The following is a 288,358-nucleotide window of genomic DNA, read 5'->3' on the forward strand; positions in this document are numbered from 1 at the left end:
GCAAGGCATAATCTGACATGTGGGCCAATGTTCCCGGTGTCAATGATGCACTGCGAGTGCTGGTTGGAGGAGCACTTTCTGGCAAATCCACATCCCTCCAGTCACGCACGAAACCCTGTACCAGACCTTGCCACGCCAACATTTTCACTTGCCCCACGAGATGCATCCTCCTCCCCTAAGTAATCATCCCCATCATCATCCTCCTCCTCTTCTTCCTCCACCTCGTCCAGGAGAGGTCCCTGAGCAGACAATGGCTGAATGTCATCAAGGAATCCCTCCTCCTCATCAACATTGGCTGCAGAAGCCTGCTCCTTAAGGTGCGTCAAAGTTTGCATGAGCAGACGCATAAGTTGGATGCTCATGCTTAGGATGGCGTCGTCTGCGCTTACCAGCCGTGTGCATTCCTCAAAACACTGAAGGACTTTACAGAGGTCTTTCAGCTTCGACCACTGCACACCTGTCAACTCCATGTCTGCTCTCAAAGTGCCTGGCCGTGTATCCTCCCACAAATGCATTATGGCCTGCCTCTGCTCGCACAGCCGCTCCACCATGTGCAGGGTGGAGTTCCACCTTGTTGCAATGTCGATAATGAGGCGGTGGATGGGAAGGTGGAGCAATCGCTGCAGCTTCTGCATACGAACGGAGTGTACAGGCGACCGGCGGATGTGCGCGCACAGTCTTCGCACCTTCTGGAGCAGGGCTGTTAACTCCGGATGATTTTTGAGGAAGCACTGCACCACCAGGTTCAAGGTGTGAGCCAAGCAAGTTATGTGGCTGAGTTTTGAAAGGGCTATGGATGTCACAAAATTACGGCCGTTATCACTAACTACCTTGCCTGCCTCAAGATGTACACTGCCCAGCCATGACTCAGTTTGTCGCTGAAAGTACTCGGCCAGCACCTCGGCGGTATGTCTGTCGCCCAAACACATCATCTGCAACACAGCCTGCTGACGCTTTCCACTAGCTGCTCGATAGGGGGACACATCGTGTGCAACAGTGGCAGCTGCAGATGGAGTGCTCGTACGACTGCGCTCTGTGGACGAGCTTTCGCTTCTGGAGGAGGAGGAGGGTGGAACGCCTACAGCCAACTGTTTCCTATACTGTGGGCTAGGCAGCACTGTCCCACCACCGCTGTCCCCTGTGGACCCTGCATCCACCACATTAACCCAGTGCGCAGTGATGGACACGTAACGGCCCTGGCCATGCCGACTGGACCATGCATCAGTTGTGAGATGCACCTTTCCGCTCACTGACTGCTTGAGTGCATGGACAATGCGGTCTTTCACATGATGGTGGAGGGCTGGGATGGCTTTGCGAGAGAAGAAGTGGCGACTGGGTAGGTCATAGTGTGGTACTGCATAGGCCATGAGTTCGCGGAAAGCTGTGCTTTCCACCAACCGAAAGGGCATCATCTCAAACGAGATTAGTTTGGCAATGTGGGCGTTCAAACCCAGTGTACGCGGATGAGAGACTTGAGTACTTTCTTGACCTACTCATAGTGTCTGGGAGGGTGAGCTGGACTTGAGAGCTGCATATGGTGGAAGTAGCGGTGGACAGGGCGGACTGAGAGAGGGTTGATGATGGTGATGGAGTTGGTGTTCTTTCTGATGGCCTAGAATCAGTCTTTCGTTGATATAACAGTGGGATTCCCTGACTGCTGTGGCCTTGCAACGACACCTCAACATTTGCTGCTGTGCTAACCGGTGGGCTTACAGTGGGGGAAACAATGTAGCGTTGCTGACTACCTTCGTTGTGATCAGTTGCACATGTGGCACTTGAGGTTTGGTGTTGTGTCCACGCTTGCAAGTGCATGCTGGTTAAATGTCTAAGCATGCAACTGGTATTCAAATTTTTCAGATTTTTCCCTCGGCTAAAGGTCTTTGCGCACTTCTTACAGATAACCTTGGCCTGATCATGAGGATTTTGTTCAAAAAAGTGCCACACTGCACTCTTCCTACTTTGGCAGACATTTTGCGGCCTAGCACGCTGTGATCTTTTGACCCTCTGGACAAGCTGTCCAGCAACTCTTTTGATGTTTGGAACCTGTCTTTGGAGTGCTACGGGCCTGCCAGATAACAGCTGTTGCGATGTCGATGTCTGCTGTGGATGCTCCTCATCTGAGCTATTGGAAGCAGCACCCTCTTCCCCCAATGGATGCCAATCTGGGTCAACAACTGGGTCATCCATCACCTCCTCTTCTATGTCATGTGCACCTTCCTCTGTGTCACCGTGTATGGTGGTATAGTGTGCGGGAAGGGGCACCTGAGTCTCATCAGGGTCAGAATCTGGCTCTGTACACTGCGAGGACAATGTAGTGCTCTGAGTGAATGTACCAGCAGAATCATCCATCAGCGGCTGTGCATCAGTGCACTCCATGTCAGATTCATCTTGGCCTGGGTAATTCACCATTTCACTTGATAATCCAGGCATGGTATGTGAAAACAGCTCCATGGATTAATCAGTAGTATGGCCTGCGTCATCCTTCAATCTTGGTTGGGGTGAAGGACACAAGGAAAGGTGTGGTTCATGAACATGAGCCTCCAATGACGACTCAGTGCTTTTACTTTTTACAACTGAAGAAGAGGAGGCGATAGAGCTGGAGGCTGAGTCAGCAATGTAAGACAAAACTTTTTCCTGATGCTCTGGCTTTAAAAGCGGTTTGCCAACTCCTAGAAAACTAAGCGTTCGAGGCCTTATGTAGCCAGACGATGACGCAGGCTCAACACCTCCTGCATTCGGTCCTATTTTGCTCTTGCCACTACCATCAGATCCACCACCAACACCATCATTACCAGCTGCCAACCCCCGCCCAATTCCACGGCCTCTTCCACCAGCCTTCCTCATTTTTGGTAGAAATGTAGACAAAATCCAACAAACTATATAGTATGTAAAACAAGGTACAAGGTGTCTATAGGACAGGGGAGATTTTGAATTTCTGCACACACTTTTGGACACTGGACACTTTTGGATTGTGTGAGGCCCACTGATATCTGAGCGCTATGTGACAGGCTCGATGGCACAGCTGTGACCTAAGTGACTAGAGGATAAGGGAGATTTCGAATCTCTGCACACACTTTTGGACATTGGACACTTTTGGATTGTGTGAGGCCCAATGAATATCTGAGTGCTATGTGACAGGCTCGATGGCACAGCTGTGACAAAAGTGACTAGAGGATAAGGGAGATTTTGAATCTCTGCACACACTTTTGGACACTGGACACTTTTGGATTGTGTGAGGCCCAATGAATATCTGAGCGCTATGTGACAGGCTCGATGGCACAGCTGTGACAAAAGTGACTAGAGGATAAGGGAGATTTTGAATCTCTGCACACACTTTTGGACACTGGACACTTTTGGATTGTGTGAGGCCCAATGAATATCTGAGCGCTATGTGACAGGCTCGATGGCACAGCTGTGACAAAAGTGACTAGAGGATAAGGGAGATTTTGAATCTCTGCACACACTTTTGGACACTGGACACTTTTGGATTGTGTGAGGCCCACTGATATCTGAGCGCTATGTGACAGGCTCGATGGCACAGCTGTGACCTAAGTGACTAGAGGATAAGTGAGATTTTGAATCTCTCCACACACTTTTGGACACTGGACACTTTTGGATTGTGTGAGGCCCACTGATATCTGAGCGCTATGTGACAGGCTCGATGGCACAGCTGTGACCTAAGTGACTAGAGGATAAGGGAGATTTTGAATCTCTGCACACACTTTTGGACACTTGACACTTTTGGATTGTGTGAGGCCCAATGAATATCTGAGCGCTATGTGACAGGCTCGATGGCACAGCTGTGACAAAAGTGACTAGAGGATAAGGGAGATTTTGAATCTCTGCACACACTTTTGGACACTGGACACTTTTGGATTGTGTGAGGCCCAATGAATATCTGAGCGCTATGTGACAGGCTCGATGGCACAGCTGTGACAAAAGTGACTAGAGGATAAGGGAGATTTTGAATCTCTGCACACACTTTTGGACACTGGACACTTTTGGATTGTGTGAGGCCCAATGAATATCTGAGCGCTATGTGACAGGCTCGATGGCACAGCTGTGACAAAAGTGACTAGAGGATAAGGGAGATTTTGAATCTCTGCACACACTTTTGGACACTGGACACTTTTGGATTGTGTGAGGCCCAATGAATATCTGAGCGCTATGTGACAGGCTCGATGGCACAGCTGTGACAAAAGTGACTAGAGGATAAGGGAGATTTTGAATCTCTGCACACACTTTTGGACACTGGACACTTTTGGATTGTGTGAGGCCCACTGATATCTGAGCGCTATGTGACAGGCTCGATGGCACAGCTGTGACCTAAGTGACTAGAGGATAAGGGAGATTTTGAATCTCTGCACACACTTTTGGACACTGGACACTTTTGGATTGTGTGAGGCCCAATGAATATCTGAGCGCTATGTGACAGGCTCGATGGCACAGCTGTGACAAAAGTGACTAGAGGATAAGGGAGATTTTGAATCTCTGCACACACTTTTGGACACTGGACACTTTTGGATTGTGTGAGGCCCAATGAATATCTGAGCGCTATGTGACAGGCTCGATGGCACAGCTGTGACAAAAGTGCCTAGAGGATAAGGGAGATTTTGAATCTCTGCACACACTTTTGGACACTTGACACTTTTGGATTGTGTGAGGCCCACTGATATCTGAGCGCTATGTGACAGGCTCGATGGCACAGCTGTGACCTAAGTGACTAGAGGATAAGGGAGATTTTGAATCTCTGCACACACTTTTGGACACTGGACACTTTTGGATTGTGTGAGGCCCAATGAATATCTGAGCGCTATGTGACAGGCTCGATGGCACAGCTGTGACAAAAGTGACTAGAGGATAAGGGAGATTTTGAATCTCTGCACACACTTTTGGACACTGGACACTTTTGGATTGTGTGAGGCCCAATGAATATCTGAGCGCTATGTGACAGGCTCGATGGCACAGCTGTGACAAAAGTGCCTAGAGGATAAGGGAGATTTTGAATCTCTGCACACACTTTTGGACACTGGACACTTTTGGATTGTGTGAGGCCCACTGATATCTGAGCGCTATGTGACAGGCTCGATGGCACAGCTGTGACCTAAGTGACTAGAGGATAAGGGAGATTTTGAATCTCTGCACACACTTTTGGACACTGGACACTTTTGGATTGTGTGAGGCCCAATGAATATCTGAGCGCTATGTGACAGGCTCGATGGCACAGCTGTGACCAAAGTGACTAGAGGATAAGGGAGATTGGATTGCTTTTAAAAAAGCAGTTTGCGGAGCAGTGGGTAAACAGCAATGCCAGCCTGTCAGGAAGCCTTAAAAGGCAGCCCAACAACCAACACCACTGATACACCACAATATAGCCTCCCCTTGCACTGCACACACAGTGACTGGTGTGTTGTGCAGGCCAAATTGCTATCAGCAGCAGAAGCAGTTTTTTTTTCTTCTCAGCAGGACAAAAAAAAAAAATTGGGATTGCTTTTAAAAAAGCAGTTTGAGGCCCAATGAATATCTGAGCGCTATGTGACAGGCTCGATGGCACAGCTGTTTTTTTGTCTTCTTCCCTGCCTAACGCTCTCCCTACAGAATCAGCAGCAACCTCTCCCTATGCTAAGATCGGCAGAAGTATGATGGCGGTCGGCGTGCACGCCCTTTTATACCCCCTGTGACGCCCACCAAAGCAAGCCAATCACTTGCATGCCCTTCTGAATGATGGTGGTGACCCCTGCCTATGTCATTACGTTGCCCACAGTGTCCGTGGATCCTGATTGGCTGAAAAAGAGCGCAAAACAAACTTTTGAAACGCGACTTTGGCGCGTAAGTCGCCGACCTCGTGGCCGACCTCATCCTAGGGTCGGGTTTCGTTTCATGAAACCCGACTTTGCCAAAAGTCGGCGACTTTTGAAATTTTTCGACCCGTTTCGCTCAACTCTAGTTCTGACTTTAATATAACACTCATCATTCTCCTCCGCTCGCTGGCCAGTATCACAGTCATATAGTATTTTTTTCTGATTTGCTACTTATGCACACTAAAAACTAGTTAAAAAAATATAAATTTGATTTTGCATTGCCGTATTCTGTGAGCTGTATGGAGAGTGACATATGAGGGTTTGTTTTTTTGCACACTGAGTTGACGTTTTCAGTGTTACCATTATTCATAAGGCTTTTTGATCACTTTTTATTCAACTTTTTATGTGTCAGTATGATGAAAAAAAGGGGTTTAATCTTTCTTGCATCTCTCATACCTGCTCACTACTCAGACCTTGATCTCCCGTAGCCCATTCTAGAGCATCCCACCTTTCTGTCTCCTTAATAATTCATCAATAAGTTTGCACCATGAAAATAATTAGTTTAAAGGGATTGTCCAGAATTTATTCATTGATGACTTATCTTTAGGGTAAGTTATCATTATCAGATTGGTGGGGGGTCCGACACCTGATGCGACTGGATGTACAAAAAGTGCACATTTGGTCTACCACAGCGCCGTACACCTTGTAGTGGCCGTTCTTGGGTACTACAGCTCAGATCCCATTGAAGTGAATGGCAAAGTCTTCAAAGACTGACTTCCTGTCTACACATTAGCACATGGGGGTCCCCTCTCTTAACCCTTCAACACTTGGTAAGCTCTTCCTGCCCTTGTCTGTTTACCCTAAAGCACTTTTTATGCATACTTTGTACTATGGGCATTATATAGAGCGTTACTACCTGGTACTGCACCATGTGTTATGGAAGCCCCTATATATGGTGTTAAAATTATGGTGCTATGAATCTATAAACATGAGCTGTTTAGGTACCTTTGCCTGAGGGTGACACCCCCGTACTTTGGGACGTTCCTGGAAACATGTATCATGTCTTTGTAATATCCGTGTGCTTTTACAATGTATTGTGTCCTTAATAGATATTTTTCAGTATTTTTTTTACCGCAAACTCCTTGTTCTTTGGTATTTTCAATTGCATTGGGAGTAGGTATTAGGTGTTTGGGTGGTTTTTACTGTGCATCCGCCCTATAATACCAATTATGCAGCTGGGTTTTTTGACATTAGCACACGCACAGGACTCGTCGTCACATGACCCAACTTCCTATAATAAGAGATTTGGATAAAATAAATTAATCAGAGGGAATATTGATGATGAAAAATCCCATTTTTTTGGAGGTTCTTTGGAACATTTTGCAAAATCCTTTTGGTTGCTACTTAGCAACAAACTACAAACCGCTCACTCGTAAGCTCGCGGCATAACTAATTTGCATTAAAAAAACATCGATCTCCATGGCATTTACTGCCAAAACGCTTCGGGAAAAATGGTTGTTGGGACTACCGGGTAATCTACTGCAACTTCTGGATTTTTCTCTGATAAATGTTATTTTTCGTTCTCCAGGACAGATGTTAGGAAGCCTATCACATTTTTATAGCACCGCGCTCGCCACATTAGCCAGCGGAATAAATCTGCGGATTCTAGTCTTTGTCTCCCTCTAGTGGCTGCCGCACGGTACTAACCCAACCCCTGACACTGATCTTTTGGGAGGTCCCTGTGGGGATGTCAGCGAGTTGTTCTTCTGTCAATCTTGCTGCTGGAGACTATGTAGTGCTGTGCTACATTGTAATATGTGCCATTTTCCATCTTGTCTCCGGTGTTGAGTGCTATTCGCTGTTCTGTAAAGTGCTACCTGGATTTATCAGTTGCCTGTGTCCTTTATACACCGATGCCATTAGCATCTACTTGTAAAACAGCATTAGAGGAGATTTGTGTTTAAGTCTTGCAGTGTCGGTGTGTTACCGCGGCTTTTGAGATGTGCAGTGCTAGTAAAAAGGATTTATATGTAAAAACAAAATTTTTTTAAAAAAAAAATTGTAATGATTTTTTAAAGACAAGACGCGAGGGAATATCGAGTCTCATTGAAAAGACTCACAGGAAATGATCCATGGGAAAAAAATGCAAATTAGCCCTCCTAAAAATAGAAGAAAGAAAAAGAGTTTTTGGATCTAAAAGATCATTTAAAACCCTGATAAAGTGTTAGTATTTTTTTTTTTTAAATCAAAGACAAACAGCAGAAACGTTAGTAAAAGAATTTGCTCCTTTCGTGCTGGGATGAAACGGAGGCCAGGGGGGTAGTCGTGGTGGAGGGTGGCAGTACTGGCACACCCTGGCCCTTCGCCCTATTTACACACTGTAGTTCACTCACTTGCAAGTCAGGGTCCATTTCACACAGCCGGAAGTCCTTTTCCTTTAACATCACACAATGCCAGTCAGAGTCCAGTTTCATCTTCAACAAAACAATTTTACTCAGCTTGTCCAGTTTAGTCACAGAAACAGCACAAGATTCTTTGCAGAATATCACTATTCCATTCCCTGTACTGTCCCTCACTCCTCCAAGAATATCCACCAGATCTGTCTGTGCCACAACTTTCTTACTGGTAAGACTAACTTGCTTCTGGAGTTCCCCGCCCGCTTCACTCTCCAAAGGTGAAGTCGAGAAATGGCTCTTCTATTCCTTACCAGGCCGTAGGCCTCGAACATTTAGGGTTGTTCCCACAAAGTTAGCTGCTACCATTCTGATGCTGCCAAGATATTCCTCCACACTGTGTGACTGTCAGCTCTAAGGGCCTGGACTGCTGGGCTGATCGGCTTAAACGTTCCCCCTGGACATGACTGGCTCACACACACTAGCTAACTCCAGGAAGCTCCCCCAACCACTCTCCCTTAGCCCCTCCTAACTAACCTAATCCTATTGGTCTAACTAAGCCCTATCCTAGTCTCTTCTATTGTGCTCTCCCTACTGGGCTAAGTCCTGCACTATCTTTACACATGAATATAGGTACCTTGCAATACACTATATATATATATATATACATATATATTACACGACAGATGAAATATACCAGGGACGTATGCAAGAAATGCAGGGCATTAAACTGGCCCTCACACCCCTTACAGGGATACCGCGGTAACCTGATGCAATCCTGTGACATTAGTCTCCAAGGCCATGCAGCCCGGCGCAGGCAGAAGGATATGGTTGCTGTTCTGCCACTGTAGGGAGGAGGGCCCCAGCAGAGTGTCTGGGCCAGAGCCAAGGGGACCGCCATCTAGGTTCCTAAGGAAACAGTACCCGGGGAACAAAGGAGGAGAGTGGACGGCTGAGAGTGACAGGACAGCAAGGGGAGGGGCAAGTATAAAAGGGAGCGCGCAGGGGAGTCGGTGGAGAGGCAGACACGGAGCAAGAAACTGTGGGAGTTTAAGAGAGCCAGAGTGACAGACGGTGACCGGAGAGGAGACCATCGGCAGAGGGGAGACTTACAGTGGCCTGCGGAGAGTAAGCGCCGAACTTACCAACAAAAGACTGTCACTTCACTCCGATCCGGGGTCACTTCCCGCCCACGGTCGTCCGCAGCTGTTACCGCTGTGCTCCAGCCTGTTGCGGCTGGTCAGCCGCCTCTCGCCACCGCTGCACTCCAGCCCGCGGCTGTGGCCTGCCCACTGCCGCCTCACTTCAGCCCGTGGCTGCGGCCTCTTCACCATCGGCCGCAGTGGACGTCACCCTGCTGCAGTCGGCAGTTGGGGGCCTTCTCCTCGCTTACAGAGAAACACTTCGCCTAGGCTCATGCGGCGCACCTGGACTACCAACCGCCACTCCTGGTAACTGTGACACAACCGTTTGGAGACTGGATTCTCATTGAACTCGCTCACGACCAGAACCCCACTGTTTCTACAGGGGGTTACCTCATCCAAGGATTTCCTCAAGGCCTGTTGTGCCCCAACTCCTCCTGGGCGCTGGGCACCCGAAGACTATGACAGATCCTCAGCCGCTGGGCCCAGCGGCTGAGACACCAAAGCAGCCTCATCAGAGACGCCGAGGGACGTCAGGACTGATAAGTGACACTATAAGAAATAAGGACCCGCAGTCGGCCATATCGCGGCCCTATAGTAACCGGCCTTTGCCGGATTAGTCGTGTTCCCTTTTAAAGTGTTTGTTTGTGCAGAGTCCCTGCGAGGACAATCGCTGTTATTGTTTTTGGTTGCTTAGCATAGCCCTAGCTAAAAGTTCTTTAGCCAAAGTTCAATTCAGTCTCGCGTCTCGTCACTGCTGTTACCTACATTTGGCGTAGTCGGCAGGATGCAGTCTCCGAGCGCAGACAACGACGCCTCAGACCAGGTCAGGGTTGTGAACTCACCAGATAACGAAGGCCCCCGCTCCAGCATTTCGTTGGGGGCTATGCTGAGCAACCTGCCTAGGTTTTCTGGTTCTAATATCATGCTATGGAGCTGGACAGAACGAATGCGGGGGCTCTTTCGGATGCACCCGATGACTCCTGACCTGGAAGCAGAAGTAGCTCTCATGGCGTTAGACGGGGAGGCTCGGAATTCAATAATGTTGAGGCCCCCGGGACACCGCAACACCTTTGATAAAGTTTTACAGATTGTAGAACAGACCCATGGGGACCCAACTAATGTGGGAGAGTTAAGGACCCGGTTGTTCAGTTGGATGCAGGGAGAGGGGGAGACCATCACCCAGTATATGAATGTCCTCCAAGAGTTGCATACGGCCATCGAAAGAAAGGACGGTGTAGGGGTAGGACCTATTGACATTACCCTACGCGACCTGTTGGTGACTGGACTGCGGGACCCGGTAATAAAACAGGCATTACGGGAGCAGGTCAGAATGAATCCCCATATAGACTTTTTAGAGGTGGGAAGTCAAGCACGCGCTCGAGAGCAAGAGCAGGGGATGGCGTCCCCGTGGGAAAGGTCTGGAGTGTGGAGGCTTCCGTGAATGCAGTTAAGGAGCCTCAATGGGTGGAGGAGATGAAGCAAGAATTGAAGAACATCAAGGGCGAGTTGGCCGAAGTGAAGAGAAGGACTGAGTCCGGGACTGGTCGGCCTAGTTTTAATCCCGGCCCCTGGGGGCCCCGCTCCACCCGGGGCGGTCGGTCTGCGCAGACCCGGTGCTATGAGTGCGGGGAGCCGGGCCACTTCGCCCGAGAGTGTCCGCTGCGTGGGAGATACCCACCTCGGCAACCATTAAACTAGAGGGCTCCGGGCTGGGGGGACGCCGCTCAGAGCCTGAAACCACGATTAGGGGTGGTGGAAGTCCCAAAAATTTGGTCGCATAATGTCCGGTGGTATGGGCAGAAGTAGAGGGCCGGTCAGTCCGGTGCCTAGTAGACACGGGGTCACAAGTGACAACTATGCCTGCAACTTATTTCCGGCAAAATTTCCCCGAGACAGCGAGACCCCAGTGGGGACCCATGATCAGACTAGTAGCCACCATTCAACTACCGGTCCCTGTTGCCGGGGTGTTGTGGGTACAGGTGACGCTGTGCGGTAAATCCCTCGGTCGCAGAGGAGTGGTACTGACTCAAGGGGAAACCTGCTGGTATGTAATTGCAGGATGCTTATGGGTCGCCCTCCCAGGGCTGTGTGGTACTCGGTACCGGGCCGGTCTCTCAGATGGGAATGTCACAGCAGCGGTGACCCAGGGCGCCCAAGTAAAAATGGGAGATTCAATGGTGGAATGTAGTTGACTAGATGAATAGTTCGTGACACCACCTGTGGTGTTCGGCAAGGGAGATGTTAAGCCGACACTGCATGCAGATCCTCTGGGACTGGTGGTATGGCGCAGCAAAGATGTTATAGATCCCCACAGGTGGAGCTGTAGTCCCAGGGCAGTGTAGATGTAGAGGCAAAGGGAAGGCGTAGGTGAGGCAATGCCAGGCACCAAGATGTAGCAGTGCCGGGTGTGATGGCGCAGGAATAAGTGGAGGACACCAGAGCATGTAGTTCCAAAGCTTTACTCACAGTCTGTTGTGCAAACAGGTGCCTGCCTTCGTGCCGTGTCCTCCGGGTCAGGGACTCAGTCAACCTCCAGGCCAGATGGAATACTCCTTTCCAACACTCCGCCAACATGTGCCTTTCTGAACGTCTCCTCTTATAGCGCCTTTAAATGAAGTACTCCTAGTATTGAGTTACACTGGAGTTCCTCCTGTCCAATGTTCTTATGAACTTTCCTTGTACGGCAGACAGCTGTAGCCTGCTTCGGGGACTCCTTGCTTCCTAGTCCCGGCTCACTTCCCTGATGCTGTTGTTCCCCCAAGTCTGATGTGGGAATAAAGTATTGTTAACTTCTACTCCTCCGGTGTCTGCTTCAGGATCATTAGTATCCATACAACCTCGGGGACCGGGCCCCAGCCTTGCGCTTAGAACTTCTAGGAAGGGTTCTCTTTTACTCCTCACGTTCCGTACTAATCCTTTCTTTCTATGGAAAAATCAGGTTTCCTTTCTATGTCTCTTTTATGTGCCAGCAGACCCAGGTCACTGTGGCCTGCTGCAGCACTTCTTTCATCCATCCCTCTCCCAGGGATCTTGTCTGTCTCACTCTCTGTCCTTCTGCATCCTCACTCACTCTCAGTGACTGACTGACTGCTGAATCCCTGAATCCTAAATTCTTCCCACTCTTTGTAATATAAATCAACTCTACCCACCTCCCAGCACGTTTTGTGTTCCAAGCAGGGAGCCACCAATGGGTGCTTTGCTATACTCCAAGCAGGGAGCCACAAATGGGTGCTTAGCTATACTCCAAGCAGGGAGCCGCCGAAGGTGCTTTGCTACACTACTTTGTGGTGTGGGGTGCATGTGTTGGAGTGTGGTTGGGAGTCTCCACCTTACCTGGATGGTGAGGCACCGCACCTCAGGAGGAGGTGCAGTACCTCTGTGGCGACTGAGCCTCAGGGGCGCCACACTTAGAGGGCTCTGTGCTGCTAGGATTCGGTTCACGTAGCACCCGTATGGCTCTATCCTTAAAGTGTGCAAAGTCCAATTCAGGATTTTGTAGGGCCATTATGCGCAGCTGTGTCCTTTGGTTGTTAGACTGGAGTCCCTCTATGAACTGCTCTGTTTGTAATCTATCTTCATCTTGCACGCTCTCAGGGTCAACCTGCTTTACGGCCCGTAGTGCCTCCTGAAGATTAAGGGCATAGTCCCGTATACTGTCCTGCACTCTCTGTTTGCACCCAAAGAATCTCATTTTTATCTCTGTTGCAGTGCGGGTATAAAAAGTGTTCTTCAGTCTGGCCAAGATTTGTTGGACAGTCCCTTTATTAGTGTCTGGCCAGGACTTTACTTCCCTCTTGGCCGCACCAGTTAACTGGCCAAAGAGGATACTGAATTTTTGGCTTTCTGACAGGGGGTACACTTTGAACAAACTACATAGTCTTTCTTTAAAATCGCTCAGGGTGTGCGGCTCCCCTGAGTACTGAGGTAACCAGGCTGCACCTGGTATATATGACATCGATAGCAGCATTATGGAGGTTGTGGCTGCGACCGCCGCTGAATCTTCACCCGAGTTGGGCATTTTTCTTCCTTTTTTTCACTTGCTTACAATAGAGCGCAGCTCGAGCTTCACTGGCACGCCCCTCTCTGCTCGCACCACTGTGTGATGCAGTTTTGGCGGTTATTTGAAAGCTCAGTTAAGTCTTTAGCACTCAATTTAATAAAGTCTATGGCGCACAGTACCCAGCTTTGTCAGGCTCCTTTACCCAGCTTTGCTAGGCTCACTAAATCCTGTTCGTGACTCCAGTTGGAGCGCCCGGGCGTGCGGCGGCGCCGGCGTGAGAGAGCGCACACGCGCGCTGTGTAGGACCGAGGGGTACTCGGTACCGGGCCCGTCGACTTCAATGGGGGCCTGTGTCACGGTGGCGGTGACCCGGTCCGTGGCCCTGGTGCGTCCATTAATAATAAAATAGAAGTTGTTTGTGATGTTGTTAGATGTGGTAAAATTGAAGATAAAGTTTATAGATGATTAAATACGTGACGCCACATGTGGTATTCTGGTCAGAGGCGACCAGCGCTGCGGTGTTGTTCCCCTGAGACTGTTGATGTGGCGCAGCTGAGGTGAAAATGGCTCTCCACAGGTAGAGCAATAGTCCCAGGGCAAAGATGTTTGATTAATAGTTAAGATGACTGTGAACATTGGGGTGCAGAGAAATGAGAGAAGGACACAGAGAGGTGCAGTTTCTTTACCTTTTACTGGCAATTGGTTGCAATCCGGAGTACCACATACAGGTGATGGCTTGAGTCCGGCTCGCCTGGAGGCATTCAGTGGATCCACCTTGCCAGGTGGGGGTTTAGGACCTTCCTTCTGCACTTTTTGTGTGGGTCTCCACTGTTTATAACTATGCTGCGACCCTCAATTGCGTGATGATTTCACTAACCTGTACGGCTGTCAGCGTGAGCCTATTCCACGGGTACTGTCCTTTTCACCGTCAGCCCCGGGCTCCTTATCTGCTGCCGTGCCCTCAGGTGTGCAATGTCGCACAGGAATTTACAATCCCCTGTACTTTCAGATTCGGCAATCAGGACATACAGCTCCTGACCACCAAGGACTCTGACGTCCCTTTTCTCTCTATGAGCGCTTCACTCTGGGGTCTGCTATATGCAATTTTTTAGCTTCCCCAGAGCCTCTCCGTCTCTGCTCGTGTCCTTTTCCTCTTCATAGATCAGCTCCCTGTCTTGAACTCCTCACAGATCAGCTCCTTCTCCTGAACTGACTGGATCTTTCAGAAAGATCTTTTTACCTCATGCTTAACTGTCTTGTCATTTTCTCTCAGCTCACAGCTGCTCTCATTTCCATGACAACCCCCTCAGCTCACTTCTAGCTGACTCACCAACCTCCTCTGCTGGCCAGAATTTATAAGGCAGCTTCCTTTTCTGACCTGCAGCAGGAATTGGGATTTAATCTATGTTACCTGGCATGGGGCCCCCCTTCTGCCTCCAAGCATGACTTCATCTCTTAGAGGGAGGCAATGTCACTGTGACAACCGGACTCTGGGGTGTCACAGTAATGCAATTCAATTTTCATATTTCGTGTTTGCATGCTATAGCGCTACAAAGTGCTGCCTTATCTTCCAGCAAGACAATGACCCAAAACTTTCAGCCAAGGCAATAAAGGTGTGGCTCAAAAAGAAGCACATTAAGGATATGGAGTGGCCTAGCCAGACCTTAATCCCATAGAAAACTTATTGGGGGAGATGAAGCTCTGAGTTGCCAAGCGACAGCCTCAAAATCTGAATTATTTATAGATGATCTGCAAAGAGGAGTGGCCCAAAATTCCTCCTGACATGTGCGCAAACCTCATCATCAACTACAAAAAATGTCTGACTGCTGTGCTTGCCAACAAGGGTTTTGCCACCAAGTATTGTCTTGTTTGCCAGAGGAATCAAATACTTATTTCTCACTGCAAAATGCAAATAAATTTATATAATTTATACAATGTGATTTTCGAGATTTTATTTTTGATATTCTATCTCTCAATGTTAAAATTAGCCCACCCTTAAAATTATTGACTGTTCATGTCTTTGTCAGTGGGTAAACTTACAAAATCAGCAATGGATCAAACACTTATTTCCTCCACTGTATGTCCTTTTTTAACCCAGTGTAAATGACGCTATTCTCCTGAATTCGGCAATGTTTTTCTTTTGTTCCTGCTCCTCTCCATTCCTGAGCCTCTTCTTTCCTGTGTATAGATGTAGTCATTTTAGCCAAGAAGGTGTGGTTTTTAAGAAAACTCCTGCAAAGAAGAGCTGAGCATTACGCCGACTTGGCTAAAAAAAAGACTGCATTTATATATAGAGAAGAGTAGGGCTCTAGCAAAGATGTTCGGATAAGGTGCTATCCGAGCATGCCTGGGTACTAACGGAGTGACTTTGGCATGCTCAAAAAATATGTTTGAGTTGCCGCGGGCTGTTCAACAGCCGCAATGTCATGGGTTTACATGACAGAAAGGAGCCAGAAGTCTGCAGCGTCTGATTTCTCTTACTCCTGAACTGATAAGAAGCACTTCACCTTCATATTAAACAGTGCAGGTTTCTTTTAGCAGTACAGGGGTTAATATGCTCAGTTGAGAGCTCCTGGAAGCTTTCCTGCAGTAAGGCTCTTAGCTGTTCACTGTTAGCCACTCCCATCCACTATATAATCTGGGCCCTGGCTAGCACTCATTGTCCTCAGCTTATGTTGCATGGCTGGAGGTTGCTGGTGGTTAGTATTGGAGAAGGCGTTTGGTGAATTCATCTTTGACTTTTGCTAGCTTTTGAGTGTATGGTAATTCTTTTTCTTCTCCTACTTTAGTTTAACCCCATTATCCACTTTCTGGTGCATTCCTCTTTTATATGTGTGAGTATATTTGTATGATTGACATTTTCCTTTATTCCTGTTCGTATTACTTGTAAGTCTGGTTGGTGTATTACAGTACACTACTACTCCCCTCTTCCCTGGGTGTGGGAAAGGTACAGACTGAGGGCAGATTCAGGAGCTCAGGTACGTGGCCCCGTCATCTTCACCATTAGAAGAAATCCGGGGAACAGGGCGAGCTATGGTGCCCCTAGTGTTAGGAACAGGGAAGAAGCCCCTGGTCCCAGGACGCCCAACAACAGTGTGGCGCCCCTGAGGGTTCAGTTGCCACAGAGGTACTGCACCTCACTCAGAGGTGTGGTACCCACTTGCAGGTAATGAGGGAGCACTAGCCAGGACTCTAACACTTGCACCCAACACAGACTATAGCAGCAGGGTACCCTGATCATACCCTATGTGAGGATGGTCTCATCCCTGACTGGGTAGTAAAGGGTGTTGGGGAGTGGGTGGAGAAGTTAGAAAGAGAGAAGAGGAGCTAACAGAGCAGAAAATAATGGTGCTGAGAGAGTGAGTCATACATCAGGAGAAAGTGAAAGTAAACAGACATGCTGTGAGGCAGCTCCCTGTCAGGAGGAGTTGCAGAGAAAGCTGAAAGGGAGAGACAGAAGGAAGCTCCCAAAAGAGAGAAGGTATCCTTGGGTCACGGGTAGTGAGAAGTCCACCTGTGGTGCCCGTATCCACGCTGATCATCATCAAGTGAAGGGACCAGGTTGCAGTGGGGTACCGGCCCCCTGAGACTATTATTATTAATTATTATAGCGCCCTTTATTCCATGACGCTTTACATGTGAGGAGGGTATACATAATACATACAAGTACAGTAATCTTAAACAATACAAGTCACGACTGGTACAGGATGAGAGAGGACCTTGCCCGCGAGGGCTCACAATCTACAAGGGATGGGTGAGGATACAGTAGGCAAGGGTAGAGCTGGTCGTGCAGCGGTTTGGTGGATCGGTGATTACTGCAGGTTGTAGGCTTGTCGGAAGAGGTACGTCTTCAGGTTGTTTTTGAAGGTTTCCATGGTAGGCAAGAGTCTAATATGTTGTGGTAGAGAGTTCCAGAGTAGGGGGATGCACGGGAGAAATCTTGTATGTGATTGTGGGAAGAGGAGATCAGAGGGGAGTACAGGAGGAGATCTTGTGAGGATCGGAGGATTCGTGCAGGTAAGTACCAGGAGACGAGGTCCCAGATGTATGGAGGACTCAGGTTGTGGATGGCTTTGTATGTCATGGTTAGGGTTTTGAACTGGAGTCTTTGGGTAATGGGGAGCCAGTGCAGGGATTGACAGAGGGGAGAGGCCGGGGAATAGCGGGGGGACAGGTGGATTAGTCAGGCAGCAGAGTATAGAATAGATTTGAGGGGTGCGAGAGTGTTAGAGGAGAGGCCACAGAGCAGGAGGTTGCAGTAGTCAAGGTGGGAGATGATGAGGGCATGGACTAGGGTTTTTGCATATTCTTGGCTGAGGAATATACGGATCCGTGAAATATTTTTGAGTTGAAGTCGGCAGGAAGTGGAAAGGGCTTGGATATGTGGTTTGAAAGAGAGATCAGTGTCAAGGATAACCGCGAGCTTGTGGGACTGAAGTGAGTGGGCAGCAATTTACTTTAATGGATAGGTCCATTGGGGGTTCATGTGAGATGGGGGAAAGATGATAAATTCTGTTTTGTCCATATTAAGTTTTAGAAATCTAGCGGAGAAGAAGGATGAAATAGCAGACAGACATTGAGGGATTCTGTTTAGTAGGGAGGTGATATCTGGTCCAGAGATGTAGATCTGTGTGTCATCAGCATAGAGGTGATACTAGTTGAGACTAGTGGATAAATCACCAGACTAAGCTAGGAAGCCGGAGGCAGGGGCACCTCTAGGTGCTTCAGCCATAGCCACAGTTATCTTTGCCGAAAAGGCAGCCATATAGGAGCAAGGGGACGCCAGAGAGGATGTCACCTGACAAGGTCCACGGCTGCTGGCTTGGGACACTGACTGTGAGGTGTTGGGCAGAAAGGGCAGAAAGCCAGCACAGTGAGACGGCCAGGAGAGGCATACACAGAAAGGAGTCCTGGAAAGGTGTATCCTGATCTACCTGGGAGTTTGCTGGACCCCTCACCTGGAGGACATGACACCAAGTGGACATCTGTGCACACCAGAACTCTGAGTTAAAGTTAAAGCTTTGGAAACTGCACCCAGCTGTGTCCTCTAATCATTCCTGCGTCACCTGCCCTGCAGCACATTCAGCAACTTCAGCTTTAACATCTACATCCAAGCTGCCCTGGGATACAGCTCTACCTGTGGAGAGCTTAACCATCTCTGCTGCCCTGTCACCATCCCAGAGGATCTGCATAGCAATGTCGGTTCCCTTACTGAATATCACAGGTGGCGTCACGAGCACTTTATTATAAACTTTATTACAAACTTTATCATCCCTTGTAAATGTCCCTTTAATTGGACGCCCAAGGCCATGCACCTGGTCACCGCTGCCATGACACATCCCCTTTAATTACCGGCCCGCTACCGAGTACCCAAAGGCCCTAGCGGGCGATCCAACAGAGTTGTGGGGACTTGTACATATTATTTGAGCACGCCAAAGACACCTGGTTAGCAATCGAGCGTACTCAGATAACACCTTATCCCAGGATGTTCGCTGAACACTAATGGCCTCATCTTCTCTATATATAAATTTAGTCTTTTTTAGTCAAGTGGGTGAGATGCTCAGCTCTTTGTGGGAGTTTTCTTAAAAACCACACCTTCTTGGCTAAAATAACTACATTTATACACAGGGAAGAGAAGGCCAATAGGCCATATCTCAGAAACGGAGAGTCGCAGGAAGAAGAGAAAAACAGTGTCAGATTCAGGAGAACAGCGGCATTTACATCAGACAAAACCTTTCACAAAAATGGGCGGTAGTTTAGATGGAATTTTTAAAGAAGAGATATATAAAAACGTCAGCAGCTAGTCTTCCCTGGTGGGGGGATGCATAGCCATAAAGTGGATATAATGCCTATGCTATACAGTACCTCTGCCATCGTGCACTGCAACAATAATGTCCTGGACATTGCCTACCAAGAGCAGTACCAAACAGTAGTGCCACCATACAGTGCATAAATGACAGTTCCATATATATATATATACACATGGTTGCTAATGTAGTATGACTAAAAGGGGATGTCCAGGATTATTAAACACATGGCTGCTTTCTTCTTAAAATAGCACCACATCTGTCATTGGGTTATCTACAATGTTATTGCATCTCAGATCTACAAAGCTAAGTTGTAATACCAGACTCAACCCGTAGCAAGATGTGGCGTTGTTTGAGAAAGAAATTACTCAAGTTTTTTCTTTAATTCTAAATGTTAAAAACCTTAAAGGCTACGGACTCATTTGACATGGAAAGACAATAATTTTTACATGTGATAGTAGTTATGTTTAGTTATGCTAAGTTTCACTCTCCAGTCTTCATTTCTTCGTTTATTCTCATACCCTCTTAATGTGCGGTTTTCAGCCTCATCTAAGTTTCCGATTTTTCTGTTGGAGTGTTTTTCCCTGTAATATAGGTTGGACATGAGCTGTGTGTGTTTCCAGGGTGCTGTTGCTTATCATTATCTCATATGTCGGCACTAGTGGTGAGTAAACATGCTCGGATCAGGTGTTATCTGAGCATGCTTGTGTGCTTACCAATTGTCATCGGTGTGCTCAAAAGATATGATCGAGCCCCCCTACAGCCGCAACACATGCAGGTATTGCCTAATAATAAGCACAGCTTCTATCCTGCACTCACTTCATCTTCACATGCTTTCCTCCTCATCTACTCTGCCCACCCAGAGACTGTAGATACTTTCCTTTCTCTCTGCTGCAGATCTGTGCACAAACCCCTCCCTGCTGCTATCTTAATACTAATAGAAGTGCGATGTCAGAACCAGGAGCAGGATCTTTGACAGATTTGGATTTTGGATTCCTATGGTAGTAAAGTTTTAATGAAGATTATTTGGAAAGTTACTTAACATTACATTTAGGAAGCCAAATTTTCTATGAATATGAACAGCTTTAATGTTAAGATTCCTGGTGGTTACAAGGTTCAGGGGCTTTTGAGCAGATAAACCCTTAGCGACCACTTACCCTGTGTTACCTTACCTTAATCCTGTGGGATTATATCTGATAGCTATGCTCCATGTATTGTCACATTTAAGATAAGTAAATTAGATTGTCGAGTGATTGCAATGTGCGTAGTGCCGCAGAATATAATAGTATCATATAAAACACATCAATGTATCACACAGATGATACATAAATGATCAGCATGTGTCCATAACAAAGGGCATATTCTAGCTACCATCAATGGGGTGCTTGCAGCGGAGGATCCATTGTGTCTCTATGGACAAGCAGATTTTAGCATGTTGGGAGATGTGGAGCCGGCTGGACAATGTATTCGACTTTAATAATACATTTAACAAAACATAAATTAAAGATAATTCTGGATCAATCCAAGGAAATGAGAGGAACGAAGGCTGTGTTGTACACAACGGAGCGTCCCATAAGAGGTGTGTACGGGGTCATAGTACAGGAGGTGTTGCAGTGATCACCCTGGGAGTGCAGATACTGCTCTCCTTATCTTCCCTATGTACCTATCAGATAATTCCTTAAAGGTATTGTATGAAATTTGAAAAACATGGTAGCTTCCTTCCACATATAATACTAAATTTATCTGCACGGTATTGTAGCTCACCTAGGCTGCACTACCGGACATACCCATAGACGAGAGTGGCGCTGTTTCTGGAAGAAAGCAGCCATGTTTTTCTAACCTCATTGAACCCCTTTAAATCAGCTCTTCTTTAACGCCTCCTGGACACATCAAGATGAATACAGAAATCTTTTTGCACATTTCTTTAGCAGTGAAGTGGAATGAGTCTTCTTATATTTGATCACATTTTACATATGTATCCCACAGCAGATGGGGGGCAGTACAATTCAGAAGACGTCTGTACAGTTGGGTGGCGTTCATTGGTCCAGATCTGGCTCCCTATGAGAGATAATACAATGTGGATTAAATATTAACTCATCTTTGTATAAGAACCGCTTTCCAGCTTTTAATATGACTTAAAGAGAATCTGTCACTTACCATAAATATATAATTTTTCTTAACCTGGTGTAAATGTGGCGCCCCCAGGAGTATGGTCGCCACAGTGGCTTTGCTTTCCTCCAGGGGAGGGTAATGCCAGGCTTGGAGGCAATGATGGGTCTCTCTCGCAGTCAATTCATGCATGCAACACAGTTCCACTCCAGGCCAGCAGGGGGAACTCTGAACCAGGATTAAGGGGAGGACTGCCCTCTGAGGGCCAGGAGGAAGGAGTAGTCAGTTAGTCTGCGGAGGGTGAAGTGTGCAGACGTGTAGAGAGAAGCTGGAGGTTGAGCTAGGAAGGAGAGCTCCCTCAGCTTGAGAGCGCACGAACTGGAGCCTGGTTTCCACGGCTGTACGGATACTAAGGGTCCTACAGCAGATACCAGAGGAGTAGGAGGCTGTAAATGCCCTACTCCCATCTAAGACTTGAGGCACAACAGCAGCTTGGATAGAGAGCCAGGACTCAGAGAAAGAGGAGTCCCCGAGAGAGGCTACAGCTGTCTGCCATGCAAGTAAGGTTCTTGGGAACATCTGACAGGAGGAACTTCAGAGTAACTTAGTACTGGAGTGCTTCATTCAAACCAGCATTAGGAAAAAGATTGCACAGCCCATCTGCTGAGAGAGAATCCCTGAGTTGCTTCCAGGCTAGCCTGCTCCAATACCATCTGTAATCAGGACCCTGGACTGCAGTTATCAAGTAAAGGTACAGAAATTGCACCCGCTGTGTCTTGTCTGCTCCCTCCCCTTACGGCACTGCTACATCACCGTGCCAACCACATCTACAGTGCCCCGGGACTAGAGCTTCACCTGTGGGGAGCCATTACATCTTTGCTGCACCATACCATCAGTCCCAGCGGATCTGTCTGCAGCATCGGCTTAACATCTCCCTTGCCAAGCACCACAGGTGGCGTCACAAACTATTCCATTCCATTGACTACATTCCCCAATTACTTGGGCGCCCAGGGCCACGGACCGGGTCACCGCTGCTGTGACACATTCCCCTGACACCGGCCCAGTACAGAGTACCCCACAGCCCTGGGAGGGCGACCCAATTTGGCGTCACAAACAGGATTACAGAGCCCGGTATCCTTGGGTCCTGTGTGCCATAGACTGTGTTTGTGAAAAAGACTGTGTGAAATTGGCACCAGTTGCCACCATTGCCGCGCTGCTTGGCGCGTGCGGGAAGAAAGAGGCGAGCCTTCGTGGGCGGAGCCTGCCGCAGAGCGCGAAGAAGTGAAGTGCCGCGTGGGAAGAGAGGACAGCGCGCAAGAGGAGGAGGAGCTGAGGCCTACAGCCCGGAGCGTCGGGCCTGTGAAGCGGCTGCCGGTGAGCTCACACAACCCCCGGCCCTGGCTAACGTTAACTAGGGGGGGAAAGAAGATGTTCGCGCCAAACGGCGATGCTGCAGCAGGTGCCGTTGTCAACCCCGCAGCACCGCCAGGAGGAGCGCCCGCCGCAGCGGTCTCCATAATGCCGCTGTCTATGCCCTACATACCGGGACAAATTACGAAAAAACCGAACTAATATCCAATATAAAAAAATATTTTATTCAAATGATTAAAACATATACAAAGATATGTATGAAAAAAGTGGTGAAATCACACATACCAATAAAGAAAGGGGATTACTAAAAACCAATAAGGCACTAATGAATTGCACATAGAAATATATAATCATAAATAAATATCCATAATAAGGTGCAAGTGCAGAAAAATGTGCAAAATTAATATTAGATAGATGCCACTATGTGACATTTAGATAGCATGTATCATCATAAAGTTTCTGCCAAAATATATACAATATGACACATAATTGGCACATATACCTCAATATACAAAAACAGTGCCATATTTAGGAATCTAAACCGCATAATCACAATAAAAAATTTTTTTTACCTAATATATGTGAGTGCCAGGTTCCCAGTAAACGCCCGACCTTGACGCGCGTTTCGGCGTCTGCCTTCGTCAATTTTTTTATTGTGATTATGCGGTTTAGATTGCTAAATATGGCACGGCTATTTAGCCTGTAGTATATAAAGATATATTGAGGTGAAGTTCATTAACTCCTATCATATTGGCACTGTTTTGCAGTGTATAAGTGCATATTGAGGATATAAAATAGGGCATGGCCATTTAGTCTGCAATATACAGATACATATGGAGGTAGAGTTTATTAACTCCTTTTATAATGGCACTGTTTTTGTATATTGAGGTATCGTATATTAACCCTTACTACGTTGGTATTGGTCTGCAGCAAAATATCAATATCTTTATTATGTGACATTTGTATTTACCTTTTATACTGCTATTTAATACTGCTATTATGTGTTTATTTTTATTATATTGACTTTGATTATAGCTTTATATAGAGGTTTCTCATTCAGTTTCATTTAAATCCGCATTGCAGCCCCTTCTTTTTGATGCCCTTTATGTGCCAGTTATGTGTCATATTGTATATATTTTGGCAGAAACTTTATGATGATATATGCTATCTAAATGTCACATAGTGGCATCTAATATTAATTTTGCACATTTTTCTGCACTTGCACCTTATTATGGATATTTATTTATGATTATATATTTCTATGTGCAATTCATTAGTGCCTTATTGGTTTTTAGTAATCCCCTTTCTTTATTGGTATGTGTGATTTCACCACTTTTTTCGTACATATCTTTGTATATGTTTTAATCATTTGAATAAAATATTTTTTATATTGGATATTAGTTCGTTTTTTTCGTAATTTGTATTGGTTTGCTTTCCGAATTATCCTTCAAAATTGTCCATTTGTGTGGTATAAATCATATATATAAAAACTATTACAAGTATATTGAGATAGGATTAGCACTTTTGTCTTGAATTTTTTCATGGTACCTACATACCGGGAGCGGCCTGGCTACCGCAGTACTTGGGTGAGTCGCATACCCTGAGTGAATTTAAAGAGAGACTGTGCAGTTTGTTTAAAGTATACCCTTTGTCTGAAAGTCAGAAAGTGAATATCCTGATTGGACAGCTAACGGGTGCAGCACAGAGAGAGGTGAAAGCCTGGCAGGACACTGATAAAGAGACTGTTGCAAAGATCCTGGCCAAGCTGAGAAGCACCTTTGACACCCGCTCTGCAGCTGAAATCAAGATGAGGTTCTTTGGCTGTAAACAGAAGGTGCAGGACAGTATCAGGGACTATGCTCTCAACCTGCAGGAGGCGCTGCGAGCAGTTAAGCAAGTTGATCCTGACAGTGTGAAGGAGGAAGATAAACTGTTAAAGGAGCAGTTCATTGAAGGACTCCTATCCAGTACCCACAGAGGACAGTTGCGTATTATAACCCTGCAAAACCCTGATCTGGACTTTGCTGATTTTAAGGACAGGGCTATTCGGGTACTGCAGGAGTCCACTGACAGCCGTCCAGCGCCCCCTAGGCGCCCAGCGATCATCTAACATCAGGAAGCAACATCTTTTCCTTCCATCCCTGTGGAGGCTGATGCACAGACTCTGGATAAAGATCCAACTGAGGAGCTGCGTCTTCAAGTACAGGAGCTGACCAAAGGGATGGCTGCACTTACCAAAACCGTGCAGTCCCTACAAGTGTCCTCCAAAGAAAAGATCCAGCTTGCTTCCAGTCCAGAGGATGTCCCGTGGCTCCAGAGGAGGAGAACCCCGCCACTTCGAGGAAGGAACAACGATCGCTATGACCAGGACGGACGTCCCATCTGTCGTCGCTGCTACAAGGCAGGTCATCTTGCCAGGTACCGTCCTTTAAACGAGCAACCCCTGGGGCAAAGGGCCAACCCCCAGGAGTAGGATCCCCAGGCCCAAAGAACTGGAGAGCCAAGTATGTGGGAGGGAGACCAATCCTTCCTGTGGTGATTGACAGCATCCCCATGAACGCTTTGCTGGACACTGGCTCCCAGGTGATCACTATGCCGTACATTCTGTACAAGGGATATTGGGCTGATTCAGAGCTTACCCGTGGCCAACTGATGAACTGACAGTAGTTGCTAGTAATGGTCAGTCTTTACCGGAGATAGGATGTAAAGAAATTACTGTCAAAGAGGGTCGGGTAGAGCTAAAGTCTCAAGGTTTAATAGTTGTTGATATTGACCGACGTTAATGTAATCCCATGATGACTCTTGGTACAAATGTAATTGAAAACTGTCTGTTCGAGGTTATTGTCTTGTTGCAACAGGTGGCTGAGACTGCTGGTTCCGGAAAACAACGAGTCCTGCAGAAGGAGATCAAGGCCCTGATGCAAAGACAGCAGGTAGAACTCTCTGGTGGAGAGATTGGCAGCGTCAGAGTGAGTGATGCTTTTCCCATTGCAATACCCCCCAGATGTGAAATGTTGGTTTGGTGTCGGGCAGCTATAGGTCTTAGAGGGAGAGATTACCAGTATACTCCGAGAGCAGGCCCACTGTCCTGACAGCCAGAGGGGTGGTTGATGTATGAAAGGGGAGAGTACCTGTACGCCTGTTGAATTGTGGGGAAGAGGAAGCCACAATACCTCGGTATGCCACAGTTGCTAAGCTGCTCACCGTTAATAACAACTCTATGCAGGCAGCAGAGCCCTTGGTCTCATCCGATGAGGTGGAGGACAATGGCTCTGTGAAGCAGCCAGATGAGTGGTGTCAGCAACTGCAGGTGGGAACTGACTCTACACCTTCATACCAGAAAAATGGGGTTTACAGAGAGACAAAAGAGTATGAGCAGGTATTCTTCAAACATAGATTTTGGGCAGGCAAAAGAGGTTCAACATCATATCCCCACGGGAGACCATCCACCCATAAAGGAGAGGTGCAGACCTATACCCCCAACACAATACCAGTGTGCTAAGAATATGTTGAGAGAGATGAAGGAGGCAGGGGTCATCAGAGACAGTTGTAGCCCCTGGTACCATGAGAATGTGTGTTGATTACAGGAAAATTAACAGCAATACACATAAAGATGCCTACCCATTACCTAGAATTGATGAATCATTGGCTGCACTTAAAACTGCTAATTACTTTTCCACCTTGGATCTCACTAGTGGGTATTGGCAGGTTCCCGTGGCAGATCCAGATAAGGAGAAAACAGCATTTACCACTCCAATGGGTCTCTGTGAGTTCAATTATATGTCATTTGGGCTCTGCCCTGCTCCAGGAACATTTCAACAGCTGATGGAGTGCTGCCTGGGGCACATGAACTTTGAGACGGTCCTGTTGTACCTGGATGATGTCATTGTTTTCTCCAAAACCTCTGAAGATCATCTGGAGCACCTGGCTGAAGTGTTTGAAGCTTTATCCAATTTTGGCCTGAAGGTGAAGGCCTCCAAGTGCCACCTCCTGAAGCCCAAGGTGCAGTACCTCAGTCATGTGGTCAGTGCAGAAGGTGTGGCACCAGATCCTGATAAGGTCACAGTCATCCGGGACTGGCCAAAGCCCAGCAACCTTCATGAAGTACGCCAATTCCTTGGACTGGTAGGCTACTACCGAAGATTCATCAAGGGCTTTACTGAAATAGCCACCCCTATGCAAAATCTCCTGGTGGGGCAGTCCAAGAAGACCAAACAGAAAAATTCCACCTTTGAATGGACTGAAGAGTTGGAAATGTCCTTCACCAGATTGAAGATGGCTCTCACAGGAGACGAAGTTCTGGCCTACCCAGATTATGACAAATCCTTTGTGCTGTACACAGATGCCAGCAACGTGGGACTAGGAGCAGTACTGTCGCAGGTACAGAATGGGAAAGAAAGAGTGATCTCCTATGCCAGCAGGAAGCTGCGCCCCACTGAAAGGAACCCTGATAATTACAGTTCTTTCAAGCTGGAGTTCCTTGCCATAGTCTGGGCTGTCATTGAAAGGTTCAAACATTACCTAGCCTCTGCCAAGTTCACTATCTTCACGGACAACAATCCGTTGACGCATTTGGACACTGCAAAACAAGGTGCACTGGAACAGCAATGGATGGCTCAGCTATCGAACTATGAGTTTACCATCAAGTACCGGGCAGGGCACAAGAATGCCAATGCTGATGCGCTGTCCAGAATGCCTAACCTACCAGATGCTGGAGAAGACCCTGAGGCTCTTGAAGAGATAGAGCTACCTCCCTTCCACCGGCCACTTGCGGCCCAGCGTACTCAAGGAGTGAGAAACAGACGGTCTGGCTTGAAGGATGTCACCCTGAATCCATTGCCCCATCATGACTGGGCAGAAATGCAAGATAGTGACCCTGCAGTCCGCCTGATGAAGGAGCTGCTGACACGTGCTGACTCACGTCCAGAGTCGGATACTCCTGAAGAAACTCAGCAGCTGTGGAAGGAGAGAGGCCGGCTGTTCATTTATGAAGGGAAGCTGTGTCGGAGGAGTATCAATGCCCGCACTCATGAGCTGGTTTGGCAAGTGATAGTCCCAAAGAGAGAGGCATCAATGGTCCTGGAAGCATACCACAATGGAACTGGACACTTCGGATGGAAGAAGTTGGAAGTATTGCTCCGGTAGAGGTTCTACTGGGCTGGTATGAGGAAAGCCATTGAGAGGTGGTGCCAGGAGTGTGGACAATGTCACCTGCGCAGAAAGGATCGAGACAGCCAGAGAGCTCCTCTACAGCCAATCATCACCAAACAGCCCCTTGAGTTGGTAGCCTTGGACCATGTGAAGCTGGTTCCAAGCCGGTCAGGCTACATCTATGCACTTACCACTGTGGACCACTACTCAAGATTCCTGGTAGTTGTGCCTGTCAAAGATCAAACTGCCAGGACAGCAGCCAGAGCATTCCAACAGCACTTCTGTAGACCACATGGGTATCCTGAAAGAGTGCTGACAGATCAAGGTCCAGCTTTCGAGGCAGAAGTGTTCCACGAAATCTGTAACCTGTATGGTTGTAAGAAGATCCGGACAACGCCGTATCACCCACAGACCAGTGGCATGTGCAAGAAGATGAACCAGGTAGTGATTGACCTCCTGAAGACTTTGCTCTTGGAGGAGAGGAATCTGTGGCCAGAAAAGTTGCCCGATCTGGTAGACCTCTACAACCATATTCCAGTGAACTTTATCAACTGTACCCCAGTCTATTTAATGAGAGAAAGACCAGATAAGCTGCCTATTGACTTAGACATGGGAGTCCTGACACCTGAAGTAGTGTCACCAGATGCTGATTGGGACACGGAGAGGCAGCAGCAGTACAGGAGAGTTCAAGAATGTGTGGAGAAGAGTTTGGCCCAGGCAAGGCAAAAGCAGGAGAAGCTTTACAATCAAAATGCACCTGCCGTCCCTTTGTCGCCGGGGGAGCAAGTCCTGAAAAGGACGAGAAGATTGCACAAGTTGGATGATCAATGGGAAGCTGAACCTTATACTATTCTGCCCTCGAACTTTGATAATACTGAGGTATGCCTTGTGAGTAAAGATGGAGGAGAGACCTCAGCAGCAGTATCGAGAGATCATTTGAAGTTGTGTCCTGACCAGTTGAAGGCAAGGAAAGAAGAACCAGATAACATCCAACCCATGGTGGAAGAAGAGAAGGTCAGCACAGTGCTTGGAGAATTCCCTGCGAATTGGACTAAAGTGAACAATGCTAAAGTGGTGCCAGTGTTGCTGTTTCCCCAATTGGTAGCATAGGAAGATGTAACTCAAGAGAATCAGGAAAATCAGGTAGCAGACGCCACACCAGCAGTGGAGCCAGAGAACCCTTGCCCTGCCAGTGGTGAACCTGTTGTGCCCCTGGAGAGTCTAAGACTTCACAGACAATCTAGTATCCCTGTGTTACACAGAACCCCCAGTAGTGTATCCAGTACATTACTATCAGGATCCTGACGGCGCCGGCGTACAGCCTCCGCTGAGCAGGGACTCACCCGCACCGTAGGGACCCCTGGGGACCAGAATAGCCAGAAAGTATAGGTGCACAGGACCTTAGTGATGAAGTTTAGCAAGGCGGCACGGAACCTACGGTCATGTGACTGCAAGGGGGCGGGGCTTAGCGTCCTGCTTTCACAGAAGACAGCAAACTCAGAGTCAGGCAAAACGGAGGTCATTCACAGTACGGACAGCGAGGTACAGAAGGGGTAAACAGACGGGAGGTCAGACAAAGCCAAAGGTCATACACAAGAGGGCGACGCGGTACCAAGGGGATGAGCAGAGAGAAGTCGGGTCACAAGCAGAGAGACATACACGAGAGGTAGCACAGTACAAAAGGGACAGGCAGAACTCGTAGCAGGGACAGAACCAAATCAAAACCAAGCAAGCAAGATATCAGGCACAAGGCACACGTACGCACAAGGTCAACTAACTCAGCCGAGGGTAGGAGTATAAGTGACACCGGACCTAGGTCCAGTGAGCATTAAATAGCCGCCCTCTGCCAGGGAGAGGCGGAATAATTAACCCCCGATCAGACCAGGACGGGCCAAAGCGAAACCCCGTCCTGGATCATGACAGTTACCCACTACACCAGTATTACGCAGGTCTACCCGCATTACACAAGGGATACCACCCCTTAGATATCGCATATAGAAAAATGTAAATGTTTAAATTGTGTATGTAAATATGTAACTGTTTTTCAAGTTTTGTGCCTACAGGTAACCTGTAAGAGTTTCCTTTGGAGTTTGTTTTATGGACACTGAACCACAGGACTTGTGTGTGGTCAAAAACTTTTACCATTTGCCCAGGAATGGACCATGGACACTGATGCTTGGACTTGCCATCATAGGACCATTTTTGAAGCACTTGGTTTTTGTACATTTTTCATTTTTAGATGTTGTACAATTATTACTGTAACTGTTTATATGTTATCCATGTTTTCTTTTGTTCAGCCCAGGAGTGCACTAGGGGGAATGTGATGCCCCCAGGAGTATGGTCGCCACAGTGGCTTTGCCTTCCTCCAGGGGAGGGTAATGCCAGGTTTGGAGGCAATGATGGGTCTCTCTCGCAGTCAATCCATACATGCAACACAGTTCCACTCCAGGCCAGCAGGGGGAATTCTGAACCAGGATTAAGGGGAGGGGTGCCCTCTGAGGGCCAGGAGAAAGGAGTAGTCAGTCTGCGGAGGGTGAAGTGTGCAGACATGTAGAGAGAAGCTGGAGGTTGAGCTAGGCAGGAGAGCTCCCTCAGCTTGAGAGTGCACGAACTGGAGCCTGGTCTCCACGGCTGTACGGATACTAAGGGTCCTACAGCAGATACCAGAGGAGTATGAGGCTGTAAATGCCCTACTCCCATCTAAGACTTGAGGCACAACAGCAGCTTGGATAGAGAGCCAGGACTCAGAGAAAGAGGCATCCCCGAGAGAGGCTACAGCTGTCTGCCATGCAAGTAAGGTTCTTGGGAACATCTGACAGGAGGAACTTCAGAGTAACTTAGTACTGGAGTGCTTCATTTAAACCAGCGTTAGGAAGGAGACTGCACAGCCCGTCTGCTGAGAGAGAATCCCTGAGTTGCTTCCAGGCTAGCCTGCTCCAATACCATCTGTAATCAGGACCCTGGACTGCAGTTATCAAGTAAAGGTACAGAAATTGCACCCGCTGTGTCTTGTCTGCTTCCTATCCTTATGGCACTGCTACATCCCCGTGCCAACCACATCGACACTGCCCTGGGAGTAGAGCTTCACCTGTGGGGAGCTATTACATCTTTGCTGCACCATACCATCAGTCCCAGCGGATCTGTCTGCAGCGTCGGCTTAACATCTCCCTTGCCGAGCACCACAGGTGGCGTCACGAACTATTCCATTAACTACATTCCCCCATTACTTGGGCGCCCAGGGCCACGGACCGGGTCACCGCTGCTGTGACACATTCCCCTGACACCGGCCCGGTACCGAGTACCCCACAGCCCTGGGAGGGCGACCCATAAATGCCGCTGTTCTTCTGAATCCGGCGTAGTTTTTCTTTCGTTCCTGCGCCTTTCCGTTCCTGCGATATGGCCCTTTACCACTTTACCAGTGGAAAAGCCAAACTTCACATGCCACAAATGCAAGCTTGTGACCCTGTTGGAGGAAAAGTTGCAAAATCTCGAAGAGAGGTTAGCTACGTTGAAGATCATTAAGGAAGGTGAAGAGTTCTTGGACAGAGCAGAATTATCTCTTCATGTTACAGAAAGAGAAGAAATTCGAAGTGCACCTGAAGAAACAGAGGAATGGAGACATGTGACCCAGAGAAGCAGGAGGATCAGGAGGCAGTCAGCACCCATACTGCTCAGAAACCAGTACCAGGCTCTCACGCAGGAAAACGATGAAGAAATACATCAGGATAAGACTTTGCCAACAAACAGCAACCTTGTACGCCTTCAGAGTCCTCCTGGATGGAGAAAGAAAAATGTTGTGAAGAAGAAACGGAGAGTGGTGGTCATGGGGGATTCCCTGTTGAGAGGAACAGAGGCCGCTATCTGCAGACCGGATATAACTTCAAGAGAAATGTGCTGTCTTCCAGGTGCAAAAATTAAAGATGTGTCTGACAGGATAGCAGGACTCTTCAGACCTACAGATGACTACCCATTCCTGCTACTACATGTGGGGACAAATGACACCGTAAGAAACGACCTGGAAACCATCTGCAGAGACTTTGAAGACTTAGGCAAGAAAGTGAAAGAACTGGGAGCGCAGGTGGTCTTCTCTTCCATCCTCCCAGTGGATGGCCATGGAACAAGGAGGTGGAATAAGATTCTGCAGGTGAACAACTGGCTACGTCGATGGTGCCGTCAGCAACGATTTGGATTTCTGGATCACGGAGTGAACTACTTATACGATGGACTACTTGCTAGAGATGGGGTGCACCTTACGAAGACTGGAAAGCAGGTATTTGGAAGTCGCCTTGCTACACTTGTAAGGAGAGCTTTAAACTAGAACAACATGGGAAGGGAAGCAAAAGACCAGAAAAAGCCATACACCTGACAAATGCTATTGAGAACTCTGCTATTAGAAGTGGAAAGGAAGAACAAAGACGAAAGAATCTAATTAATAAAAATATTGGAGAAAGAGAAACCAATCACAAACTAAAATGTTTCTATACTAATGCACAAAGCATGGGCAACAAACAAGGAGAATTGGAACTACTAACACAGGAAAAGAAATATGATGTCATTGGAATCACTGAAACTTGGTGGGACAATACACATGATTGGAATACAAGACTAGAAGGATACAACTTATTTGCAAGAAACAGACTTGATAAACGAGGAGGGGGTGTCGCATTGTATGTTAGAAATGCGTATATCTGCACAGAGATTGAAGCTTCAGAGACTGGGAGTTCTGTGGAAACTGTTTGGGTAAGAATACAAGGACAGAACAATGGAAAGGACACCATTGTAGGCATTTACTACAGGCCGCCTGTGCAAGCTGAAGATATGGATGAACTCTTTATGCATCAAATGGCCAAGTTCTCCAAAAAATATGACATAGTTGTCATGGGAGATTTCAACTATCCAGACATTTGTTGGGAATCTCTCTCAGGCAAAACTAACAGGTCAAGGAAATTCTTATCCTCTCTTGCTGACAACTTTATCTTCCAAAAGGTAAAGGAGAAAACAAGGGGAACTGCTACCTTGGATCTAATCCTTATAAACAGGGAGGAAATGGTTGAGGAGGTAAAAGTGGCTGGGACCCTAGGAGGTAGCGACCATGCTATTTTAGAATTTTGGATAACTAGAGGCGGAAGACCTGTGAAGACTCAGACGTCAAGGTTAGATTTCAGAAAGGCAGATTTTAAGGGATTCAGAAAGAGAATTGGAGGGATCCAATGGCTGGATATCCTTAAAGACAAAAATGTCCAGGAAGGATGGGAAATCTTGAAAAATGAAATTCTCAAAGCACAGTTGTTAACAATTCCGAAAAGAGGGAAGAATAGGAAGCATTTAAGGAAACCAGGATGGATGAACACAGAACTTAAGCACATGCTAAAAAGGAAGAAAAAAATGTTTATAAAATGGAAAGAGGGAGGCATATCTAAAGAAGAATATAATGCTGTCTGCAGAACCTGCAGGGCACAAATCAGATTATCTAAAGCTGAAAATGAATTGAGGCTTGCAAGAGATGTCAAAAGCAATAATAAAGGATTTTGGGGATATGTCAAAAGTAAAAGAAAAGTCAAAGATGCTATAGGATTTTTACAGGATGAAAATGATGAAATGGTAAGACAGGATGTTGAGAAGGCTGAACTTTTAAATTCCTATTTGGCATCTGTTTTCTGTCAGAAAGGAAATGTAACATCAACTGTTCTTCACTGTCCTATTAAGGGAATAGAAGAATCCAGGATATCTATAAACAGAAAGATAGTGAGGAAACACTTAGCTAACCTAAATGAATTCAAGTCTCCAGGTCCAGATGAATTACACCCCAGAGTACTGAAGGAGATAGCAGAAGAAATTTTTGAACCCCTCTCCATAGTCTTTGAAAATTCTTGGAGAACAGGAGAAGTGCCAGAAGACTGGAGAAGAGCAAATGTTGTTCCTATCTTCAAAAAGGGGAAGAAGGTGGACCCAGGCAACTATAGGCCGGTGAGTCTGACTTCTATACCAGGAAAGATCTTTGAACAAATTATTAAACAACATGTATGTCAATACCTGGATAAGAATGAAGTGATTAAACAGAGTCAGCATGGGTTTGTAACTAATAAGTCATGTCAGACTAATTTAATTTCCTTCTATGACGGTATTACTGATTGGGTGGATCAAGGAAATGCTGTAGATATAGTATATCTTGACTTCAGCAAAGCATTTGACAAAGTCTCTCATACAATCCTTATTGAAAAAATGACTAAGTATGGAATGGACAAGGCAACTGTTAGGTGGATTCATAACTGGCTTAGTGATCGGACCCAAAGAGTGGTCGTAAATGGCTGCACATCCAGTTGGAAGAATGTCTCAAGTGGGGGTACCACAGGGCTCTGTCCTGGGCCCTGTATTGTTCAACATCTTTATCAACGATTTAGATGAAGGAATTGAGGGTAAACTGATTAAATTTGCTGATGACACAAAGCTAGGAGGGATAGCTAATACTAGAGAAGAGAGAGAGAGGATTCAAAAAGATTTAAATAAACTGGAGAAGTGGGCAGCAACTAACAGAATGGTTTTTAACAGGGAGAAATGCAAAGTACTACATCTGGGCAATAAAAATGAAAAAAGCATATATAGAATGGGAGGAATAGGGCTAAGTGACAGCACATGTGAAAAAGACTTGGGTATACTAATAGATCACAGACTGAATATGAGTCAACAGTGTGATGCAGCAGCAAAAAAGGCAAATGCAATTCTAGGATGTATTAACAGAAGCATACAGTCTAGATCACGTGAAGTAATTATTTCCCTCTACTCCTCTTTGGTCAGACCTCATCTGGAATATTGTGTCCAATTTTGGGCACCACATTTTAAAAAAGACATCAACAAACTGGAGCAAGTTCAGAAAAGAGCGACCAGAATGGTGACCGGTCTGCAAACCCTGTCTTATGAGGAAAGGTTGCAGGATTTGGGAATGTTTAGTTTGCAAAAGAGAAGACTGAGAGGAGACTTAATAGCTGTCTACAAATATCTAAAGGGCTGTCACATTGTAGAAGGATCAACTTTATTCTCATTTGCACAAGGAAAGACTAGAAGCAATGGGATGAAGCTGAATGGGAGGAGACACAGATTAGATATTAGAAAAAACTTTTTGACAGTTAGAGTGATCAATGAGTGGAACAGGCTGCCACGATAAGTGGTGAGTTCTCCTTCAATGGAAGTCTTCAAACAGAGGCTGGACAGACATCTAACTGGGATGATTTAGCGAATCCTGCTTTGAGCAGGGGGTTGGACCAGATGGCCCAGGAGGTCCCTTCCAACTCTACGATTCTATGATTCTATGATTCTTTCTTCCCTGTATTAAAATCATGTCTTGTTGGCCAAGAGGGGGTGGTCTCCAAGAAGAAGTATTAAGTATTGTGCCCACTTGACTAACAAGACTAGTTTTCTAGAAAGAGAAGATGAAGCCATAACTCAGGTACTAAAGGAAAACAGCGCCGGATTCGGGAGAATGGTGGCTTTTACCCCAGACAAAAATTTCATATTTCTGGCACGTGACTGGTCCTCTTTAAAGGGGTAGTGCAGAGCTTCTCATTGTGCTACCCGACCATATAACTTTGCAAAACTTGGATAAAAGTTCTCACAAGGTTTTAAAAACAGCTACAAGAGTAATGTGAAACAAGAAATGAATTCTTATTCTTACATTTACACTTCCAGGCTTGTAAGGTGCGCTCTTACCTTTTTTTGAGAATGTGTGTCATACCCTGTCCTTAAGATCACAAATCATCAGCCATGGCTCTGCTGGGAGAAAAAGGCACAATAATGTGAAAAGGCTGCCACCTGCTGGTCATACATGTGCACGGCAATATGCCAAACAATGGTTGGAGCTGAGGTTTACACCTACCTAAGCTGCTTTTTCCTTCCACAGCGGAATCTGCCACCTACAAGAAACCAAATGTTGAAATTGGAAGGGTGTAGATTTGTGTGTGTGCTCATATATATTTCAGTGTGCGAGTCAAAAGAAATCTAACATAGAAGCCATATGCAAATCATACGGTAAGTGCACTGGGGGTGTGTTACTGCACATAGACGAAGCTGTGAGGACATACCCCCAATGCACTTCCAGCCTTATTTACATATGGCTTCTATATTAGATTTCTCTACAAAAAAGATATTGGTCCTCTTCACACACGGCTCAAGTCACACGTAGACTCAGGAGATTGGAAACATATTGGCTGGGACCCGAGTCCCCAGACGAAAACTCAAGATTGATATCGACCACGGACTAATAATGAAGAAGAGATGAGTTATATCATCAGTGCGATGAGCGATGTGGATGCAATGATATCAGTAATTCTTCAGAGTCGTAAATCAGATTCCCAGGGATTGTTCTCCGATTATGGAGGATGTATTGTATTGTACAGAGACTCACTGAAGATGACCAGAAGCCCCACCACAAACGCTATGGCGGCAAAGATGAGGCCCCCACGCCGGACAGCCTCATAATCTGAGGATACAAGAAAAAGCACAAAAAGTTTTTCGTTAGTTGGAAAATAACCAAGTTATACAAGAGTAAAAGTGCAGGAAACATAAGTAACAGGTGTGAACAAGTCCAGTAATGGGTATCCTGTATCCGGTCACTAACCGGCCTAATGTATACGATCACTATCCGTTCTTCTGTACACGGTCACTATCTGGTCTCCTATATGCAGTCTCTATCGGGTCTCCTGTATACGGTCACTATCTGGTCTTTTGTATATGGTCACTATCCGGTCTCCTGTATACAGTCACTATCGGATCTCTTGTATATGGTCACTGCGGTCACTATTGGGTCTCCTGTATATGGTCACTATCGGGTCTCCTGCATGCGGTCACGATCGGGTCTCCTGCATGCGGTCACGATCGGGTCTCCTGCATGCGGTCACGATCGGGTCTCCTGCATGCGGTCACGATCGGGTCTCCTGCATGCGGTCACGATCGGGTCTCCTGCATGCGGTCACGATCGGGTCTCCTGCATGCGGTCACGATCGGGTCTCCTGCATGCGGTCACGATCGGGTCTCCTGCATGCGGTCACTATCGGATCTCCTGCATGCGGTCACGATCGGGTCTCCTGCATGCGGTCACGATCGGGTCTCCTGCATGCGGTCACGATCGGGTCTCCTGCATGCGGTCACTATCGGGTCTCCTGCATGCGGTCACTATCGGATCTCCTGCATGCGGTCACTATCGGGTCTCCTGCATGCGGTCACTATCGGGTCTCCTGCATGCGGTCACTATCGGGTCTCCTGCATGCGGTCACTATCGGGTCTCCTGCATGCGGTCACGATCGGGTCTCCTGCATGCGGTCACGATCGGTTCTCCTGCATGCGGTCACGATCGGGTCTCCTGCATGCGGTCACGATCGGGTCTCCTGCATGCGGTCACTATCGGGTCTCCTGTATATGGTGTAAGGCAGTGGTAGCACCGTACGCAGTGAAGAGGTAGTGATCCACAAAATTCAAACACAAAAGACTCTTTAATGTGTTATCTTCACACATAAAAGTCCAATCCACACAAGAGCATATAACTTCAGTGCATATAACTAGTATCCATTTCACCATTTGCAGAATATACAGTATATTATACCAAATCCTTCATTTTACAGACACTAAACACACAAGTATCCATCTGACTAGTTCCCATGGGTGTCTATGTGCCATATCGAAGACTCTTTTCACACAGCATTACATGTTGCAGGCATTACACATGCTGGTCCTCCTCTGACTAGTTCCCATGGGTGTCTTACACCGCTGCATCACAGTCTTTTTGCTCACACAGCCGTACACAGTCCAGGATATCCTCCAGATCGCAGCCGGGCACCATATCCACCTGTTTTGCAATCGTTACACATGCCAGTCTTCTTTCAGGTACAGGACATCCATCTCCGTTTCACCTTCGGGCACAGGACTGTCCACATCCGAGACCAGTCATCGTGGACGACTTGCATCTCTGTGTACACTGCAGATTGCCAGGCCTCACTCTGGCCCTGACACACCTGAGACTCCCTAAGCACTCACTCAGTCTGAACACACTAACCCTTTCCTGCAGAGCTTTTATCACAGCAACGTGTGGCTTTCAGCCACATGGAAAACGTGGGTCCGGAATGGAACAGACTGCAACACTATCATACTGCAATCTGTTTCATACACACATCCAGAGCAGGTTTTCTCTACCTCTGTCTTGGAAACTAACATGTCCAAGACTAACACTTACTTTTATTATCTGTCTGCATTGCAGTTACAGCTATGCCCGTGACTGCCATGCACACCTATGGCCTTCATACACCTCCGTGCATATCCTGGGCAGACTACACAGCGACCCCTACCTGTGACATCGGTCACTGCTTCCCCATTGCAATCCCACCTATACCTGTGACCTCAATGCATTCCCGTAGCCTCAATACACCTCCGTGCACATCCTGGGGAGAACATACAGTGCCCCCTAGCTGTAACAGGGGTCACTGCCTCACATAGATTACTATCGGGTCTCCTGTATATGGTCACTATCAGGTCTCCTGTATATGGTTACTATAGGGTCTCCTGTACACGGTCACTATCCGGCCTCCTATATATGGTCACTATCAGGTCTCCTGTATATGGTCACTATCTGACCTCCTGTATATGGTCACTATCTGGCCTCCTGTATAGGTCACTATCTGGCCTCCTGTCAACAGTCACCATTGGGTCTCTTGTATGCGGTCACTATTGTGTCTCCTGTATATGGTCACTATCTGGCCTCCTGTCAACAGTCACCATTGGGTCTTTTGTATGCGGTCACTATTGTGTCTCCTGTATATGGTCACTATCAGGTCTCCTGTATATGGTCACTATCTGACCTCCTGTATATGGTCACTATCTGGCCTCCTGTATAGGTCACTATCTGGCCTCCTGTCAACAGTCACCATTGGGTCTCTTGTATGCGGTCACTATTGTGTCTCCTGTATATGGTCACTATCTGGTCTCCTGTATATGGTGTGACAGAGTCACTGGCTTTGTAGATGAAGGGAGGTACGTGTCACTGCGCATGCAGCGATCAGTGATGTGAAACCGGAGTGGTTTTGTGTTTCCAGTACACTATGTGCTGAGAGGCCAAGTACAGAGTTTAATGGGCCAGTTTTATGTGAGCATCCGCAGTGCGGGTGGGAGGGTGCTCACCGCACCCATTTTCCCTGCAGGTGACCAGCCCATGTGATGATATGCCTGGATATGTGGTTCAGTCGGTATGTGGTGCTGGGGGGAGAAGTTCAGTCTGTGTGTGGTGCTGAGGGGAGAAGCTGCACTTCCCACAGAAGTGAGGACGGAGAGTGCTTTTCCCTAACAGTGTGCAGGAGGACGCCACACCAAGGAGGACTGAACTGTACGCTATCATTTTTGTTTTGATTTCCTATCATGCCCGGAGGGCTGTGTTTTGTTTTCACCATGGTTTATGCTACATATAATAAACCCACTGGTGTTTTACATGCACGTGTTCCTAAGTCTACCTGAAGGCTTCTACTGAGCGTGAAAACCCCTCACAACGGTCACTATCTGGCCTCCTGTATACGGTCACTATCGGGTCTCCTGTATGTGGTCACTATCTGGTCTCCTGCATACGGTCACTATCGGGTCTCCTGTATACAGTCATATTGGGTCTCTTGTATGCTGTCACTATCGGGTCTCCTTTATATGGTAACTAGCTGAAGAGCCCGGCGTTGCCTGGGCATAGTAACCAACTGTGGTTAGTTATAACAAATTATAATGATTATATTGCACATAAAAACCGTGCATCTAATCCTATCCTGTGTGATACTGACTGCTGAGTCATGTATCTAATCCTATTCTGTGTGATACTGTCTGCTGAGCCGTGTATCTAATACTATTCTGTGTGATACTGTGTTCTGAGCTGCGTATCTAATCCTATCCTGTGTGATACTGACTGCTGAGCCGTGTGTCTAATCCTATCCTGTGTGATACTGACTGCTGAGCCGTGTATCTAATCCTATCCTGTGTGATACTGACTGCTGAGCCGTGTATCTAATCCTATCCTGTGTGATACTGACTGCTGAGCCGTGTATCTAATCCTATCCTGTGTGATACTGCCTGCTGAGCCGTGTATCTAATCCTATCCTGTGTGATACTGACTGCTGAGCCGTGTATCTAATCCTATCCTGTGTGATACTGACTGCTGAGCCGTGTATCTAATCCTATCCTGTGTGATACTGACTGCTGAGCCGTGTATCTAATCCTATCCTGTGTGATACTGACTGCTGAGCCGTGTATCTAATCCTATCCTGTGTGATACTGCCTGCTGAGCCGTGTATCTAATCCTATCCTGTGTGATACTGACTGCTGAGCCGTGTATCTAATCCTATCCTGTGTGATACTGGGCTCCCCTTGCAGTCTGTGTCAGAGGGTGGTCTGTGTCAGCACGGTAATAAATTGTGTTATTTCCAGCTTTACAGAAGGACGATAACACCATAGAAATGATAAGAATAATAGGCCTCAGTTACCACAACTGTCTACAAAGAAAATTGTTGCTGATAGCAACCAATCACAGCTCATTTTTCATCTTTTAAACATCTCTGGGACAGCGTGGCAAGTTTTGAGTGGCGACTTTTGTGTTTCGGCTTTTACGTGGTGAGGTTGGTGTATGTGTGGTGAAATGTGTGCTGAGGGTGGTATATGTGTTGAAGCACGTGGTAATGTGTGGCGCATTTTGTGTGTGTGTTCATATCCCCGTGTGTGGTGAGTATCCTATGTCAGGGCCCCACCTTAGCAACTGTACGGTATATACTCTTTGGCGCCATCGCTCTCATTCTTTAGGTCCCCCTTGTTCACATCTCGCAGCTGTCAATTTGCCTCCAACACTTTTCCTTTCACTTTTTCCCCATTATGTAGACAGGGACAAAATTGTTTGGTGAATTGGAACGCGCGGGGTTAAAATTTCACCTCACAACATAGCCTATGACGCTCTCGGGGGCCAGACGTGTGACTATGCAAAATTTTGTGGCTGTAGCTACAACGGTGCAGATGCCAATACATACATACACTTTTTCCCCATTATGTAGATAGGGGTAAAATTGTTTGGTGAATTGGAACGCGCAGGGTTAAAATTTCGCCTCACAACATAGCCTATGCTGCTCTCGGGGTCCAGACGTGTGACTGTGCCAGATTTTGTGGCTGTAACTGCGACGGTGCGGATACCAATCCCGGACATACACACATACATACAAACATACACACACACACACACCCACATTGAGCTTTATATATTAGATTATCGGGTCTCCTGTATATGGTCACTATGCTGCCTCTGGTATATGGTCACCATAAGTTCTCCTGTATACGGCCACTATCCAGCCTCCTGTACACAGTCACTATCAGGTCTCCCGTATAGGTCACTATCGGGTATCTTGTATGCGGTCACTATCGGGTCTCCTGTATATGGTCACTATTGGGTCTCCTGTATATGGTCACTATCATGTCTCCTGTATATGGTCACTATCAGGTCTCCTGTACAGGGTCACTATCAGGTCTCCTGTACAGGGTCACTATCGGGTCTCCTGTACACGGTCACTATCGGGTCTCCTGTACACGGTCACTATCGGGTCTCCTGTACACGGTCACTATCGGGTCTCCTGTACACGGTCACTATCGGGTCTCTTTTATGTGGTCACTACTGGGTCTCCTGTATATGGTGACTATTGGGTCTCCTGTATATGGTCACTATTGGGTCTCCTGTATATGGTCACTATCATGTCTCCTGTATATGGTCACTATCATGTCTCCTGGATTTCGGTTTTGGACACTGTGCAACCCAATGAGAATATTAGCTTCGTCCCATTTCTGTGAACCACTTTAGCTCAGAATGTACATGTTCTGTTTTTAATTTTATTTTATGTTTTTATTCAGCCTCATCCATCATATGTCATGCGATCGGCTATTCCTGTACGGATATTCCAGTTTGCTTCACAGATTGTATGCAGCCTATACAGCTTATTACTGGATTGTCGTCATGTGTCATCAAGATATGAAGATACGTCACAACTGTTGCCTGAATTTGATCTTTTGATATAATTATGTATTTTGGCATGTTGCAATCTGTTTTGTGATGTATTTTCAGGATTGTATGGATATCTGTTTGATTCTTAATTCAATTGTTATGCATAGATTGTACTAATTTGTGTCCTCCGTATGTAAATTCTTTTATTGCTGTATGCGTGATTTTTCTATTTAACTGTCATGCATGTGCCCCCCTTTTGAGTGATCCTCTCTGCAGCTGCTGTACGCTGGTGTGTCACGATCCCGGTCCGCCTGTTGGCTTTCGACGTCTTTCGTTACTGCAGTGACGGTCACGGTGTGTGATGCCGCTGGGCGTCTGGTTACCGTGGCATCGCCAGCGTCATCGAGCGGCTGCGGTGGGTGTAGTGATGGTCGCGTGCAGTGACGTCACTGACATGTGACACTGACGCCGTTGAGCGCCTGGTTCCATGGCGGCGCTTGTATCATCTAGCAGCGCCGGCGCTTCATATGAGGTAATTTGACATACATCCACATAGTGGCCTCCATTATAATGTGCTGAATTTGTGGGCACCTGTGTGTAATCAGAGATCGCTGTGTTCATTGGTTGGTGGGGCTTTTTATACCTTCCCCTTCTTCACTTCCTGTACCCCTTGAGAAAGGCACAATCTGCCGAAACGCGCGTTGGGGCGGATGCTCCTGGACATACTCCCGCCTAATAATCTGGTAATATTACATAAGGATGATTAATTATCTATGCTGGTTTTACATGCTTTTTCAGTTCCTCTTAGGCCATATGGGATATGTGCAATATATCCTTTGATTAGATGAATATTATCCTATCTGTGGTTTCCTAAGAATGGATATATGTATGTATATATTAATATGATCACCATCTAGATGTCCGGTGAACTTCCCTTTTAACATGTGTCATTTGGTGGACCCCTTCCCCTCCAGATACCCTTGTAATTAATAAAGCACTGATTTTTGCATAAATTTATATAGTATTGAAATCTTTGGTCGCAGTTTGTCTTTGTGTTCTTTGTTGCTTTGCGATTTTTCCAACATGATGTCCGTACCATTATTACACCTTTAATAGTTTTCTAGATTTTGTTGGTGTAATGCATTTCATGAGGTGTTTACTCACTATTGGGTCTCCTGTATATGGTCACTATCATGTCTCCTGTATATGGTCACTATCAGGTCTCCTGTATATGGTCACTTTTGGGTCTCCTGTATACGGTAACTATCAGGTCTCTTGTATGTGGTCACTATTGGGTCTCCTGTATACAGTCACTATTTGGCCTCCTATATATGGTTACTATAGGGTCTCCTGTATGCGGTCACTATCTGGCCTCCTGTATGTGGTCACTATCTGGCCTCCTGTATGCGGTCACTATCTGGCCTCCTGTATACTGTCACTATCCGGCCTCCTGTATATGGTTAATATCAGGTCTCCTGTATAGGGATAATATCAGACCTTCTGTGCATGGTCACTATAAGGTCTCCTGTATACTGTCCCTATCGGGTCTCCTGTATATGGTCACTATCAGGTCTCTTGTATATGGTCACTATCTGGTCTCTTGTATATGGTCACTATCTGGTCTCCTTTATGCGGTCACTATCTGGACACCTGTATATGGTTAATATAGGGTCTCCTGTATACGTTTACTATCCAGCCTCCTGTATGCAGTCACCATCGGGTCTCTTGTATAGGTCACTATTGGGTCTCCTGTATAGGGCTATTATCCGGCCTCCTGTATACAGACACTATTAGGTCTCCTGTATACGATCACCATCGACTCTTACAACTACTAACCATAGAAGAATCTTTCCGACGTATCTCCTGCCAGATCTGCAAATAAAGAGAAAGAGAAGCTTCATGACAATTACAATGAAAAAAAGAGCTGCTGCTAAGGTGTACTGGTCCGAGAGGGAACTAATGTTCTGTCCACAGAGATAATGTCTGTTTACCATCCACTAAGTACAGGCGCTGCCATCTGTTGCAGATCATTGCCTTCATAATATATAAGTTACCGGCCTAAATGTGACACATTGTGTCCTTATCCTTTATGTTTGGTTGCTTATGTGTTTTATTTCTGTTTGCTCAGCTTTTGCCATTTATATCCAGAGTCAGAAGGATCATTCAGGGGGCGCAGGTCAGACCATGGATTAATTAGTGCATTACAGACCGGTTACAGGGTAACTAAGCGGAAAAACCCTGGTAACCTATAAACCATCACAACATCCAGACATCGAGGCTTCCTGGGTAAACTGGAGGAGAGCCGGATTTATGATTTCTGGTTCGTGTGTCATCATAATCAATGTAATACAAAGCACTTGTACACACAGTGCAGACAACAGATATTTCCTAGTTTTTCTGCAAGGAAACAACTTTGCAAAATTCCAACAGGTGGCACTATAAAGTTCCAGTCCTTTTCCTTTCTGAAAAGGAAATATGCATACGTATCATTGTATTATTGATACAAAAACTCTTTTGTTTTTATGTAGTCTTGTTTTTTTATGCTGCTTTGAAATTGCCATATGTAAACTTTACCTAAAAGTTAATGCACACGGACGTGCGCTTGTGCATAAACAGCGTGATGCAGCAGCAAAAAAGGCTAATGCAATTCTAGGATGTATTAACAGAAGCATACAGTTTACTGTAGATCACTTGAAGTCATTATTTCCCTCTACTCCTCTTTGGTCAGACCTCATCTGGAATACTGTGTCCAGTTTTGGGCACCACATTTTTAAAAAAGACATCAACAAACTGGAGCAAGTTCAGAAAAGAGCGACCAGAATGGTGACCGGTCTGCAAACCCTGTCTTATGAGGAAAGGTTGCATGACTTGGGAATGTTTAGCTTGCAGAAGAGAAGACTGAGAGGAGACTTAATAGCTATCTAGAAATATCTCAAGGGCTGTCGCATTGTAGAAGGATCATCTTTATTCTCATTTTCACAAGGAAAGACTAGAAGCAATAGGATGAAACTGAATGGGAGGAGACACAGATTAGATATTAGAAAAAACTTTTTGACAGTTAGGGTGATCAGTTAGTGTGATCAATGAGTGGAATAGGCTGCCACAAGACATCCATCTGTCTGGGATGATTTAGTGAATCCTGCTTTGAGCAAGGGGGTGGACCAGATGACCCAGGAGGTCCCTTCCAACTCTACCATTCTATGATAAACCTTAACTATTTGGGTACTGATTGGCTATGTGACAGGCTAATAACTGAAGTGACCATTTGAAGACTGCAAAGCTGGCACAGGTAACCACTAGACCACTATCAAAGTAGTTTGCCAAAGCCAAACTGTACTTACAAAGGTCAAGAACCCCAAATTTTGTACTTAGGAGTGTCAAACTGTACTTATGAAGGTCAAGAACACCAAAGTTTGTACTTACAAGAGTCAAACTCTATTTCTGAGGGCCAAGAAACCAAAAGTTTGGATTTATGAGGGTCAAGAATCCCAAAGTTTGTACTTACAAGGGTCAAACTGTACTTACAAGGGTCAAGAACACCAAAGTTTGTACTCAAGAAGGTCAAGGCCCCAAAGTTTGTACTTGCAAGGGTCAAACTGTACTTACGGCAAGAACCCCAAAATTTGTACTAGTGACGGTCCAAAACCCAAAGTTTGTACTTACAACTGTCAAACTGTTCTTATAAGGGTCAAGAACCCCAAAGTTATGTTCACATGGAGCTTCTGAACTTACCAGGCTCAACAATCCCAATGTTTGTACTTAGGAGGGTCAAACCCCAAAACTATGTTCACACAGAGCGTCTGACCCGCTCTAATATCCTCCTGAAAAATTGCTTCAAAAGGGCTTGGAAAACACTTCCTACTCATTTCAATGGGAAAGGGTGGCATGGTGGCTCAGTGGTTAGCACTGCAGTACTGGGGTCCAAGGACAACATCTGCAAGGAGTTTGTATGTTCTCCCCGTGTTTGCGTGGGTTTCCTCTCACATTCTAAAGACATACTGATGGGGAATATAGATTGTGAGCCCCATTGGGGACAGTGCCAATAATGTCTGTAAAGTGCTGTGGAATTAATGGCACTATATAAATGAGTTAAATAAATAAATCCATTTGTGGACACGATACGACCCGGTCAGGATCGCTGGTGCATCGCTAAATAATCGCTAGTGAGCTGCCACACAGGCAGATCTCACAGAGATGCAGCAACGATACAGCGGACGATACTTACCTTTCAGAAGCGGCGATCCTGACGTCCTCCCGTCCGCGTCCATGCGTCGTTCGTCTCCACAGCAGGAAGCACCCGACGAGAAATGGAGCCGGCCGATCTCGCGCGATCAGCGATGGACAGCGGGGGAGCCGGTCAGAGGTAAGTATCACACATAGCGATATCGCTAGCAATATCACTATAACGTCACAAAATCAGTGGCGTTATAGCGATATTGCTAGCGATATCGCTATGTGTAAAACCCCCTTGAGTCATGTGAAAAGACTCATTAGAGAGTCAATATTGACTTTTAGGATTGCTGCTTCCAATAGGTGGCACTGGAGTTCTTGTCCTCTTCCTCTCTGAAGAGACAATTTGCACAAACTCTAACAGTAAATATCTATGTGTAAGGGTTCGTGCACAAGACTGTAAAAAACAGACAATTGCTATCCGTTGTTTTGATGGATCATACTTGTCTCCACGTTATTTTTACGAGGCCTTGCACATGCCTGATTTTTTCCATGGACTACGTCGTTCCAAGGGAAAAAAAATCGCACCATACACGAGTTGCATCCGATTCAGATCACGCTTGGCAATTTATGTCTATGTGTCCGTGGAAAACATCGGACCGCACTTGGATGACATCTGAGTCTGGTCCAATTTTCACAGACAGACTGTTTTCATAGGGTGAAAAATGTTGAAAGAATTGACATGCTGCAAATTTGAAAAAAAAAAAAATGCTCTGATGGCTCATATCGGCAAGGCAAAAATAAACACTTTCAGGAGATTTCAGAAATCTCATTCACTTTTCTGATATTGTAAGCTGCATCATTTTTTACCCTTGGAAACACAAGGAGAAAAAACACAGCAAAAATGTAATGTATAAACAAGGCCTAAGCAACAGAAGGGTACAGGAAAGGGAGGAAGGCCTGGGGAAAATTCTGATACATGGAAGCTTAATAGGGTGCATTCAGATGATCATATAAATCGGACTGCAATGTACGGACTGACCGGTGGATCTTCCGACAGATTCATACGGGAAAACCTGTAGGCTAGCCCATGCATTGCAGTCCAATTTTTTTTATACTTCCCCTTGATAAAGTTTATATGCAAAACGTGCGTCGGGGAGACGTGGGAGACTCACTCTATCCTCCTTCACTGCTTCATCTATTGTTTATGGCCACTTGGCTTCTATAATGCTATGTGTTTGACATATACTGTTTCAATTGGCGTTTCTTGTCCTGAATATTGCATTGTACATTCGATTTTTGATGCTCCCCACCTCTTTTCCTTTTTGTTAGACTTAAAAGTATATAATGGTAATAATTTTTTAATATACTTTTTTTTCAATAAATTATATTTTAACCTTACTGGTGGTTTATGGCTACTCTGTTTAGTGTACTCCCCCTCCTGATTACATTCTTTTAGGGGGGGGCGTTGTACTCTTGTTCTAGACCCAGACATGGAATATGTGATCTATGAATGTTTAAATATTGAGATTGCGGTCCGATTTGTCATTTGAATGCACTGATACTGTGAATGGAAGAACATATCTTCAAGTATAGTAAAGAAGACTAAATATGGAAGAGGGAAGATATACCCATGATTCATACCTTCTTGCCAAACCTAATCCCCTATTTGAACATATGTACACTGTACTAATGTCATTTTACAGTGTGTACAGATGTAACATAGCTAATTCTGGATCAGCATCCACTCTATCACTGTTTGATTAAACTGGACTCTCATGATTATGTCAAATGTCTATTTTTTCCCTAAAAAAGTTACAAACACTTAAGGGAAAGTTTGAATTATTTCTTCCACTTTTGACCAAATAAAATAAAGACATTTCTGATAATATGGTCATGTGAATCTATATTAAAATAATGTAAAAATCTATGTAAGTGCAAGAAAACATCATTTTGATATTACGATACATTGCGGCACATTGCAAAATCAGCGCTGCTACATCTTAGTATGAAGATGGAAACTTTTAGAATTTGTTTGAGTTAAAAGACAGTAGGTAAATGCAACATCTGGGAAAGAAGTAAAGTCTAATACTGGGGTACGGTCAGAATACAGAAGACTGGGGGGGCATTATACACAGAAAATGAATATCTAGCATGTGGCTCCAGCATCTCATCTTACCATCAGCCATGCCTCAGGTGTCCCTTCTTCTTCACCAGTTCAAGTGCACAATGCCTGGTGTGACTCCGCAGATAGGACAAATATTCAAAGACAGCCTTCATTAAACATTAACCACCCCCGGAGTAATATTTCTTGCAGTCACGAGGATGCTGGATTTGGATAGAGGAGAATGGGGAGAGGTTCTGGAAAATTACAAGAACACTTTCTAATCTCCAGACAATGGAGGCAAAGAAGAGGCAAAAGGGTGAAAGAAGAGGTTCTCATTGTTTCCTCCAAGCCTAAGGGCTTATTCAGACAACCAGTGTCAAAATCGGCTGATTTCCATCCTGAAAAATAAAGCATTGAATGCCCTTTCCATTCCGATGTGTGTCCACGTCAGCTCCCCATTTGGTGGCTTTTCTGTGTTCCTTATTCCGTATTTTGTTGTCCCTTTTATTTTCATGACTTTTCTTCTTGTTTTATTTTTAAATAAAATCAGTTAAACTGAATAAATTCACATTTCTCCTATGTTCTGATTGACGGATCACGTTTTGTTTTTCATGCTGTCGAAAATTTTCATCTATGAATTAGAACGTGATGAAGCGCTGACAGTTTATGGAATTCAGTGTCTGAATTGGGCCGGGGTCACACTTGTGAGTGTGATGCGAGAAACTCATCTCTCGCATCATTCAGCTGCATAGAAATACATGCAGCCGCACACTCCGGTCCGAGTGTCGGCGGCAGTGCCCGTTATTGATTCGAGAGACTCGCGCGAGTTTCTCACATCACACTCGCAAGTGTGACCCCGGCCTTGGTCAGATTATAACATTGCTAGTTTATATGGGACGTTTCACTACATGAGGCTCAGTGCGCCATGCAATGTACAGACGTCCAAGTGGAGCAAACAGATAAATCGAATATCTGTTGTGAGTCTAGAGACTTCGTCTCCCCATACACAGCAGACTAATGTTGGCTGAAGCCGCCAATATCAACCAGTCTAATGTGTGTGGAGGCACCGGCCAACTGATGGTCAGGAGAGATGTATGTCAATCGGGCACGTCCAATTTCAGAGTGCTGAATACATTGTTATCCCTGAGATAATCCGCTGGCCGACGTGTCAGAGAACACAGGAGCAATCGGCCGGCAGATTATCTCAGCACACAGACAGCACATAGCGTGCACAACACACGGCACACAGACAGCACATAGCAAGCACAACGCACGGCACACAGACAGCACATAGCGTGCACAACGCACGGCACACAGACAGCACATAGCAAGCACAATGCACGGCACACAGACAGCACATAGCGTGCACAAAGCACGGTACACAGACAGCACATAGCGTGCACAAAGCACGGTACACAGACAGCACATAGCGTGCACAACGCACGGCACACAGCACATAGCGTGCACAACGCACGGCACACAGACAGCACATAGCGTGCACAACGCACGGCACACAGACAGCACATAGCGTGCACAACGCACGGCACACAGACAGCACATAGCGTGCACAACGCACGGCACACAGACAGCACATAGCGTGCACAACGCACGGCACACAGACAGCACATAGCGTGCACAACGCACGGCACACAGACAGCACATAGCGTGCACAACGCACGGCACACAGACAGCACATAGCGTGCACAACGCACGGCACACAGACAGCACATAGCGTGCACAACGCACGCCACACAGCACATAGCGTGCACAACGCACGGCACACAGACAGCACATAGCGTGCACAACGCACGGCACACAGACAGCACATAGCGTGCACAACGCACGGCACACAGACAGCACATAGCGTGCACAACGCATGGCACACAGACAGCACATAGCGTGCACAACGCACGGCACACAGACAGCACATAGCGTGCACAACGCACGGCACACAGACAGCACATAGCGTGCACAACACACATAGCGTGCACAACGCACGGCACACAGACAGCACATAGCGTGCACAACGCACGGCACACAGACAGCACAAAGCGTGCACAACGCACGGCACACAGACAGCACAAAGCGTGCACAACGCACGGCACACAGACAGCACAAAGCGTGCACAACGCACGGCACACAGACAGCACAAAGCAAGCACAATGCACGGTACACAGACAGCACATAGCGTGCACAACGGTACACAGCACATAGCATGCACAACGCACGGCACACAGACAGCACATAGCGTGCACAACGCACGGCACACAGACAGCACATAGCGTGCACAACGCACGGCACACAGACAGCACATAGCGTGCACAACGCACGGCACACAGACAGCACATAGCGTGCACAACGCACGGCACACAGACAGCACATAGCAAGCACAATGCACGGTACACAGACAGCACATAGCGTGCACAACGGTACACAGCACATAGCATGCACAACGCACGGCACACAGACAGCACATAGCGTGCACAACGCACGGCACACAGACAGCACATAGCGTGCACAACGCACGGCACACAGACAGCACATAGCGTGCACAACGCACGGCACACAGACAGCACATAGCGTGCACAACGCACGGCACACAGACAGCACATAGCGTGCACAACGCACGGCACACAGACAGCACATAGCGTGCACAACGCACGGCACACAGACAGCACATAGCGTGCACAACGCACGGCACACAGACAGCACATAGCGTGCACAACGCACGGCACACAGACAGCACATAGCGTGCACAACGCACGGCACACAGACAGCACATAGCGTGCACAACGCACGGCACACAGACAGCACATAGCGTGCACAACGCACGGCACACAGACAGCACATAGCGTGCACAACGCACGGCACACAGACAGCACATAGCGTGCACAACGCACGGCACACAGACAGCACATAGCGTGCACAACGCACGGCACACAGACAGCACATAGCGTGCACAACGCACGGCACACAGACAGCACATAGCGTGCACAACGCACGGCACACAGACAGCACATAGCGTGCACAACGCACGGCACACAGACAGCACATAGCGTGCACAACGCACGGCACACAGACAGCACATAGCGTGCACAACGCACGGCACACAGACAGCACATAGCGTGCACAACGCACGGCACACAGACAGCACATAGCGTACACAACGCACGGCACACAGACAGCACATAGCGTACACAACGCACGGCACACAGACAGCACATAGCGTGCACAACGCACGGCACACAGACAGCACATAGCGTGCACAACGCACGGCACACAGACAGCACATAGCAAGCACAATGCACGGTACACAGACAGCACATAGCGTGCACAACGGTACACAGCACATAGCATGCACAACGCACGGCACACAGACAGCACATAGCGTGCACAACGCACGGCACACAGACAGCACATAGCGTGCACAACGCACGGCACACAGACAGCACATAGCGTGCACAACGCACGGCACACAGACAGCACATAGCGTGCACAACGCACGGCACACAGACAGCACATAGCGTGCACAACGCACGGCACACAGACAGCACATAGCGTGCACAACGCACGGCACACAGACAGCACATAGCGTGCACAACACACATAGCATGCACAACGCACGGCACACAGACAGCACATAGCGTGCACAACGCACGGCACACAGACAGCACAAAGCGTGCACAACGCACGGCACACAGACAGCACAAAGCGTGCACAACGCACGGCACACAGACAGCACAAAGCGTGCACAACGCACGGCACACAGACAGCACATAGCAAGCACAATGCACGGTACACAGACAGCACATAGCGTGCACAACGGTACACAGCACATAGCATGCACAACGCACGGCACACAGACAGCACATAGCGTGCACAACGCACGGCACACAGACAGCACATAGCGTGCACAACGCACGGCACACAGACAGCACATAGCGTGCACAACGCACGGCACACAGACAGCACATAGCGTGCACAACGCACGGCACACAGACAGCACATAGCGTGCACAACGCACGGCACACAGACAGCACATAGCGTGCACAACGGTACACAGCACATAGCATGCACAACGCACGGCACACAGACAGCACATAGCGTGCACAACGCACGGCACACAGACAGCACATAGCGTGCACAACGCACGGCACACAGACAGCACATAGCGTGCACAACGCACGGCACACAGACAGCACATAGCGTGCACAACGCACGGCACACAGACAGCACATAGCGTGCACAACGCACGGCACACAGACAGCACATAGCGTGCACAACGCACGGCACACAGACAGCACATAGCGTGCACAACGCACGGCACACAGACAGCACATAGCGTGCACAACGCACGGCACACAGACAGCACATAGCGTGCACAACGCACGGCACACAGACAGCACATAGCGTGCACAACGCACGGCACACAGACAGCACATAGCGTGCACAACGCACGGCACACAGACAGCACATAGCGTGCACAACGCACGGCACACAGACAGCACATAGCGTGCACAACGCACGGCACACAGACAGCACATAGCGTGCACAACGCACGGCACACAGACAGCACATAGCGTGCACAACGCACGGCACACAGACAGCACATAGCGTGCACAACGCACGGCACACAGACAGCACATAGCGTGCACAACGCACGGCACACAGACAGCACATAGCGTGCACAACGCACGGCACACAGACAGCACATAGCGTACACAACGCACGGCACACAGACAGCACATAGCGTACACAACGCACGGCACACAGACAGCACATAGCGTGCACAACGCACGGCACACAGACAGCACATAGCGTGCACAACGCACGGCACACAGACAGCACATAGCAAGCACAATGCACGGTACACAGACAGCACATAGCGTGCACAACGGTACACAGCACATAGCATGCACAACGCACGGCACACAGACAGCACATAGCGTGCACAACACACGGCACACAGACAGCACATAGCGTGCACAACGCACGGCACACAGACAGCACATAGCGTGCACAACGCACGGCACACAGACAGCACATAGCGTGCACAACGCACGGCACACAGACAGCACATAGCGTGCACAACGCACGGCACACAGACAGCACATAGCGTGCACAACGCACGGCACACAGACAGCACATAGCGTGCACAACGCACGGCACACAGACAGCACATAGCGTGCACAACGCACGGCACACAGACAGCACATAGCGTGCACAACGCACGGCACACAGACAGCACATAGCGTGCACAACGCACGGCACACAGACAGCACATAGCGTGCACAACGCACGGCACACAGACAGCACATAGCGTGCACAATGCACAGCACCCAGATAGCACATAGTGTGCACAATGCACAGCACCCAGATAGCACATAGTGCGCACAGCACATTGACAGCACATAGTGTGCGCAGCGCACAGCACATTGACAGCACAATATATGCACAATGCACAGCACACAGACAGCACATTGGGTGCACAATGCACAACATAAAGACAGCACAATATGTGCACAACACACGGACAGCACATAGTGTGCACAATGCACAGCACACGGACACCACAATGACCAGTGAAAGTTAATTTGCCAATTCAAATGATGGATTTTCATCCACATTTAGCAGCTATGAGTCTGAACTTAAAGGGGTTTTCCCAAAATCACAATTTATACTCTATCCAAAGTCCGGCTCTTCAGTGCTCTGACCTCTGGCTTTTTCCAGTCTCCAGAGGAACTTTGTTCTTGGAGTTCCGGAGCCCTGTTTTCAGGATCGCTGGGGGTGGCAGCAATCAGACTCATGACGATCATCAAGTTATCCCCTATCCTATGAATAGGAAAAAAAATTGTGATTATGGCAAAAGCCCTTTAAGATTGTGCCAAATGCAAAGAGTAAGAAAAGGTATAGTCAGCTTACAATAGCCTGTGTTTGGACTCCCTGATGCCAGCCGACGCCTTGCACGGATCAGGTTGAGCAGCCATAATAATTAGGGAAAAAAGGATCCAGCGATGGGTGGGAGTGGCTAAAAGAACTTTTATCATAAAGTTATAAAAACAGAGAAAAACACATTGTCGGGCGCAGTACACAATTAGGCCAGATCAACGCATGTGTCCTACTCATGATCTAACCTCTTGACAAAAAAGAAAACCTTAAATAATGTGTCTAACAATCCTATTGGTCACATGATTAAAATAGAATTCAACCTGGTGTTTAACATAATTAAAACCAACATAGATATACAAAAGACTGAGGAATATATAGCAAACATAATTGAATAGAAAACCATGCCGGTAAGATGACATCAATATTAACTGAAATTATTAAATTATTGTTTAATTAAGTCCTGCCTAGCATTCAGACCACGTGGGATACGTGTGTCTAACATGAATATCCAATATGACTCCCTGTTCAATAGTATGCGCTTATGGTCCCCTATTTTTCGGACTATTATAAGACGCACCGGACTATAAGACGCACCCCAAATTTTCAAGAGGAAAATAGGGGAAAAAAATTAATGCGTCAAATGGGGGTCTGTCTTACAGTCCAAATTCAGCTTACCGGGGGAAATCAGAAGTAATGGTGGAGCGTGGTCACAGAGGGTATTTGGTGGTCCAGCGATATGACTCCCATCCCAGACTGGTGAGGCAGGTTCTGCGGTGCTCGTGGTGCGCTTGCTCCGCCGAAAAGTTCTGAAAGGCCAGAGCCTCCATACATTCATTGCTGTGAAGCAGTGGCCTCCGGGAAATCCCATCCCAGACTGGTGAGGCAGGTTCGTCGGTGCTCAGAGGAGTGTTGGCTCTGCCAACATTTTGTGAAAGCCCGGAGCCCCCGCACATGCACTGCTGCGATGCAGTGACCTCCATGAAAATGGCCGCTGGGGGCAGCACATGCGCAGATTGAGATCTCGGCACCGAGATCTTGTTGCCGAGATCTCAATCTGCGCATGTGCCGCTTCCGGCAGCCATTTCCAGGAAAGCCACCCATCACATGGAAGTGCGGGGGCTGCAGGCTTTCAGAAAATGTCAGTGGAGCCCTCGCACCACTGCGCACCGCCGAATACTGCCACACCAGCCTGGGATGGGGGTGTGATCATCAGCGTCGGACTGGAACACCTTGGGCCCACCAGAGAAAATCATTCTTGGGGCCCACTATGTAGCTGCATAGAGTTAAATACCAGACCACCAATTGTGCGGTAAAACACGCTAATATCCGGGTATAATATAAGGTTGTACATGTCTTAATTATGTAGCAGGAGTTGGGGTAGCCCCCTCATAGAATATAAAGCAGCCCCCTCATAGAATATAATGTAGACCCCTCATAGAATATAATGCAGCCATCTCATAGAATATAATGCAGCCATCTCATAGAATATAATACTGCCCCCCTCATAGGGTATAATGCACCCCCTCATAGGGTATAATGCACCCCCTCATAGGGTATAATGCTGCCCCCCTCATAGGGTATAATACTGCCCCCCTCATAGGGAATAATGCACCCCCTCATAGGGAATAATGCACCCCCTCATAGGGTATAATGCTGCCCCCCTCATAGGGTATAATACCGCCCCCCTCATAGGGAATAATGCTGCCTCCTCATAGGGTATAATGCTGCCTCCTCATAGGGTATAATGCTGCCCCCTCATAGGGTATAATACTGCCCCCCTCATAGGGAATAATGCACCCCCTCATAGGGTATAATGCTATATAGATATATAGATATAGAGTTAGATAGATATAGATAGAAAGATAGATGTAGAAATAGATAGATATAGAGATAGATAGTAGATAATGGATAGAAAGTAGATAATGGATAGATATAGATAGAAAGATTCATAGAGATAGATAGAGATAGATATAAAGATAGATATAGAAAGAAATATAGATAGATAGATAGATAGATAGATCGATAGGTAGATAGATATAGAGATAGATAGAAAATAGATAATGGATAGATATAGAGATAGATAGCTATAGATAGAAAGATATAGAGAGATAGATAATAGATAGAGATATACAGATATAATAATAATAATAATATAGACATATATAGATAGATATAGAGATAAATATATATAGATAGGTGGCTATAAATAAAAATAGATATAGAGATATATATAGAGATAGATAGATATAGAGATATTAGATATAGAAATAGATAGATATAGAGACAGATATAGAGACAGATAGATATAGAAAGATAGATATAGAGATAGATATAGAGATAATAGCTAGATATAAAGATATGTATAGAGATAGATATAGAGTTAGAAAGATAGATAGATATAGAGAGAGATATAGAGATAGATAGAGATAGATAGATAGATATAGATAATAGAGATAATAGATAGATATAATAGATAGATATAGAGATAGATATAGAGATAGATGGATAGATGAATAGATAGATAGATAAAGAGAGATAGAGATAGATAGATATAGAGATATAGTGTTAGATAGAAAGATAGATATAGAGATAGAGAGATATAGAGAGATAGATATAGAGATAACAGATAGATATAGAGATAACAGATAAATATAGATAACAGATAGATATAGAGATAGATAGATATAGAGATAGATAGATATAGAGATAGATAGATAGATATAGAGATAATATATAGATAGATATAGAGATAATATATAGATAGATATAGAGATAATATATAGATAGCTATAGAGAGCAGTGGCGGATTATAATGAGGTCAATTTGGGCAGTTGCCCCGGGCCCAGTGGGGTTAAGGGGCCCACAGCCCAGGCCAGTAAATTGCCCCATTATAATCCGCCACCGCGCAGGGCCGGATTATAGGCAGGGCAGGCGGGGCTTCAGCCCCGGGGCCCCCACCACAAGAGCTTCCAAGGGGGCCCCCACCACATTCCTGCTGGCTGCTGCAATGGCACTCCATCTTCTCCCCACCTAAAAGTGAGTGACCGTGGGGGCGGCATTATGTGCTCTGCTACCAGCAGCATCTACAAGTAGCGTGCAAAGGCTTGTGATGAGATCACAGGAGGTAAGGTGTCAGGGCCCCCGATCATGTGACCCCTGTCTCCTCCCCTCCTGTGACCTCATCACAGGTCCTGTGCGCACAGCGCTGAGCACTGAGAGCAGCCATGTATGTGGAGTGCGGCTCTGCGGGTGGAGGTCGGTGCTGGAGGCTCCATTATTCTCTATGTGGAGTGCGGCTCTGCGGGTGGAGGTCGGTGCTGGAGGCTCCATTATTCTCTATGTGGAGTGCGGCTCTGCGGGTGGAGGTCGGTGCTGGAGGCTCCATTATTCTCTATGTGGAGTGCGGCTCTGCGGGTGGAGGTCGGTGCTGGAGGCTCCATTATTCTCTATGTGGAGTGCGGCTCTGCGGGTGGAGGTCGGTGCTGGAGGCTCCATTATTCTCTATGTGGAGTGTGGCTCTGCGGGTGGAGGTCGGTGCTGGAGGCTCCATTATTCTCTATGGGGAGTGCGGGTGGAGGTCGGTGCTGGAGGCCCCATTATTCTCTATGTGGAGTGCGGCTCTGCGGGTGGAGGTTAGTTCTTGGAGGCTCCATTATTCTCTATGTGGAGTGCGGCTCTGCGGGTGGAGGTAGGTGCTGGAGGCTCCATTATTCTCTATGTGGAGTGCGGCTCTGCGGGTGGAGGTCGGTGCTGGAGGCTCCATTATTCTCTATGTGGAGTGCGGCTCTGCGGGTGGAGGTCGGTGCTGGAGGCTCCATTATTCTCTATGTGGAGTGCGGCTCTGCGGGTGGAGGTCGGTGCTGGAGGCTCCATTATTCTCTATGTGGAGTGCGGCTCTGCGGGTGGAGGTCGGTGCTGGAGGCCCCATTATTCTCTATGTGGAGTGCGGCTCTGCGGGTGGAGGTCGGTGCTGGAGGCTCCATTATTCTCTATGTGGAGTGCGGCTCTGCGGGTGGAGGTCGGTGCTGGAGGCTCCATTATTCTCTATGTGGAGTGCGGCTCTGCGGGTGGAGGTCGGTGCTGGAGGCTCCATTATTCTCTATGTGGAGTGCGGCTCTGCGGGTGGAGGTCGGTGCTGGAGGCTCCATTATTCTCTATGTGGAGTGCGGCTCTGCGGGTGGAGGTCGGTGCTGGAGGCTCCATTATTCTCTATGTGGAGTGCGGCTCTGCGGGTGGAGGTCGGTGCTGGAGGCTCCATTATTCTCTATGTGGAGTGCGGCTCTGCGGGTGGAGGTAGGTGCTGGAGGCTCCATTATTCTCTATGTGGAGTGCGGGTGGAGGTTGGTGCTGGAGGCCCCATTATTCTCTATGTGGAGTGCGGCTCTGCGGGTGGAGGTCGGTGCTGGAGGCCCCATTATTCTCTATGTGGAGTGCGGGTGGAGGTCGGTGCTGGAGGCTCCATTATTCTCTATGTGGAGTGCGGCTCTGCGGGTGGAGGTAGGTGCTGGAGGCTCCATTATTCTCTATGTGGAGTGCGGCTCTGCGGGTGGAGGTCGGTGCTGGAGGCTCCATTATTTTCTATGTGGAGTGCGGCTCTGCGGGTGGAGGTCGGTGCTGGAGGCTCCATTATTTTCTATGTGGAGTGCGGCTCTGCGGGTGGAGGTCGGTGCTGGAGGCTCCATTATTTTCTATGTGGAGTGCGGCTCTGCGGGTGGAGGTCGGTGCTGGAGGCTCCATTATTCTCTATGTGGAGTGCGGCTCTGCGGGTGGAGGTCGGTGCTGGAGGCCCCATTATTCTCTATGTGGAGTGCGGGTGGAGGTCGGTGCTGGAGGCTCCATTATTCTCTATGTGGAGTGCGGCTCTGCGGGTGGAGGTCGGTGCTGGAGGCTCCATTATTCTCTATGTGGAGTGCGGCTCTGCGGGTGGAGGTCGGTGCTGGAGGCCCCATTATTCTCTATGTGGAGTGCGGCTCTGCGGGTGGAGGTCGGTGCTGGAGGCTCCATTATTCTCTATGTGGAGTGCGGCTCTGCGGGTGGAGGTCGGTGCTGGAGGCTCCATTATTCTCTGTGGAGTGCGGCTCTGCGGGTGGAGGTCGGTGCTGGAGGCTCCATTATTCTCTATGTGGAGTGCGGCTCTGCGGGTGGAGGTCGGTGCTGGAGGCTCCATTATTCTCTATGTGGAGTGTGGCTCTGCGGGTGGAGGTCGGTGCCGGAGACTCCATTATTCTCTATGTGGAGTGCGGCTCTGCGGGTGGAGGTAGGTGCTGGAGGCCCCATTATTCTCTATGTGGAGTGCGGCTCTGCGGGTGGAGGTCGGTGCTGGAGGCTCCATTATTCTCTATGTGGAGTGCGGCTCTGCGGGTGGAGGTCGGTGCTGGAGGCCCCATTATTCTATGTGGAGTGTGGCTCTGCGGGTGGAGGTCGGTGCTGGAGGCTCCATTATTCTCTATGTGGAGTGCGGCTCTGCGGGTGGAGGTCGGTGCTGGAGGCTCCATTATTCTCTATGTGGAGTGTTCGGCTCAGCGGGTGGAGGTAGGTGCTGGAGGCCCCATTATTCTCTATGTGGAGTGTGGCTCTGCGGGTGGAGGTCGGTGCTGGAGGCCCCATTATTCTCTATGTGGAGTGCGGCTCTGCGGGTGGAGGTCGGTGCTGGAGGCCCCATTATTCTCTATGTGGAGTGTGGCTCTGCGGGTGGAGGTCGGTGCTGGAGGCCCCATTATTCTCTATGTGGAGTGCGGCTCTGCGGGTGGAGGTCGGTGCTGGAGGCCCCATTATTCTCTATGTGGAGTGCGGCTCTGCGGGTGGAGGTCGGTGCTGGAGGCTCCATTATTCTCTATGTGGAGTGTGGCTCTGCGGGTGGAGGTCAGTGCTGGAGGCCCCATTATTCTCTATGTGGAGTGCGGCTCTGCGGGTGGAGGTCGGTGCTGGAGGCTCCATTATTCTCTATGTGGAGTGTTCGGCTCAGCGGGTGGAGGTCGGTGCTGGAGGCTCCATTATTCTCTATGTGGAGTGTTCGGCTCAGCGGGTGGAGGTAGGTGCTGGAGGCCCCATTATTCTCTATGTGGAGTGTGGCTCTGCTTGTGGAGGTCAGTGCTGGAGGCCCCATTATTCTCTATGTGGAGTGCGGCTCTGCGGGTGGAGGTCGGTGCTGGAGGCTCCATTATTCTCTATGTGGAGTGCGGCTCTGCGGGTGGAGGTCGGTGCTGGAGGCTCCATTATTCTCTATGTGGAGTGCGGCTCTGCGGGTGGAGGTCGGTGCTGGAGGCTCCATTATTCTCTATGTGGAGTGTGGCTCTGCGGGTGGAGGTCGGTGCTGGAGGCCCCATTATTCTCTATGTGGAGTGTGGCTCTGCGGGTGGAGGTAGGTGCTGGAGGCTCCATTATTCTCTATGTGGAGTGCGGCTCTGCGGGTGGAGGTCAGTGCTGGAGGCCCCATTATTCTCTATGTGGAGTGCGGGTGGAGGTTGGTGCTGGAGGCCCCATTATTCTCTATGTGGAGTGCGGGTGGAGGTTGGTGCTGGAGGCCCCATTATTCTCTATGTGGAGTGCGGGTGGAGGTCGGTGCTGGAGGCTCCATTATTCTCTATGTGGAGTGTGGCTCTGCGGGTGGAGGTCGGTGCTGGAGGCCCCATTATTCTCTATGTGGAGTGCGGCTCTGCGGGTGGAGGTCGGTGCTGGAGGCTCCATTATTCTCTATGTGGAGTGCGGCTCTGCGGGTGGAGGTCGGTGCTGGAGGCTCCATTATTCTCTATGTGGAGTGTGGCTCTGCGGGTGGAGGTCGGTGCTGGAGGCCCCATTATTCTCTATGTGAAGTGTGGCTCTGCGGGTGGAGGTAGGTGCTGGAGGCTCCATTATTCTCTATGTGGAGTGCGGCTCTGCGGGTGGAGGTCAGTGCTGGAGGCCCCATTATTCTCTATGTGGAGTGCGGGTGGAGGTTGGTGCTGGAGGCCCCATTATTCTCTATGTGGAGTGCGGGTGGAGGTTGGTGCTGGAGGCCCCATTATTCTCTATGTGGAGTGCGGGTGGAGGTCGGTGCTGGAGGCTCCATTATTCTCTATGTGGAGTGCGGCTCTGTGGGTGGAGGTAGGTGCTGGAGGCTCCATTATTCTCTATGTGGAGTGCGGCTCTGCGGGTGGAGGTCGGTGCTGGAGGCCCCATTATTCTCTATGTGGAGTGTGGCTCTGCGGGTGGAGGTAGGTGCTGGAGGCTCCATTATTCTCTATGTGGAGTGCGGCTCTGCGGGTGGAGGTCAGTGCTGGAGGCCCCATTATTCTCTATGTGGAGTGCGGGTGGAGGTTGGTGCTGGAGGCTCCATTATTCTCTATGTGGAGTGCGGCTCTGCGGGTGGAGGTCGGTGCTGGAGGCCCCATTATTCTCTATGTGGAGTGCGGGTGGAGGTAGGTGCTGGAGGCCCCATTATTCTCTATGTGGAGTGCGGGTGGAGGTAGGTGCTGGAGGCCCCATTATTCTCTATGTGGAGTGCGGCTCTGCGGGTGGAGGTCGGTGCTGGAGGCTCCATTATTCTCTATGTGGAGTGCGGCTCTGCGGGTGGAGGTAGGTGCTGGAGGCTCCATTATTCTCTATGTGGAGTGCGGCTCTGCGGGTGGAGGTCAGTGCTGGAGGCCCCATTATTCTCTATGTGGAGTGCGGGTGGAGGTTGGTGCTGGAGGCCCCATTATTCTCTATGTGGAGTGCGGGTGGAGGTTGGTGCTGGAGGCCCCATTATTCTCTATGTGGAGTGCGGGTGGAGGTCGGTGCTGGAGGCTCCATTATTCTCTATGTGGAGTGCGGCTCTGTGGGTGGAGGTAGGTGCTGGAGGCTCCATTATTCTCTATGTGGAGTGCGGCTCTGCGGGTGGAGGTCGGTGCTGGAGGCCCCATTATTCTCTATGTGGAGTGTGGCTCTGCGGGTGGAGGTAGGTGCTGGAGGCTCCATTATTCTCTATGTGGAGTGCGGCTCTGCGGGTGGAGGTCAGTGCTGGAGGCTTCATTATTCTCTATGTGGAGTGTGGCTCTGCGGGTGGAGGTCGGTGCTGGAGGCCCCATTATTCTCTATGTGGAGTGTGGCTCTGCGGGTGGAGGTAGGTGCTGGAGGCTCCATTATTCTCTATGTGGAGTGCGGCTCTGCGGGTGGAGGTCAGTGCTGGAGGCCCCATTATTCTCTATGTGGAGTGCGGGTGGAGGTTGGTGCTGGAGGCTCCATTATTCTCTATGTGGAGTGCGGCTCTGCGGGTGGAGGTCGGTGCTGGAGGCCCCATTATTCTCTATGTGGAGTGCGGCTCTGCGGGTGGAGGTCAGTGCTGGAGGCCCCATTATTCTCTATGTGGAGTGCGGGTGGAGGTAGGTGCTGGAGGCCCCATTATTCTCTATGTGGAGTGCGGCTCTGCGGGTGGAGGTTGGTGCTGGAGGCTCCATTATTCTCTATGTGGAGTGCGGCTCTGCGGGTGGAGGTCAGTGCTGGAGGCCCCATTATTCTCTATGTGGAGTGCGGGTGGAGGTTGGTGCTGGAGGCTCCATTATTCTCTATGTGGAGTGCGGCTCTGCGGGTGGAGGTCGGTGCTGGAGGCCCCATTATTCTCTATGTGGAGTGCGGCTCTGCGGGTGGAGGTCAGTGCTGGAGGCCCCATTATTCTCTATGTGGAGTGCGGGTGGAGGTAGGTGCTGGAGGCCCCATTATTCTCTATGTGGAGTGCGGCTCTGCGGGTGGAGGTTGGTGCTGGAGGCCCCATTATTCTCTATGTGGAGTGCGGCTCTGCGGGTGGAGGTCGGTGCTGGAGGCTCCATTATTCTCTATGTGGAGTGCGGCTCTGCGGGTGGAGGTCGGTGCTGGAGGCTCCATTATTCTCTATGTGGAGTGCGGCTCTGCGGGTGGAGGTTAGTTCTTGGAGGCTCCATTATTCCCTATGTGGAGTGAGGCTCTGCGGGTGGAGGTCGGTGCTGGAGGCTCCATTATTCTCTATGTGGAGTGGGGCTCTGCAGGTGGAGGTCGGTGCTGGAGGCCCCATTATTCTCTATGTGGAGTGCGGCTCTGCGGGTGGAGGTCGGTGCTGGAGGCCCCATTATTCTCTATGTAGAGTGTGGCTCTGCGGGTGGAGGTCGGTGCTGGAGGCCCCATTATTCTCTATGTAGAGTGTGGCTCTGCGGGTGGAGGTCGGTGCTGGAGGCTCCATTATTCTCTATATGGAGTGAGGCTCTGCGGGTGGAGATAGGTGCTGGAGGCCCCATTATTCTCTATGTGGAGTGTGGCTCTGCGGGTGGAGGTAGGTGCTGGAGGCTCCATTATTCTCTATGTGGAGTGCGGCTCTGCGGGTGGAGGTCAGTGCTGGAGGCCCCATTATTCTCTATGTGGAGTGCGGGTGGAGGTTGGTGCTGGAGGCTCCATTATTCTCTATGTGGAGTGCGGCTCTGCGGGTGGAGGTCAGTGCTGGAGGCTCCATTATTCTCTATGTGGAGTGCGGCTCTGCGGGTGGAGGTCAGTGCTGGAGGCTCCATTATTCCCTATGTGGAGTGCGGCTCTGCGGGTGGAGGTCGGTGCTGGAGGCTCCATTATTCTCTATGTGGAGTGCGGCTCTGCGGGTGGAGGTCGGTGCTGGAGGCTCCATTATTCTCTATGTGGAGTGGGGCTCTGCAGGTGGAGGTCGGTGCTGGGAGCTCCATTATTCTCTATGTGGAGTGCGGCTCTGCGGGTGGAGGTTGGTGCTGGAGGCTCCATTATTCTCTATGTGGAGTGCGGCTCTGCGGGTGGAGGTCGGTGCTGGAGGCCCCATTATTCTCTATGTGGAGTGTGGCTCTGCGGGTGGAGGTCGGTGCTGGAGGCCCCATTATTCTCTATGTGGAGTGCGGCTCTGCGGGTGGAGGTTGGTGCTGGAGGCTCCATTATTCTCTATGTGGAGTGCGGCTCTGCGGGTGGAGGTCGGTGCTGGAGGCCCCATTATTCTCTATGTGGAGTGCGGCTCTGCGGGTGGAGGTAGGTGCTGGAGGCCCCATTATTCTCTATGTGGAGTGTGGCTCTGCGGGTGGAGGTCGGTGCTGGAGGCTCCATTATTCTCTATGTGGAGTGCGGCTCTGCGGGTGGAGGTCGGTGCTGGAGGCTCCATTATTCTCTATGTGGAGTGTGGCTCTGCGGGTGGAGGTCGGTGCTGGAGGCTCCATTATTCTCTATGTGGAGTGCGGCTCTGCGGGTGGAGGTCGGTGCTGGAGGCCCCATTATTCTCTACGTAGAGTGTGGCTCTACGATTCGTGACCCCCGTCACGTGACGAGGGGGGCCCACAGAGTCTGAACTGCCCCGGGCCCTGGCTACCCTTAATCCACCCCTGATAGAGAGAGAGATATAGAGATAGATATAGAGAGAAACAGATATAGAGATAGATATAGAGATAGATAGGTAGATAGATATAGAGATAATAGATAGATATAGAGATAGATAGATATAGAGATAGAGAGAGTGGTAGATAGAGAGAGATAGATATAGAGATAGATACAGAGATCGATAAATAGATAGATATAGATAATAGATAGAGATAGATAGATAATAAATATAGAGATAAAAGATATAGAGAGTAAGATAGAAAGATATAGAGATAGGTAGATATAGATAATAGAGATAGATAGATATAGATAGATATAGAGATAGATAGAAAGATAGATAGAAAGATAGATAGATATAGAGATAGATGTAGAGATAGAGAGATAGATAGAGATAGATAATAGATAGAAATAGATAGATAGATATAGAGATAGAAAGATAGATATACAGAGAGATAGATATAGAGATAAATAGATAGATATAGAGAGAGATATAGAGAGAAATAGATATAGAGATAATAGATATATATAGAGATAGATAGATATAGATATAGAGAGAGATAGATACAGAGAAAAGATATAGAGATAAATAGATAAAGATAGATAGATATATAGATAGAAATATAGATATAGAGATAGAGCGATAGCTAGATATACAGAGAGATAGATATAGAGATAGATAGAGATAGATAGATAGCTATAGAGATAGATATAGAGAGAAATAGATATAGAGATAGATAGAGATAGATATAGATATAAAGATAGAGATAGATATAGAGATATAGCGAGAGATATAGATATAGAGATAGATAGATACAGAGAAAAGATATAGAGATAGATAACGGATAAATAGATAGATAGGTATAGAGATAGATATAGATATTAGATAGAGATATATATAGATAAAGATAGATAGATATAGATGGTAGCTAGATAGATAATAAATATAGAGATAATAGATATAGAGATAGATAGATAGACATAATAGATAGATATAGAGATATATAGAAAGATATAGAGATAGATGTAGAGATAGAAAGATAGCTATAAAGATAGAGCGATAGATAGAGATAGATATAGAAATAGACAGATATAGATAATAGATAGAGATAGATATAGAGATAGATAGATATAGATAATAGAGATAGATAGATAGATATAAGAGAGATAGATAGATAGATAGAGATAGATAGATAGAGCGAGAGAGATATAAAAAACAAAACAAAACACAATACTCACCTCTCCTCCTCGCTCCCACGCTGATTCCGGCTTCAGTGTCAGGAGCTGCCCCCTCTGCCAGACACACAGCGGGTGCGCGATGTAGTGACGTCATCGCGCACTGGCTGTGAGCCAGGAGAAGAGAGGACTGAGGGCGGCGCCGGCCCTGATTTACAGCTGTAGTCTGCAGAGCGGCTTACTGGGCTGGGGGCGGGGCCTCTGGGGGTGGAGACCTGAAATGATATGCACTGCTTCGCAGTGAATATTCATTTCTCTTTAGCAGTGGGGACAGGGGCTCCTGCCTCCTGACACCCGCTGCTGCTCCGCTGGCAGGGGCCCCCATAGCAGCTGCATGGTGTGCGACACACCACTGGCTGGGGGCCCCTGGAGCAGCGGGGGCCCTAGGCAACTGCTGGCCCTGTATGCCTGCAGGTGCCAGGGCCCACCAGATGCCAGGGCCCACGGGAGAATCCTCCGGTTCTCCGGTGGGCTGGTGATCATGACCTTGCAGCGTCGGACCACTGCAGAATCGCCTGACTCCTGCTGCCGCCACATTACTTGTAAGTACATTGCGACTATAAGATGCACCCCCATTTTCCCCCAAATTTTTTTGGAGAAAAAGTGCTTCTTATAGTCCGAAAAATATGGTACCTTCTCAGTAACACAATTTAAAGTGTTTTAAACAGCCCTTATGGGAATTAGCAAAGTGTCTGGATGCCGCAGATGCTGATAATGTATTCGGATTCACCACATCCGAGATATGACGTCTGATGCTAATTTTTAAATGACAGGTTGTACATCTCGTATATTGCGGTTTACATTTAGTGCATTCAATTAGATAGACCACATTGGACGTATTACAATTAATATCGTCCTTTATAGGAAATACAGAAGCATTATGTGTAGAACAAAACCACCAGGTTTTCTGCGCAAAATCGCACGTTTTATAGCTTGTACCTCCACATTTAAAGAAACCTTTTACATCAAGCCAGTTTTTTTTGTATACAAGATGTATTTGGATTACTCCAGAAAAGACCCGGGGAAAAAAGTGAACCTAAGGTGGTGGCTTTTTTGGCTGTAAATCGAACATTGTCTCTTAGGATCATTCTCAGTTTATCATCTTGATTGAGCATGGGTATTTCTTTATGGTTGTAATTGTTACGCTCGCACGCTGACAGGTTGGCGCGAACGTGTAGGGTGTGGCCCCACTGTGCCACAAACCAGACTACCCTGGAAGGGGCATGACTAAGCAGCTACCCTGTTGTTCACTGGAGCCTCTGATTGTGAGGTCAGGCTTGTGCGGCAAGGTACCACTCCTGGCTGGTGTCTGGCTGTGGCTGTTGATCCCATTGAGGGATGGAACGCTAGGACAGGAACAGGCAACGGGCTCGACTGGCAGACAGGCTGGCACGGCTGAGACACTGGCAGGTGGGCACGGCTGAGACACTGGCAGGTGGGCACGGCTGAGACACTGGCAGGTGGGCACGGCTGAGACACTGGCAGGCGGGCACGACTGGCACTCTGGCAGGACAGGTGCTGACTAGGTAGGGACAGGAATACGGGCAGGTATATGGAAACAGGTAGGGGCCTGTTCAGACTGGAGGAACTGGAGTTGATTTGGGAACAAGGTCCACAGGATGCAGAACGGAAGCAGAGCAGAACCGCAAGGTTGCGGAGCAGAGAAGAGTCGCAAGGTTGCGGAGTAAGTGCTGAACAGAACCACAGGTATGCGGAGCAGGGGCAGAACTGCAAGGAACGGAGCAAGGCAGAACCGCAAGATGCGGAGCGAGAGCAAACGTGCGGTGCGAGAGCAAAGCGGAACCGCAAGATGTGGACGCCAAAATTTTGATGTCCGCCGACATGCCCGAACGGACCATGCAACGTTTTTTCGGGCGGCAGGATCTGCACTTCTCACTGCGCATGCCCGAAAGACTTCACTCATCCGGAAATTTAACCCTAAACTCTGTTCTGGCGGCTGAAAAATTCTCTTCTCTCTCTCTCTCTCTGGAGACACATAGAACTTTATAGGAATTTTTAATAAAAATCTGAAGAAAATAGGTCGTTTGTAGTGATGATCGAGTATACTCGTTGCTCGGGTTTTCCAAAGCATGCTCGGGTGATCTCCAAGAATTTGGTTGTGCTCAGAGATTTAGTTTCGGTCACCACAGCTGCATGATTTGCGGCTGCTAGACAGCCCGAATACATGTGGGCATTTCCTAACAAACAGGCGATCATCGCATGTATTCAGGCTGTCATGCAGCTACGGACACAGAACTAAATCTCCAGGCACGCCCAAAATACTCGGAGGCCAACCGAGCATGCTCGGAAAACTCGAATATCAAGCATACTTGCTCACCACTAGTCATACTCACTCACAACTTTCTGAAGTTGCTCTTTTTTTTCATTGTTTCCATTAGAAAAAAAATGGAGCAAATGAAGACAAATGTAATTAGTTTCCTTCTATGGTTGTAATCTCAGGTGGGGGAAGGGTGTCAAAATAATCCAGCACAGGATGCCAGCTTGCCAAAGGCTGATCCCAGAGATAGATATATGACTTACACAATATTGCGGAAAATTCTATGTCGATGGTATTACTTTGGTGGCATTGTTTAGTCCTTCATGCTGGAATATGACACCGCTGTATAGGTGATCTGTTACCTCCCGAGGACGCGGGCCGACTGTGAGAGCAACTAATTGGAACAATTCATGAGTGTCAATTGTGTCACTAGTTCTGTCCAACGGGCTGAGAAAACAGGATTGTCCTGATGTTGTACCTAAGATTAGAATCCAAGCCAGAAAAAAAGGAGGGGGCCAGGGTGTAACACTGTGAAACCACTCCGAAAATTACAGCAAAAAGCAATGTGATTTTCCAAAGGACGCAATGTGTGAGGAGACCCTGAGGCCATGACCCATGCTGTGCTTGTTTGTGTTCAGAAAATGTGGTATTTTACAGAGGGTCGATCACCCCCAAAGTGAAAAAAATACATTTAAAGAGGATACTCAGCCCTTATAGAAGTCACACCAGTAACTAACATTGTAACGGTGTAGATGCTGAACAATTAACCATGAATCCACATGGAACTGAGTGCTGCGGTGCACCCTTGGTGTGGCTAATGGCTGGGGGATCCGTTACACCTTCCATTTGCATATCTGATTTGACAGTGACAGTGCTTGTTTTCTCACAGCAAGCGCTCCCTGCATGTGTGCTCTGACACTAGCAGAGCCCAGCGGTACACTCACAGTGTCAGTGCTGGCGCACACAGTGCTGCAAAATCTTCGCGTTCCATGTTGTATAATTGTGGATCACTGGTAAGTGACAGAGTCAGTTGAGTGCACATGCTTGCCACTAACCCACACTTATCAGGCATGTGACATTATGGTGGTCTACCCAGCTATTTCTGTGATTACCAGCACATTGATATTCTGTAGAAACACCAGAGGATATCGTATCCAGCTGTAAGATGTAAACAGCAATTTTATCTCTCCTTTAGGTTTACTTTCCATCTTTACACATTACGCACTTGATGCCATCCTGTAAAATGTGCTCCATTCAGTTACAGAGTGGGGGCCGAGTGCTGAGGAGCAGAGGGCGGAAAAGTCACCAACGCTCTGCTGACTCCATAACTGCAGAGTCCAGACCTCCTCTTCATGGCCGAGCAGCTGCAGGCAGCCGTATATCACCACGCACAATGAAGGAGTCTGGGTTTGGTGATTCCAAGAGAACGTTACCCCCTGAATGCACAGTGCTGCTGTACAGATGGTGGAGAAGTATAATGCTGTGGGCTGTTATCAGGGGTCAGCCTTGTCTCCTTATTTCCAGTGACAGGAAATCTTAATACTTCAGCACAAGACATTGTGGACAATTGTGGCTTCGGCTTCAGCTTTGTGGGAAAAGTTTGGGCTTTGCCCTTTTCTGTTCCCCACGACTAAGCCCAGTGCACAAGTGTAAGGGGCTGACATTGCTATGGACAGCAGAGACACGCTGCCACTTTAAGAGACAGCACCCCCTTGGCTGATGCAATGGTACATTCTGTTCTACCCTTCAAAAGACTGCTTTAGTTTGCCCTTCTAGCTATGGAGAGGGGAGGGGCTGTTCAGACTGTAACGTGCAGCTTGTAACTGACTGAACTCGTGGGATTGTGTAGACCCTCCTGGGGAAAACGAAGGTAGTTTTCCTGTGTTGCTGCGAGGAGCCACAAAGATATACAAGGAAGGAATTCAGAAGAGGGAATTCACCGTTTCTAGGAACAGGCTCAGGATCATCAAACAAGGACAAGACCACATTGCACAGAGCTCCCAGGGAGGTCAGCATCATCTTGCAGAAAACTGCAAGGGGCCCCCAGGAAGGAACTGAGACACCAACTTTACTGTGAGTGTTAACCCCTTGTGTGCACATGTTTAGGGCTTAGGATAGACTGCAATAGACAGAGCACGGTAGCCATGCGGTCGGAGTAGCAGCGACCAGTCAGGCTAAAGATAGAGTAGCAGCATACTGTACTTTATATAGAGAATATCACTTTTGTAAATTGTTTTATGTCATTGCATACCTCTGTTTACACCTTCCTAACACTGCATTTCTTGCCTGTAAATAAATTAACCCTTTGTTGTTTGCACCTCATCTTGTGTACTGTAGTCTCCCTGCATTGTGGTGGTCCCCCGGCCATCGTTTCACAAGGTCCATACAGACATGGAGGGGGGAACATGAGCGGCCCCACAGAACCCAAACCTCAGCCCCATCCTATAATGGAAATTGCCTCCCCCCAACATCAGGGTCTGACCCCACAAATGATCTTCTGGATGAAGGGGCAAAATGTCCCACAGACGCCTCCAAAATCTTGTAGAAATATTTCCCAGAAGAGCGAGAGCCATTATATCTGCAGAGGAGCGACTCTATATTATGTCTATGGATGTAGGATGGGGGTAAGAATACTGCCTGATGATGAATGTGGAGGGTGCACAGACTTTTCTCCATATAGTCTATCTATCTATTATCTATCTATCTGTCTATCATATATCTATCTATTATCTAGCTATCTACCTATTAATCTATTATCTATCTATTATACATCTATCTGTTATCTATCTATCTATTATCTATCTAATATCTATACATATATATTATCTATCTATCTCTAATATCTATGTATCTATCTCTATATCTATCTATTATTTATCTATTGATCAATCTATATACCTATCTATTATGACAGAGTCACTGGTGAAGTGATGGAGGGGAGATACATGTCACTGAGCATGATGGCGTCAGTGATGTAAAACCAGAATACTTTCCTCCAGCACACTGCATGTTGGGACAGTTTATTGAGAATTATGTTATGGGCTGGTTTTAGTGGACCTCCATAAAGTGGGTGGGAGGGGGTCCACTGTATATCCACAGGGCCTGTGTGATGTCAAGATCATGTGATCAATCACATGATGGAGGAGTCACAAGGCTTAAATGGTTGAAGACCAGAGCTTTTGGTGTTCACTGTGAGTCTGGAGCGAGAGCACTTGAGTTAAGTGTGTGCTAAACCTGAACTGTGGGCAGGCGGATTCCCGCTGGGAAAAGGACTGTATTTTTTTTGTTTCTTTGTTTTGCTGTTTTGCCCAGAGGGCGGTGTTTACTTTCCCAAGCTTGGTTTATGCTGTCTTCACTAAGCCAAGTATTTTCTTACCTCTGTGTCCAGCCGAGTGAGCCACTCTACCACACTATTTATCTATCTATCTAGTTATCTATCTATCGATCTATCCATCCATCTATTATATATCCATTCCCTATCCATCTAATAATAATAATAAACTTTATTTTTATATAGCCCTAACATATATTATCTATCTACAGTATCTATCTATCTCACTGCTTTGTTCTGTTCCTCTGTTATTCCTCCTAAAAATGTATAAATAAATTTTCAATGGGATATGTTGCAACAGATATTAATATTGTCATCACTGATTGGACAATGTAAGGACACATCTCAAACTAGTAACACACAGTTGTCAATATATTCATATATTTCCAGGAGGAATAATAGAGGAACAGCACGGTGTGGTAGGAGAAGGTGCAGCAGAATTGTTATTTCACGAAGAATACAATACAATAATTTACTAATAGGAATGCTGGCATATCCTCTGACTGTTGGGGTCTTTCAGACCCCATGTTTGTATTCTAGGCTCGGTTGGGCCCCAGTCGGTTGCGTTTGTCGTATAGAAATCTGCATGGAAGAAAGAAAGATCTCCATCAAGCTCAACAAGGCTGATTCTTCTACTCACGTCCTTTGATTCATTTTTAAAACATGGAGCCCAAACATGGAGCCCATACATGGAACCCAAACAAGGAGTCCATATTCAGGAGGGATCAGTTGTGCTCTGCCTGTAAGGTGCATTTTAGGTGCATAGTATAACCCTCAACATTGACTGCATCTCTGACCTACAGCTGACAATATATCCACACACGTGGTTTTTGTAGTTGCAATAAACTGAAAACATTTACAGAAATCCAGCATGTGACACGTGCATAAAACAGGGAGCCGTAAAAATGTGACATAAAGATGTAAGTCGGGCTTGTTATATCCTTTATGTCTCATGCTGCTTGTCTCTGCAATGGAAACAATTTACACAGAGGATTGAATCAGCGACAGTGGAGCTAATAACACTCGGACATTATAATGTGTTGCTTACACTGCTGCAACTATTGAGGAGAACAAAGAGGGGTGCAGGAGCCAGAGAAAGCAAAATATGTCCCCTCTCGTAGCTGCTCCTCACCATCCTACAATATGGCATTTGTTAAAGAGGTCATCCATTACTTTATCCTCCTTAGGATAGGTAATCAATGTCTAATCTGTCGGGGTACGACATCTGGCACCCAATCTGCTGTTCTTGGTAGACAGAGCAGCTCTGCAATTGAAAATTTCCAGCCAGCAGCCACAACCGACACTGAGGACAACTGATAGGTGGGGGTGTTGGGTGTCGGGCCCCGACCGATCAGACATTGATAACTGTGAGGACACAGTATTGTATCTTAAGTATGCCAGACGTAAATTCAGTATGCCAAGAATCATAAACTGTTGTCTGAAGTACTGATTCTTTTTGTAGGACAAATATTTACTTCTAATATTATCTTATACAGTTTATTTTCTGTTATCTTTGCAAAACAGTAATGCATGGCCACTGAACAATGATGTTAGCTGATATGTTGATTACATGCATTGTCCATACTAGACAGTTTCTTGGCATTCCAAAAGGAGGAGGAGGGGCTATGCAAATAGATTACATAGTTGAATAACGCAGGTTGGCCTCATTCACATCTCTTTTTGACCTCTCGATGCAGGTTGAAGTCCAAGAGAACCAGACATCCAGAGAGTCTCTGCAGGACAGCAGCCAATACATCATGGCTCCATCACGAGGGACACAGATTTATCATTCTACAGGATGCCGGCTTAGGGGACCTCGGCCCCGGCTGGAAGAATATAGCTCTGCTCCATTGACCAGAGCAAATCCATGGATACATTTGGAGAAAGCCAGGATTGGGACCCACTGGTCGCCTGGCTCCATGGTGATTTTCGGAGAAGCCAGGTTGTGGCCCACCGGTGAACTGGCCTTATATCTCAATGGACTGTCATCTTCTTAAGCTTGTCATTACCTACTCTCTGTGTTTGGCACAGGTAGGGTAGTCGACCTTAGAAGATGAAGCCAGGTTGTGACCCTCCGGTCAACTGACCCTTGCTCCTGAATGGACTGTCATCTTCCTACACTTGTTACCTCATCTCTGTGCATGCCACAGGTATGGTAGTCGACCCTGGAAGCTCTGAAGTAACAGCTGCCATTATCTCGACGAGTCAGTGGAAGGGGAGACTCTGTAGTGTGCACCATCTTGGGCACTGTGCTGGGGCTGTTCTACTTGTTATCTGCCTGCTTTGTGGTTCAATAAAGTATTGACACATTGTCTACCCTCACCCTGTGTTGTCTGAGTAGCACTATGCCCACATTAAAGGGAGAGCGGTTGTTCAGTGGGACGATCCCTGGTGCTCGCAGATTCGGCTAGCGGACTGGAGAACCCGCCGACCCCCTTGTCTCCACAATGACCTATCTTGAGGATAGGTCATGTGGTGTGACTGGTGGTCACATGGTTAATGGGAGGTATATGGATGGATGGATGCTCCCTGCAATGCAGCCAGGAGTATTTTGTCTCTAGTCACTATGGATGTTGTTTAGTGCACCTGGGTCCTTGTTGCGGGTAGTTATGAGAGATGGGAGTGTCTGGCAACCCATATTACCTCACCTCTGGGTGAAGGTGCTCACTGTACCCCTGTTTTCCTTCAGGACCTGCAGGTATTTGAGGACCTGCGGTGAGGTCATGACCATGTGACCAGCCCATGTGATCCATACCTCACCTGTGGGTGTGGTTTCAGGCTACCTAATGGAGCCTGTGTGTTTGGCACATGCTGCAATGCTGCTAGTCTGAGCCAGAGGAAAGAGGTCTGTGAGATACCTCAGGAGTGGACGGTCTAACAACCGTGGGTGATACTGACCGGGTTCAGGAAGGAGTGTTTATTGGATACCTCTGTGGATAAGAGGCATCCGGGAACCTGTGTTTCCGACACCAACAGGTAACGGACAGGGATCCGTGCTCTGCTGACCGGGGTCAGTGAGAGACTGTGTTTGGGCTATAGAGCCTGCATGTTGGACATGGCACAGCCTGTGTGCCCACAGGTATGAAAGAGCGAATCTTTACTATGGACATTGAAGATTTGTCTGTCTGATGTAAGACTGTTTGCCTTTTTTGTTCATGTTTCGATGGTTTATGGAAAAAATAAACCACATAGACTGTTTTAAGTGAAAGATCGTTCCTGTGTGCCTGAATATCGTTGCCTAGCGAGTACACCCCAACTCGCTAGTGATCGCGGACAATTGGTAGAGAATGCTAAGGGCACTTTTGTAGCCTTGTTGCTAGGGGCAACGGATGAGGTCTACAAGCTCAGTTGCTAGGGGCAACGGTCCACTAAGCATGTGTGGAAGTGATTGCTGTGGGTCGGCGGGGTCACGAATACATTTTTTTTTCCCAAGTCAGCTTGCTGTAGCTCGGAGGGGTCACGAAAACTGAGAGCGTCTGGCGGTAACTCGGCGGGGTTACGAAGGTGGTCAACGTCCTGAACGCAGAGTCGTCTGGAGGTTTGCAGAGCTGTGCAGAGCCAGTGCGGCCGCAGTTGCAGCAAGAGGTTCTGCAGCAGCAGGAGCTGCAGTAGCAACTGCAGGAGCCTCGCTGTGAGGAACTGTTGGGGCAGAAATACTGCCGTGCATAGACGGTGAGGGGCCTGTAGAGGGACATGGGGAGTCCACTGTGTGCACCTAAAAAAGGGGTGGGGTCTCGAAAGGGGGCGGTGACCCAAACGGGTGGTGGCCCCAAAAGGGATGGAGTCCCAGAGGGAGGCCGAGTCTCAAAAGGGGATAGTGGCCCAAAAAGGGGTGGACCTTTCAAAAAGGGTGGCACCAGTTACCTCAGTGGACATGTCTGGGGTTGTTTGTGTCTTACCTATTCACAGTGCGGCATAGACTTTCCATGTGACGACAGGCCGCAGGTGTGTACTGTGCTGTTACACCGTGAAGGAGTCTCTGGACGGCTGGACTCAAAGAGTCAAGTGACTCTGATGGGAACTCTCGTTCTCTGTCTGACCGAGAAAAAGGTCAAGGTTCGTTGCATCCATGGGGTCACTGTCGACTATACTGTGGACAGAGTAGTCATGGATATGTCCAAAAGTGTCGAGTGCCGAGATGGCGGTATAACATTGAACTTATTGTACTCCTTTGAGAGGGACCGGGACTTTGTGTTGTTTGAAGATGCATGGGAAGTTGATGAAGTGTGGGGTTGCTCAAAGGAGGAGGTAGCACCACCTAAGGTTGATAGTCCAGAATTCTGGGTGGCCAGGAGAAAGTGTGGGTCTGACTAACTCAAGGACTTAGCTGGGGTGACCAAACGTATGACCGTGGGAAACGGGGTAACTCAAGGAAAGGGGTCCGACCTCTGTTTGAGTGGGGACTTGCTGTTCCAGGATGACAGGGTGAGTGGGGGTGACTCCAAATCAGACTGTGACTCGAACACAAGGTAAAGAGTGGGTAGTAAGGAGGTCACTCTTTCTCTAACAAACCCCAGCACAGAGGAAGTTGGTGATGGGCTGGAATTAAAACAGACGGTAGTAGACCTGCAGAGACCATAGAGGCAGATGCAGGAACAGGTGGAGCTCTGAAGAGGCAGAGTATGGGTGGGCAAGAGAGCCCATCTGAAAATCTGATTAAAGAACTGATGGTGCAACACGTGCTTGCCAAAAGAGAGCAGGACCATGAGATAGAGCTGTTTAAAGAGACAGTGAAAGAGACAGTCACCTCTCAGCTTGTCAAACTATGAACAAGGCCCTTTTGAAAGATACAGAGGTGCTCAGAGAGGCCCAAGAGAAGCATCAGCAGGAGCTTCTCCGGAGAGAGAATGAGCGTCGCTGCTTGCGAGAGGAGCGAGATAAAGTTCTCAGAGAGCTCAAGATAGAGAAGGAGACTAATGCCCAGCTCCAGAAATCCATGGATGACTGGGAAATCGAACTGTTGCGCTCTCCCGATCTGATCGCAATGGAGAGTGAGCTGGAGAGGCTGACCAAAGACGGGGCCTTCACGGAGGAAGAAATCCAACAAGGGAAGTGCTGCGCAGACAGCCACACAAGAGAGATCGATGTCCTGGAAAACTGCGCTGACGCTCAGGACGAGGAGGTCCAACAGTATGGCCAAGAAGGTGTGACTTCGGTTTTCAAGTGCATAATAGAAGTACCTGAAGACATACGAGAAGCGTGTGCCAGTGAGGATGTGCATGAGGCTTTTAGAAAGGTGGTAGAAGCATGTAGTGTGAACTGGGCATCAGAGACGAAGCAGTTGGTCATACTGTCAACTAAGGAAGTGACAGTGAAGCGGGTGGCTATCCTGAGGGACATGCACCAACAATGCCTCCGCATGAAGCAGATGATACTGTTGAGAAATAGCGAAGCCGCTCGACGTATGGAGCTGGCGAGGAAAGCACAAAGTTGGCTGGGCTTTGTGGAGGACATCATTCAAGTTCCCAGAGGTCTGGTGAGGAAATTCATTGGAAGACTTGGGGAAAGTGATGCAGGAGATGGTGAATAGATCCGGTGTGATGAGAGTGAGGATTCCGGCTGATGACGAAGCCCAGGTCATGGGTGAAGATGGGATGTTCCATTCCTTGTTGTCAGATCCATGGAGAGCCTTGGGAATATCTGGATGCTCCTGGAGTATCGCGTGTCGTACCTGAAAGAGGTAGTGTTGCTGAGACTTGAGAGAGGGAAGATCAACAAAGAGCTGCAGGAAATAGGAAGAACATGGCCGCCACCTCAACTCACAGTATAGCGAGGCAAAGAGTTTCGCTTAAGACTGGAAGTCCTCAAGCTGGAGCTAATAGAGGACATAGGGACAGATGGAAGGACTTAAAGACCATGGGAGAAATGGCCAGCAGAGAGATAAGAGAAGGTGGTCTGATGGAAGAGGTAGAAGCAGTGATGCCTCAGTTAGCTCAGGGCTGAGTGACCTAAGCGGGAGACCCTGTAGCAGACGAAATGATAAAGAGTCAGACCAGACAGGACGTATGGGTGCAAGGAAATTATGCCTACATACTGACCAATGGGGGAGGGGAAGGCCTAATAGATTTCTGACACTGAAACACGAGGCAACAAAGTCTGATAGCAAATTGCTCACAGACAGGGATGTGGTGACAGTGACGGACTATGTCTCATGAGCCGACGCTCGAAACCAATTGGAAAGGCCCTCTCGACGGGTAGGGCAAGGTGATATGGGTGCCCTGTCTCGAGGCCCTCTGTTTAGAACAAGTGTTCAACCCCACTGGTTTGAACAGAGGAGGGGGAATATGTGGTGTGACTGGTGGTCGTGTGGTTAATGGGAGGTATATGTCACAGGGATAGCTGCTCCCTGCGATGCAGCCAGGAGTATTTTGTCTCTAGTGCACATGAGCTCTAAAGATGTCGTTTAGTGCACCTGGGTTCGGGTTGCAGGTAGCTATGAGAGATGGGAGTGTCTGGCTACCCATATGTCTTACCTCTGAGTGAGGGTGCTCACTGTACCCCTGTTTTCCTTCAGGACCTGCAAGTATTTGAGGACCTGCAATGAGGGCATGACCATGTGACCAGCCCATGTGATCCATACCTCACCTGTGGGTGTGGTTTCAGGCTACCTAATGGAGCCTGTGGGTTTGGTATATGTTGCAGTTCTGCTAGTCTGAGCCAGAGGAAGGAGGTCTGTGAGATACCTCCAGGGTGGACAGTCTGACAACCGTTAGTAACACTGACCGGGGTCAGGAAGGAGTGTTCATTGGATACCTCTCTGGATAAGAGGCATCAGGGAACCTGTGTGGCCAACACCAACTGGTAACGGACAGGAGTCGATGGTATGTGACCGGGGTCAGTGAGAGACTGTGTTTAGGCTATAGAACCTGCGTGCTGGACATGGCACAGCCTGTGTGCCCACAGGTCTGAGAGAGCAGGGCTCTATTATGGACATTGAAGATTTGTCTGTTTGATGTAAGACTGTTTGCCCTTTTTGTTCATGTTTCGATGGTTTATGGAAAAAAATAAACCACATAGACTGTTTTAAGTGAAAGATCGCTCCTGTGTACCTTAATATCGCTGCCAAGCGAGTACACCCCAATCCGCTATTAGTGATCGCTACATCACAGTCATCAGTGATAAACTAGTGGACAACCTCTTTAATCTTATTACCTCTATTTTGGAATAAAAAGATCTTGTCGATCTCGGTCTGGTAATCTCTTACCTTCTTTTGCAGATTTGGAGCCTTGTGCTGGTTCTCATTTCCCATGGAAAAGTTCCCTCTTGCAAATACTGTATGTGGCTCCCCTTTTTTCATGGACGTCATGTTGTGCACAGTATTATGGGCTCAGTTCTTGGATGCACTTCTGTATATTTTGCATTGGATTTTGTGCATATTTTTTGGATATAAAGTATAAACAGATGTAGGGCACACATTCTCCTGCATGATTAGAACTAGAATTAGATGAGAGCTGCATCAATACATCTTAAATAAAAGCTGAATGTATCAATGCGTCACAATGGCATTGTGTGTATCTGGCTTTGAGGAGAAAATAGTTGAAAACAACAGCACAAAAATTAAAAAGGTAAAAAATAAATATCCATAGTGCTCCCAGGCAACATGTTTCAAACCTGCATGGTCTTTTGTGAAGCCTGGCTTGACACAGGACCATGAAGATCTGAAACATGTTGCCTATGAGAGCAGCAAATATTTCTTTTCTGCCTTTTTCATTTTTGTGCTATTGTGTTCAGCTATTTGTTGTGCCTTTTATACTACCGGATAAATGAAGCAATTCATTTAAGAAGATTTGAGAGCCGGTTATAGTTTGGACTTTTACTCTGGGTGTTAGTTTCAGCAATCTCTTCAAAGCCGGATTCACATATTGCCATTGTGGCATATTGATACATTCAGCTTTTGATTGAAACATTGTAGAATCTTAGAGAAAAGCAACAAAAAAAATTCAGCTCACCCTTGATGGAAACCAGTTAGGTTTCTGGTTGGGAGAAGTCCGAAGTCTCGCCTCCGACAGACGTTAATATTGCTTGTGAAGAAAGTATGTCTGGCTTCAATCCAAAAAATCAAATCCTTTATTTCTTGATCAAAATAGATACGTATTAACACACTCTTTTATAGAAATAGGGCAATACACCATCATACAGTAATTTTTACACGAAACCTCATTCGTTGAATTGAGAAGAAAGATGTTAAATTACAAAATAAATTTATTTATTAAAATTTACATTTTAAATTATACATTTTTAAAAACATACTAATAAAAATTCAAGCATGGAAAACAAAAAGGAAGTGCGCTCACACCGGAGTCTATCTGGAGGAATGTATGTTATCAACAGGTATATTTGTTAACCTGAAGGGGTTAATGATTAAGTAAGTCTATTGTCTACAAGGATGCAAAATATAGTTGAGCCTTAGAGAGATTGACTTCAATAGTCAAAGTGCAAGTGCACAGTGTATATTTAAAGATATATTAGCCTAAATGGCAGAGCCTCTAAGGACACAACAGTTATAGTATTTGTACATCTCTCAATGCATTACCAATGATGTTAATCAAGACCTATGAACAAAGGTATAAAGAGCAGAATATACATAGAGAATTTGTACAAGAAAAAGTATATGAGTGGGTGTTTCCTCAAACCCCCTGCATAAAGTACTTACAAAGTGACCCGTCATGCATCACGTGGTCCAACCCCGCCGTTTCACCAAAGCTTCTTCAAAAAGGGGGTGTTAACTGCACCCTTCATCCCCATTCATGCCTAGGCGTATTTTAGTGTCCCCATATCTATTTTAATCATGAAATAAAGGATTTGATTTTTTTGGATGGAAGCCGGGCTCACTTCCTTCCCAGGCATCTGAGAGAGTTGTGCGTTGCTGCTATTGTGCGGAGGATTCTCCGGACTACATACAACGGTTTCCATTTCTTAGCTTTAAAGAAGACTGTAAGAGATAAGAAGAGGAAAAGGCGCCTCTCCAAGGTAGTATCGTCTGGGACAAGTCAGAATCTTACAGCCATGTAATGGAAAGCAACTTATTAAAGGGAACTTGTCATCTAATTCACAGGCAGCAAGAATCGCAGCCTGTTATATTATTCTCTAAAACTTGCCGGCTCTTCCCAGTGCTATTAGAGGTGATTGACAGGTCTGTCCCTTGCATGTATGCAGGAAGAGACTAGTGATGAGCGAGTGTGCTCGTTACTTGAGTTTTCTGAGCAGGCTCGGGTGTTCTCCGAGTATCTTGGGCGTGCTCGTAAATGATGTCTGAGTCCCCGCAGCTGCATGATTTGCGGCTGCTAGACAGCCTGAATACATGCAGGGATTGCCTGTTAGTTAGGGAATCCCCACATGTATTCAGGCTGTCTACCAGCCACAAATCATGCAGCTATGGGTACTCAGACATAATTTACGAGCACGCCCAAGATACTTGGAGAACACCCGAGCTTGCTCACAAAACTCGAGTAATGAGCACACTCGCTCATCACTAAAAGAGACATGTCAATCATGTCTAGCAGTGCAGGGAAGAGCCGGCTAGGGGAGGAGTGAAAAACTTTAAGATATGTTTTCTCTTAACTGCTGGAGTGTTTTAAAGAGTAATGTCCCTGGCCCCAAACCACAAGTATTAGAAATTGCCTGACGTGTTCCCTTTAAGCTTGTGTTAATGGATTCATAGCCACAGCATTAAGTTCCCTTGATCCGGTCATTGTGTCATGGTGGGTCTGGCACCAGATCTGCAGCTTTTATTTCTCAAAACAGGTTTAAACGAGAGCAAATCTGTACAAGTTTTCGGCCCCTGGATGTGTGCAAGAATGGCCATATTCACTGACCTAAGGCAGAGATCTTGAAAATGTTAAGAGAGTTTGAAAGTCACCTAGTTACCCATGGTTCCGCTACTTAATGCCCTCGCTTCATTTACATATAGCTGGAATTTCTCTTTAAGAAATATTTACACAAATTTACTTCTTTGCAAAATTGTTATACTTTTGGGGTCTGTTCCTCTTATCTCTCTTCTACCGAAAACTTCTGAGCTGATTTATGATCTGAGCAGCTTAGAAGATGGTTAAGAAGAAGAGAGGTAAGAGTTAGAGACTCTGATGTCAGAATGAACTCACTGATGGACTTATTGTCAGCTCATTACGAATTCTGCTATGTATGATTATAAATAGAGGCTGTAAACAGTCCAAAATGCTTAATGAAACCCTATGGTAAAAATGTTCTTAAAAGTTTTGTATGATCCTCTTTAGCAGGAGCGTGCTGCATCGCCCCCCAGCCTCATGGCTTCCTGCTTACTGGTGGGAGGTGTCCTCCTGATTGATTGATAGTTTGGTCTAGCTCTATGGTCAGTCTATTTCTCTTCAGTATAGGAGCAGCACTTGCAATCTCTATAGGAAAGAGCTTGAAAGCGAGGGGACCTCTGATAGTTCTTAAGAACAGAGAATAACTTTAATAAGCGGTTGTTTTTAAAAGCCCTTTGCAATTTTATTCATTTTATATATTGAAAAAAAAAATTAAATGTATTTAAGTAGAAATTAATTGCCCTTAAAGGAGTCCATTTCATTCAAGGTTTCCGAGTATTGATTTTCTTACAATATAAAAATTCACCCGACACAAAACAGACCTGTGCCATTAAAGTAAAACACAGTCACAAGTATCTGACCTCCAGGACTGGTTCTCAATGCCAAAGAACGCGTCGGACTTAATAAATAACTGCTCATTTCCAAGCCTCACAATAATTATAGTCAGCGCTCACCAATCTCCTCTCCATTAATGGTAAGAAAGTCACCTTATAGCATAAGTTAGCGCAGTGTAGATGGGAGCAGGAACAAGCCTGGCTTATGAATTCCCAAGCTGGAGATCACTGGGAATAAAATGATGACAATATGTGCGGAAGATGGATGGCATCCGGTGACATAAGGCACGATATGAGGACACCAGTATTTTGTAATGGGAGAATATTACTTACAAAGTTTGAAGGACTTGAAGGCATCCTTCTGTCCTTCTTCATGTGTTTGTCAGGGGTAACGTTCCTTACCAAGCCCTTTATCAAATCTACTTATAACCCTCCACCTCCTTAAATTCCCTCCCATCACCGTCAAAATGTAAACCCTAAGGGCCCAATGTCTTAGGAATGTGAAAGGCAGCGAAGCATGGAATGTCTTTAAGGAGCTATTAAGGGTCATTTAGGGTAATCGCGAGAAGAAATCTAAGCAGAAAGAAGTGGATTGGAAAACTCTACGTTATGCTATGACACAATCGAAGAAGACAAAAAAGGGGTTATTCCTATGGTAAAATAATTCGTGTAGCCAGATAGATAATGGGAAAATAAGAAGGTTTGCAAATTGCTTGCTTTTTCTATCTTCCTCCATTCTTCTACTGTGCATTCTATTGCAAAGGAGACCGACCACCAATATATCTTGGAGCGGTGGCTGGACTTACGCAGTTCCTGGCTAGAATCTGCCACTGAGGTCGGCCAGGATCTCAGAATCTCGCATGTGCACTAGCTCCTGATTCTGGCCACCTCTCTGTCTGCCCCATTATAGAGCAGCTTTTGAACATGAACAGCTGCCAAGGTGGAATCCTGAAGATCAATGTGAAGAACCTTTGAAGAAGGACTTATGTGGACACTATCTTTAGTTGATCTCTGCCATGTTTGCAACCCGAATAAGAGCATTCAACTATCTTTCATTGTGTAGGGGCCCTTCCATGGGATTGTAACCATGACCTACTGTTTAATCCTATAAACAATTACTCAATCCTAAGTCTTCTAGATCTGTCCTTCCTCTATGACATTGATGACCACTTTCCAGATTCCTTCCCACCTATAGTAGATACTGTGAAATATTCACTGTTCTCACACAATCTACCTTTTTTGTTCATGTGTGGATGAGACATAATCTTTTTTCCTTGGCCCATTCTATTTATAACATACAGTGCCTTGAAAAAATATTCATACCGCATGAACTTTTTCACATTTTTCGTGTTATGCTCACAAACTTAAATGTATTTTGATTGGGATTTTATGTGATATAAATACAAAGTAGTGAGTATTTGTGAAGTGTAAAGGAAATGATGCAATGTTTAAAAATATGAATCTGAAAATTGTGAAGTGCATTTGTATTCAGCCCCTTGTAGTCTGATACCTTTAAATAAAATCCAGAATGACCAATCGCCTCCAGAAGTCACAGAATTGGTAAATGTGTGTAATTTCTTCTCAGTATAACTACAGCTGTTCTGTAAAGGCCTCAGAGGTTTGTTTGAGAATGTTAGGGATCAAACAGTATCATGAAAACCAAGGAGCACACCAGACAGGTAAGAGATAAAGTTGTGAACAAGACTAAAGCAGGGTTAGGTTACAAAAATAGGCATTGAAAGCCTGTAATACAGTATGGACCTCTTATCAGGTCAAATGGTTTAAAGACATATGACTTTTGAACATGGAATAAATCCTTACTCCACCTTTGGGAACATTTTTTTCTTAAATGCAAGTATTTTTGGTTAGAAATTATGTTTGCAATTGGCTTTTACTCAAATGTTGCACCGTTTGTTTTCTATTGTCTGATGTTGGATGGTCTTTTGCTGGCTGTAGAATTGCTTAACTGAAAATCCACCAGTGAGCTCATTCTAATTAGCTGATTTTTTAGCACAGACCACATCAAGGTTGAATATGCAGGTACACAAAGAGCCTGTAAGAGCCAAATGGTGCACCATGTTTTTGTGTCTGCTCTTCACTCTCTCAGGGCCTCTACCCTAAATATAACCTAGATGTGCATCTGACTTATCCATTGACTTCTATGATATAAAGTTGTCTAAAATATGAAACTTTGGATTCCTTTCCAGTGTAGGAGACTTATGAACTGCAAGAGTTGTAGGTCTGCCCCCTCACAGTCATGTCTCCTGTTGCTTCTGAGAAGCCTTGTAAGAAATGATGATCTATCTCAGTATACGGCTATTTTTTTGTTCCTGAATGTCTGATAGATGTTTTCACTTCAAGTATTATAATATACTAGATGGAGGCCCAATGCTATCACATCGGGAGGGTGGTAGTGTCACAATGGGGGCAGGCTTTGCAGCGTTGAGAATCTCTCCCCCCCATGTGCTCACCCACCTATCCAATCTCTCTTTCCCCATGTGCTCACTTCTCCCATCTGTGCTCTCTTCTTTGACCTGTCTACCCCATGTGCTATCCCCCTTGTCTGCTGTATCTCTCCTTCCTGTACTGTGTTCTCCCCTCATGTGCTGTCCCTCCCCTGTGCTCTCTCTCACCCCTGTGTCTGACCATGTTCAGAACATACCACAGCTCCTGGGCAGGGGAGGAAGCAAAAGACAATACTGACATTACAGCAGGAGATCGCAGAGGATACTTTTTGTGAGGTAAAATATTGTTTAAAAACAGTCAGTGAAATATTTTACCTCACAAAATGTATCCTCTGCGATCTCCTGCTGTAATGTCAGTATTGTCTTTTGCTTCCTCCCCTGCCCAGGAGATGTGGTATGCTCCGTACATGGTCAGACACAGACAATTTTTAAAATGAACTTTCATTCATGAGAAAACCCCTTTAATGTGACCGGCTTCCTCTGCCTGTAGACAAGTCGCGCATGTGTCGCCGGGATCAGCCGAATGATTCACTGCACCTGCACAAAATTTGTGCAGGCGCAGTGCGACTGTGTTCCGCTGGTGGTACCATGCAAGAGGCAGTGTGAGTGTGGTGCGCACGGCATATAGAGTGTGTGTGGTGTAACGGTGTTCCGCTGGTGGTACAGCGCAATAGATTGGTACCAGCAGCAGTTTCCATATTGAGACACCCATCAATTGGGTATCCCAGTATGGCGGTTGGTGAACTTCCTCCGCTTGGAATTCTGGGATACAGTGACATCTGGACAGAACAGGAAATGAAAACATTACAAGGCAATTATATAGTTTACACTTCTCTCAAGCTTAATGCTGCTCAGGAAGAAGTCACTGCCATCAGGGAATATCGCTGCCATTAAATGAGGGGAGTACGCGTACCCAAGGCTTTCCAGCAGAACCCTACCTGGAGTTTCTCTTTTTCCCTTAGTGCATCATGTTGCCATTTCTTTCCCAGGAAAGTGATGGACATAAATGGTCCAGTTCTAGTGTTCACCTGCCCATTACAGCCACTTTTGGAGATGAACAGGGGTCAGCATGGCCACTTCTTCAGGGCATGATCTTCAGCTATGCACTGAGCTGGGTTTCGGACTCCTTTCTAGTTAGTCCTCTCTTTCTAACACTCTCTTTCATAGCTAGGAGAAACTTTTTCAACAATTTTTGTAGAGTAGTTGTTCTGTGGATGGGACAGGGTTGACTAATGAGTTTCTTCCAATTCCTAAAAAATATGAGATCACTGCAGTGCTGTGCTTAAGATTTGCTGGCTCATCTGGGAATCTAAGAGGTTGCCCCTTTAACCGGGACCTCTTGGATCTTCCTGTAGAGTTGGCATGGAAGACTTTTGTGATTTAGTATCAGGTATTGAGCTCTAAATAGAAATTCTTGAATATTTTAGCACCTTCACTGCTATGATGTGTACTGCTCAAAAAAATAAAGGGAACACTAAACAATACACTGTATTGTTTAGTGTTCCCTTTATTTTATTGAGCAGTATATTTATTGGAGGGGAGTGATGTGGTGATGTGTTACAAGTGCGTGTAGGGAAGGGCCAGTGCCAAGGTGAGGACAACTCAGAACAAATGAAGTAAGAAAATGACGCGAATATCCTTGAATTACGCTGAAAGTCATTGACTCCCAACGACTCTTTGTGCACACGGGCCCATGAACCTTATTAATGATTTTGTGCCGTGATCTCTTTGGTACACATGTCTAATTATCGCTGAATTTATAGCTGCTCTGAGCTGGTTCTCACCTGCACTTCACAAATACTTGTGACCACCCACTAATGTTGTGTTACACATTCCCCGTGCATGGTCCATTGCCTTCTACAGAATTAATCACTCTTACCTCGAAGGACACCCAATGCAAATTCTGAAAAAGGTAAAGATTAATACAGCTGTGCACTATGTGGGATAAAACAGATTTAAAAAAATTGCTTAGCTCCCGAAGATAATTAAAAAAAAAAAGTTTTTATCAATGTTAAAATAGCTAAAGTGTAACCAAACTTCTAAAAGTTTTTATCTACACATAGTAGCTCCTTTAACATTCTTTGGATTAGTGGGGAATCGAGTCCTTATACCCACAAATTTGCAGAAGTTTAAGATTTGCTCTAAAATAAAAAACAAGCAATAATTACTAGTAGAATTACCCATTGCACTGGTGGTCCCCAAGGTACTGCAAGTCATGATGTCCCATACATCGTTCATGAGGTTGTAGCCAATCACTGGCCTCGGTGGTCACATGCCGAAGAAAGCAAATGTCACAAATCAGGCCAGTATTTGGTTGGATTGATCACATAAAGGGTTCTCTGGACTTGCATGGGTGCTGCTCAATTCCCCACAGGACAAATAAGACTCCCACTTCTTGGGATCGGTGATGGTTACAGAGATTGGACTCTAACTGATCCACAAGTCTTCTTCTTGATGAGTTGTAATTTTCAATGATGGGAATAGCCCTTTAATATTTGTTTTGCCTATAATGGAGGAAGAGACTTTAAAAAACAAGCAATAATGAAGACCATATGTTCCTAGGATGAAGATAATTAGGCAATTTGGGTATTTAGAGGTTGGAAAGATGGCAGTGGCCCAACTGATCTGGCTGGGTAGGAAAATAGAGGAAAGGTGTTGGTGGTTCAACTACTTGACTCGTAGCTGGAGGAGGAAAAATAGGAGTTTTAGAGAAGAATTAGTGAGACCCCACAACCCATTATTTATGGTAGTTTGGGTGATGAATTCTTAAATTGTGGAATGTTTTGTCAGTGCCCTTGTACCAGAGTGATGATGTGAGTCCTCAGTTTAGGAACCATAAAAGAGGGGGAAAATTTGAATGTAAACCAGCTGATTTGTATTTTTGAAGATGCTGAGATGGCATTCCTGGCAGTCACATTGTCAAAGCCACATACACTAGAAACATACCCAAACTGCACCAGAATTCCAAAGGCCTATGACTTCATGTTGAAGCCAATTCAAATGTGTGCCCCAATTTGGTAGAAAATCTATTCCCAGTTTCTATTAATTTCCTTAGAAATTAAACTGTTCCAGTAAATCATCAGTCTTGTGTCCATGCCTCCCAAAATTCCTGAAAACTAGCCTGCCAGGTTGCAATCCTGCTGGACTATCCCAATTGTTCCCCACCCATTTCTAACATAAAGGAATATGGCTACATCACGACTTATCCAATCTCAAGTAGCCACTTCCTTCTACCAATTTGCTACCAAAATTTGTCACCTAAACTCAATTCATTAACTTCTAGTCTCTGTACATATCTCCCAATCATCCTAGATTCTATGGAACATTCACAGATTTGAGAACTTGTCCCTATTTTCCAGGAGGCTGGTGGCATGTCCTGATTTCTACTATATCGGCGTCCTCAGTAAGCAGATACAGGTGAAGACAATGGTGAATACAATTGATGGAGGAACCGTCTATTCTTTGCTCCACTGGGTCCTCATCAACACAGTATGATGTACCCTCAGTGGCCCCACACACAGCTATGGTGCCCCTATAGTGCTCCCTCACAGTATAGTGCCCCCCGGCATAGTTTGATGCCCCCAAAAAGCTTTAACACACCATATGATGCCCCCCACATAATATGATGCCCCTTCAATGCCCCCTTCACAGTACGATGCCCCCCCACATGGCCCATCACACATTATGATACCCCCACAGTGCCATGCTGCTCATACATAATGTGTGTGGCATCACTCTTGGATGCCTCATTGTTGTGAACACTTTTGACCTTGCTTCTGAGTTTGGGCTCCCTCTGGTGGTTGCTGCTGGTAATGGAGCTGGTTTAGCTGACAGAAGTCAATCACCTGAGCAGGATGATTGGAGGTCAGGTGTTACAGACTGGGGAGATTTAAGTGAAAAACCTTCCATCAGCTCTTGCCGGTGATTTGGTTTGCCTCCTGAGCACATTTTGTAGTCTGCTTGTCTCCTGCTCCATCCTGCATCTTTCAGATAAGTTATTTTTCTTCTTGAATCTTTTTTTGCATTGGATCCATTTTTGCTTGTCTCTGATTTTTGCTTAGCTGGTGTGAGTTCAGCCTGGCTCCCTGTTGGGACCTGTGCTGGACCCTGCTCCATATGCCACAGCGTATGTTAGTCTTTTTAGTAACCAGTTCACACCAGAGTTCTGATCTAGTGGGGGAGAGGTCGTGTGGCCTCAGTATTTTTGCATAACAGACGTGTTGGATTTTTCTTAGGCCTCTTTCACACATCCGGTTTTCAGCATCAGGCGCGATGCGGCGAAAAGTGTAAAAACCGGATCCAGCGCCGGTTGCCACCGGATCCGGTTTTTCCCCCATTCAGTTTCATTATTGCCGCATCGCGCCGGATACCTATGCGGCGTATCCGGTTTTTGCCTGATCCGGCAAAAACAGCCTGTCCGGCGTCTGGAAAAAACGTTCCATGTAACGTTTTTTTGCAGCGCCGGACCGGCTTTTTCCACAGCGCATGCCCGGACTCTGTGAATATTAACCCCACAAGTGCCCGGCGAGAGAGAGAGAGATCTCTCTCTGTCACCCGGACACTTGTGAGAGATCTCTCTCGCCGGGCACTTGTGGGGTTAACACTCACAGTGTCTGGGTGAGAGAGAGAGATCTCTCTGTGGGGTTAACCCCACAAGTGCCCAGCAAGAGAGAGAGATTCTCTTGCCTGGACACTAATGTTAACCCCCCATGTCTCTCTCTCTCCACCCCCCTCCCCTCTCCTCCCCTCTCCTATCCTCTCCTCCCCTCACCTCCCTTTCAGCAGCTGTCTCATTGGCTGCCTCTGTCCTGCGGCTCCTTTAATAATGTCCGAGCCGTATCATCTCGCCGCACACACATCCGGTGTCAAGGCTGCAGGCCGGATCCGGCGGCCCGGCTTTTCGCCGCACGCCGCCGGACCCCACACACCGGATGTGTGAAAGTAGCCTTAGGGTTTTTTTGCATGATTGCAGACAGTATCCTTTCTTATCCTGTTCTATCTAGACAGTTTGGGCCCCATCATTTGCTTACTCTATTCTCTGCCTGTGTTTTGTGTTTCATCTTGTCTCACCGGCAATATATGTTTGGGGGCTATCTATTCCTTTGGGGTTCTACTCCGGGGCAGTTTAGCTTTCCCTTTTCTCCCTTTAGGCTTAGTTAATTCTGTGACTGTGCCGAGGTGTCTCGGGCATCGTAGGTACGTCCCACGGCTAATTCTAGTTGTGTTGTCAGTTTAGGGGTCTGCAATCCGCTAGCTATCAACCTCTCTGGTTATCTGGTTGCCTAGTCTATTCCCCGTTGTCCTCCTCGGTTACCTAATCATAACACATCATACTGTGTGTGTGGGGTTACGGTATCATCGTGGATAATATATAGGCATAATATAGTGTCAAAGGGATACTGTGGTGACATCTTACTGTGTGGGGGGTTATTATGGGGCATAATATAGTGTGGATGGGATACTGTGGGGACACCATACTGTGTGGTGGGGTTATTATGGGGCACAATACAGTGTGGATGGGATACTGTGGGGAGATCATACTGTGTGTGGGGCTATTATGGGGCATAATATAGTGTCGAAGGGATACTGTGGGAACAAAAAAAAAAAAGCACATTTGAAAGGTTGACTCATCAAAACCCTGAATAATGCACTAGCAGGATGCAGCAGACCTTAATTGATAAAGGCTGGTGCAGCACAGGTGCAAACCACTGATGAGAACAGCCAGTAACCCAAGAGGGTCTGGCTGCCTAGTGGAAAAAATGCATACAAATAGGGCTTGCATAGGACATCAGTCACACAGATAAGTGTGGTGCAAAGTGTCTGAACAGCCTATTAATGACACCCATAGTCGTAGTATTAGGGTGTGTGCACATGCTGCGGATTCTGCTGCGGATTAATCCATGTGGATTTTGCAAAATCCGCAGTTAAATCCGCAGGTTAAAAGACCTGCGGTTTATCTGCGGATTAGCCTGCGGTTTATCACCTCTACAATGGAGGAGATGGTAAACAGCAGCGGAATCCGCAGAAAGAATTGACATGTCAATTTTTTCTGCGGATTAGAAATAGCAGCAAATCCGCGTGGAAAAATCCGCACCGTCTGCACTGCGGTTTCCATTTCCCATAGGATATTATGGTACTGTACACCGCTGCGGATCCGCAGGGCCAAAACCGCTGCGGATCCGCAGCAGAATCCGCAGCGTGTGCACACACACTCAGCAGGTGGGCTGCTCAGCACTTTATATATACATCACAGAAAAAACCAAGCCAACATGAAGAGGTCTAGCTGCATGCTGCAAAAATGATAAAAAGTGCAAAAAGATAAAAATATATGGGGTATTAGTTACTATTTTGGCCAAAGCAGATTAGCTCGCAACCCAATGTCAAGGGTCCCCAAATTTTGTGAGTCCCTAACACTAAATCTGAACAGCGCACATAAGGAAAAAATTCCCAAACATTAAAAAAAAAACACATTTGAAAGGTTGACTCACCAAAACCCTGACTAATGCACTAGCAGGATGCAGCAGACCTCCATTGATAAAGGCTGGGGCAGCACAGGTGCAAACCACTGATGAGAACAGCCAGTAACCAAAGAGGGTCTGGCTGCCTAGTGGAAAAAATGCACACAAATAGGGCTTGCATAGGACATCAGTCACACAGATAAGTGTGGTGCAAAGTGTCAGAACAGCCTATTAATGACACCCATAGTCATAGTATTAGCAGGCGGGCTGCTCAGCACTATATATATTCATCACACAGAAAAAACATGAAGAGGTCTGCTGCATCCTGCTAGTGCATTAGTCAGGGTTTTGGTGAGTCAACTGTTGTGAGCTCATTTTCTCGTTCACCTTTGATGTCCGATGAACTCCCTCTGCTGGTGAAAGGAGGTGGTGAAACTGATTTGGATGGGAGAAACCTGTCACCTGAACAGGTGGATTGTGATTGGACATCCGGAATCTCTGAGTGGATATAAGGCAGCCGACGCCCTGTAGGGTTGCTGGTGATTTCTCTGCTCTGAGCTCTGGCCTCCAGTTCAGTTCCTGTCTTCTAAAGCTAAGTTTTGCTCTGTTATTGTTCCATGAGATTTTGTCTGATTTGCTTAGTTTTGTGTTCTGCTGAATTTCCATTTTTGTCCCTGATCGGTTAAATCTCTTTTGCTCTGTCTTCAGAATATATCGGAGTGCTGATATAGGGATTTTGAAGTCTAGTGACTTCAGGGCCGTTTTTCCTATCAGACGTGTTGGGACATTTTTGGTAGTGTTTTTGCGGATTGCAGCCAGCATCTTTTCTGTCCTTTCCTATCTAGTTAGTTGGGCCCCATTGTTTGCTCTGCCTGTCTTTCTGTCTGTGTTTGTGTTTTCATCTGTTTTCACCGACAATACATGTTGGGGGCTGTCTATTGCTTTGGGGTCTGCTCTGGGGCAGTTTAGATTTCCCCTTTCTTTCTTTAGGCTTACTTAGTTCTCCGGCTGTGAAGAGGCATCTAGGACCACTGTAGGAACGCTCCACGGCTACTGTTAGGCCATGTGCACACGCTGCGGTTTTGCTGCACTTCTGCTGTGGTTTTGGCCCTGCAGAACTGCAGCAGTTCCGCAGACATGGTACTTCACCATGTTAGCCTATGGGTTTTCAAAACCGCAGTGCTCACGCTGCGGTTTTTTACCTGCGGAAAAGCTGCGTTTTTTTTCCCGCAGCATGTCAATTGTTTTTGCGGATTTTGCTGCGGTTTCACACCTTTAACATAGTAGAGGTGTGAAACCGCAGGGCAAAACCGCAGGCCAAACCGCAGCAAAACCGCAGGTCACTTTACCTGCGGTTTTACCTGTGTTTCTGCGTGAAAAAACCCGCAGGTGAATCCGCAGCGTGTGCACATACCCTCAGTTGTTGTGAATAGGATCAGGGGTCTGCAATCCACTAGCTACCAACCTCTCCGGTTTTCTGGACTTAGCTTGCATTTTTATTTTTTCCTCCTCCGGTCTCATTCATAGCAGTCAACCTTTCAAATGTGTTTTTTTTTAATTTTGGGGAATTTTTTCCTTATGTGCGCTGTTCAGATTTAGGATACTGTGGGAACATCATACTGTGGGGGGTTATTATGGGGGCATAATATAGTCTTGATGGGATACTGTGGGGACATTATACTGTACGTGGTATTAATATGAAGGCATGATATAGTGTGGTTGGGATACTGTGGGGACATCATACTGTGTGGGGTTATAATGGGTCATAATATAATGTGAATGGGATATTGTGGGGACATCATACTGTGTATGGGGTTATTATGCGGCATGATATAGTGTGAATGGGATACTGTGTTAAGCACCACGCCAGATCCCTTTTCTGACAGGCAGGGTCTCACGCATGTCACTTCACTCACCCCTGCTGTGGACAGTTCTTCCCTTCCCCATGCTCTGCATGCTTCCAGCCGGTCCTCTAGTCATGTCCTTAGGGCATGTGAGCATGCACTCCTGCCCTCTTAAAGGGTCAGCGCGTGCACTTGCTATTTCCTCTCCAGCCAATGGCTGTGGGACATTATGTTTATATTGCTTCCTCCCCTCTGCTGATGAGCCTGGGCAACCTTCCTGTTTGCAGTTTATGTTGTGTAAGGTCGCATACCTGTACCTGCTGCACTCTGGTGCAAATCATGCCTGCTACACTCTAGTGCAAATCCTACTTGCTGCACTTTGGTGCAAATCCTGCTTGCTGCACTCTGGTGCAAATCCTGCCTCCTGCACTCTGATACAGATCCTGGCTGTTGCACTATGATGTAAATCCTGCCTGCTGCACTCTGATACAGATCCTGGCTGCTGCACTATGATGTAAATCATGCCTGCTGCACTCTAATGCAGACCCTGTCTGCTGCACTCTGATAGAAACTATGTCTGCTGCACTCTGATTCAAACTCTTCCTACAGCAATCTGATACAAGCTCTGCCTGCTGCTCCATCCAGTCTGTCCTTCTGGGTCCGCTGCTGCACGACCGTTGGTCTGTCTTGGAGTGGCACCTAGTGTTCATCGGGAGTCAAGTCTAACCTCACTATCAAGAGACTCTAGTGAACAGTCTGGTGCTTACTTAGTTATGGCCCCCCAGGCTCTCCGCGGTCCGTGGCACAGTGGTTCCACGAACAACGTCCGTGACAACTGTGGGGACACCATACTGTGTGTGGAGTTAGTATGGGGGCATAATATAGTGTGGATGGGATACTCTGGGGACGTCATACTTTGTGGTGGGTTATTATCGGGCATAAAATAGTGTGACTAGGATATCATACTGTGTGTGAGGCACTTGGAGGAATGTGCTGAGGGGGCATCATACTGCGTGTATATGGGGGCCACTGTGGGCATATTACAACTGCACATCCCTTTTTTCCTCTCTTTCATTGTTGGGAGGAATGTATATTTACTATGCAATATACACATATACCAGATATTTCCCACTAAGCTTTCTTATACCCATAGCGGAGTCATAAAAACCCTAGCAGTGTCAATGCCTATAAAACCCAACAAGAATCGATGGAGTAGACAATGGTTGTCCTATGCATGAATATGAGGATTTAAAGACCGATACAGGTTATATGGAGTAGAGATTATAGGAAAGCATAGGATTTATAGGCAATAGTCAAACAAAGGAGAGGCCATGTGCGCCTGTGAGACGAGAGGCAAAAAGCAGTTATGGGATCGATAGGAAGAGTTATAGGACAATTTCACGCAGTGAAATTTACCCATTCATTTCGAGGCTGGCGACTGCCCAGTAACAGAGGTGTATCTAGGCTTTCTGGCACCCGGGGCAAGAAGTCGGTTCGGCGCCCCCCCAGTACATAAGCGATTTCCAAACTTGGTCATGTACTGACAAGCTGCTCTCCCTAATGATCTCAATGTTCAATGAAAAACTGAAAGAAGCAGGAAGAGAAGCTCGTCACAAGACCATAAGTATGCGATTTTCATAGTGAAGTGTCCATGTGATGACTACTGGAACCTGCAGAGCTGAATCCTGACATTGCAGCTTCTGAATTCTCACAACAAATGCACTGCACACTTAGGATTCTCCCGTACCGGTGGCAAGATGGCAAGAGTACACGGTCATGTCAGCACAAGTATTTATATACTTCTGGCCACATTCCGACTAGACGTGCCCGGCCTCGATCTGTCATTATCATTGAGTGAGGCCACACATGTCTAGTCAGCATGTGACCGCATGTATGTAAATTACCGGCATGAGAGAATCCTAACAGCGTTCAGTGAGCACTGTGAGAATTCAGAAGTCTGCAGTCACATAGAATGTCTGCAGACTCAGCACAGACCTGGACAACCCCTGTAATGCTCCTGACATAAATAAAAAACATGAGAATTAGTCAGTATCACAAATAATATTTACATCCAGGTACCTTATAGATGACGTTGTCTCTGAAGTCGGTCTCCTTTTCTTCTTGTCCAGACCCCTTGATGAGTTTTCTCATCCACATCTCATCTCTGCAGACTTCCATCTTCTCCGGTCTTCTGCAGCAAATCTCCACATGATGCCCTTAAAGAGAGAAGTGCCATTATAATGCTCCTAAATAAAAATATCTGCAATACAGTGTATACTGTCTCCTCACACTATTCCCCTCCTCATACTGTCTCCTCTAACAGCCCACCTGTTCACCATACTGTCTCCTCATATTACCTCCTCACTCTCTATACTGCCTGCTCACACATACCCCCTGACTCCCCATACTGTGTCTGCACACATCCCATCACCTCACTCCCCATATTGTGTCCACATAGATTTTTTCCATCGCTAGTCATACTGTGTCCACATACATTTACCCGTTTGGCTCCCCACACTGTCTGCACCCATCCCCCACTCACCATACTGTGCCTGCACCCATCCCCCATACTGTTTCCTCATACATGCCCTCATACATACACTCTTTATTTGTGTCCTCAAATCTCCCCACACACATAAGTATCCCCCATCCCCACTCCAAATCCCCCACACATTAAATATCCCTACTCCAAATCCCCCCACACATTATGTTCCCCCCTCCCCGCTCAAAATCCCCCCACACATTATGTTCCCTTATCTCCACTTATCCCTATAATGTCCTCAGGTTTCCCCCATAATGTCCTCAGGTTTCTCCTCCCCCTCATATAGAATCATAGAATGGTAGAGTTGGAAGGAACCTCCTGGGCCATCTGGTCCAACCCCCTGCTCAAAGCAGGATTCGCTAAATCATCCCAGTTAGATGTCTGTCCAGCCTCTGTTTGAAGACTTCCATTGAAGGGGAACTCACCACTTCTCGTGGCAGCCTGTTCCACTCATTGATCACTCTAACTGTCAAAAAGTTTTTTCTAATATCTAATCTGTGTCTCCTCCCATTCAGCTTCATCCCATTGCTTCTAGTCTTTCCTTGTGCAAATGAGAATAAAGTTGATCCTTCTACAATGTGACAGCCCTTTAGATATTTGTAGACAGCTATTAAGTCTCCTCTCAGTCTTCTCTTTTGCAAACTAAACATTCCCAAATCCTGCAACCTTTCCTCATAAGACAGGGTTTGCAGACCGGTCACCATTCTGGTCGCTCTTTTCTGAACTTGCTCCAGTTTGTTGATGTCTTTTTTAAAATGTGGTGCCCAAAATTGGACACAATATTCCAGATGAGGTCTGACCAAAGAGGAGTAGAGGGAAATAATTACTTCACGTGATCTAGACTGTATGCTTCTGTTAATACATCCTAGAATTGCATTTGCCTTTTTTGCTGCTGCATCACACTGTTGACTCATATTCAGTCTGTGATCTATCTATGTTCCTCATCTTTCTCCACCACACCACATGAATATGTCTGCACCATCCATGGCCTTGTTCCTCACACACTGTCTGGGCCCAATCTTCCCTTGCACTGACTCCATATAGCCGCTAGCGTCCGTCCCCGACCCCAACCATCCCTTCCTAGCCCCCAGAGCATGTCCTAATTTACATCAATAACCTTCTTCGGTGTCTTCAGCTCCATTACCCGTCTGGAGCACTTACCACCAACCGCAACGCTGCCTGCCTGCCTGCGTCTTCGCCTCTGAAGAGCCGGCCGCAGGCGTGTGACGTCAGCAGCGTGATCATGTGACCTGATCACGCTGCTGGTGCTTCATTGATGCGGAAGAGCCGGAGGCGGTGAGGCGCCGCTGGCGCTTACAGAACAACAAGTCACATGTATGTACTGGCGTCTGAAGACACTAGTACAGCGACGCGCAGCACTTTCTCTGCGCCAGCTGTCAGTTTGACAGCCGGCTCAGTCAGAGAACGGGAGAATCATCTGAGTGTGGGGGTGGCAGAATGCCGCTGACGGGGAGTCTCGACTCTCCTCCATAGACCGCTGCATCAGGCGGCCCGATGGCGCCCCCTGACAGCTGCACCCGGGGCAAATGCCCCGGCTGCCCCCCCCTGGATACGCCCCTGCCCAGTAATGTACGGAGTAAAGCGGCAGAGGGTCAGATATACAAGTTTATTTCACATTGTTCCGACGTCACTAAATATACAGACACAATAAAAAAGATGCTTGTGTTCTCTCTGAGGAGGAGCGGGGGATGCCCCAGAATCACAGCGAGATCGGTACATATTTTAGGAAACATAGATTTGATTGTGTTAAGAACATGCCACAGAAACAGCCACATTTGTACAGGGACCAAGGAGGAAGAGAGCTGGAAATGAAGACAAAGCCGCCCGACTGGGAAACAACACAAGATTTAGTACCTCGGAGAACGTGGAGTATAGCGCTTCTTTTTATTACACAGACGCGTCGCTCTTACCTTTCTGAAAAATCTGTTAAACTTTTATTTAATTTTCTTGTAGAATTTTGTCCAAAACGGAAAGTTTTGAAACTTTGCAAATTACTTCATTACGGGATTTGTTCTCGTTCCTGTAAAAAAAAATGCATATATGTGGCTTCCAAAGCCTTTTATTTTTCCTCAGTATATTTGCTGCTATCAGCTGCATTGATATCAGAACATACTGGAATACAGCTTATTGCAGTGATGGGTTAGCTAAGCGCCTGTCTGCACCAAGTTATGAGAGCAAACTCCTGCAGCAGCATCTCCAGTGTTAGTGACAAAGGTGCTGAGTTGACCTATCACTGCCATCAGTTGTACTGGCAAACAGGATCATGGAGTGCATTAAAAGAGGTCTGGATACACATGATGAGAGCATTATACTGCCTCTGTACAAATCTCTGTTTAGACCGCACATGGAGTACTGTGTACAGTTTTGGGCACCGGTGCTCAGGAAGGATATTATTGGAAGAGAGAGTACAAAGGAGGGCAACAAAATTAATAAAGGGGATGGGAGAACTACAATACCCAGAGAGATTAGCAAAATTAGGATTATTTAGTCTATAAAAAAGACGACTGAGGGGCGATCTAATAAACATGTATAAATATATAAGGGAACAATACAAATATCTCTCTGAGGATCTTTTTACACCAAGGAAGGTGACGGTCACAAGGGGGCATTCTCTGCATCTGGAGGAGAGAAGGTTTTTCCACCAACACAGAAGAGGATTCTTTACTGTTAGGGCTGTAAGAATCTGGAATTCCGTGCCTGAGGAGGTGGGGATGGCGAACTCAGTTGAGGGGTTCAAGAAGGCCTGGATGTCTTCCTGGAGCATAGCAATATTGTGTCTTACAGTTATTAGGTTCTTTAGAAGGACGTAGATCTGGGGATTTATTCTGATGGAATTTAGGCTGAACTGGATGGACAAATGTCTTTTTTCGGCCTTGCTAACTATGTTACTATGAAATCAATGCAGCTGCAAGAAGTAAAGAGATGAGGAAAAGCAGTGATTTACAAGTCACATACTGTACATGCAGAAGTGAAGACAATTCCCCTAATAAAGTGATTTTCAAAGTTTCATAACTTTCCATGCTGTACAAAATTATATATATAAAAAGAAAAGTTTAGTCACTTTTCAAAAACTTTTAACAGGCTGCAATTCACCTCACAACCACTACATGGCCACATATAGACACTTAAAAAAAAAACATCTCCCGACAGAGTATCGCAAAATCTTATTTTTTTTCTCAAAGCTGGACATCTTTTCCTACACATTAAGAAAAGTAAGGAATGGCACATCTGTAGGTGTATTGGATTCTAATTAAAGAATTCTATTAGGGAATTATCCAAGTGCAAGTGCAATTACTGGATGTACAAGTGTTGCTTCATCTATGACCAAAGGTTTCAAATGTTCAGGATCTCCTGACAGGAAAAATGCTAGGTAAAGCAAGCGTTTCTGTTGCAGATTTTTACCGACTCAATATTATGAGTGAAAATCTGTAGCAAAAACTCTGAAAGAATTGGCATGATGCAGATCAAAATATACAAGGACAAAAAATAAGCAACGTGCGCATGAGACTTTAGGATTCTCATTAAACTTCATCTTTCCTGCACAGAAACAAGCGCGACATGTGCATAGGTCCTTAGTCAGCGATAGAGAAGATTTGTCCAGAGTAGTACAAGTGAAAAATTAAGTTTTCCATGACATCCAAAAAATTTAATTTCTTTTAATCACAGGAATTTGATTGGTGGCCATGGGCATCACCACTGTTTCTGTGCACTTGCACTTTTGATTGGTGGCCATGGGCATTACCACTGTTTCTTTGCAATAGCACTTTTGATATATGGCTCTTTCATTTAAGAAACCTTTATTACATAGTCTGGTGGCGCTAATTGTATCCATGGACTCACTCTTGTGGGTTGGTGCGCCCTTCAGTTGCATTGTGCAGCAGTGCAGAGTATTACAGCATTGTGTTCACTCCTATGGAAAGTGTACACTGTGTGCTAGTCTGCTTCACGATGCTCTGCGTAGGGTTCACAGTGCCGTGTGGGTGATTCTTACACTGTTGGGCATATGGCAATATTGTACACATAGTATTCTGCTGCTCACGGGTACACAGTACTCTGTGTATGACTAAATATGCATGATCATGTACACATAACATATATCCTAAACATACAGGGTTCAATGGCTTCGCAGTATTTGCCGTGCCGCTCCACAGTGCTCACCTAACAAGAATATTTAAAGGCACAAACACACTTTTGATCTGGCTATCAGGGCATATAGAAGTAGACTGTTCTCCACAGCTGTCTTCATAAAGTTTGAATTTGGGAGGAAAATGGTCCGAGAAGATCGAACAGAAAGGAATACATGTGCTATGGTCGGCAAAATTCCCTGCTTTAGAAACCAGACCAAAAAGTTGGCCACACAGTACCGACATCTCCGCTCCTACTAAACCTCTACGAAAATTTCTGCCACCGAGTGCTAAGACATTACAAGTGACGGCACTGAGAAACAAAGTTCACACTTGGCGCAGATGCACAATATGGTGGAGAGGGGAGGCCTGGTAACGTTGGGTAGTAGAGGGTAAAGCGCTCTGTAAATTTTTTGCGTAGTTTGTTCTCTGTTAATCCCTGCGGTCCTAAGAAAGAAAACAAAAAGGTGACGTTATATTCCGTATAATATAGGAGGCATCTACATACTGCAGTTCCCTGTGGCGTCATATTTGACCCCTTTTGCTCAAGGACCCCATGCATTTGCTTGTAGTTCTTGGGTCCAACAAGACCAAAGGCGATTGACAACCTAAAAATCCTAATAATCTGCAAATTAAAACTGAAGTTCCTTCTAGCAAGTCAACTACTTTCTGGCACTGGACATTTTAAGGGATCGTCCACAAGGGGACTTTATAGCTACAGACTTTCCACAGTGGAAAATGTGAAGCGAAATCCTTAAAAGTCAAAACCACTGTGGATTTCTTTGAGGAAATGCTACAGATTTTATCATTTTCATTGATATGATGAAGATTTACCCCTTTGTTAATTTATGCTGCAGACTTCATCTCTGCATCACAGGTCAATTTCTGTTGCGGATTTTCTCTGCATCGAGTGAATGAGATTTCCTATAATTTGATCCACTTTTCTGGTACTTTGTAATATGCAGCTGATTTTTTGCATGCAAATTTATGACTGTGTGAATATAGGCTAAAAAAAAATGAAGGAAAACTCACAAGTTTTTAGTTCTCTGTTTTCTGAGCTCCTCGAGCTATGAAAAAAGGGAAACAAGTTAGCACATTATGACAGCATACATCTATTTATGTATGTCTGTAAGTGTGTATAAATGTGTGGATACAGTATATGCGTCATAGAGAAAAATTAAAATCCATAAAGACATCTCCGTAGAGGGGACATATCACCTTCATATTGAACAGTTTGAATTAACTATAACTGTGCACTCCCCCTGACGAAGGCACGTCGCCGAAACGCGCGTTGGGGAAGCGGCACCATCACTTGAGCATGATACTTGATACTTGAGTATGTAATTACTATGGTTATTTTTGTGGTCTTTAGTTCAGTGGCTCAATTTCTAATTAACTCCTATATATAGGAATGATATATAATTAAGGTTGCTGCTATGTGGTGATGTAAACATTGTGATAACTATTTTTTAAGCATTAATCAGTGTTACATTATCTTTGTAAATAAATGAGGGTTGTGAATTTATGAATTTTTACCTGCTCCCTGTTAGTGCCGCTTGGTTTTTTGGTCCTTTTGGGCTCACAACTATGCACTGTTGATACTTAGATTTTTGTAATGTGATATTTCTATATATGTGAATAAAGCTTTTAGTATGTTCAGTATACGCTTTTCCATCCTTTTTTAAGTTTCACTCACATCCAAGTAAGGCCATTCTAACCCCTCAAACTTAATATCTGTATGATGGCTGATGCTATCCATACCATGTTTCACCTCTATAGAAAGGTAAAATTGCAAAAGGAAACATAACAATAATATCTACATCCTGAAACCTCACGTGGCAAAGATATCCTGAAAGTTGGGGATCTCAAAAACTTCTAAAAGACCAGCACATCACACAATCAGCCTCCTATATGAGCTCAGCAATGGGAGATATGTGGGCGTAACTTTAATCTAATAAAATCAGAGTTTGGGTTTCTGTCATTGTTCATTTCTGGAAGACACAGTTCTCTGTGAGAGTGTTCCATTTTCGTAATCAGAGCGCTTCCCTCCATAAAGATAAGAGTCAATCTTGCAACATCAAGTTTTTCTCTTTGTTATCCCTTTATACACTATGTAATTGAATATACCGTATTGTTTTGTTCCCATTTTGTATCTTTGCATATTTTTTTTATAAACACTGCCTTCCTTTCCAGATTAAATATATAAAATGTAAAAGTTCTTCTCCTCTTGCTCTGTAAACCGCACCTCTGAAGCCATACACTACCTGTAATGTGTGTCCAATCGTCCTGAACAAACGATTGGTGGTGGCAGCTATTAGTTCCTTTTGTTATTGTGATGCTGACCGTGACCGTATCGGAGTATACATATATATATATATATATATCTTCCAAGCGATGGACTAAAAGGTGTATATACCATATGCTCACTGTGAGTTCCCAATAACCGGCCTAGTTGTGGAAGCAATCGCGGCCTCATCCATCACTCATCACTCAATTGTGTAATTGTGCTGATGATTGGAGACGGTGGGGTTACATCCCGTGACAATATGTATGTATGTGATACAGTATATGTATAGTATGTAAGTAGGTATGTATCAATGTGTGTGTATTTATAGTGTGTATATGTACAGTATGTACACATGTATGTGGGTATGGATGGCTTGGCCATGCATGGCTGTCAGTGACACTTGGTCACTAGTGTTTATTGATGATGTGACACAGGACAGAAGCAGCCGAATGAATTCTGAAGTATTCAGAGCCATACTGTGTGCTCACATCCAGCCAAATGCAGCCAAACTGATTGGTCGTCGTTTCATTCTACAGATGGACAATGACCCAAAACATAAAGCCAAAGCAACCCAGGAGTTTATTAAAGCAAAGAAGTGGAATATTCTTGAATGGTCAAGTCAGTCACCTGATCTCAACCCAATTGAGCATGCATTTCACTTGTTAAAGACTAAACTTCAGACAGAAAGGCCCACAAACAAACAGCAATTGAAAACCACCGCAGTGAAGGCCTGGCAGAGCATCAAAAAGGAGGAAACACAGCGTCTGGTGATGTCCATGAGTTCAAGACTACAGGCAGTCATTGCCAACAAATGGATTTCAACCAAGTACTAGAAATGAACATTTTATTTACAATTATTCAATCTGTCCAATTACTTTTGGTCCCTTTAAAAACAGGGTGGCACATGTTAAGGAGCTGAAACTCCTAAACCCTTCATCCAATTTTAATGTGGATACTCTCAAATGAAAGCTGAAAGTCTGAACTTCAACTGCATCTGAATTGTTTTGTTTAGAATTCATTGTGGTAATGTTTAGAACCAAAATTAGAAAAATGTTGTCTCTGTCCAAATATATATGGACCTAACTGTATGTATACATGTGCATATATATTTATGTATGTGTGTATAGTATATATATATGTATGTTTCTGTTTGTATATAGTGTATGTAGATGTGTGTATATTTATCAAACAATAAAAACAAAATTACAGAGGCGCAAAGCGCTGAATACCGGTACCTGCAGCAGCAAATATGGACAAAACCACCTAATTTGTCCTATAATGAAAATCGTTTCGGATACAATAACTATTGCGCTAGCGAGATAAGCCGGGGGAACAAACTGAACATAAAAGTACGTAGATATAGTGAATACACCCTCCCCTTCTTGCAGGGAGATGGTGCCAACCAGCAAGTGATTAGAAATTAACTTTATCGCTACTGTTTCTAATCACTTGCTGGTTGGCACCATCTCCCTGCAAGAAGGGGAGGGTGTATTCACTATATCTACGTACTTTTATGTTCAGTTTTTTTCCCCGGCTTATCTCGCTAGCGCAATAGTTATTGTATGCTAATCGTGTGTATATTTATGTAGGTATATTCTGTATGAGTAAATATAATTATATTTATGTACATGAACATTTGCATACGGTGTGTGCTGTTTCCTTTACTTATAAATCACCTTTTGAGACAATAAGGTTTTCTGCCTGAGCTTCTTCATCACCGGGAGCCCTAAGAAATAAAGGAAAAACAGAATTCAATCAAATCTTCTTTAATTTAGAATATAATCCATTCTGCCTCAACAGCTGTCATTCATCATGCTCACAACATGCACAGATCTGTGTAGCACACGTGACTTTATACTGGGGACAAGTACTTTTATAAGTCAGAGGACCTCCTTCCCTTCCTCTTTTCCTGGGAAGCATTTCTTACCTTTGTTTCTGGTTCAGATTATTGCATCTGCACCTTCGACCTGCACAAGAAAAACATCTCATCATTTATCCCATGTTTTCTGTCACATGAGGTAAAAAAAAGTGTTTAATACAAAAGTGTTTAAAATACCACCACTATTGGCAGGCCATGCGCCTGCTGTGGGACCCAGAGCAAGCACACTAATGATGAAAGTGGGAGCATCAGCTGATACTTCCTCCTCCATTCTTTGTCGACGTTTGATGTCTCAGCGCAGCAGGTGCGACAACGTCACTACATCGCGCCTGCTGCACTGAGATGGGCGGCGCTTCAGAACGCTCTCCGTAGAGACCGCAGCAGCGGGGGAACCAGGAGGAGAGGTGAGTATTGTATTTTTTTTTTAAATTGTAATGACCATAATGCTGTTTAGCGGACTATGAGGAGTGCATTATACTATATGGAGGACTATGGGTGGTGCATTATACTATAAGGAGAACTATGGGGAGTGCATTATACTAAATGGAGAACAAAGGGAAGTGCATTATATGGAGGACTATGGGGATTGCATAATAGTATATGGAGGACTATGGGGGTACATTATACTATATGGAGGAATATAGGCTCTGCATTATACTATATGGAGGACTATGCGGGTACATTATACTATATAGATGATTATGGGGAGTGCATTTTAGTATATGGAGGACTATGGGGGTACATTATACTACATGGAGGACTATAGGCACTACATTATACTATATGGAGGACTATGTGGGTACATTATACTATATAGATGACTATGGGAGTGCATTATACTATAGGGAGGACTATGGGGAGTGCATTATGCTATATTGAGGACTATGAGGAGTGCATTATGCTATATGGAGAACTGATGCAAAATGCATTATACTATATGGATGACTATTTGGAGCACACTATACTATATGAAAGTCTATGGGGAGTGCATTATACTATATGGAGGACTATGTGGAGTGCATTACACTATATGGAGGTCTATGGGCAGTGCATTACATGGAGGACTATGGGGAGTGCATTATACCATATAGAGGACTATGGTGGTACATTACAATATATGGATGACTATTGGGAGTGCATTATACTATATGGAGGATTTTGGGGAGTTTTTTTCACTCAATTCTATGGGAAACATAAGTTAACAGATTGTCAAATGTAATGTCATCTATTTAACAGATTTGTTTTTTAGCACTGCACACGCCCAAAGCATGAGAGGTGTTCAGAGACACCTCTATTAAAAATGGATCTGTTCAAAATGAAACAAAAAAGGGTCTAAATGAATACAAAGTTTCAATTTATTTATATAATTGCCTTTTAATGTTTTCACTTCCTGTTCTGTCCAGATGTCCCTGTATCCCAGAATTCCAAGTGGAGGAAGTTCACCGACTGCCATATTGGGACACCCAAGTGACAGTTGCCTCAATATGGAAACTGCTGCCGGTTCCAACCTATTGCGCGGTACCACCAGCTAGACCAACTCTAGACGCTGTACGCACCACACACACTCACACACTGTCACTCTCACACTCTCATACACACTCACACACACACACACTCATGCAGCCTCTTGCGCGGTACCACCAGCGGAACACCGTCACACTGCGCCTGCGCGAATTCCACGCGGGTGCAGTGAATCATTCGGCTGATTCCGGCAGCAGATGCGTGACGTGTCTACAGGCAGAGGTAGCCGGTCACTTTAAAGGGGTTTTCCCATGAACGAAAGTTCATTTTAAAAATTGTCTGTGTCTGACCATGTATGGAGAATACCACATCTTCTGGGCAGCGGAGGAAGCAAAAGACAATACTGACATTACAGCAGGGGATCACAGAGGATTCATTTTGTGAGGTAAAATATTTCACTGACTGTTTTTAAACAATATTTTACCTCACAAAATGTATCCTCTGCAATCTCCTGCTGTAATGTCAGTATTGTCTTTTGCTTCCTCCCCTGCCCAGGAGCTGTGGTATGTTCTGTACACGGTCAGACACAGGGGTGAGAGAGACAGAGCACAGGGGGGAGACAGCTCAAACGGGACAGCACATGAGGGGAGAACACAGCACAGGAAGGAGAGAGACAGCAGACAAGGGGGACAGCACATGGGGTGGACAGGTCAAAGAAGAGAGCACAGATGGGAGAAGTCAGCACATGGGGAAAGAGAGAGTGGATAGGTGGGTGAGCACATGGGGGGGAGAGATTCTCAACACTGCAAAGCCTGCCCCCATCGTGACATTACCACCCTCCCGATGCGATAGCATCGGGCCTCCATCTAGTATATTAATAACTTCATTTTTACAACTCTCTCTTTTTCATGTTTGTTTTCAACTAGATCTGTTACAAACAGATTCCTATTGCGCTTGTGAGCGTAGCCTTATACTGCATTCACGCGCCCATTTCTGGTTTTACATCCATCCAAAAAGGGACCTTTATTTTCTTACTGGTGTCATTCGCTTTGCCTCTGTGTTGCCTCCATTTTTACATCCATTTTGCATCTCTTTTTTAATCATCCATATTTAAAAACTAACTGAACTCTTTTGTTTTGCCTCATCCAGGCGTCCATTTTTCAGGTACGTGTTTTTCACAGACAGAACACGCACCCGTTGTAAAGTCACAGAGACACGCCTGTTTTGGTGCAAGTCCCGGATTACACACACAAGTCTATGGACCCTCAGTTATCAGTGTGCAATCTGTGTGCTGTATATTATTAACATTGTATTGTGTCATAAAAGTTTAGAAAATTTTTTTCGGCATCCAAGAATATCACTGACGGTAAAACCTGATACACTGACCGAGCACTGGTGAAAAATCAGATCAAAAACACTGATCAAACTCTGTTCGATATGATAAAAATTGGGCCTCAGAATGAGGCCTGACACCAGGCAATGGATTAGTTAAAAATGGATAGAGAACAGACAGAAATTAGTTGGAAAACAGATGTTTAATGGATGCAAAGTGTAAATCTGCAAAAACAAATGAGAATGTGTCCTCTCTCCTTTTGTACTTGTGTGTGCCTTGTATTGCTCACGTTTATTGTACTTGTCTATGTATGCCCCTTTTTCGCATGTAAAGCGCCATGGAATAAATGGCGCTGTAAAAATGAATAATAATAATGAGAATGTGACATGCAACAACTTTCTATAACCATTTATTCTGGCTGTGGGCCACTAGGGGGCGCTGTAGTCTGTTATAAAAAAAAAAACAACTTCACCATAAAGCAACTTACTCAGAATCAGCAGAATCCCCAGAGTGAAAAGGACGACTGCAAACACCAGACCTCCAATCCTCAGGCTCTCATAATCTGAGGAAAGAGCATCCATATTACATCAGCTCAATGCACCATTTTACCACCTACCGCAATATTTCATGCATCATGTGGCAGTGACGGACACGGACAGAAGACGCCCCTGTGCAAGAACAGGAGGTAGAGGTGGCCTTTGGGCCCCTGGTTGTATCAATGATATGTCCACTTGCCCCTGTCATGTGGCAGTGGGAACACTTTGTATTGTGTCGTTACCTTTCATTATATCATTGGTTTTATTAAACTGTATGAAGGATGTGGACTGTCACTGAGGATGGAATTGTCACATTGTCTAACTACATACATGAAGCCCTCTGTAAGGAGTAGGAACAGTATTGGGGGATCTGAGGGCAAAGACATAGGGGTTAGTGCTGGATAAATGATATTAGGGTGCAGTACAGGGAAAATAATATCCAGCAGGCACAATATTGGGGCAGTACATGAAGAATGGTATTGAGGGGCAACATGCACTGCATTAGGGGGCATTACAAGATGCATGGTATTTATGGGCAGCAGCCCCGGTATTGGGGTGATTACAGAACACAAGGTATTGATGGGCAGCAGCTTTGGTATTGCGGGCATTACTGGATGTATAGTATTGATGGGCAGCAGGCACAGTAAAGTATTTGGGGCCATTACAGGATGCATGGTATTGATGGGCAGCAGACACAGTATTGGGGCATTACAAGATGCATGGCATTGATGCGCAGCAGATGTAGGAGAGAGAGCCCCCGCTGTGTTACCGGGCCGGAACTAAGGGTGCTGTCACTTAGGTTCCCAGGGGGTATGTTCCCGGGGGAAGTAATTACATGCCGGGACAGAGACTCTTCTGGAAAGTGTGGGGGCAGGGCGAGTATAAAAGGAGCACAAGAGACCAGCAGGGGGCACTCGACAAGGAGAGAGACAAGAGGCAGGAAGGTGGAGCCTAGGTGGCGCTGGAGAGCAGGAGGGAGAAAGGGTCTTCCAGAGAGACAGGATGGGGGCTCACCTAACCCAGGGAGAAGATGGTACCGAGCGAAGCGAAGAAGAGACACAGCGCTGAGACCTGCGGCCACCTCTGCCCCACTCCATCCCGCAGCTGCAGCCTGTACGCTGCCACCCACAGCCGTCTCTGCCCCGCTGCGGCCTGTACGCTGCCACCCACGGCCGCCTCTGCCCCGCTCCATCCCGCAGCTGCGGCCTGTACGCTGCCACCCGCGGCTGCCCCGCTCCACACCGCGGCTGCGGCCCATACGCTGAGACCCGCGGTCGCCACTGCCCCACTCCAGACCGTGGCTGCAGCCTATACGACAAGGTCCGCGGCTGCCACCACCTCGCCTCCGAGATGGGCAGTCCTTAGGCTGGGGAACTCTCCTGGGGCCTGTGGCGCCCCTTCTGCTCCTGGGCTTAGGAACGCCCGAAGCCTCTGACAACTCCTCGTCGGCTGGGCCCAGCGGCTGAGACGCCAAACAGACACCTCCCGGACAACAACTCTGCAGGACGTCAGAGAAATATAAGTGACATTCCGTTGATCTTTAATTTAAAGTTCCAGGACTCGTAGTCGGCCATATCACAGCCAAACAGTTGCCGGCACTTGCCGACTAGTCAAATACCGTGTTTAAAGGTTGAATTTAACCCCTTTACTCCCAAGGGTGGTTTGCACGTCAATGCCCAGGCCAATTTTTACAATTCTGACCACTGTCCCTTTATGAGGTAATAACTCTGGAACGCTTCCATGGATTCTGGTGATTCTGACACAGTTTTCTCGTGACATATTGTACTTCATGCCAGTGGTAAAATTTCATTGATATAACTTGTGTTTATTTTTGAAAAAAACGGAAATTTGGCGAAAATTTTGAAAATTTCGCAATTTTCCAACTTTGAATTTTTATGCCCTTAAATCACAGAGATATGGCACACAAAAAACTTAATAAGTAACATTTCCCACGTTTACTTTACATCAGCACAATTTTGTAACCCAAATTTTTTTTGTTAGGAAGTTATAAGGGTTAAAAGTTGACCAGCGATTTCTCCTTTTTACATCACCATTTTATTTTTAGGGACCACATCACATTTGAAGTCAATTTGAGGGGTCTATATGATAGAAAATACCCAAAAGTGACACCATTCTAAAAAACTGCACCCCTCAATGTGCTCAAAACCAAATTCAAGAAGTTTAGTGACCCTTCAGGTGCTTCACAGGAATTTTTTGAATGTTTAAACAAAATGAACATTTAACTTTTTTTTCACAAAAAAAATTACTTCAGGTCCAATTTTTTTTATTTTACCAAGGGTAACAGGAGAAACTGGACTGCAAAAGTTAATGCGCAATTTGTCCTGAGTAGGCTGATAGCCTGATATGTGGGGGGGGGGAACCACTGTTTCGGCGCATGGCAGAGCTTGGAAGGGAATGAGTGCCGTTTGATTTTTTCAACGCAAAATTGGCTGGAATTGAGATCTGGCGCCATGTCATGTTTGGAGAGCCCCTGATGTGCCTAAACAGTGGAAACCCCCCACAAGTGGCTCCATTTTGGAAACTAGACCCCCCAAGGAACTCATCTAGATGTGTGGGGAGAACTTTGAACCCCAAGGGGCTTCACAGAAGTTTATAACGTACAGCCATACAATTAAAAAATCATATTTTTTCCAAAAAAATGATCTTTTCACCCCCAATTTTTATTTTCCCAAGGAAACAGGACCCCAAAAGTTATTGTGCAATTTGTCCTGAGTACGCTGATACCCCATATGTGGGGGTAAACCACTATTTGGGCGTATGGTAGAGCTTGGAAGGGAAGCAGCGCCATTTGACTTTTTTGGCTGGAATTGAGATCAAACGCCATGTTGCGTTTGGAGAGCCCCTGATGTGCCCAAACAGTGGAAACCCCCAATTCTGACTCCAACCCTAACCCCAACACACCCCTAACCCTAATCTCAGCCCTAGACCTAACCCTAACCCTAGCCCTAACCCTAGCCCTAACCCTAACGGGAAAATGGAAATAAATACATTTTTTTTTATTTTATTATTTTTCCCTAACTAAGGGGGTGATAAAGGGGGGTTTGATTTACTATTTATGGCGAGTTTTTATGTTTGGTAGCTGTCATACGCTAAAAGACGTTTTTTACTGTAAAAACAGTTTTTTGCATCACCACATCTTGAGAGCTATAATTTTTCCGTATTTTGACCCACCGAGTTTTTGCGGGACGAGTTGACATTTTTATTGGTACTATTTTCGGGCATGTGACATTTTTTGATCGCTTTTTATTCCGATTTTTGGGACGCATAATGAACAAAAACCAGCATTTCATGAATTTCTTTTGGGGGGGTGCGTTTACACCGTTCCTTGTGTGGTAAAATTGATAAAGGGGTTTTATTATTTGGGTCAGTACGATTACAGCGATACCACATTTATGTCATTTTTTACATTTTGTCGCTTTTGTGCAATAAAAACAAATTTATATAAAAAATAATTATTTTCGCTTTATTCTGCGAGCTATAACTTTTTTATTTTTTCGCTGATGATGCTGTATGGCGGCTTGGTTTTTGCAGGACAATATGACGTTTTCAGCGTGCCATGTTTATTCATATCCGTCTTTTTGATTGCGCGTTATTGCACTTTTTGCGGTATGATAATAAAGCATTGTTTTTTGCTTTGTTTTTTTTTAAGGGGTTCACTAAAGGGGCTAACTAGGGAGATAGTTTTATAGGGCGGGTCGTTATGGACGTGGCGATACTAAGTATGTTTGATCGCAGTGTGCCAGGGGTTAATGTGTCGGGGGCGGTCCGTGACCATCCCTGACACATAGTGCCGGGTGTCAGCTGTGATAATCAGCTGACACCCAGCCGCGATCAGCTGCGCTCCCCCATGAGCGGCGCTGATCACGTGTGACGTAATATTCCGTCCTTGGGACTTAGGTTGAAAGTTGTGAGACTTTGAACTTTTGAAAATGTGTAGAAGACCTGATTTAATAGACTGTAAAATGGACATTAGAAATGGAGAAGAAGGGCGTGAAGAGATGGGAGGTCCTAGGAAAAGACCACAAAGAGTATTGGGCCTTCCCTGCCTGAATTACTATGTGACAGCGACTTGGCCCACCCCCCAAAGGGTTCATATACTGGCTTGGTATGGAGGCGCTGGAAGAAGACGCCGCCCCCGGAAGGAGGGGCAGAAGAAGCCAGTGGCGGGAAAGGGGCCGAGGCAGGAAGAAGAACGCCAGAACGCCATGATGAAAGAAGACAAGAAGTCAGAAGAACAGGGGGAGGAGAAGTCACTCGCCCCTAGGCCGCCCATGCGGAGGCTGCGACCGCTGATACATCCTCAGCAGTGGCCGCCACCACCTCCCCCCCGATACTGCCATTGGATGAGTCCCATTCGGAAAAGATACATGAGGGCTCTGGAACAGAACAGAGGGCCGGGACCGCGCCCCCGCCCGGACCGGGCACGGCTGTACCGACCTCCACCGACAACCCCGGCTGAGACCGGCCCGGCCCCGGCACGGATCCAACTGCAGCCCATCCCACCAGTCACCCCGGGAGTTGCGGCTGCTGCTATTTACCAACCGGTACCGGATCCAGAACCGCGGCTGGAAACGCCAGGTATGAATCCTGCCCCGGGGTTGACCCTAGCTTTGGGAGCAGAACCACTGCATAGGAATGGCCCGGTTGACCTCAGCCGACAATCCCCGACTGCGGTACCATTGACTGAAGTCCCAATGGACACTGAGGAGTCAGATCCAGAAGAATTAGTGATGGCGCCGGCTGAATCGCCAATAGTGGTGGACAACTCTATGGCCCTTTCGATTACCCCAATCAGTCCCCATCTCTCCCTGTGGGAAGCAGAGTATATGTGGCTAGCAAGTAATCAGCAGGACGAAGATACCACATCTGGTAGCAGTACCCAAGCTTCCAGAACCCCAGGAGGGGACCACAATTGAGAAATTTCGCAAAAATCTCATTACCCAGGAGGGTTTAGTTGCACCAGTTGTGCATTTTTGTTCATCATGTTTTTGTTTTTCTGGTAGCACTTTTGTTGCCTAGTTTTTGATTGGCAGCGTTGTTTTCTGATTGGAACTGAGGAGATCATGGATGCTGAATGATCCGAAACTGTGCTTGTAAATAGTTTGCACCTCTTTAGGTGCTCTCTCATGGTTTTGCATATAAAGACACTTTGCGAAGATAATGTTTTACATAAAGACACTTTGCGAAGATGATGTTTTGCATGGACACTTTTCGAAGATGATGTCTACCTCAATGGACACTGCAAGAAATCCCGGTTGGGAGCGGTGTCCAGCACTTACAAGAATAATTGAGTAATGTTTTACTGTGAAGTATTTGATAATGTGTTTTATAAGAGTATTAGTAACTGAGAAATGGCTTTTATAGAAGAATTAGGAATGTCTGATATAGAGATGAGTGATATGAATAAAGAATTGAAAGTGACAGGTGACGGACCAGGTATTTGCGGTCAGCGTCTTGCGTCTAGAGAAAGAGAGAAAAATGATAGAAAAATGTGTTACAGAGAATAGCACTTTGAATTGAGAATTGCACTTAGAATTAAAAATTTTAGATAGAATTGTTTGTAACGTTCAAGATGAGTACCTCCTATACTAGGAAGATTAGTATAAGAAAAGTTTGTTATGCATTACAAAATTTTTGTATGTTTCTTTGCTGTCTACTTTGTTGTCTTGCAGTCCGCGGATGTGCTGTGCTTAACGGGGGGGTATGTGGTGCCCCTGAGGCTCAGTTGCCACAGAGGTACTGCACCTTCTCCTAAGGTGTAGTGCCCCACCAACTAGGTAAGTTGGGAACTTCTTTCCACACTCCAACACCTGCACCCCACACACAGGATAGTTCAGCAGGACCACATTGCGGCTCCATGCTTAGATGGTAGCAGAGCACCTTTACTGGGTTCTTGCTTCGTAACACGAGATGTGCTGGGAGGTGGGTGGAGTTGATATATATGAAAGATTGGGAAGGTTGAGAATTATAGATCAGTCTGAGAGGTTCAGTCTGACAGAGGGTCAGAGAGGAAGGAAGCCACTCGGGAGGAGTGGGGATCCCTGGAAGAGGGGATGGAGGAAGGAGTGCTGCAGCTGCCTCCGTGATCTGAGCCAGCTGGCACGGGAAAGGAACAGAAGGAGAAAGACGTAGAACTGCAACCTAAGCTTCCGTAAGAAAGGGAAAGAACAGTGCGGAACGAAGGAGTATGAGAACAGAGAGGAGTTGTGGGTTGGAAGAGGAACCCTGCCTATAGGTTCTCAGCACAAGGCCGGGGCCCGGTCCCCGAGGTTGTATGAACACTTATGGTTCTGCAGCAGACATCGGTGGAGTAGTTGGCTGTAAATGCATTACTCCCATCTAAGACTCGGGGCACAACAGCAACTGAATAGAGAGCCAGGATTCCGGAGAGGGGAGTCCCCGAGAGAGGCTACAGCTGTCTGCCATACGAGTAGAGTTGTTAGGAACATCTGACAGGAGGAACTTCAGAGTATCATGGTACTGGAGCTCTTCATCCCTTAAGGCGCAATAGAGGAGTCGCTCAGGAAAGGTACATGTTGGCGGAGTGTTGGAGAGGAGAATCCTGACTTGCCCGGGAGGTTGATTGAGTCTCTGCCCCGGAGGACACGGCACGGAGGCAGGCACCAGTGTGTACCACGGACTGTGAGTAAAGCTTTGGAACTACAAGCCCTGGTGTCTTCCATTCATTTGTGCGCTAACACCATCAGCACCGCTACATCTGGGTACCAACATTCCTCACACCGCCTGCGCCTATACACTACCCTGGGATTACAGCTTCACCTGTGGGGAGCTACACCATCTATGCTGTAACACACCATCAGCCCCAGAGGATCTGCACGCAGCGTTGGCTTAACATCTTGCTTGCCAAACGCCACAGGTGGCGTCACGAACTATCACATAAACTATATCACATTCCACCATTACTTGGGCACCCAGGGCCACGGACCGGGTCACCGCTGCTGTGACACATCCCACTGACACTGGCCCGGTACCGAGTACCCCGCAGCCCTGGGAGGGCGACCCAACCCTCTGATGTGATACTGAGGGATCAGTTTGTGTCAGGTATCAGGGACACACCGCTTAAACAGGCTTTGCAAGAGCACCTGCGTACTAGCCCGCATATGATGTTCCTAGAAACAGGGGCAGAGGCATGCATGAGAGAGCAGGAGCAGGGGGTTGTGGCCCAAGCAGGGATGGTCTAAAGCAATGTGGTACTCACTCTGCCCGCACCTGAGCCAGAGTGGGCCCGGGAAATCTGGAGAGAAATACGAGAAATGTGGGAAGAGTGGTCCAGCTTTAGAAGAGTCCCCGCTCCGGCCCAAGATATGTCGAGAGTGACCCCCTCATCAAGAGATAGGAGTGTTTCCGAGGCCCGCTTGTCTGTCGAGCCTCACCAGGGAATGAGACAATCCAGTGCAAAATGGGATCTGACTTGCTACAGGTGTGGGATCACCAGACACTGCGCCCAAGGATCTGCAAGACGAGGCAGGTCTCTACCACAGCAGCTATTAAACTAGTGGGTTCCTTGGCTGGGGGATGCAGTGCGGAGTCTGAAAGGCCAAGGAAGAGAGATGAGAATCCCAGAGGTTTAATCTCTATGAGCCCTACCATCTGGGCTGAAGGCGAGCTGTTCATTGCCTAATTGATATCGGGTCGCAAGTGACCACCATGCCAGAAGCTTATTTTAGACATCATTTCCCAGAAGTGTTGTGGCCAGAGTGGGAGCCGGTAATCAGATTGACGGCAGCCAACCAGTTGCCCATTCCTGTCGTAGGGGTGGTCTGGATGGAGATCAGAGTGTGCGCAAAGGATGTAGGCTGAAAAGGGGTCGTATTGGTCGCTGGGGATGTTGGCAGTGGGCCCGTAATGATTCTTGGAATGAATGTACTGAGAGATCGGATCCCTACAGATCAGTGAACCACATGAGGCCTTTCTGGACCTGAGGAACCCGCAAACCCCCCAACAAAAGGTGTTCCAGCAATTGATTTGAGCTGCCCAGGCTCTTGAAATGTCGAGTGAAGGGAAAGTCCTGGGGAAGATGATGGTTCCTGTAGCTGCTAAACTTACTCTACCGCCAGGTCAGACAGTGCTCATGTTGCCGGTACGAGCTTGTACACCCCTTGAAGGAGTGGAGGTGCAGATAGAGCTGACATCGGTGGATCAGGACTCCTCATAGCCCGGATACTAGCCCCAGTCCAGGATGGTAATGTTGTAGTGCGGTGCATCAACCTGGGGGAAGATAACCTTACCCTCTTACCTAAGCATGAAGTGGCCCAGGTCCTGGGAATGCCGGAAAAATTGGTACAACCTGAAGCCATGCAATTGGCAGTAGTGCGAGGAGATCTCTGGACCCAAGCCATCACAATAGCACCAGAATATTCATCTGGAAGCACGAAGGAAAGTCGTCGGATCTTAGAGCAGATGCAGGCTGAATTGACGGTACTCTCACCTCAGCAAGTGCAACAAGTGGAGGCTGTGTTAGAGCGTTACCAGGAGGTCTTTGCCCGCCATGAAGATGACTTCAGTTGCACTCAGGCCATCACCCATGAAATCCGTACGGGATGTGCCGCATCAGTTCGGTGTCACGGTCCTGTTAAGGTCGGCGTGCAGCCACAGGTGAGCAAGGACTCACCCACACTGCAGAGGGGACCGGGGTCAGACACGGCCGGATAGTTCAGGCAAACAGGACCTGGAGAAGCTAAAGTCAGTGAGCAGTGAAGGACCTACGGTCATGTGACCGCAAGGGAGCGGGGCTTAGCGTCCTGCTGTCAGAGATAGGCAGAACACTAATACAGGAATTCTCAATCACAACCTTTAACCCCAGAAATGCCAGTCATCAGTAGAGTTGAGCGATACCATCCGATACTTCAAAGTATCGTATCGGATGGTATCGGCCGATCTTTAAAAAAAGTATCGGTATCGCCGATTCCGATACCGGAAGTCCCATTCAAGTCTATGGGACTTCCGGTATCGGAATAAGAAAAACCCTTTCCTGCCCTTGTACAGCCTCTCTGGGGTCTGTACGGGCCTTTCGGGGGGCTGTGCCGGCCTGCCAGGGGGTCTGTGCAGGCTCCGGTGGTCTGTGCCGGCCTGCCGGTGGTCTGTGCCGGCTCCGGGGGGCTGTGCCGGCCTGCCGGGGGGCTGTGCCGGCCTGCCAGGGGGTCTGTGCAGGCTCCGGTGGTCTGTGCCGGCCTGCCGGTGGTCTGTGCAGGCTCCGGGGGGCTGTGCCGGCCTGCCGGGGGGCTGTGCCGGCCTGCCGGGGGGCTGTGCCGGCCTGCCGGTGGTCTGTGCAGGCTCCGGGGGTCTGTGCAGGCATCGTCCGATGGGACTACAAGTCCCATCTGGCGATGCCTGCTACCATGACAGTGATTGACACATTAGCCAATGATGGGACAGTAGTAGTCCCATCATCCGGCTAATGTGTTAAATGTAAAAAAAAAAAAAAATTACATGCTACATTCATACTACATACTACATACATGCTACATTCATACTACATGCAACATACATACTACATATATACTACATGCATGCTACATATATACTACATGCATGCTACATACATACTACATGATACATACTACATATATACTACATGCATGCTACATACATACTACATATATACTACATGCATGCTACATACATACTACATGCTACATGCATGCTACATACATACTACATGCTACATGCATGCTACATACATACTACATACATGCTACATATATACTACATACATACTACATATATACTACATGCATGCTACATATATACTACATGCATGCTACATACATACTACATATATACTACATGCATGCTACATACATACTACATGCTACATGCATGCTACATATATACTACATACATGCTACATATATACTACATACATACTACATATATACTACATGCATGCTACATACATACTACATATATACTACATGCATGCTACATACATACTACATGCTACATGCATGCTACATACATACTACATACATGCTACATATATACTACATACATACTACATATATACTACATACATACCACATACATACTACATGCATGCTACATATATACTACATGCATGCTACATACATACTACATATATACTACATGCATGCTACATACATACTACATGCTACATGCATGCTACATACATACTACATGCTACATACATACCACATATATACTACATACATACAATACATTCATACAATACATACATAGACATACAGTACATATAACATAGAGTAACATACTTACCAATACTTGTCACATTGTTCCCCGAAGCCATTGTCGTCTACGGAATAAATATTAACATAACAAACCACAAAAATACTCACCCACGATCCGAAGCAGTCCACGAGTGTGTCCCACGACGATCTTGGGTAGAGAACTGCAGCATCAGCTGATGCTGCCGTTCTCTACGGGCTGCAGGAATCCAATGACGGAAGGTAGGTATCCTTCCGCACTGTATTCCTCCGCCACTTAAAAAAAAAAAAAGTCCCTAGTCTCACTTTATGCCATTGCTGTGTGGGAATTTCCCACACAGCAATGGCATAAAGTGAGACTAGGGACTTTTTTTTTTTTAAGTGGCGGAGGAATACAGTGCGGAAGGATACCTACCTTCCGTCATTGGATTCCTGCAGCCCGTAGAGAACGGCAGCATCATCTGATGCTGCAGTTCTCTACCCAAGATCGTCGTGGGACACACTCGTGGACTGCTTCGGATCGTGGGTGAGTATTTTTGTGGTTTGTTATGTTAATATTTATTCCGGAAAGACAATGGCTTCGGGGAACAATGTGACAAGTATTGGTAAGTATGTTACTCTATGTTATATGTACTGTATGTCTATGTATGTATTGTATGAATGTATTGTATGTATGTAGTATATATGTGGTATGTATGTAGCATGTAGTATGTATGTAGTATGTATGTAGCATGCATGTAGCATGTAGTATGTATGTAGCATGCATGTAGTATATATGTAGTATGTATGTAGTATGTATGTAGCATGTATGTAGTATATATGTAGTATGTATGTAGTATATATGTAGCATGTATGTAGTATATATGTAGTATGTATGTAGTATATATATAGCATGCATGTAGTATATATGTAGTATGTATGTAGTATATATGTAGCATGCATGTAGTATATATGTAGTATGTATGTAGTATATATGTAGCATGTATGTAGTATGTATGTAGCATGCATGTAGCATGTAGTATGTATGTAGCATGCATGTAGTATATATGTAGTATGTATGTAGCATGCATGTAGTATATATGTAGCATGCATGTAGTATGTATGTGGTATGTATGTAGCATGTAGTATATATGTAGCATGCATGTAGTATGTATGTAGTATGTATGTAGTATGTATGTAGCATGCAGTATGTATGTAGTATGTATGTAGTATATATGTAGTATGTATGTAGCATGCATGTAGTATGTATGTAGTATGTATGTAGTATGTATGTAGTATATATGTAGTATGTATGTAGCATGTAGTATGTATGTAGTATTTTTTTTTTTTTTTTTTTTTAACATTTAACACATTAGCCGGATGATGGGACTACTACTGTCCCATCATTGGCTAATGTGTCAATCACTGTCATGGTAGCAGGCATCGCCCGATGGGACTTGTAGTCCCATCGGACGATGCTTGCACAGACCCCCGGACATCAGCACAGCCCCCCGGCAGGCCGGCACAGCCCCCCGGCAGGCCGGTACAGACCCCCACAGGGTGCACAGCCCCCCGGCAGGCCGGCACAGCCCCCCGGCAGGCCGGCAGAGACCCCGGGCAGTCCACACAGCCCCCCGGCAGGCCGGCACAGCCCCCCGGCAGGCCGGCAGAGACCCCCGGAAGGCCCGAAATGACGGCGCATCATGATGCGCACACACCGCGCATCATGATGACGTCAGGCCGTCAATCAACTGAACTTCCGATTCCGATGCCGAATTCCGATATTGAAAAAATATCGGAAGTCGGTATCGGAATTCCGATACAGCAAGTATCGGCCGATACCCGATACTTGCGGTATCGGAATGCTCAACACTAGTCATCAGCACTGGTTCCAGACATTAACCCCACATGTGCGAGTCAAACCCGCACTGAGATCATGACATTCGGGAAAGATATTGGCAGATACCTCCTCAGATGTATAAAGAAGTGAAGGAGATGCTAGCTTACATGTTGCAGAGTGGAGCAATACGGGAAAGTCAGAGTCCATGGGCGGATCCCATTGTTTTAGTTCGGAAAAAAAACGTAACCTTGCGTTTCTACGTTGTTTACAGACGACTGAATGCTTGCACAGTGTGGGACTCCTATTCATTGCCCAGAATTGAGGAATCCCTATCTGCCTTGGGAAAGGGAAAGTACTTTTCATCCCTTGATCTGGCCAGCAGGTATTGGCAGGTGCCCATGGCTGAACATTACTGACTGAAGACGGCGCTCATATTGCCCATGGGATTGTTTGAGTTTAACCGGGTGCCCTTTGGCCTGATCAACGCCCCTTGGAAGTTTCAGCAGTTGATGCAGAGATTCCTGGGGGACTTTAATTTTGAAGCAACACTTATTTACCTTGACGACATCATCATCTATGCGGCCATCTTCGAAGAACATCTTTAACGGCTGGAACAATTGCTAAGTCGACTGCAGAGTCATGGCCTGAAGGTGAAGCCACAAAAATGTCACCTCTTCCGCAAGCAAATTGAGTATCTGGGACATGTTGTATCCAGTGAAGGACTGAGGCTTGCATGTGAGAAGGTAGCGGCCGTACAAGAGTGGCCCACCCCAACAACAGTGATAGACGATTGGGCCTTCTTGGGGCTTACTGGGTGCTACCGAAGATTTGTAAAAGATTTTGCCAAGACTTTATTAGAGCTGCTAAAAGGAGTGCGGGCCGGTTAGAAGAACCGAACTATTCAATGGGGAAGCAGTCAGGAAGAAGCCTTCAGAGCCTGGAAAATGTTGACAGAAGACCCAATACTCCCCTATGTGGATTTCTTGCAGCCCTATGCGAGCCAGTCTCTTCACAACTCAGAGCGGAACCCGGACAATTATAGCTCCTTCAAGTTGGAACTGTTAGCGTTGGTGTGGGCAATGACTGAAAAGTTCACAGAGTACTTGTCTGAGTCAGAAGTCCTGGTGCGGATGGATAACAACCCCTTGGCCCTCCTGGAAAATGTGAAGTTGGGGGCTTTAGAACAATGATGTGTGGACCACGTGGCGAAGTATCGGTACAAGATCACCTATCGGGCCAGGGATGAGAACACTCACGCTGATGCCCTATCGTGGGCGACTCATGAGCTACCCGAACATGACCGAGATGAAGAGCTGGAGGCAGAAGAGATTCCTGCTTTTCGGGACTTTGCCAGATCATTGGTGGTGATGCAGGGACAGATCGGCGAGGCATCTGGAAAACAGGTGTTGGGACAGCCCCAGGATGACTGGGTGTGACTTCAACAGATAGATAACGAACTCCTTCAGCTGAGAAAATGGGTGGCCCTGAAGCGACTTCCCAGCAGGTGAGAATGAGACGCTCTGTCTCCAGGGACTCTGTGGATTCTGAGACAGTGGGAGAGGCTCCAGTAGGAAGATGGGTTGCTATACCAAAGAGTACAGCTACTATGAGAATTGGGGGTCACTTGGCAAGTAGTGCTCCCGGAGGAGTTGATCTCTTCGTTCTGGAGAAGCTGTTCCAGTGGTTGCAGAAGCTGTTGTATCACCCCCGATTGAGGACTGCGGTGGAGGAGGTCTGCCAAAAATGTCGGAGCTGTGAGCTAACCAATCCCCAAGAACAGAGGGCCCCGATACAGACCATTGTGACTTCTGCCCCCTTGGAGGTATTAATGATCGATTACTTAATGGTAGGCCCAGCGCATCTCGGGCATGAACATTGTCTGGTGATGACCAACCATTTCACCAAGTTTGCTCTAGTGACTCTGACCCGAGACCAGACTGCTGAATCAGTTGCCCAGGCCATTTGTTGGGATTTCATCTGGGTGTACGGCTGCCAAAAGAGGATGCACTCCGATCAGGGCGCCTGCTTCCAGGCATTACAGGATGCATGGTATTGATGGGAAGCAGACACGGTATTGGGTGGGCGTTAGCGGATGCATGGTATTGATGATCAGCAGACATGGTTTTGGGGGGGCATTACAGGATGCATGGTTTTGATGGGCAGCAGACATGGTATTGTGGGCATTACAGGATGCATGGTATCAGCAGGGCAGCAGACACGGTATTGCGGGCATTACTGCATGCATGGTATTGATGTGCAGCAGACATGGTATTGGGAGCATTACAAGATGCATCGTATTGATGGGCAGCAGTCATAGTATTTGGGGTATTACAGGATGCATGGTGTTGGCAGGGCAGGAGACACGGTATTGCGGGCATTACAGGATGCATGGTATTGATGGGCAGCAGACACGGTATCGGGGAGCATTACAGGATGCATTGTATTGATGGGCAGCAGACATGGTATTGTGGGCATTACAGGACACATGGTATTGATGTGCAGTAGACATGGTCTTGCGGGCATTACAGGGCGCATGGTATTGATGGCCGGCAGATATGATATTGCGGGCATTACAGGATGCATGGTGTTGGCAGGGCAGCAGACATGGTATTGCGGGCTTTACAGGATGCATGGTATTGATGGGCAGCAGACACGGTATTGGAGGGCATTACAGGATGCATGGTATTGATGGGCAGCAGACATGGTATTGCGGGTATTACAGGGTGCATGGTATTGATGGGCAGCAGATATGGTATTGCGGGCATTGCATGATGCATGGTGTTGACGGGGCAGCATACACAGCATTGCGGACATTACAGGATGCATGGTATTGATGGGCAGCAGACATAGTATTGGGGGGCATTACAGGATGCATTGTATTGATGGACAGCACACACGGTATTTGGAGCATTACAGGATGCATGGTATTGATGGGCAGCAGCCATGGTATTGCGGGCATTACAGGATGCATGGTATTGATGGGGAGCCAACATGGTATTGCTGGCATTACAGGATGCATGGTGTTGGCAGGGCAGCAGACCTGGTATTGAGGGCATTACAGGATGCATGGTATTGGCGGGACAGCAGACACGCTATTGGGGGCATTACAGGATGCATGGTATTGGCGGGGCAGCAGAAATAGTACTGGGGGAATTACAGGATGCATGGTATTGATGGGCAGCAGACATGGTATTGCGGGCATTACAGGGCCCATGGAATTGATGGGCAGCAGAGACGGTATTGCGGGCATTACAGGATGCATGGTATTGATGGGAAGCAGACATGGTATTGCAGGCATTACAGGATGCATGCTATTGATGAGCAGCAGACATAGTAATTGGGGCATTACAGGATGCATGGTATTGATGGGCAGCAGACATGGTATTGCGGGCATTACAGGGCCCATGGAATTGATGGGCAGCAGACATGGTATTGCGGGCATTACAGGATGCATGGTATTGGCAGGGCAGCAGACACGGTATTGGGGGAATAACAGGATGCATGGTATTGATGGGCAGCAGACATAGTATTTGGGGCATTACAGGATGCATGGTATTGATGGGCAGCAGCCATGGTATTGCGGGCATTACAGGGCGCATGGTATCGATGGCCAGCAGATATGATATTGCGGGCAATACCGGATGCATGGTGTTGGCGGGGCAGCATACACGGTATTGCGGGCATTACATGATGCATGGTATTGATGGGCAGCAGACATGGTATTGCAGGCATTACAGGACGCATGATATTGATGGGCAGCAGACATGGTATTGCGGGCATTACATGATGCATGATATTGATGGACAGCAGACATGGTATTGCAGGCATTACAGGACACATGGTATTGATGGGCAGCAGATATGGTATTGCAGGCATTACAGGATGCATGGTATTGATGGGCAGCAGACATATTAACATATTATAGCAGACATTAAAGGATGCATGGTATTGATGTGCAGCTGACATGGTATTGCTGACATTACAGGATGCATGGTGTTGGCAGGGCAGCAGACATGGTATTGAGGGCATTACAGGATGCAAGGTAGTAGCGGGGCAGCAGACACGGTATTGGGGGCATTACAGGATGCATGGAATTGGAGGAGCAGCAGAAACGCTGCTGGAGGAATTAGAGGAGGATTCATGGTTTTGATGGGCAGCAGACATGGTATTGCTGACATTACAGGATGCATGGTGTTGGCAGGGCAGCAGACATGGTATTGAGGGCTTTACAGGATGCATGGAATTGGAGGAGCAGCAGAAACGCTGCTGGAGGAGTTACAGGATTCATGGTTTTGATGGGCAGCAGACATGGTATTGTGGGCATTACAGGGCCCATCGAATTGATGGGCAGCAGACATGGTATTGCGGGCATTACAGGATGCATGGTGTTGGAGGGGTAGCAGATACGGTATTGGGGGCATTACAGGATGCATGGTATTGGCAGGGCAGCAGACACGTATTGGGGGAATTACAAGATGCATGGTATTGATGGGCAGCAGACATGGTATTGCGGGCATTACAGGATGCATGGTGTTGGAGGGGTAGCAGATACGGTATTGGGGGCATTACAGGACGCATGGTATTGGCAGGGCAGCAGACACGGTATTGGGGGAATTACAAGATGCATGGTATTGATGGGCAGCAGACATGGTATTGCAGGCATTGCAGGATGCATGCTATTGATGGGCAGCCGACATCGTATTTGTCACGATCCAGTTTTGGATCTGTGGCAGATCTGGCTTCTTAGATTAAAACTTTTTTCCTTTCAGGTGATCAAGGGTTAATGTCAGCTTATTTCCCCCTCTGGCCTGCTGGTGTATTGTGTTGTTGCTGGGTCTGCTGATGTGGGTGGTTACCCCTCCCACCATGCTTCAAGAAGTCACCTGATGCATCAGATGACTGTCGGTGTTAGAGTTTTCTAAAGTGACCATACTGGAGGAAAGAGCTGGCTGGGTGAGTAGTGCTTCAGCTGAATACTTTGATCTGGTGTCCTTATCGTGTTGTGCAGTGCTTTGCAGCAGAAACCTAAGTGTTGCATTTTTGTTACATTGTCCCTTTTGGTGTCTGTCTTTGCATTCCTTTTGTTGTATTAGTGCAGCGGTGGGACCAGTGCTCTCACCTGCCAATTCCCAACTTAGGAATATGAGCAGGGCAAGTGAGGAATTAGGTATCCTGCTTGGCGACGGAGTGAAAGAAGCAGTATAGGGATAATAGTGAGATCAGGGCACATCCTCGGGTGAGTGCAGGAGGTGTCCATTGCCCCATTCCCTATCGACAGGGCCCACTGTTGTTATAGTTTCCCTGGTGTTCCCTTGTGTGTTGTGTTGCTTGGTGACCGAACAACCATTGGGTCGTGTCACACTGGGTAAGTCACTCCGTGACATTAACACCAACGGCACATTTTTTTTTCCGGTGAGCCATAGCTCAAATGCAGGCCTTTGCACAACTGCTCCAGAGCCTTACCGATGAGCTTAAGGAGCTGCATGGTGAGGTGGTGCAGCAGCTGCAGCAGTTGATGAGGATCTGGGCCTCAGTTCGGTTGCAGGCCCATCCATAACCCAAGATGTCTCTCCATGACCGATTATAGTCTCCCTTCTCAAGGGTGATCCCCAATCCTGGGCATTCTCCCTGCCAACTGGTTATCCATCTTTACGGTCGGTGGACGAGTTTTTTGCAATGCCGCACTTGTGTATGTGGATCCTGATGGCATCTCCCTGGCGTAATCCCGGCTGCGTAGAATCAAGCAGGGGAGCTGGTCGGCTGAGGAGTACTGCTCAGAGATCAGAAGGTGGGCCACTGACATGCAGTGGAATGACCCTGCCCTTAAGAACCATTTTAATCAGGGTCTGTCCCCAAGGTTGCAGGATACTCTTGTGCAGTACACCACCCCCAGGTCGTTAGAGGCTGCCATGTCCCTTGCCATCCGGGTGGATACACGCTTGAGGGAGAGGCATACACCAAATGTGCCCCCTGTAGTCCTTGCTAGGGAGGCGGACACACCTGAGCAGGTGGACGAACACAGGCAGGTGGGAGGAGTTGGTTCCCAAACAAGGTTGCCTGCGGTTCACCATGGTGTGGAGGCATGTTTTTTCTGTGGGCAGACTGGTCATTTTATCGAGGTCTGCCCAGCTCGCGTAAAAAGTAGTACCATCAAAGAAGCCGCGTCCCCCTGGTCGTGTGGAGGGAGGCAACAAGGGAGCAGGGGCATAACTACCATGGTCGCAGCAGTCGCCACTGCGACCGGACCTAGGGGGAGTCAGGGGCCCGGCAGGCATATCTCCCAATGTCCCAATTCTCGCGTGACAGTCCCGTTTTTGACCCCCCCCACCCACGTCCCGCCTGGGAGTCTATTTTTCCTGAACTGCACTGAGCCGCCAGGCCCCCCATGCACCCCATCCTCGCCCTCCCGCAGAGTCCCAAAACACTGACAGCCTGCAATGATGTCGCTAGGCTGTTTTCTCTAATCTGCGCACAGGACCTGTGATGAGGTCACAGGAGGGGAGGAGTCAGGTGTCACATGATCAGGGGCCTCGGTGTCTGCAGGACTTTGTTGTGCTGGTTGTCATGGTGCTGGATGAGGTAAAGTTTATGTGTTGGGTCAGGATGGGTTTACAGTGTGGATGTAGCAGAGCTGTGTGTGTACAAGGTGTACGGAGCTGAGCCGTGTGTGTAGGAAGTGCATGGAGCGGAGCTGTGTGTGTACAATTTTGAACAGAGCAGAACCGTGTGTGTACGAGGTGTACGGAGCGGAGCCACGTGTGTACGAGGTGTACGGAGCGGAACCGCGTGTGTACGAGGTGTACGGAGCGGAGCCACATGTGTACGAGGTGTACGGAGCGGAGCCGCGTGTGTACGAGGTGTACGGAGCGGAACCGCGTGTGTACGAGGTGTACGGAGCGGAGCCACATGTGCGCGAGGTGTATGGAGCGGAGCCGCGTGTGTACGAGGTGTACGGAGCGGAGCCGCGTGTGTACGAGGTGTATGGAGCGGAGCCGTGTGTGTACGAGGTGTACGGAGCGGAGATGTGCGTGTATTTTGGCATGGGGGGGCCATTTGAAAGTTTGCATCGGGGGCCATAACTTTGTAGCTATGCCACTGCAAGAAAGTGTATATTTCCTCCATTTTTTCCCCTCAGTGTACCTTGTCTGCTGAAGTGATGGTTGAAGTGGTAACTAAGAGTATACCGGTGCTTGTGGACAGTGAAGCAGGTGTCAATCTGGTGGAGGCTCGCTTTGTCCAGACCCATGGCCTGAGGTGTAGGATGCTAGCAATACCCCTAAGCGTCCAGGCCATTGACTCTGTCCCACTCAGCTAGGGGAGGGTGACCCAAGTCGTAGATGATATACACCTGTGTATAGGGAATCATCATGAAGAGTCCTTGTTGTGCTATGTCTTGGGGGAATGCAAACATGCATCGTTTTAGGCCTCCCTTGGTTGAAAAGACACAACCCGGTCATAGATTGGCAGTCCAGGGAAGTAGTAAGCTGGGATCAGTCGGGTGAGGGCTGCTGGCCGGAGGCTACTGTCTCTGCTGTCTTTCTACAACCGTCCCCTTCTTTTCTGGTGGGGGCAGCAGATGTGCTGCCAGGGAGTAGGGGCAAGTCTCAACCCTCACCACAAGCTAACCCTGAGTGTCGAAGTCCTCTAAGGTGGAGGGGTCAGGGGAGGGTGATGGTTCCCTCTGAGCATTGTGAGGGTGCGAGTGTGGTGACACAGGGGGATGCCTCTGTTGTCGGTTCCTCAAAGAGTACACCATCTAGTGGCAAACGTATGCGTGGCAATAAACGTTCAGGTCCGGACCTGTGTGTGAATGAGTATGTGTGGGTGTCCACCAAAAACATCTGGTGGAAGTGTGCTACTGGGGCCTGGAGTTCTCGGGTGATCGGGCCGTATCGGGTTTCGGCCATTCTCAGCCTGGGGACTTTACAGCTGGAGTTACCCCAAGTAATGCAGATTCACAACTCATTCCCCAGGTCGGCGCTCTGGAAATTTGTGGTGCCTCCAGAGCCTACGTTGTTGTCACTTCCATCAGTCCACGTTTGCCATAAACCTGAGAGTCAGGTGACTGGTGAGGTGAACTCTGGTGCATCGAGGCGTCCTCACCGTAGGTTGTTTTCTGGTGAGGTCCGGTGTTGAGGGTCCAGAGGCTCCTCTTTGAAATGGGGGTACTGTCACAATCCATTTTTGGATCTGTGGCAGATTGGCTTCTCAGATTAAAACTTTTTTCCTTTCAGACCATCGGGGTTAATGTCAGTTTTTTCCCCCACTGGCCTGCTAGTGTGGGTCTGCTGATGTGGGTGGTGACCACTCCCACCATCCTTCAAGAGGTCACCTGATGCATCAGCTGACAGTCGGTGTTATCTAAAGTGACCATACTGGAGGGAGGAGCTGGCTGGGTGCAGACATGCTTCAGCTGAATACTTTGATCTGGTGTCTTTATCCTGCTGTGCAGTGCTTTGCGGCAGAAAGCTAAGTGTTGCATTTTTGTTACATTGTCCCTTTTGGTGTCTGTCTTTGCATTCCTTTTGTTATATTAGTGCAGCGGTGGGACCAGTGCTCTCACCTGTCAATTTCCTAATTAGGGATAAGGGCAGGGCAAGTGAGGGATTAGGCATCCTGCTCGGCGATGGGGTGAAAGGACCCGTATAGGGACGATAGTGAGATCAGGGCACATCTTCAGGTGAGTAAGGAGGTATTAGTTTACCCGTTCCCTATCAACAGGGCTCACTGTTGTTATAGTTGCCCTGGTGTTCCCTTGTGTGTTGTTTGGTGACCGACCAACCATTGGGTCGTGTCACACTGGGTCAGTCACTCCGTGACAGTATTGCTGGCATTACAGGATGCATGGTGTTGGCGGGGCAGCAGACACAGTATTGGGGGCATTACAGGATGCATGGTATTGGCGGGGCAGCAGACACGGTATTGGGGCATTACAGGACGCATGGTATTGGCGGGGCAGCAGACACGGTATTGGGGGAATTACAGGATGCATGGTTATAATAATAAAAAAGACCTACCAAATGCATGGTATTGATGGGAAGCAGACATGGTATTGCCGGCATTACAGGATGCATGTTGTTGGTGGGGAAGCAGACATAGTTTTGCGGGCATTACAGGACACATAGTATTGGAAGGGCAGCAGGCACAGTATTGGGGGAATTACAGGATACATGGTATTGATGGGAAGCAGACGCTGTATGTGCACCTGGGAGTTGAGGCAAGCAGAATATTACTCATCGCATCAGGTTCAGTATCGGGATAGAAGCAGACACATTATCCAGACCTGAGAGTTTGCATTGCTAGAAAGGGTAAGGTTATGCTGCAAAAGGGAAGAGTGACGATGTCTGGCAGCGAATCTGCAGAGGACAGATGTAGATGAAAGAAGTGACATTCTGTGAGATGAGCAATTACCTAGAAAAGATGTCAACCATGAGTCATTGTCTTCAGTGATGCAGTGTTATGGTGTCCGCTCTACAGGTTGTATATTACTTTGTATGGTCAAAGTATCCTGGTATTATTCCTTGTCAGTATGGTAGAATTATCTAGTCATTACTCACGGACAAGCCGTGAGGCAGGGTAGTCAAATGTTCCTGGGTCAGCTACCAACAGAGCACATAGTAAACAAAAGGGGAAAAACAGGCTTAGTCAGGCAACGGTCTAAGGTTACAAAACCAGGAAGATAGCGCATCAGAGCAATGGGGCTAGGCAAATGAATTGTCAGAACAAGGTCCAAGTCAGGCAGCAATAGATCAACAAACAGATCATACAAGGCAAAGCACTGAGCAGATGCTACAATTGGCAGAGATTTGGGGCTGACAGCTTAGTTCAGTAGCTGGGTAATCACTTAGATAGAACAGGGAACACCTGAAGGAGGCTAAGCGCCTCCCAGTCTCAGATTGGGTGACTGACCTGTCAATCAAAATACCCACAGCTCAGCATGCCCCTGCACGCTCAAGACACACTGAGCGGAGGAATCGTGACAGTCACTATATTACTACTAAATAGCTACAAAAATTGTGTGATTGATTTCAGCCTAGGTATATGTTCCCATGACAGTTTTCTAGTGGTAAAATCCTATTTCCATTTGCACTTGAATCAGATCTCGTTCAAATGAGAATATTAGCTGAAAGATAATATTATAATACTATACTGAAATATTATAATATTATACTGAAAGAGTTAGCAGAAGGAAATGGCAGAACCACTAGCCAGGATCTTTGAAAAATCCTGGAGTACAGAAGAAGTTCTAGAAGATTGGAGAAGGTCAAATGTTGTCCCTATCTTTAAAAAAGGAAAGAAGATGGAGCCAGGAAATTACAGGCCCATGAGCCTTACTTCTATCCCATGAAAGATATTTAAATGAATTATTAAACAGCATGTAAGTATACTTGGATAAGAATACAATAATTAACCAGAGCCAGCATCGGTTTGTAGCAAACAAGTCACTTCAGCAAAGCATTTGATAAACAATCTCATAATATCCTTATTGAAAAAATGACCAAGTATGGGATTGAGAAGGCTACGGTTAAGGTGGATTCATAATAGGCTCAGTGATCATACTCAAATAGTGATAATAAATGGTTGCACATCCATCTGCAATAGTGTTTCAACTGCGGTACCACAAAGCTCTGACCTGGCCCCATTGTTGTCCAACATTTTTATAAATTATCTAGATAATGGAACTGAAGGTAAACTAATCAAATTTGCAGACGATGCAAAGCTAGGAGGGATTGGTAACACTAGAGAAGACCGAGAAAGGATTCAGAAGGATCTAGATAAGCTTGAACAATGGGCAGTGACTAATAGAACTAATAGAATGAGAGGAAGAAATGCAAGATTCTAGATCTGGGCAAGAAAAATGAAAATTACATCTACAGAATAGGAGGAATAGACCTAAGCAACAGCACTTGTGAAAAAGATGTTGGTATACTAATAGATCACAGACTGCACATGAGTCAACAGTATGATGCAGCTGCAAAAAAGCAAACACAGTTCAAACATGTATTAAGAGAAGCATAGAGTCTAGATAACGTGTAGTAATTATAGAACCTCTACTCCTCCTTGGTCAGGCCTCATCTGGAATACTGTGTCCAGTTCTGGGCACCAGATTTTAAAAAAGACAATGAAAAACTGGAGCAAGCTCAGAGAAGAGCTACCAGGATGATGAGCGGACAGGAGCGTATGTCCTACGAGGAACAGTTAAAGGATTTTGGAATGTTTAGCTTGCAAAAAAAAAAGCTAAGAGGAGACTTAATAGCTGTCTACAAATATCTGAAGGGCTGTCACAGTGTAGCGGGATCATCATTATTCTCATTCGCACATGAAACAGGAGAAGCAATGGAAGGAAACTGAAAGGGAAAAGATTCAGATTAGATATTAGAAAAAACTTTTTGACTGTGAGGGTGATCAATAAGTGGAACAGGCGGCCACGAGAGGTGGTGAGTTCTCCTTCAATGGAAGTCTTCAAACAGGCTGGACAGACATCTGTCTGAGATTGTTTAGTGAATCCTGCATTGAGAAGGGGGTTGAATATGATGACCCTGGAGGTGCCTTTTATGATTCTATGATTTTATATACATGTGCTGTTCCATGATAGAATCGCATATCACATCGACCAATATAATTGAATTAGGCTTTTCAAATGAGAGTGTTTTCACATGGGCTGAGTGTTCTTGTGAAAAAAATGTGCACTATTCCCTTACATATTTTGTATAAAACTCGGATATCCTATCTAGTCCAAGGGTGCGTAAAGGAAAGCAGATCCCATGCGAATAAAGAGTACTGCAACTAATTTTTTTTAACACATTGCAATTATTAACATGGGAAACTGTATTTGGTCTTGTAAATTTTAGTTACTGCTGACGCATAAAAATAAAAACCGTACGCAGAGCATGTTCACAGGAAGTAATTGCGCCACTTTTTGTCATGATTTTTGAAAATCACTGCAAAACAATACGTCTCTACCACAATTTCAGAACACCAAATCCAATGTGATTGCGTCTTGTGAACATTCCCTTAACTGTATTCAATTTGGAATTATTTTTTTTTTTTAACAGTTACATAGGTTCCCTTACCGTAGATAAATGGATTTGTTTCCTTTTTATCTTCTCCAACACCTACATGGAAAACAGAAAAATATCACTGTTGAGAGGCATGAGATCAAATACTTAATTCACCTCAAAACATAAGAGATTGAGAGAAACTACCCATAAAGTGTATTGTTTAACCTTGCATGAGCTTGTTCAGGTCAAAGTGTGACACTAAAAATGGCTGCCATTTCTTGTTTCACCACCCACCATGTGCTAGTATCCAAGATGACACCCACCCTGATGATCTCATGGATCCACCCACGTTGACGCCCACCCTGATGACTTCATGGGCCAACCCAGCCTGATGACCTCATGGATCTGCCGATGATGACGCCCACTCTGATGACCTCATGGATCCGCCCACGGACTAGCTCATTGCCCAAGCCACTAACCAATGGAATACATCTGATCACTCCAATGTTAGAGCTAACTGAGCCAACTTACAGGGGATATATAATCCTATGTTCGGATTAATAAACTCTCTTGGAGCTGTGCCATAGATTGATCAAAGAGAGATTACATCCGACTGTGTCTGGTGTGATTCCTTTAGTGTGCACTTGATCAATATGCATTGGGCCAGGAGCAGGCAACTAGTGTACATTTCTTATTGTTGTACCTAACATCACAATGTCTCAACACAAAGATTTATATGACTATATGTGTCACTTTTACTACAAGATCAGTATCTTCAGTTAATTCTTGGTAACTAAACCTTTAAAAAAAGTTTGAAGATGTCTGTCATTTTAATCCGGAGACCACTTTTGATCACTAAAATCAAGGTTTAGTAAGTCTACGAGTCCGTATATCGCTCTGCCCACTCTCTATGGAACTGCTGAGTTCTTCTGTCCTTCATTTCAGTGATCAGTGGGGTCTCAGAACCTGGACCCCCATCGATTAAAAGTTCTAACATGTTGCTAAGGCATGTCAAATTTTACTTACTTCCCTAAAAAATAACCACCCGACCACCATGATTCCACCAAATAGAAGTTTGGTCACTGCCAGGCTTTCCAGCATGTGCCAGCTAGAGATCCGGACACAGGATCTCCATGATGCTTACAGTTACTACTTTTTACAGATGCTACCCTGGTCTGGCATTCACTTTGGTACTTTGTAGCAGCCGGACTAGAGCAGTACAAACATCCTTGGCCAGCACCCGAATGCCGGAATCTTGGACACGTGTTGCAATTACTATGTCCTTGTGACGCGAAGGCACGAGACACGTCAGAACGTCACAGCAGACCTAGTGACGAGACCTCATAAATGTTGTAACGTAACAGGGGCCAAGCAATTGCAAGAGATGTCCAAAATGCTGGATCCCTAGGGATCAATAAAGTGTATCGTAACCGAGTGCCAACCAAGGAAGCTTGCACTGCCCTGATCTGGCTGCTACGGAGTACGGAAGTGGACGCTGGACCAGAGCAGTGTGAATCTTTTTGCTACTCTCTGCTGTTCCTTTAAGATTGAACGTCATGGAGGACATGGTGTTGTATTATATACCCCTATGGTGATGACCTGTTACCAGGATGTGGTACTATTTGGGCACGAGGCATATGGATATACAGTACATATTGCTTTCATATTGGCTAAATGTCATGATTGACTACAATCTCTACCATCCTTATTGATATTCTCTTTTTTTTACTGCCGCTGTTCAGATTCAATAACTTGTACAGACCGAAGAAATTATGTATGTTCTTACCCAATACTGGTACCAAGACAGAACAGAGGAAAATCAGAGCAGTCTCCATGAGCCCTGAAAGAAACAGAAAGATTTCGATATGAAGGAGGACGGCTCATGAATTTATTGAAAGTGTGCACCAAGAGTATATACAAACATCATAATATGGTCTTAATGGAGTATATTCATCTTCTCCGTTCAGGAGCGCACCCCTCCACTTCATCCCAGCTTCCTGCTCATCGGGGGACGGCGTGCTCCTGATGATTGACAATTTGGACCAGCGCATCGCCACTGTTCACATCCCATGCTGTAATCAGAAGCAGCTTCATCATTACAGGATCAAAGGAGTGCAGGGAGAGCGATCCGGCCAGCTTTAAAGCAGCGCTTACAAGTTCTATTAGCAAGAGCTTGTAAGCGATGTGCTGCTTGCTTAAGAGACCGGCCACTGCAGTGGTGGCCAGTAACATAAGCAATGAGCTGTAAGCAATTAGATTACAAATCCCTCTCTTCTTGAAAAGTTCTTGAGAAGGGAGAGGATTTTTATTGAGAGTTAAATTGTAAAGTTGCTTGTTTTTACCAGCAGTTTGCAATTTTACCCATTACAATATGAAAAAAAACCTCTATTAGCCTTGAACTATGTAAGGCTAGTTTCACACTAGCGTTTAAACGACGTGCGCACGGCGCCGCTAAGCCACGCCCCCTGCCGGCTCCCTGCCCGCCCCTTCCTGTTATCGCCTCCTCCGAGCGCAGAAGGCTGCATGCGTTATGCGCACCCTATCTTTAGCATAGGGTGCGCAGGCCGTGCGCAACTATGAATATAGCGTGCGCTGCGCATTTTTGGAGGTGCGCCGTGCGCGCCGAACGCAGCATGTTGTATTTTGGCGCGCACGGCGCACATTCAAAAATGCGCAGCGCACGCTATATTCATAGTTGCGCACGGCCTGCGCACCCTATGCTAAAGATAGGGTGCGCATAACGCATGCAGCCCTCTGCGCTCGGAGGAGACGATAACAGGAAGGGGCGGGCAGGGAGCCGGCAGGGGGCGTGGCTTAGCGGCGCCGTGCGCGCGTCGTTTAAACGCTAGTGTGAAACTAGCCTTAGCTGTGCAAGTTGGTCCCGGCATTAAATGGACATAATACCTACGGCATTACATGAACCTGAGTATATTATCATATAAGCATGATATGAACGACATGTAACTTGGCATATTGCTCCTGACACTGGCATGGTTATGCTGACATATGGTGCCAAATGTGACATTGCCCATAAAATGAGATATGACCATATACTGATGACCCTGGCACCTGACACAGTCATGGATATTAGCCATGATGTTATATATTTGGCTGTACATACTGGCACTGATGACAGATGTAGCAGTGCATATTGGTACCGATATTTGATATTACTCGGTTTGATCCCCTAAAAATGGACACAAGCTTTGTATTCCTCCGCGAGGTACAAGGTGCACAATCTCTGCAGCTTTCGCCTCTGTGACAGGATCTCTGTAATAAACATGTATTTCTCTGCTTCTGCAGTAGTATTTGGTGAGCAGCACTGACATTTACCTATGGTTACAGGTGTACAGCGAACAATATGGAACACATGGTACAGGTACGAGTACAGGTATAAGCACAGCCATACAGACTTCACAAAAAAAAATTCTCTGAATACTGTCAGACAGTGGTTTTAGATGGTGCTGATTATGGCCATTGGTAATTGGGATGCATTACTACTTCAATTGGGATATAACTAACTTGATCTCAAGTGCAGAACACATATTCTATGTGGCAAAAGATCCGCGTATACAACCAGAATATGGAGGGGAAGAAAAATCCCTATGGAGCGCCCTAACAACTAGAAAACACGGAGAAATGGAGCAAAACATCCATATGTTTGACACAAATAAATATCAAACTTGCTTTATTAGTACAAAAATCATCATAAAAGTATAGATCATCACAATGTATTGACAAAGACAAAGTCATTGAACACAGGTCAGAATGCACCAACATGTACAATAAAAAACCGTGCTGCACAATGAGCACCATAGTAAAAATGGTAAGGCCGACATATTACCCCAAGGATCCCACAAAATACTTAATAGTACAACGTACAGTGACCATAGCATAAGTACCCCATTATCATTTATACTTTGATCTTCTGGATTTTTTTGCTAATTTTTGCCCAAATTTAAAAAGTAAAAAATTACACATCGTTATACTTTTTTTTAATTAATTTTTTTGTATTTATTTTTAAACGGCTATTCCTAGCCCTACATTAGCCACAAGCCTTATCCTACCCCTAAGCCTAAACCCAAAGCAAACCTTCAACCTAGCTGAGGTTAGAAAATGTGTTGAAAATATAACCACAGTTCTTAGTGCTCAATAAAGACAGTATTGAACCATGTGCACTGCAAAATTTTGCATCCTCATAAACTTTGGCAACCACCTTTCCTTGTGCCACCCCACGCTACGCCACTGTGCTAGTGTGTATAAGACCTAAGAATTATTTGCATCAAACTGTAAGACATATGCCTGAAACAGTTTATTACGCTATGAGGTTCCTACAGATCCAAGGAAAATTAAAAAAATTATAATAAATCATACTCATAGGCCCTCACCTGGCTACTTACACCGCCCACTGCGGTTGCTGCAGCTTCCCTGATCCTCTGCATGGGGCCAGGTTCTCCCATTGCAAAAGCCCATAGGCTCACATGACCCGGTCGCTTTGCCCTCCCATGCGACTGGGTTAGGCGGCGTATGGAGCCAAATATGAATCTATTCTAGCAAAATGGTGGACAGCTGGTCTCATATGAATCCATATAAAAATTCATAGTAATATTTCAGATTTGCAAGAATCTGACATTTTCGGCAAAATTCCGAACAAATTGATTTGTTACAAATTGTTTTACTCTTCTCTGCTGCTCAGAGATTCCCTATATCAGAATAAATTCCTTTAAAAGGACAACAAATGCCGGAGCCGCATCATTAGGAGCATTAATTAACCCCAGGCTTGCTGGGTGAATGCAATGATATTGTGCTATAGGAGCTGGGGATGTTCTGCTGCCTTGTCAAGGATGGTCGCTTTGAAGGATTGCCTGGATGTTGCACTGCAGACTTCTGCAGATCCCAAGTAATGGGAAGAAGTATGGGGAGGAGGCATGCTCTGCCATATCCCTGACTCAGGACATTACAAGGATGTGGTACAGAGGCGGCTAAGGGATGGGAAGAAATGGCACAAAGCAGTCATAATGCAGGTACTGATACTTTACAAGGATTGCAATCTCCACTCCATACTGATCACATTGTCCTTATTTATTAAGTCATTTCCCGGTTCCCAATGTCTCCTTCCTGCTCGGAGTTTAACCTTCACATTTTGATATTTGTCCCCTGCCTTATTCTACTGCACCAGGACTTTCCACACTCGTCTTTTCATCTGCATGCATAATGCCAAGGAATTGGATAAGGGGGCACAGCCCCCTAATATTGCATAATGTATGTTTTATGGCAGGAATATGGTTACATGATTGGCAGGGATCGCACTGGGATTAGGGGTTTAAATATTGGGGGTGCAGGAGGTTCCTACTAGTATGATACTGAAGGACCCAATGACAGATTTTCTATTGTTGCCCAGGGAATCCAAGTTACATCTCTTATGCTCCAGTTTGCAGGTTTTATTGAGTATTGTGGTACTAAAGTTGGACCCAATTAGTTTAGGATAACGTTAGGGGGTCTGGCCAGTCAGTCCTAAATGTTATCACCTGCAATGCTGAAATACATACAGTGCATTTTACTATACAGAAGGATAGACCTCATTTCTACAAATCTATTGTCTGGAGTTATTTAATACTGTATAATGTTATCATTAATATTAACACTTTGCATTCTGCAAAATTATTTTTCATAATGTTATTACTCATATTGCCCCCATTTTAACTAGAGGCCATTGCTAGTGTAAACCAAAATAGCCTCCCATACCCATCCTGGGAAATCAGGTTTTCTGTAGCTTCCCTTCATTGCAGTATTATGCAGTTCTGCCTATATTGGGCTGGTGGGCAGTACTACAGTTCTGGGACCATTCACAAATACACAATATAATTCTCATTCAAGAATCGAATGTCTAATAGGAAATATCTGTACAGGACAGCAGAAGCTGAGCAGATTACTATACAGATTTATGGGAAAAGATTCAGTATAAATTGGAGCTTCAGAGATAGGGACAGTTCCAATTAGTGATTGACAGCCTGCATTGTATAAGTATGCATATGGATGTGCTGAGATAGCTAGCGACCGTCACTGGACTCCTAAGTAGGGATGAGCGAACCCAAATGGTAACTTTTCCCTGAAGTCTGTGTTACTGTTCGAAGTTCAGATGCTTAGCAAATCAACATGCTTTTAAGTTGTTGGCATTTCCGGAATCATCACAGTCATGCCGAGGATTGGCATGATTGTGATTGGTCTGGACCACACGTGACCCTGAATAACCGCTGGATCACAGATGGCGAAGCTGCTCGAGTGGGGGACAGTGTAAAATAAAAAAAAATAACACAGGGCCCTCTGTAATTTAATAACTAGTCAAGGGAAAGCAGACAGTTGTGAGCTGGTCTTATTATGCTGAGAAGGGGACAATATTCATCGCCCTTAACAGCTTATTAATATCAGCTCCCAACTGTGTGCTTTGCCTTTGCTGGATATTAAAAATAGGGAGACCCTAATAATATGATGTGTGGTCCCCCCCTATTTTTAATAGCTAGCTAAGGCAAAGCAGACAGCTGGGGGCTGATATTATTTTGATACTGATTTGTCTTCTGGCAGATACATTTGCTTGTAGAGACAGAGATAGGGCTATAATGATTTAGCCTAACATGTACATTAGCAGCAATAGACTGACTCAAACCTTGACATTTACATTGAAGCAATTAATAAGCGCATGCGAAGGTCATTTTGAAGGTACTGTTTATAGAGGTATATAGGTATATAGAGGTGTGATCAGTTACTGTACAGGAGGAGGAGGTGAGCTGTGACATCACCTAATGTAAATGGTGGATCCTGTTTTACCTACTGTTTGTAGAGGTGTGATCAATCATTGTACAGGAGGAGAGGGTGAGCTGTGACATTACCTATTGTAAATTGTGGATCCTGTATTATCTATTGTATATAGAGGTGTTATCAGTCATTATACAGGAAGAGGAGGAGGTTAGCTGTGGCATCCCTTATTGTACATGGTGGATCCTCTTATCTACTATATATAGAAGTGTAATCAATTAATGTACAGGAGGAGGAGGAGGTGAGCTGTGACATCACCTATTGTGAATGGTGTGTCCTGTGTCATATACTGTATATAAAGGTGTTATCAGTCATAATACAGGAAAAGGAGGAGGTGAGCTGTGATATCACCTATTGTGAATGGTGGATCCTGTGTAGTGTATATAGAGGTGTTAGAAACCCAGTCTCATAGTAACTTGTGAGCAAAGTACCAAAGGTACAAAAAAGGACTTTTTTTTTAAATGCATATAAAATTTTATTAACACAACTGGACAAACAATAACATAACATGTAAAAACTGCAAATAAGGACACACAGTAGTAATACCCAGCAGTATATAAACTTATAATCATCAACTGTTAGAATACATCATTAAGTAAAAAGGTAAGATATGCTACATAGATATAAACCATTATGAAAAAGCACCTCTAATTAAATGTTAACCACATGCCCCACACTTAAGGGGTCTTAGTATATGTGGATCAATTGTATGTAAAGGTATACTCAGACAGTCAGTCGCTGAAATGGTTAGACATGTATTGTAACCTAAGTTATGGATCATCTTACCGAAATGAATAGACTTTAGGGCAAATGACACTGACGTTTAACAACCTCGACGCACGTTCCTCTTGTTCAGTACACCATGCTTTCTCAAGAGGAGGAGGTGAGCTGTGATATCACTTATTGTGAGTGGTAGATCTGATATTTCCTATTGTAAGTCTAGAGATTACAAGTATAAAGATAAGTATAGAGTCCAATGTAAATTGTTATGATGAATATTTTGTCTACTCAATATACTGTATATAGTATATTGTATTTCTATACAATGTTTTATGAAGCATTTAAAATACCGGAATACAGTACAAGGCTCATGTCGAAAGTCATTATTGCGATGTACCAAATAAAGAGTGGGTATAATAACAGAGCACATGTATGACATGTATGAGATGTATTATTGGTGCAGAACGTGTTTCAATTGGGACATTACTCATAAACCTTGCAACAATATAATAAGCATGTCTCAGGCAACAGTCACGACAGGCAGAATTATCAAGCCAGGCACTCTGTATATATTAAAAGGTTCTTGTACAGCTATTCTCTACATCCAGATGTATGCAGGAGTATATTCACATGAACATATTTTCGATCCATGTGTTGTCAGTTTGCACAGTAGTTAGTATACAGACCAATGTCAACCAAAGAGCTTATGGACTCCTGGTCCCACGAGGAATAAAATGTGTCCCTCTGATAAGAGACCGGACTGGTGCCGGCGATCAGCAGGCAGATCCCGCACCGTCCATTGTGCGGACGAGCACATGAAGCTGCACATGGAGCCAATCACATCCGCAATTTTCAGAGCCTGCAAAGCTTAGCGCTCATCTGAACTTTGCTTGATAAGGCTTATAAGTTGTTGTTTTTTCTTTTAATATTATTTTATTTCCTTTCTCAGATATGAAAAAAAGACAAATAAAACATTCAAGCGTATTGCAGCTAGACACAACTATTAATACCATAAAGAAAAAATCAACGCCGCCCAGTTCATGATATTACAACTCATTTCTGTAGGATTGAAGTTGCAAAAACAATAAATGCAATAAAACCAACTATGCTATGAGAAAGAGCCAATTTTAGCAGGTACTTTTTTTTTTATGACACTTTTTCTCCTCTTGATAACGAAAAATATACAGAAGCGGACAAAGAGGCGGCGCGTTACCATACAAAAACGTCACCATTTCACCAACTTGTCCTCCATCGTCCATGATCCACGTCAAGTCAAAGTTTATGGATTTAAATTTATTTTAGGGAAATAAAATAAATAAAAAAAAAACAAGAATTTTATTCTTGCAAAAAATAAAATCATAAAGAATTTTTATTACTGCACCCGTAACCACTACATTATAAAATGAACATGCTCAACCGTGTTAAAAAAATAAAGATAAACAAGTAAATAAATAAAAAAGATGACGGCAAAATTCCTATTTTTCATTAATTCTACTTTTCATAAAAAAATTAAAAATTAAATAAAAAGTGTCAAAATAAAGTTATTTGCAGCAATTAATAGTTCCTGTGCACAAAACAAAAGCTATGGTTCTTTGAAAGCAGTGACAACAGAATAATTTTTTTTTAAAACCTTATATAAATCGAATCAACCGCAATAGCAATGACCTGCAGAATAAAGCCATTATCATGTCATACAGTCATGGCCGAAAGTGTTCCCACCCTTTAAATTGTTCCAGAAAATGAAGTATTTTTCCAAGAAATTTATTGAAATTACAAGTCACATTTGGTTATACACATGTTTATTTCCTTTTTGTGTATTGGAACAACAAAAAAACACCAAGAAAAAATAGCAAATTTGACATAATATCACACAAAACTGCAAAAATGGGCCAGGGAAAATTGTTAGTACCATAAACTTAATATTTGTTTGCACACCCTTCAGAATAAATAACTGCAATCAATCACTTCCTATATCTATCAACAAGCTACTTACATCTCTCACCTGGAATTTTGGGCCACTCTTCTTTTGCTAACTTCTCCAGGTCTCTCATATTTGAAGGCGCCTTTTCCCAACAGGAATTTTAAGATCTCTCAACAGGTGTACAATGGGGTTTAGATCCAGACTCATTGCTGCCACTTCAGAACTCTCCAGCATTTGTGACCCATTTTGTAATCTTCAGATTTCATGATGCCTTGCACACAGTCAAGGCACCCAGCGCCAGAGGCAGCAAAACACCTAAAACATCTTTGAACCTCCACCATATTTGACTGTAGGCCCTGTGTCCTTTTCTTTGTAGGCCTCATTCCATTTTCGGTAAACAGTAACAAGATGTGCTTTACCAAAAAGCTCTATCTTGGTTTCATTTGTCCACAAGATGGTTTCCCTGAAGGATTTTGACTTACTCATATACATTTTGGTAAACTACAGTCTAGCCTTTTTTTTTTTTAAATATATTTTAATGGTTTCAATAACATACAGAATTGAAAAGAAACGGCATTTCAAAACAAGTTCAAGGTATACAATTCGTTTGGTCATGCAAGACTTTAGTATCTTATAAATTCCCCAAATACCCAACTTCTTCCCTCCGCCCTCCCTCTCCAACCCCCTTCATAGTCCTCTGCACTCTAATTGGTTAGAAGATGTTTATGGTATTGGAGTATGACCACCAATTCTTCTAAAAAGGTCAGTCTAGCTTTTTATGTCTGTGTGAGCATTGAGTTCCTCCGGGGTCTCCTGCCATAGTCTTTCATTTCATTCAAATGTCGACAGATAGTTTGCGCTGTCATTGATGCATCCTGAGCCTGCAGGACAGCTTGAATTTCTTTGGAACTTGATTGGGGCTGTTTATCCACCATCCAGACTGTAACAAATCGTACAGGGGAAGGGGTGTGTCAACTTCACTCACCTCTGGGGAGAAGAGAGAATGACCCAGCAGGGAACGGCCCTCCGGCACCACCACTTACCCCAGGTCAGTCAGGGAACTGCACCGAGGGCAAATAGTCACCGGAGAGGCTTGCCTTATTGGTACGAGTTATTGAGGAGCTCCCAGTGAGGGGAAATATATATCACCAGTCCAGGTGGGGATACATATGTAAACCTTCTGGCCGTCACTGTCAGAGTTCCTCACTAACACAGTATGGTATGCTGCCACCAGTTCCTCATTAGATATAAGCCCCGTCCGACAACAGGATTATATCGGGTCAGAAATCAACCCCAGGGTAACGTATAATAACCAACCGTGTGTGCAGACGTGGGGATTCGCGAATCAAAATAAAAGCAGCCCAAGATTCATTTTATATTTAATTGCCAAAAGGCGCACTAGAAAGATACAGGTATATATATACAAGAGCATTATACAAGTATACAGTCAGGAGTGTAGTACAAGGGTAGGGTACGGATAGATTACAATTACCGTGTTATGTAGCATGTGACCAAAGGGAGGCGCTGATGGATTGCAGGTCCAAATCTTTGTTACGTTAATCTCTGGCTGCGTCAGATAACAGGCCTCCTAACAGTAGAAAAAAACAGTCCAAAATGAGGAGCTGTATCTTATCCCATAGGCTGCTTCCTCCCAGATGCTGCGCCAACCCCTGCGCAGTGCAGCCTCTCTCCTCTCATATCTGAGAGCATGATTTTCTGGTCAGAACTGTGGAGGCCCATAACTTTCCACCCGAAGCTCTAAATAGGATGGCGGCAGCGCCACTGGGTTTTGCTGGATTTTATCTGTGCAGGGAGACCAAATATGGCTACCGTATTTAATTCCTGGTAGCTATGCTTTATAACTCAATAATGCAGAGTTCTAGAGGTGGCTGCATAGTATGGGCTTGTGGGGAAAGGAATGCAGATTTCAATTATGTGCTCAGCTAAATCAGAGATATTGCATTCTTTTATTATAGGTCATTTTCTAGATTCAATATCTCAGAGCCTTGTGCATCTGAACCTGGAATCATCAGTGTGAAGATGTCTGCATGTCAGCCAGACGGGAACAAAGGAAGCCAGCTGGCTGGTAACTGCACAAGAGTTCACATCGCTGTAATAACTACAAGACTTGGTGCTGGGGACACAGGGTCTATGCCTTTTGGCCCCTCCAGAGAGAGTTTCAAAGGCTTATTGGCTTGAGCTAACTAAAAAAAACATAGGGCTGCTCTGTCCAAGGAAATGCTTTCGCTGGATAATGAGGTCTGTTATGAATGGGTCACCGAGGAGGAAAAAACAACACAAGCCAAGTCTCAGAAAACCAGAGAGGTTGGTAACTATGCAGATTGCAGATCCCTGATCTTACCACACAACTAGCAGCAGTCGTGGAGCGTACCTACGATGATCCTAGACGCCTCGTCACAACCGGAGAGCTACATAAGCCTAAAGCGGGAAAAGAGGAAAACTAACTGCCCCAAAGCAGACCCCAAAGGAAAGACAGCCCCCCCATATGTATTGACGGTGAAGCAAGATGAAAACACAAACACAGGCAGAAAAATAGGCTGAGCCAATGATGGGGCCCAACTAACTAGAAAGGACAGGAAAGGAAAGACACTGTCTGCAATCTCCCAAAAACCCTACCAAAATAATGTCCAACACTTCTGATAGCAAAATTAACTCTGAAGTCACTAGACTTCTCCCACTATATCAGCACTCTGAAATATTCTGAGACAGAGCAAAAAGAGGCCAATCTAATAAGGGAACAAAAGGCAAATACAGATAAATAGGAGTGGAAATTCAGCACAACCCCAGCAGGGGCTGGCTGACCACAAAAAACTGAATTGACCAACAAGAGCAAGTGTGAACAAAAGCATAAACAAACTTAACTTGAGAAGACTGGAACAGAGCTGAAGTCCAAGACCTGAGAAGCAGACTGAATCACCAGCACTAGGATAGGGCGTCGGCTGTCTATATATCCAGTCTGATACTCCAGAGATCCAATCATTATCCTCCTCATCAGGTGTCAGATCACTACCAATTAAACCAACCTCACTACCTCCTGTCACCACCAGAGGGAGAACGGAAGGAGAACTCTCAACTGGTGGAGCAGAAAATGAGTTCACAACAGAGGTCCCATTGTTTGAGGTGTATTTGACTTCCATTTTGGCATGGTGGAATGCCAAGGGTGTGAGCTGAGTTTGGAGCAAGTATTTTTGGGCCAAACTGTATCTGATAGAGAACTCCATCAGATATCAAAATGATATCAATTAGATATAATTTTCCAATATCTCACACAGACTATCCTGCATGGCAACATTTCATCAATGATTCTCTGCCATCCACGGAGATTAGCTACAGTGCCATGAGTTGTAAACATCTTGATTATGTTGGACAAAGGAACATCAAAATCTCTGAAGATGGACTTGTAACCTAGAGATTGTTGATATTATTCGATAATTCTTTTTCTGAAATCCTCAGACAGTTCTTTAATCTTCTTTCTGTTCTCCTTGCTTAGTGTGGCAGACACAGACATACTGTCATGGCTCTGTTGCAGGATATCTCGGGGCCAGGGGCTCCTTCCCTATCTCTAAAGCTAAGGGCACCATAGCCATCCTAGCTCCCCGGATTTCCTCTGCTGGTGAAGACGATGGGACTACGTGCCTTGCTGAGCTCCTAAATCAACTGTTATCTGTCTTCTCCCCCACCCAGGGAAGTGGAGAGCTGTAATGTGTAAGAATACATAAACCAGACTAACAAGGAAAGACATACGGGGATAAATGAAAATACCAATCATACAAATATGCACAGAGTGGAGCACTGACAAGAAAAGCAAGGAAAAACCAAATAGAAGAGGATTAGGATATGTACAAAGACAAATCACCAAGCAACATGCTTCTGAACAACTCTCCAAACGCCTCCTCAAACAACCGACACCTCCAACTCCAGAACCAGGCAGTATGAAACTAATGCTGGCAAACCCTGATTGCTAGAGGTGATTATATATAACAGAGGGGAGTGGCCACACTAAACAACTGAGACTATAAAAGCAAGAAAGCTCTTGGAGCTCTCAACTGAACAGATTAACCCCTGCACTGCTAGCAGAAACCTGCACTGTTTAATATGATGGTGAAGTGCTTCTAATTAGTGCAAGAGTACATGAAATCAGACACAGTCTTCTGGCCCCACTCTGTTGTTGTAAACCGGTAACACATACAATGCAAAGATTGCATCAAATTCTCCTCTTTTCATCTGGTTTCAGGTGTGATTTTCATATTGCTCACTCATGTTACTTGCCATAGGTGAGTCTGAACAAGCATCACATGCTGCTTGAAACAAAGTTGTTTACCCACAATTTTGGAAAGGTGTCAACAATTTTATCTGGCCCATTTTTGGGGTTTTGTGTGAAATTATGTCCAATTTGCCTTATTTACTCTTTTTTTGCGTTGTTCCAATACACACACTGGGAATAAATATATATATAACAAAACGTGTAATTGCAATAATTTTCTGGGAGAAATACTTCATTTTCTGTAACAATTTTAAGGGTGCCAATTGCCAACACTTTCGGCCATTACTGTATATACCAATGGGGAAGAAACAAAATAATAAAAAAGATACAATGGAAACTGTTCTTTTGTTTTCTGTGTTTCTCTCTTTTTTCACCCTTTCCTTTAAAAAAAATAAAAAATTAAACATACGATATATTAACCCCAAAATAGTATACATAGTGTCAGTTGAGTTCCAACCAGAGTACACCTCATTCTACTTAATGTGCTTCTGATTACGTGATCACCTGAACCAAATCTTACTTAACGAAAGTATAAAAAACCCTGCTGTTGTGTTCACAATCCTCTTGCAATAGGACTAGATGGCAAAACAAGTGCTAGTAATATCCCAAAAGTAATAGGAATGAAAAAATAACCATGCAAAAGGAGTTGAAAAGAAAAGTCTTGAGTGAGGAAAAAAAGGGCTCAATTCTGACTTTACTAGCAGAGGGATACAGTGAGCGTCATGATGCCTCCATCCTAAAAATTTCTAAGACAGTAGTCCATTACAACGAAGTCAAGCAGCAGACATTGGGGACAACAAAGCTACAGACCGGCAGAGGCGAAAACGACTCTCCACTGACCGTGATGATCATCATCTTATTTGAATGTCACTCAGCAACCGCAGGATGACATCAAGTGACAAAAGGAATGGCAAATTGCAGCTGCAGTGAAGTGCACAGCCAGAACAGTTTGTAGCAGGCTCCTAGGGGCAGGGCTCTAATCATGTAAAGGTAGAAAAAGCCTTTGATCAATGAGAAGCAAAGGAGAGCCAGGCTGAAGTTTGCCAAAGATCATAAGGATTAGATCATAGAGGAATCAAGTAAAGTAATCTCTGATGAGTCTAATTTTCAACTTTGCCCAACACCTGGTCTTTTAATGGTTAGACAGAGACCTGGAGAGGCGTACAAGCCAGAGTGTCTTGCACCCACTGTGAAATTTGGTGGAGGATCGGTGATGATCTGGGGATACATCAGCAAGCCTGGAAATGGGCAGGTTAGTCTTTGCAAAGGACGTATAAATCAAGCCGCATACAAAGTTATCCTGGAAAAACAGTTGATTGCTTCTGATCAGGCAATGTTCCCCAACTCTGTGGACTGGTTTTTCCAGCAGGACAATGCGCCATGCCACACAGTTAGGTCAATCAATGTTTGGATGAAGGACCACCACATCAAATCCCTGTCATGGCCAGCCCAATCAGACCTGAACCCCATTGAAAACCTCTGGAATGTAATCAAGAGGAAGATGGAGAGTCACAAGCCATCAAACAAAGAACTGCTTACATTTTTGTACCAGGAGTGGCATAAAGTCGCCCAAAAGCAGTGTGAAAGACTGGTGGAAAGCATGCCAAGATGCATGAAAGCTGTGATTAAAAATCATGGTTATTCCACAAAATATTGCTTTCTGAACTCCTCCTGAGGTAAAACATTAGTATTGTTGTTTCTAAATAATTATGAACTTGTTTTCTTAGCATTATTTGAGGTCTGCAAGCACTGCATTTTTTTGTTCTTTTAACCATTTCTTATTTTATGAAAATAAATACAAAATTTAGTGCTTGGAAATTTGAAGACATGTTGTCAGTAGTTTATAGAATAAAAGAGCAACTTACATTTTACTCAAAAATATACCTATAAAGAGAAAAATCAAACTGAAAATTTTGAAGTGGTCTCTTAATTTTTTGCCAGAGCTGTATATTACTATAATTCCTCATGTATATGTCAATAGAAAAATAGTTAAGACTCCCAAAATGCACAGATGAAAAAAAAAAATTTGCAGAATTATTTAGCACCAAAATAGGCCTTGTACTTAAAGGGTTAAACAGCAGTATCTAAAGACTAATTTGTAATCCCAGGCTTCATTCATGCATACATTGGCATATCTCCCTGCTCTCTGGAGTCCACCACCGCAGGAAAACACAAGCAAGTCTGCTCTATTATCTGTGTCCCTGTGTGCAGATGTGGTCCTCGCACGTCCCATCTCCATAGCAACGTGGGGAGGAGAGGCTGCCATGGCAACGGCAGGAGGTAATAACACAGACAAAACAAATATGGACTATCTCCCGGCATCCTCCTCACTCAGATTAACCTAGTGATCTACACGCGACAGGGCAACGGGATCTAATTTGTCTCGTTGAGTCGGGCGTTTTCGCGTCACTATCATTGCACGCAATAAATAACATGGCCGTCCTGCCTATCTTGCTCATCAATCACGCAGTATTGATACACAGTCCGTCTGTGTAATTATCATCACAATCCTTCTAAATAAAAATCGTTAGATTAGGAAACTGTCCATAGCAACCAATCACACAGTGCAGTTTTCATTTCATATTCTGCTCTTGAAAAATTAAAGCTGCGCTGTGATTGGCTGCCATGAGCAACAAGGAAAGTTTCATAGTAAAGGTATTATAGCTAATGATGAATGATGATAATCGAGGGGCAGGGCATGAGGCCTTAGATAGCACTTATGCAGCATAGTCTCCAGTTCAACAAAATAAGAAATATTATTAAAAAACACATCAATATTCTATATCAGGACAATGTACTAAATCAAATACTTGCGGGAGGTTTTAGATGCGTTTCAAAAAGAGGAAAATCTTTGGGAGATTTTCTAACACAAAGCCACTTCCAACAGGATTCTAATCACAGCAATGCAACATGGTTACCCACCAAGGTTTTTTTTAAAATATGCAAGCACTAAATGTAACGTGCAAATAAATACGCGTTCAAAACGCATACAGTTAATGAAAAAGTTTCCCATCCAGTCTTTTATTAACTGTGACACGCAACAAGTTATTTATTGTATTCGTTGTGTATCTTGTAAACTAGATTACATTGGCTGCACTAAAAGAAAATTAAAAAAGAGGCTATCAGAGCACATTCAGAATATTAATAATAACAATGCATCCTATTCAGAAGCTACCAAACACTTTGTTGAAGTGCACAATGGAAATCTTGATAGACTCTGTTTTTCGGTGTTGAAAAAGTTTTCTATCCTAAGAGAGCAGGAAATATGAAAAAAAAACTTTGGGAAGCCTTTTGGATCTTTCAATTGGATACAAAGCAGCCAAAGGGTTTAAATTACCGCAAAGACAATATGTTTATTAATTGAACATTTAATTTTGTGTATAACATATATAATAAACATTTTAGGAAAAATTCCGTATATTGCATATTGAATATTGGAAAATGCCTTGGGATACTACATATAATACTATATTGAGGTAATAAACTAGATAATGGAATATTGCTGTACATATAATATATATCAAAAACATTTGATAGTTAAATTCATGTTTATCTACAGTAAAAAATAATTGCTATGGCATATTATATTGCATTAATTTATAAGTCACATGTTTGTTCTTTGAAATAGTGTTTACCATGGTTAAAATAGTCTCTGTATTTTGAGCTCTGTTGCGTGTAGTTTGTAAGGTGTAGCTGCTAATTATCTGTGATGTCATAAGAAGTCACACCTGTATAAATTACTTCACTTGTTTCTATTTTGATACATTCTATAACTAAGGGCTGAGAGCCAGAAACGCGTCAGAATGTAAAATCTGTTTTTATCGATTTGTAGCTATATCTGCATTTTAATGGTGTGAAATAAAGAAGATTTAGTTTTGATACATCCAGCTGTGTGATCCGACAACCTTTTTTTCTTCTTAAAGCTGCGCTGTGATTGGCTGCCATGAACAACAAGGAAAGTTTCATAGTCATGGTATTATAGCTAATAATGGATGATGGTAATCGAGGGGCACGGCATGGGGCCTTAGATAGCACTTATGCAGCATAGCTGACTTGCTCAGCAACCTGCAAATATCTGGGCCCTCTACTTGAGCGCCTGAACACAAGTCCAAAATCTACGATCTAAACTAGGTCTGATTGCACCAGCTTAACCACCTCAGATGCCATTGTCAACTGTGGCAGCGGCATTTAAGAGGTTAGAATAAATGGAATAAAAGAAATCAGAAAGTGGTTTAGACCCCAAAATGATATTGATAAAAACTGCAGCTCATATCGACGAAAAATGAAAATGTTGCTGTTGCCCAAATACCCACAAAAAATGTTTTTGTGTGTTTATTTTTAAATTGGGGAGTTACCCATTTTTTGTCAGGATTTTGATTTTATGATTTTATGGTGGTCAAAGGTGTTCTAAGATTTATTACTGGACATCATAATACAATGGCTTAAAAGGACCTTGCACCATTTTGTTATGCTAAACTAGACGCATAATGTAATAGAGGATGCAGAGTGGAATAAAACATTTTTTTCTTTTATTTTTCTTCTTAATTTTGCAGAGATATTAGCAATCAAAGTATTTTACACCTAATGAGTTTTTTTCTTAAGTCCAAGTGAGTGTTATTAGACAGTTTTCACTGGGAGTGTGTATTTTTTCTCCCTGTATGATGGTGACCATAAGCAGGCAGAAGCACTCAAAGGAAAGAACACCCCCCCACCATAGTTTAATGTAAGTTTCTCAGTGTATGAAGTGTAATGATACCATCCTGATCTCCTTGTCTAAGCTTGCATTAGTCAGTGTGGGGCTAAAGTTAGTACAGGTGAGTTTATATGTGTCACATTACAAACACTTCATCAGCTCTCCTGATTGCTGAGTGTGCCAGTAATCACACTTATTTCTGCCTGGTCAAACAACTTGTAATCCTTCTGCAGTGAGATCACCGAATGCTTAAAGTGGTTGTCCACTATTACATTTTCTTTTACAAATGGGCCCATGGTGGTCCTTAAAGAAATATATAACCATGCTTATTGTACCCTGCCATTCCACAGCACCACTTCCCATGTCCATTGTTTCCTCTTTAGACCCCATATGACTGCTGCAGACAATCAGCAATCACTGATTGGCTGAAGCGTTGATGTTCCGTCTGAGCCAGAAGAGTGAGCTAGGAGACTGTTTTTTGTGGCTCAGACAAATACAGCCTCAGTCAATCACTGGCTTGACAGAAGACTGGTTAGAAGCAGCAGAGGAGCGACATGGGTCCAGTTAGGGTATGTACACATAGAATATCTTGGTAGAGTTTACGGAGCAGAAACTGAGCAGAATTTCCAAGTATGAGTTTTGGTGGAGGATTTGGAGAATTTCAGCTTAGTTTCTGGCCCAAAAACCCAAAAAAAAATCTTAATGTGCACCTACAGTTGTGGCCAAAAGTATTGACACCCCTGCAGTTCTGTCAGATAATACTCAGTTTCTTCCTGAAAATGATTGCAAACACAAATTCTTTGCTATTATTATCTTCATTTAATTTGTCTTAAATGAAAAAACACAAAAAGAATTGTCCTAAAGCCAAATTGGATATAATTCCACACCAAACATAAAAAAGAGGGTGGACAAAAGTATTGACACTGTTCGAAAAATCATGTGATGCTTCTCTAATTTGTGTAATTAACAGCACCTGTAACTTACCTGTGGCACCTAACAGGTGTTGGCAATAACTAAATCACACTTGCAGCCAGTTGACATGGATTAAAGTTGACTCAACCTGTGTCCTGTGTCCTTGTGTGTACCACATTGAGCATGGAGAAAAGAAAGAAGACCAAAGAACTGTCTGAGGACTTGAGAAACGAAATTGTGAGGAAGCATGAGCAATCTCAAGGCTACAAGTCCATCTCCAAAGACCTGAATGTTCCTGTGTCTACCGTGCACAGTCATCAAGAAGTCTAAAGCCCATGGCACTGTGGCTAACCTCCCTAGATGTGGACAGAACAGAAAAATTGACAAGAGATTTCAACGCAAGATTGTGCGGATGTTGGATAAAGAACCTCGACTAAGATCCAAACAAGTTTAAGCTGCCCTGCAGTCCGAGGGTACAACAGTGTCAACCCGTACTATCCGTCGACGTCTGAATGAAAAGGGACTGTATGGTAAGAGACCCAGGAAGACCCCACTTCTTACCCCGAGACATATAAAAGCCAGGCTGGAGTTTGCCAAAACTTACCTGAAAAAGCCTAAAACGTTTTGGAAGAATGTTCTCTGGTCAGATGAGACAAAGCTTTTTGGGCAAAGGCATCAACATAGAGTTTACAGGAGAAAAAAAGAGGCATTCAAAAATAAAACCACGGTCCCTACAGTCAAACATGGCGGAGGTTCCCTGATGTTTTGGGGTTGCTTTGCTGCCTCTGGCACTGGACTGCTTAACCGTGTGCATGGCAATATGAAGTCTGAAGACTACCAACAAATTTTGCAGCATAATGTAGGGCCCAGTGTGAGAAAGCTGGGTCTCCCTCAGAGGTCATGGGTCTTCCAGCAGGTCAATGACCCAAAACACACTTCAAAAAGCACTAGAAAATGTTTTGAGAGAAAGCACTGGAGACTTCTAAGGTGGCCAGCAATGAGTGTAGACCTGAATCCCATAGAACACCTGTGGAGAGATCTAAAAATGGCAGTTTGGAGAAGGCACCCTTCTAATATCAGGGACCTGGAGCAGTTTGCCAAAGAAGAATGGTCTAAAATTTCAGCAGAGCAGTGTAAGAAACTCAAAGGTTGTGCAACCAAGTATTAGGCTGAGGGTGCCAATACTTTTGTCTGGCCCATTTTTGGAGTTTTGTGTGAAATGATCAATGTTTTGCTTTTTGCTTCATTCTCTTTTGTGTTTTTTCATTTAAGACAAATTAAATGAAAATAATAATACCAAAGAAGTTGTGTTTGCAATCATTTTCAGGAAGAAACTGAGTATTATCTGACAGAATTGCAGGGGTGTCAATACTTTTGGCCACAACTGTATATTTAGTATCTGTTTTTTTCCCTTTTAGGACCAATATGGACCCACTTGCAAATGAAAATATCTGAACCAGAGGAGGCAAGTGCACTTAATGCAAAATGTTGCTAATCGAGGAGAATCCATAGTCAGCATAATATAACACAATACATAACCAGAACTTTCTATCCAAAAATAATAGCAAGGTGTATGCACTCTATATAAATACAGAACTCAAACGTAAATATAGTATAAGGATGTCTATAACTATAATACAACCACATTTTGATAGGCTGCAGAGAATTTGAATGCCAGAACTGAAAAAGTAATTAAGGAATAAACAAGCAGATACAAAAAAAACAAAACATACATTTCTGTTCATTCAATGAATTTCACGACAAGAAAAAGGCGCTCTCCCCAGGTATTAAATCTAATATCTAACCCAACATAGCAGTGTTACTATACAGAATAATGAAGTGCAAAGAAATTACAGAAACGCTGCTTATGAGGGTCTCTGATCATTGATGTTGGTAGTTGAGTAAGCAGGTGACCGGATGCAACATGCAGATGAGGACAAGGCGGAAGTCACCAATTAAACTATTTCTCTAATGTGGAGGGTAATTGCGGTAACTACAGTGGAGGAAATAAATGTGGCACCTCAGTAGTCCGGTTGCCACAGTGGCACTGGCTCCCTCGCGGGAGGTGATGACATGTCTGGAAACAAGGAAGCATCCCCTTACCAGGTAACACCAGTATCCAACACTTTTACTGACTCCACACCAGACCAGAAGGGGGAGCTCTAACACCTGGTTTCAGGGGAGCTTCCCGATAAGTTCTGGCCTGGAGGTGGGGTGAGGAGTCTGAGAGTGAGAGGGAGAGCAGTGAGGGAGAAGAGGGAAGTCGAGGAGAACCTGAGGAGTGGAGCTGCAACCAAGCTCACCCCAGAGCTGAGCGCTAGAAACTGGACACCGGAGTCTGTGGCTGCGTGGGTACAGAAATCCCAGCATCTTAATCCGGAGGGCAGGGGACTGCAGGTCTCCTGACCCCATCAAACACCTGTTGGCACAGCAGCACCCCAGAGCCTGGAGCCGCCACGAAGAAGCGACACCTGTAGTAGGCTCAAGCTGCCTGCCATACGGGCAAAGACTTAAGGACAGGAAGGAATAGAGGCCCGAGCATAGCTTTAGGCAGCAAGGACCTCAGAGGACAGCGCAATAGGAAGGCCTCCAAACCCATCTGGCTTAGTGGACCCTAAATTGCTTCCAGGCTGCCCGGATCTCCATTACCATCTGTTATCAGTGCACCGGTCTGTACCTTGAACCATTAAGTAAAGGTAAAGGAAACCACAACCCCAAAGTCTTGAGTCATTCCTCACTCCCTCAGTCCTGCCCCCCAACGTCCATGATCCCTTATAAGAACAGTACTGGTAGCCCTGGGGCCCCGCTCCACCTGTGGAGAGCAGAACGATCCCAGCTGCATCACCATCGGCCCCAGTGGACTCCTTAAGCAGCGTCGGCCATCGATTGCCGAACACCACAGGTGGCGTCACATTAAATCCCCTATAAACTTTCCCCCCTCAAGCATTTTACTGCATGCCTAGGGCCACGGACCGAGTCCCTGCTGCTGTGACAACCCCCGGGAGAACTGTCCGACTCGGACCGGGTATCCCACAGCCCTGGTGGGCGTCGCATAAGTATGTGATCCCTTGCTGATTTTGTAAGTTGGCTCACTGACAAAGACATTAACAGTCTATAATTTTAAGGGTAGGTTAATTTTAACATTGAAAGATAGAATATCAAAAATAAAATCCAGAAAATCACACTGTATAAATTATATAAATTTATGTGCATTTTGCAGTGATAAATAAGTATTAAGAGTTCTTGCTCCTACAGACCATTTAGACGCTCCTAATCAACTCATTACCTGCATTAAAGACAGCTGTCTTACATAGTCACCTTTATAAAAGACTCCTGTCCACAGACTCAATTAATCAGTCAGACTCTAACCTCTACAACATGGGCAAGACCAAAAAGCTTTATAAGGATGTCAGAGACATGATCATACACCTGCACAAAGCTGGAATGGGCTACAAAACCATAAGTAAGATGCTGGGTGAGGAGACAACTGTTGGTGCAATAGTAAGAAAATGGAAGAAATACAAAATAATATTAAAATATGTCTGCGCTGAATAATTCTCATAAATTCAAAAACCACCCTAGTAATAGTGCTATCGAACAGTGCACTGCAACAATGAATTGCAAGTGAATAGATAAATGCATAAGAAATAAAAATCAAGAATATTCCAGAAGCATGTGTGTTCAAAAATACCGCAATCCCAAAAATCACCCCAATAGAGGCTTTTGAAACAACACCATGCAAGAATAAATTACATAATGTGATAAAACACTCCGGGATCGGCTTTGCTGGGGTCAAAGGTCACGTGCGTTCAGCATGAAACTCAGGCGCAGAGCTGGGATTCGGGTGTAACTGACCCTAGGTCAGGTTTATTAACGGTGAAAGCAATGCAAAAGGAAATAAAACATAAAACAAAACCTTGCCTGTCCGGCACTAACTAAACAATGGACAACCTAACTACCAACTGGCGGGCTTCTCCCGTCCAGCCAAACCACAGTTGCAGTGGGCACTGCTTTCACTCACGTGTGTCTCTCACACAGACAGGCTCTCTGTGTTCCCAGGCTGAGACACTCACACAACCACCTGGCATCCTTTTATATCCACCTCCCATTATTCATTAGCAAGCAGGTGCGATACTGACCAGACTAGGCCACATAGGAAAGGAATCTGGGCGAGATATACCTGCCCTCATCCACTATTCCCACATGATTCTCACATATCCACCCCCTCTGCTCAGACCACTCCGGTCGAGCAATGACACCCGCCAAACAGTGCACTCGGGACAGGGCATCTGCATTTCCCATCTGTACCCCTGGGCGGTGCTCCACCGTAAAAGTGTAGGCCCGCAGGGCAAGGAACCACCGGGTCACCCGGCTATTCCGTTCCTTGTTCAAGTGCATCCACTTGAGAGGGGCATGGTCAGTGATCAGCCTGAACTTTCGGCCCACCAGGTAATATTGGAGGGCCTCTAGAGCCCACTTAATGGCGAGGCACTCTTTTTCTATGACTGCATACCTTTGCTCGTGTTTATTCAGCTTCCTGCTGAGATAGAGGACTGGGTGTTCCACTCCGTCCCTCACTTGTGAGAGTACGGCCCCGATACCGGTATCAGAGGCATCCGTTTGTACCACAAACTCGCTGCAGAAGTCCGGAGTCACCAGTACGGGCTGAGAGCAAAGTGCCCGTTTTAGGCCATGGAAGGCTTCTTCAGCCAGTAAACTCCATTTAATCGTGACGGAGTCTTTCCCTTTTGTAAGATCCGTCAGGGGGGTAGCGATGGCTGCAAAATTGGGTATGAACCGGCGATAATAGCCCGCGATCCCCAGGAAGGCTTGCACCTGCTTCTTGTTGACAGGTTGTGGCCAGTCCTGAACCGCCTGAATCTTATCAACCTGGGGTTTACAACACCCCTCCCAATTACATACCCCAAATACCGGGCTTCTTCTAGCCCGATGTGACATTTCTTGGCGTTCGCGGTTAGACCTGCCTCCCACAGGTCGTCAATCACAGCTTGTACTTTCTGGAGGTGAGTCTCCCAGTCCAAGCTGTAAATGACAATGTCGTCCAAATAGACCGAAGCGTACTGCCTATGTGGCCTCAGGACTCGATCCATCAGTCTCTGGAAGGTCGCCGGTGCTCCGTGCAGTCCAAACGGCACATACACATACTGAAACAGACCTTCTGGGGTAGCAAATGCCGTCTTTTCTCTGGCAGCCTCCGCCAGAGGGATCTGCCAATACCCCTTTGTTAGGTCTAGGGTCGTAATATACCGGGCTTTTCCTAACCGATCTATTAACTCGTCGACCCGGGGCATAGGGTAGGCATCAAATTTTGAGACCGCATTCAGTTTCCTGAAGTCATTGCAGAACCGGATGGTGCCGTCCGGTTTAAGAATTAGCACAATCGGGCTGGACCAAGCACTGTGCGATTCCTCAATGACACCTAACTCTAACATTGCCTTCACTTCTCGGGAAACGGCTTCACGGCGCGCTTCCGGGATTCGGTAGGGCTTTACGTGAACTGTGACACCAGGTTCCGTTACGATGTCATGTTTCATTAGCGTAGTCTGCCCGGGTTTTTCTGAGAAAAACTTTTGGTTGTGAAGTAGAAACTGCCTGACCTCAGTTTTTTGCCGCTCCCAGAGAGTCTCTGCAACCCGTACCTCCGGTACGGTATGCGAGCAGACAGGACGGGCCAGCTCCGCTGACAAGGCAGACCGATCTTTCCAGAGTTTTATCAGATTTACATGATAAATCTGTTCAGGTTTCCGTTTACCTTCCTGGTATACTTTGTAGTTTACTTCACCAACTCTTTCCTTAATCTCAAAGGGGCCCTGCCACTTTGCCAGGAACTTACTGTCCACCGTGGGGACCAGGATCAACACCCTATCTCCGGGTGCAAACGTACGGATCTTGGCGCCCCTATCATAGATTCTTTTTGGGCTCCTTGAGCCTGTATCATGTGTTCTTTGACGATAGGCATAACAGCCGCAATACGGTCCTGCATTTGTGTGACGTGATCTATCACTGTTTTAAACGGAGTGACCTGACCCTCCCGGGTTTCTTTTGCAACGTCTAACAGTCCGCGAGGACATCGGGCGTACAATAACTCGAAAGGCGAGAATCCCGTGGAAGACTGGGGTACTTCCCTGATGGCAAAAAGCAAATACGGAAGTAAATAGTCCCAGTTCTTCCCATCCTTGTCTATCACCTTTCTCTGCATCTGCTTCAGAGTTTTATTGAACCGTTCGACCAACCCGTCTGTTTGAGGGTGATACACGGATGTGCGTAACGGTTCGATTTGTAACAATCGGCAGAGCTCCTTTATTACCCTGGACATAAAGGGGGTCCCCTGGTCGGTGAGTATCTGTTTTGGTATACCGACCCGACTAAGCACATGCACCAGTTCCTTGGCCATCGTCTTGGTGGCCGTGTTACGCAAAGGGATGGCCTCCGGGTAACGAGTGGCATAATCCAAGATGACAAGGATATGTTGGTGTCCACGTGCAGACCGTGGAAGGGGCCCAACTAAATCCATCCCAATCCTCTCAAACGGGACTTCAATAATAGGTAGGGGTACCAAAGGGCTACAGAACCGGGGCTTAGGTGCAGAGGCTTGGCAGTCAGGACAAGACTCACAATATACACGAATATCGTGATGCATGCCTGGCCAAACAAAACAGTGTAATATCCTTTCGGTGGTTTTCTGGACTCCCAGGTGACCTCCCATCACATGTCCGTGGGCCAGGTCCAGCACCTGCCGCCGATAGGGTTTTGGCACGACTAATAGTTGCACCGTATCTTCCCCCTTTTTCTCTATCTGATATGCCAGCCTAGAGCCAGGTTCTACGGGTACCCCATTTATCACTTTTACATTTGTCCTAGCCTGAGAAAGGGTAGGATCCTTTATTTGCTCGCTTTGGAAGTCATCTTTCTGAACTTCTAAATCCGGCAAACGGGGAGGTGGACGGCTGTCGGCCTCCTCCTCTTCCCCGGTCTCCTCCGTATCACCCGCCATGACTGAAAACGGGAACTGCAGGTCATTTCCCGCAGACTCTTCCAGGGGTTCGGGACCCACACGCGCCCTGGGAGAAGAATCATGTACACTATTACCCGAGGGCATCAACTGATTCTCCCACAATTGCCAGAAGTGGGGAAAATCCCGGCCCAGGATAACATCATGCAATAACGCCGGGACGAGTCCCACTTTATGTTGCACAGACCCATAGGAAGTAGTAATGCATATGACCGTGGTGAGGTACGAACAGGTGTCTCCATGCACACACGTTACAGAAAATTTGTCTGATGGTCCAGTCGGGGCTGACACCAGACTGGCCTTCACCAGAGTCACCACACTTCCCGAGTCTAACAATGCCACCACATTTTTGCCATCAACAGTTAAATCACACAAATGTTTTTCCACATCCTTTTGACCGGCATTCACACTCACTACCCGTGCAACCATAGACATGCGGTTTTTAGAGTCTGTGACATCGCACTGCATGGGTTCAGTGGTGACCGGACAGTTCGCAGCAATATGTCCCATCTCTTGGCAGCGGAAACACCTAACGGGCCCCTTGCTTAGACCATAGTTCGTTACTCTCGGCCTCGCAGTGCGGGCAGTCCCGTTTTCCTCCCCCACTGTCTTAGGGATTTTTCCATCTCCCCTACTCCCTGGAACAGTCTTACCGGTTCCCCGTGGAGATGAAGAACGAGGTGGGGTAGCGTCGTCTCGGAGTCCTTCCGCCACGGAGTAACGTTCAACCAGATCCACCAGTTGATCTGCCATCGTAGGATTTCCATGGCTAAGGCTAATTTCACACTTGCTTTTTTTTGCAGCGCGTTTTTCCCGCAAAAAAACGCATTGAAAAAACGCATACAAACGCATACAAATGCTGCGTTTTTTTCAAGCATTTTTATGAGCATGCATGAAAAAAACGCAGCGTTTTTATGCGTTTGTATGCGTTTTTAGTGCGTTTTTACCGCGTTTGCGTTTTTTCCAACATTAGGTGGCCCCTCACACTAACCCAAACCATGACTTTACTAACCCTAACCCTAACCCTGACCCTAACCCTAACCCTGACCCTAACCCTGACCCTGACCCTGACCCTAACCCTAACCCTAACCCTGACCCTAACCCTAACCCTAACCCTGACCCTAACCCTTAACCAAACCATACTAACCCTAACCCTAACCCTGACCCTAACCCTAACCCTTAACCAAACCATACTTACCCTAACCCTAACCCTAAACCCTAGCTAACCCTAACCCTAGCCCTAAACCCCCTTAACTAACCCTAACTCTAACCCAAACCCCTAAATTCCATTGTCCAACTAATGGTAAAAAAAAAAACGCATGCGCAAAAAAACGCATACATAAGCATGCCAATGCGCACATATGCGCACCCATAGACTTATAATGGGTGTCTTGCTGTAAAAAAACGCATTGCGTGCGCATGCGTTTTTTTGAGGCAAGTCGGACGCCCAAAAAATGCAACAGGATGCATTTTGTGCGCCCGAGCGCATACCGCAAAAAAACGCATGCGCGGAAAACCGCATACAAACGCATGTGTATGCGCACATAAGCGCATCCCATGCAAAGTATAGGGAAAAAAAACGCATGCGTTTTTTAGCGCTAAAATACCGCGAAAAAAACGCAAGTGTGAAACCAGCCTTACCCACTTCCTCAGGGCTGGCGGTAGAGCTCTCAGGTACTTGTCCATGACGACTCTCTGGATTATCTCTGGCGCTGACAACACCTCGAGTTAACACTGAGTTTGTTATTCGAGACCACAATTCATGTAATACAGCAGGGGTAATTTATGCATTAAAATGCCCATGCGGAAAATTATATGTGGGGAGGACTTAACGCCAATTGAGCGTACGGATAAATGAACATCTAAGAAATATAAGACGCAAGTTTAATGGACACCCATTATCAAAGCATTTTGCTGACTATCATACGGGATCCACTGCAGGGATTACTATCACCGGGCTACAAATTGTCTGGAAAGACAGTAGGAGAGGGAATTTCATCAAGAAAATGTCCCGTGCTGAAAGTCAATGGATTTTTAATCTGGATTCCCTAATACCAAGGGGACTTAATTCTGAAGTTGAACTTTTTGCGTTTAATTAGCAATAAGAGCAGCGCTTAATGGGTTAATATACCGAAATTAGAACCGTAGGTTTAAAAGAGGACTATTCCTATGATGGACCATCCCTGATGAAGGAAGCCGTGTCCTTCTGAAACCGGTAGGAAGGATTTGGTCCGTACTACTCGCTGGATTCAACCACGTGACTTGTGACGTCACGAAGGTCCTAGAGCTTCCCTGCAGCCGACGGCACCGCGCTGTGAACAAACGCCGGCGCACCGAGGGAGCAGTGAGTAACCGAGAAACTGTCACCGGCCAGGACAGATCACCCAACTGTTGAAAGAAAACGTACGGTCACTCTCTTCTTGAATACTGCATGTGCGAAGCACAGTATTTCAACATCATCGCAGCGATGGAGCTCTAATTCTATTAGCTTATATGTAATTGCTACACCCCGGGCCCTACCGCGTGGTTCCGAATGCTCTATTGACCGCATCTAAGGTATACATATACAGTGGGGAAAAAAAGTATTTAGTCAGTCAGCAATAGTGCAAGTTCCACCACTTAAAAAGATGAGAGGCGTCTGTAATTTACATCATAGGTAGACCTCAACTATGGGAGACAAACTGAGAAAAAAAAATCCAGAAAATCACATTGTCTGGTTTTTTTTTCATTTTATTTGCATATTATGGTGGAAAATAAGTATTTGGTCAGAAACAAAATTTCATCTCAATACTTTGTGATATATCCTTTGTTGGCAATGACAGAGGTCAAACGTTTTCTGTAAGTCTTCACAAGGTTGCCACACACTGTTGTTGGTATGTTGGCCCATTCCTCCATGCAGATCTCCTCTAGAGCAGTGATGTTTTTGGCTTATCGCTTGGCAACACGGACTTTCAACTCCCTCCAAAGGTTTTCTATAGGGTTGAGATCTGGAGACTGGCTAGGCCACTCCAGGACCTTGAAATGCTTCTTACGAAGCCACTCCTTCGTTGCCCTGGCGGTGTGCTTTGGATCATTGTCATGTTGAAAGACCCAGCCACGTTTCATCTTCAATGCCCTTGCTGATGGAAGGAGGTTTGCACTCAAAATCTCACGATACATGGCCCCATTCATTCTTTCATGTACCCGGATCAGTCGTCCTGGCCCCTTTGCAGAGAAACAGCCCCAAAGCATGATGTTTCCACCACCATGCTTTACAGTACGTATGGTGTTTGATGGATGCAACTCAGCATTCTTTTTCCTCCAAACACGACAAGTTGCGTTTCTACCAAACAGTTCCAGTTTGGTTTCATCAGACCATAGGACATTCTCCCAAAACTCCTCTGGATCATCCAAATGCTCTCTAGCAAACTTCAGACGGGCCCGGACATGTACAGGCTTAAGCAGTGGGACACGTCTGGCACTGCAGGATCTGAGTCCATGGTGGCGTAGTGTGTTACTTATGGTAGGCCTTATTACATTGGTCCCAGCTCTCTGCAGTTCATTCACTAGGTCCCCCCGCGTGGTTCTGGGGTTTTTGCTCACTGTTCTTGTGATCATTCTGACTCCACGGGGTGGGATTTTGCGTGGAGCACCAGATCGAGGGAGATTATCAGTGGTCTTGTATGTCTTCCATTTTCTAATTATTGCTCCCACAGTTGATTTCTTCACTCCAAGCTGGTTGGCTATTGCAGATTCAGTCTTCCCAGCCTGGTGCAGGGCTACAATTTTGTTTCTGGTGTCCTTTGACAGCTCTTTGGTCTTCACCATAGTGGAGTTTAGAGTCAGACTGTTTGAGGGTGTGCACAGGTGTCTTTTTATACTGATAACAAGTTTAAACAGGTGCCATTACTACAGGTAATGAGTGGAGGAAAGAGGAGACTCTTAAAGAAGAAGTTACAGGTCTGTGAGAGCCAGAAATCTTGATTGCTTGTTTCTGACCAAATACTTATTTTCCACCATAATATGCAAATAAAATGAAAAAAAAAACAGACAATGTGATTTTCTGGATTTTTTTTTCTCAGTTTGTCTCCCATAGTTGAGGTCTACCTATGATGTAAATTACAGACGCCTCTCATCTTTTTAAGCGGTGGAACTTGCACTATTGCTGACTGACTAAATACTTTTTTCCCCACTGTATATATATATCTCCTCCACAGTCTTCCTAGAACATATATGCCAATTGCACATTCCTATTTTATATATCTATTTAGTTGCAATTTATGCAATTTATTCTTGCATGGTGTTGTTTCAAAAGCCTCTATTGGGGTGATTTTTGGGATTGCGGTATTTTTAGAACACACATGCTTATGGAATATTCTTGATTTTTATTTCTTATTCATTTATCTATTCACTTGCAATTCATTGTCGCAGTGCACTGTTCGATAGCCCTATTACTAGGGTGGTTTTTGGATTTATGTGAATTATTCAGCGCAGACATATTTTAATATTATTTGTATTTCAATTTACAACATAGTGGTGTGTTCTTTTGTCTTGCAGCGGATATTTCTCCTTTAGTACTAGCGCCCCCAAAATACCTTTAATTATAAGAAATACAAAATGACTGACAATCACCATCGATCTGAGGCACCATGCAAAATCTCACCTTATGGGGTATCCTTGATCTTTAGAAAGGTGAGAGATCAGTCTAAAATTACACGGGGGAGCTTGTTAATGATCTCAAGGCAGCTGGGACCACAGTCACGAAGAAAACCATTGGTAACACATTACTCTGTAAAGGTTTAAAATCCTGAAGTGCCCTCAAGGTTCCCCTGCTCAAGAAGGCACATGTGCAGGCCCGTCTGAAGTGATTCTGTGAGTGATTGGGAGAAGGTGCTGTGGTCAGATGAGACAAAAATTGATCTGTTTGGCATTAACTCAACTCGCCATGTTTGGAGGAAGAGAAATGCTGCCTATGACTCAAAGAACACTGTTCCCGCTGTCAAGCATAGAGATGGAAGTATTATGCTTTTTGGGTGTTTCTCTGCTAAGGGCACAGGATTACTTCACTGCATCAATGGGAGAATGGATGGAGCCATGTACCGTAAAATCCTGAGTGACGACCTCCTTCCCTGTGCCAGGACATTAAAAATGGGTCGTGGCTGGGTCTTCCAGCAAGACAATGACCCAAAACATACAGCCAAGGCAACAAGGGTGTGGCTCAAAAAGAAGCACATTAAGGTCATGGAGTGACCTAGCCAGTCTCCAGGCCTTAATCCCATAGAAAACTTATGGAGGGAGATGAAGCTCTGAGTTGCCAAGCGACAGCCTCAAAATCTTAATGATTTAGTGATGATCTGCAGAGAGGAGTGGACCAACATTCCTCCTGATATGTGCGCAAACCTCATCATCAACTCTAAAAAAAAGTCTGACTGCTGTGAATGCCAACAAGGGTTTTGCCACCAAGTATTAAGTCTTGTTTGCCAGAGGAATCAAATACTTATTCCTCATTGAAAAATGCAAATAAATTTCTATCATTTATACAATGTGATTTTCTGGATTTTATTTCTGATATTCTATCTCTCAGTGTTAAAATTAACCTACCCTTAAAATTATAGACTGTTCATGTCTTTGTCAGTGGGCAAACTTACAAAATCAGCAAGGGATCAAATACTTATTTCCCCCACTGTATAGCAATGGTGAATAGTGAAAAGCAGAGTAATTACAGAGTGAAAAATACAATATCAGATATACAACGCATCCTCAGGTTCACTCTATTACAACAGTGTCTTGATATATAATCTTATAACTTTCTAACAGGGGTAATAATCCCAGTGTTATGAGAGTCACTGTAATGTTCCTTCCTCTAACACAGGCCCTAGCGGGGGTCTCCGTTTTTTCCGCTAGGCCACAAGTACTCTTGACCAAGTCTAACAAGGCTCATTGGACCTCCTTTGCTTCAACCAGTCCCTGCCCTGTCTGTTATACTAGCCCAGGCCAATCCCTGTACCATATGTCAGTGCTTGAAGCAACGGCCTTGCTCACTCGCGCCTCCCATTCACCACCGCAGGCATCCACTCTTGAGCAGAGTTTCCTCGCGGATCTTTGGTGCTTTACCAACGGCGGATGTCTATCGTACCCGGTGGTATAAGGGCTGGGCCTCGGATCTTGTCTGGCGTAGTCTGGGCTCCAGGTCTTGACTAATGCAGGTTTGGTCTTCAGGTCTTTCTTGGCGTTGTCTGGATTCCGGAGTTTGTCTGGCACAGCCTGGGTTTTGCTTCTAATCCATTGGTTCATACTTAATGCCACAGCCTGGCACCTCGGCATCAGCGTCTTCCTCAAAACATGTCTTGACTGTACCTTCTCTAGGCACTCATGTTTTGGAACACTGGAATTTTATACCAGGGAACTATGTCACCAGATGGCACACTGGCCTTTTATACAAGGGAACTGTGTCATTAAAGTCACCTGACCAGGTGCTCCATCCAAACTCATTCCTCTTGAAACTGTTCCTTTTCTAGTCAGTTTTGCAGGGTCCCATTTGGACAGTAGAGAGCAGCAGATTGCAGTCCTCATGTACAACTGCCACACTGCACTGGAGATTATCATCCTTTATGTCACACTCTTTTACAGTTGATCATTGCTCGTTATAGATAATTTTCACATAGCAATGATTGGAAGGGGATTTGTGCAACTGATAGTTTGTTCTTGTTTTTTGACTCTCTTGGTGCCACATCCCTTTACACAAAATAATCATAATGATCAGTCGACAAAAGAGATTTTGCTTGTTTGTTGACTGATTGTTTTCATGAGGCAACAAATGGGAACATTTGAACACTTGGCTGATTATCCTTAAGCCACACGGACAGCATCCTCCCTGGACTGGGGCACATATACTGGTGAGATGTGGTGGCTTATATCAGACTTTGGTATCGGAGATGTTTATTATAACCTGTGTGCATGTCACTGACATCACTTACTGGCAGTTTTTACATAGCGTCTCTGCAACATTATTGATCGGTCTGACCTACTGTGACCATTTGATGGCTCTAGAAATAGCACACCAGCTTCATAGACTGCACGGGGCATGCCAGTATGACTGGGTTGATTTAGTTTATTTAGCCTGGAGTAATAAAGCTGAGCTGATGTGATTTTTTTGCTTTTACTGCTACCATACTGTATATCAGATATCTCCCTGTAACTTGGAACAAAATGGGTCTGTGTAATTTCCGAGGCCCTGGAGATATGCTCTGTAACCACAAAGTGCCAGTGACTGTAATACAATTTTCTTCTTCTGCATGATATTAAAGGCAACATTCAGTTTTATAAATTTAGTCTTCATGGTAAAAATATCTTCTTGTAGACCATGCTTGAGGACCCAGTTGTGTGGAGAAATATAGATATAACCATCGTATTACCATGGATTGCCAGCGCCCAGAGCAGGCAGATATGTTGTACCCCTTAACCCAAGGACCATTAATGTTTTTTCCACTAGTCCATTATTGAGCCTCTTATCTCTCAAATATACATATTGTAATTAAAGAAAACATTGGTTTAATTACAATTTGCCCTTTGAAACTGTTGTCATCTTGACTTTATCGCATTCAAACAGTCCCTCACTACTTTCAAGGCCACACTCGCTGCAGCAAAACAAACCTACTTCTCATCTCTCATATCCTCCCTGTCTCACAACCCTAAACAGTTATTCAACACCTTCAATTCTCTCCTCCACACCCAGCACCTCCTCCCTCCCCACTCATCTCAGCTAAAGAATTTAGGGCCTGTCACACTAAGCGATATCGCTAGCAATATCGCTATAATGTCACTGGTTTTTGTGACGTTATAGCGATATTGCTAGCGATATCGCTATGTCTGATACTTACCGCTCCCCCGCTGGTTATCGCTGATCGCGCTAGAACGTCCTGGACCGTTTCTCGTCGTCAGCTTCCTGCTGGGCTTCCTGCTGTGGAGACAAGCGACACGTGGACGCGGGCGGGAGGACGTCAGGATCGCCTCGTCTTACAGGTAAGTAGCAACCCCTGCTATGTCGCTGGTGAGATCTGCCTGTCTGGCAGCTCACTAGCGACCACTTAGCGATGCACCAGCGATCCTGACTGCGTCATATTGCTGGTCGGGATCGCTGGTGCATCGCTAAGTGTAACAGTACCTTTTGCCTCATTTTTCAAGAAGATTGATAACATCAGAGACAATCTTGGTCAACAACCCCCAGTGCCCTTCCTCCTAATTGCCCTGCCATCCTCCTCCAAAACCAACTTCTCCACCATTACAGAAGATCGAATCTCCACTCTACTCTCAAGATCACATCTCACTACCTGTGCACTTGATCCAATCCCATCCCACTTCATCCCAAAACTCACCACATTCTTCATCCCAATCCTAACCCACCTCTTCAACCTATCATTAACAACTGGTGTTTTCCCCTCAAGCTTTAAACATGCCTCAATCACACCTATCCTCAAAAAGCCCTCTCTTGACCCATCCTCTAGCTATCGCCCTATATCACTTCTCCCCTATGCCTCAAAACTACTATAACAACACTTCCATCTTGAACTGTCCTCCCACCTCTCTTCTTGCTCCCTCCTTGACCAATTACAATCTGGCTTCCGGCCACACCACTCCACTGAAACTGCCCTAACTAAGGTCACCAATGACCTACTAGCCGCCAAGGCCAAGCAACACTACTCTGTCCTCCTCCTCCTGGACCTGTCCTCTGCCTTTGACACAGTGGACCATTCCCTATTACTACAGACCCTCTCATCTCTTGGTATCACAGACTTGGCTCTATCTTGGATTTTGTCATACCTAACAGACCGGACATTCAGCGTCTCCCACTCGCACACCACCTCCTCACCGCACCCCCTATCCATCGGAGTCCCGCAAGGTTCAGTCCTAGGGCCCCTGCTCTTCTCCATTTACGCCTTCGGCCTCGGACAGCTCATAGAATCTCATGGCTTTCAGTATCACCTCTATGCTGATGACACACAGATCTACATCTCTGGACCAGATATCACCTCCCTACTAAACGGAATCCCTCAATGTCTGTCTGCTATTTCATCCTTCTTCTCCGCTAGATTTCTAAAACTTAATATGGACAAAACAGAATTAATCATCTTTCCCCCATCTCACGTGACCCCCCCAACGGACCTGTCCATTAAAGTAAACGGGTGCCCACTCTCGCCAGTCCCACAAGCTCGCTGCCTTGGGGTTATCCTTGACACTGATCTCTCTTGCAAACTACATATCCAAGCCCTTTCCACTTCCTGCCGACTTCAACTCAAGAATATTTCACGGATCCGTACATTCCTCAACCAAGAATCTGAAAAACCAATAGTCCATGCCCTAATCTTCTCCCGCCTTGACTACTGCAACCTCCTGCTCTGTGGCCTCCCCTCTAACACTCTCACACCCCTCCAATCTATTCTAAACTCTGCTGCCCGACTAATTAACCTGTCCCCCCACTATTCCCCGGCCTCTCCTCTCTGTCAGTCCCTGCATTGGCTCCCCATTACCCAAAGACTCCAGTTCAAAACCCTAACCATGACATACAAAGTCATCCACAACCTGAGTCCTCCATACATCTGTGACCTCGTCTCCCGGTACTTACCTGCACGAAACCTCCGATCCTCACAAGATCTCCTTCTGTACTCCCCTCTTATCTCTTTTTCCCACAATCGCATACACGACTTCTCCCACGAAACCCCCCCTTCTCTGGAACTCTCTACCACAACATATCAGACTCTTGCCTACCACGGAAACCTTCAAAAAGAACCTGAAGACCTACCTCTTCCGACAAACCTACAACCTGCAGTAACCACCGATTCACCAAACCCCTGCACGACCAGCTCTACCCTCGCCTACTGTATCCTCACCCATCCCTTGTAGATTGTGAGCCCTCGCGGGCAGGGTCCTCTCTCATCCTGTACCAGTCGTGACTTGTATTGTTTAAGATTACTGTACTTGTATGTATTATGTATACCCCTCCTCACATGTAAAGCGCCATGGAATAAATGGCGCTATAATAATAAATAATAATAATCTTTTTTTTTACTAAGAACCAACATAATATGTTGAAAATATTCATTTTTATACTTTTTGCTTTTCATTTTTTAGCCCTCTCTCTAACTCGATTCCTATCGCTAACCTTATCCCTGAACATAGCCCTAGCCCTAACCCTTTCCCAAACTCTAGCCTTCACCGTAGACCTCAACCTACAGTGCTGTGCAAATTAATTGGGACAAAGCATTTTTTTAAGTAAAATCGTAAGTTGGTTACCAGTCAGTGATTCAAACCAGTTTTTACTGCTTTGAACAGGCACTCACACCTCACACCATTGATAGCTGTCATCTAAATGCTCATTCAACCAAAAAATTATTCCTCCTCATTACTCTCCTAATTGGCGAGAATCAACGCCTTCGAAATATGGTGATGGAGAAGGAGGTTATCAATACACCATGGTTGGCAAAAAGAAGAAGCAAATCAATTTTGGAACAAATCAAACAAGACATGTCACTCAAAGCAAAGATCACCAAGCTATGACTTGCCTACTTTGGATACATCATACGAAGAGAGCGATCACTGGAGAAGGGCATCATGTCGGAAGAATAGAAAGAACTAGGCAAAGAGGGAGACCAGCAACCCGATGGCTTGACACTATTAACATAATGGCGGAGATAACCCTGGTGGACCTATCTATGCTTGCACAAAATTGATCTTCTTACAGATCAAAGAAGTAAAAAAGATTTTCCGGCACTTCCATCAGTAAAATGCATCTTTTTATTAGAAATTCATTTAAAAAAGGAGGATCCATATCCTCATGATGAATCCTCCTGTTTTTAATTTATGTATGGAAGTTCCGGAAAATACTTTTTTCGTCTTCCATTTTACAATAGCCGAGCTTCACCAGCAGGAATTGGCACCCATTCATCAACTCTCCAGTGTATCCTGAACAATATTGGAGTGGTGAGCTATTTCCTCCCTAAAGATCTTTCATCCATCAAGTCGTCATGGCTCGAGATCAAGCCACAGGTTGTTAAAAAAAATAATCACCCTCAACCCAATACACATGCAGATGTGATACAAATATATATGCATTTCTTCTTCTGGTGGCTTTTTTTTCCATAAAACAAGGGATTGAACGTGATGAAGCTCAACATGCCCAATCCCTTTTTTTTCTCTGACATCATCAGTTGTGGAAGAGCTGAGTGACTTGCATAAACATAAATTACCACCAAAATCAATATGTTCAGCTCACCTTATATTTATAGACCTTATATTTATAGACACCTTAAAAGTAAAACAAGACTAAAATGTATTTTATCTGCAATTTATTTTCATTTCAATTATTGGCTTCTGTCCTTAGCAGTCTCAGGATAAGGAGAGGTTGGCTGGAGGTCCTTCAAAAGAGTTTTAGAGGCAAAATCTAAAGACAATCTAGTCCCCATGGTCCATAGTTTATCTCAATGTAGAGTTTTAAGATCCTGAAACATTTATATATTGTACATAAGTTAGCGCGACAGACAGATGCATGCAATGTACTTCACTAAGCAGTGGTCGTTTTCTACCATTGCAACTGACATCACCCTCACTCCTCTAGGACAGTGGGAGCTGTGGGGTGTCCCAGATCCATACACACTTTTCCTCCAGACACCGCAAGACCAGCAAACAGCTGACTGGTGGGGTGCCAAGTGTCACGCTCGCACCAATCTGATATTGATCAGCTGTTCCAAAAATAGGACATCAATAGCAAAGTCCTGGACTACCCCCTTAGGGCCATATGAATGTCAGAGAGAAGTCGCCGGCTGATCCGCTGTAAAGAGCAAGGACTTTGGTTAGAGGGATGGTCAATTTATTTCAGCTTTGCAGGAAAATGAAGACAGCTCATCATCAAAATACCAGTTATACAAACTGGACAACCCCCCAAAAAAGCACTGACTAAATATCTCATGGTCATAATTCATATATCCACTGGAGGTATCACAATGTGATACATAGAGGAGCAAACGATGCCCACTTTGTTATTTCCTATGGAATATCTGAATTACATGGTTTCTTGTAATAGGTAAAGGATCATCATCAATAGTCTGTGCCTGATGCCATAAATGAGACGAAAAATTAAAAAGACGAAGAGGGGGTGGGGTGGATACAAAGAGAACTGGAATGGAGGTGGTGGGTGGAGGATGGAGCAAACATCTGCTATCAAAAAAAACACTGAAAGTTCCCAAAGGGAGGGGGAAGATCAGATGCGCGGTCTTCTAGTACAGTCTTCAGGCACACCCCTCTTATCCGAGATAAAACACATCTCTTTTCTAATTCTGTAGGCACAGCGTATGGTCTTCATTCTCGATATGTAACCTATAAGCCTACTGCCTGCTGGGGTAAAATAAATAAAAATAAATATAACAATAAATATAAACCCCATAACAACATGCCCACTCCTCCATCTGTAAGACACCTGTCTATTTGTTAAGACGTTTTCGCTTGACATTCCATTATAAACACAAGATCATCTAGAGATGAGCGAATTTTATTTTATTTTTTAAAATTAGAATCTTCTAAATTCAAATTGCAATTCGCTTCATGCAAATTCAGCAAAAGAGCTGTTTTTCGTAAAAGACTGAGGAAAGGCTTAAAACAATGTACACTCACCTAGCCTATAATTGTGATATGTGTCAGAGCCTGCGCTTCCTGCCCCTGTTTCTGTTGCCAGGCGGCGCTGTGCTTTCATTGCAGGTGACTCGGGGCATCATTTCTAGATTTGTCTTAGCTGGGACTTGTTGTCCCATCCACACTGGGAGACATAATGTTAACTGCTGTGTGGTTTGGATGGGGCTGCATGCTATTAGGCTCTTGAAATCCTTCTTACCACTGCCAGTTATATTTTGACTTGCTCCTATGTAACTTGCTTTGCTTTCTCCCAGTGGACAGTCCTGATTTTTGACCTCGTCTTGCTTATCGACTATTCTCATTCTTTGTGCTTTGTCCCTACACCATCCTCCTGGTTCTGGCTCAACTACCCGACTATTCTCTTGCCTCTGGATGCTCCTCTGGATATCAGCTTTTCCATGGAAGCAATCCAGTGGACCCTGTATTAAGTCCAGAACCCTGTAAAAGGGTTAAATTGAGAAGGCCTGGGTTCATCTGAAATCTAGCAAATGACGTGACTTGCACCAAGTCTGTCCAAAGTAACCATCTTGAGCTTGCTGCCTAAGACAGACGTAACACTCATGTGTTCCACTGTCGACATCTGCTGTGTGGTCCTCCGCACAGACTGGTCTTTTCTTCCACCATCATAAGACATCATTTTCAGCCTTTCTCAATCTGTGCCAGGGCTTCAGGCACTGAGAAGACCTCTGACGTCATGGCACACGCTGTGATGTCTTGAGCATTTTCTGACATCATGACATTGGTACGTGCTTCGCCAGAGGCTCTGACTAAGCCTTGGGTGATGCACATCGTAACGTTGTGATATCATTGAAGTAAGAAGCCTACAGTGACTTCAGAAGACCCGGTAAAGAGTGAAGAATGTCAAAGAGGATGTTGTGTGATGGGCGACGGAGAGGCTGGACGACCAGCAAGACAGAGGGGTAAATAGATTTTTTAGGGCTTCCATCAAATCAAATGGACATCCAAGGACAGACTTACTAAGGAGTAAGTTGGGGAAATAACATGTAGATGGATCAAAACCAGAGAGAATGGTTCAATTTAAAAATTAGAACAAAATATCAAATAATCAAGTTCAAGTCGAGGAGGTCAGGCAGTGACTTTAGGAAATAAAGAGTTATCAGGTAATTCCATAGGTCAATTCCAGAAGGACATCAAAAGGTTTAAAAGGCAAAATAAACAGTGATGAGCCAAGTCTAATATTGGTGGTCAATCCACAATAAGGCAACAAATCCCTACTAATGAATACAATATCCGGTGACAAGTGCTTGTTCAATCAGACTGCCTGCTGGTTGACCCGTCCTGATATTTGGCAGGACCATCATAGAAGCTGCCCACTATGTCTGTCAAACTGGGTGGGCAGAGCACTCACTGCCCAACCTTGGAGAAGGTTCCAGTTTCATTTTTTTTACTTAATGGGTGGGAGAAACTGCTGTCATGGCTCTCAATGGTACCCACCAAAAGCTAAATGATAACTGGTGCCCAAGTCTTGTTCATGCACATGGGGTATGTCTTACCTGTCTGGACCAGTGAGACAAATGAGCTGCTGTAGCACAATCACTACTTCCCATGATGAAAAGGAGGGAAATACAAAGAGCATGGAATTTTGAAGTGTTTGGGGAACCTTAGCCCTCTGTCCACTAATGAAAGCCTCTAAACGGCACATGAGCATCAGAACTTGACTATGGGGAAATTGAAGAAGGTGGCCTGGTTTGCTGAATCTTATTATCTATGCCACCATATGGTAGGCCGACTGCGTGTGCATCGATGACCTATAAAAGAGATGGCACCAGGATGTACTATGAGAAGATGACAAGCCGGCGGATACAGTATAATGCTTTGGCAATGTACTGCTGGAAACATTGTGCCCTGACATTTGTGTGGATTTGACATTTACCACCTACCTAATATTGAACATACCAAGTACCCCCCAACAGCAGCTCTTCTTTAAGCAGGATAATACCTCTGCCATGCTGCAAAAAAGTTCATGAAGGACACTGAAATCATGCTGCTTACTTGTCTCCAACTGGAGATCCCTGTATCTTAATCCGATCAATCATCTGTGGGATGTGCAGAAAAAACAAGTCTGATCCATGGTTGTCTCACCGAGGAAGGCATAAGATTTTAGGCATCTGTTGCTGATATCTTGAGCCGGACACCTCCAGTTCATGCCTCAGTCCGTCAGAATCGTGCGGGGGGCCGACACAATTTTAAGCAGTTATGGCTGCTCCATGTATCTACTTTGTTCAAGGTGAATAGACAATCAGTGAACTTATTTTCAAAATTGACCACTGATTTCCAATCTGCTGCAACAAGAATGTTTCCTACCTTTTATCTAGCAAATAGAAGATATGATAAAAATGTCTGGCTATGCAGAACACAGAAATGTTGTCGGGATTGCTGATAATCTCATGTATGGCAACTGTCCCACAACGTCTCCTTAAATTTCAGCACAAGCGATCATCTCTTTTTGCTTTATGATGGAGAGATGTTAGAGGTGCCTGGCATCGCTTATCACTCACATATACACCCAAATATAAATGCATGATCGGGAGATACAAGTTTACAAGGTTATATTGTTATACTTGTTCAGTCGACACTTTCTCCAGCAAAGGATATATAAGTCTCAAATAATAATATGTTAATACTATCAATCACTTAAGCACTGCTGTCAGCCTTTTTTCTCCTGCATGGAAAGGCTGATAACAGAAAATAATAGATTTGGTCCAACTGCACAGTAGCTTCCAGTTTCGAATCATGTTGGTGATGCTGACTGCTTAATCCTTTTGTAGAACTACGGTAATAAAGTGATTATTGACAGAAGTTAACCATAATAATAACAACCCATCATTTATGCCACAATTATATAAACAGCTCTGGCAAAAATTAAGAGACCACTTGCAAATGTTCAGTTTGTCTGATTTTTCTCTTTATAGGTATATTTTTGAGTAAAATGTAAATTGCTCTTTTAGTCTATAAACTTCTGACAACATGTCTTCGAATTACCAAGCAATAAATTTTGTATTTAAAAAAAAAACAAAACAGTGCTTTCAGACCACAAATAATGTAAAGAAAACAAGTTCATAATCATTTAGAAACAACAATACTAATGTTTTAACTCAGGAAGAGTTCAGAAATCAATATTTCGTGGAATAACCATGATTTTTAATCACAGTTGTCATGCGTCTTGGCATGCTATTCACTAGTCTTTCACACTGCTTTTGGGTGACCTTATGCCACTCCTTCTACAAAAATTTAAGGAGTTCTTTGTTTGATGGCTTGTGACTATCCATCTTCCTCTTGATTACATTCCAGAGGTTTCTCAGTGGGGTTCAGTTCTGGAGATTGGGCTGGCCATGACAAGGATTTAATGTAGTGCTCTCTTAATGTTTTCCAGAGCTGTATATTAAGGCAGCACGGTGGCTCAATGATTAGCACTCCAGTGGTGGGGTCCTGGATTCAGATCCCATCAAGAACAACATCTGAAAGGAGTCTGTATGTTCTCCCTGTGTTTGCATGAGTGTTCTCCAGTTTTTTCCCACACTCCAAAGACCTACTGATAGGAAATCTAGATTGTGAGCCACAGTGGAATTAATGGAGCTATATAAATGAGTAAAAAATAAATACAGTAAATATTATTTCTAAAGATACATGTAGGTACGTGTCTATCAAACATTCTTGGCCATGCTTATAAGACAGCTAGTAAAAATTCATACTTTTGGTCACTGGCGGACAGACAGAAAAGAGCCCCTGTACACTAGCATTATACGGTATGTGCCCTTTCCAGTCCAATAGCTCATCATAATGCACCTGTTTTGGAGGTGGTAGTTGCCCCCTTACCTGGAGGTGGTAGTTGCCCCCTTACCTCTTGGACCCCTTTGCAGCTGCACAGGTTGCACCAATGCCATGTCTGCCCCCAGTGGTATAACTTGAAGTTCATGGGCCCGAATGCAAAAGTTCCAATGGAGCCCGCAATTATTGCAACTCTTTATTACTATTGGTCTTTTCACAAAAGGTTAAAGAGGCTATAGGGGCCCTTTAGGCTCCAGGACCCATGTGCGATTTCGAGCCCTGCACCTATTGTAGTTACACCCATGTCCACCCTTGCTTCTGGTCCCAGTTCCTCCTAAGAGAATATACAGTATCATGCTCGATTGATAAATATCCAATTTTTGATAAATCCTGGTGTCACTATCTAATGTCTATACTCAGTAATATATAAGTCCATTGATCACATCTTATTTATATCTATTAATGTGATATGAAAAAAAAAATTGTGCCCCGTTTTCCCCGTCTGGGGCGCTGCAGGGGAAAGAAAATACAAGTAACTTAGATGGTTAAAAAGAGAGGTGCTATTTCTTAAAAAAAAAAAAAAAAAAAAAGCATTCATGAAAATATTCTCATAATGTATATGAAATGGGAGGAAATAGTTCTGGGAAAAAAGGATGTGTTATTATCATTAATCTGTCCTTGTCTGTAGGGTATTCTCTATGCAATGGATGTGGAGGAGAAGCCAGCGTGTGAATGTTTACACGCATGTGCAGAATTCATCACTGTCTATCTGTGCTGATGTGATCTCATTCTATAACCAATGGTCCTTTTAGAAAAAGAAATCCAGCAAGAAAGCAGACTACAGCAATCCCTCCTTGCTATATATTATCTCTTATATAGTCATTGTAGCCTACCAGACAATAGATGTGTTTTTTTTAAAAAAAATGGTGAAAATGTTAGTATGCATTTCCACTACTTGTTTACTACTTTACACTCTGCTGATTCAGGCTCACATATGGGATTTATATTGGGTTATTGGAAGGTAATGTGCATTTACAGTAAATTGCATCATAGCAAGTTGATTTCTTGTGCTCTGCTTCCTTTTTTTTAACATCTTAGTTGCCATTTTGCCCTAAATACTTCCAAGCGCATGAAACTCAAATGTAACAGTAGCATAAAAATACCCTAATACCAACTAATGATAATGTTTACAAAGTGATCAATATTAGTAAACAAGGTAAATACAAATAACTTTGCTCCATTATGCTATTGTCTATTCCCTACATTGTCATCTGCAGAAATCTGGAGCATAGTCAAGATGAAGAAGAAAGGGATTTCTAGGATTTAACTAGGAAAAAAGGAGGGAGGGTGTGGGGTGGGGGGTTCACAAAGAACTGGCATAAACACCCCTCCAACCCTCTCCATCCAAGCACAGATGAAAAGCTTACTACAGATAAACCAAACCTCTTTAACTAAATCATCAAATCTCTATAATTTCATTGTGCAAACACCTGTGTGAATGGGCAAACAAAAGACAAAGAGAGGGGACAAAGGAGAAGGAGAGAGAGAATAGAGCGGAAACAATACATCTAATTTAGATTTTGTATATTTGCTTCCAGTGAAGAATACAATGTAACACTCTCTAGTCTTGGTTACTTCCTCCAAATACCACCTGATTGCACAGAATTGAAGACTGCAAGGAATCTTTTGTTCCAATGGTAGCACACAAGCCAAGGTCTTCCAGAGCCACTACCATTCATTCAGCCACTCATTCACTAATCTTTAATTGTGCAGGTTGTAAGCCTCTCACTCTACTGCTGCTAACCATTCTAAAGCATATACACATCCACAGCACCACATTGATTTTTTGGGGTTACCTTGTTGCAGTGATGTTCCCTGATGGTGGGATCAGCAGGTGGGTATAGTCTCTGGACTGTGCTGTCAGAGCAGTGTGTATGTTGCTGCCTGCCTGTGTGTGTGTAGCACTGCTGATAAGGGTAGATGGAGGCTGCTGTGCAGCTTAATGGCACATCCTATAAGGGAGGGAGAGCTTTCCTTATGGACCAGCAATGGGAGGGTGTGTATATGCGTGTGTTGTGGGACTCTGCCTTTTCTTTCTTGTGGCTCACTGAGAACAAGGCTTATGGGTCTATGCTTTCATTTTTTTATACCCTTTCATTAAGATGAGATGTGTTCTGTGACACAAGGCGCTCTTACTCCACCTCCTACCAGTCCCATGATAACTATCACACCATGGCTCTACTTGTCAGTGTATAGATTCCAGGCTTGAAGAAATCTCCCTGGTAAAGTTTCCCTTGCTCATTCACAAGAAAGCTAAATAAGTGTGTACTATTGAAATGCATGATTCAAGTTGTCACATTTGAAGGTTGTGTATAATTTCACGTTTGTTTTTATTAGATGGAGCTCAACTGAGTCTATTAATTTAGTGCATCACTTTAACTATAGTCATGTCTGTTGATGCAATCATCAGGTCAATGCTCTGTGGATCTAATAGGATTCAATATTTCTTCCTTATTACCTGGTGGACCGCCATTACGTGCATTATATACATTATATATGTCATGCATGCCTCTGCACGAGAAAAGTGTCTAAACTGGTAGTCTAGGCTTGGAGCTAGAGCACCTGCAGACTTATTTGCATTCTTCTGGTCACATTCCAACTAAACGTGCCTGGCCACACTCAATTCACTTGTATTGAGCAAAGCCATGCACGTCTAGTCGGCACATGACTGCACGTATGGAAACCGCATACTTGCGGTTACACTCCCACCCTTGCCTATCACCGGCACTGGAGAATCCTGACAGCATGCACTGCGCGCACTGTGAGGGTCACAAGTCTGCAGTCACTCTATAAGCCCCAAGCCTAGATAACCCCTTTGAATATTTAATTTTTTTGCAAGATAAATTTAGCTCCTACCTATGAGACTGCAACTATCGTTAGAACAGGGGTCCTACCCAACACACATCTTGTGGCCACTGTGAATCGAAAGATGGATGCTCACAATGCCTCTCCATTTACTTCTATAGGAATTAGATAATCAACAGGGGATATGTCATGAATGTGAAATGGGAATAACCCTCATATTCTTTAGAATAATGCTTTTCAACTATTCTATGCTCATGGAGTCGTCCTGATTTATATACGAGGCTATTTATAAGTTATGTATATGAAGACCTCCTGACTTACGACCTCTCTTCTTCATCTCTCACAATTTCAATGGTAACTGCATCCTCATGATGTAAATACCTCTGTTCTCCTGAATCCGTCGCTGTTTTATTTTTGTGTTCCTGCGCCTCTCCTTTCCTGAGATATGGCCTACACTCTTCCTGTTTATAAATCTACAATTTTTTATCCAAGAGGGCATGACCCTAAAGAAGGAATCCACAGAGAAGTGCTGAGCATTCTGCCCACTTGCCTAAAATGACTAAATTTCCACATATGGAAGAGGAGGCAATATCTCAGGAACGGAGAGGCGCACAGACAAAAGAAAAACAGTGCCGGACTCACGAGAACAGCAGCATTCATACCAAGTAAAAATATTTACATATTTATGGAAAATGCCAGGTCTTCTAACTTAGGGAAGGAGGGACTGTAATTTGTGGAATAATCGTGTTAGATCTATCCTGTAAATGGATCCCCAAGGTCAAATCTGTGCAAATCTATATATTAGATGTATTTTCCTTCCCTTTTATCCCGTATGGGATTGAGTCTTACTAGATCCAGCTTTTCTTACCTTTGCACAGAGTTTTTTTTCATTGTAAACACACTGTCACCATAGCCGTTGCTCTCAGATCCCCCCGGGAAGCGGCTAAGTACAAGCTTTCGGCACCACAACAGGTTTAATCACTATGACAATGATGCTAGAATTTATGAGTAAAAATTCTCCAGTTTAAAGATTTATCTCCACTTTTTCTTTCCAGACCTATCAACGTTCTCCACAAGTCTTCCACAGAGATCAGCGACATCACCTTTCACTTGTCAGCCCAAGAAATAATGTGGGGCATCCGCATTTTACGTAAATCGACTCAAGCGTCTTTATTATGTGCTGTGTAATATATCTTGCTATAAATAAAACTGATATTGATGCTTATTGATATAAATTATTATTGTTACTTATCTGCAAGTTTGTATAAATGGCTATGAAGGCTCAGCTGCCATTAGCATATTCATACTTTCCAAAGGGAACTGATCTACCCAGTCCTGGATACATACCATGTGTAACTGAGAGGTGTCTCCATGAGTCAGGTTACTACACAATTTGTATTAAAGGGATTGGCTGGGACTTTAACACTGATGGCCTGCCATTATTACTTTAAATGCACATGTGTTGTTTCCTGAAACAGGAAGTTAGAAGCTAAAAACCCCTGGTCAACGTGAAAATTGCAAGATTTCTAATTTTTACCTTTAAAGTAGTTGTCTGGGACTTTAACACTGATGGCCTGTTATTATTACTATTAATGCACATGTGTTGTTTCCTGAAACAGGAATTTAGAATCTAAAAAAAGCCCCAGTGGCCAGTGTGAAAATTAGAAGATTTCTCATTTTTTTTTTAAAAGAGTTGTCTGGGATTTTAACACTGATGGCCTGTCATTATTACTATTAATGCACATGTGTTGTTTCCTGAAACAGGAAGTTAGAATCTAAAAAAAGCCCCAGTGGCCAGTGTGAAAATTAGAAGATTTCTCATTTTTTTTTTTAAAAGAGTTGTCTGGGATTTTAACACTGATGTCCTGTCATTATTACTATTAATGCACATGTGTTGTTTCCTGAAACAGGAAGTTAGAATCTAAAAAAAAGCCCCAGTGGCCAGTGTGAAAATTAGAAGATTTCTCATTTTTATTTTTAAAAGAGTTGTCTGGAATTTCAACACTGATGGCCTGTCATTATTACTATTAATGCACATGTGTTGTTTCCTGAAACAGGAAGTTAGAATCTAAAAAAAGCCCCAGTGGCCAGTGTGAAAATTAGAAGATTTCTCATTTTTATTTTTAAAAGAGTTGCCTGGGATTTTAACACTGATGGCCTGTCATTATTACTATTAATGCACATGTGTTGTTTCCTGAAACAGGAAGTTAGAATCTAAAAAAAAGCCCCAGTGGCCAGTGTGAAAATTAGAAAATTTCTCATTTTTATTTTTAAAAGAGTTGTTTCCTTTTGCAGGGTGATAGAATCTAAGAAAGCCCCTGATCAGTGTGAAAATTACAAAATTTCTAATTTTTATTTTGAAAGGAGTCGTTTTGGACTTTAACAATGATGGCTTGTCATTATTGCTTCTAATGTACATGTTTTATTTCCTGAAATAGGAAGTTGGAATGTAAAAGTCCCAGTGGCCAGTGTGAAAATTACCAGATTTCATTTTTTTTATTTTAAAGGGGTTGTCTTGGACTTTAATACTGATAACTTATACTTAGAATAGCTTATCAATGTCTGATCATTGGGGGGGTGACCGCTGATCTGCTGTTACCAGTGTTGGCAGCAGCTGGAACTGCTCAGTTACAGAGCTTCACAGATCCATGGACTGTATAGTGGCTGCGACTTGGTACTGCACATCCCCACCTAGTCTAATCAACATGTTAGGCGTCGGATACCTGTAGCTGCACAGCAGCAGTTCAGAGCCTCACATACTGCTTTGCAGCAAGTCACTCCTGAGGCTAAGTCCCGCTGCCGCTCCACTGAGCATGCTCATGAGACGATCTCCCATTGGAGCTCGGGAGTCACGTGCTCAGGTCCTTCCCCTGATCTGGTTGGTCCATCTCTGAGATCTGGAAGGTCCTGGCAGCGCACGGCTATAAAAGGACCGCATAGCCGTTTGGCCATGCGCTAGTATAGACATTACTTGCTATATGTGTGAATGGTGACGGATGTATGATTCTGGTGACTGACTCATTTGAAACCCCTTCCCTCTGATATTACGCATGTGGATAGGGAATTAGTTCAGCAGTCAGCGCCAGTCAGTGGCAAGCCTTAGGCCACTGTGCACATCGCGCCTCTACACTAGCATCCAATTGTGCTACTCCTCACGGCACTATCGTCTCACGGCAGTGTCCTACGCCGCGCTGCAGTTGCAGCTCTCTTTGGCGCCCGCCGTAGCGATGCCGCACACACGGTAGGTCTAGACAGACGCAGTTCCTTCTGCTTTGGATCCTGCACCTGTGACCTGATACCGTGTGCGCATATATCTGAGACCTGTGACGCTAACAGGCTCAGCCTTTTTGTGTTTACCCCTACTGGCATCTCTGTGATTAAACAGTGATTGCTCTGTGCACCTGGGAGACGTTTAACCCCATGCGCATTATACCGCCATATAGCACGTCTGCCACTACTCAGCAGCAGTTATAACACCTTCTGCACGGTGGACCCTGAGCGGCAAACGCACTTTAGTATTTATTTTATTTAGTGCGTTCCGCCGTTCCTAACATTATACTAGCGCCAGGGTCTGGCTGGTAATGGCAGAACAGCAGCAATTACTACAGTACATTCGGCAGCTGGAGGGCCGATTGGCTACTCTTGAAAGTGCTATCTCTGCTGCAAAGTCCACTGAGACTGCTGTTCAGGCAATCGCAGAGGTTTCACGTGTGTCCACGTCCTCTCCTGCGCTGACAGTTTCCCGCCTCCCCTTGCCCGATAAATTTTCTGGCGATAGCGCCTCCTGTAGGGGTTTCGTGAGCCAGTGCTCTATCCAGATGGAGTTACTGGCTGCGCGATTCCCTACGGAACGGGCTAAGGTGGGGTTTATTGTTTTCCTTCTGTCGGGCAGGGCGTTGGAGTGGGCCACACCGCTTTGGGAGCGTGGCGACCCAGAGGTTCGGACCGCTGCTCAGTTCTTAACAGCTATCAAGCAGGTCTTCCCGGGACCACGTGCCACGCACGATACCTCTCTTCAGCTATTGGCATTAACTCAGGGATCGCTCTAAGTCAGTCAGTATGTCGTACGTTTTTTGGACTCTGGCTTCCGAGCTGGAGTGGTCTGATAGAGCTCTCATACCTGTGTTTTGGAGAGGTTTAGCGGAGCATGTTAAGGATGCCCTCTTTACCAGAGAGGTTCCTGCAAGTCTGGAGGAGCTGATTGCCATTTCCTCCCGCATTGATCTCCGTTTTTCGGAGTGCGGGCTGGAGTGTGCCCAATCCAGATGGAAGGATACTCCGGCTCCAAACCTCTTTGAACCTCTGGAGTCACCCGAGCCAGAGTGTTCACTTCCAGAGCCCATGGAGGTGTCTTGCGCCAGTCTCGAGGCGCGTCCGGCACTAAGCTCCATTTGCGGTTGCCACTGTCAACACTCTGTTCCCCGCGATAACAGGGCCCCGTGGTGGCCAACCTCTGTGCCGCCGGGCAAGACCTTTGTTTCCCCTCGCCTTCGGCCGAAGGTTTTCGCGTGGGCACATGCGTCCAGGGTGTGTGGCCATTGTGGCTACATGCAGACCACAAAACTCCTGGCAAGGTCTTATTGGTGGCCGAACAGGGCTCGGGACACTAAAAAATATATTCGGGCATGCGCCCCTTGTGCTCGGAATGCCTCCCCTACACAGAGAGTGAAGATGCCTACTGATACTCTGCGGTGTTCCACTCCAACTTCGGTTTCTGGCCCTTGTGCCTCTCCCATTGTCTCTCAGGTGTCCCTTCTCAAACCTGGAGATTTTGCCGCCTCTGATGCCCTCCACGTTCCCGGTTTTCTGTGTCACCTGCCGGGACACCAGACTTGCCTTCGGACGAGTCTGAGGCCTATGCCTCTGATGGGCACAAGGTGGTGCATTGGAGGGCTTAGGAGGGGGGGGCCCTAGGAGGGGGGGTAATGTTATGCGTCAGATTCCTGTAGCTGCACAACAGGAGTCCAGAGCCTCACATACTGCTTTGCAGCAGGTCACTCCTGAGGCTAAGTCCCGCTGCCGCTCCACTGAGCATGCTCATGAGACGATCTCCCATTGGAGCTCGGGAGTCACGTGCTCAGGTCCTTCCCCTGTTTATAGCGCACGGCTATAAAAGGACCGCATGGCTGAACGGCCATGCGCTAGTATAGACATTACTTGCTAGATGTGTGAATGGTGACGGATGTATGATTCTGGTGACTGTATCAAGAAAGCACTCGGGGGCACCACTGACAAGGGATCACTACCAGACCCATACACATATGTACTAATTGAAACGGGGATCACCTGAGGCTGGATTTTAGTACAAAAATATTAGCAATCTTTATTGAGACACAAAAGACAAGCACATGTTCAGTTAAAAACATTTAAAAATCGTCACACATGTGACATACAGACATCCAACCGCGCTGCAGTTGGAGCCCTCTTTGGCACCCGCAGTAGCGACGCCGCACACACGGTAGGTCTAGACAGACGCAGTTCCTTCTGCCTTGGGTCCTGCACCTGTGACCTGATACCGTGTGTGCATATATCTGAGACCTGTGACGCTAAAGGCTCAGCCTTTTTGTGTTTATCCCTACTGGCATTTCTGTGATTAAACAGTGATTGCTCTGTGCACTGTGGTGACGTTTAACCCCGTGCGCATTATACCGCCATATAGCACATCTGCCACTACTCAGCAGCAGTTATAACACCTTCTGCACGGTGGACCCCGAGCGGCGAATGCACTTTATTATTTATTTTATTTTGTGCTTTCCGTCGTTCCTAACATATAGACTGCTGCCACCATTCTGTTAACAAAGCTGTGCGGCTCTGTAACTGAGCACTTCCAGCCGCTGCCAACACTGGGAACGGCTGATAATTGGGGGTGGTAGGTTTCACACCCCCATTGGTCAGATATTGATGACCTACCCTAAGGATAGCCTATCAATGTTAAAGTTTGGGATAACCTCTTTAAAATTAAAAATGAGAAATCTTGTAGTTTAAACACTGGCTACTGGTGCTTTTTACATTCTAACTTCCTGTTTCAGGAAACAACACATGTGCATTAACAGCAATGAACAGACTCTGACCTTACATTTTGTATTGAAACATCTAATGAGCGTGTGCAAAGGTCATTGTAAAGGGAGGGGGAGCAGGATCCAGCTTTGACATCACCTATTCTGATTGGTTGTTTCAGCTGTGTATATAGGTGTTATATGTCATTGTAATCCTGCCTCTGATTAAAAGGAAACTGCTGTAAACGCTTAATAAAAGGAGATGAAGTCTAAAATAAAGCCCCAATGGCCTGTGTTAAAAGTGCAACATTACATATTTTTGTTAATAAAGATTGTGATAAAAAAAATAAGTTTTCATCATTTTTTAAAGACTAAATGGTATCCCATCTCCTTGTGGAGAGTGACATGAATGAAATGACAGTGTAAGGAGACTTAAAGGCCATGCAATACTCCTCTGGAAAATTAAATATGAAAATTGCCTCTTTAGAGAAGAAAATAACTTGACCTCTAGTGCCATTCATTGGAAATAACAATCCTAAAAGTCAATATTGACCTTTTAATGAGCCTTGGCACATGACTTAGGATACAGACCAAACCAGAAATGTGTTTCAGGTTGTTGCCCCTCATCAGTGCAATGCAAGAGATATGATGTGGCTGTATGAGAGACCTCTAAGTGAAGTAACATTTTATTGTAAATACATATAACACAAAAACCTGATTAAAGCAATAGGTCATTTTCTGATATATTGTCCCTTTAAGGTCATGATTATTATAGAGCAAATTGTACAAAAACATCTTGCTCCTTTACATGGGACGTCAATGTGAGTTATATCGGGCCAATGCAACACTGTATGGGGGTTATGATGCTGAGGGACTTGGTGGGTCACCTTGGCAGAGGATTTATGGGGTAACTGTGGTTGGCTCTCACTTGGCCTATTGTCTTTTGTTATTGTTGGGAAATGTCCCTTTTTTCAGCGTATTTTCCCTTTTCTGAGAACATATGGATGTGTTTGTGTGCAATGTGTGCAGAAAACATGGTTCGTCTGAACATTTGCATTTTTGCAATCTGGTGGCAGCTGGTGCAGTGGGTGCGGTGCCAGTTTTATAAATATTCACTACTGTATCAAAGAAGTCTGGGATTGGAAATGAAATTCTGTCTTTCATGTCTGTTTTATCACTTGACGCTGTGTCTCTTCTCGGTCTGGTTTCATTACGATCATAAATTAGTATTCTACAACCCAAATGTCTATATCTAAATAAAACAGCCGCCCCCATTTAATTGGTTTTCCCTTCTTATTTGTATATTTTTATCTTGTGGACTTTGGATAGAAAGATTCATAATGCCACGTACTTCTGATCCGAATTCTAGTTAGGTTTTTCCTTACTTGGAGCATTAACTTTGCTGCCCTGGCCGGGTATTGAGATATTGTGACCATAGCCAAGTGGTGTCCCCCTGGCTCCTGGCACAAAGCCTGCCAGTCCACGCTAGCTATGTCCATACTTTATGGAAGAGAAATGAGCGAAAGAGTTTAGTCCCAATCTTGACAATCACATTTCAAATAGTCACATATAAAAAGTAGAAATATTTGGAACAACCCTTATTTTTTTGCTGTTTCTAAGATATTGATGTTCTTGCAGCAGTTGCTAGGTGTCATGAGGGTGTCACATCCCCCTGGAAGACCTGGAGTTAGACGGTCACTTCGGGTAATGAATTGCAGGTCTTCTTTAAAGATGGTGTGATTTGGTTCCCATATTAAATGGATTTAGTTTCTTCTGGTGCTGAGCAGGCTAATGACCCTTTCCATGCTGGTCAGAAACATGCAGCTCCATTTCAGCTGCTTCTGATCTGGTCATTACCTCTTCCTATATAAACTAGTCAGACCTTCTTGTCCCTGCCGGTGAAAAAAAGTCATCTTCCTGTGCTGTGTGCTAAAGCTAAGTGGTTGGAGTAGAGTTGTTGTAGTAGTGATCTGTGGTTTCCTGTAGTACGTGTGTGTTTATCTCCAGGTCTTTAACTTCCTCCCTATTGTTGATTAGTTCTTTTGTATGATAGAGGTTTTCTGTTATCCCCGTTTTGTGTTTGTGTCTTGTTTACCTTTCATCTCTGTCCTACGCCTCATGGGGTGGGGGAGGGATTAGCTAAGGGTTTATCAGGAGCATAGTAAGATTGGAGACTTGGGCCTCTCTTTCTTCATGACAACCCCGGGAACAGGGACTCCAGGGACAGTTTGAGGCCCCCTTCCTTATTGAGACCGTCACAACATGACCCTAGTCTTGTAGAGATGGGTCTGTATTGCTATATGTGTGTACAAGGTTTTTGAGAGCGTGTATCAGTTGCACCTGCTCAGTACCTCTCTACTGGGCCACCTTTTTGCTTTGCCTTGTGCTATAGACACAATTAGCATGGCTCCCAAAAAATGCAGTTACTCACTACCCAAACACCTCATCAGCCCTGTGCAAGAACAGTGGATACTATGGTTTCTGTACATGCTGAGCAGCTCTCTGATTTTTGCTCTGTGCTTTAGCAGCAAATAAGATAGATCTTCTCGTAGCTTATCAAAATGCATAATCCCTCCTGTAAATCACTCCTCTTTGTGTGGCTGCACATGTTACATCAATGATATGTCCGCCCCTGAACCTCTGTCCACTAGCTGTGCAATTGCAGTCAATAGGAAAACTCCGGAACAAGTGCAGGAGCCCAACAGCCATCCCACTCCACTGTTCGCACCACCACCCTGCCCACACTATGGCAAGTCCTTTACACTACTTATACTATGAAGACACAAGCTTATATAGCAGTACCTAAAAGTAAGCGGGGAGGGTGGCGGCTCATGTAAAGAAAAGGGGAAACCTTCCAGACTTCAGGAAAAATTGGCAAAATCTCCCACAGGGGCCTCCCAAAACTTCCTAGAAAGCACTTGTGGAAAAGTTTGTTGAGCGTGGCACTGGGATCCTTCACCATACCACCTCACATTTAGGGGCGAGGTATGGAAAACCTGTTCAATGGTGCATGAAGCGTGTCACGATCTGGAGCCTCCTGCAAATCTATTTCTAAAGCTATGGCCTTACAGTGGGGTCTCTCAAATTTTACTAGCCAGAACATAGTGGTTAAAGTGAACCTGTCAGCAGTTTTGGCCAATATAAGATACAGCCACTGCTTTTCAGGGCCAGGGCCGGTGTTGGCGGCAGGCAGACCAGGCAGGTGCCTAGGATCCCCGCTCCCTCAGGGGCCCCCAGCTAGCGGCACATTACACAGCCGCTATGGGGCCCCTGTGAGGCAGGGGGGCCCGCCTGCCGCCAGCGCCGACTCCCCTCGCCCCGGCATTGAACTATACTGGCGTCATAGACGCCGGTAGAGTTCAAAGCAATGATGAAGTAGAGAGTGTCAGCTGACGCTCCCTCTCCCATCCTTCCCCGCTCTGCCTCATCGCGCACTCACTGTGTGCCGGCAGTGCAGTCGCTGAGACAGGAGCCGGGAGCAGCGTGGGCACGAGGAGAGGTGTGAGGATTGTGTGTGTGTGGGGGGAGCTTATATGCTATGTGGTGCTGTGCTATATACCATGTGGGGCTGTGCTATATACCATGTGGGGCTGTGTTATATACCATGTGGTGCTGTGCTATATGCCATGTGGTGCTGTGCTGTATACCATGTGGTGCTGTATACCATGTGAAGCTGTGCTATATACCATGTGCTGCTGTGCTATATACCATGTTCTGCTGTGCTATATACCATGTGCTGCTGTGCTATATACCATGTGGTGCTGTGCTATATACCATGTGGGGCTGTGCTATATACCATGTGGCTGTGCTATATGCCATGTGGGGCTGTGCTATATGCCATGTGGCTGTGCTATATACCATATGGGTCTGTGCTATATACTATGTGGTGCTGTGCTATATACTATGGGACTGTGCTATATACCATGTGGTGCTGTGCTATATATCATGTGGTGCTCTACTATATACCATGTGGGGCTGTGCTATATACCATGTGGGGCTGTGCATGTGGTGCTGTGTTATATACTTTGTGGCTGTGTTATATACCATGGGGGGTATGTTATGATTGGGTCACTGAGGAGGAGAGCAAGCCCAAGCCAAGCCACAGAAAACCAGAGAGGTTGGTAACTAAGTGGATTGCAGACCCCTGATCCTATCCACACAACTAGCAGTAGCCGTGGAGCGTGCCTACGATGATCCTAGACGCCTCAGCACAGCCGGAGAGCTAACAAAGCCTAAAGCAAGAAAGGGGAAATCTAAACTGCCCCAGAGCAGACCCCAAAGGAATAGATAGCCCCCAAACATATATTTTCGGCGGTAAGACAAGATGAAAACTCAAACGCAGGCAGGAAAATAGACTGAGTACATGATGGGGCCCACACTGACTAGACAGGACAGGAAAGGAAAGACACTGTCTGCAATCACGCAAAAAAGTCCAACACGTCTAATGCAAAAAATACTGAAGTTGCACGACTTCGCCCACTATATCAGCACTCTGGTATATTCTGAAAGCAGAGCAAAAAGAGGCCAATCTAATAAGGGACAAAAATAAACTGACACAAGCAGATGGTGATTCAGCACAGCCCCAGCCGGAGCTGGCTGACCCACACAAAACTGAGATAGACAAAACCAGATCAAATGTAAACAAAATAGCAAATGAACACTTAGCTGAACATGCAGGGACTGAGCTGGAAACTAAGACCTCAGGAGGCAGGAAGAAAATCACCAGCAGGGATAGAGGGAGTCGGCTGTCTTAAATCCCAATCTGAAACCCCAGATCTCCAATCGTCATCCTCATTATTAGGTGGCAAGCCACTGTTAATCAGATCAGCTCCATTACCTCCAGTAACCACCAGAGGGAGCCCAGAAAGAGAACCCCTCTGTCAATTTGACAAGCTCCACTACCTTCAGTAATAACAAGAGGGAGGCCAGAAAGTGAATTCACAACAGGGGTACTTTATACATTATATTCTATAGGGGAGGCTGTGTTATATAATATGGGGGGCTACATTATATTCTATGGGGAAGTGGGCTGTATTATATATGGGGAATACATTATACAATATGAAGAACTATGGGGTGCATTATACTATGGAAAGTGAATTGTACTACATGGATGACTGGCGGTGTATTATACTATATGGAGCACTATGAGGAGTATATTATACCATATGGTGGACTGAGCAGTGTATTTTAATATATGGAGGGCTATGAGGAGTGTATTATACTATATGGAGGACTATGAGGAGTGTATTATACTATATGGAGGACTATGGGGAGTGTATTATACTATATAGAGGACTATGGGGCACATTATATTATATAGAGGACTATGGGGTGTAAACTGTAGATGTGCTGCTGATAACATGATACTGTATGGTGATCTGTTAGTGATCCATTAGTGATTGTGCTGTCCCCATCATTCTTTCTCAGACGGTGGAATGAGGCTGGGAAACAAGTGTTGAACGACTTCAATATTGTTGATCACACTCATTTAGCGTCTTGAACTCAGCGCATGTAAATACAATCAAAATGCTTCTGTGTGATATGCAGTATGTTAGCATTTGGGGCCCCATTTTAAACTTTGCCTAGGGCCCCACTTTGCCGAAAACCGGCCCTGTTCAGGGCTTATCTACAGCATTCTGTAAATACCAGAAAAATAAGTTTTATTATACTCACTCAGGGAAAGCCCGGTTTGATGGGTGTCGCAGGTTCAGGTCTGGCGCTGCCCTCCTGCTTGCTTCATCGCTCCCTGGCATCGCGCTCTTGCGCAGGCATACTGATCTGCCCTGTTGAGGGCAGAGTAAAGTACTGCATTGCACAGACGCTGGGTCTCTCTGACCTTTCCCGGCGCCTGCACACTGCAGTACTTTGCTGTGCCCTCAACAGGGCAAAGAAGTACGCCTGCGCAGGAGCTCAATGCCAGGGAGCGATGAAGCAAACAGGAGGGCGGCATTGCAGGAAGATGGGAGGCACCGAACCCGGACCTGCGACACCCATCGGACCGGACCGCACCGGACAGCTCCCCGGGTGAGTATAATAAAATTATTTTTTTATCTTGCAGGTCGGATTGGGGGCTTATCTACAGCATTATAGAATGCTGTAGATAAGCCCTGAATGGCGGTGGCCGTATCTTATATCGGCCAAAACAGCTGACAGGTTCCCTTTAAAGTCCATGGCAAAATGTGCACATGGCAGCTGTGTGGGTTTCCTATGTCCACACCTTTCACATCAGTTTGTTGAAGCAGTGTTTAATATTTGCTTTTCACACCCACATTTTAGGTGGCACATACTTTCTTTGGCCAGGTAAATGTTCCGTTTGTTTACCAAAGTGTAGCTTATGTTCCTGTACAGCATCCTATAACACTAATGCAGGATGAACACATGAATATATCACTTCTTAGATTTTAGTCCCATTTTAATGGGAATCGTCAGCGATAACAATGGAGATAACACAAAAACGAAAGCTTGGTTCCCATTAGTTGGATCCTGAGATTAGTCAAGTCTGAGCTAAGACTTCAAGAGCGATTTATTAAGCAAAATGTGCAACAACTAAAATGAATATTGAGCAAAGGGTAGTTAAACTTAAAAAAACAACTATTTTTTACATGTTATTGTCACAAAACACTATACACCAAAGCAATGAATCTATTGTGGCGATGTATCCAGAAAATGATACATTACCTAAAAACTAATGCATACCAAAAGAAAAAAAAAGTTGAAATATATTCATACTTTATTATGGCATGATAATTATAAAAACATTATAAAAACAGGATAGTACTAACAGAGAAGAAAAGAGGAAAAAGCAGCATAAAATGCAAGGTGCAAAAGAAATAAAGGGTACAATATATATACAGTAAGTAACTTGAGAACACATATAGGGAAACGTGTGGGTGCAACCTGCACTTAGATGACTATGGAATTGAGTTTTTTCATACCTATGTACCTGTTTATGCAACTGTGCAATTCTGCTATTTTCTGCTGCTACATAGGTCTGATTCATGAGAAATTAATTGATTACAAAACTTTTTTTGCACTTTATGATATCAGCAATACTTAGCATGTTCATGCATTGACACCCTGTTGATTGTATTTTGCAAATATAATATCTAATTTCCAATCCATTTTGCAGCTGTTTTTACTTCCTTTCTTCTCTGCTAGTTCTTCCCTGCTTTTATCATTTTTTTACATTTAGCATATCATAATAAAGTAGGAATATATTTTCCCTTTTTTGTTGTTTTGTTGTACATTCATTTGTGGTTAGGTAATTGACTTTATAGTCACAAGTAAGAAGTTTTGATCAGTGGGGGGTTTAGGTTCTGATACTCCAACAATCGCTCAAATGCAGGATTGGAAGCACTAGCCTCAAGCATGGAGTATGAGCAGAGTACTGAATGGTCTGAAGTACCGTAAGTAGAGTTGAGCGATACCGTCCGATACTTCAAAGTATCGGATCGGAATGGATCGGCCGATCTTTAAAAAAAGTATCGGTATCGCCGATTCCGATACCGGAAGTACCATTCAAGTCTATGGGACTTCCGGTATCGGAATAAGAAAAACCCTGTTTTTGCCTTGTACAGCCTCTCTGGGGTCTGTACGGGCCTTTCGGGGGGCTGTGCCGGCCTGCCAGGGGGTCTGTGCAGGCTCCGGTGGTCTGTGCCGGCCTGCCGGGGGGCTGTGCCGGCCTGCCGGTGGTCTGTGCAGGCTCCGGTGGGCTGTGCCGGCCTGCCGGGGGGCTGTGCCGGCCTGCCAGGGGGGCTGTGCAGGCTCCAGTGGGCTGTGCCGGCCTGCCGGTGGTCTGTGCAGGCTCCGGGGGGCTGTGCCGGCCTGCCGGGGGGCTGTGCCGGCCTGCCGGTGGTCTGTGCAGGCTTCGGGGGTCTGTGCAGGCATCGTCCGATGGGACTACAAGTCCCATCGGGCGATGCCTGCTACCATGACAGTGATTGACACATTAGCCAATGATGGGACAGTAGTAGTCCCATCATCCGGCTAATGTGTTAAATGTTAAAAAAAAAAAAAAAAAAAAATACTACATACATACTACATGCATGCTACATACATACTACATGCTACATACATACTACATGCTACATACATACTACATGCTACATACATACTACATGCTACATACATACTACATATATACTACATGCATGCTACATACATACTACATGCTACATACATACTACATGCTACATACATACTACATATATACTACATACATACTACATACATGCTACATACATGCTACATACATACTGCATGCTACATACATACTACATACATACTGCATGCTACATACATACTACATACATACTACATACATACTACATGCATGCTACATGCATGCTACATACATACTGCATGCTACATACATACTACATACATACTACATACATACTACATACATACTACATGCATGCAACATGCATGCTACATACATGCTACATGCATGCTACATACATACTACATGCTACATACATACCACATACATACTACATACATACTACATGCATGCTACATACATACTACATACATACTACATACATACATACTACATACATACTACATGCATGCTACATACATACTACATGCATGCTACATGCATGCTACATACATACTACATGCTACATACATACCACATACATACTACATACATACTACATACATACTACATATATACTACATGCATGCTACATACATACTACATGCTACATACATACCACATACATACTACATACATGCTACATGCTACATACATACTACATATATACTACATGCATGCTACATACATACTGCATGCTACATGCATGCTACATACATACTACATACATACTACATGCTACATACATACCACATATATACTACATACATACAATACATTCATACAATACATACATAGACATACAGTACATATAACATAGAGTAACATACTTACCAATACTTGTCACATTGTTCCCCGAAGCCATTGTCTTTTCCGGAATAAATATTAACATAACAAACCACAAAAATACTCACCCACGATCCGAAGCAGTCCACAAGTGTGTCCCACGATGATCTTGGGTAGAGAACTGCAGCATCAGATGATGCTGCCGTTCTCTACGGGCTACAGGAATCCAATGACGGAAGGTAGGTATCCTTCCGCACTGTATTCCTCCGCCACTTAAAAAAAAAAAAGTCCCTAGTCTCACTTTATGCCATTGCTGCGTGGGAAATTCCCACACAGCAATGGCATAAAGTGAGACAAGGGACTTTTTTTTTTTTAAGTGGCGGAGGAATACAGTGCGGAAGGATACCTACCTTCCGTCATTGGATTCCTGCAGCCCGTAGAGAACGGCAGCATCATCTGATGCTGCCGTTCTCTACCCAAGATCGTCGTGGGACACACTCGTGGACTGCTTCGGATCGTGGGTGAGTATTTTTGTGGTTTGTTATGTTAATATTTATTCCGGAAAAGACAATGGCTTCGGGGAACAATGTGACAAGTATTGGTAAGTATGTTACTCTATGTTATATGTACTGTATGTCTATGTATGTATTGTATGAATGTATTGTATGTATGTAGTATATATGTGGTATGTATGTAGCATGTAGTATGTATGTAGTATGTATGTAGCATGCATGTAGCATGCAGTATGTATGTAGCATGCATGTAGTATATATGTAGTATGTATGTAGCATGCATGTAGTATATATGTAGTATGTATGTAGCATGTAGCATGTATGTAGTATGTATGTAGTATGTATGTGGTATGTATGTAGCATGTAGTATGTATGTAGCATGCATGTAGCATGCATGTAGTATGTATGTAGCATGCATGTAGTATGTATGTAGTATGTATGTAGTATGTATGTAGTATGTATGTGGTATGTATGTAGCATGTAGTATGTATGTAGCATGCATGTAGTATATATGTAGTATGTATGTAGCATGTAGTATGTATGTAGTATGTATGTAGTATGTATGTGGTATGTATGTAGCATGTAGTATGTATGTAGCATGCATGTAGCATGCATGTAGTATGTATGTAGCATGCATGTAGTATGTATGTAGCATGTATGTAGCATGCATGTAGTATGTATGTAGTATGTATGTAGTATGTATGTAGCATGTAGCATGTATGTAGTATGTATGTGGTATGTATGTAGTATGTATGTAGCATGTATGTAGCATGCATGTAGTATGTATGTAGTATGTATGTAGTATGTATGTAGCATGTAGCATGTATGTAGTATGTATGTGGTATGTATGTAGCATGTAGTATGTATGTAGCATGTAGTATATATGTAGTATGTATGTAGCATGTAGTATGTATGTGGTATGTATGTAGCATGTAGTATGTATGTAGCATGCATGTAGTATATATGTAGTATGTATGTAGCATGTAGTATGTATGTAGTATGTATGTAGTATTTTTTTTTTTTTTTTTTTTAACATTTAACACATTAGCCGGATGATGGGACTACTACTGTCCCATCATTGGCTAATGTGTCAATCACTGTCATGGTAGCAGGCATCGCCAGATGGGACTTGTAGTCCCATCGGACGATGCTTGCACAGACCCCCGGACATCAGCACAGCCCCTCGGCAGGCCGGCACAGCCCCCCGGCAGGCCGGTACAGACCCCCACAGGGTGCACAGACCACCGGCAGGCCGGCACAGCCCCCCGGCAGGCCGGTACAGACCCCCACAGGGTGCACAGACCACCGGCAGGCCGGCACAGCCCCCCGGCAGGCCGGTACAGACCCCGGGCAGTCCACACAGCCCCCCGGCAGGCCGGCACAGCCCCCCGGCAGGCCGGCAGAGACCCCCGGAAGGCCCGAAATGACGGCGCATCATGATGCGCACACACCGCGCATCATGATGACGTCAGGCCGTCAATCAACTTTGAACTTCCGATTCCGATGCCGAATTCCGATATTGAAAAAATATCGGAAGTCGGTATCGGAATTCCGATACAGCAAGTATCGGCCGATACCCGATACTTGCGGTATCGGAATGCTCAACACTAACCGTAAGTCATTGCTTTTGCAACTTTTCTGAAGCTGCACCCCAATGTCCATTCCCCATATTCCTGACCTCACTGGATAGCTGGATTTTATGAGATGTCAGGAAGGTTTAAGGAGGCATGGAACATTTGCTGACTCTTCACGCAAGAGTCCCCTTTGTTCGGAAGCCTCCTGGACAATCTGAGACAGTTGCAACTAGTTTATTAGCACTTATCGAATTAATGATCCAGCCTGTACAGTAATTGTTCATGTCTTTGTCAGTGTGCAAACTTACAAAATCAGCGTTTTCTGTGTTTAGTTTCCCTTTAAGATTCAGCTGTAGCCATGTGCATATGTGTATAGGAAGGAGGGAATCTGCAGCCATTCTATTAAAAGCTTGTCTATCAACTGTGTGCATGTTAATTACCAGCAAGAAAAAAATCCCCTTGCTCTGCCTTTTACTAAATTCTCTTCTTGGATCGTTCCCAAGCAGCTTTCACTAAATACGCTTGATAAGCAATTCAGATCAAAGAATTTTTCTCATACCCTCAAAAACGCAGGAAAAATTGGTGCCATGCTCAACTTTGTTTTCCGGGGGAAAAATTAATGGAAACAAAACTTAACGTAACCTGGGTGGAAATATGGAAATCCCATAATTAGGGCAATAGGAATGTGAGGATATATTCAATCCTCCGGCTGCCGGAGGCATTTCTTCTTGAGTTCAGAGAACAGTAATACTAAATACTGATGGTGATCGCATATACATGTCAGAATTATTACACTCCTGTCATTCGCTTCGCAGGTACTGCAGATATGCTTACAGCATATATGAATATTCATCACCCGGGTTCATAATATACGGTAATTATAATATACAGTTATTTAGTCTCTGACCCATTTATTGGTTGGCAGTAGTTCCACATGGAGGATAGAAAACAACCGCAAGACTTCAAAGATCCAAATAGATTATACAAGCCATGAAAACATAGGCATATCTCTGTAATAGCAAATATCTCATCTCTAAAGCTGCGCAAACGGCACTATGTGATGGCTAGCCTTCACTCTGCAGCACAGTAAGAAACACTTTGGGCAGCTGTAAACTCTGATTGTGGTTCCCATGAGTTCAACTGATTGCATAAAGTGGGTATTCCAAAATTAGCTATCTTTACAATCATTTTATAGACTTCAATAGATATTCTCCAGCATTACATTTTTTTCAGGGCTTTACAGGCAGCTTACTGATATTACTAATTGTCATCCAGCATTACATTTTTTCAGGGCTTTACAGGCACCTTACTGATATTACTAGATATCTACCCCTCCAGTTTTACAATTTTTTCAGGCAGCTTACTGATGACTAGAGTTGAGCAAAATGGGTTGGTCAAATTCAAAAATAGCCGACTTTAGCTAAAGTCGGGTTTCGCTGATGGAAACCCGACCATAGCATGAAGTCGGCCATGAGGTCGCCGATCAGAGCGCCAAAGTCGCGTTTCAAATAATGCTTCCAGCGCCGTTTCTCAGCCAATGAAGGTGGACGCACACTGTGGGCAACGCGATGACATGGGCAGCAGCCACCACCATCTTAGAGAAGGGCATTGAAGTGATTGGCTGGCTTTGTGTGGCGTCACAGTGGGTATAAAAGGCTGTGACCGCTGACCGCCATCTTACTTCTGCCGATCTTAGAATAGGGAGAGGTGCTGCTGCTGATTCTGAACAGGGAGAGCGTTAGGCAGGGAAGAAGAAAAAAAACTGCTTCTGCTGATAGTGCTTTTCACTGTACAGTTAGTGTGCAGTGAAAGGGGAGGATTTTTGTTGTGTGCAGCAGCGCTGGGGGTGATTAGGCTGCCTTTTAAGGCTACCTGCTAGCTGCATTGCTGTGTGCACACTGCTGTTCAAACTGCTTTTTTCAAAGCACTCCAACTTTTATTATTTTGTCCTGGTGAGTTACTGAGCGTTCATTTTTTCACACACCCTATAACGGTGTATGCTCCTCACACACTACCGTGTACCGGCTGGTATTACGGACAAATAGAAGCTATCTGGATGTGACTGGAAGAAAAAGCCGAGGAGTTTTTCTGTTTTTCCAGACCTACACCTTAGAGTGCTGTCCGCTTTTCAAACAGTTTCGTATATGTGCTGTTTGATTACGGTCAAAACTAGACAGAGACAGCGTGTTTCAGTCCCTATACAAATAGACGGAGATTGACAATTTTCCATACAGACACCGTATAGTGGTGTACGCTCCTCACACACTACCGTGCACCTCCTTGTGTCACGGACAAATAAAAGCTATCTGTGTGTGACTCTGGAAAAAAAAGCCGAGGAGTTTTTCCGTTTTTCCAGACCTACACCTTAGAGTGCTGTCCGCTTTTCAAACAGTTTTGTATATGTGCTGTTTAATCACGGTCAAAACTAGACAGAGACAGCGTGTGTCAGTCCCTATACAAATAGACGGAGATTGACAATTTTCCATACAGACACCATATATTGATGTACACTCCTCACACACTGATGTGTACCGCCTTGTATCACGGACAAATAGAAGCTATCTGTGTGTGACTCTGGAAAAAAAAGCCGAGGAGTTTTTCCGTTTTTCCAGACCTACACCTTAGAGTACTGTCCGCTTTTCAAACAGTTTCATATATGTGCTGTTTAATCACGGACAAAACTAGACAGAGACAGCGTGTGTCAGTCCCTATACAAATAGACGGAGATTGACAATTTTCCATACAGACACCGTATATCGGTGTATGTTCCTCACACACTACCGTGTACCGCCTTGTATCACGGACAAATAGAAGCTATCTGTGTGTGACTCTGGAAAAAAAAGCCGAGGAGTTTTTCCTTTTTATCAGACCTACACCTTAGAGTGCTGTGCGCTTTTCAAACAGTTTCGTATATGTGCTGTTAAATCATGGTCAAAACTAGACAGAGACAGCGTGTGTCAGTCCCTATACAAATAGACGGAGATTGACAATTTTCCATACAGACACCGTATAGTGGTGTACGCTCCTCACACACTACCATGTACCGCCTTGTACCACGGACAAATCGAAGCTATCTGTGTGTGACTCTGGAAAATAAAGCCAAGGAGTTTTTCCATTTTTCCAGACCTACACCTTAGAGTGCTGCCCGCTTTTCAAACAGTTTCATATATGTGCTATTTAATCACGGTCAAAACTAGACAGAGACAGCATGTGTCAGTCCCTATACAAATAGACGGAGATTGACAATTTTCCATACAGACACCGTATAGTGGTGTACGCTCCTCACACACTACCATGTACCGCCTTGTACCACGGACAAATCGAAGCTATCTGTGTGACTCTGGAAAATAAAGCCAAGGAGTTTTTCCATTTTTCCAGACCTACACCTTAGAGTGCTGCCCGCTTTTCAAACAGTTTCATATATGTGCTATTTAATCACGGTCAAAACTAGACAGAGACAGCGTGTGTCAGTCCCTAGACAAATAGACGGAGATTGACAATTTTCCATACAGACACCGTATAGAGCTGTCTGATTCTCAAACAGTATTGTATATTTGCCGTTCGCATTACAGTCACATCTATGCAGAGTCAGCGAGTGTGTGTGACACTCCGTAAATACATATATGGAGATTGTTAGTTACACAAAAAACGTATACAGCTGTACACTTCTGATACAGTTCCATATATCTGCTTGTTGGATGATGGTCCAATACATACTGTGAGAGCGTCTGTGGCTAGCAAGATATATATGTAGATTTAATTTTTTTAATACACCTTACACAGCTGGACGCTCCTCATACAGTACCATCTCTCTGCTGGTATTTTTGGTACATTTTCCCAAACATGAGGAAGTATGGTGGAAGAGTCCGCGGACATGGTGGTGGTGCATTGGCTGGTTCTGGCAAAAGCACAATAGCAGCTAAGGCAGGAGGTGCTGAGCCTGCGTCATCGTCTGGCCGAAGAAGGCCTGTAAGGTTGCCTTTTCTTGGAGTAGGAAAACCGCTTTTAAAGCCGGAGCATCAGGAAAAGGTTTTGGCGTACATTGCTGAAACAGCCACCAGCTCTATTGCCTCCTCTTCTGAACGTTCGAAACCTGTAAATACGGAGTCGTCAGTGCAGGGTTCTGGTCAGGAAAAGCACCTTGCCTTGTGTCCTTCACCCCCACCAAAAGTTAAGGATGTGGCAGTCCACACTTCAGATTACTCTGGAACTCTTTTCACATACGATGCCTGGGTTATCCAGTCAAATCCAGAATTCCCCAGTCCAAGATGAATCTGACATGGAGTGCACTGATGCACAGCCACTGCTAGATGATTCTGCTGGTACATCGACCCAGAGCACTACATTGCCCTCGCAGTCTATTGAGCCAGAATCTGACCCTGATGAAACTCAGGTGCCCCTTCCCGCATACTATACCACCTTACATGGTGACACAGAGGAAGGTAAAGAGGAAGGTGCAGATGACTTTGAAGAGGAGGTGATGGATGACCCAGTTCTTGACCCGGATTGGCATCGATTGGGGGAGGAGGGTGGCGCTGGCAATAGTTCAGATAAGGAGAAGGATCCGCAGCAGGCATTGACATCGCAGCAGCGGTTATCTGCCAGGCCCGTAGCTGTCCAAAAACATGGATGAAAAACTAAAAGAGTTGCAGGACAGCTTGGCCAGACGGTCAACTTAGCACAGCGTGCAACGCCAGAAAATGTATACCATAGTAGGAAGAGTGCAGTGTGGCACTTCTTTGTCCAAAATCCTACTGATGAGGCAAAGGTTATCTGTAAGGAGTGCGGAAGGACCTTTAGGCGAGGTAAACAACTCAGAAATTTGAATACCAGTTGCATGCTTAGACATTTAATCAACATGCACTTGCAAGCGTGGACGGACTACAAAACCTCAGGTAGCCCATGTGCACCTGCTCCGGCTGAAGGTAGCCAGCAATGCTCCATCGCTTCCTCCACTGTAAGACCACCGCCACCATTAAGCACACCACCATTAAATGTGGACGTGTCGTCGCAAGGCCAAAGCACTCAGGGAATCACAATGGTTTTGCAACACAACACTGAATCTAGGCCATCACCACCAATACCATCACCAATGCCCTCTCACTCCGTCCGGTCCACCGCTACTTCCCCCATATGCAGCTCTCCAGACCAGCTCACCCTACTAGACACTCTGAGTAGGACAAGAAAGTACTCATCCTCTCATCCGCGTACACTTTGTTTGAACGCCTACATTGCCAAACTAATCTCATTAGAGATGATGCCCTACCGTTTGGTTGAAAGCGAAGCTTTCCGCTACCTCATGGCCTACGCTGTCCCTCGCTATGACCTACCCAGTCGGCACTTCTTTTCTCAAAAAGCCATCCCTGCCCTCCACCGGCATGTGAAAGACTGCATTGTCCATGCACTAAAACAGTCAGTGAGTGGAAAGGTGCACCTCACAACAGATGCATGGACCAGTAGGCATGGCCAGGGCCGTTACGTGTCCATCACTGCGCACTGGGTTAATGTGGTGGATGCAGGGTCCACTGGGGACAGTGATGCCTAGTCCATGGTATAGGAAACAGTTGGCTGTAGGCTTTCGATTCTCCTCCTCCTCTATCAGCGAAAGCTCATCCACAGAGCGCAGTCGCACGAGCACTCCATCCGCAGCTGGCAGTGTTGCACACGAGGTGTCCCACTATCAAACAGCCAGTGGTAAGCGTCAGCAGGCTGTGTTAAAGATGATGTCTTTGGGCAACAACAGACACACCGCGAACACACTTGCAGCAACAAACTGAGTCATGGCTGGGCAGTCTACATCTTGAGGCAGGCAAGGTAGTCAGTGATAACGGCCGTAATTTTGTGGCAGCCAAAGCCCGTGCAAAACTCACACACATACCTTGCCTGGCTCACACTTTGAACCTGGTGGTGCAGTGCTTCCTTAATAATTATCCGGAGTTAACATCCCTGCTCCATAAGGTGCGAAGACTTTGCTCGCACATCCGTCGCTCAAACGTCCACTCCACTCGTATGCAGAAGCTGCAGCGATTGCTCCACCTCACCAAGCACCGCCTAATCATAGACGTTGCAACAAGGTGGAACTCCACCCTGCACATGGTTGAGAGGCTGTGCGAACAGAGGCGGGCTGTAATGCATTTGTGGGAGGATACACGGGCAGGCAGTTTGAGGGAAGACATGGAATTGTCGGGTGTGCAGTAGTCAAAGCTGAAAGACCTCTGTAAAGTCCTTCAGTGTTTTGAGGAATGCACACAGCTGGTAAGCGCATATGACGCCATCATAAGCATGAGCATCCCACTTATGCGTCTGCTCATGCAAAGTTTGACGCACATTAAGGATCAGGCGTCTGCAGCGGAGGAGGAGGAGGGAAGCCTAGCTGGCAGCCATTGTCTGGTCAGGGAACTGTCCTGGACGAGGTGGAGGAAGAAGAGGAGGAGGAGGGGGATGATTATTTTGGGCAGGAGGATGCTTCTCAGGGGGCAAGAGAAAATGTTGGCGTTCCAAGGTCAGGTACAGTGTTTGTGCGTGACTGTAGGGATGTGGATTTGCCAGAAAATGCTCCTCCACCCACCACTGGCAGTGCATCATTGACACCTGGAACATTGGCCCACATGTGTGATTATGCCTTGCAGATCCTAAAAAGGGACCCTGCATTGCCAAAATTATGAGGGATGACGACTACTGGTTGGCCAGCATCCTCGATCCATGCTACAAAGGCAAATTACACAACATCATGCCACAGGAGAACCTAGAGATAATATTGGCTAACAAACAAGCAACTCTGGTAAACCGTTTGTTTGAGGCTTTCCCAGCACACAGCAGCGGTGCTGGCTCTCCCACGAGCCGTAGTGGGCACAATGGAAGAGGTGTTTGTGTTGCACACAGCCGAAGTGGCGTTGGAGACAAGGGTTTAATGACCATGTTGTGGAATGATTTCTCAAGTACCGCTCACATGACTGCTAATACTGCATCGATTAAAAGTGACAGGAGACAGCAGTTGTCAACTATGGTTACAAACTACTTCTCCTCCCATATCGATATTCACCCTTACAGGTCATTCCCCTTTGACTATTGGGCCTCTAAACTGGACGCCTGGCCTGAATTGGCACAATATGCCTTACAGGAGCTCGCTTGCCCTGCTGCTAGTGTGTTATCTGAAAGAGTCTTCAGTGCTGCTGGAACAATCCTGACAGAAAAAAGGACCCGTCTATCTACCCAAAATGTTGATGATCTAACCTTCATTAAAATGAACCATGCATGGGTTTCAAAGGATTTTGTCCCACCTTCTCCTGATGACACATAGGTTGCCAGAAAACTGCCTTGCTTTTGTCCTCCTCTTCCTCAGACTTTCCCAATTCAGCCCTTTGCAGCAGCTGAATGTCCAGCCAACACATCAACATATGCCATTTTTTAAACCTCCCTAAGTGGGCTGACCACTCCCCCCCCCAATGGCTCGGGTCAACACATGGCGCACCCGGGCAAGTGCCGTTGCTCTGAACAGGTGGATGGGCCCACAGATGGCCGACGGCACTGGCACAGGGCCCCTCATAGTACAGTACAGTGTCTCTGATGGTGGGGGGGCCCACTCGCCATCAGTTACACCAGCGTACTATGAGGGGCCCTGTGCCAGTACCGTCGACCACGAGTGTGCCCCCCTGCTTGGTCATGGCCACAGCACTTGCAAATTGCAGTACTTACCTCTCCCTGCTCCACTGCTGTGTAGTCTGGGCAGTTAAATCCTTCACAGGGACGGCCACTAGAAATTTGGTTTATTGATCGATGATGGGTAAGATGTAGCTATGGCCTTTCCTGCTGGCCTCTACCTTCAGATGATCAATGGCTACCATTTGTAATGGACGTCTGTTGTGAGTTCATTTTTCCCTTCACCATTGAGGTCTGATGAACTCCCTCCTCTAGTGAAGGAAGGTAGTGAGACTGATTACCAAACACCTGGGCAGCTAGATGATGACTGAGTGGCTGGAATTGAGGACTGGATATAAGGCTGCCGATGCCATTCTTCCTGGCTGGTGATTTTCCTGCTGGATTCTTGGAGACCAGTCTGATTCCTGCATCTCAAAGCTAAGTTTTTCTGCTCTGCTTTGTACTCTTCAGTTTTGTTTTTGTTTTGCCTTGTTTTTTGGGAGTTCTGCCATCCCCGGCCGGTTGTGAGCTGTATTCCATTTTTGTCTCTGATCTGTTGATATTTTGCTCTGTCCTCAGAATATACCTGAGTGCTGATATAGTCTTTTGAAGCCTAGCGACTTCAGGGCCTGTTTTTCCTATCAATCGGTTGGCTCATTTTGATAGGGTTTTTGCGGATGGCAGACAGCAGCTTTCCTATCCTGTCCTATGTAGTTAGCTTGGGCCCCATCATTTGCTCAACCTATCTTTCTATCTGTGTTAGTGTTTTCATCTTGCTTCACCGTCATTATATGTTGGGGGCTGCCTATTGCTTTAGGGTTTGCTCTGGGGCAGTTTAGTTTTTCCCCTTTCTGTCTTTAGGCTATATAGTTCTCCGGCTGTGATCGAGGGGTCTAGGGCACCGTAGGAACCCCCCACGGCTACTGCTAGTTGTTGTGGATAGGTTCAGGGGTCTGCAATCCGATAGCTGCCAACCTCTCTGGTTTTTCTGGACTTAGCTGGTATTTTGTTTTTTCCTCCTTCGGTGACTCATCATAACAGACGTCAACTTACAAGCGGATGGAGTGGTGCTTTATGATCACCTTTCACAGTTGTGTGTTATGATAAGTCACCATAGGAGGCAAAAACAGAAATACTAGCTAAGTCCAGAAAACCAGAGAAGTTGGCAGCTAACGGATTGCAGACCCCTGAACCTATCAACAACTAGCAGTAGCCGTGGGGGGTTCCTACGGTGCCCTAGACCCCTCGATCACAGCCGGAGAACTAAATAGCCTAAAGACAGAAAGGGAAATCTAAACTGCCCCAGAGCAGACCCCAAAGCAATAGGCAGCCCCTAACATATAATGACGGTGAAGCGAGATGAAAAAACATTCACACAGATAGAAAGATAGGCTGAGCAAATGATGGGGCCCAAGCTAACTAAATAGGACAGGATAGAAAAGCTGCTGTCTGCAATCCGCCCAAAACCCTATCAAAACAAGAGCCAACAGACTGATAGGAAAAAAAAGCCCTGAAGACGCTAGGCTTCAAAAAGACTATATCAGTACTCAGGTATTTTCTGAAGACAGAGCAAAAGGAATTCAGCTCACCCCAGCAGGGAATGGCAGAAATCCAGAAAGACAAGGCAAAACAAAACCAAAACACAAATGCAAAAAGGAGAGCAGAAAACTTAACTTTTGAGGAGCAGGAATCAGACTGGTCTCCTAGAATCCCTCAGAGAAATCACCAGCAAGGCAGAAGGGCGTCGGCTGCCTTATATCCAGTCAGCAATTCCCGTCACCCAGTCATCATCATCCAGCTCAGGTGCTTGGTAATCAGCTTCACTACCTTCCTTCACCAGACCTCAATGGTGAAGGGGAAAATGAACTCACAACAGTTGTGATAGTCACAGACATGTGACATTCCTGCCACCATTTTTCAATGTCTCCTCTCATGCCAATCCAATAGAATCACCTACGGTCTGTGGCTTCTGTCTTTTGCACTCCAAAATGACCAGACACATCATGATAGGCAGTGAGGACTGTTGTGAGTTCATTTTTCGGTCCACCAGTTGTGAGTTCTCCTTCCAGGCTCCCTCTGGTGGTAATTGGAGGTAGTGAGGCTGATTTAATCAGTAGAAATCTGCCACCTGATAATGAGGATGACGATTGGACCTCATAAATCTCAGACTGGATTTAAGACAGCCGACGCCCTAGTCTGGTGCTGGTGATTCCTTCTGGCTTGTCAGGTCTTGGTTTTCAGCTCTGTTCCAGTCATCTAAAGCTAAGTTTTTCTGCTAATGTTCACACTTGATTTTGTTGGTCTATTCAGTTTTTCGTGTGGTCAGCCAGCCCCGGCTGGGGCTGCGCTAAATTTCCACTCTTATTTATCTGTATTTGCCAATTTGCTTTTTGTCCCTTATTAGATTGGTCTCTTTTTGCTCTGTCTCAGAATATTTCAGAGTGCTGATATAGTGGAAGAAGTCTAGTGACTTAATTTTGCTATCAGAAGTGTTGGACTTTATTTTTGTAGGGATTTTTGCAGATTGCAAACAGTGTCTTTCCTTTCCTATCCTTTCTAGTTAGTTTGGGCCCCATCGTTTGCTCAGCCTATTTTCCTGCCTGTGTTTGTGCTTTCATCTTATTTCACCATCAATACATGTGTGGGGGCTGTCTTTCCTTTGGGGTCTGCTCTGGGGCAGTTAGTTTTCCCCTTTTCTTGCTTCAGGCTTATTTAGTCCTCCGGCTGTGATGAAGCGTCTAGGACCATCGTAGGTATACTCCACGACTGCTGCTAGTTGTGTGGTTAGGATCAGGGATCTGCAATCTGCATAGTTACCAACTTCTCTGGTTTTCTGAGACTTAGCTTGTTTTGTTTTTTTCTCCTCGGTGACCCATTCATAACAGAGGACCATGTCTACGTCTCTCCCTGTGATCACAGTTTGATGGAGATGAGTAACGGTGATGTGATCCACGCTACTGGGATAAAGCAATCCTTTCTTCACAAAGAACCGTTTTCGCTGTCTCCAGACACAGAAATTGAGGGTCTGCATCGCCTCTGCAACATCTACCGGGAGGATTTCCCATGATGAGTAATTCCCAAATTTCTGCTAACACTCGACTTTCCGTCTGTACTTGTATCCATGTAGTTTCCAGTAGCGGAGAGTCTGGACTGGCTTACTGAGATTGAAATATATACGAAGATTTAAAAGTACCACAACACTGTATACTGTTGTACGCTTCGACTACCTTTATCTACTTGTTAAATTCTGGTGTAATACATACTGAGCCTGTGAGTGTCTGACTCTGGAAAAATAGACAGAAATTTAAAATTGCCCCTAGACTGGATACACCTGGTATGTGCTGATACAGTACCTTTGTTCAAAATTTTGTATTATGGTATCATCCATTGTGAGTGAGCATGTGTGGTTTACGCCTTCTATATATTTGGTGAATCGGAGATACCAATTTTTACCCTATAATCGATACAGCTTGTATCTTGTTATACAGTACCTTTGTTTGACATTTAGTATTACGGTCAAATCCATACTGAGTAAGCGTCTGAGACTGACTACGGGACTATATATACAGAGATTTCAATTGTACCCTATAATATATATACTTGCTATCTTGTTATCCAGTACCTTTTTTACAACATTTTTTATTATGGTCAAACCCAGACTGAGTGAGCTTCTGAGGGTGACTCTGGAAATATAAACCGAGATTTCAAATTTGGCCAACACTGTATACAGCTGTACGCTTGTGTTACATTACCCATTTACAGCTTTTCATATTCTTGTGTAATCCATACTGGGCCTGAGAGCGTTTTGTGTCTGCCTCCTGAAATGTATACGGAGATTCAGAATGTTTACACTATACTATATATACCTTGTTTCTGGTGATACTGTACCCTTTTTCACCTTTTTATTTTAATGGGTAATCAATACTGAGCCTGTGAGTGCCTGTGTATGACTCATGAAATATATACGGAGATTTACTGTTATCCCTAGACTGTATAGAGCTGTATGCTTCTGATACAGTACCATATATCTGCTGGTGTTTTGGGTCAATTTTCTAAAACATGAGGAAGTATGGTGGAAGAGGATGCGGACGTGGGCGTGGGGGGCCACCTGGTACTGATGGTGGTGGTGGTGCATCTGCTGGTAGTGCCAAAAACACAATAGCAGCTAAGGCAGGAGGTGGTGAGCCTGCGTCATGGTGTAGCACTGGAAGGCCTGTAAGGCTCCGTTTTCTGGGAGTCGGTAGACTACTTTTAAAGCCAGAGCATTAGAAACTGTTTTTGGATTACATTGCTGAAACAGCCTCCAGCTCTATCGCCTCCTCTTCTGAAGTTTCAAAAAATGCAAGCACTGAGTCGTAAGTGTGGGCTTCTGGTCAGGAGCAACCACTTTCCTTGTGTCCTTCACCCACACCAAAAGTGAAGGATGCGGCAGCACACACTTCAGATTACTCCATGGATCTCTTTTCACATACCATGCCTGGGTTGATTAAAAATGGGGCCCATCATATACTGGACATTCAAAATGGGGGACATCTGACACTGGAGCAACATCTATGGGGCACATGATACACTGGAGTATTAGAAATGGGGCCCATTATATATGGAGCATTATTAGGGCCCATAAGACACTGGAGCATCATCCATGAGGCCCATCATATACTGAAGCATTCCAAATGGGGCAGATCAGACACTGGAGCAGCATCTATGGGCACATGATACACTGGAGCATTAGAAATGGGGCCCATTATATATGGAGCATTATTAGGGCCCATAAGACACTGGTGCATCATCCATGAGGCCCATCATATACTGGAGCATTCCAAATGGGGGACATCAGACACTGGAGCAGCATTTACGGGGTCCTTTATACACTGGAGCATTAGAAATGGGGCCCATTATATATGGAGCATTATTAGGGCCCATAAGACACTGGAGCATCATCCATGAGGCCCATCATATACTGGAGCATTCCAGATTGGGGACATCAGACACTGGAGCAGCATTTACGGGGCCCATTATACACTGGAGCATTAGAAATGGAGCCCATTATATGTGGAGCATTATTTGGGACCATAACACACTGGAGCATCATCCATGGGGACCATCATATACTGTAGCATTATGTGGAGCTCATCATATACTGTATGGAACATTATATGTGGCCAATTATTCTGTATGGAGAAATAAATGAGGCTCATTATTCTGTATGGCGCACAATGTGGTGGCCATAATACTGTATGGAGTAATATACTGTCCTTTTTTTGAGCTATTGTACAATTTAAAATAGATCAGTCATGTCTTGTAAGCAGTGAAGTATTTGTCATTGTACTATACCTATATTTCTGTGCCGTATCGGAGCATCATGAGTTGTGGAATGTGTTAAAGAGGCGCACTGACACTCTTTGGCCCAGGGCACACGAAAACCTGGAGCCAGCCCTACCCCCCCCCACAACTTTAGCCAAATAACCCCCTGTTTTCAATGCGTAACTATTATTATAAAGTAAATTAAGGTTGACAAGCTTCAGTAATAAGAATTGATGTTTTTGGCATTGAAATGGGCACTGTAGGTGTGTTTACTGTCCTCTACTCCCTGCCGACTTTGCTTCCCCATTGACTTGCATTGGGTTTCGTGTTTCAGTCGGCCTCCGACTTTTCCCTATAGTCGACCGATTTCGTTCGACCCGACTTTTGAGAAAGTCGGGTTTCATGAAACCCGACTTGACCCTAAAAAAGGCAAAGTCGCTCATCTCTACTGATGACATCAATAGATATTCTACAGCATTACATTTTTTAAGGGCTTTACAGGCAGCTCACTGACATCTAGAGATATTCTCCAGTATTACAATTTTGGGGACTTTAGAGGCAGCTTATTGACATCAATAAATATCTTCCAGCATTACTTTTTTTCAGTTCTTTACAGTCAGCTTGCTGACAACAATAGATATTCTCCAGAATTACATTTTTTTTTCAGGACTTTACAGGCAGTTTACTGATATCAATAAATATTCTCTGGCATTACTTTTTTCAGGGCTTTATAGGCAGCTTACTGACATCAATAGATATCCTATATTATTTCATTTTTTTCAGGCTTTTCAGGCAGTTTACTGACATCAATATGTATATTTGGTATTACGGTACTTTAATTCATGGTTTTACAAGCAGCTAAGGCCTCTTTCACACTTCAGTTATTTGCATCAGTTAAAATCCGCCAAAAAGGCAGACAAGCGGATCCGTTCGCAACTGATGTGAACGGATGGCACAGGATCCGTTTTTGAACGGATCCTGAAAATGAGGAAATTTAAAGGAACCGCTGGCTGGGGGAGGGGAGAGAGAGAGAGAGAGATTGATTTTTTTTTTTTTGTCCGGCACCCAGACAGATTTTGGGGTTAATTCAGTGTCTGGAGGATCCGCCGGCCAAAAAAACGTTGCAAGCTCCGTTTGGAAATCTTTGAGGATGTTGACGGACACTAACATTGTGGCGGATCCTCAAAAAAACGGATGCAACGGACAGCAATCAGTCAGGATCCGCCACTAATGAAAGTCAATGGGGAAAAAAACGGATCCGCAAAGAAAAATGGCGGATCCGTTTTTTTCAAAATTGGCGGATCTTTATTGATTGTCAAAAACGGAAGTGTGAAAGAGGCCTAACTGACATCAATAGACATCGTCCGGTGTTAACTTTTTCAGAGCTTTACAGGCTACATATGGACAATAGTAGATATTCTCCAGCATTATACTTTCCAGGCTTTATAGGCAACTTACTGACATCAAGTAGCTGTCTTACAGCATTTAGATCTGGTCCTGTACAAATGTAACCCCTTCCTGACATGAGACGTACTATCCCGTCCATGGGACCCGGGCCCCTATGCCCATGGACGGGATAGTACGTCTACCGCGATCAGCGGCGCCCACGTGGTGAGCGCCGCTGATCGCGGCCGGGTGTCAGCTGATTATCACAGCTGACACCCGGCACAATGTGTCAGGGGCGGTCACGGACCACCCCCGACACGTTAACCCCTTGCACACCGCGATCAAACACGATCGCGGTGTACCGGGAGTTAAAGGGAAGCATCGGCAGGGAGGGGGCTCCCTCCGTGCTTCCCTGAGCCCCCCACGGCAGCGCAATGTGCAGCGCTGCTGCGGGGGACTCCTTTCCTCCAGGCCCCCGAATCCAAGATGGCGACAGGGGCCTTCGGGGGCCTGCAGGAAGCTGGCTTCCTCAGTGCCTGCAAAGCGCAGGCAAGAGGAAGTCTTCTTCAATGCCTGTGACAGATTGCTGATCTGTCACAGTGATCTGTGATGTGACAGATCAGCGATCTGTCACAGGACAGTGATGTCCCACCTGGGACTATGTAATAAAGTAAAAAAAAAATTTAAAAAAACTGTAAAAATAATTTTTAAAAAATCGTCAAATAAATTAGTAAAAAAAAAAAAAAATATTCCCCAATAAATTCATTTTTTGAAAATAAAAAAAAACCCAAAACAATAAAAGTACACATATTAGGTATCGCCGCGTCCGTAACGACCCGCCCTATAAAACTGTCCCATTAGTTAACCCCTTTAGCGAACCCCTTAAAAAATAAAAATAAAAAACGAAGCAAAAAATAATGATTTATTATCATACCGCCAAACAAAAAGTGTAATAACGCGCGATCAAAAAGACGCATATAAATATCCATGGTACCGCTGAAAACGTCATCTTGTCCCGCAAAAAACGAGCCACCATACAGCTCCATCAGTAAAAAAATTAAAAAGTTATAGCTCGCAGAATAAAGCGATGCAAAAATAATTATTTTTTATATAAAATAGTTTTCATTGCATAAAACCAACAAAACATAAAAAAATGACCTAAATGAGGTATCGCTGTAACCGTACTGACCCGAAGAATAAAACCGCTTTATCAATTTTACCGCACGCGGAACGGTGAAAATGCACTCCCCCAAAAGAAATTCATGAAATGCTGGTTTTTGTTCATTCTGCGTCCCAAAAATCGGAATAAAAAGCGATCAAAAAATGTCACGTGCCCGAAGATGGTACCGATAAAAACGTCAACTCGTCCCGCAAAAAATAAGACCTCACATGACTCGGTGGGTCAAAATACGGAAAAATTATAGCTCTCAATATGTGGTGATGCAAAAACTATTTTTACAATAAAAAGCGTCTTTCAGCGTGCGACAGCTGCCAAAAATAAAAACCGCCATAAATAGTAAATCAAACCCCCCGTTATCACCCCCTTAGTTAGGGAAAAATAATAAAATTAAAAAAATGTATTTATTTCCATTTTTCCATTAGGGTTAGGGTTAGGGTTAGGGCTAGGGTTAGGGTTAGGGTTAGGGCTAGGGTTAGGGTTAGGGCTAGGGTTAGGGCTAGGGTTAGGGCTGAGATTAGGGTTAGGGGTGTGTTGGGGTTCGGGTTGGAGTTAGAATTGGGGGTTTCCACTGTTTGGGCTCATCAGGGGCTCTCCAAATGCAACATTGCGTCTGATCTCAATTCCAGCCAATTCTGAGTTGAAAAAGTCATATGGTGTTCCTTCCCTTCCAAGCTCTGCCATGCGCCCAAACAGTGTTTTACCCCCACATGTAGGGTATCAGCCTACTCAGGACAAATTGCAAAACAATTTTTGGGGTCCAATTTCTCCTGTTACCCTTAGGAAAATAAAAAATTGGGGGCAAAAATATCATTTTTGTGGAAAAAAATGATTTTTTTATTTTCATGTCCGAGCGTTATAAACTTCTGTGAAGCACTTGGGGGTTCAAAGTGCTCACCACACATCTAGATAAGTTCCGTGGGGGGGTCTAGTGTCCAAAATGGGGTCACTTGTGGGGAGTTTCAATAGTTTAGGTAGATCAGGGGCTCTCCAAACACACATGACACCCGCAGACCATTCCATCAAAGTCTGCATTCCAAAATGGCACTGCTTCCCTTCCGAGCCCCGACGTGTGTCCATACAGTAGTTTTCTCCCACATATGGGGTGTCAGCGTACTCATGACAAATTGGACAACAACTTTTGGGGTCCAATTTCTCCTGTTACCCTTGGGAAAATGAAAAAATTGGGGAATAATTGATCATGTTTGTGGAAAAAATACGATTTCTTTATTTTCATGCCCGGGCATTATAACCTTCTGTGAAGCCCTTGGGGGTTCAAAGTGCTCACCACACATCTAGATAAGTTCCTTAGGGGTTCTCGTTTCCAAAATGGGGTCATTTGTGGGTGTTTCCACTGTTTAGGTACATTAGGGGCTCTCCAAAGGCAACATGACACCCGCAGACCATTCCATCAAAGTCTGCATTCCAAAACGTCACTACTTCCCTTCCGAGCCCTGACGTGTGTCCATACAGTAGTTTTCTCCCACATATGGGGTGTCAGCGTACTCAGGACAAATTGGACAACAACTTTTGGGGTTCAATTTCTCCTGTTACCCTTGGGAAAATAAAAAAATTGGGGACTAATTGATCATGTTTGTGGAAAAAATATGATTTTTTTATTTTCATGCCCTGGCATTATAAACTTCTGTGAAGCCCTTGGGGGTCCAAAGTGCTCACTTCACATCTAAATAAGTTCCTTAGGGGGTCTAGTTTTCAAAATGGGGTCATTTGTGGGGGGTTTCCACTGTTTAGGTACATTAGGGGCTTTCCAAAGGCAACATGACACCCGCAGACCATTCCATCAATGTCTGCATTCCAAAACGTCACTACTTCCCTTCCGAGCCCCGACGTGGGCCCATACAGTAGTTTACTCCCACACATGGGGTATCAGTGTACTCAGGACAAATTGGACAACAACTTTTGGGGTCTAATTTCTCCTGTTACCCTTGGGAAAATAAAAAAAATGGTGACTAAAAGATCATGTTTGTGGAAAAAATACGAATTTTTTATTTTCACGCCCGGGCGTTATAAACTTCTGTGAAGCACTGGGGGGTTCAAAGTGCTCACCACACATCTAGATAAGTTCCTTGGGGGGTCTAGTTTACAAAATGGTGTCATTTGTGGGGGGTTTCCACTGTTTTAGTACATCAGGGGTTTTCCAATCGCAACATGGTGTCCGATCTCAATTCCAGCCAAAAACATCAAATGGCGCTGCTTCCCTTCCAAGCTCTGCCATGCGCCCAAATAGTGGTTTACCCCCACATGTGGGGTATCAGCGTACTCAGGACAAATTGCACAATAACTTTTAGGGTGCTGTTACCCTTGGAAAAATAAGAATTGAGGGTGAAAAGATCATTTTTGTGGAAAAAATATGATTTTTTAATTGTACGACTTTATGTTATAAACTTCTGTGAAGCCCTTGGGGGCTCAAAGTTCTCACCACACATCTAGATAAGTTCCTTAGGGGGTCTAGTTTCCAAAATGGTGTCATTTGTGGGGGGTTTCCACTGTTTTGGTACATCAGGGGTTTTCCAATCGCGACATGATGTCCGATCTCAATTCCAGCCAAAAACGTCAAATGGCGCTGCTTCCCTTCCGAGCTCTGCCATGCGCCCAAATAGTGGTTTACCCCCACATGTGGAGTATCAGCATACTCAGGACAAATTTCACAATAACTTTTAGGGTCCTGTTACCCTTGGGAAAATAAAAATTGGGGTGAAAAGATCATTTTTGTGGAAAAAATATGATTTTTTAATTGTACCGCTGTACGTTATAAACTTCTGTAAAGCCCTTGTGGGTTCAAAGTTCTCACCACATATCTAGATAAGTTCCTTGGGGGGTCTAGTTTCCAAAATGGGGTCACTTGTAGGGGGTTTCCACTGTTTAGGTACATCAGGGACTCTCCAAACGTGACATGGCGTCCGATCTGAATTCCAGCCAATTTTGCATTGAAAAAGTCAAACGGCGCTCCTTCCATTCTGAGCTCTGCCATGCGCCGAAACAGTTGTTCCCCCCCACAAATCAGGTATCAGCGTACTCAGGACAAATTGCACAATAACTTTTGCAGTCCAATTTCTCCTGTTACCCTTGGTAAAATAAAAAAAATTGAACCTGAAGTATTTTTTTTGTGAAAAAAAGTTAGATGTTCATTTTTTTTTAAATATTCAAAAAAATTCCTGTGACGCACCTAAAGGGTTAATAAACTTCTTGAATGTGGTTTTGAGCACCTTAAGGGGTGCAGTTTTTAGAATGGTGTCACTTTTGGGTATTTTCTATCCTATAGACCCCTCAAAGTGGCTTCAAATGTGATGTGGTCCTAAAAATAAAATAGTGTTGTAAAAATGAGAAATCGCTGGTCTACTTTTAACCCTTATAACTTCCTAACAAAAAAAAATTTTGGTTCCAAAATTGTGCTGATGTAAAGTAAACATGTGGGAAATGTTATTTATCAAGTTTTTTGTATGCCGTATCTCTGTGATTTAAGGGCATAAAAATTCAAAGTTGGAAAATTGCGAAATTTTCAAAATTTTTGCCAAATTTCCATTTTTTTCACAAATAAACGCAAGTTATTTGAATGAAATTTTACCACTAACATGAAGTACAATATGTCATGAGAAAACAATGTCAGAATCACCGGGATCCATGGAAGCGTTCCAGAGTTATGACCTCATAAAGGTACAGTGGTCAGAATTGTAAAAATTGGCCCGGTCATGAACGTGCAAACCACCCTTGGGGGTGAAGGGGTTAAACATTAAACAGGACAATCTGTGGGTGATTTCACATTAACCCCCAACTACTATGTAATACCATGATTATACTAATTATGATACATCTTTGCAATCCACCTGGCTCGGCTACCATATTGTGGCTGCATTCAACTTTTACATGTTGCAGAATTAAAATTAACAGCAAAGGAATATAAAACAAAAATTCTGCCTGCTCGCTTTCTGCCTTATTACTAAAAGTGATGCCAGATCTAATTTTTGTCAGTGAATTCAACTGAAATTAAACAGATGGCCGCTTTATATGTAAACAAGTAAAATCTGCCATTTAAATGAACACTAAACACAGAAAATGCACCAAAAAATATCCCAGAACTACCTCCTACTGTTTTTGGATCCTATTTTGACTAATATTATAATAAAAACTGAGAAATACTTAAAAATAGTCTGTCTGTCTTAGGAGTAAAACCATGTCCTTCCATATCCTCATTGTCCTCTGTGTAGCTGTGAGACAACTGTCTGCAGCAGGAGCCTCTCCCCATAGATCACTAAGCTTCATTCTTTAGCAAAGAGGTTACAGAAGAACTGGTCAGCAGGAGATTAACACCTTAGTTCTCATCAGGATTTCAACAAAATGCACTGCGTGTTGCTAAGAATTTTAGCCATGTCCTCTCCTCATTGCCTGGGGCGGCTATAAGACAACGGGATGAAGCAGGAGCCTCCCCCCATGTCGTATCTACAATAGTACAGAAGGCACAGAAGTTACATCCACTGACTAATAGATGCTAAATGTCTAGTCACTGGGATCTCTAGGGAGCAGGAATGGTGCTTGATCAAGCTCAGCTCAAACATGCACGCTACCAACCTATTCAATGTTCATGGGCCTACAGGAACTTTATCAAAGTTGTCATTTAGCGTTATTGATCAAATTTGGCTATTGTTCCTGCTTCACTCTATATTAATTGTGAAAAATTCATAAAAATCAATCTTACTGACATCAATAGATATGCTCCAGCATTGCATTTTTTTCAGGGCTTTTCAGGCAGCTTACTGACATCAATAGATATCCCTCAGCATTACATTTTATCAGGGTTTTACGTGCATCATACTGACATCAATAGATATCCTACAGAATTACATTTTTTCACGGCTTTATACGCATCCTACTGACATCCATAGATTCTCAATCATTATATTTTTTCAAGGTTTTACAGACATCTTACTGACATCAATAGATATCCTCAATCAATACATTTTTTTCAGGGCTTTACAAGTGTAGAGGTCAGCCAGGGCCGTAGTCATGGCTGAGTTCATCGGACTTTGTGTGCCCTGGTCTTTCAATACATAAAAATCATGTTTCACTGTCAGCTTACTTGCCTCTCCATCCCCTGCGCCGTTAGGGCCTGTTCTCCATTCTTTAAGGTCACCTCTGGCCGCTTCCAAATAAACAGAGACACAGTCCAGGTGCAACTCAAACCGTAAAACTTTACTGTCATGACTTTGCAGCACATCCAGATTCGTTACAACATTATCGACAACTTGTATGTTACACGTTACTTCGTCTTTCCCTGCACTCCTCCCCTTGTCACACTGCACGTGCCTGGGTCGGACCATTTCCAATGGCTCCTCAGCATCCTCACTGGCCAGCCTCACTGCATATGGGTATTCCCTCAGCCGTTTTGCCCTGGATCTGAGGGCATAAGCCCAAGCAGTGACGTGCCACATGGTGAGCAACCTGCCCTGTTCTGCTGCGGTGACTTTTCCTGTAGCCCAAGTTACTGTAGCTGCTGCCACTGCTGTATCTGTAGCCTAAGTTGGCCCACTGACTCTGGATGGCTGGGTTCCTCCTTAATCATTGCGGGTGGCTAAGTTGCTCGGGCATTTAGCCCACCCGAGCACTTCGGGCTACCTAGCCCTGACTGACTCTCACCAGGAACTTTTCTTGCCTTACACCTCAGCTAACCCCTCCTATGTTAGCTATTTACTTTCTATTGAACTCTTATCCTACACTATATACCCTACTATGTCTCTATCTCATGGCCTAATAACAATACTGTGTTTTCTCTATACAACACCTTAGAAATATATACATAGCAGAATTATGTACAGATCTTTACATTACGAGCCAACAATATATATACAATTATACACACTAAACCCCCCTTACACAAGTATGCTATTGACAGCAATAGATATCCTAAAGAATTACAATTTTCATGGCTTTACAGGCTGCTTACTGACATCAATAGATATCCTCAAGCATTACAATTTTTCAGGGCTTTACTGGCAGCTTACTGACATAAATGACTGCCTTACAGGATTAAGATCTGGTCCTCAGCAAATTCAAACTTGCTTTGCAGCATGTTAAACATGACAATCAGTGGGCAACTTTAATTAACCCTGACTACTATGTAATAAAATGGCTATGCCAATTATAATACATCTTTACAATCTTTACAACTGGATCTGTTCCCATATATTGGCAGCATTGAGCCTGCTCACCACTGATCTTCCCTGCATAGTAACACTATACTGGGCATAGATCAACACATGGCTTACAATAAAAACTTTGCCAAATTCTGTTCTCCAGATTTCTCCTCTAACAATTCTATCATTCACAGCATTGGTACTACAAAGACAGCTGTAAGATACCAACAGGGTTGTGGTCATGGCCCCATTCTCAGGGCTTCGCTTACCCCAGCTCTTCTCCTCAGACAGACAGGGTCTCTCTGATTTCCTGGCTAAGATTGAGGATATTAAGGTCACTTCTCATACGGTGTTGGCATCATTTGATGAGGTTTCTCTATATATGTCTATAGAACATGACAGGGGATTCGAGGCGGTCGGTGTGGTGCTATCAGGCTCAGACATGGCTCCAGAATGTGCACAGCTGGTCCTGGCACTGTTAGGTTTCATCCTCAGGAGGAAATTTTTCCTCTTTATGGATGATTATTACTTACAGTTGCAGGGTACCGCCATGGGGTCCAATGTGGCCCCCACTTATGCGAACATCTACATGGCGGTATTTGAGGACCAGCATGTGTACAATTCTATCTACTGGAGCCATGTCCTGGCCTGGTGGCGTTATATCAACGACATCTTCTGTATCTGGGAAGGGAGTGTGGATGATCTCCTCAGCTTTCAAAATGAATTGAATAATGTGTTTCCTGAGTTAAAATTTACGTTGACCCACTCTTTGGATCAGGTCCAATTTTTGGACACACTGGTCTATAAGAAAGGGGAGTCATTGTGTACTGATCTCTTTATTAAAGAGACAGATAGAAATAGTCTTCTTGTGTATGATAGCAATCACCCTAGAAGGATGATTGAGTCGCTCCCATGGAGCCAGATGTTGCGGGTACGAAGAATTGTTTAAGAAACTTGATATGAGGTAGGACTAAATGTGTGAAAAATTTATCAACAGGGGTTATCCAATTGATAAGGTTAAATATTACAAAAACAGGGCCATGGATTTATCGTCTGAGAATTTATGCCGTAAACGTGACAAGGTGCCAACGAGACGTATTCCTTTTGTTTCAACATTCTGTCCAGTCAGTGGCAAGATTGGAGGAATTTTGAACAAACATTGGAGTTTTTTACAGAAGGGTTTGCCACATGTAACAGATTTTGTAAATACACCTTTGCTGTATTATAGACGTGGATATACAGTCATATGTTGACCGATGCACAGTGACACCATCTGCAGCAAGATGATGCTGCAGGTCTTTGGAGGTGGTCTGTGGATTGTCCTTGACTGTTCTCACCATTCTTCTCTGCCTTTCTGATATTTTTCTTGGCCTGCCACTTCTGGGCTTAACAAGAACTGTACCTGTGTTCTTCCATTTCCTTACTATGTTCCTCACAGTGGAAACTGACTGGTTAAATCTCTGAGACAACTTTTTGTATCCTTCCCCTGAAAAGCTATGTTGAATAATCTTTGTTTTCAGATCATTTGAGAGTTGTTTTGAGGAGCCCATGATGCCACTCTTCATAGGAGAATCAAATAGGAGAACTACTTGCAAGTGGCCACTTTAAATACCTTTTCTCATGATTTGATACACCTGGCTATGAAGTTCAAAGCTCAATGAGGTTACAAAACCAATTTAGTGCTTCAGGAAGTCAGTAAAAAGTAGTTAGGAGTGTTCAAATCAAGAAAATGATAAGGGTGCCCATACTTTTGCACCGGTCAAATTTTGTTTAAATGCAGATTGCACATTTTCTGTTAGTACAATAAACCTCATTTGAATCCAGAAATATAACTGAGTCCATCAGTTATTAGACATATGAAACTGAAATACCTGTTGCAAAAACCAAAATTGTTATAAAGAAAAAAGGTTAACATTAATAGGGGTGCCCAAACTTTTACATATGACTGTAACTTAAAAGACAGATTAGTAAAGTCTGATATTGGTTCGACTAAAATTTGTACACAGAAAACTTTTTGCCCACCAAAGATGGGTAATTTCCCATGTCTTGGGTGTGCATGTTGTGGAAACATGCTTAAAGGGGATAGTTTCAAACACCCGCGTACGAAATTTTTGATTAAGGAGAGGTACACATGCTCCTTGAATTATAATATTTATTTGATTGTGTGCCCTTGTGGGCTGATGTACATAGGGGAGACCACTATGGAAATCAGGGCACGCATTATTAAACATAAAAGTACCATCAGGACTAAACTTTTGGAGTTACCAATACCGAAGCATTTTGTTGATTGCAGACACTCTGGTAATCAGTTAATGTTTATGGTGATAGATGGGGTCCCTATATTAAGATGATGGGGTGATAGGGTTAAAATGTTGAAAAAGAAAGAGTTGAGATGGATATCTATTTTAGACACATTGCAACCGAAGGGTCTAAATTTAGACTATAATTTACAGACATGTATTACCTAATCCCTTGTCTTATGACATCATCCTTTGTTTATGGGATGTATGTGGCTTTTAATGGTGTTTTTTTTTTGTTTTAATATGTTTCTTTGTTTTTCGTTTTTTTATAGGTCTGTTGTTTGGAATCGACTGGAGGATACGGGGACTGAACAGTCCTGAATCATGAAGATGATATTCATTATGTATTTGTTGTCTGTTATTCCCCATGCCCTCTTTTTGCCGCTTTTTTGTGTATTTTTTGCTCTGTGTTGGTCACCTATTATGAACATGTTCCCTTATGTTACTCTATATGGAAGGATTAAAATATAGTGATCTATGTTTTCTCTGAAGCTATTATGGTTGCCATGGATTTGGTTATTTGACATGTGTGGTGTCAAATAACCATATAATACAATTCCACTTGTCCTTAAGTAAGGTGCCCTGGAAGGGGGTTACGAAAACGCTGAATTTCAGGAAAGCAAAGTTTGATCAGCTTAGGCCTCTTTCACACTTCAGTTTTTTGCATCAGTCAAGATCCGCCAAAAGGACGGATGGCGGATCCGTTTTAGTACTGATGACAACGGATGGCACCCGTCTGTTTTTTTTGACGGATCCGACAAATGAAGAATTTTAAAGGAATCGCAGCCTGGAAAAGGGGGGAGAGAGAGAGAGAGAGATTTTTTGTCCGGCACCCAGAAAGAAGTTCGGGTTAAATGAGTGTCTGGAGGATCCGCCACAGAAAAAAACGTTGCAAGCTCCATTTTGAAATCTTTGAGGATGGTGACGGACAGCAACTTTTGGCGGATTCTCAAAAAAAACGGATGCAACGGACGGCAATCCGTCACAATCCGCCAATAATGGAAGTCAATGGGGAAAAAAACGGATCCTCAAAAGAAAATTGCGGATCCGTTTTTTTAAAAACCTGGCGGATTGTGACTGATTGTAAAAAACGGAAGTGTGAAAGAGGCCTTAGAGAGGACCTTCGCCGAATTGATTGGGACAATGTCCTCAAAAATAGGAGCACAGAAAATAAATGGGAAATATTTAAATCAGTTTTACACACACACTGCGAGCTAGCCATACCGTACAGAAATAACAGGGCTAGGAACAGGAGAACACCAATGTGGCTAAATAAGGATGTAAAAAGGGCAATAAATAACAAGAACAAGGCATTTAAGAAGCTAAAACAAGAAGGCGATGAAGAAACATTGCTCTCTATGATTTCACCCTCATTGTTCTTTAAAGGGCCGACACAATCAATTTTAATCTTTTTACTGTTTATATAATTAAAGAATAGTTTTGGGGTTTGTTTTACTTTCCTTAACAATGAGTCTCTCAGTTTCCACTTTTGCTAAATGTATTTGTTTTTTACACATTTTATTTTTTTCCCGGAGAAAAAAATAAAATGTGTAAAAAACAAATACATTTAGCAAAAGTGGAAACTGAGAGACTCATTGTTAAGGAACGTAAAACAAACCCCAAAACTATTCTTTAATTATATAAACAGTAAAATGATTAAAATTGATTGTGTCGGCCCTTTAAAGAACAATGAGGGTGAAATCATAGAGAGCGATGTGGGAAAAGCAAATGTTTTAAATACTTTTTTCTCAACAGTGTTCACACAGGAAAAGGATTTGCCAGGGGAAATGCAGAGTGATAATTTAAACTCCCCATTAATTATTACCTGCCTAACCCAGGAAGAAGTGCAGAACCGCCTTAGTAAGATTAAAATTGACAAATCACCAGGCCCTGATGGCATTCACCCTCGGGTATTAAGGGAGTTAAGTAATGTGATAGACAAGCCTCTATTCCTTATATTTAAAGACTCTATAGAAAAATGTGGTACCAATATTCAAAAAAGGGTGTAAAAGGGAACCTGGAAACTATAGGCCGGTAAGCTTAACATCTGTTGTGGGTAAAATTTTTGAAGGGTTTCTATGGGATACCATTATGGAATATCTCAATATTAATAAATGTTTAACTCCATATCAACATGGATTTATGAAGGATCGATCCTGTCAAACTAACCTGATCAGCTTCTATGAGGATGTAAGCTCTCAAATGGACCAAGGAGAATCATTGGATGTCATTTATCTCGACTTCTCTAAAGCATTTGACACTGTCCCACATAAAAGATTGGTAAGTAAGATGAGAAAGCTTGGGCTAGGGGAAAATGTGTGTAGATGGGTAGGTAGCTGGCTTAGTGATAGAAAACAGAGTGGTTATTAATGGTGCATACTCAGATTGGGCCAGGGTTACTAGTGGGGTATCACAGGGTTCTGTATTGGGCCCCCTACTATTTAATATATTTATTAATGATCTAGTGGATGGCTTACACAGTAAAATATCAGTATTTGCAGATGATACAAAACTATGTAAGGTAGTTAACACAAAGGAGGACAGTTTGCAACTACAGACAGATTTGAGTAAATTGGAGAATTGGGCTGAAAAATGGCAAATGAGGTTTAACACAGATAAGTGTAAGGTTAAGCACATAGGAAGGAGAAACAGATGCTATAATTACTTACTAAATGGGAAACTGCTGGGGAAATCAGACATGGAAAAAGACTTAGGCATCTTAGTCAATAAGAAGCTAAATTGGAGTGCCCAGTGTCAGGCAGCTGCCACCAAAGCAAATAGGGTCATGGGATGCATTAGAAGAGGTCTGGGGACACGAGAGGAAAACATAATTCTCCCTCTGTACAAATCACTCGTCAGACCACACTTGGAGTATTGTGTGCAATTTTGGACGCCGGTGCTCAAGAAAAACATTACTGAACTTGAAAGGGTTCAAAGGCGGGCTACTAAAATGATAAATGGAGTTGGATCACTACAATACCCAGAAAGGTTGTCAAAATTAGGTCTATTTACTCTAGAAAAGAGAAGACTTAGGGGAGACCTAATATATATGTACAAGTATATCAGAGGGCAATACAGAGATCTCTCCAAAGAACTGTTTGTACCAAGAACAGGGGGCATTCTCTTCGTTTGGAGGAAAGACAATTTCTGCACCAGCATAGAAGAGGGTTCTTCACGGTAAGAGCAGTGAGGCTCTGGAATTCTCTTCCTGAGGAAGTGGTGATGACCAACTCACTGAATGAATTTAAGAAAGGAATGGCTGCTTTTCTTGTGAGTAACAGTATAGAAGGTTACGAATAACAGAATATTATAGGTAGATGGTTGACCCAGCTTAGGGGAAGGATTTTTTTTCCGTATGGAGAAAATTGGCTTCTACTCTGTGGTTTTTTTGCCTTCCCCAGGATCAACAATGCAGAACAGCTGCACCAAAAAATAGGCTGAACTAGATGGACATAAGGTCTTCCTTCAGCCTTCAAAACTACGCGTATGTTACTATGTTACTATGGTGACTCCCATCTTTTTGGAAGTCCTCCTTACCGTCATATGTATTATAACTGAAACCCTTAATGGGTTTATTGTAAACATAGGATCTCTTATTCAAGCTCGCACTCTGACTAAGGGATTTAGGGCGCTTGCGCATTGTATTAGGTATATTCCTGGCTTGGGTGACTGTCTGCACAGGCGCGGTGAATGCGACGGGCGTATCATGTGATTGCGTCCTGTGTGCAGCACTGCGCTTGCGCAGTGATTGTGACAGGCGCGTCATGTGATCGCGTTCTGTGTACGGCGCTGTGCGTGCGCATTGTTTGTGACAGACCCGGCTTGTGACTGCGTACTGTCTGCAGCACGGCGCGTGCGCGGTGTCTGTGACAGGCGCATCATGTGATTACGCTATGTATGCAACACTGCGCGCACGTGTGATGTCTTTCTAATGCTGGTGTTTCATGGGAAGGAGAAGGGAAGTCTCCGGGTACACATGTGATGAGAGGGTAACTATAATTGGTTGCTGGGGTAGGCGCCAGGATCAGTGGGAGCATTGATTGGTAGATAAGTTTATGCAGATGCTTGAATGCACTATTGTTTCTGATTGGTACACTGTCGCCATGGGTATTGGGATGCTTGGTGATGATTGGTGGGTTCATGGGGAGTTTTTTGTTTATGTTTAGATAAATTTTGTGATATTTATTATAATGATGCTATTATAAATGACATTTTTTCAATATAGTGTCTTTTGGAATGTACATGTATCTGATGGATGTAATTATATATATTAAATGTAATTATATGTGATGGGTGTTACCGGAGTGGTGATTGGCTGTGCCACACCATAAAAGGTCGCCATTTGTGCTGCATGTCATACTTGAAAAAGGCCACAATATGGCCAAAACGTTGTATTTTTCATTGGCAGAATAAATCATTGATACAATTATTCACCCGGATTGGATGCTGCTCTCTCTCTTTTCTATAGACAGGGTCTCTCCGTCATATCAGCACACCCCGTAGTCACTGTGCTGTCAGCTACTTCTTCACAGCTGTGTCCCCCATTCTTCCCTGCATTCAAAGGACAGGAGGCAGAGTCCAAAACAACTTTAAACAACACAGGTTTATTATCTTCAGGACACAGCACATTCATTACATTTCCAACACATTCTTCACAATACCAGCAGCATATTTCTCTGTCTTTCCCTGCTTCTTCCTCCACATCACGGAATAAGCCACAAAGATATAATGGGACGAGGTGCCTGGTGAAAACGCCACTGCAATATATCTCCCTTCATCCTGCTTCGTCCACCACGTCAACGGTTAACCAGCCCGTGCACTTTCACAGTGGCCCACTCTATCTTCTTCTGCTACTCACCTCACAAATAGCAGCATAAGAATTTAAAGGGGTAAAGCTCACACCCCTTACATACTCCCTTCCTTAAATCATTGCCGTTCCCGACAATGTGACAACAATCCTAGCATTTCTTTGACAAAAAACATATATATTAATATATCAAACTTTTTACAAAGGATACTCCGTACAGGGAGAACGATTCTAAAACATTTTCTCTATATGAGGTAGGAACATATAAAAGTGATGTCCACTTTCCTTTAATATGCCGACGCACATGTCCATAAAAAAAAAGACTTCTTACGACAAGGCGCTCCTCCCCCTTCCTTTGAGGGGAGCACATCTTATTTACATGCTCCACTTTGGCGTTGAAAACAGTCCTTTTACTCAAGCACAGTTCTGCCATCCAGCAGAAGGGGTGCAACAAAATAAACAAAAATAAGAAACAAGATAAACGGCAATTTGTGGCAACATTTTTTTAAAACAGGTCCCATGGACCGTCGTCAGCTCTCTCATAGAGCGTGGCAGGGGTCCCTATCCTGAGGGGACGCGGAACAGCCCCTGAGATGTGCAACTAGCATTTAAAGGGAAGGGGCCAAGGAGAGTTCAGCGCCGCGCATCCTGCGCCGTTTTTTCACTTGGTGCCCGAGCCCTGGTGCAGGCTGAAGAGGTCTCTGCAGCAGCAGAGTCTCCGGAACGATGGGGAAGGTCTGGGGCAGAGGCGTCATCAGTTACCTCTGTTCGTGGATCCATGTCTTCTCCGGTGGGATTGTTTTCCTCTGGGCACAGGATGACTGCCACGGCTTAGAAGCCCCATGGGCAGTCTTCCTTATAAAAAGAGATCCAATCCCCGACATGTAGGGCTCTCCCATGTTTAGTGAAGGCGGCATTGATGTAGACTTTATCATGAGTGCCAGCCTCCTCAGTGAAACCATAGCCGCATTCCATGTTTGTGAAAACGAGCTGTCCATACGTGTGGTGCGCAGACATTGCGGCCTCCCCTCTCTCACGAAGGAGGGCTCATATCTCGCACTCTCTAGCCTTCTTCTGCGCAATTATGTCGGATATCCACACCGACGGGTATACGAATGATGTGGGCCCAGTGTTTTCCGCAGAAGCCTGACGGGAGCGCGGGAGTGAGGTGGCGCTGGTCTTTTGCCTAGTGTCGGCAGTGCCCCGGGGAGGTGATGGTGCAGGGGCTGCATGACCCGTCACTCGCTGGGGTTGAGGCTCACTCACCTCTAATGCGCTCACTGTCCCACTCAGACTGGTCCTCATCTCCTGTAGGTACCGCCTCATGCCGGAGGCCGGAGACTCCACCGACTCTGCTCCTTCTTCTCCACAGACATTGTTGGTGCTCTCAGACATTTCAGTGGCTCCCTTCTCCTCCTTTTCCTCCGGTCGGGTGAGCGCCGTCAGCTCGCTGAACTTGCTCCCAGGGTGAACGGATGTTCCGCCTCCTGCCATCTGGCAGGAACAGCTTCCGGGCACAATGGTTCCTCGGCAGAAGTCAGCGGTGCTTCGTTCCTCGATTGCTCCGGGACGGTCTGTGCTGCAGGCGGATGCCTTTCCGGCATGTTGTTTGGCTCCGTCCCTGCAGACCCCACTGTCACAGGCACCGTCATCTTCCAGAGATCTTCTCTCTGGCTGAATGCCTTGTGCTCCTGCAGATCTCCCCAACCATGGGCGGGTGTCTAGATTCCTTGTCCCGCCGCCACCGCCATTCTGTTCACCGGATGCCTCTGCAGCCGCACCGATACATCGTGGCCGATGTCCCGTTCCATTCTGATGCCAGACAGCTGCACTCAGCACTTCCTGCAGAACCACACCTGTTCCAGGGTGGGGTTATCTTCTGCCTCCCCACCCATTTACGTGCTTTGGGTGGCAAGGGGTGAATGTCCATCTTTACATAGCACTCCCACCAGGGGCGGACCTGACATTGCTGACAACTCTTGTTTGGCGCCATCCAGATGCTGCCACGCCCACGAAGTGCACCTTGCAGACAGAGACATTCCTTTTTGGCACCACAGCTCTTCATCTTGGTGGCCGCCATCTTGGTGTTCACAAAGTCATTCTCCATTTCTTCTTTTGACAAATCCGGTGTTTTGGTCACATTCAGTATAATTTTCTCATCGACACAATCTTCAACCTGCTCACTATGGGTCACTTTAAATCACTTCCACTTTGTCTTCCTTCTTCACCCCTGCTGCGGCTTCACAACTATATGGGGCAGTGAGATCCTGCCGACTACGCCACTTGTAAGATACCGACAGGGTTGTAGTCATGGCCTCATTCTCAGGGCTTCGCTTACCCCAGATCTTCTCCTCAGATTAATTATTCACCCGGATTGGATGCTGCTCTCTCTCTTTTCTATAGACAGGGTCTCTCCGTCATATCAGCACAACCTGTATTAACAGTGTTGTCAGCTACTTCTTCACTGCTGTGTTCCCCATTTTTCCCTGCATTCAAAGGACAGGAGGCGGAGTCCAAAGCAACTTTAAACAACACAGGTTTATTATCTTCAGGACACAGCACATCCATTAAACTTCCAGCACATTCTTCACAATACCAGCAGCACATTTCTCTGTCTTTCCCTGCTTCTCCCTCCACATCACGGAATAAGCCACAAAGATTTAACGGGACGAGGTGCCCGGTGAAAACGCTACTGCAATATATCTCCCTTCATCCTGCTTCGTCTCAGACTCAGAAATTCTGTCTACAGGGACGTCCACCACGTCAACGGTTAACCAGCCCGCCCACTTTCACGGTGGCCCACTCTATCTTCTTCTGCTACTCACTTCACTTTCCACTCCACTGCTGTGCATACTATGCTCTTTACTCTTCTCTTCCTTTTTTACTCTTCTACTACTTTCTAGGGATGGATGGGCTTCTTATAATGTTACGTGGCAGCTGAGCAGCCCAGGCCATAGGCCACCTGAGCACACACAGGGGTCTTCCCCTGACTGACTATGTACCAGAAAACTCTCTATCTTATTCCCTGCTAACCCCTCCTATTGTTAACTCCTAAGTGTCCTACAGCTAAACCTTACTATGCAGTCTACTCAGTGCCCCCATCTAGTGGCCCTTTTCCCTAACTGCACTGTCTCTATCTTACATATAGTATAAATATATGAAATTACGTCACAGTGAGATACATAGCAACTATATACATATAAATATAAATAGTAGCATGAATTTAAAGGGGTAACGCTTACACCCCTTACACAGCATTGAAGGGTCTGCTTTGAGGCTTAAATTAATTTTGTTGTCTAAGCTGGGGTTTGATGAACAACATCTTGGCTGCCGAATTAGACAGAGAGCATCTGTGAATCTGCCCGGTGTTGGAGGAGGACGACATAAGGAAACAACTCAATAATGCCAATTCTTTTGCCAGGCACAATGCCAACCAGTCAGTCACCACAGCCAGCCAGCTCACCAATGCCAGCCAGCTCAGTCGCCACAGAGGTACTGCACCTTCTCCTAAGATGTGGTGCCCCACCATCCAGGTAAGGTGGGAACTCCTGACCACGCTCCAACTTCCAGTAAAGCTTTGGAACTACAATCCCCGGTGTCCTCCATTGATTCTTGCGCCAACACAATCAGCACCGCTACATCTGGGTATCAGCTTCTACACCGCCTGCGCCTCTCCTCTTCCCCTACATCCACACTGCCCTGGGGCTACAGCTCCACCTGTGGGGAGCTTCACCATCTTGACTGCAACCCATCACCAGCCCCAGAGGATCTACAAGCAGCGTCGGCCTAACATCTCACTTGCCAAACACCACAGGTGGCGTCACGAACTATTCCATCTAACTACATTCCACCATTCACAATTTCCCCAGTACTTGGGCGCCCAGGGCCATGGTCCGGGTCACTGCTGCTGTGACACATCCCACTGATACCGGCCCGGTACCGAGTACCCCACGGCCCTGGGAGGGCGACCCATTACTCCAGGACAGACCTTGGACGCATGGCAGCTGACCCCCAAAGGGGCAGGTCGATGGAACGACCAAGATAAGATGGGCTTGACAAGTACAGGCAGGCATGACAGTAATACTGGGAGATACGCAGGTGTAGACAGGTACATCTGATATACAGCCTGGTATGGCAGGTGCAGGCAAGTACGACTGGTATACAGACTGGTACAGCTGATGTACTTTCAGGCAGGTGCTGGCGAGCGTGACTGAAATACAGACAAGCTGATGCAAGTGGGCATGTCTGATATACAGACAGGCTGGTGCTGGAGGGCATGGCTGATATACAGGCAGGCAGGTGCTGGTGGGCACAGCTAATATTCAGACTGGTGCTGGTGGGCACATTTGATATATCAGGCTGGTGCAGGCTGGCACAGCTGATATACAGGCAGGTTGGTGCAGCTGGGCACGGCTGACATACAGGCAGGCAGATGGTGGGCATGGCTGATATACAGGCAGGCAGGTGGGCATGGCTGATATACAGGCAGGCAGGTGCTGGTGGCACAGATGATAAACAGACTGGTACTGGTGGGTACATCTGATATATCAGGCTGTTGCATGCAGGCACAGCTGATATACAGGCAGATTGATGCAGGTGGGCATGGCTGATATATAGGCAGGTTGGTGCAGGTGGGCACGGCTGGAATACAGGGACACAAGGCAAGTATGGGCAGACAGGTACCGGACAGGTAAAGTAACTGGCGTATACAGGGGACCTGACAACTAGCAAGCATGCAGACAACTGACTTTACATATTGCTCAGACACCTCCATTCATTTGGAAGTGCCTTAAAGGGAATCTGTAACCCCTTTTTTCGAATATGAGCTGCCAGCACCGACATCAGGGGCTTATCTACAGTATTTCGTAGTGCTGTTAAGCCCCCAATGTAATCTGAAAGAGAAGAATAAAGAGTTAGATTATACTTACCCTGGCGTCCGGTCCGATGGGTGTCGCCATCCGGTCCGGCGCTTCCCATCTTCATACGATGCCGTCCTCTTCTTTCCTTCCTGTCGTAGCTCCTGCGCAGGCACACTGCTCTGCCCTGTTGAGGGCAGAGCAGAATACTGCAGTGCGCAGGCGCCAAGAGATTTTTTTTAAACTTATCTACAGCATTCTGTAATGCTGTAGATAAGCCCCCGATGTAACCTGAAAGATAGGAAAAAAGAGTTAGATTATACTCACCCCGGTGTCCGGTCCGGTCCGATGAGTGTCGCCATCCGGCGCCTGTGCACTTCAGTATTCTGCTCTGCCCTCAACAGGGCAGAGCAGTGCGCCTGCGCCGGAGCCACGACAGGAAGGAAAGAAGAGGACGGCATCGTATGAAGATGGGAGGTGACGGACCGCAACACCCATCGGACCAAGACCGGACTGCCCCTCCTGGTGAGTATAATCTAACTCTTTTTTCTTCTCTTTCAGGTTACATCGGGGACTTATCTACAGCATTACAGAATGCTGTAGATAAGCCCCTGATGGCGATGCTGGCAGCTCATATTTGATAAAAGGGGTGACAGATTCCTTTTAAATAATAAATGGTTTCCAGCCACTGGCTGGGGACACATTAGGATGGCACAGTTCCCGGGGATCGGCGAGCGGTGCACAGATCCCGGGCAGCAGCCAGAGGAGGAAGTGCGGGACGGTGGCAGGACAATGAGTGAGTTGGTGACCCTACAGGGGACTGGAGAAGCGTGCAGGTACACTGGAGCTATAATATCACAATATATTTTATCCACTCTACCATTAATAGAAACCTTTATCAGATATAAAGGACATGTTTCTATTGCCAAGAAGGTCATTATTACGAATCTGTTTGGACGGTGCAATGGCTGAAGATCCTGTACTAGTCCTGGATAGGTTGGTGTTCACATTAGACCTCGATAAATACAAATAAGGATGATAAAAATAAAATAAGATCTAAAATTACAGAGAGCCGTTAATCTGAAGGTGTTATGACACTTTTACACTTACGGGATTCACTGCTCACCTCCGGTTGCACCTCGCAAAAATAGAACCTGTCACGTTCTCGCTGAATGTATTATTAATTGTTCCCAGCTTTCTTTGTTCCCTTGTCATGGGTTTGAAAGTTGTTTGCCTTGGAATGGAAAAATCCAACAAAGACTACATTATATTTACAGTGCAAGCCAAGACCAGATTGTATAGAGGGCAAAATGGGCAACTGCAATAGCTTCCACCACATAACTGCCACCACACACCAAGACCCTCAGACTCCTTCTGGAAATGATCACTTTTTTCATGAACATCTGACAGTAATAGGTTGTCACCAGTAATGATTACTAAAGTACTGTATATTGGAGAGGCTGGATCTATCCATAATGGAGCTTTCATGGCCCTTCAGCTCACTGTCTATTACTATCTAGAAGTCTACTGACCAAGCATTTATGTTTATTGCCGAGGAGAGCAGGATATCATTAAGGTTTTTACAAAGTTACACAATAAGAATGAAAAAGTAAAAAAGAAATACCAACAAAACTTTTCAATTTACCATAATGGAGCATTGATCCAGTGGAAGGAATGAACAATTCCGGTTATTGCTAATTATCCTCAAGAAGACATCGTTAGGACATCTCATATTCACACTAAACTTGGCAATTACATCTCCAATGCAAACTTAACCCCACAGCCATGTCCTTCTCTGACCATGCTCCCACACCTGCTTCATGCCTCCTCTGTGCCTCTTCCACGTCCTTCACACGTCTTTCACGCCACCTCTGAGATTTCTCAATGCGCCCCACAGCTCCTTCATGCCTCCTCTGTGCCACTTCCATCCCCTCTATAACTTTTTCACACCTAATCTGTGCCTCTTCATGCCCTCCACACCTTTCACGTTTCCTCTGTGCCTCTTCCATGCCCTGCTCCACACCTCTTTCATGCCATCTCTGTGCTGTTTCCATGCCATCCATACCTCTTTCATGTCCACTATTTGCCTCTTCCATGCCCTCCACACTTCTCTTGCCCCCTCTGTGCCTCCTCCATGCTCTTCACATTTCATGCCTCCTCTGTGACTCCTTAATCCCTCCAGACCTTGTTCGTGCCTCTTCTTTTCCTCCTCCATACCCTACAAACTTTTTTCATGCCTCCTCTGTGACTCTTCCATCCCCTCCACACCTCTTTCATGCCTCCTCTGTGCCTCTGCCATACCTCCTCTGTGCCTCTTCCTTGCCCTCCACACCTCTTTCATGCCTCCTCTGTGCCTCTGCCATGCCTCCTCTGTGCCTTTTCCTTGCCCTTCACACCTCTTTCTTGCCCACTATTTGCCTCTTCCATGCCCTCCATATCTCTTTCATGCCTCCTCTGTGCCTCTTCCATCCCCTCCACACCTCTTTCATGCCAACTATTTGCCTCTTCTATGCCCTCCTCACTTCTATCTTGTCCTCCCTGTGCCTCTTCAAAGCCCTCCATATCTCTTTCATGCCTCCTCTGTGCCTCTTCCATGCCTCCTCTGTGCCTCTTCCATGCCCTTCACACCTCTTTCATGCCCACTATTTGCCTCTTCCATGCCCTACACCAGGGCCGGACTGGCGATCTGGCTATTCTGGCAAATGCCAGAATGGCCTGTCTGGTTGTGGGCTGCCTTGTCTGCTATGTTGTTAGCAGAATCTGTGGTCTCAAGACACGCATACTGTTAAGAGTTGTGATGGAGCACAAAGTCGCTGACTCTGTCACTTACCCCAGCAATGCACAGGTATCATTGCTTTTTTTTATCAAGGGTAATAATAGTAATATATCCCATCTGGTGCTTGGAGATGGGGACAACATGGGCCTTTGTGATTTCAAATGCCAGGGCTGAATTTTAGCCCCAGTCCGTGCCCTCCACACTTTTATTTTGTCCTCTCTGTGCCTCTTCCGTGCCCTCTACACCTCTCTCATGCCTCCTCTGTGCCTCTTCCATGCCCTCCATACCTCTTTCATGCCCCCTCTGTGTCTCTTCCATGCCGTTTTCCTGGAATATACCTTTAAAAAGTGTTTTTGGAGAACTCAGTATGTGCCCAGGACATTTGCCTAATCTTCCATGAGTCCTGACAACCAGGGCTGCCATCAGGGCATTACTGCCCTGACTGACGTATGGGGCCCTATCAGCAGCGTCAGGATTCTGCCGATCAAGTAACTGAACCTAACTACATAATTACAAATGTAGCAGTACCGCAGGCAATAATCATAAAAACACGTCTGTAAACATTAAGAACTGGAAGACAATCAGGGGGAAGGGAGGCATAGGAGACATCATACCCTCTTACAGAGACACGGGGGCAGGATTGGAGACATGGGGGCAGGATGAAAGACATGGGGGCAGGATTTGAGACACAGAGGGCAGGATTGGAGACACAGGAGGCAGGATGGAGACATGGTACCGGATGGAGACAGATGGAGCAGGAATATGGGGCAGGATGGAGACAGATGATGTAGAAATATGGGGAAGGATGGAGACAGATGGGGCAGGATCATGGGGCAGGATGGAGACAGATGGGGCAGGATCATGAGGCAGGATGGAGACAGATGGTGCAGGACCATGGGGCAGGATGGAGACAGATGGTGCAGGATCATGAGGCAGGGTGGAGACAGATGGGGCAGGAAGGAGACAGATGGTGCAGGATCATGGGGAAGGATGGATACGATGGAGACAGATGGGGCAGGATCATGGGACAGATGGGGCAGGATGGGGTGATCATATGGGGCAGAATGGATACTCATGAGGGCAGTATGCGAGAACATATGGGGCCAGAATGGGAGAACATATAACTGGAGGCAGGAATGAGACACACGGGGGCCAGGATGGATGATATTATTACCGTAGGGGTTAATTAAGGGATATTATTGCTGCAGTGATGTATTTATTTTATTTTTTAAGGATACTGTTTTAAATGGGGGGTGGTCCTGTTACAGTGCAGAGTGACACCATGTCATCTTTTTTTCTTAATGTGGTGTAGTGTAGAAGTTGGGAAAAAAATAAGTAATGTGTTCTGCAAGAGGTGCTCTAGATAACTGTGTTATTTCCTGCAGAGACAAGCCCTGGCTGGAAGAAGTGACGGCGGTCTGTGCTGGTGAAGATGAAAGACTTCATCTAGAGACGTCATTGGTGAGTCAGTGTGTTACCTATACACTGAAACTATGCACTGTATACTATTTACAGCAGTCCTGTGTACAATGTCACCAGTGATCACTGTATTACCTGTACACAGACACTGCATACTAAGTACAGATCTTCTGTGTATAATGGCACTTATAGTGATATTAGTATTGTGCTTTTTTATTACTGATCAGTATTGTAGTATTCAGTCACTATATGGTGGTAATATGTTGTCCGGCCATGGTGTGGCGGTATTTGTTCCTTGTATGTGCTATTATTTGGTCAATGTGTGGTGGTAATATGTGGTCTGGTCATGGTGTGGTGGTATTTGTTCCTTGTATGTGGTATTATTGGTCACCATATGGTGGTAATATTTGGTCTGGACATTGTGCGGTGGTATTTGTCCCTTGTATGTGATATTATTTGGTCACTGTGATGGTAATTTATGGTCTGGACATGGTGTGGTAGTATTTGTTCCTTGTATGTGGTATTTTAAGTCACTATGTTGTGGCAATATGGTGTCTTTTCATGGTGCAGTGGTATTTGCCCTTATATGTGATATTATTGGTCATTTTAAAAATTGAAAAATACATAAAAATATACCTGAATTGTATTGGATATTTTAACAAATGTTTAATAGGTTAGAGTAGCGTACGGCTCTGCCAAAAGAGTCTACCTTGTCGAGGTAGCGACTTAAAAAATCTTTTGGCCAAAGCAAAAGCTGCTGGCTATATGTGTGATCTGGTGATGGAAACTGTTAGGGTGTGTGCACACGCTGCGGATTCTGCTGCGGATTGATCCCCACGGATTTTGAAAAATCCGCAGGTCAAAAGACCTGCGGTTTATCTGCGGATTAGCCTGCGGTTTTGCCCTGCAGTTTATCACCTCTACAATGGAGGAGATGGTAAACCGCAATGGAATCCGCAGAAAGAATTGACATTCAATTCTTTCTGTGGATTAGAAACCGCAGCAAATCCGCATAGAAAAATCTGCACCGTCTGCACTGCGGTTTCCATTTCCCATAGGATATTATGGTACTGTACACCCGCAGGGCCAAAACTGCTGCGGATCTGCAGCAGAATTCGCAGCGTGTGCACACCCTTAATGTGTGATTGGTGAGAAGTGGAGTTTTTCCAAGAGAGAGTGGTGGGACTGGGGACAGTTCAAGGGGTGGAGGCGAGGCTGGGGTGGAGCCTGGGCAGTCTCAAGGGGGCCCCGAAAATGTTGCCAGTATGGGGCCCCTAAATCCCTAGTGGCAGCCCTGCTGACAACCTCTGGACATCCCGGTAGACTTGGCCTGAATTATTGACATGCTATTTCACCATGTTGTTTGCAGTGTTTTTTACTCACAATAATATGTAATGGTGGCCTCAAGCTCAGGGTTTATTGCGATATTTTGATAGTTGATTTACTGGTCCATGTAACAAATGCATTGCGTTCTTCCTAGGATCCTTATATTGGAGACTAGAGTTGAGCGATACCGTCCGATACTTCAAAGTATCGTATCGGATGGTATCGGCCGATCTTTAAAAAAGTATCGGTATCGCCGATTCCGATACCGGAAGTCCCATTCAAGTCTATGGGACTTCCGGTATCGGAATAAGAAAAAACCTTTCCTGCCCTTGTACAGCCTCTCTGGGGTCTGTACGGGCCTTTCGGGGGGCTGTGCCGGCCTGCCAGGGGGTCTGTGCAGGCTCCGGTGGTCTGTGCCGGCCTGCCGGTGGTCTGTGCAGGCTCCGGGGGGCTGTGCCGGCCTGCCGGGGGGCTGTGCCGGCCTGCCGGGGGGCTGTGCAGGCTCCGGGGGGCTGTGCCGGCCTGCCGGGGGGCTGTGCCGGCCTGCCGGTGGTCTGTGCAGGCTCCGGGGGTCTGTGCAGGCATCGTCCGATGGGACTACAAGTCCCATCGGGCGATGCCTGCTACCATGACAGTGATTGACACATTAGCCAATGATGGGACAGTAGTAGTCCCATCATCCGGCTAATGTGTTAAATGTAAAAAAAAAAAAAAAAAAAAAAAAAATTACATGCTACATACATACAACATGCATACTACATACATGCTACATTCATACTACATACTACATACATGCTACATTCATACTACATAAATACTACATGCAACATACATACTACATATATACTACATGCATGCTACATACATACTGCATGCTACATACATACCACATATATACTACATACATACTACATGCATGCTACATGCATGCTACATGCTACATACATAACACATATATACTACATGCATGCTACATACATACTACATGCTACATACTACATATATACTACATGCATGCTACATACTACATGCTACATACATACTACATATATACTACATGCATGCTACATACATACTACATACATACTACATGCTACATACATACTACATATATACTACATACATACTACATACATACTACATGCATGCTACATACATACTACATGCTACATACATACTACATATATACTACATACATACTACATATATACTACATGCATGCTACATACATACTACATGCTACATACATACTACATATATACTACATGCATGCTACATACTACATGCTACATACATACTACATATATACTACATGCATGCTACATACATACTACATGCATGCTACATACATACTACATGCTACATACATACCACATACATACTACATATATACTACATGCTACATACATACTACATATATACTACATGCATGCTACATACATACTGCATGCTACATGCATGCTACATACATACTACATACATACTACATGCTACATACATACCACATATATACTACATACATACAATACATTCATACAATACATACATAGACATACAGTACATATAACATAGAGTAACATACTTACCAATACTTGTCACATTGTTCCCCGAAGCCATTGTCTTTTCCGGAATAAATATTAACATAACAAACCACAAAAATACTCACCCACGATCCGAAGCAGTCCACGAGTGTGTCCCACGACGATCTTGGGTAGAGAACGGCAGCATCAGCTGTTGCTGCCGTTCTCTACGGGCTGCAGGAATCCAATGACGGAAGGTAGGTATCCTTCCGCACTGTATTCCTCCGCCACTTAAAAAAAAAAAGTCCCTAGTCTCACTTTATGCCATTGCTGTGTGGGAAATTCCCACGCAGCAATGGCATAAAGTGAGACTAGGGACTTTTTTTTTTTTAAGTGGCGGAGGAATACAGTGCGGAAGGATACCTACCTTCCGTCATTGGATTCCTGCAGCCCGTAGAGAACGGCAGCATCATCTGATGCTGCAGTTCTCTACCCAAGATCGTCATGGGACACACTCGTGGACTGCTTCGGATCGTGGGTGAGTATTTTTGTGGTTTGTTATGTTAATATTTATTCCGGAAAAGACAATGGCTTCGGGGAACAATGTGACAAGTATTGGTAAGTATGTTACTCTATGTTATATGTACTGTATGTCTATGTATGTATTGTATGAATGTATTGTATGTATGTAGTATATATGTGGTATGTATGTAGCATGTAGTATGTATGTAGCATGCATGTAGTATATATGTAGTATGTAGTATGTATGTGGTATGTATGTAGCATGTAGTATGTATGTAGCATGCATGTAGTATGTATGTAGCATGCATGTAGTATGTATGTAGCATGCATGTAGTATGTATGTAGCATGCATGTAGTATGTATGTAGTATGTATGTAGTATGTATGTAGCATGCAGTATGTATGTAGTATATATGTAGTATGTATGTAGCATGTAGTATGTATGTAGCATGCATGTAGTATATATGTAGTATGTATGTAGCATGCATGTAGTATGTATGTAGTATGTATGTAGTATGTATGTAGCATGCAGTATGTATGTAGCATGTATGTAGTATGTATGTAGTATATATGTAGTATGTATGTAGCATGCATGTAGTATGTATGTAGCATGTAGTATGTATGTAGCATGCATGTAGTATGTATGTAGCATGTATGTAGTATGTATGTAGTATATATGTAGTATGTATGTAGCATGTAGTATGTATGTAGCATGTATGTAGCATGTATGTAGTATGTATGTAGTATATATGTAGTATGTATGTAGCATGTAGTATGTATGTAGCATGCATGTAGTATGCATGTAGTATGTATGTAGTATTTTTTTTTTTTTTAACATTTAACACATTAGCCGGATGATGGGACTACTACTGTCCCATTATTGGCTAATGTGTCAATCACTGTCATGGTAGCAGGCATCGCCCGATGGGACTTGTAGTCCCATCGGACGATGCTTGCACAGACCCCCGGACATCAGCACAGCCCCCCGGCAGGCCGGCACAGCCCCCCGGCAGGCCGGTACAGACCCCCACAGGGTGCACAGACCACCGGCAGGCCGGCACAGCCCCCCGGCAGGCCGGTACAGACCCTGGGCAGTCCACACAGCCCCCCGGCAGGCCGGCACAGCCCCCCGGCAGGCCGGCAGAGACCCCCGGAAGGCCCGAAATGACGGCGCATCATGATGCGCACACACCGCGCATCATGATGACGTCAGGCCGTCAATCAACTGAACTTCCGATTCCGATGCCGAATTCCGATATTGAAAAAATATCGGAAGTCGGTATCGGAATTCCGATACAGCAAGTATCGGCCGATACCCGATACTTGCGGTATCGGAATGCTCAACACTATTGGAGACTCTCTGGCTTTTTCTATGAGTTCTTGCTACCACAGAGCTCAGATTTCCTGCCATGTCTCCTATAAATAGTAGATTGTCGTGAGGACTCGCAGACTAGAAACGCAAATTTGGGCCGGCGGCTACAATGAGGACTCGAGCCTGGAGCAGTTCTGGAACACTTGGAGAGGGAGGGATGGATAATGCGGCCAAGACAGTGGTAGGAATAAAATGAGAAACTTGAGGATTAGTGTGTGGCTGAAGGACAGCAGACCCTTGATGGCTTAACTCTATAAATACTGGAAAAACCACCGGAGAATGGATGAAGCGTTTGCTACAGTGTATGTGACAACCGCTGCCAATTACTTCATCAATCATTAAGAATCGGATCACTTAATGCTGCTCCACTTTCATTCTGTCAGCCGAAGGCTTAGAAATTTTCTTGTGATTAATCATTCATCTGTTTTCACTGATTTATTTCCCTTAACAATTATAAGAAATATAGCAGCACGAAACACAGAAACTGCTTTAAAAAGTAAAAAAAAATAAATCCCTGAAAATTCTTTCTTTAATCCCCTCCTTTTACATTTAATTTGAGAAACATATAAAGAAGTTTCCTCTGTGATATTCAGGAGCTCATCTATGTACTTCCTCCCTGCTCTGTGTGAGGCTGTAAGACAACTGGCTGCAGCAGGAGCCTCCCCCCTCTGCCCTGTTTGTAATAAATTATTTATTTTACTTAACAACTATAACAAATAAAGCAGCGTTAAACACAGAAAATGCATTAAAAAGTAACAACAAAAAACCCTGATATTTCTTCCTTTAATCCCCTCCTTTGACAGTAAAACTGAGAAATGTATAAAGAAATCTCTGAGACTAAAGAGCTCAGCTATGTCCAGCCTCCCTGCCTTGTGTGTGTGGCTGTAAGACAACTGACTGCAGCAGGAGCCTCTCCCCTCAGCCCTGTCTGTAATAGGGCAAGAGATCACCCCTTTTATTAAATCAGCAGCAGCAAATGAAACTGATGAGCAGATGAATCCTTTTGTCCTCTGCAGGATTTCTACACAACTAACCATTGCATAATCATGCAGAAAATGCTGCAGACTAAGAGTCAGATGGTCGAATAACTGATATGGGGATCGCAACACAATGCTTGGACTGGCTGGTGGCTCTCCCGAGCAGGATAGCTGCATAGAAATACATGCCGTCTTGCTTAAGTGCTTAAGTAGAGAGCGCTGCCGGCCAGTCCGAGCATTGCGTTGCGATCCTCATCTGAGTTATACGAGCGTCTGACTCTTCCCTAAGACAGTGAGGACGATCATATTTCTTCTTTAATCATTTATTTCTAGGTTGAGTGTTCCTTTCATACACTGGGTATTGCATCCTGTCTCACATCTACAAATGCATAGAGAGACATTAGTTCACTGATGTGGCTGCTAACAGAGAACATGTGCTTTGCCGCGCACACCACATGCAGATATTATTTGCAGCCGCGGAATGAAATGAGAAACATCTATATGTCAATTATGATCTCAAAATGGACCAGACGATTGTACAGCATCGCAAGCCGAACAATTGTGTAACATGCGGTGTTAAGGGACTTGTGGAAAAAAGTACAACTGCAAATACGTAATATACAGTAGGTTGAGGAGTGTTATTATCTGTTGCATTATGGACTGTCACCTACTGAGAGGCGAAACCATGAGAAACCCAAATATCATCAATGTAATCATTACAGGGCCGTACAGGAGCAGAAGATAATCCTGGAACGGATGGCCATCATTGTTGGCTTTATGCCATATCAATAGATGGATCTTCTGCTTGGAGATTTTTTTATATTATTTTCTTTACATGTTAATGGGAGTCATCATCTTTCCTGAGCTTATACTAATAGTACATAGAGGTATACAGCAGCCACATAGACCAGGAGGATGAGGTGAGCTGTGACATCACCTATTGTGAATGATGGATCCAGTGGCGTATCTAGGGGGGGCAGCCGGGGCAGTTGCCCCGGGCGCAGCCAGCAGGGGGGCGCAGTCGGGCCGCCTAATGCAGCGGTCCGCAGTGTCCTCCCTGGCGGCTGCGTTCTGCCGCCCCCCGCCTGAGAGTCGGCGGTTCTCTGTGACGGCTGTCAAGCTGACAGCCGGTGAAGAGAAGGAGGCCGTGCCGGCTCCCAGGGAGCAATTGTACTGGCGTCTATACAGACGCCTGTACAATTGAAGCTCTGTTGAAGCTCTGACCGCCGAGCCAGAGCGACGTCAGCAGCGTGATCAGGTCATGTGATCACGCTGCTGACGTCACTCCCCGGCGCCCAAAGCAAACGCTGGTGGTAAGTGTGCTCCTCTGTGGAGCTGAAGAACCACCGAAGATGGGAGATGGGGAGTTAATGAGTGGAGATGGGGGGGATTTGTAGAGGGGATGGCGGTTAATGTGTGGGGGTATTTAGTGTGGGGATGGGGGTTAATGAGTGGGGATGGGGGTTAATGTGTGTGGGGGTTAATGAGTGGGGATGCCATGGTGTTAATGTGTGGGGGGATTTGGAGTGGAGATGGGGGTTATTTAATGTGATGGGGGTTAATGAGTGGGGATTGGGTTAATGTGTGTGGGGGTTAATGAATGGGGATGGGGATTAATGTGTGGGGGCGTTAATGAGTGGGGATGGGGGTTAATGTGTGTGGGGGTTAATGAATGGGGATGGGGGTTAATGTGTGGGGGTATTTGGAGTGGGGATGGGGGTTAATGAGTGGGGATGGGGGTTAATGTGTGTGGGGGTTAATGAGTGGGGATGCCATGGTGTTAATGTGTGGGGGGATTTGGAGTGGAGATGGGGGTTATTTAATGTGATGGGGGTTAATGAGTGGGGATTGGGTTAATGTGTGCAGGGGTTAATGAGTGGGGATGGGGATTAATGTGTGGGGGCGTTAATGAGTGGGGATGGGGGTTAATGTGTGTGGGGGTTAATGAATGGGGATGGGGTCAATGTGTGGGGGTATTTGGAGTGCAGATGGTTATTTAATGTGTGGGGGGATTTGGAGTGGTGATGGGGTTAATGAATGGGGATTGGGTTAATGTGTGCGGGGGTTAATGAATGGGGATGGGGTTAATGTATGGGGGCGTTAATGAGTGGGGTTGGGGTTAATGTGTGGTGGTATTTGGAGTGCTGATGGGGGTTAATGAATGGGGATTGGGTTAATGTGTGGGGGGATTTGGAGTGGGGATGGGGGGTTATTTTATGTGTGGGGGGGATTTGGAATGGGGATGGGGGGATTTAATGTGTGGGGAGATTTGAGGACACAAAATAAAGAGTATGTATGAGGAAACAGTATGGGGGATTGGTGCAGACAGTATGGGGAGCGAATGGGTTAATGTATGTGTGCAGACACTGTATGGGGAGTCGGGGGTATGTGTGAGCAGACAGTATAGAGAGTGAGGGGGTAAATATATGAGGAGACAGTATGGTGAACAGGTGGGATGATAGAGGAGACCGTATGAGGAGGGAGGGGAATAGTGTGAGGAGACAGTATATTGCAGATATTTTTATTTAGGGGCATTATAATGACACTTCTATCTTTAAGGGCGTCGTGTGGAGATTTGTTGCAGAAGACCGGAGAAGATGGAAGTCTGCAGAGATGAGATGTGGATGAGAAAACTCATCATGGGGTCTGGAAGAAAAGGTGACTGACTCTAGAGACGACGTCATCTATAAGGTACCTGGATGTAAATGTTATTTGTGATACTGACTAATTCTCATGTTTTTATTTGTTAGGAACATTAAAGGGGTTGTCGGAGTCTGCAGTCATTCTATGTGACTGCAGACGTCTGAATTCTCACAGTGCTCACTGAACGCTGTCAGGATTCTCTCGTGCCGGAAATTTACATACATGAGGTCACATGCTGACTAGACATGTGTGGCCTCACTCAACGAAAATGAACGGAGCGAGGCCGGGCACGTCTAGTCGGAATGTGGCCAGAAGTATATAAATCACATACTTGTGCTGACATGACGGTACATCAGCAAGGGAGAATCCTAAAAGTGTGCAGTGCATTCGTTGTGAGAATTCAGAAGCAGCAATGTCAGGATTCAGCTCTGCAGGTTCCAGTAGTCATCACATGGACACTTCACTCATATGCGATTTTCTCAGTTATGGTCCTGTGACAACGAGCTTCTCTTCCTGCTTCTCTCAGTTTTTTACTGAACATTGAGAGCATTAGGAGGAGCAGCTCGTGGGTACATGGCTAAGTGTGCAAGTCGCATATGTACTTGGGGGGGGGGGCGCCGAACCGAATTCTTGCCCCGGGTGCCAGAAAGCCTAGATACGCCTCTGGATGGATCCTGTAATACCTACTGTATATAGAGGTGTTATCGGTCATTATACAGGAGGAGGAGGTGAGCTGTGACATCACCTATTCTGAAGAGTGGATCTTGTGTTATCTGCTGTATGTGGAGGTGTTATCAGTCATTTTACAGGAGGAGGAGGTGATCTGTGACATCAACTATTGTGAATGATGGATCCTGTGTTATCTACTGTACATAGAGGTGTTATCAGTCATTGTACAGGAGGAGGTGAGCTGTGACATCACCTATTGTGAATGATGGAACCTGTGTTATCTACTGTACATAGAGGTGTTATCAGTCATTGTACAGGAGGAGGTGAGCTGTGACATCACCTATTGTGAATGATGGATCCTGTAATACCTACTGTATATAGAGGTGTTATCAGTCATTATACAGGAGAAGGAGGTGAGCTGTGACATCACCTATTGTTAATGGTGGATTCTGTGTTATTTGCTGTATGTCGTGGTGTTACCAGTCATTGTACTGGAGGAGGAGGGGACTTGTGACATAACCTATTGTGAATGGTGGATTCTGTGCTATCTGCTGTATGCTTGTATGCGGTTTTGTATGTTTCATGGCCAATGTGAACTTGCGTTTTTTATGCTGCATGTGTACCAACTCAAACCAAGCTCAATTTTTTTGTCTTTTTCTTTGTATTTTTGCATTCTGTGCAAGCTGCGGTGTGGCCTCCCTCTCTTGAGCTGGAAATTGTATTTAAAGGCTTCCCCTGACTTGTGTCCTAGTGGTTGGGACCCGGTCCTTTTGTCTGCCCTTATTCACACACTGACGTCAACTTTGACACATGATAAGGTTTTTAATATTAGACAGTGTAGGACCACTCCGATCACAGAGTCACCTTGTCGTGGTGGGACGACTTTTATGCTATAATTGATAGAATACAGTATTACTAAGAACTCTGAATTATTTAGATGCACTTTTGCTTTTTATTTATTTAATTACAGCAGGGTTTTTCTCATTTTGCCTTTTGTAGGTTTTGTATGCTTCATGGCCAATGTGAACATGCGTTTACATGCTGCATGTATACCTGTGGGCAGGCCCGGATTGGCAATATAACCAACCGGGCATTTTCCCGCTGGGCCGCTGTCACGTGGGCCGCTTGCCAGCTGCTGCGGCCACTGTTGCTCCTGCCGCTGGCCCTCTGCGGGCATGGCGGTGATAGTTTCAAGTTCCTCCCGCACTGCAGGGAGATAAGCCGCCACGCCCCCCCTCGCACCCCATCCTCGCCTTAGCATGAGATGAGACCCCCTCCCCCCTGCAGCCACTCAAAGTGTCGCACTCGCTTGCCTGCTCGCTCTGTTCACAGGACCTGTGATGAGGTCACAGGAGGGGAGGAGTCAGGGGGTCACATGATCAGGAGCCTTTGTCCAGACCCCCGATCATGTCACCCCTGACTCCGCCCCTCCTGTGACCTCATCACAGGTCCTGTGCGCTCAGCCTTGCCTCTACCGTCTGCAAGACTCTGCTTTGCTGTTGTCATGGTGCTGGTTGAGGTAAGTATGTGTGGGGTCAGGATTTACAGTGTGGATGTAGCAGAGCTGTGTGTGTATGAGGTGTACGGAGCGGAGCCGTGTGTACGAGGTGTACGGAGCGGAGCCATGTGTACGAGGTGTACGGAGCGGAGCCGTGTGTACGAGGTGTACGGAGCGGAGCCGTGTGTGTACGAGGTGTACGGAGCGGAGCCGCGTGTACGAGGTGTACGGAGCGGAGCCGTGTGTGTAAGGGTGGTTTCACATTAGCGCTTTTTAAGCGCACGCACGGCCGGGGGTAGCTCCGCCCCCAAGCCGGCTCTCTGCCCGGCGCGCCCGCCCCTTGCTTGTATCGCCGCCTCCTAGCGCACAGCGGCGCCTGCGATCGGCGCACCCTATCTTTAGCATAGGGTGCGCAGATCGTGCGCAGGTCGTGCGCTAGTTGCGCTTTGACCTGCGCTGCGCACTTTTGACGGTGCGCCGTGCGCGCCAAAATCAAACTTTTCGGATTTTGGCGCGCACGGCGCACCGTCAAAAGTGCACAGCGCAGGTCAAAGCGCAACTAGCGCACAGCCTGCACACGATCTGCGCACCCTATGCTAAAGATAGGGTGCGCCGATCGCAGGCGCCGCTGTGCGCTAGGAGGCGGCGATACAAGCAAGGGGCGGGCACGCCGGGCAGAGAGCCGGCTCGGGGGCGGAGCTACCCCCGACCGAGCGTGCGCTTAAAAAGCGCTAATGTGAAACCACCCTTAGAGGTGTACGGAGAGGAGCCGCGCGTGTACGAGGTGTACGGAGAGGAGCCGCACGTATACGAGGTGTACGGAGAGGAGCCGTGTGTGTATGAGGTGTACGGAGAGGAGCCGCGCGTGTACGAGGTGTACGGAGAGGAGCCGCGCGTGTACGAGGTGGACAGAGTGGAGCCGTGTGTGTATGGAGTGGAGCCATATGTGTACGGGATGTACGGAGAGGAGCCAAGTGTGTACAAAGCATACAAAGCGGGCTTTTCCCACGGACACAGGAGTACACGGCGGAGTCCCGAGGAGCATTTTAAAACACACACATGACGTTCCACCTGAAGTGATGTGCTGGAAGCTGACCGGAAATGAGATAATTTCTTGAGGAGATTGTGACGGAACCAGGAATGCTTCACATCCATCACCGTGTCCTCCTCCGACAGCACAGACAGCAGGATCGCCTTGGAATCGGGGATGTCGGCCATGTGAGCGGATCATGATAGGTCCTGCACCGGGATGCTCAGGTGGGCACTACAATGGGAGCCGGGCTGCTATAGTATCTTTATAGAATCTTTCTTTATTTCTTTCTCTCTTTTTCTTTCTCTCTCTGTTCTTTCTTTCTCTCTCTAATCTTTCTTTCTTTCTCTCACTGTTCTTTCTTTCTCTCTCTGTTCTTTCATTCTTTCCCCTTTCCTTCTCGCTCTCTCTGTTTTCTTTTTTCTCTCTCTCTCTGTTTTCTCTCTTCCTTAGTGCCAGTCAGTGTGCCCATAATGCCAGCCACTGTGCTCTCAGTACCAGTCAGTGTGATCAGCAGTGCTAAATGGGTGCGATTAGGTGTGGACATGGGTGTGACTAGTTGTGAAATGGGTGTGGCTCAAAAATTTGTAGCGGCGCAGTCTTTGTCCGTCTTTCCCTTCTTCAAAAGTTGGGAGGTATGATAGGGGCAGCTATGACCAGGGGGTCTGGTTGCCCAATAGAGAGCAGTTCTGCCAGGAATTCTGGAATCATGCATACAAAAGGGGACAGAGCTTTGGGAGGAGTACTGTACCTAAAAGCAATAAATAGGACTGAGCTGAAATACTGAGCACAGCTATGACTACATGTTATATAGTCGTGTTAATCTCCTCACTTCTTGTAAACTACAAGTGTACAAAGATATTATATAGTCACCATGTGACTAGTGGGCCTGTGTAACTTCAAATGCCAGGGCTGAATTTTAGTCCCAGTCTGGCCCTGCCTGTGGGGAGGTTGAGCTGGGTACGGTTCTGTCTGTGATAGGAGACAGAGTTTGACAGCAGGTGTCATGTGGCAGTCTGCCCATCAGAGGTCACTGGAGAGCGCCGATGGCAGTGATTATGTAACTGTCATTTGAGTGTTACATAACTGCCAGAGGTCAAGGTGACTCTGATTGGGCAGAGGTGACTGTCAGGTGACAGAGGGTGGGGCTACCTGGTCTGTCTGAATAAATACTGAGGTAAGCTTCCAGAAGCTTCAGTCAGCCAGGGGAGCTCACAGGTTAGGAGAGTTTGTCACACAAAGGAGACCCCTCAGAGACTTTGGACAGTGGAAACGGTCACGAGGGGGTGACCCTATAGGACATTGGTCACAGGCAGAGACGGCCTGTGAGGACCTGTATTATTGGTGGACTTTGTAAGGTGAAACGCCGTGTTGGATTGGCCTAGGGCAGCCACGGCAGATAGAGCCACGAAGTACGCCTGACGGAGAAAGTGTACAAGTGAAGGTACTCGGGCCTGTCTGCAGGAGGATAACAGTGTGAAACATCTGTTGTGTTTTGTTCTGGTCGTCGTGAGGGCGGCCAATAAAAGCAAGCCTGTTGAATAAAATTCCTGCCTCTGTCTCGTGCCTGTCGATGTCAAGAAGTGGGTCACCCCCCATTCCTGTGAGTACAGCACACCTCCGCTGCCTACCAGCCACACCACCTAAATACCACAGCACGCTACCCTCCGCCCCAGCCTGCCACCCGGACCTCTACATTTGGCGTAGTCGGCAGGAGCCATCACCGCAAATACAACATCTTCAGCAGTAAGCCTGCGCCAGAAGAATCAAAGGACCCTAAGCTGTGTGGGTTGAAGATTTTATTTTTCCCTGTGGATTACAAAAATTGGACTGTGAATTGCTGGATTTCTGCAGGTGGATCTGGAGCGAAAAAGGCCTTGTTAAAAATGGCTGTGGCAATTTGGCACCAAAAAGAAGCACAGGAGTTTGCAGCCACCTTGGACTACCAGGAACAGCTGCTAGAGGAGCTGTTGCCTACCATCCATGCAGAGTCATCGGGCCTGGAGGCTGGCCCTGCCGGACGGCGGGGTGAAGAACATCTGCTGCTGAAGGAGCTGTGGGATCGACTGTCGGGTGCCGGGGAAGGTGAGCGTTACTCCGGCTCAGCTGGCGGCACTGCAGGCAGATCCCGCCCCCATGCCCCGTGTACGAGATACCGGCCCCCGGCCGCCTCGCCTGACCTCTCGTTCTTCAGCGACCCCGGCCCCGCCCCAGACCACCGCGGCCTACTCACCGGCATCCGCGGCTGCTGCTGCTCCATCCGTGGCCCCTGCTGCGGCCTTCTTGCCGGAGCTCGCGGCTGCCTTGATCCCTGCTGCGGCCTGCTCCGCGGCCTACCCGCTGATGCCTGTGGCCGCCTCTGTCCCTTCCGTGACTCTGGGTGCGGCCTGCTCCCCAATGTCCGCGGCCGCCTCTGCCCCATTCTTGGCCCCGACTGCGGCCCGCCCACTGGACTCTGTGGCCTACGCCGGACCCTCCACCTGGGTTGCGGAGATTAATGAACAGAAGGGGGCCAAAGAGTGGGAGGTGTGGGCACTGCTACACGAGAAAGGAGAGGCAGCCATGACTACCCCTCAATCATATGGGCGGCTTGTACATGCTAACACCGCTAAAGACTACGGGTTCATCTGGGACCTCGCCACTAGCCACAAAGACTACCTCAATGTGACCCCCATCGGACATGGACGGGCTCTGCGGGAGGGAGACCCGGTCTCCTATTACAAAGAATACTGCCTTTGTGGCTACTATACGGTAGCGGTCATCACCTACCCTGAGGGGTATGAGCCTCCATAGAAAGAGACAAGGACTCCTGTGTCTCGGGCATCAAGGACACTCGAGGCCCAGAGGTATTTTTAGCATCCCAGGGACTTCACGGCTGTGGAGTTCCCTGCTAATTGGCGAAACATCGGCCACCAGGAGGTGGGCCGGAGTATCCTGCTAAATGGACTGCCGGGGACTGTCGTACGCCGTTGCACTACCTGGGAACAGTTCAAAGTCCTCAATTGGGTAATAAGTGCCCACTCTTGGAGTAGCGGGGATGCATATGGGGGGAGTGCTCTGCTCAAAGGAAGGAGGATCACTAGTGTCCTTGTTTGTTAAAAATTTAAAGATGTTATGCTTTATTTAAAAAAAAAATGCTTTGCATAATGATACTGGTAGATATAGGTAACAAAACTAGTGAGTAATTTAAGCATAGTATGGCACTTAAAGTAGAATGTTGCGAAGAAGAGGGTAAATGTTGTACCCATCAAAAAGTATTGTATGTCGAAGCTATGTGTAATATGTATAGTGAGTTAGAAATGTTATTTGAAAAATGAAAATGTGTATTCAGCAGGTCCCGGGTATGTGGAATATGCCGACCCTGACGATGTTAAGCTGAAAGGACGACGGGACAGACAGAAGGCAAAATGGACCGGGTGCCTGAGTAAGAGAAGTCTGTGTGACACAGGAGTTTGTGTGACGCAGAGAGGTCTGTGCGACCGGGAGACTGTGTGACGCAGGGAAGACTGTGTGACAAGAGGTTCTGTGTGACCAAGAGTTATGTGACACAGAAGTTTGTGTGACGCAGAGAGGTCTGTGCGACCAAGAGTTGTGTAACACAGGAGTTTGTGTGACGCAGAGAGGTCTGTGTGACCAAGAGTTGTGTGACACAGAAGTTTGTGTGACTGAGGGTCTGTGTGACGGAAAGTATGTGTGACTCAGGTGACGACCATGTCAGGTATTGACACCACGTTCATCCTCGGGATGCAAATTGTCGAGGACGACAATGCGCAAAGGAAGGGAGAATGTGGGGAGGTTGAGCTGGGTACGGTTCTGTCTGTGATAGGAGACAGAGAGTTTGACAGCAGGTGTCATGTGGCAGTCTGCCCATCAGAGATCACTGGAGAGTGCCGATGGCAGTGATTATGTTACTGTCATTTGAGTGCTACATAACTGCCAGAGGTCAAGGTGACTCTGATTGGGCAGAGGTGACTGTCAGGTGACAGAGGGTGGGGCTACCTGGTCTGTCTGAATAAATACTGAGGTAAGCTTCCAGAAGCTTCAGTCAGCCAGAAGAGCTCACAGGTTAGGAGAGTCTGTCACACAAAGGAGACCCCTCAGAGAATTTGGACAGTGGAAACGGTCACGGGGGGTGACCCTATAGGACATTGGTCACAGGCAGAGACAGCCTGTGAGGACCTGGATTATTGGTGGACTTTGTAAGGTGAAACGCCATGGTGGATTGGCCTAGGGCAGCCACGGCGGATAGAACCACGAAGTACTCCTGAAGGAGAAAGTGTACAAGTAAAGGTACCCAGGCCTGTCTGCAGGAGGATAACAGTGTGAAACATCTGTCGTGTTTTGTTCTGGTCGTCGTGAGGGCGGCCAATAAAAGCAAACCTGTTGAATACAATTCCTGCCTCTCTCATGCCTGTCGACGTCAAGAAGTGGGTCACCCCCCATTCTTGTGAGTACAACACACCTCCGCCGCCTACCAGCCACACCACCTAAATACCACAGCACGCTAGCCTCTGCCCCAGCCTGCCACCCGGACCTCTACATACCAACTAGTGATGAGCGAGTATACTCGTTGCACGGGTTTTCCCGAGCATGCTCGGGTGATCTTCGAGTATTTTGGCGTGCTCGGAGATTTAGTTTTCGTCTTATCTTCATGATTTGCGACTGCTAGACAGCTTGAATACATGTGTGGAATGCCTGTTTGTTAGTGAATTCCCACATGTATTCAGCCTGTCTACAAGTTGCAAATCATGCAGATACAATGAGGAAATCTAAATCTCCGAGCACGCCAAAATCCTCGGAGGACACCCGAGCAAGGAGTATACTCGCTCATCACTAATACCAACTCAAACCAAGCTCAATTTTTGTTTTTTTTTGTTATCTGCTGTATGTAGAAGTGTTATCAGTCATTGTACAGGAGGAGGAGGGGACCTGTGACATCCCCTATTGTGAATGGTGGATCCTGTGTTATCTGCTGTATGTTGATGTGTTATCAGTCATTATACAGGAGGAGGAGTATTTGAGCTGTGACATCACATATTGTGAATGGTAGATCTTGTGTTATCTACTGTATATAGAGGTGTTATCTGTCATTGTACAGGAGGAGGACAGGAGCTGTGACATCACCTATTGTGAATGGTGGATCCTGTGTTATCTGCTGTATACAGAAGTGTGATCAATCATTGTACAGGAGGAAGAGGTGAGCTGTGATATCACCTATTGTAAATGGTGGATCCTGTGTTATCTACTGTATATAGAGGTGTGATCAGTCATTGTACAGGAGGAGGAGGAAGAGGTGAGCTGTGATATCACCTATAGTGAATGGTGGATCCCGTGTCATCTACTATATGTAGAGGTGTTGTCAGTCATTGTAGAGGAGGAGGTGAGGAGTGACATCATCTACTATGAATAGGTGTTCAGGGAGAAAACTGCAACATTTCAGTATTTTTATATAGATATTGACATGAAGAATTAAAAATGAATTTATAGCTTTAAATGTTTAACATAGAGGATTAATTCAAATCTTATCTGTCACCAGACTGCACATTATAAACTGAATAGATTATTAAATATATATTGCAGACTTGATGAGGCTGGTGTACTTTCTTTGAAAATCTACACCAGATGAGATTGTACAATCCCTTATGAATGTTTTACCATCTGAACATTTTTTAAATAAGGTGTTTATTACAATATAAGAATTACCGGAATACCCAGCCATTCTGTCATGAATTTTCACAGCAAATACACGAGTTACATTAGGTCTAAGGCTGGATTCACATTTGCGGTTGTGTCCGCAGCGTTTCTGCATGTGTCATGTTTTGCTCTCTTTAACGTTGTGGATGCAGGTACATGCGTTTGCATGCGATCGACCACGTTTGACTATGCATGCGTCGTTTCGGGTTGTGTGGCGTGGTGCGGCTAACGCAACATGTTGCAATTTTGGAGGCGGCAAATTGCCACCTCCAAACGCATGCGGACGCTTGAGGATGGAATGCATCTAAACAACGCATTACAGTCTATGGGAACGCATGCATACGCAAGCACATGCGTACGCTTTGCGTTTGCATATGCAAGAATTTACATAGGCACGCCCATTGGACGTGGCTTGTGTACATTCAAAAATTTGCTGGGAAAATAGCACTTGCCAATCCACAACCGCAAACGCATGCATGCATTTTTGCATGCGTTTGTGGTCGCAGACAATACGCTGCGTACTCAACTGCAAATGTGAACCTAGCCTAAGATACCTATTTAATAGTGTATTATAAATACATAAGAGAGACAGAAGATTCCGCACTGCTCCTTAACCCCAAAGCAGTTCTATGACTGCTATTCAAGTTGAAAATCACACACCTGGACCGACCGCCAAAATACCCTCAGAACGGGTGCTGTTGTGAGTTCATTTTCCCCTTCACCATGGAGGTCTGATGAACTCCCTCTTCTGGTGAAGGAAGGTAGTGAGGCTGATTACAAAGCACCTGATCAGAATGATGATGACTGGGTGACTGGGATTGCTGACTGGATATAAGGCAGCCGACGCCCTTCTGCCTTGCGGGTGATTACTCTGAGGGATTCTTGGAGACCAGTCTGATTCCTGCTCCTCAAAAGCTAAGTTTTCTGCTCTACTTTTTGCATTTGTGTTTTGGTTTTGTTTTGCCTTGTTTTTCTGGATTTCTGCCTTTCCCTGCTGGGTGAGCTGAATTCCTTTTTGCTCTGTCTTCAGATAATACCTGAGTACTGATATAGTCTTTTTGAAGCCTAGCGTCTTCAGGGTCTTTTCCTTTTCAGTCAGTTGGCTCTTGTTTTTGAGAGGGTTTTGGCGGATTGCAGACAGCAGCTTTTCTATTCTGTCCTATTTAGTTAGCTTGGGCCCCCATCATTTGCTCAGCCTATCTTTCTATCTGTGTGAGTGTTTTTTCATCTTGCTTCACCGTCATTATATGTTGGGGGCTGCCTATTGCTTTGGGGTCTGCTCTGGGGCAGTTTAGATTTCCCTTTCTGTCTTTAGGCTATGTAGTTCTCCGGCTGTGATCGAAGGGTCTAGGGCACCGTAGGAACCCCCCACGGCTACTGCCTGCTAGTTGTTGTTGTTAGGTTCAGGGGTCTGCAATCCGATAGCTGCCAACTTCTCTGGTTTTCTGTACTTAGCTAGTATTTCTGTTTTTGCCTCCTACGGTGACTCATTCATAATAGAGTGCTCAATCCTGAAAAGAAAACATGTAATCTGATTTTGTACAAAAGAGAAAAAAAAAGTGATGGCACTCACTGTTCCTCCCATGCCAATGCCTTTTAATTAATAAAGAATTTTCACGACAGAATGGTGAGTGCCATCACTTTTTTTTTTTTCTCTTTTGTACAAAATCTGTTTGTATTATAAAACCTGATGACATATTCTCTTTAAACACTACCATTTTCTGATGGCTTTTTCTCTTTTAGAGCTGGGGTTGGAAGGTACATTACAAGTACACGCTTGCTGCTGTACAGTCACTCAACAGTGGGGATACAATGTGTCATGGGACCTCTGTGCTGCTCTCTGCTGAATAGTCAAAGCTTCAAAACCATAAAGCATTGTAACACGAGAATCTCCCAGTCTACCGAACAGACAGGTTCCTTACTGACATCCACATTTACTGCTGCTCAATAATGAAAAACATTTCTGTAAAATGATGCACTTGTAGCCGATCATCTTTATTTATGTTTACATCCGTTTGCAATATTTCTGTGCTTCATTGCGTATTGCAACATACGTGATACAGTAAGTATGGATATCTGCTTCCATCAATCACATGTGGCCATATATAAGATAAAGCAACGATCATAGGGGCAGATATTGACCCCATGGCTGTACCCTCTATCTAAAATGACTGGTAACAGATAGTATTAAATTGTAACTGCAAATTGCAAAGACACTGTTGCACATAGTATAACCTCCAGGTTGGCAGGTTCTGGTTCCATCAAGATATGAAGATTCTACAAATACAGAGTTATTTGGAGACCCTTCACACGTCTGGTCAACTTTCCCCCAACTCAAAGAATTCTCACTCTTAATTACGTCTATAGATACCAACTTTATCCACCAGACCTCAAGTATAGCCACCAACCATGCTTCATAGCCGGCTTCGTCCAGCCATAGACAGAGTGAGTAGAGTAGAGTAGTCTGTGTCTCTCTCCAGCATAGTCTCTTCTAGGTCACCTCACTTACCTCTTGAAGTTTGTTTCCAGTTTCTGCCTTATTTTTATCTACCGGAGTTTACGTCTAAATCCACAGTCCGGTGGTAGAACAAGCCTTGCAGGTTACTTTCTTAGGCGGACACTCCTCTCTTCTGTCCCTATGACACACATTGCACGACAGCTGCACATACTAAACAAATAGCTGCACTTTCCCACATTCTGGAATCTGCACTATGGGAAGTAGAATCAGTCCGAGCCGAAAACTATGGGATATATTTAACTCGCCGTACCAAAATAACAGATACAAGTGTCAGTCTCTGGGTGATCCTAGGAAGCTGGTGGGAAGTTCCACTAAGTTGTTATAATAGTAAAAGATCAGCTCCACATTGTCTATTACATACATACAAACATAAAAGAGATACATTGCAGTTTAGATACTAATAATGCAGATTTTGTCTTATTTTTGTTTATTTATTGTTTGAACAACTCCAAAAATCAGACAAGCAACATTTTTCTAGACACTGGAAAAAAAGCCAAATGAAAAAAATGAACGCGCTGTTTGTCTTTTTTGTTTCATTCATTTATTCATTTTTCGGTAATGTCACTGCACTTTTAATTTTTTTCCCGTTTTCCAGTACACTATATGGGTCGCCCTCCCAGGGCTGTGAGGTACTCGGTACCGGGCCGGTATCAGCGGGATGTGTCACAGCAGCGGGGACCCGGTCCGTGGCCCTGGGCGCCCAAGTAATGGGGGAAATGTAATGGTTTGAATGAATAGTTTGTGACGCCACCTGTGGTGTTCGGCAAGTGAGATGTTGAGCTGACGCTGCATGCAGATCCTCTGGGGCTGGTGGTGTGTTGCAGCCAAGATGGTGAAGCTCCCCACAGGTGGAGCTGTACCCCAGGGCAGTGTAGATGTAGGGGAAGAGGAGAGGCACAAGCGGTGTAGAAGCTGGTAGCCAGATGTAGCGGTGCTGGATGCGCTGGCTCAAGAATGAATGGAGGACACCAGGGCTTGCAGTTCCAAAGCTTTACTCACAGTCTGTAGTACACACAGGTGCCTGCCTCCGTGCCGTGTCCTCCGGGTCAGGGACTCAGTCAACCTCCAGGCAAGATGGAATGCTCCATTCCAACCCTCCGCCAACATGTGCCTTTCTGAACGTCTCCTCTATAGCGCCTTTAAGTGTGAAGTACTCCCAGTACTGAGTTACACTGGAGTGCCTCCTGACAGATGTTCCCAAGAACTCTACTTGTACGGCACACAGCTGTAACCTGCTTCGGAGACTCCTTGCTCCTGAATCCCGGCTCACTATCAATGTTGCTGTTGTGCCCCCAAGTCTTAGATGGGAATAGTGCATTTACAGCCCACTACTCCACCAGTGTCTGCTGTAGAACGATTAGTGTCCATACAACCTCGGGGACCGGGCCTCGGCCTTGCGCTTAGAACTTCTAGGCAGGGTTCTTCCTCTAACCCACGTCCTCTGTTCCCTTTTACTCCTACGTTCCATACTAGTCTTTCCTTCTTATGGAAGATCAGGTTTCGGTTCAATGTCTTTCTCCTTCTTTCCTTTCCCGAGCCAGCAGACCCTGGTCACTGAGATCTGCTGCAGCACCTCCTTCCTCCATCCCTCTTCCAGGGATCTCCTTTCCTCAATCCTCTCTGAGTGACTCTCCGACTGACTGACCTCGAACTCACTGAAATTCTAAACCTTCCCACTCTTTTAAGTATTCTAACTCCAGCCGCCTCCCATCACGTTTCTTGTTCAAAGCAGGGAGCCGCAATGTGGCTTTGCTGAACTACCTTGTTGTGTGGGATGCAGGTGTTGGAGCGTGGTCAGGAGCCTCCAACTTACCTGGATGGTGGGTACCACACCTCAGGAGGAGGTGCAGTACCTCTGTGGCGACTGAGCCTCAGGGGCACCACATATACAGTAAAACCAATGATGACGTTCAAAAGGATAACTCGTCCCACAAAAAACAAGCCCTCACATGGCCATATTGACGGAAAAATAAAAAAGTTATGGCTCTGGGAAGAAAGGGAGCGAAAAACAAAAGTGCAAAAATGGAAAAACCCAAGGGGTAAAGGGGTTAAAATCCTAGTTTACAGTGTTTGCTGTGCTCCTTCATTTGTGCTCCAACCCTGATCCTGCACCTACAGCTCAGCTGGTTAATCCTTAATTTGTCCTCTCTGTATTCATCCTTGCTTCATTCCACGGCATCTATACTGCTGGTCATGAGTCTCGTGCGTATGCTGAGTCGTTGTTTCCCCCGTAACTGTCCTGCCTGCTGCTCCGACACCTGGAGCCTTTGTTTCCACCAGGACCAGGGATGTGATCCACCTCATCGAGTGAGCCTAAATACTATGTGGTGGAGCCTGGAGGTCTATGGGGGCACTATACTTTTATGGAGCCATTTTGGTGCATCATACTGTGCAGGAAAGTGTTATGGCATTATAGTATATGGGGGAGCACTATACTGTGCTGGTCACTGTGGGGGCATCATACTGTATGGGGAGCACTTTGGGTCACCATATTTAGAAGGCACTGTGGGGGCATCATGTGAGTGGGTGTACTGTGGAGCCATCACAATATGTAATGAGCACTGTGGGGGCCATCATAATATGTAATGGTCACTGTGGGGGCATCATACTGTATGGGGAGCACTTTGGGTCACCATACTTAGAAGGCACTGTGGGGGAATCATGTAAGTGTGTGTACTGTGGAGCCATCACAATATGTAATGAGCACTGTGGGGGCCATCATAATACTTAATGATCACTGTGGTGGCATCATACTGTATCGGGAGCACTTTGGGTCACCATATTTAGGCTGAGTTCACACGTGGCGTTTTTTTCGCGTTTCCGCGGCTGTTTTAACCGCGCGATTTTGCCGTGAAAACGCGAAAAATAAGCATCCCATGCATTCCTATGGGATTCAGCAATGCTGTGCTAATGCTGCAGTTTTTACCGCGGCGGAATCGCTTCGCGGTAAAAACCGCAGCATGCTCATTAATTTGCGGAATCGCGGCGATCCCGCACCCATAGGAATGCATTGTTCCACTTACTTCCCGCATGTGGCTGTGCACAACATGCGGAAAGTAAGCAGAACAATTGCGGATGGTACCCACGGTCCGGATGAGAGGAGACTGTCCTCCGGGCTTTGGGTACCATACCCCTGTAAAAAATAGAATTTAAAAATAAAAAATATTGTTATTCTCACCCTCCGACGTCCCGCGCAGTCTTTCCGCTTCTCTTCCCGCTCCCGTTCCCAGTAGTCCTTTGCGAAAATGCCCGCGATGGCGTCCGTTCTCGCGGGATCGCGAAGTCTCGCGGTCATTCGCGCGATGTCATCGCGAATTACCGCGAGACGTCGCGATCCCGCGAGAACTGACGTCATCGCGGGCATTTTCGCAAAGGATTACTGGAAACGGATGCGCGGGACGTCGGAGGGTAAGAATAACACTATTTTTTTTTTTTTACATTTTATCTTTTACTACTGATGCTGCATAGGCGGCCTCAGTAGTAAAAAGTTGGTCACACTCGTCAAACACTATATTTGACAAGTGTGACCAATCTGTCAATCAGTTCTCCCAGCGATGCTACAGATCGCTTGGAGAACGCTAGCATTTTGCAAGCTAATTACGCTTGCAAAATGCTAGTTTTTCCGTGGGAAAATCGCGGGATTTTAAAATGCGATTTTCCCGCTGCCTGGAATTCCGGAATTCTTGCGGTAATTTCCGTGAGAGTTCCGGTACGTGTGCACTTAGCCTAAGAAGGCACTGTGGGGGAATCATGTGAGTGGGTGTACTGTGGAGCCATCACAATATGTAATGAGCACTGTGGGGGCCATCATAATATGTAATGGTCACTGTGGTGGCATCATACTGTATGGGGAGCACTTTGGGTCATCATATTTAGGAGGCACTGTGGGGGGATCATGTGAGTGGGTACTGTGGAGCCATCATAATATTTAATGGTCACTGTGGAGGCATCATGCTGTATGGGGAGCCCTTTGGGTCACCATATTTAGAAGGCACTGTGGGGAGCCATCATTACATTAATATGTAATGGGCACTGTGGGAGCCATCATGCGTGTGTGGATGTGCTACAAAGAAACACAACTGACTAGCAGAATAAAGCAAGTGTGAACAGGTGTAAGCTGTTGTGCAGCAGGATGCTGTATGTACTAAGATGAGCAAACATTGACTCAAATATTGTCGCAGCAGCCAACCATCGTGTCTCAGACTCCATCCCCAGTGACATTTGTTGCACTCAGTATTTGGCTGCCTTATAACATGTTTATCTGTAATTCTGAATACCTGATAATTACAGTACACACAGCGGACGCTGGGAACAGACATCAAGGTCAGATTCCGCTGTAATAAAAAGGCAGTTGTAGTATTTACACTGGGGCGACGGAAGCAGCGCCTGTACCAGGCATCGAGCAAGTTCCAGGGCTGATATGTAAATGGTGACTATTGTTTTAACAAAGTTATAAAACATCCATAGTACAAGTGAATATAAGAAACTTTGTAATATATCTTACCAAAAAAATATGCTTCTTTCTCCACTTATGAGCCATTTTGTCTAATCCACCTGCCTCCTGAACTCATACACCCTGAAATACAAGGTAGGAAGGACTGACAGAAGACACCTAATAAAGTTTATTGAGATTGGTGGAGGAACAGAGCAGATCCTGCTTTCTGGTAAACATTTTAGCTCAGGCCAGAGTTGGATTCACAGCTACACTGCTCAGTACTGCTGTATAATTTCCTCCATGCTGCTGTATCGGAACATGTCCTACGTAGAGATGGGAGAGGAGGAATTCCTCTTGTCTGCGTGTGCATTCTAAACATCATAACAATTAGACTCTATCTACTACTATATCTACTGATGAAAGATATGAGGTGCGGCAAAAAAGACCCACGACAACATAGTCTGAAGGGAGGTAAGAAAATTTCGAAAACAATCCACAGGGAGGAGATTGGAACAAAACAAAATCATCTAAACTGCATGCTCGCAAACGCCGGAAGCCTGACAAACAAGATGGAAGAGCTAGAAGCAGAAATATCTACAGGTAATAACTATGACATAGTGGGGATAACCGAGGCATGGTTAGATGAAAGCTATGACTGGGCAGCTAACTTACAGGGTTACAATTTGTTTAGAAAGGATCGTAAAAATCGGAGAGGAGGAGAGGTTTGTCTGTAGGTAAAGTCTTGTCTAAACTCCACTTTAAGGGAAGACATTAGCGAAGGGAATGAGGATGTCGAGTCCATATGGGTCGAAATACATGGAGGGAAAAATAGTAGCAAAATTCTCACTGGGGTCTGTTACAAACCTCGAAATATAACAGAAATCATGGAAAGTCTACTACTAAGGCAGATGAAGCTGCAACCCATTATGAGGTCCTTGTTATGGGGGAGTTTAACTACCCGGATATTAACTGGGAAACAGAGACCTGCGAAACCCATAAAGGCAACAGGCTTCTGCTAATAACCAAAATAAATTATCTTTCACAATTGGTGCAGAAGCCAACCAGAGGAGCAGCACTTTTAGACCTAATACTATCTAATAGACCTGACAGAATAACAAATCTACAGGTCGTTGGGCATCAAGGAAATAGCGACCACAATATTGTACAGTTTCACTTGTCTTTCGCTAGGGGGACATGTCAGGGAGTCACAAAAACACTGAACTTTAGGAAGGCAAAGTTTGACCAGCTTAGAGATGCCCTTAATCTGGTTGACTGGGACAATGTCCTCAGAAATAAGAATACAGATAATAAATGGGAAATGTTTAAGAACATCCTTAATAGGCACTGTAAGTGGTTTATACCTTGTGTGAATAAAAGGAAAAGAAATAGGAAAAACCCAATGTGGCTAAACAAAGTAGTAAGAGGGGCAATTAACAGTAAAAAGAAAGCATTTAAACTGCTAAAAGCAGGATGGCACCGTTGAAGCTCTAAAAAGCAATAGGGAGAAAAATTCCTTATCTAAAAAACTAATTAAAGCTGCCAAAAAGGAAACAGAGAAGCACATTGCTAAGGAGAGTGAGACTAATCCCAAAATGTTTTTCAACTATATCAATAGTAAAAGAATCAAAAGTGTGTGAGGTAGTGAATCCCGTTACAGCTAGCGGGTGCTGTATGTGCTCCTCAGAATACACACGGAAGCGTATTGAGGCCATAGGACAGCATGGCAGTCACTGGCGTATCTGTGATTATGATGGTGAGACCAGTGGCGGATTAAGTGGACCATGGGCCCGGGGCTGTTCATAAAACCTGGGCCCCAGTACCCCCCTTCCCAGGAAAACATTTTCTGTCAAAATTTTGTGGCTCTTCTCACAAAAACACTGCATATGCTGATTTTTAGGTATACAAATTGTAACATTTATTAGACCATAAAAACAAAGAAAAATTTCTTTTTTCTCACAAGAAATTGTATTGTATGGTCAAACAATATAAATAATATTAAATATTCCTCAAAATCAACAGTCAAAATATATAATGTGGTATATACTGGCCTGTATTTCTTCATACAAGGTAAACAAAAGGCTACATTCACCATACCACATGTAAGTGCAAATAAGAACATGTAAACATAATATTAAACAATAATTCAACATAATTATTTATCTACCGTATATACTCGAGTATAAGCCGATCCGAGTATAAGCCGACCCCCCTAATTTTGCCACAAAAACCTGGGAAACTTATTGACTCGAAATTGCCAAAGATACTGGTAAATTTCAAAAATAAAAATAGATAAGAATAAAAGTAAAATTAATTGAGACATCAGTAGGTTAAATGTTTTTGAATATTTATTTAAAAGAAAAACATTAAACAAGCCCTGTAAGTCCAAAAGAGGGTCAACAAAACCAATATGGCAACAGCAATCACTTTAAAAGTACAAAAACCTCAGCTCAATCTAAAATACAAGAGTTAAAATCCTTCAAAGTCACTGGATTCCTCATCATCTGTATGTCCAAACAGAGCTTCAGCTTCAGCTGGTAAGAGGTTATCAGCATAGACATTGTCGTCATCATCACTGAGTTGGTCATCACCGCCACTGCTGTCGTCTTCATACAAAGCGCTGTCTTCACTGCCATCCATAGCATTACTAATGCCACATTTCTTGAAGGCGCGTTGCACCATGTCCTCTGGAATCTCTTCCCATGCATCACGAACCCACTTTGCAATTAATTCTATGTCCGGCTTCATCAGATTTCCAAGTTTTGTTAGTCGGGCTTGACCAGATGACATCCACACATCTAGGGGCTGCAATACAGATTTAAGTCCACCTGGAATAACCGCCAAAGTAACTTGAGAAGACTTTGCCAATTTTTTGATGTCATCACATGTGTGGGCTCTGAACATATCCCAAACTAGCAATGATGGTTTTTTCTTTAAGGCTGTTCCTGGTCGTCCATTCCAAATTTCTTCCAGCCATTTTTTTGTTCCATCTTCATCCATCCAGCCTTTAATATGAGCGCGCACTGTAATTCGTGCTGGGAATTGGACCTTTTTAGGCAGGGTCTTTCTTTTAAAAATAATGACAGGCCGCAGCTTAGTTCCATTAGCCAAACAAGAAAGAACGACTGTGAAATGATTTTTTTCGTTTCCTGTGGTTCTGAGTAGAATAGTTTTTTCTCCCATATTTGCCACAGTTCTGTTGCTGGGAAGATCAAAAGTCATAGGTGTTTCATCCATATTTCCAATATCTCCCAGGTCATAGTTATGGATCCTTCTTTGTTTTATGATGAATGAATGGAATGACATCACTTTTTCATCAAGGTCTTTTGGCAACTTCTGTGAAATCTTTGTTCTTTGCCGCAAACATAGGCCAAATCTATTCATGAAACGGGTACACCATCTTGCTGAGGCAACAAATTTTTCAATTCCTGGTGCTTTCAATTGATCTTCTTTAGCCATTTGAAGGGCACGTAAGCGAATTCCCATGCGTGTTACGCAGTAGCCATTTTGACGACACTCCATAACCCATTTATGCAATTCAGTCTCTAGAGCCCCATACGACACCTTCAAACCACGTTGAGCTTTTTTTGCCTTTGGAGTCTTTTCCAAGTCCGCTTTCATTTTCCGCCACTCCCTCACTTGTTTTTCGTTAACACAAAATTCCCTACTTGCAATACTGTTATTGCTTTCTTCTGCTCTTGACACAACCTTAAGTTTGAAACCAGCTTCGTACGACCTGCGTTTTTGTTTTGGTCCAGGATTTGAAGTACTGGGATCCATTTCTAACGGGATAAAAAAAGATGCTCCGTACAAATAATGCTGCACAGTGAATAATGGTGGCTCATATAACGCTGCATAACATACGGTATGCCCCACATAATGCTGCAGAGTGTATAATGGTGGCTCATATAACGCTGCATAACATACGGTATGCCCCATATAATGCTGCAGAGTGTATAATGGTGGCTCATATAACGCTGCATAACATACGGTATGCCCCATATAATGCTGCAGAGTGTATAATGGTGGCTCATATAACGCTGCATAAAATACGGTATGCCCCATATAATGCTGCAGAGTGTATAATGGTGGCTCATATAACGCTGCATAACATACGGTATGCCCCATATAATGCTGCAGAGTGTATAATGGTGGCTCATATAACGCTGCATAACATACGGTATGCCCCATATAATGCTGCAGAGTGTATAATGGTGGCTCATATAACGCTGCATAAAATACGGTATGCCCCATATAATGCTGCAGAGTGTATAATGGTGGCTCATATAACGCTGCATAACATACGGTATGCCCCATATAATGCTGCAGAGTGTATAATGGTGGCTCATATAACGCTGCATAACATACGGTATGCCCCATATAATGCTGCACAGTGAATAATGGTGGCTCATATAACGCTGCATAACATACGGTATGCCCCATATAATGCTGCAGAGTGTATAATGGTGGCTCATATAACGCTGCATAACATATGGTTTGCCCCATATAATGCTGCAGAGTGTATAATGGTGGCTCATATAACGCTGGATAACATATGGTTTGCCCCATATAATGCTGCACAGTGAATAATGGTGGCCCCAATGCATGATACGGTAATTTATTGCCCAAGTGATAGGATTACCGGTAATCCTATCATGTTGCTGCTGCTGGAATAAAAAAAAAAACAAAACACTATATACTCACCTCAGCTGCTTCTCAGCGTTGCCGGCACTTCAGTGACTCAGGCAGCGGGCGCGTACTATCTACGTCATCGCGCCCCCTGACCTGTACGTCACTGCCAGAAGACGGAAGACAGGAGACCGGCGCGCAGCGACTTGGAACGCGGACAGGTGACTATTGCAAGTGCCGGGGGCCTGAGCCAGCGGTGACACCGGTATGTGACCCCCCATAACGCGCCAGTGTCCCCGCCAGCTCAGGACACCAGCACTTGTCCCGCTGACAACGCCAGCCGCCGGCCCTATCATCACCCGCCGGGACACTGACAGGCTGCAGGGGACCGCGGACATATACCGGGGACCACGGGGACCTCCTCCCTGCATCGGTAAAATGTAAGTCACAACCGTGACTCGAATATAAACCGAGGGGGGTCTTTTTCAGCCCAAAAAGGGGGCTGAAAAACTCGGCTTATATTCGAGTATATACGGTATACAGATGTATATCTATGTGGGTGGTAGCCTAACAGGAAAAGTGCAATGAGCACAGGCAACAATTTCTTAATGGACTAGAAACTGTCACGCGGTGCTTAGGTCAACTAAGGCTGAAATACCCGGGGCCCCTGTGGTGTCCCTTTAACTACGGGAAACCCTGTCTGACCCTCAACCCCCGGTTTTTGCTGATGGTGCAAATGCCTGAGCCTCCAACCTTTCCTTATCTCCTGCTCAGCCCTAAGCTTAACCCTCCAAAGGAGACAAACCACCAAAGTCCCACACAATAATGACAGACAGGGAGAACTTAAACTGCACCGCGCCGCATACACACAGGACTATACAGTAATGTGAACAGGGCACAACAAAACACAAATATGGGAAGGTGAAAAGGTAACAACGGATCATACGCCACCAGATACGAATCTCTCTCTCTCCAACACCTCCACTCCAGACCGGAACCACTTGGTATGAAACACAAGCTATAATCGGCCACGCCCATAGGCCAGCACGACTATTTAAAGACCGTGGGCGTGACCAAACATCCAACCTGAACTCCAGCTAGATTAACCCCCGATAGCCTGAGAAAATCAAGCCGGCGCCACTGAGGCTATAGTGGACGGAGGTGGAACTACCTCTGCCTGCCGGACGCTGTGGTGTGAATAGCGTCCGACATGACAGTACCCCGTCTTCTACGAGGGACCCCAGGGCCCTCAAGACTCATAGGACCCGGCTTGTCCAGATGACGACGGTGAAAAGAACTGACCAGCCGATCCGCATGTATGTCCGAGGCTGGTACCCAAGACCTCTCCTCCGGACCATACCCCCGTCAGTGTACCAAATACTGAAGAGTACGGCGCACTACTCGAGAGTCCGCTACCTTGGAGACCTCAAACTCTAAATCGCCATCCACCATGACCGGAGGTGGCATCGGCGTCGTGTCCACAGAGCCTACCACCTTTTTCAATAAAGCCCTGTGAAACACGTTGTGTATCTTGTATACCGCAGGAAGTTCCAACTGATAAGCAACTGGGTTAATGATGGCAGCAATCTTAAAAGGCCCAATAAACCTTGGACCCAATTTTAAAGATGGAATTTTGAGTTTTATGTTTTTAGTCGCTAACCACACCCATTCACCCACACACAGGTCCGGACCTGGCACGCGTCTACTGTCAGCCACCCGTTTGTACCTCGCACTCATGCTCAACAATCGCTGTTTCACCCTCCTCCAGACCGATGATAATTGAGCTCCTAGCTGGTCCTCCTCCGGGACGCCCCCCGAGTCACCCTGACGTAAGGTACAAAATTGAGGATGTTGACCGTAAACACAAAAGAACGGAGACTCTCCCGATGACTCTTGGCGGTGATTATTTAATGCGAACTCGGCCAGAGGAAGGAAAGTAGACCACTCCTCTTGGTTGTCGGACACAAAGCATCGTAAATACTGCTCCAGATTTTGGTTCATGCGCTCAGTTTGACCATTTGACTGTGGATGAAACGCCGATGAATGTGACAACTTGATCCCCAAACGTGAGCAAAAAGCTTTCCAAAACCTCGCCACAAATTGAGTTCCCCTATCAGATACTATGTCCGACGGAACTCCGTGGAGTCTGACCACCTCCTGCACAAACACCTGAGCCAACGTCTTTGCATTGGGCAAGGAAGGCAACGACACAAAATGCGCCATCTTTGAAAATCGGTCAACCACCACCAGGATGACCGTGTTCCCCGCCGAGGCTGGCAAGTCAGTGATAAAATCCATGGAGATTTCTGTCCATGGCCTATTAGGTACCCCCAGAGGCTGTAGCATGCCAGCAGGAAGGGCTCGGGGCGACTTGACCCTAGCGCACGTGATGCGAGCTGCCACGTACGAGACCACGTCCTGCCAGATTTTGGGCCACCAGAAACGACGCGATACCAGCTCTAAGGTGCCCTTAACCCCTGGATCACCAGCCAGTACTGAGTTGTGGTGTTCCCTCAACACCTTAAGACGAAGATGAAGGGGTACAAATGATTTGTTGGTGGGAAGTCCTGGCGGTACCTCCTCTTGGGCCTCGGCAATCTCCGCCTCTACCTCAGTCGTGAGAGCCGAGACCACTACACCTTCCTGGAGGATGGGTACCGGCTCTTCCCGAGGTTCTCCCCCCGGAAAACACCTAGATAAGGCATCCGCCTTGGTGTTTTTAGCCCCGGGACGGTAAGTCACCAGAAAATTGAAATGTGTAAAAAACAATGCCCAGCGAGCCTGCCTAGGAGACAGACACTTGGCCGACTCCAGATAGAGCAGGTTCTTATGGTCGGTGATGACTGTGACCTGGTGAGCCACCCCCTCCAAGAAGTGTCGCCATTCCTCAAAAGCCAATTTGATGGCCAACAACTCCCTGTTGCCGATACCATAATTCCGTTCGGCCGGCGACAGCTTCTTGGAGAAGTAGGCGCATGGATGCATATCGCTCAAGGACGAGCCTTGTGACAGTACTGCCCCCACTCCCACCTCAGACGCATCAACCTCCACCACAAAAGGTTTAGACACGTCCGGTTGCACCAGAATGGGGGCTGAAGCAAAACTGTTCTTCAGACGCTCAAATGCACGTATCGCCACCTCAGACCAGCTAGCCAGATCGGTACCTTTTTTTGTCATGTCCGTGAGCGGTTTGGCTATAGTAGAAAAGTGTTTTATAAATTTCCTATAATAATTAGCAAATCCAAGGAACCGCTGGAGCGCTTTCAGATTATCAGGCTTTTCCCATTGCAGCACCGCTTGCACCTTCGCGGTGTCCATTTTAAACCCTGCAGCGGACACAATATATCCCAAAAAAGGTAACTCCTGAACAAAAAATAAGCATTTTTCCAGCTTAGCATAGAGCTTATTCTCCCGGAGCAACTGTAACACCTGCCTGACATGCTCTAAATGAGTGTCCCGGTTGCTCGAATAAATGAGGATATCATCCAGGTATACAATCACAAATTTCCCCAGGACATGAGCAAATACATCATTAATAAAATGCTGGAAAACAGCAGGCGCGGTTGTCAACCCAAATGGCATAACCAGGCTCTCAAAATGACCCTCAGGAGTGTTAAACGCCGTCTTCCACTCATCCCCCTGACGGACCCTTATGAGGTTATACGCCCCCCTGAGGTCAAGCTTGGAAAACCACTTCACCCCCGCCACCTGGTTGAACAAATCAGGGATCAAAGGCATCGGGTAGGGATCACGGATCGTAATCTGGTTTAACTCCCGGAAATCCAGACACGGGCGTAACCCCCCATCTTTCTTCTTAATGAAGAAAAACCCCGCTGCTACAGGCGAGGACGGAGGCCGGATGTGTCCTTTGCTCAGACTCTCCGCGATGTAGTCTTTCAGAGCTTGTCTCTCTGGACCAGAAATATTAAACATCCTGGCCTTAGGTAATTTGGCCCCGGGTTTTAACCTAATCACACAGTCATAGGCTCGATGTGGAGGCAGTTCTGAGCAACCCCTCTCAGAGAATACATCCACGAAATCCTGCAAAGCCTCCGGAAGGCTGGGCGTCACGGCGGACACACATGTGGCCAAGCAATCGTCCTGGCAGAAACCACTCCATTGGACTATGTCCTGAGTTTTCCAATCAATCACCGGGTTGTGCCTGGACAACCATGGAAAACCCAGGACCATTTGTGCTGGGAGATTACGGAGGACCCTACATGTAACCCACTCAGAATGTAGGACCCCAATGTGGAGTTTCACCTCAGCCACAAACTCCGTAATCTTCCCTTGTGGGAGGGGAGCGGCATTAATGGTAACCACCTGAATGGGATGAGGGAGTTTTTCGATCTTAAACCCGGCAGTGCGTGCAAACTCCTCATCTATGAGATTGGTGGCGGAACCGCTATCCACAAACACTGATATTGGTAGCTCTCTGCCCGCGATAATAACCTTGGCAGGGAGCATACATTGAGATACCATCATGGAGGATATGCATACGCTCAGTTGGGCCTCCTCCATATCCTCTGAGCTTAACAGTTTTCCGCCGGTGTGACCTTCTTCGGTAGCACAGGACAAACGTTAGCATAATGATTTCTTTTACCACAGTAAAAACATGCTCCGGGCTTCCTGAACCCAGGAACGCGATGCTTAACCTGTGACACCCCCGCAATTTGCATAGGTTCAGTGGGCTCACCTGCAGCAACCACACTTGCACCTCTGCTTTCCCCCAGGGGTAGCGTCTCCTGTGCCCCCTGACGCAAACGGCGATCAATACGTATAACCAAACTCATGGCAGACTCCAACGATGCAGGAGTCTCATACATCAGGAGGGCCTGTTTAACGTTCCCTGATACCCCATGAATAAACTGGCTCGGCAGCGCTGGGTCGTTCCACTGTGTGTCTACTGCCCAACGGCGAAATTCCGAACAATAGTCCTCCTCCAAGCGCTCCCCCTGGCGGAGGGCGCGGATTTTAGATTCCGCTAGAGCCAATCTGTCAGGATCATCATAAATGAGCCCGAGTGCAGAAAAAACATTATCAACAGAATGAAATGTAGCAGAGTCAGCTGATAAGGAAAATGCCCATGCTTGGCGGTCACCACTCAGTAATGATAACACCAGACCCACCCGCTGAGCCTCATTACCTGAGGAGATAGGGCGCATGCGGAAGTATAACTTGCAGGCCTCCCGAAATATGACAAATTTGCTACGTTCCCCTGAGAATCGTTCTGGCAGCGGGATCTTCGGCTCTGCACCGATACCTGCAGATGCTGTTTGCACCTTCGCTACTACCAGGCCCTGCTGCTGAACTGCCCCTTTCAACTCGGAGACCTGTAAGGACAGCGCCACCAACTGACGGGTTATGGAATCCATGGGATCCATGGACTCCTGAAAAATGTAGGCCGATTATAATGTCACGCGGGGCTTAGGTCAACTAAGGCTGAAATACCCGGGGCCCCTGTGGTGTCCCTTTAACTAGGGGAAACCCTGTCTGACCCTCAACCCCGGGTTTTTGCTGATGGTGCAAATGCCTGAGCCTCCAACCTTTCCTTATCTCCTGCTCAACCCTAAGCTTAACCCTCCACCCTCCACCCAGTGAGGAGACAAACCACCAAAGCCCCACACAATAATGACAGACAGGGAAAACTTAAACTGCACCGCGCCGCATACACACAGGACTATACAGTAATGTGAACAGGGCACAACAAAACACAAATATGGGAAGGTGAAAAGGTAACAACGGATCATACGCCACCAGATACGAATCTCTCTCTCTCCAACACCTCCACTCCAGACCGGAACCACTTGGTATGAAACACAAGCTATAATCGGCGACGCCCATAGGCCAGCACGACTATTTAAAGACCATGGGCGTGACCAAACATCCAACCTGAACTCCAGCTAGATTAACCCCCAATAGCCTGAGAAAATCAAGCCGGCGCCACTGAGGCTATAGTGGACGGAGGTGGAACTACCTCTGCCTGCCGGACGCTGTGGTGTGAATAGCGTCCGACATGACAGAAACTCGGATTTTTTTTGACACTGAAGGTCATAAACTGCTCACAGACTTTTGTCTAAAAGTCGTTGATGATTTCTGAGAGGTCTAGACTCTTCAAAAGCTCTTGTTCAATGCTCATTACAGAGAGATGATTGAGTCTGTCTTGTCCCATTTGACTCCTCAACTCATTTTTAATTCGTTTAAGTTTTGAAAAGGATCTCTCACCTGTGCAGTTTGAAACCATCATGCATAAATATAGTCTCAGAATTATCTCTGTATTGAAAAATGTTTGAGTGAGGCCATGTTGATGAAGAAAAAAGAACATCTGGAGTTCGGCTCCTTTATCACCACAGCATGTTATTGATTGTGACTTGGACGAAAGAAAACTTGCAAACTGAACCAGCTCAGTTTCTGTCACACCTGGCATTAAGTCTTCTGGATATGACTGAACCAAATTTTCAGCAGCCATACGAATTTTGTGAGTGGACAGCGTACACAGATTAGATAAGAATCCAAACTTGGAGCACACATCATTATAAGCCTCCAGACGTTGCTGTAAACCACTATATAAGTGATCAATTACAGTGTTAAAAACTTCAATTTTAAACTTTTCCCTTGGTGTGAGTACAGTGTTTTCTCCTTCTCCATGATCATAACGTCGATTATGTGGCCGAAACCGTTTCTGAGCAGCACTGTATTCAATATGGCCACACAACTTAATTGCTGCTTTTTCGTAGTGTTCAAATTCTTCTCGTTGACTCTGTACGATGGTTGAAAGAGACTTCAGTAGAGCAACAACAGTGTTTAAATTCAAACCGGCTTCTTGCAGTGACAAATTTGTTTTATGAAATCTTTCCAAAATGGTGTTCCAAGAAACAACAAGAATAGTAGAATCCAATTCTGACAATTTATCCAGCAAAGAGCTAGCTTCATTTTTGCATGAACTGTAGTCTGGGTCAGAGGACATGCATTCTAGCAGACTGCAGATAGACTCATAACTTTTGCAAAGTGCTGATACAGCATCATATCTGGCAGACCATCTTGTAGCAGACAGATGCTTGACAACTGGTAGTCCTAAAGCTTTCTGTTTCTCCACCAGCAGTCTCCATCTATGAGATGAAGTTGAAAAGAAAACATAAAGCAGCTCAAAATTGTTAAAAAATCTGTAAACAACTGGGTTGCACTCAGCACTGTTTTTACCCACTAAGTTGAGAGAGTGTGCAGCACATGGAATATATGTTGCATAAGGGCACTGCTCTCTTATAATTGTTTGGACACCAATGTACTTGCCACTCATGTTAGCTGCATTATCATAAGATGGTCCTCGACAATCTTTAATGTCAATTTTATGTTTGCTCAAGAAATCTAAAATTAGTTTCGCAATGTTTTGGCCACTGTGACCAAGAACTGGTAGAAACTGCAAAAACCGCTCCACAGGTCCACTTGGTAAAACATATCGTACAATGAAGGTTAGTTGATCACGGTGAGTGATGTCAGGTGTAGAATCTACAGATATGGAATAAAATTTGGCTTTCATTATCTCCTGTACAATTATACACAGAACTTTTGTTCCCAAAATTTGTATGAGTTCTTCACAGACAGTAGAGGAAAGATAAGATGTGTGGCCTTTACCTTTGTTGGCATATTGTTTGATGTGTTCATCTAGAAATTCATCTACATTTGCCATAACTTCTAAGATCCCTAAGTAATTGCTATTGTGGGGAGAACCAATAATTTCATCTTTGCCTCTCAGTGGAAGGCCTCGTTCAGCCAGGTGCTGGATAACAATGAGACATCTCTTAAGTACCTTATGCCAGTACAGCGTTTCACCCTCCAATTGCAAAATTATCTGACTATCAACTCGTCCAGAGCTTTGACCTCTTGCCACTATTGATAAGACAGATTGTTTGTGAGTATCACTACTTTCATGCCGAAAAAGCCGATCCTCTGCATGTTTCCAGTCATTAAATCAAAGAGTAAAAAGGCCACGTTTACTGGCAATCAGTTTGCATGGAAAACAATATAATTTTCCATCAGATGGTGAATAACATAACCAATTTCTTTCGGATGTTTCTTTTGTTTTGGGGTTAACATGGGTGAAGAATGATTTTTTGCAGTAGCGATAATATCCTTCAATTGTCAAAACACCAGAGTCTTTAAAGTCAGCATCAGCAATTTTGCAAAGTTTGCTTCCCTTTATAACCCAATACTCCAACAATTCTTTGGAGATATTTTCTCCCCACAATCCAATATCACAAGGAAATTGCAACATTTCCACATGTGCACCTAGCTCTTCAACAATTTCCACTGGATCTCTTTGAATGTCTAACACAGCATCAGCTAACTCTGAGTCAATAGATATATTAGTTGGGACAGATGCAGATGTAGAAGCTTCACTGCTGCTCGGCTCTTGGTGTTGTTCCGTTTGAGTTTTCTTTTTAAAAAATGTGTCTAACTTAGTCATTTTAGAAACCTTATATCTTTGTTGTTGTTCTCTTAAATGTTGGTATTTTCTTTTCTGAGCACCAGACTTGTGTGTTGAGTGCATCTATTAAAAGATAGTAAAATTCTGTAGTTAAAAATGGTGATGGTTGTGAAAATAAGCGTGAGAATAGTGCATTGTCTAATGTGTAATAGAGAGAAAAGTACCTACCTAAAATGGAGGTCCCAATCCTGATATTTTGGAATTCGAGTCTTCAACTTAATGCACTGAATGCTCCTAAGATTGCCAGTCTGTGTCCAAGAGAGGGGGAAAAGGGTTGAATTCACTAAAGGGTTTTTATGAGCAGGACCCTCACCCTTATTTCCTCATAGAGTGTAATAAGTGATGATTCGGGGTCCGTACCGAACATCGCCCATTTGGGGTCGACTACATCGAACAGGTGATGTTCGCTCATCACTTTAGAAAAATAAATAAATCTCTTCTATCTTCTGTGTGCGAAGTGTCTGCTGGCCATGTCATCACACACACGTCCTCTTCTTCCGGCTATGTGACCTGTGACCAGTGTCGACACGTTGTTATCCCCCAACTCAAATATCAGAGCATCTTCCAAGTGTCAGAGCGGGCTGTTATGATTGAGTCACCTTAGGAGGCAGACACAAAAATAGAAGCTACGTCCAGAAAACCAGAGAAGTTGGCAACTATCAGATTGCAGACCCCTGAACCTATCAACACAACTAGCAGTAGCCCTGGGGGGTTCCTACGATGCCCTAGACCCCTCGATCACAGCCGGAGCGCTTAATAGCCTAAAGACAGAAAAGGAAATCTAAACTGCCCCAGAGCAGACCCCAAAGTAAAAGGCAGCCCCCAACATATAATGACGGTGAAGCAAGATGAAAAAACACTCACACAGATAGAAAGATAGGCTGAGCAAACGATGGGGCCCAAGCTAACTAAACAGAAAAGGAAAGGAAGGTTGCTGTCTGCAATCTGCCAAAACCCTATCAAAGACATAAGCCAACACGCTGATATGGAAAAAGACCCTGAAGCAGCTAGGCTTCAAAAACTAAATCAGCACTCAGGTATTTTCAGAAGACAGAGCTAAAGGAATTCAGCACACCCAGGCAGGGAATGGCAGAAATCCAGAAAAACAAAGCAAAACAAAGTCAAGCACAAATGCAAAAAGCCGAGCAGAAAACTTAGCTTTAGAAGAGCAGGAATTCAGACTGGTCTCCAAGGACCCACAGAGAAATCACCCGCAGGGCAGAAGGGCGTCAGCAGCCTTATATCCAGTTCAGTAACTCCACTCAGCCAGTCATCATCATCAGACTCAGGTGTTTGATAATCAGGCTCACTACCTTTCTTTACCAGAAGAGGGAGTTCCTCGGGCCTCAGTAGTGAAGGGGAAAATGAACTCACAACAGTACCTCCCCCTTGAGGAGGGGTCACCGAACCCTCAACCACGCCACCAGGGCGATCAGGGTGAGCCCGATGAAAGGCACGCACCAATCTTTTGGCATGAATATCAGAGGCAGAGACCCAGGAATTATCCTCCTGACCATAACCCTTCCACTTAACCAAATACTGGAGTCTCCGTCTAGCCAGACGGGAATCCAGTACTTTCTCTACCTCATATTCCATGTTACCTTCAACCAATACAGGGTCTGGAGGTGCCACCCCCGGAACAACAGGTTCAACAAACCTCTTCAACAAAGATTTATGGAACACATTATGGATTTTAAATGTGACAGGAAGAGCCAAACGAAAAGAGACCGGATTAATAATCTCCAAATCTTGTAAGGTCCAATAAATCTAGGCTTAAACTTAGGAGAAGCCACCTTCATAGCAATATTTTTTGATGATAACCACACCATATCACCAACCTTAAACTGGGGACCAATGGTCCTATGTCGGTTGGAAAACCGCTGGGCCTTTTCCTGGGAGAGAGATAACTTATCCACCACTTGGTCCCAGATCTGGTGTATTCTCTCCACCACAGTGTCAACACCTGGGCAGGCAGAGGGCTCCACCTGCCCTGAAGAAAATCGAGGATGAAACCCAAAGTTACAAAAAAAGGTGACATCAAAGTGGCAGAACTAGCTCTATTATTTAAAGCAAATTCGGCCAAGGGCAAAAATGAAACCCAATCATCCTGATCAGCAGAAATAAAACATCTCAAATATGACTCCAAGGTCTGGTTTGTTCTCTCTGTCTGCCCATTGGTCTGAGGGTGAAAAGCAGAGGAGAAGGACAACTCCCAGCTTGGAACAGAAAGTTCTCCAAAATCTAGACACAAACTGGACTCCTCTGTCAGATACAATGTTCTCAGGAATCCCGTGCAAGCGAACCACCTGTTGTAAAAACAGGGGCACCAACTCAGAGGAAGATGGCAACTTAGGGAGTGGTACAAGATGAACCATCTTAGAGAACCTATCACAAACCACCCAAATAACAGTCATCCTTTGAGAGACAGGCATATCAGAGATGAAATCCATTGAAACATGGGTCCATGGCCTCTTGGGGACAGGCAAAGGCATCAACAACCCACTAGAGCGAGAACACGATTTAGACCGGGAGCACGTCCCACAGGACTGCACAAAATTCCTGACATCACGAGACAAGGAGGGCCACCAAAAAGACCGACTCACCAGATCTCTAGTACCAAAAATACCTGGATGACCAGCCAATGCAGAGCAATGAACTTCAGACATCACTCTCTTCTTCCACTGGTCAGGAACATACAATTTTCCACTGGGACAATGCTCAGGTTTGTCCTCCTGGAACTCTTCCAGAGCACGTCTCAAATTGGGCGAGATGGCAGAAAGAACTACCCCTTCGCCTAAGATGGTAGCAGGCTTGGTCACCACAGGAGAATCAGCAAAGAAGCTCCTAGAGAGGGCGTCTGCCTTGACATTCTTAGTTCCAGGAAGAAAAGAAACCACAAAATCAAAACGTGTAAAAAACAAGGCCCACCTAGCCTGTCTAGGGTTCAAGCGCTTAGCCGACTCTAGGTAAATCAAATTCTTGTGGTCAGTGAGGACCACGACTTGATGCTTAGCTCCCTCCAACCAATGTCTCCACTCCTCAAATGCCCATTTCATGGCCAACAGTTCCCGAATCCCCACATCATAGTTACGTTCAGATGGAGAGAACTTTCGGGAAAAGAAAGCACAGGGATTCATTTTAGATGTTACAGGATCCTTTTGGGACAAAACAGCTCCTGCCCCAATCTCAGAAGCATCCACCTCTACCTGGAACGGAAGTGAGACATCAGGTTGCCGCAAAACCGGGGCGGAGGTGAATCTTCGCTTCAGCTCCTGAAAGGAAGAAACAGCCTCCGGAGACCAATTTAACACATCAGCACCCTTCTTAGTCAAATCAGTCAATGGCTTGGCAATACTAGAAAATTTTGCTATAAATTTCTGATCAAAATTAGCAAAACCCAAAAACTTCTGGAGGGCCTTCAAAGAAGTGGGCTGAACCCAATCGTAAATGGCCTGTACCTTGGCCGGGTCCATTTCAATAGTTGACGGGGACAAAATAAATCCCAAAAAAGAAATCCTCTGTACTCCAAAAAGGCATTTAGATCCTTTGACATACAGGGAATTCTCCCTCAAGATCCGGAACACAGTCCGAATATGTTCCACATGAGAATTCCAATCCTTGGAGAAGATCAAAATATCATCCAGATAGATAATCAAAAATTTATCGACAAAATCTCGGAAAATATCGTTCATGAAGCACTGGAAGACAGAAGGGGCATTAGTGAGCCCAAAAGGCATCACCAGGTACTCAAAATGTCCCTCCGGAGTATTAAACGCCGTCTTCCATTCATCCCCATGCTTAATGCGAATAAGATTATACGCCCCCCTGAGGTCAAGCTTGGTAAACCAGCAAGCACCTTTAACTCTGGAGAATAGATCAGAAATCAGGGGTAACGGATACTGATATTTAACAGTAATTTTGTTGAGGGCACGATAATCAATACAAGGTCTTAATGATCCATCCTTTTTGGCTACAAAAAAAAAACCAGCACCTAAGGGTGACGAGGATGGTCTAATATGACCCTTCTCCAACGCCTCCTTAATATAGGATCGCATAGCCTCATGCTCGGGTACAGATAAATTGAAGAGCCGACCCTTGGGAAATTTACACCCCGGGCTCAGTTCAATTGCACAGTCATGACTCCTATGAGGAGGCAGAGACGCAGACTCATTCTCACTAAATACATCATAAAAGTCCGCCAAATAATCAGGAACATCATGCGACTGAGGAGAGGTGGAAAACACCGGAGCCTCACTAAAGGCACACCGACAACCCCAACTCACCACAGACACAGATTTCCAATCCAAAACTGGATTATGGATTTGTAACCAGGGAAACCCCAGAACAATAGTATCATGCAGATTATGCAACACCAAAAATCTGCAATTTTCTTGATGGTCTGGGGCGACCCGCATTACCACCTGGGTCCAAAACTGAGGTTTATTTTTAGCCAAAGGAGTAGCATCAATCCCCCTCAAAGGGATAGGCGTCTGCAGAGGTGTCATCGGAAATCCACAACGTTTAGCAAAATCCAAGTCCATTAGGTTTAGGGCTGCTCCCGAATCCACAAAAGCCTTGGCGGAAAATGTGGACAGGGAGCAGATCAGAGTAATAGCCAGAAGAAACTTAGGTTGAACACCACCAACAGAAAACGTGTGTGCAAAGCGTTTCTCTCGTTTAGGACAGACAGAAATAATATGCGAGGCATCTCCACAGAAAAAACACAACTTATTACGCCTTCTGAACTCCTGACGCTGCTCTCTGGAAAAAACTCTATCACATTGCATAGGTTCAGACATTTGTTCAACAGGTGGCAACACCTCTCGTGCAGCTTTGCGTTCGCGCAAACGCCGATCAACCTGAATGGCTAATGACATAGAATCGTCAAGACCAGAGGGAACAGGAAATCCCACCCACCATAGTATCTTTTATGGCTTCTGACAACCCCTTCCGAAAGAGAGCAGCCAAGGCATTATCATTCCAGGTAGTAAGTACTGCCCAATTTCGGAATTTTTGACAGTACAATTCTGCAGAATCACGACCCTGGTTCAATGCCAGCAGGGTCTTTTCAGCCTGATCAATAGCATTAGGTTCGTCATACAACAACCCCAAGGCCTGAAAAAATGCGTTCACATTAGTCACAATAGGATCATCTGGTTTCAAAGAAAACGCCCAATCCTGGGGATCGCCACGCAGCAAAGAGATGACAATTTTAACCTGTTGCGCGGAGCTCCCTGACGACTTAGGCTTCAAGGCAAAAAATAATTTACAATTATTTTTGAAATTCAAAAATTTAGACCGATCCCCCAAAAATACATCAGCTGTAGGAATCTTTGGTTCAGCAGCATGTGAATGAGCAAGGTAGGCGGAAATTCCCCGCACTTCCGCAGCGAGCTGCTCCACACGATCAGACAATTGCTTTATCTCCATTGAGAGAAAAAAAAATTCCCCCTACGGCCTCAGAGATATAGAGGAAAAAATATACACACTTTTTTTTTTTTTTTTTTTTACAATTATTTCCTGCTATTGAGTACCCTAGGATCTGCGGTATGGCGGGTGATTCTGTTATGATTGAGTCACCGTAGGAGGCAGACACAAAAATAGAAGCTACGTCCAGAAAACCAGAGAAGTTGGCAACTATCAGATTGCAGACCCCTGAACCTATCAACACAACTAGCAGTAGCCGTGGGGGGTTCTTATGATGCCCTAGACCCCTCGATCACAGCCGGAGCGCTGAATAGCCTAAAGACAGAAAAGGAAATCTAAACTGCCCCAGAGCAGACCCCAAAGTAAAAGGCAGCCCCCAACATATAATGACGGTGAAGCAAGATGAAAAAACACTCACACAGATAGAAAGATAGGCTGAGCAAACGATGGGGCCCAAGCTAACTAAACAGAAAAGGAAAGGAAGGTTGTTGTCTGCAATCTGCCAAAACCCTATCAAAGACATAAGCCAACAAGCTGATATGGAAAAAGACCCTGAAGCAGCTAGGCTTCAAAAACTAAATCAGCACTCAGGTATTTTCAGAAGACAGAGCTAAAGGAATTCAGCACACCCAGGCAGGGAATGGCAGAAATCCAGAAAAACAAAGCAAAACAAAGTCAAGCACAAATGCAAAAAGCCGAGCAGAAAACTTAGCTTTAGAAGAGCAGGAATTCAGACTGGTCTCCAAGGATCCCACAGAGAAATCACCCGCAGGGCAGAAGGGCGTCGGCAGCCTTATATCCAGTCAGTAACTCCACTCAGCCAGTCATCATCATCAGACTCAGGTGTTTGATAATCAGGCTCACTACCTTTCTTTACCAGAAGAGGGAGTTCCTCGGGCCTCAGTAGTGAAGGGGAAAATGAACTCACAACAACGGGCCATTTTTTCCCAGCATTGCTTAGTGATGTTGAGCTTTCCGATACCGCGAATATCGGCCGATATCCGACATTTTTTGGATATTGGACCAATTCAATCTTATCCGATATTTCATGGTATCGGAAAATATCGCTCAAGACTATTGCTTAGCAATGATCCGTGAATAACGGCGCACAAACTAATCTCATCCACGTGCAATCAGATTTCTTTCGTGCAACCATTGACTTGGATAGGTGACTGGCATCCAAGATGTCACACCACAGTAGGATATTCTGCAAATTTGTTTTTCGGGATCAGTCTAATTCTGGTGTTGCAAATCAGACCAATTTTTATAACTGATAATCCATACTATTCATCTTACTAATAATTGTGGCACCCAAGTCCCGAAAATGAATAAAGTGAGGGAGAGAGAGAGGAGAGAGACAGAGGGGGAGAGGAGAGAGACAGAGGGGGAGAGAGAGACAGAGGGGGAGAGAGAGAGATTTTCAACAGGGTAGGATTTTTAAGGTCTAAAAGTTGCCTGTGAATAGTGATGGGCTTACCGAGCATGTTCGGTATTTTTTCATTCGGATGTTCGGTTCGGATCGATTTACCACACATGAATTTTGTTCGGTATTGCAATACCAAACAAAATTTGTTCGGTATTTCCAAACAAATGAGAGAGAGAGAAGAGAGAGACGAGAAAGAGAGAGGATAGAGAAGAGAGAGAAGGAGAGACGAGCAAGAGAGATGACAAAGGGAGAAGAGAGAGGAGAGAGAGAGGAGAGAGAAGAGAGGGAGAGAAGAGAGGGAGAGAAAAGAGGGAGAGAAGAGAGGGAGAGAAGAGAGAGAAGAGAGAGAGAAGAGAAGACAGAGAGAGGAGAAAGAGAGAGAAGAGAGGAGAGGAGAGAGAGAAGAGAGAGAAGAAGAGAGAAGAAGAGAGAGAGAAGAGAGGGAGAGAAGAGAGAGAAGAGAAGAGAAGAGAGAGAAGAGAGAGAAGAGAAGAGAGAGAAGAGAGAGAGGAGAAAGAGAGAGAGGAGAGAAGAAGAGAGCGAAGAAGAGGGAGAAGAGAGAGAGAGAAGAGAGGGAGAAAAGAGAGAGAGACTCCAGCAATGCAATTTAACTGCAACTGCTATCGATACAGCGCATCAACACATTCGCTGTTGCGAATATTCACAACAGCGACCGGTTAATTGGAAAAATGTTCGGTACTGATACCGAACATTCGGTACTGAACATCCGGTACTGAATGCGAACAAGAATTGCAGATTTTGTGCGGCTTGAATTTGCGGAAAAATTTAAATATCCCCGCCTTCCTTGAAAATCCGCAATCACGTGGTGTTTTTGGTGCGGTTTTCATGCGGTTTTTGTGCGGAATGTATGTGGCCCCATAGGAGTCCATTATAGACTTTCCGCAGCAGATCCGATGACAGCAATGACATGCTGCAGCCGGAAAAACCGCAATTGCGTACAAATCCGGTCGGTACGCAAGCAGGTGTGCACATTTAACATTGGTCCCTATGGGTTAAACCATGTCCACACGTGGCGGAATGGTGGCGCGTTTTCCGTACGGACCCGCAGCAAACCAAGTGCTGCGGTCTGTACGGCTGTCAATTCCTGGGCGGGGACCACAGCTAGCTGAGCACTGCGGTCCCCGTGCGGGAATTGACAGCCGTACGGACCACAGCACTTGGTTTGCTGCAGGTCCGTATGGAAAACCCGCCACCATTCCGCCACGTGTGGACATGGCCTAAAAAGACGTTGCACATAAGCTGTAGGCCTACGGCCAATACGCACAAAATCGCCCAACGTGAACCCGGCCATAGGGGACGTGATGTGAGGCCCTGAATGGGTTACGTTACATAATGCGTGCAGTGCACTGCTCACTGGTCCGAGGCTGTTCCTAAAGTCTGGGCACCCCACCCGGCACCCCTCTTGACCAAAGCCCCCCCTGCCCACCCCCCCATGCCCCCCACATCCACATAAAGTAGGTGAGAGAAAGATGTGGTAGACAAGGCAACTAAGGGCTAAAACACGTGTGACGGCGATCAAGGACGGAGGCCCAGATGTTATGCGGTGTACTCTTAGAGAGGGTAATCATCAATAGGCAGGAAATGTACATTCAGTTTATAATATTTAATGAGCAATAAACATAGGGCTAAAATACATGTATAACAAAGAGTGTTTTTCCCCACATCCACATGAGTCAGTCATGACATACCTCCGCCCCACCCTGCTGTGACTTACCCCCAAGTTCGGAGAGGTGAAGAACAGGCAGTGCTGCTGCTGCTGCAACACTGTCCACCAGGCACCAGAGAGTTCTTCTTCTTCCTCCTGTGATACACGGCGTCGGCTGGGCTGTCAGTTGCCGGGCCCCGCTGTATCTATGGACACCAATGAAGGGGAGGGAACAGAGGAGCCGCTGCAAGAGTGTGAGTGGCCAACGTCACTCTGATGCAGCCACGTGATGCCAGTTGCTGGCCAGAATGAGCGCGGACGCTGCGGAGAGAGGGGAGGAGGATCAGGTGAGTGAGCCAGCCATTCAGCACAGCGCAGCCGCCGACAATTGCCGCGACATGCGACTATTGGGGGAAGCCAAAATTGCGCTTTGGCGGCGGCTCACACATGAGATGCCGGCTGGATTGGCCCCTGGGCCCCCAAAAAACCTTGGGCCCGGGGCGACCACCCCATCCGCCCCTATTAAGATCCGCCACTGGGTGAGACAATGACCAGCATGATTGTAAATGGCTGGTATGTGTTGCAAAGGTCCTCTGCACTGTAAACCTGAAATAATGTTGTGCTGGGACTTGTAGTTCCATGAGTTTTGCTTAGTTTATAATAGGAGGGCTTATAGGGTTAGTCAGAGAGCTGAGCGGGATTGACTAGCCACACATACACCGCCCACCTATGGGGGTGGTTTCAGCTATATAATGTGACTGAGGTCAGATCACATGGTCAGAGTGTATGGACCTGAATGGTCAGTGTGTAAGGACCCGGAAGGCCTGTGTGTTGGAAGATCCTAACTTCCTGAATAGCACATGGAGAGACCTTGGACCTGAAGACCGTGTATGTGCAGAGCCTGTGACGGCTACTACGTTGAGGAAGTTACCAACCTGCTGAGGATCTGGACTGTTGGGTGGCCTGGTGAGCAAGGCACTGTCCGGGATGGTGATCCCAGTTAGGCAGCTTCCTCGGGGACCTAGGACTGATGAGGCTTCAGGATGTGGAGCAGGAGCTCCTGGAAGGTAACCCAGAGTATGGGGGAACTGTGTGCACTGACAAAGATCAGTTAATGAACTGTGCAATCACCCATGGGAACTGGACAGAGTATGGTCCAGCATGTTTCCAGTATGTTTAGAGACCGCAAACTTAATGTTACACTACCGTTCAAAATTTTGAGTTCACCCAGACAATTTTATGTTTTCTATGAAAACTCATACTTTTATTAATCAAATGAGTTGCCAAATGAATGAAAAATCAGTCCAGACATTGACAAGGTTCGAAAAAAAGATTTTTATTTGAAATAATAATTTTCTCCTTCAATCTTTGCTTTTGTCAAAGAATGCTCCCTTTGCAGAAATTACAGCATTGCAGACCTTTGGCATTCTAGCAGTTAATTTGCTGAGGTAATCTGGAGAATTTTCACCCCATGCTTCCAGAAGCCCCTCCCACAAGCTGCTCCAACAACAGCTTAATGAGGATGAGATCTGGTGGCTGCGCTGGCCACGCCATTACAGATAGAATACCAGCTGCCTGCTTCTTCCCTAAATAGTTCTTGCATAATTTGGAGGTGTGGTTTGGGTCATTGTCCTGTTTTAGGATGAAATTGGCTCCAATCAAGCGCGGTCCACAGGGTATGGCATGGCGTCGCAAAATGGAGTAAGAGCCTTCCTTATTCAAAATCCCTTTTTCCTTGTACAAATCTCCCATTTTACCAGCACCAAAGCAACCCCAGACCATCACATAATCTCTACCATGCGTTAGGCACTCTTTCAGCATCTTTTCAGTTGTTCTGAATCTCACAAATGTTCTTCTGTGTGATCAAAACACCTCAAACTTGGATTTGTCTGTCCATAACACTTTTTTCCAATCTTCTTCTGTCCAATGTCTCTGTTCTTTTGCCCAATATTAATCTTTTCCTTTTATTAGCCAGTCTCAGATATGGCTTTTTCTTTGCCACTCTGCCCTGAAGGCCAGCATCCCGGAGTCGCCTCTTCACTGTAGACGTTGACACTGCGTTTTGCGTGTACTATTTAATGAAGCTGCCAGTTGAGGACGTGTGAGGCGTCGATTTCTCAAACTACAGACACTAATGTACTTGTCTTGTTGCTCAGTTATGCAGCGGGGCCTCCCACTTCTCTTTCTACTCTGGTTAGAGCCTGTTTGTGCTCTTCTCTGAAGGGAGTAGTACACACCGTTGTAGGAAATCTTCAGTTTCTTGGCAATTTCTCACATGGAATAGTCTTCATTTCTAAGAACAAGAATAGACTGTCGAGTTTCACATGAAAGCTCTTTTTTTCTGGCCATTTTGAGAGTGGAATGGAACCAACAAATGAAATGCTCCAGATTCTCAACTAGCTCAAAGGAAGGTCAGGTTTATAGCTTCTCTAATCAGCCATACTGTTTTCAGCTGTGCTAACATACTTGCACAAGGGTTTTCAAGGGTATTCTAACCATTCATTAGCCTTCTTACACAGTTAGTAACACAAAGTACCTTAAGAACACTGAAGTGATGGTTGTTGAAAATGGGCCTCTATACACCTATGAAGTTATTGCATTACAAACCAGACGTTTGCAGCTAAAATAGTCATTTACCACATTAAGAATGTATAGAGTGTATTTCTGAATCATTTAATGTTAGCTTCATTGGAAAAAACTGTGCTTTTCTTTCAAAAATAAGGACATTTCTAAGTTACCCTAATCTTTTGAATGGTAGTGTATGTTCCGGTGATTTATGTAATGGACTGTTCGTGGTATGGTTTATGATTGCATAATAAAACGCATGGACTTGTTTATGTGAGAAAACTGTTACTGTGTGCCTTCATCCCGCTGCTAAGCGAGTGTCCCCCAACACACTCAGTAAGCGCTGTCTTACAAGTGAAAGTGTAGGCCCCTTAAAAAATTGTGAGGAAAGAATGGTTGTAGATGACGAGGAAAAAGCTAATATATTAAACACCTTCTACACGGTATTCACGGTGAAAAATAAAATGATTGGTGAAATGCCGAGAGACACAAAAAACACTATATTAAGGGTCACCAATCTACCCCGAGAAGAGGCGCGAAATCAGCTAAATAAGATTAAAATAGATAAATCTCTGGGTCCGGATGGCATACACCCATGAGTACTAAGAGGACTACAGTAAGTAATGTAACAGACAAGCCACTATTTCTTATATTTAGGGACTCTATAGCGACGGGGTATGTTCCACAGGCGCATAACAAATGTGGTACGAATATTCAAAAAGGGCTCTAAAAGTAAACCTGGAAATTATAGGCCAGTAAGTCTAACCTCTATTGTTGGTAAAATATTTGAAGGGTTTCTGAGGGATATTATTCTGGATTATCTCAATGAGAATAACTGTTTAACTCCATATCACCATTGGTTCTGTGAGGAATCACTCCTGTCAAACCAATATAATTAGCTTTTATGAAGAGGTAAGCTATAGACTGGACCAAGGCGAGTCATTGGATGTGGTATATCTTGATTTTTCCAAAGCATTTGATACCGTGCCAAACAAGAGGTTGGTACACAAAATGAGCATGCTAGGTCTGGGGGAAAATGTATGTAAATAGGTAAGTAACTGGCTTAGTGATTAAAAGCAGAGGGTGGTTGTTAGGTGTCGGGTTCCTGTCTCTGCACAACAGGAATCTCAAGCCTTGCCTTCGGCAGTCTCCCATTCCTCTCCAGCTGCAGAGGAGTCTGCTCAGCAGACTCGTCGATCCCAGCGCTCTGCTCAGACTAGCACTGTGGGTTTGGTTGCTGCTGCCACCTCTGGTCCAGCTATAGCAACGCATGCTGGTCAGCAGCGAGCTACTCCAGGGACTAAGTCCTCCTTTCGATCCACTGAGCATGCCCGTGGGACAATCTCTCATTGGAGATCGGAGGTCACATGCTCAGGTCCTTCTCCAGCTCGGATTGGACCATCAGGAAGGTCCCGGTAGGACGCTGCTATAAAAGGTTTGCGTGGCCGCTCGGCCATGCGCTAGTATAGACAGTTATTGTAACTTGTATGTGTGATGATGGATGTATGGAACTGGTTATTTACTCTTCATGAAACCCCTTCCTTTGATACATACACTCACTGGCCACTTTATTAGGTACACCTGTCCAACTGTGTGTTAAGACTTAATTTCTAATCAGCCAATCACATGGCGGCAACTCAGTGCATTTAGGCATGTAGACATGGTCAAGACAATCTCCTGCAGTTCAAACCGAGCATCAGTATGGGGAAGAAAGGTGATTTGAGTGCCTTTGAACGTGGCATGATTGTTGGTGCCAGAAGGGCTGGTCTGAGTATTTCAGAAACTGCTGATCTACTGGGATTTTCACGCACAACCATCTCTAGGGTTTACAGAGAATGGTCCGAAAAAGAAAAAAAATCCAGTGAGCGGCAGTTCTGTGGCCGAAAATGCCTTGTTGATGCCAGAGGTCAGAGGAGAATGGGCATACTGGTTCGAGCTGATAGAAAGGCAACAGTGACTCAAATTGCCACCCGTTACAACCAAGGTAGGCAGAAGAGCATCTCTGAACGCACAGTGCGTCGAACTTTGAGGCAGATGGGCTACAGCAGCAGAAGACCACACTGGGTACCACTCCTCTCAGCTAAGAACAGGCATCTGATGGCTACTTTCAGCAGGATAATGCGCCATGTCATAAAGCTCGAATCATCTCAGATTGGTTTCTTGAACATGACAATGAGTTCACTGTACTCAAATGGCCTCCTCAGTCACCAGATCTCAATCCAATAGAGCATCTTTGGGATGTGGTGGAACGGGAGATTCGCATCAGGGATGTGCAGCCGACAAATCTGCGCCAACTGTGTGATGCCATCATGTCAATATGGTCCAAAATCTCTGAGGAATGCTTCCAGCACCTTGTTGAATCTCTGCCACGAAGAATTGAGGCAGTTCTGAAGGCAAAAGGGGGTCCAACCCGTTACTAGCATGGTGTACCTAATAAAGTGGCCAGTGAGTGTATGTTGTAGGGTATCTTAGTCTGAGTCAGCGCCTTGCAGTGGCTAAGTCTAGCGCCACAGTGCTTCCTATCCACAGCACTTCTCTTAGCGCCATATTATGCCATCCAGCACAAGGCACCTAAGTAACGGCATCCGCCAGCGCCGCGCCGTGCGCAGGTAGCGCTGTCCTTACCCAGTTAGGGTGGTTAGTGGCATCCGCCAAAGTGGTGCAGTGCACATGTGGTAGGGGCCGGGCTTGGGGGGTGGACCGCTGCTTACCAGATGAGGCAAAGACGGAGACAGATTCCACTTATAACAGATCCGGATTTTATTCGTCGTCCTTCGGACGACCACAACCACGCACCACAGCTTCTTTACAGCACTCTATCTCCAGGCCCGGGTACCTGCACCTTTGCTTCAGTCGAAGTAATGTCCCTCGCGGTTCTTTCGCTGGGGCTGTCCTAGACCAATCTACTGCCAGAGCTTCACCTGCCCGAGATGATCGTCCAATCAGTACCCCCGGGGCCTCGTATGTCCTGCGGTCCGTCGGGTCAGGGCCACCCCCGACTGTCTCTTCTCTGTTAGTCCCCTGGTTGAGCTCTTCCACTGTTTCCGGTCTTCTGTCCTGAGTCTTCCTTTCCTGAGCTCCTCCCAGGACTAGACCAGTCTGGAACCCCAACCAGTTCCATTTATGCCCTCTCTCACTGGGGAATTCCCATCCTGGGTTCCTATCTCCCCGCCCCCCATGACTAAGCGTTTCTTGAGCCATAAGCTGATGTTCAGTCCTCAACTACTCTCTCCTGCCATCTTGTGGACATTTCTCGGTACTACACCCTCCTATCTACCTTTCCCAGCTGTCACCCTTCTATCCTGTCAATCTCCGTCTCTTGGTGCACAAACCGTCCTCTCCTACTACCAGTCACGTCTGTCCGTCAAGTCACATTCCCCACACACACTTAGTGTGTTAAATATATTCTGTTCATCTCTTGCTGGCACTGCTGCTGTGACGCCGAGTGCTAGTGGACTAGAGGGACTCCCACCCCGTGTCCTTGGAGCAGAGGCCTGTGTCCATATCCTCGCTCTCATTCAGCCGAGCCCTGTGAGCTTAACAGGCTTCGGTATTTACTTTGTGAGGCACCGCGGTTCTGTGAAGGAACAGAACTCGCTCCTGTACACACCGGGTGACGCTAAACCGCATGTGTTCACTTATTATTTGCCGTATAGCCTCTGCCATTACTGAGCAGCAGTTTTCCATCACTGCACAGTGGACCCCGGGCACCTTATACCATCTTCATTATTTGGTGCATTCCGCTAGCCCCTAACAGTGGTTATAAATGGTATATTCTCTAACTGGGTCGCTGTGACCAGTGGGGTGCTTCAGGGGTTGGTGTTAGTGTGGGGAGGGGGACTCCCATAGGGTGACTGGGCTGGAACTAAGGGGACCGCCATCAGGGTTCCTGAAGAAACGACACCGGGGGGGCCACAAAGGGAGAGAGAAGACTGAGGTTGCCGGGCGACTGAGGGCGGGGTAGGGATAAAAGGAGCAGGGGGCGCGCTCAGGAGGCAGTTGGCAGAGAGGCTGACAAGAGACAAGACTCCGTGCTTGACAGAGGAAAACAGTGTAACAGGCGTAGTGGTGTTGAGAGGCCAGCAGGGGTCTGTGAAGGGTAAGCGACTGACTGACCGTCAAGTTGCGTGTGCCCGACCCCCACCGGGAGCCGCCCACCATTCACGTTTAGAAACAGCCGGGCTCTCTCTCCCTCACCACGTTGCGGCTGGTCCGCGACCCCGAGCCGCTGCTGTAACTGCGCACCGACAGGCGTCGGTGGCCTGGACACTACCTCCCTGTCTCCGCCCATGTCTGCGGCCCTTCCATCACCGGCCTCAGTGGACACCTTCTCACCATTCGGCGACAGCAGAGGCCCACGCCCCGTCCACAAAGGGACCCTGAGCAAAGGCTGGCCAACGGTCACTGCGACATTCCTGCGCACTGGGGATAAGAGCCGACTCAGATTCCTTCAGGGCCTGCTGCGCCCCAACAGCACAGATTCTTCAGGGCCTGTTGCGCCCCAACAGCACAGATTCTTCAGGGCCTGTTGTGCCCCAACAGCACAGATCCTTCAGGGCCTGTTGTGCCCCAACAGCACAGATTCTTCAGGGCCTGTTGCGCCCCAACAGCACAGATCATTCAGGGCTTGTTGCGCGCCAACAGCACAGATTCTTCAGGGTCAGTTGTGCCCCAACGGCAACGATCCTTCAGGGCCTGTCGAGCCCAATCATCCCTGAATATCGAGGCGCCAAGGTAGCCGCATCAGCGACCTCTACGCGGCCACGTTTGTGTTCCTGAAAGACCCCTGGAAGGATAAGTTTACTATAGGAAATAAGGACCCATAGGCTGGCCATACGTGGCCTATATCACCCGGACAAAACCGGGTTAGTTGCATTTACAATAGGAAAGTGTTGTTAATATTGTTGGGTCCCTGCGTGGACCGGTTGTTTTTGACCCCTTTTGTTTGCTCAATATAGCCCGGCGGCTACAATTTATAAAAGTTAATTTTACATACCACGCTCAGTCTCGTGTCTCGTCACTGCATCCTGAGAACCTGCTGTACCCTACATTGGGACCTATTCTCTTCAACATATTTATTAATGATCTGGTAGGTTTACACAGTAAAATATCGATATTTGCAGATGATACAAAACTATACTGTATAAGGCAGGTGTAAGAAGATGAGCTGAGACAGAGTTGGCGATTTCCGGTGCACTTTGGGGTCGGAAATATTGGGACTGTCACCACTGTTGTCGGGGGAAGGTTCTTCTGGGAGAGGACCTTTGCACTGGACAGCGGGGGGAGATAAAAGGGACTGATCGCGGGAACGTAGGAAACTTGGCGGGAAAGCGAGAGGAGAACAAGGAGAAGATTGACTCCCTCCCCACTTCTCCAACTGCTGACTCCACGTCATCTAACCCCCAGCGGCCAGACTTTAAACTGGACTGTGTCACTACCGAGCTTTCTTCGGACCCTTCCTTGTTGGACAGTTCTTTCCCGCCCACATTTACAGATAAGCTGACTTGCTCCGTTTTTAGAGACTACTCCAGAGGACCGCACGCTACCGCGGTCTGCGAGCATGACCACGGTTCGTGTTCAGCGCCATTTCCGAGGAATCTACATAAAGGACTCTTTCTAGGTTCCAGAGCACTCAAGCCAAGCGGGACCGGATACATCGGCACTATCGGGAGACGGTGCTTTTCATTCCTACATAACAGAGCCAGAGAGATTGTTCACGATCTGCGATGCATTCAGGAGATATTCCAACCTTTCCCTAATATTCCATTCGGGAGATATTCCTTTACCTTTTTTGTATACCTTTTTCTCAAGCATTGGGTTTGTGTGCAATTCCCATTGTTGCCATTACAGATCTTGTCTCCCTGCGTGGAGTACTTCTTGTATATCTACCTGTTCAGCAAATCCTGTTAACTCTGTTGTTTCTCTGCCTCCGGCTCTTCACTGCATCCAGCGAACCTCTTCCCTTTACACAGTCAATACAAGAGAAGATAGTATTCTGCTACAGCTGGATCTGGATAAGTTGGAAACTTGGTTCGAAAAGTGGCAGATGCGGTTTAACAATGATAAATGTAAGGTTATACACATGGAGACAAGGAATCAATATCACCATTACACACTGAACTGGAAACCACTGGGTAAATCTGACATGGAGAAGGACTTGGGGATTCTAGTTAATGATAAACTTACTTGGAGCAGCCAGTGCCAGGCAGCGGCTGCCAAGGCAAATAGGATCATGGGGTGCATTAAAAGAGGTCTGGATACACATGATGAGAGCATTATACTGCCTCTGTACAAATCCCTGGTTAGACCGTACATGGAGTACTGTGTACAGTTTTGGGCACCGGTGCTCAGGAAGGATATAATGGAACTAGAGCGAGTACAAAGGAGGGCAACAAAATTAATAAAGGGGATGGGGGAACTACATTAACCAGAGAGATTAGCAAAATTAGGATTATTAAGACTAGAAAAAAGACGACTGAGGGGCGATCTAATAACCATGTACAGTATAAGTATATAAGGGGACAATACAAATATCTCTCCGAGGATCTGTTTATACCAAGGAAGGTGACGGTCACAAGGGGGCATTCTCTGCATCTGGAGGAGAGAAGGTTTTTCCACCAACATAGAAGAGGATTCGTTACTGTTAGGGCAGTTAGAATCTGGAATTCCTTGCCTGAGGAGGTGGTGATGGCGAACTCAGTCGAGGGGTTCAAGAGAGGCCTGGATGTCTTCCTGGAGCGTAACAATATTGTATCTTACAGTTATTAGGTTCTTTAGAAGGACGTAGATCTGGGGATTTATTCTGATGGAATATAGGCTGAACTGGATGGACAAATGTCTTTTTTCGGCCTTGCTAACTATGTTACTATGTTACTAGCTTAGAGACAACTGAAAATTAGATATAAAACCGACAGATGAAAAAATTGTTAAAATGAATTCAGAATACAAGTCATATAATGAGCAGAGATAATTATTCCTAATGCACACACATATGGCAGCTTATAGCTGATATCTATGAATCACTTTACTGCACCCATGACCAAAGAAATTTGGTTGTTCTGATTGTGTCTTTCTCTGAAGTGGGACGTAAGAGATTCTTCATTTCCTTTATTACTCTCCATCACTTACATTTCAAAATATTTTGCTTTTATTACATGTATCTTACAATGAAAACAGAACTAACTAAAACCTATATATACTGTACAGTAATACACAGTAGAGAATAGTTATCAGTCATTGTACAAAAAAGGATGAGGTGAGCTGTGATATCACCTGTTGTGAATGGTGGCTCCTGAGTTATCTGCTGTATATAGAGGTGATTTCAGTCATTGTACAGGAGAAGGAGGTGAGCTGTGACATCACCTATTGTGAATGGTGGATCCTGTGCTATCTACTGTTTATAGAGGTTATCAGTAATTGAGGACTTCATTGCATTCAAACAGTCCCTCACTACTTTCAAGGACACACTCGCTGCAGCAAAACAAACCTACTTCTCACCTCTCATATCCTCCCTGTCTCACAACCCTAAACAGTTAAGGGCCAGTCACACTATGAGATATCGCTAGCAATATCGCTATAACTAGTGACGTTATAGCGATATTGCTAGCGATATCTCTGTGTGTGATACTTACCTACGACCGGCTCCCCCGCTGGTTATCGCTGATCGCGCGAGAACGTTCAGGACTGTTTCTCGTCGTCAGCTTCCTGCGGTGCTTCCTGCTGTGAAGACGAGCGACGCGTGGACGCGGGCGGGAGGACGCAGGATCGCCTGGTCTGACAGGTAAGTAGCGACCCCCGTCCCCAGCGATGTCGCTAGTGAGATCTGCCTGTGTGGCAGCTCACTAGCGACCACTTAGCGATGCACCAGCGATCCTGACCGCGTCATATCGCTGGTCGGGATCGCTGGTACATCGCTAAGTGTGACAGTACCTTTATTCAACACCTTCAATTTTCTCCTCCTCCCCCCAGCAACTCCTCCCTCCCCACTCATCTCAGCTGAAGACTTTGCCTCATTTTTCAAGGAGAAGTTTGATGACATCAGAGACAGTTTTGGTCAACAATCCCCAGAGCCCTTCCTCCTAACTGCCCTGCCCTCCTCCTCCAAAACCAACTTCTCCACCATTACAGAAGATTGACTCTCCACTCTACTCTCAAGATCACATCTCACTACCTGTGCACTTGACCCGATCCCATCCCACTTCATCCCAAACCTCACCACAGTCTTCATCCCAACCCTAACCCACCTCTTCCACCTATCACTAACAACTGGTGTTTTCTCCTCAAGCTTTAAACATGTCTCAATCACACCTATCCTCAAAAAGCCCTCTCTTGACCCATCCTCTGTATCTAGCTATCACCCTATATCACTTCTCCCCTATGCCTCAAAACTAATGGAACAACACATCCATCTTGAACTGTCCTCCCACCTCTCTTCTTGCTCCTTCCTTGACCGATTACAATAAGGCTTCCGGCCACACCACTCCACTGAAACTGCCCTAACTAAGGTCACCAATGACCTACTAGCCGCCAAGGCCAAGCGACACTACTCTGTCGTCCTCCTCCTGGACCTGTCCTCTGCCTTTGACACAGTGGACCATTCCCTATTACTACAGACCCTCTCATCTCTTGGTATCACAGACTTGGCCCTATCTTGGATTGCATCATACCTAACAGACTGGACATTCAGCTTCTCCCACTCGCTCACCACCTCCTCACCGCGCACCCTATCCGTCGGAGTCCCGCAAGGTTCAGTTCTATGGCCCCTGCTATTCTCCATTTACACCTTCGGCC

General features: G+C 45.6%; 1 protein-coding gene across 1 annotated transcript; it reads right to left on the bottom strand.

Moving 5' to 3' along the window:
• Window positions 1-20,143: 20,143 nt before the first annotated feature.
• Window positions 20,144-175,626, bottom strand: FXYD6 (FXYD domain containing ion transport regulator 6). The gene is made up of 13 exons (XM_073585668.1): window positions 175,378-175,626; window positions 132,482-132,535; window positions 130,768-130,809; window positions 106,600-106,674; window positions 103,367-103,406; window positions 103,116-103,165; window positions 100,194-100,219; window positions 53,756-53,807; window positions 43,601-43,636; window positions 36,176-36,250; window positions 35,648-35,684; window positions 35,482-35,544; window positions 20,144-21,204 (listed from the first exon to the last, which is right to left on the bottom strand). The coding sequence occupies exons 2-12, from the start codon at window positions 132,528-132,530 to the stop codon at window positions 35,520-35,522; spliced, it is 507 nt and encodes a 168-aa protein (XP_073441769.1). The 5' UTR covers window positions 132,531-132,535; window positions 175,378-175,626; the 3' UTR covers window positions 20,144-21,204; window positions 35,482-35,519.
• Between the last annotated feature and the right edge of the window lie 112,732 nt (window positions 175,627-288,358).

The sequence above is a fragment of the Dendrobates tinctorius genome, unplaced genomic scaffold (assembly GCF_039654945.1).
Source record: "Dendrobates tinctorius isolate UK_male_01 unplaced genomic scaffold, ASM3965494v1 ptg000086l, whole genome shotgun sequence".
In the NCBI taxonomy this organism is placed as follows: domain Eukaryota; kingdom Metazoa; phylum Chordata; class Amphibia; order Anura; family Dendrobatidae; genus Dendrobates; species Dendrobates tinctorius.

What these genes read in the sequence shown, in the direction of transcription:
- FXYD6 (XM_073585668.1), bottom strand. Translation starts at nt 132,530, where the DNA reads ATGGAGACTGCTCTGATTTTCCTCTGTTCTGTCTTGGTACCAGTATTG. An exon ending in AAACCTTATTGTCTCAAAAG is followed by an intron (nt 100,220 to 103,115) that starts GTGATTTATAAG and finishes CTTTTTTCATAG; the next exon opens with CTCGAGGAGCTCAGAAAACA. An exon ending in GAGCTCAGAAAACAGAGAAC is followed by an intron (nt 53,808 to 100,193) that starts TAAAAACTTGTG and finishes TCCTGAAAACAG; the next exon opens with GGCTCCGGAACTCCAAGAAC.